Source organism: Gouania willdenowi, chromosome 15 (assembly GCF_900634775.1).
Source record: "Gouania willdenowi chromosome 15, fGouWil2.1, whole genome shotgun sequence".
Taxonomy (NCBI): domain Eukaryota; kingdom Metazoa; phylum Chordata; class Actinopteri; order Blenniiformes; family Gobiesocidae; genus Gouania; species Gouania willdenowi.
In genome coordinates, this window is record NC_041058.1 from 2,511,848 (window position 1) to 2,791,847 (window position 280,000).

The 280,000-nt window shown below is 36.1% G+C and overlaps 13 protein-coding genes across 17 annotated transcripts; 4 read left to right on the forward strand and 9 right to left on the reverse strand.

Moving 5' to 3' along the window:
- Nucleotides 1-9,667: 9,667 nt before the first annotated feature.
- On the forward strand, nt 9,668-17,448 carry zc3h15 (zinc finger CCCH-type containing 15). The gene is made up of 11 exons (XM_028469567.1): nt 9,668-9,879; nt 11,626-11,727; nt 11,812-11,923; nt 12,001-12,153; nt 14,233-14,324; nt 14,428-14,613; nt 14,708-14,788; nt 15,032-15,097; nt 15,197-15,316; nt 16,603-16,732; nt 16,824-17,448. Exons 1-11 carry the CDS (start codon nt 9,805-9,807, stop codon nt 16,994-16,996), a joined length of 1,290 nt encoding a protein of 429 aa, XP_028325368.1. The 5' UTR covers nt 9,668-9,804; the 3' UTR covers nt 16,997-17,448.
- Nucleotides 17,449-18,907: 1,459 nt separating this feature from the next.
- On the reverse strand, nt 18,908-27,744 carry rbm45 (RNA binding motif protein 45). Its single transcript, XM_028469585.1, has 11 exons — nt 27,365-27,744; nt 26,054-26,176; nt 25,832-25,958; nt 25,484-25,627; nt 24,537-24,713; nt 24,319-24,448; nt 23,249-23,342; nt 22,235-22,392; nt 21,300-21,375; nt 21,090-21,230; nt 18,908-19,317 (listed from the first exon to the last, which is right to left on the reverse strand). Exons 1-10 carry the CDS (start codon nt 27,638-27,640, stop codon nt 21,114-21,116), a joined length of 1,422 nt encoding a protein of 473 aa, XP_028325386.1. The 5' UTR covers nt 27,641-27,744; the 3' UTR covers nt 18,908-19,317; nt 21,090-21,113.
- A 2,404-nt stretch (nt 27,745-30,148) lies between these two features.
- On the forward strand, nt 30,149-36,825 carry cycsb (cytochrome c, somatic b). The gene is made up of 3 exons (XM_028469537.1): nt 30,149-30,290; nt 33,837-34,011; nt 36,096-36,825. The coding sequence occupies exons 2-3, from the start codon at nt 33,843-33,845 to the stop codon at nt 36,239-36,241; spliced, it is 315 nt and encodes a 104-aa protein (XP_028325338.1). The 5' UTR covers nt 30,149-30,290; nt 33,837-33,842; the 3' UTR covers nt 36,242-36,825.
- Nucleotides 36,826-43,585: 6,760 nt separating this feature from the next.
- On the reverse strand, nt 43,586-53,636 carry LOC114476730 (gap junction alpha-5 protein-like). Its single transcript, XM_028468593.1, has 7 exons — nt 53,429-53,636; nt 48,269-48,385; nt 47,250-47,414; nt 46,398-46,721; nt 45,424-45,489; nt 45,182-45,330; nt 43,586-44,240 (listed from the first exon to the last, which is right to left on the reverse strand). Exons 2-7 carry the CDS (start codon nt 48,335-48,337, stop codon nt 43,793-43,795), a joined length of 1,221 nt encoding a protein of 406 aa, XP_028324394.1. The 5' UTR covers nt 48,338-48,385; nt 53,429-53,636; the 3' UTR covers nt 43,586-43,792.
- Nucleotides 53,637-58,879: 5,243 nt separating this feature from the next.
- Nucleotides 58,880-65,762, forward strand: LOC114477204 (follistatin-related protein 1-like). The gene is made up of 10 exons (XM_028469394.1): nt 58,880-59,011; nt 59,094-59,195; nt 61,412-61,495; nt 62,374-62,503; nt 63,358-63,387; nt 63,489-63,619; nt 64,385-64,503; nt 64,696-64,808; nt 65,446-65,556; nt 65,643-65,762. Exons 2-10 carry the CDS (start codon nt 59,094-59,096, stop codon nt 65,750-65,752), a joined length of 930 nt encoding a protein of 309 aa, XP_028325195.1. The 5' UTR covers nt 58,880-59,011; the 3' UTR covers nt 65,753-65,762.
- An 842-nt stretch (nt 65,763-66,604) lies between these two features.
- On the reverse strand, nt 66,605-74,223 carry runx2a (RUNX family transcription factor 2a). The gene is made up of 7 exons (XM_028469395.1): nt 74,152-74,223; nt 72,697-72,751; nt 69,624-69,814; nt 68,520-68,679; nt 68,245-68,349; nt 68,087-68,161; nt 66,605-66,924 (listed from the first exon to the last, which is right to left on the reverse strand). Exons 2-7 carry the CDS (start codon nt 72,743-72,745, stop codon nt 66,605-66,607), a joined length of 900 nt encoding a protein of 299 aa, XP_028325196.1. The 5' UTR covers nt 72,746-72,751; nt 74,152-74,223.
- On the forward strand, nt 71,014-80,575 carry supt3h (SPT3 homolog, SAGA and STAGA complex component). Of its 5 annotated transcripts, none has more exons than XM_028469391.1 (13): nt 71,035-71,098; nt 71,200-71,298; nt 72,474-72,591; nt 74,721-74,805; nt 75,641-75,727; nt 75,799-75,892; nt 76,395-76,543; nt 76,614-76,689; nt 77,953-78,065; nt 78,593-78,697; nt 78,828-78,956; nt 80,300-80,389; nt 80,462-80,575. In XM_028469391.1, exons 3-13 carry the CDS (start codon nt 72,500-72,502, stop codon nt 80,501-80,503), a joined length of 1,062 nt encoding a protein of 353 aa, XP_028325192.1. In that variant the 5' UTR covers nt 71,035-71,098; nt 71,200-71,298; nt 72,474-72,499; the 3' UTR covers nt 80,504-80,575. The 5 variants fall into 5 exon arrangements, with proteins under 5 accessions (XP_028325189.1, XP_028325194.1, XP_028325192.1 ...); XM_028469390.1 differs by having other exon boundaries at nt 72,496-72,591; XM_028469389.1 differs by having other exon boundaries at nt 71,244-71,298; nt 72,496-72,591.
- A 6,840-nt stretch (nt 80,576-87,415) lies between these two features.
- cdc5l (CDC5 cell division cycle 5-like (S. pombe)) lies at nt 87,416-100,321 on the reverse strand. The gene is made up of 19 exons (XM_028469552.1): nt 100,145-100,321; nt 96,864-96,967; nt 96,611-96,772; nt 96,385-96,512; nt 94,798-94,897; nt 94,570-94,696; nt 94,389-94,480; nt 93,575-93,719; nt 93,304-93,495; nt 92,203-92,351; nt 91,950-92,121; nt 91,712-91,876; nt 91,113-91,193; nt 90,764-91,024; nt 89,586-89,693; nt 89,416-89,505; nt 88,579-88,710; nt 88,424-88,504; nt 87,416-87,690 (listed from the first exon to the last, which is right to left on the reverse strand). The coding sequence occupies exons 1-19, from the start codon at nt 100,187-100,189 to the stop codon at nt 87,568-87,570; spliced, it is 2,457 nt and encodes an 818-aa protein (XP_028325353.1). The 5' UTR covers nt 100,190-100,321; the 3' UTR covers nt 87,416-87,567.
- Nucleotides 100,322-101,430: 1,109 nt separating this feature from the next.
- napba (N-ethylmaleimide-sensitive factor attachment protein, beta a) lies at nt 101,431-113,840 on the reverse strand. The gene is made up of 10 exons (XM_028469374.1): nt 113,614-113,840; nt 110,978-111,057; nt 106,340-106,456; nt 105,595-105,641; nt 105,433-105,510; nt 105,278-105,333; nt 104,200-104,284; nt 103,655-103,759; nt 103,508-103,576; nt 101,431-102,232 (listed from the first exon to the last, which is right to left on the reverse strand). The coding sequence occupies exons 1-10, from the start codon at nt 113,709-113,711 to the stop codon at nt 102,080-102,082; spliced, it is 888 nt and encodes a 295-aa protein (XP_028325175.1). The 5' UTR covers nt 113,712-113,840; the 3' UTR covers nt 101,431-102,079.
- A 2,952-nt stretch (nt 113,841-116,792) lies between these two features.
- On the reverse strand, nt 116,793-147,771 carry LOC114476667 (1-phosphatidylinositol 4,5-bisphosphate phosphodiesterase beta-1-like). Its single transcript, XM_028468483.1, has 32 exons — nt 146,760-147,771; nt 145,314-145,391; nt 145,097-145,165; nt 143,631-143,771; nt 143,447-143,526; nt 141,996-142,049; nt 141,486-141,561; nt 140,418-140,518; nt 140,120-140,283; nt 137,987-138,133; nt 136,933-137,090; nt 135,703-135,785; nt 134,578-134,662; nt 134,281-134,446; nt 133,022-133,077; nt 132,352-132,448; nt 131,165-131,249; nt 127,905-128,029; nt 126,375-126,529; nt 125,489-125,656; nt 125,320-125,419; nt 125,012-125,116; nt 124,607-124,719; nt 123,279-123,429; nt 123,124-123,177; nt 122,544-122,721; nt 122,327-122,462; nt 119,272-119,348; nt 118,521-118,610; nt 118,391-118,448; nt 118,223-118,309; nt 116,793-117,315 (listed from the first exon to the last, which is right to left on the reverse strand). The coding sequence occupies exons 1-32, from the start codon at nt 146,856-146,858 to the stop codon at nt 117,163-117,165; spliced, it is 3,489 nt and encodes a 1,162-aa protein (XP_028324284.1). The 5' UTR covers nt 146,859-147,771; the 3' UTR covers nt 116,793-117,162.
- An 8,073-nt stretch (nt 147,772-155,844) lies between these two features.
- Nucleotides 155,845-164,951, reverse strand: crls1 (cardiolipin synthase 1). The gene is made up of 7 exons (XM_028469439.1): nt 164,461-164,951; nt 163,407-163,544; nt 163,183-163,312; nt 163,022-163,107; nt 159,945-160,013; nt 158,594-158,685; nt 155,845-156,467 (listed from the first exon to the last, which is right to left on the reverse strand). Exons 1-7 carry the CDS (start codon nt 164,851-164,853, stop codon nt 156,374-156,376), a joined length of 1,002 nt encoding a protein of 333 aa, XP_028325240.1. The 5' UTR covers nt 164,854-164,951; the 3' UTR covers nt 155,845-156,373.
- Nucleotides 164,952-165,893: 942 nt separating this feature from the next.
- mcm8 (minichromosome maintenance 8 homologous recombination repair factor) lies at nt 165,894-174,550 on the reverse strand. The gene is made up of 20 exons (XM_028469438.1): nt 174,343-174,550; nt 174,192-174,257; nt 174,021-174,103; nt 173,783-173,932; nt 173,161-173,258; nt 172,881-173,079; nt 172,714-172,799; nt 172,478-172,623; nt 171,507-171,581; nt 170,556-170,697; nt 170,429-170,459; nt 169,450-169,587; nt 169,317-169,377; nt 169,152-169,232; nt 168,110-168,305; nt 167,820-168,033; nt 167,539-167,748; nt 167,134-167,210; nt 166,832-167,021; nt 165,894-166,142 (listed from the first exon to the last, which is right to left on the reverse strand). The coding sequence occupies exons 1-20, from the start codon at nt 174,548-174,550 to the stop codon at nt 166,050-166,052; spliced, it is 2,544 nt and encodes an 847-aa protein (XP_028325239.1). The 3' UTR covers nt 165,894-166,049.
- An 88,208-nt stretch (nt 174,551-262,758) lies between these two features.
- Nucleotides 262,759-269,503, reverse strand: LOC114476893 (serine/threonine-protein kinase pim-1-like). Its single transcript, XM_028468891.1, has 9 exons — nt 269,417-269,503; nt 267,175-267,417; nt 266,729-266,971; nt 266,341-266,435; nt 265,276-265,326; nt 264,971-265,186; nt 264,196-264,373; nt 263,919-264,089; nt 262,759-262,853 (listed from the first exon to the last, which is right to left on the reverse strand). The coding sequence occupies exons 1-9, from the start codon at nt 269,463-269,465 to the stop codon at nt 262,759-262,761; spliced, it is 1,341 nt and encodes a 446-aa protein (XP_028324692.1). The 5' UTR covers nt 269,466-269,503.
- Nucleotides 269,504-280,000: the final 10,497 nt, after the last annotated feature.

Below are 280,000 nucleotides of genomic sequence, written 5' to 3' on the forward strand. Positions count from 1 at the left end.
CACACAAAACACACAAAAAGTACACAAAATATCTGAAAAATACACATGCCGACTGGAAAACACGTAAGAAACAACAAAAATACACAAAATGCACAAAGTCACTCAAAAAACAGCCAAAACTAGCAAAAACAAACTAAAATGATTAAAAAATTAGACTAAAAAACAACCAAAGCACACAAATGTCTCTGAAATCATAAAAAAACAAGAACAAAAATGCACAAAACAACAAAAATAAATAAAGTGACACCAAAAACAACAACAAAGATGAACAAAATGATTTCAAAATCACACAAAATGAGAACCAAGTATACAAAGATGCACATGCCAAGTCAAAAAACTCGCAAAAAACCACAAAAATCCACAAAATGAAAGAAAAGTTCAACGAAAAACACAAAAAACAGGAAAAACAAAAATTACATTAAACAACAACCAAAGCACACAAAAAATGAAACATAAACCAATAAAACAACAACAAAAACACAAATAAAAGGTCTCAGAAACCATAAAAAACAAGAAAAAAAGCAAGAAACAGCAAACAAAATATAAAAAATACATAAAGTGACACCAAAAACACAAAATGACACCAAAAACTAAAGTACACAAAATTCCTGATAAATACACAAACTGACTACAAAGAATAACAAAAATACACAAAACGGCAAAGAAATTACACAAAATGAGAGGAAAATACTCAAAAAAACACACCAAACGATCGTTACGACTCGGATCATTAACACTGACTCGTTCTCATCCAATAGAAACCGTCGGAGCGTCCCTTAGACGTGACGGGCCTTTAGAAAAGCTTGTAACAGATTGTTGGGGCGTAAATGATCATCTGTGTAGTTTTAATAAAAACAAAAGGAGAATTAAAATGCAGGCGTGCCTGCGACAAGCTGTGAATGGCAGCAGGTTTGTTGTGTTTTATTGCTAATAACCCAGGTCTGAGTCGTGGCTCTGAAAGTTGATTTACAGGTTTCATTTCACACCGTCGTGAATTTGTCTTTAACCGTCCGTTAATATTTCAGAAACACACTTTATTATTAAGTCCCTAAATCGTGACAGTTTGCCCAGCAAACGTGACTCGACTCACGAGCTCAGAGCACAAAGTCATGCGTGAGCTCGTGGGCGTAAATTAAAATATCCAGGGCTACATTCTTCCCTTTGCCAAGTGGAGGACGTCTAATTTTTGTGCAATGAATGCTCTCATTTTTTATTCAAGAGACGGAGTCTAATTATCTCTGACAGTTTATGATTCTGCCAGCATAATCTGGACTAAGATTTAAATCACATTAAACATGAGTTTCTGGAAGCGACTTGTTCAGCAATTATACGCCACGCGCCACTTTTCCACCTCTGTTTGTGAGCTTTTGGTTCATGCTCCTTAAAAAAGGTTGTGTTTTCCTTTAATTGGCATAAATAATGAAGAAGGGGCTGAAATCTATAGTGACACCACATATGCATTTTTAATGTTGGGCCTTTTCTGAATAACACACTTTCACTCAGACGAGATCCATCAAAGCAAAGCCAAATTATTGGAAATAATTTGCATTTTTAATACATATAATTATTTATTATTAGATCAAAGTGGTTTTAACGTGACATTAACCCTCCGAGGAATGACTTTAGACCAGTGGTTCTCAATCTTTTCAGCGCAAGACCCCCAAGAGAAAGGTCCACAGACCTTAAAGATATAAATTCTTCTTTTAATCAGAAATGAAATGGGTTAAAAGTGACCAAAAATAGTGGATAATGTGGTGAAAAAGTGTTAGAAAATGGTTCAAAGTGTCAATATTGGAACAATTACTTTAAACTGGCAAATAAATAGCATAAAATATGGTGAAAAGAGGTAAAAACTGACACAAATAGGTCAACATATGTGACATTAGGTGGAAAAGTGGTGGAAAGGGTTTATAAGTGCTGAAATGCTAAATATGCAGAAAAGGCATTGGAATTTGAGTGTCAGAAAAGGGAGTAATGTAGCAAAAATGCATTAAAATGAGCAAAAATATGGCAAGAAAAAGTGATGAAAATAGGTTAAAATGTGGCAAGTTTGGTGTAGTTGCAGAAAAAGGATTTTTAAAAAATAAGCAAAAATGGGCCAAAACTGTTGATAAATTATTTTGTTTCTTTAAGGCATCTGATGACCCCCTGCCAGTGTCTCCTGACCCCAAATGGGGTCCTGACCCCAAGTTTGAAAACCCCTGCTTTAGATCACATGTGTCAAACTCAAAAGCCGGGGGTTCAAATGTGGCCCCGCAGGAGAACGTAAAGATGACAAATTGTATAAAAATCACATGATGGCACTCCAGACCAAATCCTGCAATTTTGCTCAAATTATCCAAAATTTCCCCAAATTAAAGAGAAATTGGTCACAAAATTTAAATTGAAGATCCTCTTGCTTGAATATTAACCATTTCTATCAGACTTTACATGTCATTTACACACATTAATGATGGAATTGTCTATGATTTGCAGCCCATTTGAGATCAAACCACTCAGTTTTTAAGTAAAATTATTTTACAATTGACACCCATTATCAAGCTGAAGAATAAAACTTTGTTATTAACGTGTCAGAAATGTCTTTTATATCAACTTTTAGCCTCAAACACACAATTTATGTGTGCGTCGCCATTTTGGATATTTCAGCCAATCAGCTTTTACATGTTAGGATGATGTCACATCAGGGCTTCTCCAATGGAGAGTCTATGGTGAGACAGCATTTCAATTAGGGATGCACAATGTGGGATTTTTGGCCGATATCTGATATGCTGATGTTTTATAGTCATTTTAACCTATTCTGTCATTTTTCTTATTAATGACAATTAGAATAGTTGTAGCCTTTCCTACTTAAACAGTTACTATCTATTTACCTACATCTATTTGGTATTTGAGATCCAATAATCCTTTGTCGTATGACAACAAAAACTGTTTTGAAATTGGTAAAATGAGAAAATAATTTTTCTTTGAGATTGTTGAGTGCCAATAATAATAATCTAAACTCAATGTTTTGGTGCTTAGTTACTGTGTGTCATCCACTTCCTTAAATGTTGGATTTTATGTTTGGTTTTGTGATCAAATAAGACCTTCTGTTTTTTTTTAGTAGATTTATATCAACCCTACAACACGCCTGGGTTTAAATTGCACCGTCTGCCACTGAGCTTTAGAATAACTGCAATGTGACAAATGGCGGGGAAAGTGAAAGGCTGTAATTTTATTAAAGTATTACCTGTAGAATCCCAAAAAAAACAAGCTTCCCTTTGACCACTTTCATGAATATTGTGAGAAACCAAGCTGTAAAAATAAAATATACACAAAAAAACCCTCACTTATCTCACAGACATGAGAAACGATGCAGGTATCTGTTATTATCACAGCTCTGAATGAATAATAACAATAATATTCCTCTATCTCCACCACCGAACATGCATGTTAGGCGTCTCTTCCTCAGGAGAGTTTTTCTTATAGGTTTGTCATTTTCCACAGACTCACACGGGAGGAGAGAAACTCCCCCGTGACACAACGAAAGAATACACAACAGACTAGTCTCCGCCCCCTCAGGGACAGCAGACGGAGAAGACTATAAGCCTGTTCTCCCCTTCTACATATCGCTGCTGTCATAAAACACAGAGTTAAACACAAGCTGCTTCTCCTGGGCTCGAGATGAAGCAAAAGCATCAAAGTAGTCAAAGATGTGCGGGCCACAACCAGGGCCACGCCCCTCATTTCCTCTCGTCCACGACAGTTTAAACAGATCCTCCACTGTTTTTTTAGAAGATCTATGTTAAACAAAACACATTATTATGCACTATATTCATTTTATTGGGTGGACTTCCACCCAAAATCACGTCTATCCTCAGGGTTTGTGTGTCTTCAACAGTCTGTGATTGACTCACTAACTTCAGCCACCAGAGCGTGTCAGCGCACTGTTTAAGGGGGAGTAAAGGGTGGTATTGTAAATGTCATACTAACGTACTACTCATACTAAGTGTGATGTCTACATGAGTATGTAGTGTGTTCACATTAGAGAGTATGAAAAGATTGAGTACGTGAGAAATACCCGGTATGTGTACTATTAGGTGTGCACGGTGGGTACACTAGTTACAGGCTCCATCCGAGTAGTCCCTCCTATCTCCTTTCCTATTCCTATCACGTTTGTTTTGATGATCAGACGCACTTCTTCTAGGTGACGTAATAATTTGACGGCATCCATTTTTATGTGTGCGTGTCCCTTTAAATGTTATGTGGTCTCCTTTGGTAAAGGATGCATCAGTGTTTCTTAGGCTAACAGTGGTTATAAAGGAAACATTGAGTCTCCTTTCCTGAGCTTAAAGAGAACTCAAATGCTCTTTATCATGATTACCTCTTAAACACTTCCAGGGGTGAAGGAAAAGTGGATAGGAAAGGAGATGGGAGGGAATATTCGGATGCTTCATGCTAAAAATCAAACATCACCTTTTCAAAATAAAAGCATCTCTTCTTGTCTTCCATTAGTTTTTTAACTCTTTTGTAAATAGGGCTCTTGTTTTGAAATTAACAGGAAGTTTTTTCAGTAGCACAATAGAGGGTCTCTGAAAATCTCCAAAATGTCATAATGAAATGTGTCTATGTGATTTTCATGGATCAAATGAGCACATGTTGATATTCTACTTGGTCACTTTCTCACTTCACTTCACTTTTTTCAGAACTTTCAAAGTAAAGGTGCAGAATCAACAGAGATATTTAGCCTCAGTGTGATTCAGGTTGTTGTCGTTGTAGATTCCAAATGCATCTTGGGAAACTTGGAAGTATACTTCTGTGTCTGTCCAAGCTGCTACATGTTTAGCATTGAGGTGCAAGCTGCTACATGTTTAGCATTGAGGTGCAAGCTGCTACATGTTTAGCATTGAGGTGCTAGCTGAGGCTAGCAGAGCTCTGGTAATCTACAAACTCATTCTTGCACAGTTTTCACACAACTGGGCTCAGGTTCTCCTGTCTCTTGTGGTATAGTCTGTGTATCAGTATTATGGGTATACCAGGAACTCATGAAATGAGAAAGGTTCCGCACTGTTTGGAGTGCAAACAAAAATAAGCAATTAACTGCATTATTTTTCATTTTCTTGCGTCTTTTTTCTGTAATTAATTAATCGCAATTAACGCGTTTACTCAGCACTAGTATGTATGTACTTAATTATCAACATCATGATTTTTGCTTATCTTGTATGTCTTTTTATTACAGTACAGTTATTGTATTATTGTAATTCAGTGAGTTCTAGAAAGTGATGTGGGCTGATTCAGAATAAATGATACACTTTTCTTTACACGTGTTGTTTTTTTTTACTATCATTCACCGTTTCTTGTCTGTTGGTGTTGAGTGAAACCCACACAGTGGAGGTTTTCTTCCTATTTTAAGGCTTTTTCAGCAGCAAATGGAAGGTTTCACTGCTGAAATTCAGCTTCCCCGTTGTTGTGGAGCAATGACAGCCTGTGTTTTCAGCATCCTTTACGTCTGACTGCACGAGTCAAAGCTAGATAGTGAGACAACAGAGGTGGCTGATATCGCCTGGAGCGAAGCCACCTCGTCTTCTTTCAGCTCCTCCCTAATCTTTGTAGATCTGTGTGTGTGTCTGAGAGCACCATGATAAATCACTGCATCTGCTACTAGAGCATCATCTCTACCTTCTTCATATTCATACACACAATGATCTTTCTGCAGAGGGCAACGCAAGTTACATGCACACACACACACACACACACACACACACACACACACACACACACACACACACACACACACACACACACACACACACACATGCATGCACACACCAATGCCTGCAGATGGAAAGAAAACATCTCAAGCCTCATTAAGGAAGCACAACAGTCGATTCGCTTCCCAGGAAAACTTGACACCGTGCAACCCAAAGCGTTCCATCTTTTTCACCCTCAAGGTGATAACGGGAAGCGTTCGTACTGGTTTGGCCTCCAAGGACGAACTGGTGCACCAGAGCTGAGCAGGTCACCAGTGTCAGTGTGTACCAGTAGGAGCATCATCTGGAGGACTTCACTGTTCACTGAAAGACTTTTCAAACTTACCCAGAAGGAATGAGATGATTTAGAAGCTGCAGATGCAATTAAAAAAAACACTTTAAATGCACTTTTGTGGAGGAAGGTCGACATGTTTGACAAACTGTGTTGTCATTTTCAATCAAACTTTATTTATATAGCTCCTTTCAAACAAATTCAATCGTAGTCCAAAGTGGTTGACAAAAGGTGAAATGATAAAAAGGTTTAAAGGCTAATGCACACACAAGTAATTTAATAAAAAAATTTTTAAAAAGATGACAAATGGGAAAAGAGTCAGAGATTAAAAAGAAAAGGCAGAAAATACAAAAAATTTAAATTTGCACAAAAACAATATAAGTGAAAAACAACAATAATGAAAGATTTGAATTTTAAATTATGAACATGAAAATTATAAAGAACTTCACATGAGCCAGACTGAAATATTTCTAAAAGCTATTGTACGCCTGCCACCACATCTCCAAGACGTGACAAATGCTAAGTAATGTGGAAATTGTTCGATTCCCAACCTCTGCGGCCCACGTGAGATCAAACTTATCCGTATTTTTTTTATTTTTTTAACAGTGATTTTGTATTAAATGTTACACACTTGGACACAAAACGCGGATTTCCAGGCGTGCACGTGTTGTTTTAACTCTCTTTTTAATCTGAATAACCCAGAAACACATACATCAGCCGCACAGTATATTTAGTATGGGCAATTTGCCCGGATGACTCCGCCTTCACCTGAGGACCCCTTCAGCTACTTAGTGTGCTTCATAATCTAAACTAAAACAATCAACTAAATTAAGCAGTATAAAAATATCCATACATATACTACTGCGGTTCCCACATAATACCTAAGATGAGAAAAGATAACCTAACTTAAATTTCAAAAAGACTACATTGTCTTTGTCTTGGTGCAACAAACACCTCACCTCCTGGTGAGAACCATGCTTTGTAGAACCTTGAACTCAAGAGTTTGTCGCAGAATTTCTGAACACGACAGAGAAGAAATAACCAGGTGATAAATAACCCTAATAAACATTAGATCTGGATCTTTTGACCAGTAATGATCATGTTTAGTTTGAATGGGACAGACGAGAACATTGAAATTCCACAGAAGAAGAAGCAGGTATTGGTCTACTATATCACCATGCGTTGCAACTCACTGGCAACTGAGAAGTTTCTACAAGGAGAAAAATGTGTTTTTCTCACAGTGGGACTCATTAAATCTCAACAGTCGCGTGTAAATAGTGTCCCTTCAAAGAGCGATAGGCTCATTAAAAGACACGAGAGTCCAAGAGGACTCGTCTGCTGTGACCCAGTTCACACACACACACGACAAGAATGAGACGAGACGTGGACGAAGGCCACACATGTCAAACGTGCCACATGAAATAACATTTAGTAACTAAAGTGAAATGTGATTAAATCAAGTCTAATCTGCAGCTGAAGCGGTAAAAACCCTGCTGTTGGGTTTCTGCCCTGTGGGCGTCACACTATCTCATGCTTCTGGTTTGGAAAATAAGTTGGGTTTTTTTTAATAAAAAAGGGGCAGAGTTCTGCGTAGCACAAATGGCCGACTGTGCCGTGGTCCTGCTGTTACGGCTTCTCTGTCTCTAATTTCTCTCTCAGCATTTGAAAAGCTCAGAGGCCATAAAAGCCCTGATGTCCAAGGTTTACGGCTCTAAAATTTCACCTGATTCTCAGTCAGTAAAAGTCATTTCAGGGTTGTCCTGATCCACTATAGCGGTCTAATTAGAGCTATTAAATGAAGAGGAATGATGGTTAAACAGTCCTATATTCAGAGGGCAGATGGCCACTCTGTAATAATATCCTTTATTCATTTCAGTCCTCATCATTTTTCACCACAAAAGGGAAATCAAGTCTTTTAAACTAAGCGTTTCTTTACATTTGAACACTTGAATATTCATGTTGTCGTTATGGACTTTTCTATTTAACTCTAGAAAATCACAATAGATCAGCAGTTTGTGTCATTTTTATCTTATACAGGATGTGATTCCTAATCTGTTAAATGGTCCATTAAGTCAGGGGTTCTCAACCTTGGCATCACGACCCCATGTGGGGTTGTGAGACACTGGGAGAGGGTCGCCAGATGCCTTCAAGAAACTAATCATTATTTTTTTAACAATTGGAGCCCATTTTTGCACTTTTTCTGCAACTACACCAAACTTGCCGTATTTTAACCTATTTTTTTTTATCACTTTTTGTCATATTTTTGATCCTTTTAATGCATTTTTGCTACATTACTCCTATTAATGCCATTTCTCCATAAAATTTCAATGCCTTTTCTGCACATTTCTTTCCACTTTCAAGACATTTTCAGCACTTATAAACCCTTTCCACCACTTTTCCACCTAATGTCACATATGTTGACCTATTATTATCACTTTTCACCATATTTCATGCTTATTTTTGCCAATTTAACCCCATTTACCATTTGTCATGCCCATTATTTGCTAATATTGACACTTTGAACCCAACTTTTACACAATTTCTGGGGGCATTAAAATCCCATTTCACCACCTTTCCCACCATTTTTTGTAACTTTTAACCCACTTTATATCTGAATAAAACAATGATTTACATCTTTAAAATGACTATACTATGACCCAAATAATAATAAAATTCCTGGATAACAGTGTATATTATTCAGATCAATAAATGAATGTGGTTATCACAGATGGACCATCATTTTGACCATCTCTGAATGTAAATGCATTAGGAACCAGTTTAAAAGGTTCACCTAATTTAGTGCTTTGTTGACCTATGGTGGGATTTTGTCCGAATTTTGTCATTAAACTAATGAACTAATACAAGAATTGCATACACACAAATATTATACAACACACAAATATCATATAACATACATGACCAACACTGTTAAATTTCCAAATGCATTAAAATGAAATAAATGATATTCATTTAAAATTAATAGTATAAATAATGAAAATTAAACTAAAATAATTAAAATTACAAATTGAAATAGAGTTGCCTCTTTTGTGAAATATTCAACGTGATAAAAATTAAATTAGCTCTAAAAATATTTGAAAAGTTTCAAACAACAAAAAGTCACTAAAAAGTTCTGATAAATTGATAATAAATAAAATAAATAAATTATTTAAAAAAAAAAAAAAAAAAAAAAAAAACGTGATGTCGTCATGTAATAGTGAAACGCTGTCAGGTGTTACAACACTGACATCTAACGGTGACAGCGTCAAACTGCAGCCACCGGAAATGAAACGTATTATTATTATTATTATTATTATTATTATTATTATTATTATTATTATTATTATTATTAATGCTTCCTGTTCAGTTTATTCCAGTTTAGTTTAATATATGTTTTTGAACTTAAATTTAATATTTATAGTTTCTTATTCATTTATTTATTTATTTTATTTATTCAGTTTATTTCCGACATGGTTGCATTCACAGAAGTTTTCTTTTAATAACTAGTTTTTTTTATTTTTTTAAATTCTCATTATTTATATTAACATTCATAAAAGGTAAATAAAGAGCAGGAAAAGTCGCTCCTCAAGGATTGAGATTGCCGGACTACAGTACCTATGATGCGTTGCGGCAGCGGGGTGACGTCATCACACATCAACAACTCACATGTGGCCTAGAGGCGCCGCATTAGCGACACCCGGCTAACGTGGACCGGAGGTTGAGCCCCCCACGCTGAACTCACACCCGCACCGCACCGTGTGCTCTCTACACGGCCACAGCTGAGCCAATATGCCCCCTAAGAAACCTGCTCCGGCTGCGGGGAACAAAAAGACCCAGGAGAAGAAGAAGGAGAAAATTATCGAGGTGAAAACGGCATGAATTAGCATCGGTTAGCCGCAGAGCTAACGCACAGCTAGTGCTGCCGGTGTTCGAAATCGATAGCTTGGTTTCCTCAACCTAACATAACGTGTTATGTATCTGGGTTATTTATTAACATAAATGACTAATATTTAAATAAAATCATAATCTATAACATTTGTGTGCGTTTGTAAGAGATTATGCGGCTATTGTAGGCAGGTTAGCTGTTAATATGCTAACAAGGCCGCTAAAAGTCTTAACAAGTCAGCTTAAAACACACAAAAGACACTTTATTAACGTGTAAATATACATTGTATGGCGTAATAATCGTATAGATAATGTAATATGATTGTTAGTATGCAGATTTGTGTTGTATTTTAAGCTGAACATGTTATCAGAGTATGATTTTAAACTTATATACATTAGTTTGAAACTCTATTAGCCATAAAACGTCCATTAGCTTATACTGTTATTGCAGGTATTTGATAAGATATTTTTTCTTTTCTTTTCTTGTGAGTAAATTATCTGTATACTGTTGCAGTCTGACAGTATTGAAATTAATGTGTCATACACAAACTAATGGAGTAATTATATAAGTTAAAAAATATTTAAATCATTGCAGATGGTCAGGCTTTTACTGTAGCTGGGCATAATTTTCTAATATGTCAAAGAACTCCAAAAACATGCAGAACTGTGACCATCAAGGACTGGGATTGTAGACTTGGTACTTGTGACGTGGGCCTAGATGAGATGGGTTTGATTATGTGGAAATTGAAGCCAAGACAACACATTAAATATGGGATAATGTTGCTTTAATTGTAATGTGTAGTTTCCTTTTAAATGTATATTCTCCATCCAATAGTCTGTGTGAACGCTTCATGACAGAACAGTAACAACGGAGGCTGTGGAACAAATAATTGTAGATGTTTGTGCGTAGAGCTGCCATTGGCACCGTTGTACGCTGATTATTTATTTTATTGCAAACGATTATAAAAATAGATGAAAACGAATCAACAAATGGGGAAAAATATTTTAATATACACATTTCACTCGTACGGCAAGGAAGAGGAAGAAGCTCAGTCAAAAAGTCATGTCCTACATCAATTCTTTACCATTAACAAATGTAAAAATCCAATAAAATAAACTAGACAATACAAATAATTACTCCAATCGAGCTTTTAAGAAATAAGAAATGGACCAAAATGAACAGGTGCCATTAATGTTTGAGATTTACATTGTCCTTCATTTCTGTTACTTTTCAAATATATATATTTTTGTACACTTTTTAAAACTGCATAAGATTCATACTTTGTTTAATCATTTCATTAAGATTGTTTAGTTTCTGTCTAAAGTTCCAACCCTCCTGTCTATCTTTGAACACTATATTTATTTATAGTATTCTCAGAGGTTGGATTATTTATTTATTATACAAACAGATGTTGTAGTACCTTGTGCTAAATCACTGTCAAATTTGATATGTTTTTACTGTGCAAATTAGTGTATTCATTTATCTTTTATCATTTATTTTGCTTATTTGAGCATCAGTACAAATTACAACAAATTAAAGTGTTCGGTCTTGATATTAATTATAAATAGACAGTGAGATCTATAGAGATAAATGAGAGATTGGTCACTTTTACCATGACTTTGAAATTGCTCCCTCGTATTTTTGTCAAACATTACTTGTTTTGTAGCCCTGATTTTGTATTTGATGGATGTTTGAACCCCTGGATTCGATGTTTCTCTTTCTAGGACAAAACGTTTGGTTTGAAGAACAAGAAAGGAGCCAAACAGCAGAAGTTCATCAAAAATGTGACTCAACAAGTGAAATATGGACAGCAGAGTGGACGGCAGGTCAGTTCACTGAGACGTTTTATGCCTTAAAATGTTGCAGTGCCTTTAGTGTGTTTGTTAAATGTGTGTTTTGTGTGTGTGCAGGCTGCCCAGGCTGACGCCGATAAGACCAATAAGAAATCTGACAAGAAGAAGGAGCTGGATGAGCTCAACGAGCTCTTCAAACCTGTCGTGGCTGCACAGAAAGTCAGCAAAGGTAACGACTCAACATGTCACATTTGTGTCACCTTTTGGTAAATTAATATTTGTTGCTTCTCTTTTTTTTCCCTGCAGGCGTCGATCCAAAGTCGGTGCTGTGTGCGTTCTTCAAACAGGGTCAGTGCACCAAAGGAGACAAGTGTAAGTTCAGCCATGACTTATCCATGGAGAGGAAGTGTGAGAAGAGAAGCCTCTACGTGGACGAGAGAGACGAGGATCTAGAGAAAGGTGTGTGTGTTTAACAACTTCTCACTAGTAGGGCTCTGAATTACACTTATTTACAGGCTATTGAACACACCGCTATAGTGTCACGATCTGAGTTCACATCGTACTTAAAATCTCAGTACGTGACTGCTATGTACTGAGATGTATCCTTCTTGTCGTTGTCTGGTGATGTCGTGCCCTTCACCATGAGGAAGATTAACTTGTGTATCATTTCTTTGTGGCGTTGGAACCTCTCCTGCCTCGTAAATTGAGCAGTTGTACATTTTTGTACAAGAAAAGGAGCCATTGAGCACTCGTCACATAACATTTGCTTTGAAATTACATTTTTTATCTCAGCACGGCAGAAGTAGAAAAAAGCTAAGCCGAAGTAATTTAGCAATTTTCAAAATAAATCCACGTAAAGGCCGCACTCTATTGGTTGATGAGGGTGGCCGTCAGTCAACTCGACCAATCAGAACGGGCAGGTAGGAGGGCTGCTGTGCTCGTGTTAGGTTTAACAGAGACGCTCATGTATTCTGATGAGTTTTTTTTTTCCATATGAAGTCTCCTCCTCGCTGCTCCACGTCTGCATATCAGTCTATTTACACTTTTTACTGGATCCAGACTGAAACACTGCTTCCTCCGTCTGTTCTTACCGTGAACTACTGCGGATGCGATCACTCCTGATAAAATAAACGTGGTGATTTGACAACTTTATGATGTTTATGAATTCATTCTATTACAAACTGGCTGATTTTTTTTTTTTTTACTGTATCCAGGCTGTTCTGATCTACTTTATCTCCTTACGTAAGCTTCTCTGTTAGCTTCAGAGTCCTGTGTACGATCGCTCCTGAACAATCCTAACGCGGTCATTTGACTTCTTTACGCCATTTATTGTTTTCTACTATGAAAAACTGGCCGTGATATCTTAAATTTTAAACCTTACTGAAAACATACAAGTCAGCACCACTCCAAAAACATTCATTTATTACTGGTATTTGCTTTTTATTTAAGCAAACATCTTATTATAGGCATAGAAAATAAAAACACATATCCAACAGATATGTGACTATCATGGTATTTTTCAAAATTTTAACAGTTTCACAGTATGTGACAGTATTTCTTTTTTTTTCATGCATAATCAGGCGTTCACACCATTGTAGAATAAGTAAATAATAAGAATATAATAATAATTGTATTGTTCAGTAATGATATTGCATTATACAAAGTTAAAGAATAATTTAGAAAATGACTAAAAATGCACACAAAATAACGGAAAAATACGGCGAATATACACAAATTGAGTAAAAAAACACGCACACGATTTACAACAAGACAACAGAATGACCCAAAAACATACTAAACATTAAAAACACATATTTACTCAAATAAACACAAAAGATAACTAAAAAAAATACAAACTAAATTCATGTAAATTACACCACAAACACAACAAAACCACTCCAAAAGGCCACAAAATGACCAAACAAACAAATAAAATGACTGAAGAAAAGACGCTAAACAACAACAAAAACACTATTTACTTATTATTATTTTATGATAGAATATATTAAGAATAAGTAAATATGGATAGTTTGTAATGTTTGCTTTTTACTAACAAACGCGTGTTGAAGTAACATTTGGCTGGACTTTTCTTTTGCTTTCCCTGTGCTACCTGCTGATGTGGATGGCCACCACTTTAACACAATACATTCTTCATATTCCACATCATGCTTGCGACTAAGGTGGTGGAGCAAATTGTTCATGTTGCCGCCTCCGGCGACAACTTTAGCCCGACAACACTTGCATAAAGATATTTTAGAAACCAATAAACCTCCAAATAGACACATCTCCTCTCTCCCCCCGGTCCTGTCTGAAACGCGATGCAGCGTAGCGTTCCCAACGTTGTGTGATCAAATACACCAGTACAAATGTATATTAAAGATTCACATCATAACATAACATAAATATACACTGTTATTTGTTATGAACTGGTAAACCGCCCAGCACTACTTTCACACGTCTCACATTTGCACAGATGTTTGGAACCAGGCCCAGTAGATGTCACTCAATCAGAACCAAAACATTCTTCTCTTGTTTCAGACACAATGGAGAACTGGGATGAGAAAAAACTGGAGGAAGTGGTGAACAAAAAACACGGAGAAGCTGAAAAGATAAAAACCAAAACACACATAGTGAGTGTGATTTGATGAAACTATTAAAACTGTTTCTTTACTTAATAGTCTGCAAACATGAGTTATTCTAGTGCTAATTGAACCATGCAACGTTTGTAAACAGGTATGCAAGCACTTCCTGGAGGCCATAGAGAACAATAAGTACGGCTGGTTCTGGTCGTGTCCAGCAGGGGGCGACACGTGCATGTACCGCCACGCGCTGCCTCCTGGGTTTGTGCTGAAACGGGACAAGAAGAAGGAAGAGAAAGATGAGGAGGAGATCTCAATGGAGGAGCTGATTGAGAACGAGGTGAGGATTAGTCAGCAGATACCACTGCACACCTCTCTATTCTATACAGGAGCAATAATACTTTGTTTTTTCTTCTTCTTCTGTCACCATGCAGCGTTCAGCTCTGGGTCCAAACGTAACCAGAATCACTCTGGAAACCTTCCTGGCGTGGAAGAAGAGGAAAAGGCAGGAGAAGGTTGGACTTTTCTCTTCTTTGCTGATCCTGCTCCACATCTTTAAACTTTAAATTCAGGATCGGAAAAAGTTTAGTTTTCTCATGTGTGACATCTTAAAGTTATGTCATCTTAGTCATAATAATTGTAATTTATGTTAAATGTCATATATTTTACTATCCCTGAGGTTTAAAAACAATAAATATTGCACATTTTCTGAGTTATGGTATGATTTGAATTTGTGAACTTGATGTTTTCGCTGACAGGTGGATAAAGCCCGAGAGGAAATGGAGAAGAAGAAGGCCGACTTTAAGGCGGGAAAATCGCTAACGGTAACTACAGCTGTTACATGTAAAATATTTGTAGAATTAACTAGAACCCTACAGAAAGCGTGGGCGGGGCTTTTAACAGTTGGTGACGTCTGTCTGTAGGTGAGCGGCAGAGAAGTGTTTGAGTTCCGTCCTGAGCTGGTGGACGACGACGACGCTGAGGCCGACGACACGCGATACGTTGAAGAAAGTGATGATGATGAAGACGATGACGTACAAGAGGTAGTCATGGTTTCACAGAAACATTTGAGGGAACGTTGAGTTGTGAAGTTGTTGCTGGACACTCTTCATTCTGATGTTCGCTTTGACATTCTTTGGTGTGTTTACTTGATTCTTACTTATTCAGATAAGGAGGGCAGTGATCGGCTTAACTCCATTTTTGTTGTAGTTTGTTCCTGGTATTTATTCATTTTTCAGATCTTTCTGTGAAAATAAACTTCTGTCCTTGCGTCGCCACAACTTTCAGTGGAAACACCAGAAATGTGTTGGGAAGTCACTTTGGCAGAGTTTTTGGGGGCAAACAAAAGAAATGACAGTAAGAAGGAAATAAAAACATTTCTATGCCTTGTCTGAGAACACACAACCCACAATGCAATGCACAAAACTTTAAATTGGGGCCCTAATGTCATACTAACGTACTAGTCGTACTAGGTTTGGCCTAATAATGAGTAGGCAGTGTGTTCACATTAGATGGTAAGAACAGAGAGTGTGAGGAGATACCTGGATGTATTTTCACCTTTCACTGACAGAGGTCACAGAGTGCTTTACATATCAACTCATTCACATTCACACACCAATGGGACAGAGCTGCCATGCAAGGCGTTAATCAACCACTGGAAGCAACTTGGGGTTCAGTGTCTTGCCCAAGGACACTTCAACACATAGACCGGGATCGATCAGAGGACGACCCCTCTACCACCTACGGTCGCCAGTGGACACACTAGTCATACTCAACTGTCCCGTAATGCATCATGAGCAGAATGTAAAGGGTAAAAATCAAACATTCGCTTTTCAAAATAAAAGCATCTGTTCTTGTCTTTCATTATTTTATTTTTTAACTCTTTTGTAAATAGGGCTCTTGTTTTGAAGTTAACAGGAAGTTTAGTCAGTTGCACAATAGAGGATCTCTGAAATGTGTTAACGTGAGTTTTATGGATGAAATGAGCACATGTTGATATTCTACTTGGTCACTTTCTCACTTCAAATGTTTTCAGAACTTTCAAAGTAAAGGTGGAGAATCAACAGAGATATTTAGCCTCAGTGTGAACAAGGTTTTTGTCCTTGTAGGCTCCAAATGCATCTTGGGAAACTTGGAAGTATACTTGATTGGGAATGGTCCATCCTAATTATACTTATAGTATATAGTAGACAATATACGTACAGTATATAAAAATGTATTGTCTCCAGAAGATTCAACAACTGAGCGTGTGTTACTAACAAAATGGCCAATGAGTGGATTTATTTACTGTATTTTACTTTAAGTTTACATATATATTTTTGTCCTCCAGGTCGACGTCACAGAGGTTCAAGATATAGACATAACTCGCTTTGTTCCACAAGAGGTCGACCACACAGGCATCACCGTAGCGTCCATGGATCGATTCGCTTCAAAGAACAACAAAGAGATAATGGAGCACGGTAAGAAAAACATGACGAGGTCAAAGGACACATGTGACATTACCATGGCAACGTTGAACTGATTTTCCCTGTCTTCATTCGTAACCTCTAGACGAGCAGCTGAACGGAGCGTGTGCGGGTGCTAACGGGCCCTCGGGCGCAGAGGGAGGAGGCGAAGACGGTGACGCAGAAGAAGAAGTGCCAGTGGATGAGAACCTGTTCACAGGAGAAGACCTGGAGGAGCTGGACGAAGAGCTGCTAAACACACTGGGCCTGGAAGACTGAGACTGGAGTACGGACTAAGACTAAAGAGACAGATGGATGCATGGAGATACACCAACAAGACATTTTGAATGATTTTAACTTTCAGAGACTCCAGTAACAAAGCCTGACTACATCATGACTTCTGTTCTGTGTCACATCACATCAACTCGGCTTTGAAACATGGTCCGAATCAGGGATAATTGAATCTCATCAGGGCCAAAATCCTTTGTGTTGTTAGAATCTGTTCATCACTGAAGGTTATTTTCTCAGATGATCATTGAATGAAAATATTAAAGCTCTTATTGAAGCCTGGGAATAACTTGTGGTGGCGTTTTCTTAATAAACGAAGGAAAAGTTGGGATTTTGATAATTTTTAACCAGTCATCCTCATCTGTGATTTCAAATGTGCCCATTACGACCCAGTAAATTGTAAATACTGTTCTCATGAGATAATAAACCTACTGTACATGCAGCATCTGCTTCCTCCACACCTGACTTTGTGTACACCAGATTTATCTGATCAGGAAGACTTTTTGAACAATCATGAATCTAATAAAAAAAAATCTGATTCATTGCTTTAAAATTGGTGTGTTGAGAATTGTGTGTTTCTGCACAAGTTTTAATTAAGGTGTCTCTGTTAATGTAAAGAACCCTCCACAAGAACAAGTCAAATTTCTATCCTGTTGACTTTATTTTTGTTATCTTAGTGCCCAACGCAGGAAGTGTAGATACTGCCTGAATTAAATGATTATTGTGCAGAACCGTTTAATTGTGCTAATAGTTGTCCTTATAACTTTATAATATAAAACTTCTCAACACTATGATTAAAGCCATGAAGTGGCGCTCATATTTTAGAGTTTTTTTACTTTACATCCATATTTTTGATCAGGCAGCTGGCTGCCGTTCAGTCACCATGGTAACGGCCGGTCGCTGAGTATATTATTTCGATTTATACAGCTGTCATTTGGCCAAGTTATCAAATAATGACTTTGCATATATATTATGGAGATATAGCATTTAGTACAGCTAATCAAATAAGGTAAATAGTCCCACTGGTTACGTTTCTGTCGAGAAACACTCCACGTTACAGCTAGCTAAAATGTACTTCCGTTATCACACCGGAAGTAGTTACAGTGGAACAAAATAAGCGTCTGGAAACCACCGGTTGTGCAAATTGTCCTACTTAAAAGCATGAGGTCTGTAATTTTTCAAAAAAATATATACAAGAAATCACATTTTGTAATTGTTAAATAATTTATTTGTAATTTTTTGCGTAAAATAAGTATTTTTGGCATTAAATTCTAGCTCTCACAGACCAGTTACTTCTTCTTTAAGAAGCTCTTCTATCCTCCACTCATTCCCTTTATTAATGGCACCTGTTAGCTGTATAAAACACACCTTCAGTCACTAGAGCCTACTAAGGACACCAGGAACACCTGCAAAAGACTAGGATGATCCAGAAGTCGCCAGATATGGTAAGTCCCCAGCAACTTTTACTTTGAAATGTCTTATTTATATAATTTTTTATAACAATTCATCATAATTTTTAGCATACTTACCGGTACTTGACCTTATCCTTTCTGCATACATCTTCCTGCTTCAACTTAATACAAAAAATTAAATAATATATATAATTTTAATATTATATACAAATGGAAACACAAGCCTTACTTGATTAAAAAATAATGTTTTACTTATTGAATATGTTTTTTTTTTTTTTAAATCTAAACGCCAACTTACCACGCTACATATGATCATAGCTGGAACTCCACAGACCAAATAGTTTCTAGTGTTTTGAAATTAGGAAACTCTAAAGTTGCCCTTAAGCTTGTGAGTTTAGTGTTCCACATGTACAGAGTGTATGCTTTACTAACTTTTAAACTCCAAAAAACTTTTGTTTCAATCAGTGAAATCAAAAGAGCAGACAGAGTGTTAATGTTGAACTTTCAGCTTTATTCACAAATGAAAAACATTGATATTCGTCTTAGTTCAATGTTAAATCAGAGACAATCAAAGAAGAAGAAAAGGAAAGAGGACCAAGTCTGAACTCAGCTTTACAGATTCTGTCTGTCTGTACGCTGCAGCCGTCTGTCTACTACACATGGTAAAGAAACAAGTATTTCCATCTGGACTAAAACATAAACTCAGATTAGAAAAAACCCTCGAAAGCAAAACTTCCTGTAATGAAGAAATGACAGACAGGGAACTGTGTTCGATGCTGTTGATAAAGGAACGAGTCGCTGCAAGGTCACAGACTGGGGTGCTAAGGGTCGTTCGTGGGTCAAAGGTCTCGATGTCGGTCGGTCGGTCAGGTCAGGTGTCAGTGTCATGACAACAGTCGCCTAGGGAACAAGAAGCTGCAGTGTTATTGAGAGGGAAACAGAACGGGTCATCACATGAGCTGTAGGTACAGATTAGAGCAGTGGTTCTCATAGTGAAGAAGCTCCAACACTGTCTGCCAACACATGCTAACGTCTGCTAACGCAGTCATGTGACGCTGAGGAGTGAATCGCTGTGTAACAGGTTTCAAACATCCAAACTCACCTGATCTACTCCTTTTCCCAAACAGGATGTTAGTTTTATAAAATCAACATTGTTAGTGTCAAACTGACTTAAACTAGTATTAATGTTTTCATGATTTTATCAATTATTTTATTCAAAGTATATTTTCAGTCATTTCTAATGTGGTGTTAAATGTTGGGTTTTTTTTTTTTCAAATCAAGAATTTGTCATATTTATCAGTATAAAAAATACCTGCTCTCTAACTTAAAATGTAATGTCAAACCAATGCATCTAAACACAATCTGTCTTTTTCTAAAGATTAATGCAATTTCAATGATTTTTATAGTCAATTTCCAATTTTTTTTTTTTAAATCAAGAAACAGAATATAGATGGTGTATATATATTTTTTTAAATCAGTAAATTTTTGTTATCAGCCTAAAAAAATACTTTTAGGGCTGCACAATTATGGAACAAAATGATTATTTTATTGTAATCACGAATATAATTAGAATTATTTATCATGTTAGGGGGAAGAAAATCTGTATTTTTCATTGCACTATTGTTAAACCAACAATATGTGAATAGTTTACAGAGTAAAATTAATCTTTAGTAACAATCATACTAAAAAAAAGGCACCTTAAGGATGCCTTATAGTACATTCACACCAAACACGTTTCAGGGGTCAAACTCACACCCGTAGTTGGACGCTTGTGCTCATTAAATCAGGCGCTTATCATAATTCACCCAGTGACTGTGAAGTGGTGGAACTTTATTGTGTTGAGGTGGTGGTGTTTCTGGTCAGGTGTATTATGGTGTGACTCAGTGTGTGCACTGTGGTGTCAGAGGGCTATAGAGACGTGTGGGTGAATGGAGAATAAAGTTTAGAGTGAGAGAATGAACACGCCCCCTCCAACTCATGTTCATCAGCTCTACATTATCCAGAGAGTGGTTTGGCTTTATTTGCGCCTCGGCGCCGTTTCTGATTTACCAAAGCAGTGCTCGGACGAGAGTCGTTTTCAGAGCTACTTCCGTCTCTCCCGTGCCCAGTTTGACATCCTGCTGACTCGCCTCTCCTACCAGGACCCCAACGTGTAGCGTCCGACGCGCGTAAAACTTCAAAACGCGCTGCACAGGAGGCTCGGGACGTGCAGCGGGACCGCTGACGTTCCCTAGAAACGCGTCCACCATAATGTCTATGTAAACTTGATGCTGTTGATGCTTTCAACGTGTTTGGTGTGAACGTGCTATTAACCATGCATTGGATGACTACTAGATGAGAAAGTGTCTCATTAGATATGCAGCAGAGACTGCTTTTTAAATATAAATATTGCCAAAATTGTGGTAGCTATTAAAATTCAATCAATTTTGCAACTTGTGTATATCTATATTTTGCTCTAACTTAAAATGTATTTAAAATCATGCCCTACCTTGGTAAATAGCCTTTAAAAAATGTGTAAACTAAAACAAAAACTGAGAAAATTAACCACAAATTCAAAGAAAAAAAAATCCAAATGAGTAATAAATAGACTAATTAACAGAGGAATTAGTGTAAGAAAAAAAGATTGTTAACCTTCTCCTACTGCAGTCACTTCCTCACACTGAAGCACTTACCAGTGGCTCCTCCCACACGTGGACTCAGTAAGTACGAGCACGTTTGTGAGATTCTTCTCTGGGAGGATCAGCCAACATCACCTTCATCTTCACTCCGTTCACCACCTGGCCGTGCAGCGCCGCCATCGCATCGTCTGCACACTGAAGCAACACTTTCAAGATTATTATGATCATCAATGCCTTAAAATGCATCGTTACAAAGAGTCAAACCTTCTTATCAGCGTATTTCATGTAGCCAACGGTTCTTCCTGGGACCAAATGGACCTCGATGAGGGAACCAAAGCGACTACAGACACAGAAACATTAAACACAGCTTTAATTACACAAAACTCACCTTTTGCAGGATTAGGAAGAAACATTTTATTTATTTAAAATCTGGCCCCAACATGACATGGAAATGCCTCACATGCATGTTTTGGGACGACTGTTGAAGATGCACAAACCCGGACTATAGAAGTCATTTTGGGAGGGAGTCCTTCAACAGTCAGATTACTCAAATGGATAACTTTAGCCACCAGAGCACGTCAGCGCACTGTTTAGCCAACCAAAAGCCAAAAAAGTTACTAAATGATCTAAAATCAGGCTGAATGTTTCACTCCAATAGAAAACAATGGGATGTTTACAGGCAGTGGGGCCGTGTGACATCATCAATCACGTGATTTCAAGATGGAGGAACACAGGCTCTAAAACTGTAAAGTAGTCCTATTTTTAAATGGCAATAAAACAAATCCAGAGCAAAAAAATGTAGTGTTAGGCACAGATAGTATGACTGCATTCAAATGTGAAAAGGCTCTGGTACAAAGACATGTTTAGCTGGTGTATTAGCTGAACTGGTGATGAGTTTACCTGGTGACACTGGCTGTGTCTGCGTGGGGTTTAATGAGAAATATGTATTTGTACCATACACCAGTGGCTGAGCATTAAAAGTGTAGCAGATGTGACACAATTTTAGCACAACATCGTATTTCCATCAAATTAAGTGTTTTCACTTTGTTAATCCTATTTCATGTGTTTGGTAGGATTTCAGGAAGTTTAAAACCAGTAAAGTATCTAAACCAGGAAAGACAATGAAACGAAAACAAAAGGTAAAGTGGGTAAAACCTTGAAATGAAATCAGGGAAATTGAACGACTGTTTGCATTTTACCAGAAAACATCCTCCAGGATGTCCACAGGCAGAGGGGCGGGGTTGAACACCACGAACAGACGCTCCTTTGACCTGCTGTCGGGCGGCGCCAGCTTTTTGAGAGACGGCAGGCTGACGTTGGTCTGGATCCGAGACATCTGGGGGGCGGAGGAATAGCTCTGTAGGAAGTCCCAGAGGGAGGACAACGTTTGATCACCTCATGTACAAATGTAAAAACCCACGACAAAATCCTGATGTTCAGAAACTGGAGTGGGCGTGGAGATGTGCGGTCTTTCACGTCAAGTCCTGAGGTAGCGTATGTACGTTTCTACATAGTTTATGCTTTAGTGATTTATGAGGAACACTACCAAAATACAATACATTCACACATGAACCTCTGAGCTGCTGTTGACGTGTATCATTTACACATTTTTTGTGAGTTAATTTTAAATGTTTCTGTCTAATGTGAGTCAGACATGTTGTTCACTACCTGTCAGAGCTCTGTGAGCTGATCTACTACAGGTGGTCAGATGTCCTCTAAGTAGCAGACACTTTAAAACTTTTTCAGTCCAGTGATCATTAGCAACCACACGCACACACTCCAGACTGATCACCAAGAACGACCGCTACGCGTGTGTTTTCTCGTCTCTTCACTGTCGGTCTAAAACATTTTCAAATCTCTTCTTTCCTGTGTTGCTGGTGTTAAGAGCTGCAGCTTTTTCTGACGATGCTGAGGGGAATCCCAACGCGAATCTCATTTCAATATGATTTTCATATGTACAGTAAATTTAGGCGTGAACAGGGAGGGGACATACTGTATGTGCTCTCAAATCCACACTGGTTTACATGTTCAAAGAAGGGGTGCGTGGATCCCGTCCTAGATTTAAACATCTGAATTTTTACGAGCATACGCCGCTCTCTGGATTCCCTTTTTTCACACTATTTTATACGCAAGTCTTTGTACATGAGGCCCCTGGTCTTTTTATTATCGTAGAATAAATAAACTCACCATTAAAGATCAGAATTAAAACTCACAGGATGTTTCATCACTTGGCTGCTGGAGGGGCCATTATACGCCGTGGAAAACATCTGGGCAGCGACGAACTGCGAGGCCATCCGACTCACGGAGCTTTGGAAACAAGATCAACCAACGGTTAGAAAAGTTATCCATGGAGCTAACAGTGTTAGCATTGTGTTTTCTCACTCAGTCAGGCCGTGTTGTAAATGTCACACTAACATAATACTCATACTGACTATTCTCTGTGCTATTTGAGCCCATTTTTTTTAACCTTTTTTTTCATCACTTTTTGCTGTATTTTTTGCTTCTTTTACTGCATTTTTACTACATTACTCCCATTTCTGCCACTTCTCCAATTTTCAATGCCTTTTATGCACATTATTTTCCCACTTTCATGACATTTTTGGTAGTTACAAGCCTTTTCCACATGATGTCGTGTATTTAATGTGCCTCTTTTCACCATGTTTCATGCTTATTTTTGCCAATTTAACCAAATTCACAATTAGTCATGCCCATTATTTGCCAATTTAAACTAATTGTTCTAATATTGACACTTTCAACCCTTTTTACCACTTTTGGTCACTTTTAACCCATTTTATTTCTGATTATAACAAGGATTTCCATATTTAAGATGACTAAAATAATAATAAAAGTTCCTGGATATCAGTGGATATTAATCAGATGAATAAATAAATGTGGTTATCACGGATTCATAGAACAATGGACCATCATTTTACTGACTTTATGGATGGACCCCAAAAATCTCTCCCCTTTATTCCCCCTTATAGATGGTCCTGTCTCCACATGACTGTTCTTCAATGTTCATGTCTGTGTTCAACCACCTTCAGCTACAGTGGGGGTCCCCGTGCTCTGGAACCTTTATTTTGGGGGTCGCAGGGCTGAAAAGGTTAAAAACCCTTGGTTTACAGTCTCCACATCCCATAATGCAATGCACAACACTTCATAATGAAAGCGCTCCCCTTAATTTTGGGGGTCGCAGGCTGAAAAGATGGAGAACTACTGGTGTGTATTACGTTATTGTGACATTTCCAACACAGCTTCAGTGTTGTGCGTTAGTTTTATTCACCTGCTGTGATCCTCCCCGTCGTCGACAAAGTTCACCTGCAGCCTGTTTCCAGGTGGAAACTCAAAGCCGTTCAGCTTCTCTTTAGCGTAAACCGCTGATCCATAGTTATTGTAGCGAATCAAAGCGTGTCCTAAAGGAACAGAAAGTAATGCATACCATGACGAGAGCCCTGATATTAAATATAAGATTAAAAAAGATGAGGCAGATGACTGGCTGACCTTTGCTCATGCCGTAGGAGTCTCTCTGCAGCTCACAGTAATTCATTCCTGGGATGAGGTCAAACAGAGCAAAGAGCTGCTCCTGGGTCAGTGCAGCACGGGTGGAAACCATCAGACAGCGGCTGAATTCACCAGAGCGGTAGTCCATCACCTGGTAGTTACCGGGGTCTGCTGGAGCTGTAGGGAACATTAGAGAGTGGGCCCATCAACTGTTTTAGACGTCCAAAACATGCAACAGGTGCCATAAAATGAGAGGGAAAAAATACATAAAACAGGAGAAATTTACAAAATACCAACAAAAACACAAAACGACAACAAATGAACACAAATGCACAATGAAAATTGTGATTAAAAACACAGAATAACACAAAATGACCAAACACACATGGCAATAAGAGGAAATTACACAAAATGACTCCATGAATGCAAAAAATTAGAGAAAAAAAAGCTAAATATCAAATACATAAAACAGGAAAAATGTTAAAACTGCAAAAAAAAAAAAAAAAAAACAGTGACAAATATGCACAAAAGCAAGTCTAGAAAACAGAAAACGGTAACAAAAATACACAAAATGACTCCATGAACACACCCAACAAGAAAACAAAAATATGAGAAAACGGCAACAAAAACACACAAATCGACAAGAAATGAACACCAAAGTGACTCTAAAAAACAGAAAATTTTGACAAAAACACACATTTCCTGTCTTTGTTGTGTATGTTATGACCGGAAAAATGTACAAAATGAGAGAAGACAAAATCATTTGTTTCCTGTATTAATTTTCAGGTTGGTCATTATTCCAAAATGCTGACATGAATGTTATTAATGAGGCCCTTGGATCTTAGGATCACATTCCTCTGATCCCTGCTGTGATTACAGGTTGTTGTGCTTCATGCTGTATTTACACCTCTGTTTGCTCTTAAACATGTTACAGAACGAACACGTACCCATCTGGAAGCCGTACTGGTTCATGGAGTCAACACCACCTCCAGCAACACCGCTGGCGTATTCCACTCTTGGAGCTCCGCCCCCACTGTACTCCTCGTTGTTTGATTGTTTGGTACGAGGTTCAGCGAGGATGGCTCTGTAAGCTAAACAAACACACACACACACACACACACACACACACACACACACACACACACACACACACACACACACACACACACACACACACACACACACACACACACACACACACACACACACACACACACACACACACACACACACACACACACACACACGGTCAGAAACCTCCTGATTCACAGACCTGTAGAGTTAAACAGTCTTACATTTGTCACAGTTCTCTATGGCGTGAGCCGCCTGCGATGGTTTGTAGTATCTGACGTAGCCCAGACCTTTACTCTCCCCCGTGGATTTATTCTTAATTATAACACAATATTCAATGTCTCCGTACTCCTGAGAGATGCAGAAGAAGAAGCGTTGACATTAGAAGGAAGGTTATACGTAGACAGACGTTACATTTGAAATGAAATAATTAACGTTGGAGTTACTTTGAACGTGTCCTTCAGATCGTCCTCACTGAAGGTTTTGGGGATCATGACAAAGATCCTGGTCAGCTCCTCGTCCTCCACGTCTCTGTGCCTGCCTGAGGAGCGCGACTGAGCAATAAATACCTAAGAAACAAATTCAAACTGGTTAAAATCATTCACAATCTTGTACAATGACTATGCTTTCATTTGCACAAACTTGGTTTTTATTCAATGGTTTGAGAGTCACATTATCTCAGGGTTTAGAACAATGACCAATCTGAAAATGTATAACAGGAATAATAATGGTTAAGTCTTTTTTTTTTTTGTCGTTCTGCATATTTTCTTTGTTTTGTGAAATTTCGTTGTAATTTCATAGATTTTTTAATTTTGTTTTTTGTGCATTATTGGAGTCGAGTGTATTTTTGTTATTTTGTGCAGATTTGAGTAATTTTGTGTATTTTTGGAGTCAAAATTAAAGCAAGGGCCACATGTTGATTACAGCAGGGGTCTGATTCAAAGGTCACAATATCAAAATATGAGCTCAGAATTTAGATAAATGGCCAATCTGAAAATGAATAATAAAAGTTGAGTCTGTTTTTGCACTCATTCTGCATATTTGTGTTTTTTGTTGTTATTTTGTCTATTTGTATCTGTGTGTTGTTATAGTTATGTGCATTTCTATGGTCGTTATGTGTATTTTTGTTATTTTGTGGCGACATGCAAGTACTTTTGATTATTTGAACTAAGTAAATTTGTATAAAATTAAAGCAAAAGCCACTGATTGGGAGGCTAGAAGGATAATTTCAACAGCCAAAAACTTTGAAATCCAATGTAAATAAATATTATAAAAAATTGTGTGCCCAGGACAAAGGTTTTTTTTTTTTTTTTTTTAATAAAAAATGTTATTGTGGTTTTCCTGTTAAAATAAACGTTAGAACAAATAACTACATGTATATATTATCAGACAATGCAGGGAACAATATTAAAAAGATAGCTGGTGTGTTCCGTGTCATTCACATTTTTAAAGCAGTATTAAACCACGTGGTTTGTCAATAAGTGACGTCACTTCCTATCTTTATTTTCCGGTTCGCTCACGGATATAACTTCGTGTTCGTTTAATCGGACAAAAGAAGTATTTAATTAGTTTTTAAACTATACATTTGATAATAAATAACATTACATGCAATAACTTCCATTTGTGAAGGATATAAGTTTTTTGGGGAGAAAACGCCCCCTTTATCACATGCTAACAGCTATTAAATGGAGAGATAAAGGTCAATAATTAAAGATTTTCCTTTAAACTAACAATAAACCATGTCCAACAGTTGTTACCTTGATGGGTTTGGTCCCGTCCACTAACACTTTACCGTGCATTTCCTCCATAGCGAGGCAGGCCTGGGAGGACTTGGAGAACTTCACATAGCAAATCCCCTTTGATTCCTTGGTCTGTTTATCTTTAACGACCCAAACCCCCTGAATGTCCCCGAACGAACAGAAACCATTTCGAAGCTCATCCTCGGTCACTGACCGACTAGCGACCACAAACAGTCGGCTGTTGGGAGGGTCGTCGAGGTTTTCAATCGCTGGTTTAGCAGAGTAGTCCTCCATTTTAGCGTCTGCACCGAAAACAAGCGACGGTTGCGTTCAAGGAGCGTCGGAAATTTCCACTGCGCAGCTCAAGAAATTTAGCATTCTCACTATCGGAAAATGAATTTTTGCTACTTCCGCTGTGATTTTTTTTTGTACTTCCGCCGTGCTGAGTTCGTGACAGTCTTCGTCAGCAACTTGAGTAAAGTAATAGTGTGTCATGCAGCAATGTCAATACGAATAGGAATAGTTTATTCTCCAAAAAACATAATTATAATGAAACTCAATACGAAAAAAGTAAGGTATTTTACAAAAAAAAAGAACAGTTAACCTAATGTAACTTTACAATAACAAGGTGTTCATATAAATTAGCAATCTGATCAGGACGATCATGTTTTTTTTTTTTCCGATGGTCGACTAATGTGATGTGATGGAAGCTTATTATTATTATTATTATTATTATTATTATTATTATTATTATTATTATTATTAAAGCAGTACAGCAATCTCTGTGTGACATTGCGCATGGCAATTCCAGTACGGGTACATCTCAGTACGTAGCAGTCACGTACTGATACATAGTAAACAGTTCTGTATTTTTTTCTTAAAGCCAATTTTGATGGAAAAAATAATTTTGTGCAAGTTGAAAAAACGAGATTGAAGATGAACTGTCGAGAATGAATTGACATTTCGAGAGTCACGTGCTGATATTGTAAGACAATCTAAATATGGAGGTAGACTCAGTCCGTGACACTTGACATACAAATACAAGATTACCATATATGGTTGTTGAAGAACATCAATAAAACAAGCACTAAAGCCGATTTAGGATAAAATGCCTTATATGAGGAAGGTAGACTAAAGTGTAGAATTATTTTTTTGTTTGACACAAGGCAAACAGCAGCAATTTGCCTCATGTTACACAAGGAGAATAATTTAAGTTTCTGCAAATATATTATTGTACGTTTTTTTTATTTTTAAAATGGTAATAAAAGCTTATTACGTCATTCCAATGCTGAATAAAAGTCATTATTCAACGTGTGGTTGTTACAAAAGGTATCTGCAGCATCCTTGTGTAACCTTTAACGGGATGCAGTTCAACCTCACATCCACTAGATGGCAGTAAATGCAACCAAAGATGTTTGTAAAATTGTGGGAATTTACAATTTTACAGTCGTCAAAAGTGAGAACTTCATCTGCAACGATAATAATAATTAATATGCACGTTAACACGGGTGAACCATGTCATCCTGGTTTTATTATGAGCACCTGTAAAGAAAAAATGTTATCAGTAGTTTGTTTTTGTTTGAATCTTATTCATACAGGTGCTTTAAAGAATCTTTAGCAGGTGCATTTTTCTTTCAGAATGCAGGAAATCTAAAGATCCATTATATTTACCTATTTTTTATCTATTTTTTTCATGTCAAAAGTTTAATATTCATGTAAGTAAATGCTTGTTTTATGATATTCATTGAGACTGTTTTTGAACATTTATTTTTAAATAATACATTTTATTTATGGGCATCTTTCAAAAAACCCAAGGACACCTTACAAGCAGAATTAAAAAGATAACTTTATAAAACATAGAATTACAAAGCAGGGTTAAAAACAATGTAAAACATTAAAAAAAAAATTAAAGCAGAAGTTTTGTAGTGAAATAGATGGAAATTTGGAAAAAAAATTTATTTATCTATTTTTACATGTGAGCATACAAAGACTTCTTAGATGGATTTCTGGTTTTCCATCACTTTAGTTTGGTTACATTAAGTTTGGTTTAAAGATAAAAGTGAAAAAAAAAAAAAAAAAAATGCCCAACTAAAATTGTCATTCATAAATGTAGGTATAGGATTAGGGTTACGCTAAATATACATTTACACCTGATTAGGACCACTTGACGCCTCCCTGGTGTGGTGTTCAGGGCACGTCCCACCGGTAGGCGACCCCCGAAGAAGATCCAGGACTACGTCTCTGGATTGGCCTGGGAATGCTTTAGGATCCCCTGAGAAGAGCTGGAAGAAGTTCAGTCTGGGCCTCGCTGCTCAGGATGCTGCCTCTGCGACCCGATCACAGATAAGTGAAAGAAAATGAATGGATCGACATTTCGTACACTTAATATTGACAATCCCTGCCTTATTCACACTTGTCTATTTTTATATAGATAATTTAAAGCCTGTTGTGATTTAAAGATAAGATGTGTGTGTCTTGACGGAATGACATTAACATATATTTTCACATCATTAACCTAAAAATATATAATTAACCTGTGTGTTTGCTTGCCAAATACTTCGTTCATAAATGCTAATTCTCCGGTCACAGGCCAACTATGTTCTGTTTTTCTCAAATGTACCCCTCTATCAACAAAAGCAAAGTAAAAATAAAACTTATTATTCTTTGTATTTATTATTTATTTTTGTCATGCATTTCTTTTATGTATAACATGTTGTGTCTTATGTTGCAATAAATAATAATTATATATATATATTACGAAATTTGACGCGTCCCACTTACGTCAGTGTATCTCGTTGGCACGTGATAGTGTGATGACGTCAAACGCCGGTGCCTCTAAAGACGGTTTGACCTTCTTTACGTCCGCAACAAAACGCTCCATCCACCAGGGAAGGAAAAGCTGCTGCTAACCTGCCGCTAGAGCCCCACTTACCTCATCTAAACGGTACTTTTCAGCTTTATTATTGTGTGTTTGTGTCAAACATTGAGGTTTATGTGAATAATGTGTGTGTGTGTGTGTGTGTGTGGAGGTGTAGCGTTAGTTCTAGCGGTCCTAATGTTGGTGAATCGCTACTGTTTTTTTTTACTACAACCTGCTCCGTTATTTATTTAACCTCATAGTCACACCCTAGTGTTGAACTAGTTCATGTTTTTACACACACATCTGCACATTTTAGGTTTGTAATGAATGTTTCGCGCTATTTTGAGGCGGAAGCTGACAGAGACATTGACGCATTTTATTGAGGAAACGTTAAATCTTGCGCCAAAAGCGTAAAAAAAAAACAAAACAAAAAAAACTGCGGCTTAATAAAAGAGGATTGTAGCGACACTTTCCCACCGTGGACGTGTTTTAATCTCGTTTCTAACTGTAGGTTTGTGGCCCACTGACTGATCTATGTGTCCTTGGTGCTGTGGTACAGATAGTACCATAGTTATTATCCTCACACCGCCATGTTTAGGGCTGAACCTGAGCTCTGAGGTCATCCTAGGTAAAGATTATTACGTCATTTAATAGTGTCAGTAAAACTACAGTCACGACTGTTATTATGTCATCAGACAAGGTCATTGATCAGGAGTGATTGAGATATATAAGCTTTTACCAATATAATTATAGAGAACCGTTCTTTTGATAATTTATTTTATTAGGGCCAATTTTGAAAGTATTTTTGGGCAAATCGAGAATAAAGTCGAAATGTTGAGAATAAAGATGACATTTTGAGAATAAAGTTGAATTGTAATGTCGATATTAAACTCAAAATGTCGAGAATAAAGAAGAAATGTCAAGAATAAGGTTGTAATTTCGAGAATAAAGTGGAAATTTCTACAATAATGTGAAAATACAATGTTGTGATAAAAGTGGAAGGTTTGCTAATAAAGTGACATCTATGTGACTGTAATAATCTCATTTATTAGTGTTATAAAAACTACTTGACATTTCATCTTCAATCTTGTCTTTTTGAGAGTGAAGTTGAAATATAATGTCAAGAATAAAGTCAAGATGAGATTAAACTCGAAATGTTGAGAATTGAGACAAAATTTTGAGATTAAAGTTTACATTTTGAGAACAAAGTTGAAATGTAATGTCAAGAATAAAGACAGAATTTCAAGATTAAAGTCGAGATTAAAGTGGAAATTTCTAAAATAATGTCAAAATACAATGTTGTGATAAAAGTGGAAGGTTTGCTAATGAAGTCACATCTCTGCGACTGTATTAACCTCATTTATTAATGTTATAAAAACTACAGTCAGGACTGTTATTATGTCATTAGACAAGGTTAGTAGTCAGGAGTGGGTTAAATATATAAGGGGCAATGTTTACACACATTGTAATATAGTGAACAGTTCTTTTGATTATGTATTTTAATCAGTTTTTGTCCTTTTTCAAGATCAGTATCAGAATTATTCAAAGCCCGACCGAAATGGGATTTTTTTTTTAGTACTGATATCAATATTAGGGATTTTAAAAAGCCACTATCCAATCTGTCCATAAATAGTTCGACACGATGCTGCAAAATTTAGCAATTGTGGTAAACAATATTGTACGATTTGATAAATGGTGTAATGACACTTCTTGCCTGGTTAACAAACATGCAGAATATGGATAATTTAACTTGGGAAAAAAACACAATTACAATTAAATACAAATGAAAGCTTTTAAAAAACTGTTTTAAATTTATTTTCCCCTGAAAAGGAAAAACACAAGCTCAAAGACAATAGTAATGCAGTATTACTGTAGACTTAAAAAATATATATATATATATTAATGTTTTTTAAATAAGTAAAATAGTCACCAGTAAAGGTAGTTAAACTTGCATCTGGAGTCACACATTTGTTTTGAAAATGATCCAAAAACAAATGAGTTGCCTTTAGGCTTCCTTTGGTTTTATGTTTCACCGAGCTTCAGTATTTAACTAAACTCACTGTTCCCTGGTTGGAGAAAACGTGAAAATATGACGGTTGTTTGAAAAAGGAAACAGAAACGATCCAGCTTCTGGTTAAAAACAAGATATTGCTGCTCATAGTCAATTATAAAGTTATTTAATAAACCCTGAGTGAGCTAAAAAGAAGTATGTAAACGAGTGTGGTGAAAAATAAACAATTTAAATATCAATTATAATTGAAATAAATAAATAGTAAATACATATTAATAATAATGTTCAGCAGGAAAACAAATAAATCATAGTGCACATGATAGCAGTAATAGTAGTAATGTATTATATTTTCATGGTTGTAACCAGGACATATGGCTTCTGAAGTTCCCATGAATGATTGAGTAAAGTTTTGTACTTTTCTTACTTACTTGCTAACTTCAGCTACCAGAGCATGTCAGCGCACTGTTTAAGGCCGAATTTTTGCCTTTCTAAAAGGCAATTGAATTAATATGGAGCATAATAATGTGTTTTGTTAGACATAGAACTTCTTCATTTCAAAGATTTTAGACCACATTTGTGAAAGATTGTGATGGATAATGTTATTTAAGTAATAATATTCGACAGGAAAAAATAATAAATATTGTTGCACATGGTAACTGTAGGGTGTGAAGAACAGTAATAATAGTAATGTATTATATTTTCATGGTTGTAACCAGGACATATGGCTTCTAAAGGTGCAATGAATGATTGAATAAAGTCAAGTTTAATGATAAAATACAGTATTCAAATATTTTATTTAGAGACTAACAGATTACTCGCTAACTTCAGCTACCAGAGCGTGTCAGCGCACTGTTTAAGGGAGAATTTTTGCATAAAAGGCAATTAAATTAATATGGTGCAAAGCAATGTGTTTTATTAGACATCGATCTACTAATAAGTACATTTCAAAGATTTTAAGCCACATTTGTAAAAAAAAAAAAAAAACAACAACAAACAGTGAGGGATCCCTTTAGCAACTTAATAAACCCATTAGTGGGGTATGACATATGTAAATGAGTGTGGTGGATATTAATACTATATTTAAATATTACTATATTGTAATATTTGAGAAGAAAAATGAATAAATATTATTGCACATGATGAAAAATACTAGTAGTAATATATTATATTTTCATGGTTGTAACCAGGACGTATGGCTTCTGAAGGTTTGATGATTGAATGATTAAAGTCAAGTTTTCTCATAAAATCTCAAATATCTAATAACATGTTTTATTTAGACACTCAGGAAATCAGATTAAAGCTCCCGCCTGTCCAGTATTAAAGGGTCACCGTGGTTACAAACCGTTTTAATTTAAAGTACATTAACGTTCACTGCTTTGGGATTAAACTAAACTAACACCTGGTGCTGCAGTGTTAATTCAACCCTCCTGTTTATTTCCAAAGCAGGATTTCTCCTTTGGGGAGGGAGGGGGGTGGGTAACCTCAGCCGAGGCAGGATTAACTGGTCCATACTGGGATTTCCTTCCTTTTTAACCCCTGCTGGTGCAGCTGTGAATGATAGACCCAGCACACCTGTTCTATAAATAGAAGAGTTATTACTGTCTGTGTGTGTGTTACAGCTGATTATGGGAGACATTAACAAAGGGAAGAAGGCCTTTGTGCAGAAGTGTGCCCAGTGCCACACTGTGGAGGAGGGGGGCAAGCACAAGGTGGGGCCCAACCTGTGGGGCCTGTTTGGACGTAAGACGGGCCAGGCCGAGGGATACTCGTACACGGACGCCAACAAGAGCAAAGGTCAGTTTACACTAACATCAGATATGAGCTTTAGGTCTTATCTTATCAGTCGTGTTCACACTTAACCTTTTCATTTCTATCTGCTCCTGTGATTGGAGGAGCAACCTAAACTCTCAGCAACTTGGATTTTTCACCCAATAAAGCACATTTTTAGGGTCTCCGAATTCCAATTTCCCAAATACATTTCCCCGTCATGTTACACCAGACGTTCCCAACATTCTTTATATCACAAATGGCCGGTGACCCCAGAGACATTTTTTTCTTGCTAGAATTAGTTATACACTGCATTTTGTTTTAGATTTATATTTAAAGAAAATATAGAAAACAACTGTGGTATTTATTGTGTCAATTTGAAAAGTAACAATTCAGAAACTTTAAAATCTAATTTTAAGCAGTTTTTAACTTTTTTTTTTTTTTTTTTTTTTTTTTAACTAATTACTAGATATTTCAGGTGACCTCTTTTCTTTTCAATTCCAAATCACTCCACAAGGGGTCCCGACCCCGCGGTTGAAAAACTCTGCATTTACACAAAACTGTTTCATCATCTTTCCCTGTTTACATGACTTTAGTATCTATTAAATGTCCCAAAATTCTACCAATCATGATTAATAAGGTAATTATTTCTACATTTATGTCAGTGTTTTTCAACCTTGGGGTCGTGACCCCATGTGGGGTCGCCTTGAATTAAAATGGGGTTGCCTGTAATGTCTTGTAATTGATTTAAAAAAACAAACAAAAAAAAAAACATTTTCATCAGCATTTTTTTTTTAAATTATTAATATGTTTTCAAATAGAAATAGTATTCTATACTTTTACTTAAATATAAATCTAGTTCAAATGAATTGTAAATAAATAAACAAATACAAAGTATCAAAAATATCCGAGGTAGCACATCTTATTACTTATTACAATTTACAAAATTGTGATGGTTACTCTGAAATCCTGTGAGATGTTAGCCACTAGGCTAGCCCGTTAGCCTCATGTTTAACTGTAAAAATCCCATGGAAATGTGTGACATGATCTCAAAACATTATTTGTGAAACCTTTAATTACCTTCAACCATCGCGTAGCCTGTGATTGGAGATACTTCTGCTGTGACGTGTCACCAGGTAAACTGATCACCAGTTCAGCTAATACACCATCAGCTAAACCTGTCTTTGTACCAGAGCCGTTTCTACGGAAGCAATTTTAATGGAGAAAATAATTTTGGGCAAATCAAGAATAAAATGTTCAGAATAAAGTCAAAATGTCAAGATTAAAGCTGAGATTTTGAAAATAAACGTAAAAAGGGGATAAAAGTCTAAGGTTTGTTAATAGAGTCAAATCTACAAATGCTGACTCGGGCCATTTCACCATATACGACAACAGTCTCCATCAAAACTGGCCCTAATCTGTTTCCGTAGCTCCTCAATAGCAGCAAACTTGACTGTTTCTTCCTTCTTTAATCTCAACCTTATATTTCAACTTTAATATTGACATTTCGACTTCAATCTTGATTTGCGCAAAACTATTTACGCCATTAAAATTAAACCTTAATCTGTTAACGTACTTTTCACATTTGAATGGAGTCATAATATTATGAATCACCACATTATAAAGGTAGAGCGTCATCTAAATGTGTGTTCCTAGTCATAGGATCACATGATCACGACTCAAACTGTTACACATAGTGAGAGATTATGAACAGGATTATGGGTGGAATTAAACATATTTGTCCATTTGTAGACATTCAATCACATGTTTTCCAGTGAAAAATGGTGTGTAAATGTGTGATATTCTCCCAAAACATTAATGTGAGGCATTTCTACGTTATTTTATGGCACAATTTTAAATAAAGAGAAAGAAAAAAATGATTAATTGATTTAAAAAAATAAATAAATAAAAAAGTAATGTAAATTAAACTTTTTAAATCCGTTTTCCGCAATCACGGAAAATCAGAGTCCCTACATTTTCAAGAAATGGGTTTATTCACAGTATGAACTTTGTTAAACAACTTTCATTCAGTTGTAACTATGAAATATTGTTTTTCCTGTCTTTCCCGTCACAGCTTTAAAACAAACTGTTTCCCTGTTTGTGTCCCACAGGCATCGTGTGGGGCGAGGACACCCTGATGGTGTACCTGGAGAACCCTAAGAAGTACATTCCCGGCACCAAAATGATCTTCGCCGGCATCAAGAAGAAGGGAGAGCGTACCGATCTGATTGCGTATCTCAAATCTGCAACGTCATGAAGGAACACGTCGCGTCAACGACATCTTGAATATTTAAAAAGAAATGTTTCTGTTTATTTGTTTGTGGCCAACACACGGTTTGATGCGGTTCTGCTTTCATGTTTCATGTTTCGTCATTCGAACGTCTGTACGTGACGACACATGAAGGTGCTTCTGTTTTAGCAAAAACTAACACTGACATCATCCATTCTGCAGAGAATCATCAACTTTGAATGAATATTTATACAGTAACAGTTCAGCTGGGCCTGTTTTTATCTTTTTATTTTCTATAACCTGAGGTCAAAGATGCTGCACTGATATCTGTATTTAAAACGACCATATTTGAGAGGGTCAGTGTGATTTTTGGCCTTGCATCACAATCACTACGCACAACCGATGTGGCAGTTACTGTATAATGAAAAAAAATCTCAAAAAGAAGAAGAAAAAAGGTGTGAATTGAAGGATGTTACTCAGAGTTTATTACCTGGTTTCACAGGCCTGAAGGAGTCGTTTTAACTTATTAACCTGTGATCTGTTGTGGATGGATCTGCCTGCTGTGTGTCTGTGGACAGGGGGGATAAAGGAGCAATAAAAACAAAAAAAACCATCAAATACTTGTGATTTTATTTGTTTTTTTGTTTTTTTTTAAATCTTTGGTTTAATAAGTTCTGATGAGCTACGTCCGGGCCCTCGAAACGTCTCTGCGCCGAGTAACACGTACCAAGTTCTCGAGAATTCAGTCAAATGACTCGGTTCCACGGAGTAAAAAAAGGTCTCAGAGGTTCTAGACATCCACTCATAAAATATCCATGTCAAATTACAGCCCAATTCAACGAGCATTAACGGAGGAGTAGTCATTGAAAAATGGGGCCCCCTGGTGCCCCTGTGGTACATAAAGAGTAATGGGCAGCATTCATATACTGGTTTGTGTCAATGTCGTAATATTTGACTCACAAATAAATGACAAAACAACTTTAATAGAAAATGCCAAAGAAAAGGGGGTGGGCCCCTAATCGAATTGTGCGAGGTTTAATCGTAATCTACATTGAATTATCTTTGAAACTATATATGACATGACTATGTTCCCATAAATTTGGAAATTACCAGAAATGGGGGGTGGGCCCTCAGGCCCCATTTTAAAAAATGGGGCTTCTCTCAGAGCTTCTCATCATTTACGTTTATATAGTATTCATACCAAACTGCATTTTGATCTAAAGAACTAATGACGGAGTAATCATTTGAAAATGGGGCCCTGTGACACCTACGGCGTAATGGGCCCCATTAATATCTTGGTGTGTGTCAATGATTCGGTTCCACCAACCGTCGTCATATTTGACTCGCAATTAAATGAGAAATCGGCTTTTGGGTTTTTTTTCTTTTGGGGCCCCAAATCGAAAATCGGGCTCCGAGCGTCGATGCGTACACATTCATAGATTATAGCTACCAAATTTCAGCCTGATCTGTTAACGTATAACAGAGTATCAGTGATTGTAACTAGTGTAAAGAAGAAGAACAAAGTGCGGGCGTTTTGAGTCCGTGGCCTAAAAAACTGAATACGTGCTGTACATTGTTCCTGCTTCTGTTTTATCTCCTCATCACATCAGAATGAGTTTGTTTTATCACAGAACAATCATTAACGTCTTTAACCCTTTGTATCTTTACATGGAAGCCACTCCTTTCCTAGTAGTGTCTGTTATATAACATTACATCAATAAAGTCTCTGGGAACTGATCCCTCTGAGTGAGTTCAGCTCAGGTCTGGGATCAAAGCTCACCATTTAAACTCACAGTAATAGTGTACATTTAACAGCACTCATTATCTATTGGTGCTTGTGTTGCTATAGTAACTGTGGTAATAAAGCAGTGGAACAGGTGAACGTAGACTTCAGTGAAGGATCAGCAGTGACTGTAAACAGACAATATCTATCGGCACCATGTATCATTAAAAACTAAACTTTCTGAACGTCAGCCTCAATTTATGAACTCACACGTTTTTACATTTACTGAAAGGAATAAAGGTGCATTAGAAAATAATTTTGTCAAAAAAGTCAATTTGTATATTTTACTATATACAAATAATATAATTTTGTGTTATTAAATGTCAGTTTGTGTGTTTGGAATAATATTTGTGTTGTTGTGATGATACGTTTTTGCTTTATTGTTTGTGTCTTTTTGTTTTCATTGTGGTTATCTTACTCTAATTGTTTGGTATTTTTGTTATCTTGAATATTTATATTAATACTTATTTTGTTGTCACGTTGTGTATTTTTGTGGTCATTTTGTATAGCTTGTATATTTTTGTTATTTTTAATTTTCCCAGCTCTATTTTTTGTGTTTTCATTGTCATTTTTAATATTGTTCATCTTATTTTGTATGTTTCTCTTTTCAATGTGTGTTTTTATCGTCACTGCGTATTTTTTGTTTGATTTTGTCGTCATTTTGTGCATTTTTCTTCCGTATATCTTACTCCTATTTTTATTTATTACATTTTATTTAATCTAGTTTTTGTCGTAGTTGTGTGTTTCTGCTAACAGAGATATGTATGATTCATATGGAAAACATACGTTTAAATCACACATTTATTTCTCTACTCTTTGTTCTTTCTGCATGTTTAGGAATTAGATCACACACAATAAGTGTTTATAATAGGAATCAAATGAACAACAACAAAATCTATTATGATTTTTCACATTTGGTTTTTCAAATAAAAAGTGCAATTTACAATATGCAGTAATTCCTAGCAAAGTGTATTGAATACAAATCAAACAAAAAAACAAAAATGTTTTATTATCTTTCATATTTTGCATCTTGGGAGAAAAGTAAGTTTAAAAAAAATAAAACATGATTAAAACAGTGGAACTTTATTCTTTAATTTAGTTGTTTTTATATAATGTTTGTTTATATAATAGAATTTTGTATCATATTTATATATTATATACGTATGTTATTATTGATAAAACATTTTTTTAATGTGTGTGTTTGTTTATGTTTCTTTAATGAAATATCAAATTAATTAATTTAAAAAGTGAACACGGTATATTTCTCTAATGGTTTGTTGGCAAAAGTTTGACAGTGAGGAGGAAAAAAAGACGGTGGCTCCACCTGTTGGTGGTTTCCGGTGTTTCAGAGTAAAAGTCCTGTTGAAACAATTGTGAAGTCAAGGACAAACTGTTACAGTTTGGTTGTTTTTACTAGGAAACGTTAAAGTTTAAGTTCACAGACGTATTAATTTGTTAGACTAACTTGAAGATGAAATGTTTAGGCATCAACAGTAAGTTATTACTGTGACCTTAACATGTGTTTTAGGTGTAAATACAGTCTGACCCTCACACACTATGACAGCTGTGTGTAGGTCACATGACTGATGACGTTATGACCCCCTCGTGCGTCTGAGGTGCCATGAGGCCACGTTGTTGTGACACATTATGTCACTCAGGTTCACTGTCTGAATGCTTTACCTGAAACACTATAGCTTGACCTTTGACCTGTAAGTCTAAAGTAGATATGTGTAACTGCCCTCAACGTAAATGAACAAAATGACGACAAAACACACACACAAAAAAGACTCCAAAACACACAAAATGACAGAAAATACACAACAGGACAACACAGATACACAAAAATGACTTTTAATTACCCAAAACAACAACAAAAGTACACAAAATGACATGAAAAATACACGTAAGGGCAACATAGATACACAAAAAGGACTCTGAAAACTTCAAAACGTCAAGAAAAGACAAAAAAATGGCTCCTAAAACACAAAATGACAGACTAATACATAAAAGGACAACAAAAATAACTTCAAGAACTCACAAAATGACTTCAAAAACCCAAAATGACAAAAAAAACAAAACACTAAAGGACAACATAAATACACAAAAACACAAAAATGACTCTAAAAACACACAAAAGGATAAAAACACACAACAGAACAACACAGATACAAAAAATGACTCCCAAAAAAAAAAAAATATGCAAAATGACAGAAAAATAAATAACATAAATACACAGAAATGGCTCCAAAAACTCAAACAATTACAAATATATAAAAGATAAAAGTTGCCCATCTCTGGTAAAGCATAAATACTACAGTCGTGCACGTGACACTCGAGCTCGTGCACACCTTTCATTCCAGACATGTCAAACTAAAATGACGTGAACCATGTTAATCATTATTGTAGTTAAACTGACATACAGTTACAGGGCTTCAGATCTTTATAACTGCATTATTTGGAAATTATTTGGAATTTGTAAAAAGAACAGAAAAATACATCATATGTTGTTATTCATTGTCGAACCTAAAGAATTGTATTTTATATAGTTTCTCATGTGTTTATTTTATACATTTGTATGTTTTTTTTTTTGGAATACATTTAGATGTTTTTCTATATTTCTCTCTCATTTTGTGTGTTTTTTGTCATATTTTTTATGATTTTGGAGTCAATTGTCATGTTTTTGCTGCCGTCTTATGTGTTATGTTGTTATTTTGTGTTTTTATTAGTCATTTTTATGATTTTGGAGTCCGTTTTTATGTTTTTGTTGTGATTTTGTATAATTTTCTTTGATTTTGTATGTTTTTGTTGTTTTTTTGTGGCATATTTATATATTTTTTTGATTGTTTACAATAAGTTTTGGAAAAAATAGTTGTGGGTATGTTTACTTAATTCCCTCAGCGATCAGGGTCGTGACCTCTGTTTTCTCTTTGTAAAGCAAAGTGAGCAGTGTAAACCCCAGTATAGACCAGTCCAGTAACTCCAGTTCCCACCACAGGCTAAAAATAAGTGTGCCATTTGACAGGCTCGTGGGACGCCAAGTTTAGAGATGTAAGAGGGTGAAGAAGACTTGTTCCGTGTACTGCTCTATAACAGAAGACCTGTCAAAGGACCCAGATACCAAAGCACACCTTTAGAGGTGCAGTAGAATAAATGATTTCATAGAAAAGGAAAAGTGAAAGCAGCAAAATCTTTTTTTTAGTTGCAGTTATAGATTTGGCCACAAGTCGGTGCTGCTCTTCACTTTATTAGGATGTCTAGGATCTATTATTAAGTACAAATACTTAGTTACTGCACAGAAGTACATTATATATGTATATATTTTTACTTAGTGATCCTACGTTTTGACACAAATGTCTACTTTAGTTTTTTCCTAAAAATGTGAGCTTTTGTCAATATGTCTTCAAGACGTGTCAAGAGTTTGACACATCGTATCTTGTAATGTGGGTGAGTTTCTGTCTTAGCTCAGTTATTATTGGATAAAAATTAATTTTTAGTTAGACATTAATTTTCTTTACTTTGTCTCATTTTAGTATTTAATTATCTTTTAATATGTTGGTATGTGTGCAGTTCACTCCATGGCTGTGTTGTAAATGTCCTACTAACGTACTTCTTATACTGACGTACTACTCATACTAACGTACTACTCATACTAACGTACTACTCATACTAACGTACTACTCATACTAACGTACTACTCATAATAACGTACTACTCATACAAACATACTACTTATACTAACTTTGACGTCTAAATGAGTATGTAGTGCATTCACATTGGATAGTATGGAAAAACAAGAAATACCTGAATGTATGGGCACACTAGTCATACTCAACCGTCCCACGATGCATTGTGAGCAGAATGTAAAATGGTCCTGGAACCAGCTTCAAGCTAAAAATCAAACATCCCCTTTTCAAAATAAAAGCATCTCTTCTTGTCTGCCATTAGTTTAACACTTTCGTAAATAGGGCTCTTGTTTTGAAGTGAACAGGAAGTCTAGTCATTAGCACAATAGAGGGTTTCTGAAAAACTCCAAAATGTTGGAATTAATTGTGTTTTCTGGATCAAATCAGAACATGTTGATATTCTACTTGGTCACTTTCTCATTTCAAATGTATTCAGAACTTTCAAAGTAAAGGTGCAGAATCAACAGAGATATTTAGCCTCAGTGTGTGTCAGGTTGTTGTCCTTGTAGGCTCCAAATGCATCTTGGGAAACTTGGAAGTATACTTCCGTGGGAATGGTCCATCCTAATCATACTCATAGTATATAGTAGATATACTCATTGGGTGATTAGGCTCCCCCTTTTTCCACTCAGGTGTGCCTCATCTCCTGATTGTCGGGGTTTTTGATGTATTGTCTTCATCAGATGTCAACACACGCACACACACGCACACACACACACACGCACACACGCACACACACACACAGGTAATCACTGCTGTATATAAAGTAAACTTTAGACTTCACTTCCCTTCAGTAATAAGAGGGAAAAGAAAAATCTCAGAGCTGCCATTTCCAAACATTCCTGGTATATTCCAGTGACTTTCTCCCATCAGCCACTGGTCCCAGTATGGAGGTCTGCCATGGGAACAGGGACTGATTCCCAGAATGCTCCTCTTCTTTGCTGGTCTTATTAATAGTTCTGGGTCATGAGTCTTTCAGTCACTTCTTGGGAAACAGAGTTTGGACTAAAATCACATTAATATTCATACTAACACAGATTGGATATCTAGAATCAGATTCAGACGTTAGAATCAATATGGTTGGGGTCCTTCAGCTTTATCAGTCTTAATTCATTAGTTTTCTTCAGAGGCGTCCGCAAATTGCTTTGACGTGTCCTAGACTCCAGCACTTTCATTTTGTCTTTTTTTTCAATAATATGTTGTGAAACGCCTCTGAAGAAGACTGGCAGTTGACAGTCGAAACATGTCAGGAGATCAAAGTCATTTTCCTGAAAAAAAAAAAAATGTCTAAATAAATACTTGCAGGTAAACACTTGTTTACTGAGTATCTACGTCTCTATGTTGCATCCGGTCAAAAGTGGCTACTTCCTGTTAGTTCTGTTTTAAAGGTATAAAATCATGTGTTTTGAACAAATGTTCAAGTCTTTTGATTATTGATAATACGTAGAACATCAGTAATCTCTATTTTTTCTACACAAAGTGAAATTGAAAAGAAGCTTTGAATGTTTTGTTTTCCCCTTACAGTCACTATTTAAGCAGTTTTACTCTTGTGCATCACCACACCTTGCATTTAGGGTTAAAAGGGTTCATTTCTATACTTTTTTTTATGGCAAACATTAGTCGTTAGAAGAAAAAAGTACATAAATAAGAAGTTCTTGTAAAAATGACACCACTGGAGCTCATTACATAGATCAGACGTCATTGGCCAACGCATCTGGTTTAGAAAAAGAAGTAAAGAGAAAGAAAATGAAATATTTAATGGTTATTTGAGCTACTAATGTCTCTATTATAGGTACAAAGTTTAAAAAAGTGTGTCTTGAAATTAATCTGACAGATTAATAATCTAAACACAGTAGAGAAACAACTTAATGACTCTTTCTTTTAAAATATATATATATATTTTTTTTAAAGTTGTGTGATTTTAAAATCAACAAACGTTGAAATTTCAAGAATGCGTAACATCGTTCAGTATTTCAGAGGGAAATAAAGAGTAAAAAAGTGTCAAGTATAGAAACGCCATGCTGACTCAGCATTTCTACTGTGAGAAAAAGTTTGTTTCTTTTCTTTGTTTGTCTTTAAACAACATTTACAGTAGTTTGTGTAGTTTTTTATCTACACAGAAAGGTCATCCGCTCTGGTTCTGCTGCTGGTTCCGCTGGTTTTACTGAACCGTCTCTTGTCCCTGGTCATCAGAGCATCTCCGATCGGAGCGCAGCTCTGCGTGTCGTAGCAGTCCACTCCCGTACGCAGATATCCATTATCACGGCTCGAATTTTCACTGGTGTTCGGCACCCACGCGGGCGAGTAGCAGCTGATCTGCAGGAAGTTCACCTCATCCACCGCAGCAGCCATTTTGTTCTTCTCGGTAGCCATGTTCTCAGAGTTCTGCCGGTGGGCGAGGCCGTGGTTGGGGAACGGCAGAGAGAGGAAAGGGGAGGAGCCGGTCACACATTGGTTGAAGTCGGGGGGTGGAGTTGATGGAGGTGGAGGTGATAAAGAAAGCTGGCGTGACAGAGGAGCGCTGACACGAGCTCCGACCTTGGCTGAGACGAAGAGTCGCCTGAAATAAGCAACGTATGGTGATTATACTGCTCATAAAACAAAGGAAGATGATTAAAAACGACAGTACGCTGACATGCTCTGGTGGCTGAAGTTAGCAAGTAAATCACCGACTGTTGAAGGACTCCCACCCAAAAGGACTTCTAACCTCAGGTCCGTGAACACTCGCTAACTTGAGCCACCAGAGCGTGTCAGCGCACTGTTTAAGTTGTTGGAACTGTCGCCCCCTGTAGTCAATTTGGGAAATTATGAGAAATCATTTCAGGAAAATTTAGTCCTTTGAACACACTGTAGTCATGTGATAAAAGCATGGGAAAATTTTGATCCTCCAAATATTGTTGAGTTTCATTGAATGTGTGTATTTAGAAGGGCTGAGATATCTACAACTGAACTATTTGGTAATTTAGACAATAATTCATGTTTTTTCTGCCTTTCTCTTTTTTTTTTAACTTTCTCCTCCAGGCCAAATTGTATGGTCTAAAGGGCCATATTTGGCCCCCGGGCCTTGAGTTTGACACATGTGATTTAGAGCAACCAGAAGCAGCACAAGTTGTTATTTTGACTAAAAAGTTGCTAAATGATTTAAAAATCAGGCTGAATGTTTAATTCCAATAGAAAACAATGGGATGTTTACAGGCAGTGGGGCCGTGTGACATCATCAATCACATGATTTCAAGATGGAGGAACACAGGCTCAGATTCTTAAAAGGCAATGAAATGAATATTGTGCATAATAATGTGTTTTGTTAGACATAGATCTACTAATAATTACATCTGAAAGATTTTAGGCCAAACTTGCAATTGCTCACTAAACACAAGCCACTCCCACATTTTGCGTGGTTGAGTTGTCACATAATAATGCAGATTTTTTATACTTGGTGGTGTTACAGGGTAACTTTAAAAGAAAGCTGATGTGACAAAGCTCTTAAATCCACATGTGGACCTGCAGCAGTGTTTCCAGGCCAGATGTTGCAGCTCCAGCACGCTGAGGATCAGCGACACCGCAGACACAGCCAACATGAAGACGATGAACACGTTCTTCTCCGTGGGTCTGGAGACGTAGCAGTTGACTGGATGTGGACACGGCCAGGCCTGATGGAGAGTAAGAGGACCATAAACAATGCACCTGCTGTCTGATTCTAAATGTGGGCTTTAGATTTAAATAAATGTAAGGTGAGTTCTTACCTTACACACGTACAGAGGATGAAGAAAGATGCCGTACAGGAAGTACTGGAGACACAGGAACACCACCTTAGAGGAGAAAACATCACAGTGAGTCAACACATCCCATTACTTCCACACTCTTGAATCTCTATTACTTCCCCTGCGTTGCAGAGTGTAAATATTCAGCCACAGCTACAGATGTAGCTCACCCTCACTATTATCACTGTGAGGCAAACACAAGGGTTTTCTGTCTCTAAACAAATCTAATCGACTGGCCATTAGTAATCATAAAAATAATGGTTAATACTGTAAGCAAATGAAGAAAGTGACAAGTGCAAATAATCAAATGTTCACAAATCACAAAAAATCATATTAATTATGATGAAATTACAGTTGAAAATTGCGGAAATTAAAATCATAATGTTAAGATAAATTAGAGTAAAATAAGACAATTTAAGAAAGCAAAAATAAGCAATATAAGTGTCAATTAAATATATTAATTAATTAATTAATTAATTAATTAATCCCATTTAAAGTTATTAATTAAAGTTACAATCTTGAGAAAATAAAAAATTGATAGTGTAAATAATTAAATGGTCACAAATCCCAAGAAATTATATGAATTATAATGAAGTTAAATTAAAAAAGGCTGATATATAAATGTTTAAAGCATGTTTAATTAAAATTATAACATAAAGATAATTTTTGGTCAAATTGGACAATTTCAGAAAATAAAAATAAGCAATAAAAGCATAAATTAAATATATCAATAAAAGAATGAATACATTCAATTCAAATAAAGTTATTAATGAAATAGCTCAAATTAATAAAGTAAGTATTATGGAGAATATAGCTTGAAACATCCGGTTAAAGGCTCAGATATTAACGTACAAACCATTATTTTTAAAGGTAGACAAGCTAGAAAAGTTTGATTCATTTTAAATAAATACAAAAAGAAATATAAAAAAGCATGTGAGATAGTTGTAATAACTGACCTCCATGATGCTGCGTATTAAGATGCTCAGTATGTAGGTGTGCAGCAGCGCCCCCCTCAGGCGGACTCGACTAGGCACTACTTCACTCTTTTCTTTTCCTCTGTCACTCTCCTCCTTCCTCCCGCTCTTCTCTCTTTCCTCTATTCCTCTTCTGCCGCTTTCTCCTCCTCCTCCTCCTCCTCCTCCTCCCGGGTCATCCTCCATTCCTCCTCCTTCCTCCTCCTCTTCACCTCTCCTCCTCCTCTTCTCCTCCATGCGGACCGTGTGCATGGCGTGGCCCATGTAGATCAGACTGGGTGTGGACACGAAGACGATTTGCAGCACCTTGGAGTTTTAAATATTAGGTAAAGATTTAACATTTAGGTTTAGATTCATCATTTAGATTTAAATTCAACATTTAGATTTAGGTTCAACAGTGGGGTGGTGGTCACCCCAGTGATATGTCATTGTGGCCTTGGGCAAGGCACTTCACCCACATTGCCTCGTATGAATGTAGTGTGTGAGTGAGTGTTGGTGGTAATCGTAGGGGCCGATGGCGCACTATGGCAGCCTCGCCTCCGTCAGTCTGCCCCAGGGCAGCTGTGGCTACAACAGTAGCTTACCACCACTAAATGTGGAGTGAAAGAATAATGCCCTAATTCTGTAAAGCGACTTTAATGTCGCTATATACAATTGATGCATTATTAACATTTAGGTTTAGATTTAACATTTAGATAAATTCAACATTTAGGTTTAAATTCAACATTGAGGTTCAGATTTTTGATGTATCATTTATTTATAGTATTACACATTAAAAATGATATTTAACAATCAAGGTATAACATCTAACAATTATATTTAACGTTTAGATACCCAGTATCGTATGTGAGCTATGGGAAAGGCTCGGTCGTAGCAGACGTTCTCACAGCCCGGCTGCTCGGTGTCACAGTTAAAATCTTCCTGCTCGTCTCCCCACGATGACTCGGCGGCCGTCCCCAGAACCAGGATACGGAAGATAAACAGTATGGTCAGCCACACCTGTGGAGCAGGAACCATCCATTTAAAATTATATCATAAATGTGATGGAAAGGACAGAGAAAGTCTGAGTTCTTAAAGGGAGTGTACCCTAAAATCTTTCAAATGTATTTATTAGTAGATCTATGCCTAACAATTACATACAAATACATTATTATGCACCATATTAATTTAATTGCCTTTTAAAATGGGACTGTTTTACAGTTTTAGAGCCTGTGTTCTACCATCTTGAAATCACATGATTGATGATGTCACACGGCCCCACTGCCTGTAAACATCCCATTGTTTGCAGCCTGATTTTGAGAACATTTAGATTTTTCAGTCAAAATGGTTGCTCTAAAAAAAAAAAAGGAAAAGTTAAAGATGTTGGCGAAACAATAAAAATGGTTGTGACCTGAAAAATTATCTGTGACTGCAGGGGGCGACAGTTCCAACTCTGCGGTTTCATAATAGAAAATGAAGCAGAGAAGAAGAGCTCTCCTATAAGGGACCTTTAAACTCCCTTAAACAGTGAGCTGACACGCTCTAGTGGCTGGAAAAGCTACTAAATGATTTTAAAAGCTTCTAAATGATCTAAAAATCAGGCTGAATGTTTCATTCCAATAGAAAACAATGGGATGTTTACAGGCAGTGGGGCCGTGTGACATCATCAATCATGTGATTTCAAGATGGAGGAACACAGGCTCTAGAACTGTAAAGTAGTCCTATTTATAAATATTAATAAAACAAATATGGTGAAAAATATTATATATAATATTATATATATATAGTGGAGGATCCTGTTAATGTGCAGCAGGTCTCACACTGATGCTACATTGCTTAGCGTATCTTACACTATATGATATAGCGTGTCTTACCTTTCCAACAGAGGTGGAATGTTCCTGTACTTCCTCCAGGAAGTTTCCCAGCAGGCTCCAATCAGCCATCACCAACTACTGCCACTCAGCAGGATTCTAAGCCACTGATTGGACGATCTGCATCAAACAAGTAAAAGTAACTATTTATTATTTGTCTTATACATGGGCATTAGAAGAGATTTAACAAATGTATTTGTACAATAGTTGATTTATAGTAGACATAGGCAACTGACGGCCCCCAAAACAAAATTGTAAGTCATGCATTTGGAATTTATATGAAGCCCATCATAACACACACACACACAACTCCAGGAACACAGAAAATGCACAAAACCTCAACAAAAGTACACACAATTATAACAGACACACTGAACAACCACTTAAACACAAAATGACTAAGAACAACAACATGTACTAAAGGACTTCAAAGACAAACAAAATGCCAACGGAATTGCCCAAAATGACAGAAAAATACACAAAAACACAACATTAACTCAAAAAATATAACGAGAACACACATGATGACTTGCTAAACACACACAGAGGAAGCAAAAATTCACCATATTGACAAGAAAATAGACAAGATTAATTAAGAAAAAACACAAAATCTATAAAAACTCAACAACAAAAGAACACAAAAGCACAACAAAGTCAAAAATCGCTTTGATCTTTACTGTATTAAAGCTCAGATTAGTCATTAATCTAAACACTAACATGTATGTTGATAATGTGGTCAGACAATCCACTCTGATAGTTGCCACACTCTGATTTACAGGATTTATAGTTATTGACCAATGATTGTTGAGTTCCCATGCATCTTCATGTTTGTGTGTGTGTGTGTGTGTATTTAAGGGCACTACTGCGTGTCTATCATCTTGACCCCTGACCTTTCCCCCATCCAGCCCCTCTCCCATTAATAAAAATGTCTGGCTTTAGCTCGACTGCCCGTTCCCACAGTCTGTCTACGTCCGTCTCTGGGGAAGGAAAACTAGTCGTCTACTGTAAACACACACACATCATATTTAGAATGACTAATCGTTTGTCTCTGCCCACAGGGAAATGCTTACTCATGAATAGATTTAAACTTTTCTGAAGCTTTGACATTGAGGAGGAACCGCTTTGAATCAAAAATAACCAATAATCAGATCTGTACGTTAAAATAATCCAGTTAAAATTCAATTTAATCTGTGGAGCCAAAGTAACCAAAGGAAATTATACGCCACATTTAATGAATGAATGAATGAATGAATAAGTAAATAAATAAATAAATGTCATAATACAAACCAAAAGTTATGAACACAATAAAAAGATACGATAGATAGATAGATAGATAGATAGATAGATAGATAGATAGATAGATAGATACTGTAGATAGATAGATAGATAGATACTGTAGATAGATAGATAGATAGATAGATAGATAGATAGATAGATAGATAGATAGATACTGTAGCTAGATAGATAGATAGATAGATAGATAGATAGATAGATAGATAGATAGATAGATAGATAGATACTGTAGATAGATAGATAGATAGATAGATAGATAGATAGATAGATAGATAGATAGATAGATAGATAGATAGATAGATAGATACGTAGATAGATAGATAGATAGATAGATAGATAGATAGATAGATAGATAGATAGATAGATAGATAGATACTGTAGATAGATAGATAGATAGATAGATAGATAGATAGATAGATACTGTAGATAGATACTGTAGATAGATACTGTAGATAGATACTGTAGATAGATACTGTAGATAGATACTGTAGATAGATAGACATTTCAGGGGTTTCTCATAGGTTAAGCCTGAGAATTTTGAATAATTTTTTGATTGCGTGCAGCTGATAAATTAATCCATTGAAACTTTATGACTTTGTTTTAATGGATTTGTTACGACTGGAAGGTTACATTCAGAAATAAATAAAGGGCACATCGTATTCTGAGATTAACGCAGACACGGAGCATTTTTATTTTTAACAAAAGCTTTTCTGTTATTTTCCTCTATGATGGAGTCAAACCAAGGGGAACGAGGGAAAACAAGAAGGAAAAGGGCAACAGGAACTGGGTTGGATACTTTTTTTAAAAATTATATTTAAAAACAGACAGTGGTTAGCATTGCTGCCTAGCAATGCCACCGAGATGCTAATGCTATTATTTTTATTTTTTTTGTATATTCTGGTTTCTCAAACTCCACATGTAAATTTACTCAATCTATGTTTACGAGTACGCGACTAGACTTTACTATGAAAGTAAAAAGCATCACTAGTAGAACTACTGGAGCAAAACGTGTCATAGTACGACTAGTTAGCCTTGTATGCTAATTTAGGTTTGACATTGGCTTTCAAAAATATACCAACCAATCAGGAAGCTGGATTTGGTTCTAATCCCTCCTACTTCAATTACATTAGGTCTACGAGTACTACTTATTAGTAAATCAAAATCATCTACTAGTAAACAATTTTGTGTCTTGAGTAGTTAAGGTTGCCACAAGGGACATTCATGGGAGCGCATGAATACAATCCTCAAAAATAGAAACATTTTCACGTGATTGCCCCGTGTACCCCATAGCTCATGTTATACATTATTTATTTGTGTCTGCACGCTCGTCTAAACTCTTTCCTGTATCTCGTCCAACATTAACCTTGAATTTAGGCCTTTTTATTCATTTATTTCTGATGTTTTACTCATTTTAGAATTTGAACTTCACCTTTTGGTGCATTTTAATGAGTCGTGCCACAAATTATTATTGATAGATGAACAAAATAGATGTAAAAAAAAAAAAAAATTCTATTTTGTTAAAATTTAAGCTGAAATGTTTCTATGTAACCCGTGAAAGGTGTTTAAGTACCCCGAGAGGTACACGTACCCCAGTTTGGGAACCTCAACAATATACAGAAATCTCTACAAACATTTTTGACCAAGGGAATATTTTTATAAATATTTATGTAATTTATGCAAATACGGAACAAACAGCGTTCCATTTTGGCTCAGTACGGGACGCACCATTTAATGGCCAAATAAGGAATGATTCCATGTTTTAAGTGACATCACTGCCACAGTGGCTGTAATTGAAGTACAAATATCAAAAACAAGTGGTATGTTTATCAAACTGTAAAATTACATTTTTTTTAAACTTTTGCTACTACAACAGATTCTGATTTTGTTAAGTTCTTAAATTTTTAATAAAAACTTATGCATCTATAAAATTGTCCAGTATGTTTTATGAAGATAAAGTGCAATTAACTTCCAAGTTAAAATGCATTAAGTAGTGAGGTAGTTTAATAAGGTTTGATATTATGTACGATACATATGTTAGCGCAATTAATTTTTTTTTGTCATAAAAAAATTAAATAAAATGGTTTTGGACATTTTTTTTGATGCAGTAAAATATTGTGATATATCACAGTATCAGTTACACCTTACTACTACTACACTCTGTTTTTAGTCAACCAGTAAAGCCACTAGTAGAAATAATGTTAATCAGGTAGGAGGGATTAGAACCTAATCATACTCCCTGATTGGTTGTAATATTTTTAAATTTAATTATTTTTTATTAAAATATCAAATGTGTAGATTTTTGCTCTGGGAAAGGCAAAAGTTTGGTTTTAAATGACTTGATTTAGTATCTTTTAAAGGGCCTTTAAATGCCCCTCCCTTCCTGTTTTTGTTAAAGCAAACCTTAACAAATCTTTTGTGTGTGTTTCTAATTTTTTCGTGTGTGCAACACACATTGATTTTCATCACAAGTGCCTCCCTCCACCGTCATTAATAACAATATTACTTCCTTCGATAGACTTTCTCTTGACCTCTGTGTACATGTGAGCCCGCTTGGTATTGTTCTGTATCCTGCCCTGATAACATGCATGCATGCACATTTATACACACACACAGACACACACACACACACACACACACACACACACACACACACACACACACACACACACACACACACACACACATTGCAGGTTTTTTGTTTACGATAATAAAAGAATAAATGATAAATCAGTGGCAATAACTCAGACCAGAGGATGTTTTTCAGTGCCATAGTTTGGGTTATTTATAACCTTCTCTATTCATGTTCTAGTGTTAGCGCCCATAGGTCAACAATGTTACATTTTAGACACATTAATCAGAATCAGGGAGTTCATTCAGATGGGAAATATATATTTACAAGAGCATTCTGCTAAATATGTTTTATTAATTTTATTCACCATTGATTTTTTTTTTTTTTTCCTGCCCTTGTTTTCTGTAGCACTTTGAGATTGCTAAATGTAAAGTGCTTTACAAATAATAATAATAATAATAATAATAATAATAATAATAATAATAATAATAATAATAATAAAATACATACAATGTTTTTTTTTAATAAAACATTAGTATTAAAACAAAACTTTAGAACAACTGTTTGTTTAAGAGTTTTTACAAAAGATAACAAATGGAAGTTTATAAATAAACATAATTTTGGGGTTTATGGGTGGTTTCTAGATTTATTTTTCACGTTTTATTTTAGTTGGTATTTGTTTTTATTAATTTTTAAATTAAATGATCAATAGTTGTGCTTTGTTTTTAGCTCATAAAGTTGTCTCCTTTATCAGATTATTTTAATTTGGTAAGTCTACTTTTCTGGGCAATTTTTATATATTTTTTAGTTTGATTAAATAAGGAATTTGATGTTGGAAATATACTTTTCTTTACAATTTCATCCTTCCCAACTCTGGCAAGAAATACATTTTTAATCACAATCCACCAACAATAATACAAATATTAATGTATTTCAACAAAACTGATGTGTTTAATGGGTTTAAAAATTTAATCAATCTTAAACAAGTTCATTACAACTGACACATGCAAAAAATTTGAATTTTAGAATATGAAGAATTAGTAAATAAGGAGATAAACAATTATTTCAAATAAAAACAAATACTTTAAAAAAAAATAAATAAAATAAGCATGTTTTTTGATCAGTTTTAATTTTAATTTTGTAAATTCACCATAACTAAATTTGTTGTAGTTGCAAAAATATATATCATATGTATATGTATTGGCATTATTTTACTGAAGATTTTCTGAAGTTTAAAGTAGTAAAAGTTCTTTTATACCAGAACTAAATCCAACAACAGTACGGACATGTTGCATACACACCTTTTTCTTTACACAGGAGCAGAAAAAGCTCGAATCCTCAGTGAAAACTCTTCCTCGTGTCCTCGTCTCTTGCCACCCTTGTGTAAAGCAACTACAGAGATTATAGTAAAGATGTCTCAACAGCAGATGTTTGCAGGAGTCCAGATGTGTTCCAGTAGTGGTTACTAGTGGAGATGGGTGATGGATGAATGCTAGGTCCAACAGTTTGAGTCCAGAAATCTGAACTGAGATGAAGTGGGAGTGGGAGGATGGTTTAAACCCTCTAACCCCCCTTTGCTGTCGCCTCTGTCTACATCTCCAGAGGAAGTGGGCCTGGTGCCCGACTTGTTCGCTGCTGCTAATGTATGTGTGCATGTGTGTGTGTGTGTGTGTGGTATCTGGCATCTGAAGGAAGTCACTTATTGTATTGGGACACAATGGCTTTGGTTCTACATTCCTCTGTGTCACCTCATGTCTCCATTTTATTTTAATACCACTTTATTTGAGACAACACCTCAAGAACTCAATTCTGCCTGAGTGACTTCTAAAATACAAAGACTTTGAACTGGATTATTTTTTATTACGGTTAATAAGTCTAATATGTTAAGGTTTCATTTAGTCAGCTTTTTTCAGGAAATTTACTTTGATCTCATGACTTGTTTCGACTGCCAAATGCCAGTCTTCTTCAGAGGCGTCTGCTGATCGCTTTGATATGTCCTTGAATTCCGCATAATAAGTCCAGGGAGTTATTTTTGTCTTATTTTTGAATATGTTAAAGATTTATTTATTCAGACGTTTTTTTTTTTTCAGGAAATTTACTTTGATCTTCCGACATGTTTCGACCGTCAACTGCCAGTCTTCTTCAGAAGCGTCTGCCAATTGCTTTGATGTGTCTTTGACTTCCGCGTAATAATTTCAGCAGGTTAATTTTGTCTTGTTTTTGCATAATATGTTAAGGTTTAAACTATTCAGATGTTTTTTAAGGAAATTTGCTTTGATCTCCGGACATTTTGACTGTCATATTTTCACTGGTGTTTGTTTGTCTTTCAGCAGGATTACCACAAAAGTACTTCACAGACTTTGACAAACCAAAGATAGACCGTAGGCCGGGTAAGATTCCATTAGATTTCAGAGGAGATCCATATCAATATACTGATTCTCTCATCATTGACGACATTTCAAAACTTTGCATCTCGGTTTGTAATTCATTGATTTCCATGAAAGTTATGTCGAGTGCGTTCCCAAAGATCTGGGGTTCTAAGAATATTTGTTTGTTTATTTTTACCCTTTTTCTGCAACTCCACCAAACTTTCCATATTTTAATCTATTTTCATCACTTTTTCTTGGCATATTTTTGCTCCTTTTAATGCATTTTAATACATTACTCCAATTTCTGACACTTCTCCATCATATTTCAATGTTTTTTCTGCACATTTTTTCCAATTTCAAGACATTTTCAGCACTTATAAACCCTTTCCACCACTTTTGCCACCTAATGTTGCATATTTAACCAATTTTTGCCACTTTTAATCTCTTTTCACCATATTTCATGCTTATTTTTGCCAATTTAACCGCATTTACTATTTGTCATGCCCATTATTTGCCAGTTTAAACTAACTGTTCTTATTTTTTAAATCACATTACCCCAACCCCATATTTCTGTCACTTTTAAGCCAATATTGATACTTTGAACTCTTTTTTTATCACTTTTTCTGTCTGTTTTTGACCACTAATTTGCAACTTTTAACCAATTCCTGTGGTTTCAAAATACCAATTTCACCATCTTTTCCACCAGTTTTGGTCACTTTTAACCCATTTTATTTTTGATTAAAATAAGGATTTAGAACATGTATGAAAACAGAACAAAGTCCGGCCCTTATAACATGTAGAGGCAAAATAAAGGAAAATTTCTTATTTTACGGTACAGCCGACAACCTTACTTGGTCGTATCAGGTCAAGTTGTTTTGGTAAAAACCAAGGACATAATCTTTTATTGTTGTTATTAGCAGAAATATAGGGAAAATTAACCTTTTGATATTTTTCAACCTACACGCACTCAATGATTAGCAAAACTACTTCAGTATGTTCCATTTAAGTACGCAAATGCAGCTTTTACTTTGAAATATTTGAATACTGGGAAAGGCATAGACATTTTTGGACAGATATTGTTCTTAACGCTTCTGTAATCAGTGTGGAAAATTGAGGTTTTTGTCTTTTTTAGAAAACATTTTGATAATGTCAAAATCCATCTGTTTGCCTCCAGGCCGTCTCGCGTGGTTTCACGTTGATTTTTATCAAAGTAGCGCCGGCATCATAAGACGCTGTTGGAACAGAAGCCAGCGAGCGGCTACAGACGTAATAAAAAAATGAACCTTAAACTCTGTGGTCGTATTAATTAGAATAGAAACTCTCTCTCCGCCCCTCTGAGAACACATGACCTGCTTATCAAAGCTTCCTATCGTCTCAGAATGGATGAAAAGCCATGGTCTAGTTTCAATCTGCGGGTGATGATGGTTGAACTCTCAAGACACAAGACAATGATGCATTGTTTGCCATCCTGAGAAAAATATATGAAAACAAGCACTTCTCAACATAAGTTTCTTTTCTGGGACTTATTGTCTAAAGCAGTGGTTCTCAAACTTTTTTTGGCTCAAGTCCCCCCTTTGTCCGACGACCACATTTTGCTCAGAATTCTGTGAAAAAACAACTATAGATCACAATGATGGATTAAAGGAGTGATAACACACATTATAAAGAACCTCATTTTGTAAATAAATGGGATGAAATGATATTTAGTGTCCCCTGAATAGATTTATTTCTATAGCTTTTTATCATTTATGGAAGACTGACTCTTGTATTTTCCGTTCATGTCCTCATCAAGATCGTTTTATTCTGTGTTTTTTATTGTCATTTAAATTTTTCTCTCTCAGTGTGTGTGTTTTTGGTGTCGTTTGGTTATTTGTTATGTGTTTTTTTTAATTATGTTTTTCTGTAATTTTTGTGTATTTTGTGGTGATCTTGTGTATTCTTCCCTCCTTCACAGTTTATTTGTTGTTTTGTGTTGCTGGTAATAGTAAGTATATTTTTCTCTTAGTGTGTTTTTTTTATTTGTCATTTTGTATATTTTGTTGTTGTTTGTATCTTCTTTTTATTATTCATTATATTTTTCTTGTCTTTTCTTTTATTTTGTGTTTTTTTGTGAATTGCATTTATTATTTAGTATTAATGTAATTTTTAGCTGTCTCAAAGTTTAAACGTGTGTGTGTGTGCGTGTGTGTGTGTGCGTGTGTGTGTGTGTGTGTGTATTTAATGGAAGGTATGTTATCACTTAACACAAGTGTAGTCATGCAGGATGATAACAGAGGTGTGGACATAGAAACACACACACACACACAATGGATACACACTCAACACTCTTTGGGGTATTTTTAGGAAGCGCTTCAGATGTGTTGCAGCACACACCAGGTGGGTGGGATTATCTGAGCCTCAGCACCTCTGCTGACACACAGCTGGCAGACACTAGAGCTGAGACAGATGGAAGCTAAGCATACATTCATTCAGTCAGTTCACGTCATCACATCCTGGCTATTTTAAATTAAAGTGCTACATATTGATCAGTTTAAAATCATTTTTGAGTTTTCATTTATTTATGGAACTAGTGCGGTGCCTGTAGGAAGTATGTGTTGCTATAGAAAAGTGGGAGGTTAAGTAGCTTTTACATCGATTCTCAACTAGTGGGTCGTGACCCAAAAGTGGGTTGTGGACCTGTACTCTGTGGGTCGTGGACAGCTAGTCAAAAATAAACACTTAATACTTAATGTCACTCATGTTAGACTTGTTTTTTATTTTGAAAGATTTTTTTTTTTCTTTTGACAGGCATTATGTGAAATGCATCTTTCACAGGAAAATATATAGATTTATGTTTGTTTGTTTTTTTTTAAAATGTATATATGTGTGTTTTCAACAGCTATTTTCAAAAAACTGAATTTGGTTGGTAGCAATTTAATGACGGGGGCAAATTGTGGGTCCCAGACCAGTTGAGGACCCCTGAAAGAAAAGCAGAAGTTTTACGCTTAAGTTCTGGTTTCTAAATCAAAACAACATAACAGCACGTTTTTTGCAAAGATAACAAACTCAAAACATGTCATGAAATCACTATTTTCTAATGTCCATGTGTAGCCAAACAGAAATAGTCCAGTCATTCCCAACTGGTGGGTCGGGACCCAAAAGTGGGTCACAGACATGTATTGGGCGGGTCACGGACAGCTGATCAAAAATAAATAAATACTTAATGTTTCTCACATTAGACTTATATGCTTATATGCTTATATTTTGAAAGAAACTTTTCTCTTTTGACAGGAATGCTGTGAATTGCATGTTTCACAGGAAAATAGATAGATTTATATTTTAAAAGATTACCATATATGTGTGTAAATTTGGTTTGTTGAATTCTAAAAACAATTTTTTCTATTATTATTATTACTAATTTTAGTGACAAACGTTGCTCACCGAGGACACCTGCTGGTCAATATTTATATGGTGTTTTTTTTTTTCAGGATATTTGACCCACTTTAGTCATTTTTAAAAGCCCTTTGTGCAGTCACTCCTGAAGATATTCTACGCAGCTTTCAACTTAGTTTATCCTGAGTTACCTGACTACCTGTCAACATTGAGCTGTTCTGCAAAGCGGCATTTAAGTCAATTTTATGAAATAATTAATGAACGGTATTGTTGCAATAAAAACAAATCCGACTCTGCACACCCAGCAGCCATGTTGAAAGTCTCAGGTCAGTCTGATCTTGATTTGCAGATATTTGAGGAACACGCACGCACGCACACACACACACACACACACACACACACACACACACACACACACACACACACACACACACACACAGACGTGGATTCCTTGTTTTTTATAGAGATTTTGTCACAGATTGCAAACAATGTTTCTTTATTTTCTATATTTTTTACTACTTTTTTCATGCAGGTGATTATAGTTTAATTTTTTTTTTTTTACTTATTCCGTATGACATTTGAAAATGTGTTATTTGTTAGGATTATTTGGGGGGGGCAATGAATGGGGCTTGAAAGTTCACCTTCGTTCAAAGTGATAAATAAATCCTTAAAAAATCACATATTCTGCATCAACCTTCACTTTAGTGTCTTCCACAAATTCCTTAATTTCCACCATAAATGATAATAATAGACCTGTGTCATGCATTGTTAATCTACACTTTCCATTCATTGTGTTTTATTCTGGCTACGGTTTGTTCAGACAATCACACAATGAACCGACTGTGTTCAGCTTTCTGCTTTCGTCCTCATTTTACAATATGTCATCACCACAGAAGTATTTGTTTAAAGGTGTCTGAACATGTCAGTGTGTGTGTGTGTGTGTGTGTGTGTGTGGACAGCTGCTCCCCCCTCCTCCCATTGGCTGCTGCTCAGAATCAGATGCTGTTTTCACTGATCAGATGGACTGGACTTCTGCTGCTCGTGTGCAGAAACACATGCTGCACTTTTGGACATGAATCTAAACTCTTTGGATCTGACTGGACCCTTCATTGTATCGTTCAGCTCCAACAGCCTGTGGACAAAGTATGTGTGTTTCCATGCTTACGGATCTTTAATGAAATACCTTTTAAACTAAAGGATTAAACTGGTTTTATCTCCTGTGTAGATGCTGAGTCTGTCTCTGGTGATGATGATGATGATGATGATGATGATGATGATGATGATGGTTCTCTTCTGTCCTCCTGCTCGCTCCTCTCCTCTGACTACAGTAAGTTTTATAAAGTATATACTAGTTTTTACAACATCCATTCATTGAAACAAAGCTGGTGTTTTATAAATACTGAACACAAAGTACAAAAAAGTAGATTTTTTTTTTTATTTATTTTTGAAAATGAAACTAAAAACGAGGTAAAAACTCATTATTTACAAACAGTGAAATTGATTTATCTGATGAAACACTGGACTATAATCTATCACACTTATTCAGATCAATTTATTTTTCAGATTAGTTTCAGTTTCAGTTCAAATTTCAATTCCATTTCTAATTCTAATTCTATCTAAAAAATAATAATAATCAAATTATAGTTCTGATTCTATTTGTAGTTTTATTATAGTTCAAATTCCATTTCCCATTTCATTCTAATTCTAGTTCAAGATCTGGTTCTAGTATTAATTAAAATTTTGATTCCAGTATTGCATCTAATTCTAACTCACATTCTAATTCCTAATTCTAACTCAGATTCTAAATTTTAATTCAAATTTCTAAGTTCAACTCTAAATTTTATTTCTAATTTTAAATCTAGTTCTAGTTCTAGTCCCAATTTTTATTTTGGCTCTATTCTAAATCCAATTCTGTTGAAGTTTGAGTGAACTTAAGTTCCAATTTGAATTCTAATTCTAAATCAAAATCAAAGATCTGGTTCTAGTTCCAGTTCCAATTGTGATTCTTAGTCCTGATTCTAATTCCTGTAATTTCTAGTTTTAGTACCTTTCTAATTCCTAATTCTTATCATAAATTAAGTTCTGATTCTACTTCCACTGTTAGTTTTAATTATAATTTTGGCCATTTTCTAATTCTGATTCTGTTTGAGTGAATTTAAGTTATAATTCATATTCTATTTCTAATTCTAGTTACATTTTCAGTTTTGTTTCTCATTATATACAGTTTTGTTCAGATCACAAAGACAAAATTCCCATATTTTCAGTTATTCGGCCTAAACTTGTGTCGCTTATAATAAAATGTGGTGTAAACAACAAACAGTTGATGTAGATTTATTGTCTCTGTACATATTCTATACATTCCAGTGCACAGGAACATGTGGTATAGATATATTAATATGACCATAGGAGTGAAATGGTCTTAAAGTGGAAATGTTAAGAATTTTATTAAACTTTGCGATGATACATCAGATGATTACAGACGGTGAGTTTTTGGTTTTATTAGGGTTGTTTTTCTTTGTCAGGTGTGTATTATTATGTTTCCATGGATACAAATGACAGTTTTGAGCTTGTGTTCTGTACGTAAAAGGAATGTGAAACATTCCAGAGTATGAAAACGTACAATTTTCTCACTTTGTAGCAAATGTTTGATTTAAATGAAGACGACAGAGAAATAGAAATAAATATATTCAGACTTTCAGATGCAGCACCGCTGTGCAGCTGCCTGATGTGTGTGTGTGGGAGGGAGGGACACACACACACACACACACATGGTTATTGTCATTCAAAGCGACATGTGTCCCCCTCAGTGGCAGATCAAAGGTCACCATCTGGAGAGTGAAACACACCCGTTAGGTCAGCGGTCTTCAACCTGCGGCTCTGGAGCCTCATGTGGCTCTTGGACTCTTTAGCAATGGCTCCCTTTAGCTTTTAGAAAATGTATTGAAATAAAGAATTGCTATTTTCTTACAGAGGTAATTAATGATTAATCACACTGACACCAAATAAAATCACGAAATAACAATTTGTGAACCTAAAAATAAACCACGTTGTGCAATAAATCTGCCAAATTTCCTACTTCACCTCCTATAACATCTACAGACCATCAACGTTCCCTGCACCTGTGGTTAAACTGAAGATACTAAATCAACTAAAAGGTGATTCTGGAAGAAAATAAAGATGTTCATTGTGTTGGGGACGGATTAGTTTAACTGTCAATGTACCGTCTAAATATGCATGCTCCATATGTGGCAAGGAATTAGCAATTAGCATGTGTTGACCGACATGATTTTGTGTTCAATACATTTACTTCAAATACATTTACTAAAAAAAACAACTTATTTACATAACATTATTCAATATAATTGTATTGTCTTCATTGAGAAGGTTTTATTTTTTTGGCTCCGGAAGGACTTTAGTCCAGGTGAGATGAGGTCAAATGTCTCCTTTGAGATGACAGGTTGCAGAACGCTGGGTTCGATGGTTTTATGGATGCAGTGAGAATGTGACTCACCTTTCTTTCCTCTATCTTCTCTTTTTGTGGAGTCGGTGTGTGCGCGTACATTCTGTGGTGCAGGAAGAGAGTGTGTATCCACTGACGGAGGTGAACCAGTGTGTCGCTGTTTGCAGGTAAATCTCCTCATCGCACAATCTGAGGTTTGCACCAAAGAATAGAACTTAAAGGGCCTAAAATCTTTGAAATGTACTTATTAGAAGATCTATGCCTAACCAAACACATTATTTTGTACCATATTTGTTTTATTAATGTTTAAAAATGGGACTACTTTACGGTTTTAGAGCTTGTGTTTCTCCATCTTGAAATCATGTGATTGATGATGTCACACGGCCCCACTGTCTGTAAACATCATTTAACAGCTTTTTAGATCATTTAGCAACTTTTTCAGTTAAAATGCTAATTTGTGCTGCTTTTGGTTGCTCTAAATAATCAGGAAAAGTTCAAGATATCGACATCTTTATTGTTTACCAAAAGATAATAAAAACAAGGCTTTACACCGATCCGATTGGCTGTATCGGATCGGCCGATATTTTGCATTTTGTGCAATTGATTGCTCCTATTGCATTGTTTTATCATCTCATTTACACTGAAGAGTTGTTCGCTTTACGTGACACGGCTTTATTTCACTCACAATTGTGCACAAAGGTGAAAACCTATGAGTGAACGGTGAAAATGTCTCAGATGGAGCAGATTGGCTGAGTATTAAATTAAGACATAGAACTATCACATTTGTCCAAAAATGAAATATTTCACAAATCTACATAGAAATGAAGCAGTAACGAAGCATACTGTATCTGTATTACTTAATTTCAATAGTAATATACTAGAGTTTATTTATTTTTCACTATTTAATACATTGACGTCGCCTCCGTTGATTTGGTACAGACGGCATTTTCAACAGATCTTTCTGTTTTAATAAGCAATTCTAATAGGATTGTACGTTGTGTATTAATAACAGTTGTCCTGTTTTTGGGGTAAACCTTCTGTGCAGCAGTGTGAGGCGTCAGAGAACTGGGTCTGTGGCAGTAACAGAAAATCCTACAGGAATCACTGTGAGCTGCACAGAGACGCCTGTGTTACACACACTAAGATACACACAGAGCACAGAGGACGGTGTCTGGGTTAGTACACACACACACACACACACACACACACACACACACACACACACACACACACACACACACACACACACACACACACACACACACACACAGTTAAATGTAAATGTAAATGTTAAATGTTAAATGTAAGTGTTCAAAGTTGAATGTTGAATGTAAGTTAAATGTTGATCTAAATTTTAAATCTAAGTCAAAATGTTAAATGTAAATCTAAATGTTGAATGTAAATCTAAATGTTGAATGTAAATCTAAATAGTAAATGTTGATCTAAATGTTAAATTAAATTCTAAATGTTAAATTAAATTCTAAATGGTAAATCTGAATCTACATATTAAATCTAAACGTTAAATGTTGATCTAAATGTTAAATCTAAATCTAAATGTTAAATCTAAATCTAAATGTTAAATGTAAATCTAAATGTTAAATTTAAGTCTAAATGTTGAATGTAAATCTAAATGTTAAATTTGAATCTAAATGTTAAATCTAAACGTTAAATGTAACTCTAAATGTTAAATGTAAATCTAAATGTTAATTGTATTTGAAATTAACATTTAGATTCAACATTTAGATTTAGATTTAAGATTTAAGATTTAAGATTTAAATTTAACATTTTCAGTTACATTTAACTTTTACATTTAACTTTTACATTTAGATTTAAACATTTAGATTTAGATTTTACATTTAGATTTAGATTTTACATTTATTTTATGTTTACATATTTTTTAACAATTATATAGATGAATTTCTATCTCAATTGAAAGAAAAATGAGCTAAATGTTGAAAATATGTCAGCTATGAAACACTGGGTGAGTTTTTCAGCATCACACTTTATAACCTTTGTTTTTATTCTGCAGTCCAATCCAAAGAAGCCAACGTGAGCCCGAGTGAGTCAGTGAGAACCTGAAGCAGAGCATCATTACTGATGCTGGTGCACGTCACTGATGGTGTGTGTGTGTGTGTGTTTTTTAAATGTATTTATCACTAGTGGTGTGTTTCCTCTCTGATCGTGATTGGCTGAGGGACAAAGTGATGCAGTGGCTTCACACACAACTGGAATCAGACCAGTTGTCCTTAAACATCTCGTCATCCACCGACCTGCTGCAGACGTACTTCCAGGTGGTATTTTTGGAGTAAATTTGTGTATTTTTGTTGTGCCTTTATGCATTTTTTGTAATTTTGTTGTCCTTTTGTGTGTATTTTTGTATTTTATTTTTTGTTTTGCTGTTCTCTTGTGCATTTTTTTGCAATTTTGTTTGTTTTTGTTGTCCTTTTGTGCGTTTTTATTTGTAGTTATATTCATTTTTGTTGTTCTTTTGTTTATTTATTTTTTAATTCTATTCCTTTTTGTTGCCGTTTGTGCATTTTTTGGTATGTTTTTTGGGGGTAATTTTGTACAGACAAAATGAAACTGAGGGGCTGGATGCAGCAGAGGGATGCTGCCCCCCAAGTTTTTATTTTATTTTATTGTTGTTGTTGTTTTTCCTTATTTTTCTTTTTTTTTTTTCTATCGTCAGTTTGAGTTCAAAGTTAAATAAATCTTAATTTATTAAATAATAATAATAATAATAGATCACTATAACATTTAAAAAATGTTTTGTCTATTTTTCTTTAATATTTTGAATGTTTTTTCTCTTTCTTTTTTTTAATATGGATAACAACTGCTTTGTTTGTGTTTCTAAGAAGCTAATTTTAGTTTTACACTAAAATCAGTCGATATTTAAACAGTTTTTTATTTGAGATGGTAATGGATCCATCGATTCATTCTATTAACTGGAGAATGTAAATATAATATCTTGGTTTGGGTTTTAAAAATGTAATTTTGCAGCATTTTATTACAGACTCAGTGACTTAATATTTTCTGATGTATTATTTGTGTGACAGACGTACGATGACGGGGATTCACATCTGGACTCTGAGGAGTTTCTTCACTTCCTGAAGCACGACGAGACGACCCTGAACCTGACCTTTTCTCACGCTGTGGAAACCAACCTGCTGCTCAGGTTTATCCTCCTCTTTTCAGCTTCACGTTCATGTTCTCCCACATAATAGTTCAGTAGCCACTGATGATTCAAGTCATGGATTAACAAGTTTACCATTAGTTAAATAGCTTAAAAACCTTTTTTAAATGTAAAATGTGTCAGGCTCTGATGCTGAGTCATGAGTGAGTCTAACTTCCTGTCCATCTCTCTCAGGTCTCTGTGTGTCGACGCTCTGATTGAACTTTCTGATGAAAACTCTGACTGGAAACTGAGTTTAAACGAGTTCATCAACTGTCTAAGCCCCACCTACCATCCACCTGAGAGGAGTAAATACACACACACAAAATCTAAATGTTAAATGTAAATCTAAATGTTAAATGTAAATCTAAATGTTAAATGTAAATCTAAATGTTAAATGCAAATCTAAATGTTAAATGTAAATCTAAATGTTAAATGTAAATCTAAATGTTAAATGTAAATCTACAGTTTATTTTGATTTATGAGTTCAAACGGTTGGCAAGAAGGTTATAAGAAGAAAATATAATAGCTAAAAAAAAAGTTATTGGCAATTTAAATCAGATGTAGTCAACTGGCGGCCCGGGGGCCACATGCGGTCCTCGATCTAATATTGTATGTGGCCCCCCGCACAAAATTATATTAAAATAAGCAAAAACAACAGCAAGAATACACTAAAAATAAATAAATAAATAAATATATATACTCCAAAAACACACAAAACTACTACAGAAATTAGCTAAATGACAACAGAAATACACAAGAAAACTCCGAATATCTGAAAATGGAAATCTTTGATCAGGGTTTAGTTATATTTTTTCTTGTGATTGTTTCATTTGTGTGTGTGTGTGTGTGTGTGTGTGTGTGTGTGTGTGTGTGTGTGTGTGTGTGTGTGTGTGTGTGTGTGTGTGTGTGTGTGTGTGTGTGTGTGTGTGTGTGTGTGTGTAGAGTGTGCACTTGAGGACGAGGTGTTCGAAGACGGCGCCGAAACTCAGATGCAGTGCAACAAGTGTGTATGTGCCTGTGGAAACTGGGTCTGCACTGCGCTGATCTGCAATGGTAACACACACACACACACACACACACGCACACACACACACACACACACAGGTGTGTGCTTAATGATGTGATGGTGTGTGTTTCAGGAGAGCGACATGTGGAGGATGATGATGACGATGGAGCAGAGGAAGAAGTAACAGAGGAGGAATGGAGCAGGAGAGTAGCTCTACTCAACGCTCTGCATCTTAATCTGTAGACCAACCCGCTGTAAACTCAGAATTTTTTACTTTTTTCTCAAAACTCTGACTTTAAACTCAGAAATTTTTACTTAATTCTCAGAATTCTGACTTTAATCTCAGGATATTTTTACTTTGATCTCAGGATTTTGACTTCTTTCTCAGAATTGTGATGTTAAGATTGAATTTCAGACTGTTTTTCCTCAGAATTCTGACATCACTTTCAGAATTTTGACTTTTTTCTCAGAATCCAGACTTTTTTCTCTGAATTTTGAAGTTAAACTAAGAATTTTTCACTTTAATCTCAGAATTTTGACTTTTTCCTCAGAACTATGACTTTAAACTAAATTTTAATCACAGGATTTTTCACTTTACTCTTAGAATCTTGACTTCTGACTCAGAATTCTAATGTTAAGATCAAATTTTTGACTCTTTTTCCTGAGAATTATGACTTTCATTTCAGAATTTTGAGTTGTTTCTCCGAATTCAGACTTTAAACTCAGATTTTTTTTAAATTAAACTGAGAATTTAATCTCAGAATGTTTTTCTTTAATCTCAGGATTTTTCACTTTAATCTCAGAATTCTGACTTCAATCTCAGAATTTATATATTTTGACCTTTTTTTCCAGTTGCCCTAATCCTCTTTCATATAAATCTTAATCCATATGATGTCTTTTTTTCCCACAATTTTCTCAAAAACAAACTCATTTTTTTTAAATTACAAAGAAACTTTTACATGAAGTTTATTGAATCATCAGTTTATTGAATAATTTAATTTTCACATTATGACATACAATCTCAAACCTATGGTTGATGCATATCTTGCATTTTTCACAATTGTCACAAAAATTGAATAATTAATCAAAGTGATGTCAGTATGGCCTCCACACAGGCTCCTCCCCCCTCATAGAAAGACACGCCCCTTCTATGTAGTTGCTCAGTGCTGTGACGATGTTACGCTCGTCTCCTCCGCTTTGGTTCGGTCCGTAGTAGAAATTTCCAGGTTGGAACGTTCCACTGTGGCTCAGGGGGGGTGGAGGGTTGGACAGGAAGGAGCCGTAGGGAGGCGGGGGCTGTACGGAGTAGGACAGAGTGGGAAGGTGGTGCATTCTGGGAGGAGCTGCAAAGGTGGAGGAGAGAGAGTTCACCTGACCCAGGAAGGAGGGTTCACTGGTCCACAGGGACCTACAGTCTGGAACAAAACAGAGAAACATGTGCATTTATATTTATTTTAATGTATTTATAAATAACAACAACATTAAATAAATATACAAAGGCAGAAACTAAACACGATACATAGGTAAATGTTTTGTGCTTTTATTGGTTAAATACTACGGAAGAAGATTAAGGACATTGAAAAAAAACAAGGTCCAACTTTTTTTTCATTATTATTAATCAGAATTCTGACTTTAAACTAAGAATTCTGACTTTAACTCAGAATTCTGACTTTAAACTCAGAATTTTGACTTTAACCTCAAAATTCTGACGTTAAACTCAGAATGTTTGATGTTTAACTCAGAATTTGTGACTTTTTTCTCATAATTTAGACTTTAAACTCAGAATTCTGACTTTGAACTCAGAATTTTTATTTTAAACTCAGAATTTTTGACTTTTTTCTCAGAATTCTGATTTTAAACTAAGAATTTTGACGTTAAACTCAGAGTGTTTGACTTTTTCTTGACCATAAACTCAGAATTTTTACTTTAAACTCAGAATTATCATGTTAAACTCAAAATTTTTGACTTTTTTCTCAGAAATTTTGACGTTAAACTAAGAATTTGTGACTTTTTTCTCAGAATTCTTCATTTAGATTTTTTTGATACTAAAACTAAAATATCCAGTGGTCACTTAATAATCGCCAAAAATTTCGCAAATTTTGGCATCAGGTTTAGATCGGACAATTTTTACCTTTTTTTTAAAAAATAAATAAATTAGGAAATGAGAAAAACATCTTTTCATTTGTGATCTAAAGATTTTGACAAAAATGAAAACGTGACTGAAATCAAATCCTGTAATAAAAACGAAAACATTATTGTGTGCGTACATCATGTAAAAAGTAAATTAAATAATAAAAAAAAAGTTCAATAATCACACTATTACGAACAAACAGTTGCTCAAATCAATATTAAACGTTTGACGTAAGATATTGTAACATGGATAATTGTTTTTCTTTAAAATGTGAAGCTTTCAGCTTTGTCTGAAGATTCTCTTTGACAGAATACAGGAATGAATACTAAAATATCCCTCATGTCATAGATTTAGTAGAGCAAACTCATTTTTAATTAAAGTAAATCTAAAAAAAAAGTACTGTTATGAACTATAAAAAGCTGTTTAGTGCATTAAGCTGATGTTACCTGATGATGCTGTGTTGTTGCTGTTGCTGTTTGCCGAATAAAAAATGCCTGATTTCATCTCTTTTTGTCTTTGTCCTGAAAAATATAAACAAAAAGCAAAAGTAAATCCAAGCTTCAGAACTAAATCCATCGTATCATCGTCCTATTTGTTGACTTACGTCTTGGTAGGCGTGGCCCGTCCACAGTTATCTTAATGGCTCTGTGTAATGTGGCGACCTGAGGGGGCGTGGTCAGCACGTTTATTGACAGGGTGAAGCTTTTGCCTGAAAATAAAATAAAATTATGCATTAGCCCCTCATCTACTATCCATATTTTAACGTGCATTAATAAAAACAATATTACTGAGCTTTAATAAGTAGATTTATATATCATAAATACATTTAATATCAGTTAATATAAGATTTTTTAAATTGAATTCAATCAGTTGGTCCACCTCTGCCGCTGCGGCCGATAAAGCGCAGGTCGTTGAAGTGGGCGTGGCCTTGCCTCATGGTTGCCGTGGCGTTACGAAGCTCTGCGGAAGTGTTGTCGTCGTTTCCCGCCATCACCGTGACGACCACGCCGTCAGGGACGTCGTTGCCCAGGGCAACCACCTGACCAACGTAAAATTGTCACAAAAAGAAAACCTTTCCATTTTTGTGTGCGTGCCAACACGATTTCTGCATTTTTCTTCGTGCAGCCTGACACGACTTTTTGAAATGAATGTATATTGATTGGAATTTTTTCATGCAATTACAATTTAGAACATTTTATTCAGGAGGCTGAGGGTTAAGGAGATGAATCCCATTGGTTTGCAATTCATTTCAGGCAAATTGACACGAATTTGTGTCGTGCAGCACAAAGAAAATTGTTCCCTGCAGCACGAAAAATATAAGGAAATTGTGTTGACACACATGAATCAATAAATGACAAAGAAATTCTTACTTAAATACTTTTAAAAATTTACAAAAGCTAAACTAAATTGACTACCCACTGATATTTTATTTCTAATTAAAGTTTTCTTTCTTAAAATTTAAACAAAGCTACATTTCTGTATTTCCCTTTATAAGAAATTTACAAGGAATTCCCTTTTGTTGTCCAGTTTTTAAATCACAACATTATGAGAAAAAAAAACCCCATAGAAATATTTTATGTTAGTTTTATGAAACGTTACATTATACATTTAAATAAAGTGTTTTGTACAACCTTATTATTATTTTTATTTATTAATTTTAAACTTTATTGACTTTCATAATTCACTATTTCACCATTGTGTGAATATTATTTCATATTTATTTAGATTTTTTTTTAGGTGTGTTTAGAATCACATTGTTACTGTTGAATAAAATAAGAAATAAAAAAAATGATATTTCATTTCAAAAAATTAATTATTTTTAATCTCTCATTTAAAATGCAACATTTTCCTCAAATGCAAGGAGAAACCTAATGTATTTGTATTTGAAAGAGTCGTTATTTGTTCTATAGATAAATAAAAGTGCAACAACTAAAAACTAAAAATCCTTCCTCATATTGTGTGTGTTATTATGTTGTGTCTTACGGTAAAAGCTCTGGGTAGGGTCTTATTACACCTCCAGTGTTGGGGGAGGCTGCTGCACAGGAAGTTGGGGCTGTCGGTGTGAACCAGGCCTCTGGGTAACGCTGTGCTGCACTGATGGAAGGACTTCTGCTGGTCCTGTGAATGTGAACGACTGCAGGAGGATGGAGTGGGTCTGCTCTTCACTACTGGGTCTATTTATAGTGAGACACACAGAAAAATATCAATATAATGTTGTAGAATATGCACTACTACCTACAAACACATACAATTAAGACAATATCAATTGTTTGCAGACATTACAAATAAAACAAATTGAAAGGGAACAGTTTGAAATCATATATTAGCCATTCCACCCAAATCTACAATTTATAATGTCAGTTTAATTTCAACTTTGGCAGTGGGCCTCTGAGTATTTTTTGCAAAGTTGCTAATATTGTTAATTTTTTGACCTGATTCAAAAATGTTATAAAAGGATTTGCGTTACAGCTTTCACGTAAATATTTTTAGACAATGATTTTTTTAAATTTAAGTGCTATTTTGCAGAGTTAACTATAGCTATTGGGTAAATATGCCTTTTATAATTTGTGTGGTTTTAAAAAAGACTTTTTAAAATGTGTATTTGCTTTAAAAAAAATTGAAAATGTATTTTACAGTAATAATGATAAATGTCTTACTTTGAAAATAAAATGTTTAATATTGGTATAGCCATATAATGTTATGGTTTAATCTATTCAGACAACTTTTTTCAGGAAATTTACTTTGATTTTAGAGGAGACCTACCAAATAAAATGTAATTAAAAAAAACACGGACAATGTTATTTAATGAATGAATGAATAAATCAATCAATCAATAAAAATAAACATGGAAATTTCTTCAATGAATGGCAAGACATTGTGGAATTAATTCTTATTAATCACAACTTAGTAGTATATATTTTTTATGAAATTACAACATTTTTATTGAATTTAATAAAAATGTAGTATAATGTGCTATATCATAAGTCATAATCACATCATAAGTCATAATTGTGACTTAGTATCTCATAATTATGACTTTATGTATCATAATTATGATTTAGATTTTTTATTACTATTATTATTTCCAACTTATGTTAATAATTAATTTTTTATTATTATCATTTTACTTTTCCGAGTTTTATTTATTTATTTTTTTACTAGCGGGAATGGGCTTCCATATATTTCAGAGCGTCTTGAGTTATTAAATTTTTTTTTTTAACCAATTAGTTTATGTGTTATCAATTTCGTGAGTTTATTCCTATTCAGATCATTTAAAAATGTTATTTAAATCCGCTTTTAAACAGGGTGCGTTAGTCTTTTGCCTCTTTTTCTTTTTATGTAACAAAAACTACAACTCCCACACAAAATGAGAGGTGACGTCATCACAGCGCGACCACAACGTAACCCACGAACTGACTTTTCTCTATAGTGGCGGAACCGATTCGAGCAGATTTCAGGTGAAACTTTAATCGTTTCCCGTCGTTTTTTCTCCTTTAGTTCCTGTTGTTTGTCGCTTTGTGTTAAAAGTCTTTGTGTTCGTGTGTTCGTCTCACCGCAGTGTTTGAATAGGCGGGCACTGTGTGCTGTATTATTATTATTCAGATTCTGCTGCCGGAGGGGAAGTCACTGTGGTCAAACCACCTGTGTGTGTGCGCGCGTGAGTATGTATGTGTGTGTATGCATGCATGTATGTATGTATGTATATGCGCGCGCGTGTGTGTGTGTGTGAGTGTGATGTATATGTTCAGCTATCTTGTTATTTTAAGCATTCAGCTTAGCTTCTATTATACTATAGTCTATTGTTTATTGTTTATTGTTGTGTTGCCTGTAACAATTCGACCTACATACCGACCAGCCATAACATTATGACCCCCTACAGGAGTTTAAGGAGGTTCAAATGACTAAAATATGTATATAATGATAACAAAAAACATGAACGACAAAAAGGCACGCAACTAAAACAACAAATCAGCGAAAAATATACGTAGTGACACACAAAATGAGAGAAAAATTTGCTACATAACACAGCAATCACATAAAAATTATGACATTAACACAAAATGAGCGAAAAGCAAACAAAACAACAATGAAAACACCCTAAATGAGAGATAAATATACTAACTGACGCCAAAAACGCAAAACGACAACAGAAATACACAACATGACACCAAAACCACACAAAATGGGAGAAAAACTAACTTAAAAACACAAAATGAGGTATAAATTATACTAAATGACACAAAAAACACACAAAATGAGAGAAAAACTAACTAAACAACAGAAATGCACAAAATGAGGGATAAACTATACTAAATGACACAAAAAATACACAGTCACAGCAAAAACACACAATCTGAGAAAAAAAAACAAACAAAAATACACTAAATGAGAGATAAATGTATTAAATGACACCAAAAAACACACAAAACAACAACGAAAATACACAAAATGGGAGAAAAATAAACTAAAAAACACAAAATGAGGGATAAACTATACTAAATGATGCCAAAAACACAAAATTACAGAAAAACACACAAAACAACAACAAAAACACATGTATATATATATATATATATATATTGTTTGGGACATTTGTTACTTAATGCTTTGCACCTCAGTCAATTGAAAATACGGTTTATATTTTTCCTCATTAACTGAAAATAGTGAAACTCCAGGTAAATACAGCTGTTTGTGGCCTCAGTACTGGGATTAAAAGGAGTTCAACACTGGCTGCTTGAAATATTGGAACCTATCATGACTGAATGCAATAAACTTTACCAGATTTCATGAACCTCACGTGTTTTAAAGGCAGCGTCTAAAAAAGTAAAAAAGGTTGTTTTATCCCATTATTCAGGTGAATGGTGGTGATGAGTTCTCCTATGGCCTCCTCCGTCTCTAAAGAACGCCAGGTTAACAGGACCAGTTTCATCCCAGAGATACAGAGCATGATGTGAGACACACACACACACACACACACACACACACACACACACACACACACACACACACACACACACACACGCACACGCACACGCACACACACACACACTCTCACCCCAGTAGACCATGGGACTGGTGCTGCTGAACAGACTGTTGGAAGCCATTGGAGCCTGTTTAACAAACAACAACAATAACAACAAGAACTAGACAAGACCTTTATTTACAAGACAAATATGTATTTTGGTATTTGAAAATTTAAAAAATTGGCAAAAATCACAACCTGTATCTGGATTTGTTGACAAGTTTGTTCTTTTTCACTAATTAAATTGAAAGTAATAATGCAGGAAAAACTGACCATGACCTTAAATATGACCTTGAAAGCAGATGTTGTTCAATGGTACCAGTCTGAGCATTGGATCTCAATCTGTGCCAAGTTGTAGAGAAAAAAGTTATATATATATATATATATATATATATTTTTTTTTTGTGATGTCATGAACTTTGACCCCTACTGATCTTTTTACTGGTAGGTTGTACAGCTTTGGTCAAATTAAATAAAATACTGTACTTGAGATGAGCTTTTCATAAATGTAAGCATCAAACTTGTACGATAAATATTCATAGAGATATAGAAAATTGTGGTTTTTGACACTTGAAAAAAATAAGAACTCCTACGAGAACAATGTATTTGGCAATTTTCAATTGTCAAATACAATTATCCATTTAGAGAGACCACATGTGACAATAACAACAATATTCATAAATGAAAATGGTATATTGCATTTAACATAACAGGTTACATTTTTTTTTTTATCTTCCACCAATTTTTTTTTTAGAGGTTTTAGTTTAAAATTGTAATTAGAATTTTATTTATTTATTTTTTCAGTGTTTTAGTAAAAAAAATATGTTTATAAAATGATGGGGAAAATGTGTGAATGAACTCTGAAAACTAAAAAGTAAAGAACTGTAAGAATATAAATTGTGTTATAGTAAAATGGAATAATTCAGTTACATTTTTATTTAGATTTATATATTTAAATACATTTTAATTGACATTTTAAATACAATGGATTATTGTTTCTTAAAAAACAAACAAAAAAAACATTTTTGTATTAGAGGGTCCAAAGTTTCTTTGACAAACACTAATTGATTACATTAATGTACAAAAGCCTTAATATTGTTGGTTAATAAATGACTCCTGATGTAAGATATGCAAATATAAGGCAGAATAAATACATATTTTATCAACAGAAGTTAATAATTAATTATTATTTAATTTCATTCAGGCTAAAACATGTTCATAATCATGACAAATCAATAAATAATCCTTAATGAATGTGTATAAATATTTGGTTTTTGCACTTTTGGCTAATAAAACAACTTCACTGGTTTAGGAGCATATTTTAATTAAATAAACACACACTAATACAATACAATGCACATAAACACACTATTATTGTGATTATTTTTGCCTGCAGAGATTAAAGAAACTGCATCCAGTCTTTACAAGTTTTGTGGTTTATATGAATTAGATTAAGTGTGTGTGTTTGTGTGTGTTTGTGGTACTCACCAAGTTTAATGTCGGCGGTCACAGAAGCCGTAACCCAAAAAAAACCCCTACAAACCAACGCTGACGGCTGAGCCCAAACCTCTGAACCTGAGGCTGATCTGCCCACAACCCCAAACCAAAACCAGTCGTACAGGCAGCCAATCACAGCGCAGGGCGAGAGGACGGCGGGTGGTGGGTGTCAGGTGTGTGTGTGTGTGTGACAGAGAAAAGAAAAGACATGACAGAAGAGAAATGATGGGAGAAGGAAGGAGCTGCAGGATGTGGCTTTGGTACCATCATGGAAGTGGCCTCTCTGGATGCAAATCTATGATTGGCCAAATTGTGGTCAGTGTGTCGGTGTGTGTGTGTGTGTGTGTGTTTGTACAGCCTTTGACCTTTTGTGTGTGAGACAAAGAAACCGACATCCAACCAGAGTTCAACATTTGTAACAACTCTCTGTGTGTGTGTGTGTGTGTGATCAGTTTGTGGGGTTTAGATCTTTATTTTTCCTCCTTCAAACCCTGGGTCATGTGACACACATCAGTATAAGTGTGTGTGTGTGTGTGTGTGTGTGTGTGTGTGTGTTTCAGGTTTGCTCTGGGAGACGCTCGCCGGCCTCTGCATGAGACGGCCGCTCTGGTGGAGGACATTGTGCACACACAGCTCATAACAATGGTAACGCACACCAAAACACACAAAAGGACACAAAGAACACACAAAATGATGCCAAAAACACACTAATTGAGTGATAATTTATAATGAATGACGTTAAAAATACATCAAAATTACACAAAATGATGGAAAAACACAACTCTACTTTGAGCTCCTCGCCCTGTGAAGGAGAATTTTAGGTAAAACCAGACAGCGGCTGTTAAAAATTCAGTTATTAAGACAAAAATCTGAAAATACACAGATTGCACATAGACAGCATGAAAATGTTGATCATTTATTTCTGATAATGATTTAATGGCTCCATAAGTTAAAAACCGCTGCTTAAAAATGATTTTTTTTTAGCAGAATTACAAATACTTTAAAAAAGCGTATAGAAATACACAAAAATTACACGAAAAAACACACTAAATGAGGGATAAACTATACTAAAGGACTCCAAAAACACACAAATTGAGAGAAAAACTATAATTAATGACACCAAAACACACAAAATGAGAGAAAAACTATAATTAATGACACCAAAACACACAAAATGAGAACAAAGATACACAATTGAAGAAAAACAATCTAAACAACAACAAAAAAATAAAAATAAATGAGATATAAACTAAAATACACAGATTGCACATAGACAGCATGGAGATGTTTATAATTTGTTTATAATAATGATTTATTGGTTCCATAAGTGGAAAACTGATGCTTGAAAATGCTGTTTTTGCAAAATTCAAAATGCTGTAAAGATATTATTTTGATATTTTTCAAACATGACTCCAAAATGCTGTCATAGTTTTTAATGATTATTGAATCTATCCTGTGTGCTGATTGGCTGCTGTCTCAGCTCCATCAGGCCTGTGAAGGCGCGGCCCTACGAGGCTCCAGAGTCATTTCAGCCGAGGACATTCTCTTCCTGATGAGGAGGGACAAGGTAACTTGTTTTATTCCATGTTTACAGTTCGAGTTTGGATAATTAAATGTATTTTCTGCTGGAATGTGCAGAGGAAATTGGTGCGGCTGCTGAAATACCTTCAGTTCAGAGATTATAAAGCCAAGGTGTTGAAAAGCCTGGATGAGGAAGAATCACCTTTAGAAGGTAAATTAAGTTTATTTTTTATCTTTTTCTCCTATTTTCTATCATGTCCTATAATGTGTTTTAAAAACACTAAAAGAAAAGAAAGAATACACAAAATAACTCCAGAAACACACTACACGACAAGAAAAGTTCACAAAATCACTCAAAAAAATACACAAATTGAAAGAAAAATACACAGAATAATACATATTAACAAACAAAATGACAAGAACAATACTCAACGTAACTACAAAAGCTACAGACCAACAAGGAAAATACACAAAATGACTTCAAAATTATACAAAACAACAATAGAAATGCACAAAATGGCTTTAAACACAAACTGAAAAACAAAAAGGAGTATAATTAGAACTTAAATGACAAAAAAGGTCAGAAAAACACATAAAATTCCTTCAGATAACCCCCTATCAACAACAGAAATATATAAAAAAGGAGAAAACACACAGAATGTCTAGAAAAAAAAACGTGGTGAAGTGAAACCTTTGTGTGTCTCTGTTCTCAGACCGCGGTGCTGCCGGTTCTAATGTGGGCGGAGTCCCACGCAGACAGAGATTGGCTCAGGATTTCCTCACGTGGATGGATCAGACGGGTGAGCTTCTGTCATTGGCTGAGAGACAGGAAGTGGATGTGGTGAAGCAGGAAAGGATGGAGGTGAGGGAGGAGCTTTGGTTGCGTCTCTGTTAACCAACATGATGGTCACTAACCTGTGTTTGTTCTTCAGCGTTTGGAGCGTCACACCAGGACCATGGACCCAGCTCAGTACTCAGAGTTCTGTGAGAGTCGACAGCTCAGCTTTGGTGAGAAGGTGCTTCAGTTAAAGCAGTGGTTCGCAACCTTTTCAGCCCCGTGACCCCCAAAATAAAGGTCCCAGATAACCACATTTAATTATTTATCTGGATAATATTCACTGTTATCCATTTTTTGCACCATTGTATAAAGTCATCTTAAACATGTGAATCTTTGTTTTAATCAGAAATGAAATGGGTTAAAATTGACCAAAAATGGTGGAAAAGGTGGTGAAATGGAATTTTAAAAACCATAGAAATTGGTTGCAACTTAGAGTGGGCAAAAATAAACAGAAAAACTGGTAAAAAAAAAAAAAAAAAAAACGAGTTTAAAATGTCACTTTTGGAACAATTAGTTTAAACTGACAAATAATCGGAATGGCAAATCATGAATGTGGTTAAATTGGCCAAAAATAAGCATGAAATATGGTGAAAAGAGGTTAAAAGGGACAATAATGGGTCAACATATGTGATATTAGGTGAAAAAGTGGTGGAAATGGTTTTTAAGTGCTGAAAATGTTTTGAAAGTGGAAAAAATGTGCAGAAAAGGTATTAAAATTTGATGGAAAAGTGTCAGAAATGGGAGTAATGTTGCAAAAATGCATTAAAATAGGAAGAAATTCAATCTTTTTAAGACAACAATGCATGTTTTGGACCCAGCGACTCCAACCCCCAACCCCAAGGCCCCACGCCAATATCCACCTCCCAACCCAACCACCCGAGGGGAGGTCCCAGAAAGCCCCCCGCCCGAGACCCTAGCAGAGCAGAGCCGCGCCGAACGGGCAGCCGGTGTGCGCCCGCCGGCGGGCCCAGAGCCAACAAGGACCGGACCCCAGGCCAGAAGGACCCTGAATAGAAGCAGCACCAGAAGCAGCCTGTCCAGGAACAACGACCACATCCCAAGTGGCCTAGGGCACCAAGGAGAGGCACCGACCGAGCCCCCCACAGTGCCCCAGATCACCCTTTAAAGATGCCGCCCGCGCGATGAGTCTTAGTTATTGCTAAAGTCAGCCCCCCCCAGTTAAAATCTTGGCGAGTTTGGTGTAGTTGCAGAAAAAGGGTTTAATAAAGAGCAAAAATTGCCTCAAATTGTTGAGAAAATATTCTTATTTTCTTAAAGGCATCTGGAGACCCCCCTCCCAGTGTCTCACGACCCCAACCGGGGTCCTGACCCCAAGGTTGGGAACCCCTGTGTTAGAGGTTTTGTATTGTTTCACTAGTTCATAACTGAGCTCACTGTTTGTTTGTTTGTTTGTTTGTTTGTTTTGTGAGCAGCAAAGAAAGCCTCTAAGTTCCGTGATTGGCTGGACTGCAGCAGCTTGGAGATCAAACCCAACAGCATCGCCATGGAGATCCTCTCATACCTCGCCTATGAGACGGTGGCTCAGGTCTGGAGTTACATCACAATGATGTCTTTGTTCATCTCACATAAATAGTTTGAGAAAAAAAATACATTAAAGTTGGCTGTGAATAGAAATGTTATTATAATATTGTAGCATATTTATGTATTATTAAATATTGCAAATTATTTCAATAAATTAAAACAAAGAAATCTGTCATACAATTTTATACAATTTTGTCAAAAAATAATACAAAATTACAGAAATGTGTAATTTAAAAGATACATAAAAATGTACAAAAAAGTTTTTAAAAAAATCAAGTGAAATGTATCTTAATAAACATTTTTAATCAAATTTTATGATTGTTGTTTTTTTTAAGAAATGTTCACTACATTTTATGTATTTTTAATTTATTGTAAGAATTTGCTTAGTTTATTTAATTCTACTTAGTTTATTTTCAATTTTTTATATATTCTTAAAATGTATTAATGTATAAATATGCTATAATTTTCTAATAATATATTTTTACTTATAACAGACTTTTTTAATTCATATATTTGTTTTATTTACTGCAGATTGTCGACCTGTCGTTGTTGGTGAAGCAGGAAATGACGGCGAAGACGAATCCCATCAGCCACGTGATCTCAGCGAGCCACATTCACTACAACACACACACTGAGGCACGCACACACACACACTCTGAGGCACACACACACACTCTCTGAGACACACACACTCTGAGGCACACACACACACTGATTTGACTTCACTGTACCGACAGGATTTTTTCTCCTTCTCTTTCAATATCAGGTGAAAAAGGATCCAGACTCACCTGAGGCCACGCCCCCTTCTACTCCAAGCTCCTCCCAGTCCTCTAAGCCCCTCCTCCAAGGTAACGGCAGCTTGGACGGCCGTTCACGACAACGGAAACGCAAAAAGGTGAATCAACAAGAACAGAAAGATAGTAACTAGTTGTTTATTATTATAAATGAAGGAATAATTATTTTTAAAGAAATATGCAATGATAGCCTTATCTCAGAAGTTTAGTTTGCGTAAAAACTGTTTGTAAACTTTGTAGTTTTTGTTTTTTGCTAGAGCTCTCCAGCCAATTATTATTATTTTATGTCCCTTACTATTGAGTTATCTCAGAAGAAAAAAAATCTAATTTGTTTTCATTTTTATGCCTTACTATAGCCTTACCTACGTTTTGAGGCGTTTGAATTTTTTTTGCCCAATTTTTTCCCTCACTATAGCCTTACCTCCAAAATTTTCTTTTCCAAAATATTTCTAATTTATGCCTAACTATAGCCTTACCTCCCAAATTTTTTCTTCAAAAGTATTTTTATTTTTATGCCTATTTTTTAAAAAATATTTCAAATTTTATGTCTTACTACATAGCCTTGCCTCTTTTTTTTTTCTTTTAATATTTCAATATTTGTCTTACTGGCCTTACTTCCCGAAAAAAAATGTTTTCAAAAACTTTTTTTAGTCCTTACTATAGCCTTACTTCTAAAATACTTTTTTTTTCAAAAATATTTCCATTTTTATGTCTTACTATATATAGCCTTACCACCAATTTTTTTTTTTTTTTTTTAAATAATTCCATTTTTATGTCTTATTATAGCCTTACCTCTAAAATTTGTTTTTCAAAAATATTTCAATTTTTATGCCTCCAAATTTGTTTTTCAAAAATATTTGTATGCCTTAATAAAGCCTTATTTCTAAAAAAAAGTTTTTCAAAAATATATTTTTTTATGCTTTACTATAGTCTTGCCTCCAGTTTTTTTACTATAGCCTTACCTCTAAAAAAAAAAAAGTTTTTTCAAAAATAGTTTTATTTTTGTCTTACCTCTAAAATTAAAAAAAAATTCAATTTATATGTCTTACTATAGCTTTACCACTGAAAAAATGTTTTCCAAAATTTTTAAATTTTTGTCTTACTATAGCCTTACCTCTAAAACATTTTTTCTAAAATATTTCCATTTTTATCCCTTACTATAGCCTTGTCTTTAAAAAAGATTTTTTTTTTTCAAAAACTTAATTTTTTTGCCTTACTATATATTGCCTTGCCTCTAATAAATGTTTTTTTAAAAAATAATTTTGTTTTTATACTGTACCTCTAAATTTTTCTTTTTTCAAAAATATTTCAATTTTTATGTCTTACTATAGCCTTGCCTCCGTTTTGAGGCGTTTCAAGTTTTTTTGCCTTACCTCAGAAAATACATTCAAATTTTTTACAGGTATATTTTATCCAGACTGTCATGAATATGCTATTTTTCCAGAGTTCTCCAGCCACAGTGGAGCCCCCTAGTGGAGCCATTCAGCCACTTCATATCAGAGAAGCCATGAGGAGATACAACTACAGACACACAGTAAATAGTGTTGATTTATCCTCGCTTTTAAAATAATAAAATACATAAATATTCACATTTTCTCTGTTTCAGAATGTTTACTGCCGGAGTGGAATGGCTCTTCTCACATGCTGACGGCGTTTGACATGAAACATTGCTTAGTTTCTGTTTCCATGCCAACAATAAAGAGTTTATTTTTTAAATAAATCTGTTGTTTTTTTCTTCATTTGTACACATCCACACGACAAGTCACTCACTCGACAGCACTGTAGTAAATTAACTTTATTGGTCACTTAAAGCAAAACAACAAAAACAGCCTACTGAGCATGCTCACAACGCAGCTTGTGACATTGTAAGCGGATGACGTTAGGATGTTTTTCTCGACCTCTGAAATTGTTTTTTTTTTTTTAAATATTTCTATTTTTATGCCTTACTATAGCCTTACCTCTAAAAAGAAAAAAGTTTTTAAGAATTTTATTTTACTATAGCCTTACTTCCAAAAAAAATTAATTTGAAAAATATCTAAATTTTTATGTCTTACTGCGTTTTAACACAAGTTTCAGTGTGTTCATCATATTTAAAATAGTTTTTTGGGTCCTATGATAGCCTAACAAAAAATAAATAAAAATAAAAAAAATTAAATTTTTATGCCTTACTATAGCCTTATTTCCGATTTGTGGCATTTTCAAATTTTTCTTGTTTTTCATGCTTTAATATAACCTTATCTAAAAAAAAAGAAAATTTCAAAATTTTTATGCCTTACTATAGCCTTACCTCCGATTTTGGTTGTATTTCAAAATATTCCATTTTTCATGCCTTACTGCGTTTTAACCCCAGTTGAAGTGTGTTCATCATATTTGCACTAGTGATTAGAGTCTTAAAAAACCTTATCTAAAAAAAAAAAACATTTCAAAATTTTTCAATTTTATGCCTGACTATAGCCTTATTTCTGATTTGGGGCATTTTCAAATTTTTCTTGTTTTTCATGCTTTAATACTTTTTAACTCCAGTTTAAGTGTGTTTATCATATTTGCACTAGTGTTTAGAGTCTTAATATAACCTTATCTAAAAAAAAAAAAAAAAAAAAATTTCAAAATTTTTCAATTTTAATGCCTTACTATAGCCTTATTTCCGATTTGGGGCATTTTCAAATTTTTCTTGTTTTTCATGCTTTAATACTTTTTTATCCCCAGTTTAAGTGTGTTCATCATATTTTCACTAGTGATTAGAGTCTTAAAAAACCTTATCTAAAAAAAAAAACATTTCAAAATTTTTCTATTTTATGCCTTACTATAGCCTTATTTCTGATTTGGGGCATTTTCAAATTATTCTTGTTTTTCATGCTTTAATACTTTTTAACCCCAGTTTAAGTGTGTTTATCATATTTGCACTAGTGTTTAGAGTCTTCATATAACCTTATCTAAAAAAAAAAAAAAAATTTCAAAATTTTTCAATTTTAATGCCTTACTATAGCCTTATTTCCGATTTGGGGCATTTTCAAATTTTTCTTGTTTTTCATGCTTTAATACTTTTTATCCCCAGTTTAAGTGTGTTCATCATATTTTCACTAGTGATTAGAGTCTTAAAAAACCTTATCTAAAAAAAAAAACATTTCAAAATTTTTCAATTTTTATGCCTTACTATAGCCTTACCTCCGATTTTGGTTGTATTTCAAAATATTCCATTTTTCATGCCTTACTGCGTTTTAACCCCAGTTGAAGTGTGTTCATCATAATTGCACTAGTGATTAGAGTCTTAAAAAACCTTATCTAAAAAAAAAAACATTTCAAAATTTTTCAATTTTATGCCTGACTATAGCCTTATTTTTGATTTGGGGCATTTTCAAATTATTCTTGTTTTTCATGCTTTAATACTTTTTAACCCCAGTTTAAGTGTGTTTATCATATTTGCACTAGTGTTTAGAGTCTTAATATAACCTTATCTAAAAAAAAAAAAAATTTCAAAATTTTTCAATTTTAATGCCTTACTATAGCCTTATTTCCGATTTGGGGCATTTTCAAATTTTTCTTGTTTTTCATGCTTTAATACTTTTTAACCCCAGTTTAAGTGTGATTATCATATTTGCACTAGTTTTTAGGGTCTTATTATAACCTTGTCTAGAAAAAATAAAAAATAAAAAATAAAAATTTTTTATGCCTTACTATAGCCTTATTTCCGATTTGGGGCATTTTCAAATTTTTCTTGTTTTTCATGCTTTAATACTTTTTAACCCCAGTTTAAGTGTGTTTATCATATTTGCACTAGTGTTTAGAGTCTTAACATAACTTTATCTAAAAAAAAAAAAAAAAAATTTCAAAATTTTTATGCCTTACTATAGCCTTACCTCCGATTTTGGTTGTATTTCAAAATATTCCATTTTTCATGCCTTACTGCGTTTTAACCCCAGTTGAAGTGTGTTCATCATATTTGCACTAGTGATTAGAGTCTTAAAAAAACCTTATCTAAAAAAAAAAAAAATAGATAAAAAAATTTAAATTTTTATGCCTTACTATAGCCTTATTTCCGATTTGGGGCATTTTCAAATTTTTCTTGTTTTTCATGCTTTAATATTTTTTAACCCCAGTTTAAGTGTGTTTATCATATTTGCACTAGTGTTTAGAGTCTTAATATAACCTTATCTATAAAAAAAAAAAAAAAAAAAAAAATTTCAAAATGTTTCAATTTTTATGCCTTACTATAGCCTTACCTCCGATTTTGGTTGTATTTCAAAATATTCCATTTTTCATGCCTTACTGCGTTTTAACCCCAGTTGAAGTGTGTTCATCATATTTGCACTAGTGATTAGAGTCTTCAAAAACCTTATCTAAAAAAAAAAAACATTTCAAAATTTTTCAATTTTATGCCTTACTATAGCCTTATTTCTGATTTGGGGCATTTTCAAATTTTTCTTGTTTTTCATGCTTTAATACTTTTTAACCCCAGTTTAAGTGTGTTTATCATATTTGCACTAGTGTTTAGAGTCTTAATATAACCTTATCTAAAAAAAAATAAAAAAATAAAAAAATTAAAATTTTTATGCCTTACTATAGCCTTATTTCCGATTTGGGGCATTTTCAAATTTTTCTTGTTTTTCATGCTTTAATACTTTTTAATCCCAGTTTAAGTGTGTTTATCATATTTGCACTAGTGTTTAGAGTCTTAATATAACCTTATCTAAAAAAAAAAAAAAAAAAAAAAAAAATTTCAAAATTTTTCAATTTTTATGCCTTAAAATATGCCTTATTTCCGATTTGGGGCATTTTCAAATTTTTCTTCTTTTTCATGCTTTAATACTTTTTAACCCCAGTTTAAGTGTGATTATCATATTTACACTAGTGATTAGAGTCTTAAAAAACCTTATCTAAAAAAAAAAAACATTTCAAAATTTTTCAATTTTATGCCTTACTATAGCCTTATTTCTGATTTCGGGCATTTTCAAATTTTTCTTGTTTTTCATGCTTTAATACTTTTTAACCCCAGTTTAATTGTGTTTATCATATTTGCACTAGTGTTTAGAGTCTTAATATAACCTTATCTAAAAAAAAAAAAAATAAAATAAAAATTTTAAAATTTTTCAATTTTAATGCCTTACTATAGCCTTATTTCCGATGTGGGGCATTTTCAAATTGTTCTTGTTTTTCATGCTTTAATACTTTTTAACCCCAGTTTAAGTGTGATTATCATATTTGCACTAGTTTTTAGGGTCTTATTATAACCTTGTCTAGAAAAAAAAAAAAAAAAAAAATTTCAAAATTTTTCAATTTTTACGCCTTACTATAGCCTTATTTCCGATTTGGGGCATTTTCAAATTTTTCTTGTTTTTCATGCTTTAATACTTTTTAACCCCAGTTTAAGTGTGTTTATCATATTTGCACTAGTGTTTAGAGTCTAAATATAACCTTATCTAAAAAAAAAAAAAAAAAAATTTCAAAATTTTTCAATTTTAATGCCTTACTATAGCCTTATTTCCGATTTGGGGCATTTTCAAATTTTTCTTGTTTTTCATGCTTTAATACTTTTTAACCCCAGTTTAAGTGTGATTATCATATTTACACTAGTGTTTAGAGTCTTAATATAACCTTATCTAAAAAAAAATAAAAAAATAAAAAAATAAAAATTTTTATGCCTTACTATAGCCTTATTTCCGATTTGGGGCATTTTCAAATTTTTCTTGTTTTTCATGCTTTAATACTTTTTAATCCCAGTTTAAGTGTGTTTATCATATTTGCACTAGTGTTTAGAGTCTTAATATAACCTTATCTAAAAAAAAAAAAAAAAAAAAAATTTTTCAATTTTTCAATTTTTATGCCTTACTATAGCCTTATTTCCGATTTGGGGCATTTTCAAATTGTTCTTGTTTTTCATGCTTTAATACTTTTTAACCCCAGTTTAAGTGTGATTATCATATTTACACTAGTGATTAGAGTCTTAAAAAACCTTATCTAAAAAAAAAAAACATTTCAAAATTTTTCAATTTTATGCCTTACTATAGCCTTATTTCTGATTTCGGGCATTTTCAAATTTTTCTTGTTTTTCATGCTTTAATACTTTTTAACCCCAGTTTAATTGTGTTTATCATATTTGCACTAGTGTTTAGAGTCTTAATATAACCTTATCTAAAAAAAAAAAAAAATAAAATAAAAATTTCAAAATTTTTCAATTTTAATGCCTTACTATAGCCTTATTTCCGATGTGGGGCATTTTCAAATTGTTCTTGTTTTTCATGCTTTAATACTTTTTAACCCCAGTTTAAGTGTGATTATCATATTTGCACTAGTTTTTAGGGTCTTATTATAACCTTGTCTAGAAAAAAAAAAAAAAAAAAATTTCAAAATTTTTCAATTTTTACGCCTTACTATAGCCTTATTTCCGATTTGGGGCATTTTCAAATTTTTCATGCTTTAATACTTTTTAACCCCAGTTTAAGTGTGTTTATCATATTTGCACTAGTGTTTAGAGTCTAAATATAACCTTATCTAAAAAAAAAAAAAAAAAAAATTTCAAAATTTTTCAATTTTAATGCCTTACTATAGCCTTATTTCCGATTTGGGGCATTTTCAAATTTTTCTTGTTTTTCATGCTTTAATACTTTTTATCCCCAGTTTAAGTGTGTTCATCATATTTGCACTAGTGTTTAGAGTCTTAACATAACCTTATCTAAAAAAAAAAAAAAAAAAAAAATTTCAAATATTTAATGCCTTACTATAGCCTTACCTCCGATTTTGGTTGTATTTCAAAATATTCCATTTTTCATGCATTACTGCGTTTTAACCCCAGTTGAAGTGTGTTCATCATATTTTCACTAGTGTTTAGAGTCTTAACATAACCTTATCTAAAAAAAAAAATAAAAAAAAAAATTCAAAATTTTTATGCCTTACTATAGCCTTACCTCCGATTTTGGTTGTATTTCAAAATATTCCATTTTTCATGCCTTACTGCGTTTTAACCCCAGTTGAAGTGTGTTCATCATATTTGCACTAGTGATTAGAGTCTTAAAAAAACCTTATCTAAAAAAAAAATAAAAAATAAAAAAATTTAAATTTTTATGCCTTACTATAGCCTTATTTCCGATTTGGGGCATTTTCAAATTTTTCTTGTTTTTCATGCTTTAATACTTTTTAACCCCAGTTTAAGTGTGATTATCATATTTGCACTAGTTTTTAGGGTCTTATTATAACCTTGTCTAGAAAAAATAAAAAATGAAAAATTAAATTTTTTTATGCCTTACTATAGCCTTATTTCCGATTTGGGGCATTTTCAAATTTTTCTTGTTTTTCATGCTTTAATTCTTTTTAACCCCAGTTTAAGTGTGATTATCATATTTACACTAGTGTTTAGAGTCTTAATATAACCTAATCTAAAAAAAAAAAAAAAAAAAAAAAAAAAAAAATTTCAAAATTTTTATGCCTTACCTCCGATTTTGGTTGTATTTCAAAATATTCCATTTTTCATGCCTTACTGCGTTTTAACCCCAGTTGAAGTGTGTTCATCATATTTGCACTAGTGATTAGAGTCTTCAAAAACCTTATCTAAATAAAAAAAACATTTCAAAATTTTTCAATTTTATGCCTTACTATAGCCTTATTTCTGATTTGGGGCATTTTCAAATTTTTCTTGTTTTTCATGCTTTTATACTTTTTAACCCCAGTTTAAGTGTGATTATCATATTTACACTAGTGTTTAGAGTCTTAATATAACCTTATCTAAAAAAAAAAAAAAAAAAAAAAAAAATTTCAAAATTTTTCAATTTTTATGCCTGACTATAGCCTTATTTCCGATTTGGGGCATTTTCAAATTTTTCTTGTTTTTCATGCTTTAATACTTTTTAACCCCAGTTTTAGTGCGTCCATCATATTTGCACTAGTGGTTAGTCTTAATAAAACCTTATCTCAAAAAAAAAATTCAAAATTTTTCAATTTTTATGCCTGACTATAGCCTTATTTCCGATTTGGGGCATTTTCAAATTGTTCTTGTTTTTCATGCTTTAATACTTTTTAACCCCAGTTTAAGTGTGATTATCATATTTGCACTAGTGTTTAGAGTCTTAATATAACCTTATCTCAAAAAAAAAAAAAAAAAAAAAAATTCAAAATTTTTCAATTTTTATGCCTTACTATAGCCTTATTTCCGATTTGGGGCATTTTCAAATTTTTCTTGTTTTTCATGCTTTAATACTTTTTAACCCCAGTTTTAGTGCGTCCATCATATTTGCACTAGTGGTTAGTCTTAATAAAACCTTATCTCAAAAAAAAATTCAAAATTTTTCAATTTTACCTCCGATTTTGGGTGTCTTTCAAATTTTTCCATTGTTCATCATATTTAAAATAATTTTTAGGGCCTTACTGTAGCCTTGCTTCCAATTTTTTTTTTTTTTTGCCTTACTATAGCCTTACCTCTAAAAAATGTTTTTCAAAAATATTTGACATAAGATGAAACTTTGCTTAATTTCTGTTTCCATGCCAACAATGGAGTTTATTTTCTAAATAAATGTTATTCTAAATAACTGTTTTTCTTCACTGATACACATCCACACAAGTCACTCACCTGCACCGTTGTAAATTAACTTTATTGGTCACTTAAAGCAAAACAACAGAAACAGCCTACTGAGCATGCTCAAAACGCAGCTTGTGACATCATAAGCGGATGACGTTAGGATTCAGTACAATGGAGAGTTTTTTTGGACAGGTTGCGCGCGTGAGTTATTGAGTGGTTTGCTTGTGGGCAGCGTTGACCAGGGACTCGCGCTCCATCAGCAGTTCTCCGTATCTCTGCTGGAGCTCACGCTCTCGCTCCATCTGACGTTCCACGTCCTCACGCAGAGCCTGGAACACACGAAGAAGAAGAAAAACACACATGGATCATCGTCTGCTTGTGGCTTGAATTAAGTTAAATATTCAACATTACTCCAATATTTTACTACAAACTACAAAAACTGCATGGTAACGATTATAAGTAACAGCAACAGGTATAAATAGAGGCTGTGAGCAATTCACCACATTATTTTTTCCGAGATGAGGCATAAACATTTTAAAATTTTGGAATTTTTCAGAAAGAGGCAAAGGAAAAAAAAGCACATAATTGAAAAATTGTGAGAGCGCTTTACAGCATAAATAATTAAAATAAATTATAGCTTAAATAAATCATTAAATTACTAATAAAAAATGACAATATTTGCATTCTTCAAAATAAATAATTTGGAGACAAATATATTAAGTTTTAAAAAATTGTAAAATTTAACAATAATTTTCAAGGTATTAAAAAACAAATATTTGTAAAATTACAACTACATTTTATAAGGAAAAGTCTGTCTAAATATAAAATAAGTGAACAACAAATTGTTGTAAATAAAAATATAGAAGTAAAATAATGATTTTGTAATGTGAGTGTTAAAAAAAACATTTAAATCAAAATTAAATACAGCAAAAAAAATAAAACATAAATATTTTTTTGGACCATATATGTACCAAAAAATAAAACAGTGCAATGCGTTACAGGATAGGTACATGTGTATATTTCTTTTAACATAAGTGATTAAATGAGTTGTAAATGCAGTACCTCCTTCCTCCTCGGGATGGCGGTGTCTTCTTGTTTCTTTAGTTGAGTGAAAGTCTGCAGTTCAGTTGCAGCCTGCTCCACCTGGTGGACAACACAAGAAAAACAGCTCACATACTTAACTTTCTACCGTAAATAAATCCATATCAGACACTCACCTGTTCCCATAATTCATTGTGTTGCTTGAGCAGCCCCAGAGCCCTGGACTGGAACCCTCCCAGTAGGATCTTCAGCTTCTTCTCCAGTTTAGCAGCTCTACGAGCTTCTGCGGTCATGTGACCTCGGTTAACCTATGAGAGAGGAGGGATCAATATTAGAGTGAAGTCAGCGGTAGAAGGAGATATAGCCTTATCTAAGAAAAAAAAAAATCAACATTTTTAAATTTTTATGCCTTACTATAACCTTATCTCAGAAAAAATCAATTTTTCCATTTGTATGCCTTACTACGGCCCTCTTAAAAAATCCCATATTTTCTAAATTTTTATGCCTTATGATAGTCTTATCTCAGGGGGAAGAATATCTAAATGTTTTCCATTGTTATGCCTTTCTACAGCTTTATCTCAGAATTATGCTTTATTACAGCCTTATCTCAGGAAAAAAAAAACATTTTCCCCCATTTTTATGCTTTATTACAGTTTTTTCTCAGAAAAAAAATCCCAATTTTTTTCAATTTCTGTGCTCTACTATAGCCTTATTACAGGAAAAAATTAAAATAAAAAATTAAATTTTTATGCCTTTTGAATTTTCCCCCCCTGGAAAACACTTTATTATGTTTCCATTTTTATGCCTTACTACAGCCTTATCTCAGACAAAAAAAAAATTCTGTTTTTATGCTTTATTACAGCCTTTTCTCAGAAAAAAAAAAAAAAAATTAATTGTTGCATTTTTATGCCTTATGAATCTTATCTCAGGGGACAAAAATTCAAAATGTTTCCATATTTATGTCACCTTATCTAGTCAGAGGAGGAAGGAGATCAGTGTGTGTGTGTGTGTACCTCTAGTTTTTTCTCCAGGCTTTCTATGCGGTCTTTCTTAGATGCCAGGTTAGCTCTGGTGTATCTGTTCTGAGCAGGTAGATACAGCACCTGGACACAAACAACAACATCAGATGAAATGACCTGTGTTGTTATTATACAGTACCATACTATAGCTGTGAAACACTCACCTGACCGTAACACTCCTCCCACACCTGACAGAAGGCCTCCATGCTCAGGTCTCCATGTCCCATTCCTGCTTTCACCACCTCCATCTCTGCTGCCAGGATGGCTTTAGCCTGAACACGTTACACACACATTATTATTATTAATAATAATAATAATAATAATAAATCCATTTCATTTAGCGCTTTTTTGGACACTCAAAGACACTTTACAGAATCAAGAAAAACCAATAAACAACTATTAGAATTTGAAAAATTACAAAAATATTTTTTTAATTTAATTAACAATTAACCATTTATTGTTTAATTTTTATAATGTATTTTCTAACTAGATGTATATTTGTGGAAGTGAAAGTATAGAATACGGTTCATTGTGATTCTGTGTGCTGTTTTAATAATTAGATACATTTGTAATAAATATTTTTTATATTTTTTTTACTGTTGAATTAACTATTTAGATTTTTATATTTGAGGAAATTTGAGTTTTAAATTAAAAATAAAAAATAAAATAAATTTGCATTTTTATTTGTATTATTGAATTAATTATCTTTGAGGAAATGAAAGTAATAATACAGTTGCTTGGTGTTTTAATTTGAAAAAAATTATATAAACTAAATTATTATTTATTTGATTTGTATACCATATTTTTTTAACTAGATTTATATTTGAGGAAGTGAAAGTATAGAATACAGCCACTTGAGAGTGGGTGTGTTTTAATTTGAAAAAAAAAAATTTAAATTACAAAAATGTATCATTTATATTTATTATTTATTTAATTATTACATTTTCATACTTTTTTTAAACTAAATAAATATAGTTACTTTTAATAATTGCAAAAATATAAATGTATTTTTATTATGATCTAATTATTTAATTTTTATACTGTATTTTTTAAACTAGATTTATATTTAAATAAGTGAAAGTAAAGAAATGTATTTATTTTTTTTAACCAAAGTGTGTGAGCCATTTGTTGACCCTTAATGATGATGTCACCAACACAATGATGACATCATAGCTTAAAGTCAAACACTAGAGGTGCAAAGGTCGTCATTCATTTCTTCATCAGTTCATATTAAACTTTAAAAAATTTGCAGAATTCTTGTAAAAACCAAAAATAAATAAAGTTAATGTTGGTGTTAAAGTTCAACTGGTGACCGTGTTATTTGGTGACTGTCGTTCCTAACCTGCTCCATGTCCTCGGGGCTGACTGGCTTGTAGTTGTGCGTCTCCAGGTAGGCGATGTGTAGGGCGTTGTTGGACGTGGAGGCGGGGCCTCGGGCTTTGGCGCGCAGCATCTGAGCGGCGACGGCGGCGCTGGTGGAGGACGGGTGGTGCAGGCAGTCGTGGTGCAGCATGGTGATCATCTCCTGCTTCACCAGCTCCTCAGCGATCTGAAGGTCAGAGAACGGCTCCATGGAGGACGGACGCAGCACGGACTCGTTCACCTGGAAAGAAACTCGGTCAGGATTCACGGGAACGTTTTAACTTTCATCCAGAGAAGAAGAAGAAGCAGTCGGTGATGCAGGTTTTTACCTCCGTGGGTCGAGGCAGGTCCCTCTGAACAGGAGTGTGTCGCAGCTTCAGCTCCTTCTCTCGCTCTGCGTCTCTCAGAGCCTGAAAAACACAAAACAAAATTACATTTTTCTTCTATTTTCATAGCTTTATCTCAGAAATTTATTTTATTTGTTATTCAATTTCTGTCTTTCTATTCCCTTATCTCAGAAGAAAAAAATCTATTTTTATGTCTTACGATATAAAACCTGATCTCAGAAATGTATTTATTTATTTTTTCTTTCTGTAGCTTTATCTGAGAAAAAAATTTCCAGATGGTTTCCATTTTTATTCCTTATCTCAGAGAAAAAATTCACACTTTTTCCCCCATTTTTATGCTTTTCTATAGTTTTATCTCAGAAACAAATACACATTTTTTCCGTTTTTATGCCTTACTGTATATAACCTTATCTCAGAAAAAAATCCAAAATGTTTCCATTCTTATGCCTTCCCTCAACCTTTTCTCAGAAATTTTTTTTTCTTCATTTTTATGTCTGGCTTTGGGCTCATCTCCGAAAAAAGTTCCAAAATGTTTCTATTTTTATGACCTATCTCAGAAACAAATGGTTAAATTCACACACCTGCTTGTGCGCCTCCACGTCTGCAGAGTCCTCCACGAATCCCGTCTCCATTTCCGTTTCTTCCAGCTCTTTTTCTGCATTTTCTGGGAGAACGATCTCAAAGTCGTTCTTTGGAACAGGAAGTGACATCAGGCCCTGTCTGAGCTGCTGCAGGCTCTCCCGTTGCTGTGCACATCAAACACAAAGCAGTTAAATCCAGTCCTTCACTTTATTCTCCTCTCATTGGTCAGAGTGTTACCACGTGTTTGGCGTATCCAGCGTCCGCCAGCTGGTCCTCGCTGTTGATGTTCAGCTTGTCTCTTAGCGGCGTGCGGCCTGGTGTCAAACCTGGGGTTCCCGTCCCCCGCGGAGTCAGCGCGCCCCCGGCCTGAGGCGTCATGCCGTCTGAACCCTGAGCCTGTCCAGGAGTTCTGTTTAAAAGATCCAAACAGGTGAAATGAGCCACAGTGATGATGCTAACGTGGCTAATATAGAAGGGGCGTGGTCAGTACCTGAAGGGCGTTGTCAGGACGGTGTTGGGCGTTTGGATCTGCTGACGTTGGGGCGTCACGCCGCTGAAGTCACTCTCCTGAAGCGGCGTGTTGAGGCCGCCTTTCAGAGGCGTGTCAATGTTGGTCAGAGCCATCAGGTTCTGGGCTTCCTGTAAACAAACAATAACCATATTTGTTGTAATCTCTGCATTTCCAGTTATTTTGTGTGTTTTTGCAGTCCTTTTGTTTTGATCATTATTAATATATTCAGGACCATCTATAAGGGAGAATAAAGGGGAGAGATTTTTGGGGTCCATCCATAAAGTCAGTAAAATGATGGTCCATTGTTCTATGAATCTGTGATAACCACATTTATTTATTCATCTGAATAATATCCACTGTTATCCAGGAACTTTATTATTATTATAGCCATCTTAAAGATGGAAATCCTTGTTTTAATCAGAAAAAAATGGATTAAACATGATTAAAAAAAATGGTGGAAAAGGTGGTGAAATGGGATTTTAAAAACCACATAAATTGGTTAAAAGTTGCAAATTTGAGTGGATAAAAAAGAACAGAAAAAAGTGTTAGAAAAGGGTTCAAAGTGTCAATATTGGAACAATTAGTTTAAACTGGCAAATAATGGGCATGACAACTCGTGAACAAAAAAATAAGCATAAAATATTGGTGATAATAGGTTAGAAGTGACAATAATGGGTCAACATATGCAACAAAGTGGGAAAAGTGGTGGAAATGTCTTGAAAGTAGAAAAAGTTGATGAAGAAGTGGCAGTAATTGGAGTAATGTAGCAAAAATGCATTAAAAACAGCAAAAATATGGCAAGAAAATGTGATAAAAACAGGTTAAAATATGGCACATTTGGTGTAGTTGCAGAAAAAGGATAAAAATAAGAAAAATAAGGAAAATTGGGCTCAAATTGTTTAAAAAAATATTCTTAGTTTCTTGAAAGTCTCTGGTGACCCCCTCCCAGTGTCTCTGGACCCGAAATGGGGTCTTGACCCCAAGGTTGAGAACCCATGAGTTTGTGTATATCTGTCATTTTGTGCATTTCATCTATTATTTTGTGTGTTTTTTAACACGTGTATGTGTGTGTTTTGTTACCTGCAGGATCCTGTCCTGTACAGCTGGCGTCCGTGGTGTCCTCAAGCCCGTTGCCATGGTGTTGGTGACGTTGTACTCTGACAGGAGGGTGGAAGAGGCGGAGTTACCGCTTTCGCTCTCCTCTGCCGTTTGACGGGCAACCTCGCTGGCCACACCCAGTTTGACGACCTCTTCCAGCTCGGCATCGCTGATCTGTGACAACGTTTACAATGAAATCGATGCATACATCGCAAAATGTAATGTAACCATGGTAACAGAATCCAATCCTCACCTGAGGAGCAGGTAGAACCAGCTTGGAGCGCTTCTTGGTGAACTCGGCTACGCCACTGATCTGCAGGATGGCCGACGGCAGGTCGCTCTCCTTCTTCTTCTTCAGCTTCTGTCGGTCCTTCTTCCTTTCCTTCTCCTCGCGCTCACTGCACGTAAAACACACGGTGGCCGGGCTCAGAAGTATATTTCTTTACCGTATCCTCCACTGTTTTTACAAATGTGGCCTAAAATGTACTTATTAGATCTATGTCTAACAAAACACATTATTTTGCACCATATTATTTTTATTACCTTTTAAAAAAAATGGGACTACTTTACAGTTTTAGATCCTGTGTTCCTCCATCTTGAAATCATCCTATTGTTCAGCCGTGTGCTGGTTTTTGTTGCTCTAAATAATCGGGAAAAGTTAAAGATGCCGATGTAACCCTCTTTTGTTTACCGAGAGAGGATAAAAACAGTTAATACTTTATTCCCCCCTTAAACAGCGCGCTGACACACTCTGGTGGCTGAAGTTAGAGAGTAATCACAGACAGTTGAAGACTCAGAAACCCTGAGAATAGAAGTCCTTTTGGGTGGGAGTCCTTCAAAAGTACGTGATTTACTCGCTAACTTCAGCCACCAGAGCGTGTCTGTGCACTGTTTAAGGGAGAGTAAAGGTCCCTTAGGAGAGCTCTTTTTCTCTGCTTTAATATGGTGCATAATAATGTGTTTTGTTAGGCATAAATCTCCTAATAAGTACATTTCAAAGATTTTAGGCCCAAAAAAAAGAAGTGAATAATCCCATTAAATGTAGCGTAGCTCATAGCGTCACTTACTTGCGTAGGTCTCCGTCCAGGTGCTGCTGTCGGAGGCGTTTGAAGTTTGGCTCCAGGGGGTCATACTGCTCCATGCTGGTGTCGTAGAAACCCTGACAAAGGAAATAATGTCACATTAACACACTGTGGTGTCAAACACGTGGTCCTGCAGTCATTTCATTAAGTGTGTGGCTGTATTTACTGCAGCAGGTTTCTTTTCAAAGGGGATCTCAGCGTTGTAGTCCACTCCCCTCTTCTTCTTCCTCTTCTTCTGGATTCTGATTCCTGCCGCTCTCAGCTCTCGGCGTTTCTGCAGGGCTGCCAAACGTCTGCAGAGAGTCACGAGTTTAACAATAAAATAAGACAAAAAAAATAATAAATACCAGATTTGAATGATTATGAAACCGAGTCATCCTGAAGTCTTGCACACCTGGCTTCTTCCAGCTGTTTCTCTCGGGCCTTCCTCTTTGCTTTCTTGCCCTGAGTGTTGGCCAGACGAGCCCTGGCCTCGGACAACATCTCCAGCTCGTCTACAGAGAGGAACGACAAGGAAGGAAGAACACAAAATGAAAATGGGTCTTAGCACAATGTCTGAACTCAGTTAATCAGACTGTTTTTGTAAAATAAAAAGCTTGAGCATGCATTTCTCTCTTTTACATCAATAAGTAGTAGGGGTGTGCAATGTATTGAAACTTATGAGAACAAGTAAATGGTAACTAACTGTGATTCAAGAACCAATATAAAAAAACAAGCATCATATTTATCAAACAGTAGGGATGCAACGATTAATCGTAAGGCAGTTAAAAATCGATTCATAGGTATCAGGATTCACATCGATGCTCTGAAAATTAAATCACAGTACTTTTTTTAAACAGCAGAGGATGCTATATATTTTTCCTTCTCGTCTAAAAGCGTTGTAAGCGGGCTACTACTTTCTTTCTGGCCGCCTTCTACTCTTAAACATGTTCATAAATTATTCCTTGCCCCTTCAGCACCAAAAGAATATCTGTAATATTACGTGAATATCTGTAAAAGTCACGTTTTTCTATTAGCTCTGTCTGCTAGCATAGCATCTCTTCTTCACTGCAAGGATATCTGCATGCCAACCGACCACTGGGTTACCAGCGCCCTCTGCTGGTCCAAACAAATATCTGACGTAAATACAGTGCAATGACTGTTTTTTTTTTTTTTAAGTCCAATTGTTAAGGCACAAAATACAGTTTCAGTTGCACTTTTAGGAACTATTATGTAGTTTTGCATTGTTTACTATAGAACCAGAATTGAAATTAATAGGCTTCTTCTTCATTTGTATTATTCCTTCATTTATTTCATTCAAGATTTATATTTAGTTAAATTGCATTGTTTTGAATAGTTTATCAAGGGATTCTTTTTACAATTAAATATAAAAGGAAAATAGAACAGTATTTTCTAGTTTTTTTTCCCCCAAAAAATTAAGGAATATATGTCTACATTCCCATTTTGTAAAATAAATCATGAGAGAATCATATGGTGAACCCAGTATCGTGAATTGAATCGTATAGGGAGTTGAGTGAATCGCTACGTCCCTATCAAGCAGTAAACTTACATTTTTCAAAAAAGTTGAACTTTTGTTTCTACAACAGATTCTTTTATTATAATTTACTTTGTTTCCTCAAAGCAGTTGAAAACCAATATTTTCTGAAAAACTGTATACAATATTTGTTGAAAAATTCAATTTTTAAAATGAATGTTGAAACAGAATTTTTGAAAAAATAAAATTGATTTTATAGGGCCCTATATAAGGCTCCCATACATCTTATGAATAGTTAAAATAGGGCAGTCAGAATAATCCAAGTTAAATTACACTTACTTTGACATACATTTTAGTTTAATTATAGTTATCTTTATAATGTTTCCTCACAGGAGTTGAAAACCAATATGATAAAATATTTCTATAAAAAACGAATGTGGAAAACAAAACATAAAATGGATTTTGGGGGAAAAAAGGAATTAATAGGGCCCTAAACTTGTCCTCTACCTTCGTCCATGTCCACAGGATCAGGTCTGGCAGGCTTGGTTTCAGGGTTCGGGTCGATCTCTCCTGGTTTCAACTTCCTGGGGTCGTCTCCCACTTCCTCCTCGTTGTCTTTCTGAGCTGCTTTGTCACTAAGCAATCACAAAACAAACAGTGTTCAGTCAGAATTTCACAGATCCTGATGATAGAAAATGTTTGAACACATGATGATGAGGACAGAACTCCTTACAGCAGGTACTCATAGTGCTCCAGACACTGAGCAGCAGTGCGTCCTATGATGGGAGCGATGGTCCTCCACTGGGTGGGCATCAGCTTAGCCAGATGAAGCAGCTTCTCCTCCTCCTCTCTGGACCATTCTGTCTTCTTAATGCTGGGGTCCAACCACTCGTACCTGTAGACAGACACACACTGTTTGACCTTTGACCCTTTCACATGAGACACGGAGCTTTGTGAAGCTGTTGAGATCAGGTGTGCGGACTCACCATCTGGCTTTGCATTGCTTGGCTGACTTGCGGTGCAGCAGCGAGGCAATTCGGGACCACTGGTTTTTGCCATATTTCATCACAGCCGCTTTGAGGATTTCATCCTGGATGAAGAAATAATAAGTACACATTAGCACTATCATCTGTAGCTTCTTTTGTTTGTTTTTTTTACATTGAAAATATATTGTTTTTGTAATTAAATGCAAAGAACTGTTTGCAATGCAACTTCAATGGGCTGGGCAATTTTTTAAAGAAGAATTCGAGTTTCGATTTTTTGTTCAATGCACTTAAAAATGACTGCAGACATCAGATATACTGTCTAAAGTGCAACTTTATTGCTGTGATTGTCCTCGAGAGTTAAAATGCATAGAACAATCTCTGTCATTCAACTATTTCAAGCTTTAACTCAGGTTTACGAAAAAGTGCAACAGCAACTTCGCAGTAGCTTAAATTTCCTGTTTAAAAAATACAACTACGTATTTTATAACATAAATAAAATTTAAAAAAAACTCTTCCCTTAGCATCTCAGCATAGTGCGAATAAAACATTAAAGGGGACACATCATGGTTTTAAATCCTTCCTTTTTACATATAAATCATACAGTTGTGGTCTATATAAAGCGGAACTGCAATGCTTGGGTCTGAATTCCTCATTATTATAGCTCCACCCCTTTTCTGATGTGCTTCTGAGAGCAACTCGTTTTGGTGCGGTTTCTTTAAATGCAAATGAGACACTTCATACCCCGCCCCCTCTCTAGGTTGCAGAGGTGACACTCGGTTCAACTCCACCCTGCTCGGCCATTTTTGTAGTTTGATAGAAGAGATACGGCTATGTAGCGACGCATAAACTTTTTATTCAGAGGTTATTTACAAAATGTCAACAACGGAAGACTTGTCCATCCAGCCTTACATGTTTGAGCCAGAGTCTGACCTGGCGGAGCGAGATGAAAATGAAGATGATGAACCTGCAGAACCCTAACAAGTGAGCTAACACAAGCACCGAGCTAACGCTAGCGCCAAGCTAACGTCACGAAATGCGTTTTAATACAGTCTTTTCAAAGACAAAAACGGCAAAATGAAATGACTAATGAAAACTTTAGACTTAAATTAAATCACGTAGGCCATATCATCAAGGATCTAAAACGAGCACACAGCGCTAACATAAGAAGACAGTGCAACTGCTAATGCTAGCAAAACAATGACGGGGACGTCTTATCATCACACTTTTTAGCGTTATTTACAGCTTACCGAAGTGCTCTGTTCATCGTCTCCAAAGATAGAAGGAATTGAACCCTCAATCAAACAAAGTCTTTCTGTAAATCCTTCTTTATACTGGTGGAGGTTGATGAAGCAGTCATCATTGAAGTGCTTCGTGCACACAAAAATGACCTTATCCACAGATGTGGGTACATTTCCGTGAAAAATAAAACTCAACCAGGCACTTCGAAAAGGTTCTGATGCTGGGAGACGGTGTAATGAAGCGTTCGGGTTACTACATCCAACAACCCAACATTTTGACTTATCCTCTCGTAACTTCAGCATCCTTGAGCTTGGACTACAAAATAAAAGCGAGAAATAAAAATGGTGGATTGCTCGAAGTGTTGGACTTGGAGTTGATGTCCTAATTTGGCAGTTCCGCTGCAAATACTGTGATGTAATAGTTCAAAAAATGTAATAGAGAATGGAAAAATCAAAACAGATTGAAAAATATGAGCAAAACAGAATATAAAGATATCTACGGAGCACCTGAAGAGACTAATTTGATTTTTTCTGTACTTCTAAACACTCTAAATATACAACAAAATGCATTTAAGGGCTAAAAAAGTGGATTTAGCATGATATGTCCCCTTTAAACATGCCTGTGGCACACATACAGACTACTCAAAGGGTAAATGTAAAACAAAGAGGGGGCTGGTTAGCATTGCGCTACGGTAACCCACAAGGACACATATACATACATATATATATCTACAAATTCGATAAAATCGATTTTTTTTTGCCCAGCCCTATACATTTACTATATTACAAACAATACAAATTTTTTGCTAGTTATTTTGGAAGATAAGCTCATATATCATGTGTAAAAAGTGAGGTGTCTAAAAACCTTCTTATTTTGAACAAAGCTAAGTTTGTTTTACCTTGGAATGTTCGGATAATGTTTGATTATTTTTGCCATATTTTTATTCACTTATTAAGTGTGGGGTAACACATACTAGTAATGTTTTACCACTGATTGTGGCACAAAAAAAGAATTGTAGATAATTTCTTATTATATATAAAATCAGGGTTTTAAAATGTAAGAATTGAACTGCAGATATTTGTTTTTTATGTTTGTTTGCTGTAGAAAGTTGACTCGTGGCCATGGGATGATTTGTAAATGTGTTGCAGATTTTTGGGTTATCAGAAAAAAGCCAAAAAAAAGAATAACTAAATATTGTGTGGCTCATTGTCATTGATTAAGTTAAAGGGCAGAAATAAAAGAGTGTAATTCTTCTTACTGCACCTTTTCGATCAATAAAAACAAACAATAGGAACAAATAAATAAATACGTTTAAATTGCAGATAATAGATTTAAGAAGAGCAAATTTATTGTAAAATAAAACAATAATTACATAGATATGTCATGTATTAATTCTTGAATAAAGATAGAAGTAGATAGTTACCTGTCTAATGAAAAAAGTCCAAGAAGAAATACTTTTGAGATAATATTTACAAAACTTTTAATCTGCATAATTCAATTCAAAATTCAAACTGAATCTGTGATAATGGCAGGAAAAAGTATTATATCAACAAAAACATTTTGGCAACACACCTTAAAAGGAATTTGTGACCACTTTACGTACAGATATTACAAACTTTTTGTTTTTCTGAGTGCTATTTTGTTTTTAGGGGTTTTATTGTTGGGTGCATTTGGTGTATATATACTTGAGTTTTTAACCAAACAAATGCTTATTTAAAATTACAACAATAGACAGTAGCAGTCTGGAGTATTTCCAAACAAATAAACAAATAAAGTATCCCATTTGAAATTAAGCAAACATAGCGGTTTAAAAAAAAAACAAAAAAAACAAACACTTTTTGGTAATAAACGTTCTTTATTTAGGGAGAAGAAACTCAAAAATGTACATGTGTGTACGTTTAACACATAGTTATTAGTTAACATTCTGTATTAAATCCAAATGAAACATTACAGAGCAGCTAGCACCGTGTTAGCCGATCCTTTAGTTTACAGGGTTTTTGAGTTAGCATGTAGCTAACCAAACTAGCCCAGTGAACACGTACCTCAGTGTTGCGCCAGACACCTCCTTTTATCATAATTCTCGGCATCTTTGCAGCTTTCTTGTGTTTCCTTTCTTCAGAGAAAAGATTAAATGATATCCAAACGCAGCAAAACAACAGAACCGCCACCACAAGCGTGACCCAAACCGGAAACACAAACAGTGGCACGGCCTTCTTCTTCTTCTTCTTTGTCGGTGGAGGTGATCACTTCCCCCTGGTGGACGAGATGGGAACTGAAGGCATTTAAACCAGTATTTATTTATCTACAAAAGTCTCTATTTATTATCATCGTCAGACTCACGGCCTGATGACAAACTTTACTGTTTGGATTTTAACTTGTTATTTAAGTATTTTTAGACACGTTTACCATGACGTAAGTATCTTTTTTTTAACGATTTTATTTGTGTTTTTCTGAACAGTTTTCTGACGCTATGGTGAAATGGCCCTCGTCCACTTCCGTAGATTTGACTTTATTTGCAAACCTTATCGATTTTAATCTTGAGATTATATTTCAACTTTATTCTCGAATGTTCAACTTTCATCTGGACATTTATACTTTGTTCTTGATTTGTCCAAAATAATTTTCTCCATCAAAATTGGCCATAATCCTCTTAATTCCGTAATGTGTCCTATTACACGTTTTTATTGTTTTACTATATAAACAGTTTTAACTTTTTATTTATTGTCTTTGCTTTTAACTTATTATTCCAGCGTTTCCTTAATCCGTTTTTAGGTGATTTGTTTTATTATATTTATTTATTTTTTTTACCTCCAGTCTTTCCTTCTGATCTAAGTGTCTTACTACACAGATGAAACTTGTCATTTATATATATTTTTTCTTACTTGTTTTAACTTTTTAAGTGCTTTTTCTTTTTGAACATCTTTAACTTGAATTTTAGAGCCTTTTACTTATTTAATGACGCAGCAACATGGTTTTAATTCACCTTTCAAGTATTATTTTTGGCAGCTTTAACTTATTTATTTTTCTTCAGTGTTCTTTACCTCTTATTAAATTATTATTTATATATATATATATATTTTTTTTATAGCAGATTTATTTTTCTTTTACCCTTGAAAACAAAGTTTTACAACTTTACACCTATTTTGTGCATTTATTTATGTATATATTTTATGTTCTTTCAATTGAGATGACTTCCTATGAATTGAACAAATGAATAATCACTATATTGTTGCATTTTTAAAGTGGTATTTGCAATTAAATCATGGTTCAGCTTCTCATAAAAAAGGTCAGGCTTGTCTAGTGATGATAATTTCATTTCAACTCAGCATCAGAGACACATTTTTTTTTAATGTTTTTGTTTTTACTGATTTCACACAAAAGATACCAGGCTACATGTATGTTCGTCACATGTTAGCACAACACGGAGAACAATTACACTTATCAACATGACAGCAGACATGCACAAACGCGGCGTCGACCAATCACAGGCCGCCATCACTGACATGATGACAGGGTGAGGAGAGGGAGAGGAAGAGGAAGAACATAGATGAGAGTGGGCGGAGGTAGAGGAGAGTAAAGTGGCTAATAGCTAAAATGTGAAGACACTGATCACCATGAGAAACAATAAAAATGTTCAGTATTGACAATAAATATCTGATAAATAACCTTATTTTCTGTACGATTACATACGTCTCGATAACGCACACACATACACACTCTTTCACACACACTCTGTTCATCTTGGTCAGTGTTACAAGAGCTTACTTTAGGGGCGGGGTCAAAAGTTGGTGCAGATGGTGGATTGAAGGTAAAGCGTCACGTGCAGACTGATATGTACAGCTGTAAACCCCACCCACCCTCTAACCCCCACCTTCATCATCATCATGGCCCTCCACACCTTCATCATCCTCCGCCTCTCTGACATATTTCTCTGCCCCATCACAGCCTCTCTAAGCCCTCGTTCTTCCTGAACTTTTCTATTTCAGATCTCCGGCGTCTCCTTGGATCGTCTTCTTGATGCGTAGCAGCATCGTGGTCAGCCATTGGTCCAGACGGGACACGGAGTCGAACTCCTTTACGGCCTCAGTGAAGGCCTCGCTGTTCTGCTCCTCGTGGGCCTCCAGTAGTTTCTGTAGGGCAGGGGTGTCAAACAGTTTATCTTAAGTGGGTCACAGATTTTACATGGGAAAATGAGTAATTTAATCATTATTGTGCTCTAGTTTGCACTTCTACGTAAAATTAAATGATAATATATGTACGGCACTGGTAATATCAAAGCAATAAGTGACAAATCCATCCCTGCAGGATCTTCACTTTCAATTTATTTGATTTTGTGGCACATTTTTATGTAATTTGTGGAAATTTTGTGGAATAATTTGAGGAAAAGTGCAGGATTTTGGAAAACAATTTAATACTTTGAGATTAAAAATTAAAAGTTATTTTAATAGTTTGAGATTAAAAACTACTTCCATCTTGTGATATAAGGATGGGGAAAATATGAGCCCTGTTAATCTTGTGGACTTTTATTGAATTTGTGTATTTATTTGGAGATATCTCCAAATTAATTAGTTAAATTACACAATGATTCATGACTTCTCTGACTTTTTTTGCTTGCTGCCGCAGGCCGAATTGTATGCTCTAAAAGGCCGGATTTGGCCCCCGGGCCTCGAGTTTGACACATGTGCTGTAGGGGGAGGGATTAGCGATTATTATTAAGACTTTTTAATGTATAGCAAAACCGTTCTATTATCATTGCTATGAATCTAACGATACGATACACGATTTACATGTCATGATACAATATTTCCCAATACTAAACAATACGATTTAATCACAATATCAAAAATGTAAAATGTCACCTTTACATGTACAAAATGGTATGAAATACAATGTATTTCATTGTTTTTAAACTTGCCAGAATGAGTAAATGGTAACTAACTGTAATTCAAGTACCGATATCAAAAACAAGTGGTATGTTTATCAAACTGTCAAATTACATTTTTCAAAAAAGTTAAACTTTTGCTTCTGCAACAGATTCGGATTCTGTTAAATTCTTAAATTAATTTATTAAAAAAAAAAAAAGTAACCACATACACTAAAAGTTCCTGCAATCAACTACCAGCTAAAATGCATTGAGTAGTGAGGTAGTTCAACCAGGTCTGATGGTGCGTTCACTGACACCTAGAAATCGAGCTTTTACGTGCTATGCTAATGTTAGCGCAGTTAAATGTTTTTTTCTGTTAAAAAACAAGATAAAAAAACGATTTGGAAATTTTTTGGGTCGATACAATAATCGCGCAGTGAAAAATTGCAATATAACGCCAAATCGTTTTTTTCTTACACACTTACTTTCTATGGTCAACATTGGCCTTTTATTTTGGAAATATCTTGTGTTAAATGTTCACCTTGAGCAGTTTGAGCTCTCTGGAGTCCGAGAAGGCTGGAAACATCTCCTCGTACTTTTCTATGGCCAACTGAAAACACACCAGAGTTTAAAACGAGTGACTTTTGAAAGTCTTGTTTCGTTTTTATCAATGCGTGACGTGTGATACCTTGGCGTTGAGTTCATCCACAATGAAGTGACACAGTGAAGCCTTGAAGAAATACTCTTTAGCGTTGTACTTCAGCAGAGGGTTGTCCATGGTGCTCATCGCAACCTGTGAAAAAACCCAAAAACATTTAGGTCTCTAAATGTGACCCAACCAGGAGTATTGACCAATACCGATATATCAATCCAATATCAGCATGAATCATACAAACTTTAATGACTTATTTTGTAGTTTGGAATTTTAGAAAAGTCTTGATCAAATGATATTACTCAAACAGAGAACAAAAACAGAAAAAAAATATAATATAATAATGATGTTTTAATGAATGGGTTACATACATTTTATCCTTAAACATAAGAATATTATGCAATTAAATACAATAAAAAAGAAATAAATTAGAAGACCCTGATAAAACAACCTCAATAAATCCAATAAAAACATTACTGTATACCAGAGGTTTTAGACGGAGGCCGATATAATCCATTACTCGTTTTTTGCTGATATCGGATCAGGATGGATAGATGGATGCATGGATGGATGGCTGTTACCTGCTCGTAAATCTCAATGGCCTTAGGGTATTGTTCCAGCTGAGCGCTGTAGTGCCCGACCTTCAGAAGACATTTATTGGCTGAGCTGAAAAACACACACACACACAGCTAAATATATTTCCTGCTCTTCTGCAGCTTCTCCTGGTTTACCTCGCAGGATGCTGAGTCATTCCAAGGCTAAATGAGGGCTTCCTCCTGGAATGACTCAGCAGTCTGATGCACTTTTAAAGGAAGGCCAAAAGTGGAGGGTCTCACTCTAACCATATTATGAGCTGACGAGAACAAGTAGTGTTCTCATACTCGAGAATAGTCTTGGTTTCATGATCACATTTTAAAGGTATTGATTTTGTCTCGGTCTTGGTTTGTTTTGGTCCTGACTCCCAAAAGTCTTGGCTTGTCTCGGTCTTGTCTTATATTGATCTTGGTCTTGTCTTGGTCTGGACTCCCAAATGTCTTGGTCTTGGCTTGTCTTGGTCTCGACTCCCAAAAGTTTCGGTCTCCTCTTGTCTCGGTCTTGTCTTAGTCTCGACTCCCAAAAGTCTTGGTCTTGTCTCAGCCTTGTCTTGGTCTCGACTCTGAAATGTGTTGGTCTTGTCTCAGTCTTGATTTTGTTTCGGTACTGACTCCCAAAAGTCTTGTCTTATCTCGGTCTTGGTCTTGTTTTGGTCTCGACTCCCAAATGTCTTAGTCTTGGTCTTGTCTCGGTCTCTACTCCCAAAAGTCTTGGTGTTGTCTTGATCTCGGTGCATTCTGATCACTGAATACAAGTTCAAAGGAGCTAGACATTTTTTTTTGTTTCAGGACAACAGAAAACAGAAAACTCCTAGAATATTTTTCATAAATGTTTTTGTGTAAAGCAGGGCTGCCCTAGTCTGGTCCTGGAGAGCTCCTGTCTTGCTTGTTTAAGATGCTCCCCTGGTCTACACCTTCGTGGAAACAGTCTTTCGGCAGAACGAAGTACTTGGTGAACAGTTGCAGTTATCAGGAACATTAATCTATCCAAGTATCCAAAACATCTAACATATTACTGTTTTTTCAAAGCTGTTATTTTCAAATCAAGTCCAAGCAGCACAGGTACCTGTTCGATTCCTCTCCCTTGTAGTAGTCTGCCGCCTGTTCGTAGTGAGCGATGCCCTGAAAACAGTCGTATGTTAAAACGAGCAAATACACAAACCAAAAGATTTAAAAACAAGTGACAGCTTTAAGTTCTTTAAGTCCTCCTCCTCTGTTTACCTTCTCAATGTCCACCAGCTCTGACTCATAGATCTCTGCTATGGTGATGTGATGTTTGGCAGCGATGGTGAACCGACCCTATAATCCACACATACAAAAACACACCTAATGTTTAACAGAAAGTGTCTCTCAAAGGCATTTCAGAGCAGAGCGAGGTCTTACCATGTCAGTATAGATGTCAATAGCCTGGTTTAGACAGTTGATCGCCTCTGAGGAGAGAGAGTAGATAAAAAGTTACTGTACAATTCTTTATCACAGGATGGAGAAAAAATAGTCTAAGGATGACACGGATATTAACATTAATTCAGCAGAGACTGAAAACCGGCAGTATTTAGAAAACTTCATCTTAGTCTATTGTTTCTAGACTTATCATTTAAAGCTAAAAGAGGTTAAATATGATGAATATCAATAATGATAAAAAATAATAACAACACAAGTAATAATAATAATATTATTATTGACAGTGTGTCGGATTGGTTCCTAAATGACCTCAAAACTACTGTTTTTGTGTATTATTCCTGATTTTGTGCGTGTTTGTGTTTTGTGTGTTTCTCAAGTCCTTTTTGTTTATTATTTTTCATCATTTTGCATAATTTACTGTCATTTTGAGTGTTTCCATCCTTGTATTGTATTATTTTTATGTTGTTTTGTATATTTTACAGTTGTTTTCGTCTATTTTTGTACAGTCATCATCTGTGTTTTTGAGTAATGTCTTTGTTTGCCATTTTAAGTATATTTTTCTAAAATTTTGAACGTTTGCATATTTTGTGCACGTAACTTACTTTGGAGGCCCACACTAAATTACTCCAAGGACCATGTTGACTTTACAGGGATTTATACTCAATCAAATTGTAGAAAACTCATGGCATGTTGAGGATAAAGTCGAGCTTTAAACCTTAAAACCCACCTTGCGGGTCGGCCTTCTTGTAGGCGTTCCCGGCGTCGACGAAGCTGGTGGCCGAGTCCAGTTTGTTCTGGAGTGTCATGTGGAGTCGAGCAGCCTGACAGAAAGCATTCCCAGCGGCTACAATCACACGCATGCGCACACACGCACACACACAGCAGATTGGATAAAGCAGCAGAGATGGTGAGCGTGGAACAATCTGATGAAAAGTTGTCATTTTTAAGGTGACGATACAAACACTACTTTAAATTTATTGTGGTCAAAGACAAGAACGTGTATGTGACGTGTTCATTATATCCAGGAGTGAAGACTTTGTCCACATCTGTTGTAAGCGACTCAAATTTAATGAAGCACCTCACAACAACACACGTATCTAAAAAATCTGAATTATTTGACATATAGCAACTTTTTTTTTTTAACAGTAACGCAAATAGTTACTTTCCTTGGTAATGAGTTACTTTTATTATAGAGTAATTCAGTTACTAACTCAGTTACTTTTTGGAACAAGTAGTGAGTAACTATAACTAATTACTTTTCAGACCAACACTGGTCTGGACGCAGGTAAACTGCGCCCACAGACACTCCATTGGCTCGTATTGAAGAGGAGTTACTGTGAATGCAAAACTTTGAACGAGAGTGGACGGTAAAAATTTTTGCGCCTGAAACAGGAAACACGTCATCACCAATCAGACACAGATGAACAAAACAACTTCACACATCATCATTATTATCTGTATAATATTAATTCTGATTATCAAAATACACATTTGTTTTGTAGTATTTTTAATTCATTTTATTTTTTATTATTTTTTTGTCTCACTCAAACATGGGAGGTGGTGGTCGGCGCCCTAGCGCCCTCTATTGGCCAGCCGCCACTGCTAATAAACTCTACGAGTCAGTATTAAACAAATCTTCCAGATTTTGCTCCAAGTCTGTTTCTTCAATCTTCTGATAATATTCTTGAAGAACTCTTTTATCCTCTTCCATCCCTTCATCAGAAAGTTGATGAGACGCCTCAACACAGACTTTTTTGTTGGAGGATCTTTCTCAGATTCACTCCTGTTCGTGCTGAGTTCTGTTTCTATTGAAGCAAAGACATTCTCCTCACTCAGTTTTTTGAGTTCAAATTGAAGGTTCTCCTGATATTTTATGGCCTGAAGGCATTGTTCTTGATGTTCTCCTTCCTTTATCTTCAGCTGGGACTGAAGAAGGTGGATCAGCTCCTTGTTCTGTTTTTGAACGTCGTTCAGCTGTTTGCATTTTTCTCTTGTTTCTTCAAGCTTTTCCTGTGTAGTGGTGATAGAAACATTCAAGGTGGAAATTATATTTCCATTTTCAGCCTCCAGATGAACTTTGTTTTCCGGTTCCAGGGCTTGGATGGAGACCGTACGCTTAGAGATTTCCTCTTCTTTGACTTTAATCCTCAGATTGTTTTGATGTTGTTGAGCATCTTTTTCTGTCACCAGCTGCTCCTTCAGCACCTTAACGTCTTCTGATGATTTCTCCAGTGTCTGTCTGAGGTGGTGAATCATCTCTCGTTGTTGCTCATAGGTGGTCTCAATCTCCTTCTGTGTGTCCAATAATCTGGCCTCTTCCTTCTCCCACTGCTTCTGTTGGGCCTCTGATGCTTGTTGGACCTTGATCAGAGACAGTTTAAGGTTGGCATTTTCCTTCCTCAGTTGGTCAGCCACAGAAGTGTCATTTTGGACCTGAGAACGTTGGAGGATGACCATCTGCTGAGAGTCGAGGAGTGAAGTTTTCTCCTTTTCAGGACTAAAACCATTTATTTCCTGGTCCTGTGGGGTCTGTGTGTCCTTCAGATCTTCTGTTTCCCCAACCACTGAAGAATCAAGCTGTGTGAGCTCGTTGTTAATCATCTCCAGATCTTCTAGTGTCTCATGTTCCACCGTGGAAAGGGTTTTGTCGTCATGGTCCAAGCACAGACTCTTTTTAACAGACTTTGGGTTGTGAATGTTCTTGTCTGCTACTGTTTCTTTAACAGGCCCCTGGTGTTGAGATGATCCATCAGAACAGGATGTAGATGGTGTTTCGATGAGGGCAAAAAGCCTTGTGCAGTCGAAGTCTGCAGTGGGAGCCACTGGATCATCTTTCTTAGGTTTCTCCAAATTGCGTCGACCCTGTCTGCGTGTGTTCTTCTTAGGCATTTTATAAGTTGTCTTTTGAGGTTTAACAATGATAATGTTGCTTCTCAGAGTGGTGAAATGATTTATGTGGTGTTTCGTCGTAAGACCAAAGACTGAATGAGTTCTATTTTAAAGCTGAAAAAGAAGCAACAAAAAAAGTGCCCCTCATTGGCCAGTTTAGGTCATGTGATAGGTGCACCACGTGACTTAAAGTTCGATAAGGTCCGTCAACGTCATCGGTCGAACCCATAGTCCCGAGGGCTACGTTTGACGTATCTCTAGACACTTTCTTTAAATTATTAATAAGTAGTACAGTGCCAGTCGGAAGTATGTATTCATATAGTGGGCGCTTAAGTAGAGTTGTTAATTATGGGCATAATAATAACATACACAGTAGCATTATAAAGGGGTATATTTGCAGGTGCAAAGTAAAATACAATGTGCATATTTCCTGGTTTAATTCTATGAGACATGCGCATGATGAATGTGTTGTTGTTTTTTTACTCATTTTTATATTTTTTTTTGTTTGATGTATTTTTCTGTAATGTATGGTTTTGGAGTCATTGTGTGTATTTTTGTATCTTTTTTAGTGTAGTTTTGTGCATTTCGATTGTTCTTTTGTGTATTAGCCGTGTGTGTGTCTACATCCATCTACTCCGTGAACACGCATCAAATAAATAAATACCTTGTGTGTTTGTTCCCGTGAATGTTTGAGACGCTGATAACAAAACTCCATAGACATTGTAGCACCAATATGTACAATTCGGCTGTCTTTTTAAAAAAAAAAACAAAAATCATTTTTTACCTTTGAACCGAGTGGTCAGAGCTTAGCTTCCATGCACGGCACCAAACAGAATCCGTAGTTTTCCAGATGGAGAATTGAACGGGTTGGTAAAGTTGTCTCTAAAAGACTCACCAGTGGCTGATGGTGAGTCTGTGATTTATTCAGAAAGCTCCGTGTCTCGGTCTAAACTGTCTTCTTCTCTATCGCTCGTGTGTTTACAGCTGCTTGGCTGTGTGCGCAGCCATTGGCTCTGGCCGCACACGTGACTCTTGCTCTGGTGAGGAGCTGTGCAGTGAAATAGATATAGATGGTGCGCTAGCGCCCCCTCAAACCCTGAGGTCAGAAGTTGAATAGGTTTCATTTCAGGGCCGTCCAGAAGTGAAATAAAATTAAAATGAACATTTTGAAATGACCAAATTACTCCAAAAAAACAGATACACACACTTGGTGTATTTGGAACTTGTTGACCAAGATTCAGGTCGACCTCGCACCGAGTCGGGGAGATATTTGCTCCACACGCCCACACACACACACACGCACACACACGCACACGCACGCTCGCACACACACACACACACACACACACACACACACACACACACACACACACACACACACACACACACACACACACACACACACACACACTCATTATTGTGCAGTAGTGCACACTATGATCTCAAATGGATCCTCCACAGTTTTTACAAGTTTGGCCTAAAACCTTCAAAACGTACTTATTAGAAGATCTATGGCTAACTAAACACATTATTTTGCCCCATATTTGTTTTATTAACGTTTAGAAATAGGACTACTTTACAGTTTTAAAGGCTGTGTTCCTCCATCTTGAAATCACGTGATTGATGATGTCACAAGGCCCCACTGCCTGTAAACATACCATTGTTTTCTATTGGAGTGAAACATTCAGCCTGATTTTTAAATCATTTTGCAGCTTTTTCAGTCAAAATGACAACTTGTGCTGCTTTTGGACCTTTACTCTCTCTTAAACAGTGCGCTGACACGCTCTGGTGGCTGAAGTTAGCGAGTACTCACGGAATGTTGAAAGACTCCCATCCAAAAGGACTTCTATCCTCAGGGTTTGTGTGTCTTCAACAGTCAGTGATTTACTCTCTAGCTTCAGTCATCAGAGGTGTGTGTCAGCACACTGTTTAAGGGAGAGTAAAGGTCCCTTAGGAGAGCTCTTCTTCTCTGCTTCATTGTCTACTACAAAACCGCGGAGTTGGAACTGTCGCCCCTGCAGTCACTGATTTTTTTTCAACTGTTTTTATCCTCTTTCGGTAAACAAAAGAGGTTTACATCGACATCTTTAACTTTTCCTGATTATTTAGATCAACCAAAAGCACCAAAATTTTGACTGAAAAATCTGCTAAATGATCTAAAAATCAGGCTGAATGTTTCACTCCAATAGAAAACAATGGATGTTTACAGGCAGTGGGGCCGTGTGACATCATCAATCATGTGATTTCAAGATGGAGGAACACAGGCTCTAAAACTGTGAAGTAGTCCTATTTTTAAATAAAAGTAATATGGTGCAAAATAGCGTGTTGTGTGAGGCATAGATCTATTAATAAGTACATTTTAAAGATTTTAGACCAAACTTGTAAAAACAGTGGAGGATATTAAAATGCATTGAAATAAAAGTGTTTAGTTTTTCAGCGTAATGTCATGTGGCTTCGTTCTTTCAGTATCACTTACCGCTCCAGTTCTTCGCCATTTTAAACATGTTGGCGGCTCTGGCGTATATTTCACAGGCGTCCTCCACCTTATGGTTTCCTCTGTAGTGCACAAAGGACAGAAAACAACACAAAGGTGATTTTTTGAAATAGCTGTTAATTCTCGCTGTTGTTCAGTATTACACACTATGCCTTTATTATCAGAATGAAGCACATTTTGCTAAATCTGAGATGATAGTAGTCTTTAAATTGGTCAGCATTCAAACTGTGAATTCCTTAACCTTACCAGAGATGATCATTAGATAAATCATGCTGCCATCACGTGTGCACGTACACATCACTGACCCACTTAGCTCAGTTCTTAGGGCAGCACCTGATTAAGATTCAACAGGATTGATCAAATATTAATGAGGAACAAAAAAAAAAAAATGGAATTTTACAGGTTTTTTGCTTGTTAGTAATTAATTTAAAGGTTAAAGTTTATCCTGGACATTGTATGGTTACCTTTTTGTTTCAGGGTTGACTCACTAACTAAAGTTAGGGTCCAGCGACCCTGAACACGACAGCGAAAAGCACAAAGGATGAAAACAAGGATCAGGAGACAATTATACAATACGGCAAGTGATTTTCACCCAAGCAAACATATTTACATTATTTTTATGAAGTGCCTCGGGTTCTGGGGTAGCTTCAGCATCTTCTCTGATGTTGCAGAAGGTGTGGATGTTCTCCTACTCCAAAGCCTGCTTTTTCTTACAGGCACATGTTTGGGTGATTTTCACTCAGTAATAGTGATAGTAACCCATTATTATTACCCAGTATGTACTGACTGCATCAAAGGAACAAAATAAGTAAAAGTGGTCTTGAAGATTCCATGCTATCGTTGTTTAGTGCAGTAGTTTTAAATTCATATGGTGATACAAAATATTTTATTCAGGTGATCAATTTTAACCGATTGAAAAATTAAAGTTTTTGTTTCACTCTCCTGCAGCGGTTTATGTGTTAAGGAAATAATGCCTTTACCAAGGAAGCCTCCAATGCCCCAGAAATGGGTGGACCAAAATGAAATACTCAAACATGTGTGACAGTATCATAGAGTAAAAATAAAAACACACAAATAAAATAAAAACACAACCTGACAGAAATAAAGACTATAAATAGACAATGTCTATCTGTCAATAAAGCAAGAAACCTCTGTCTGTCTGTGTGTTCCTCAAATATCTCTGCGCATCAGACTGGCATGAGACTTTCAACATGGCTGCTGCTATGTTCAAGGGTGTGCAACGTCGGATTTGTTTGGACTGCAATGATACCGTTCATAAATTATTTCATAAAATTGTCTTAAATGCAGCTTTGCAGAAAAGCTCAATGTTGACAGGTAGTCCTGGTGACAAGTACTCATGGTAACTCAGGATAAGTTGAAAACTGCGTAGAATCTACAGGAGTGACTGCACAAAAGGCTTTTAAAAAGGCCGTGTCTATGGATACGCTAAACGTATCCCTATCTCAATCCCTATCCCTAATCCTATCCCAAATGAAGGAAATACCCTAAAATGTTTATTTTTGTCATATATATATATATATATGAGAAAAATATAAATACTATATATATATATATATAGATTTGAACAAACAGCAGCAGATGGAAGAACTCTTGAGTCAGGCACCTTAGATCACTCAGCCATCCTGACACAGTGAAAGTATGTGCACATTACGTTTATGTAAAAAAAGTCCAGAAAAGGTTCGGCAACATCATCGGTCGTACCCATAGTCCTGGGGGCCATGGGTGCGTTAAATGTATCTCTTGACACTTTCTTTGAAAAACAATTTAAGTAGGTCTAATATCTTTTTTTTTTTTTTTTCTAAACACCCCATAAATAGTGACCAGCAGGTGTCCTCAGTGAGTAACATTTGTAACTAAGGTGAGTAATAATAATAATAAAAATAAAATAAAAATAGGCTTTTACTATATATATATATATATATATATATATATATATATATATATATATATATTACAGTGCTAAATATTATGCTCTGCACAGTTAATTTAGTCAACTAGCCACACACACACACACTCACACACACACACACACACACACACACACACGCACGCACGCACGCACGCACGCACGCACGCACACACACACACACACACACACACACACACACACACACACACACACACACACACACACACACACACACACACACACACACACACACACACACACACACACACACACCATCCTCCGCACCACCACTACCACCACCACCACCTCCGACCATCCTGCGCAGCTCTCCCCGCCTCCCTGCGCCCTCAGCCCGGCCTCCCTCTCCATCCCTGCCCGCTGAACCTCCTCCAGCTGCAGCCACTGCAGGAGGCGGTGGTGGTGGATTTTATAGTGGATTATTATTTCGTGTTGCGTGTCAGAACACGACACGGCGCTTGTGGCATGTAATGCACATTAAAGAGTGAAAAACAACAGCTGTGTAAAAAAACCATCGCAGTGATGATCACAGGACGCAGTGGAGGAGAACGTGAGATAAATGATCAACATTAACAGTGTGTGTAGTGATGGAGATGTTTCTGTTGGGGAATAAATAACGCGGTGCAGGGCCTGCTGTCTGCGTGCATGCGGTAAACAGACGCGGTTTTACCCGAACATCCCCCCGAGGAAGGATCCGGACGCCTTGACCTTCTTGTCGGCCTCGGCCATCAGCTGCATGGCCTCCTTCTCTTTCCCGGTGTTGTCCATGGTGGGGCTGGAGGAGCACGGAGCAGAGCAGGCCGATGTTCCGCAGAGTAGGAGGACGGAGGAGATGCGGAGTGTTGGATGTGTTGGATGGTGGTGCTGATGCTGAGAGGATCCTCTGCAACGAGCCTCTATGGCACCACCTGATGGAACTATGAGGAACTACTGCATCTAACATAAGACAAGGGTTTTTTATTAAATAAACTACACATTCTCTTATATTATGACAATCTGACCAATTTACCTGAGCTCTGAAGATGCTGTGGTATCTGGTCCCATTATCCTTCCCCCAAAAAAAAAAAAAAAAAAAAATAAAAATAAAAATAAACATGCTCAAAATGACTCCAAAAGTACACACAAAAAAAGTCAGATAAATGCACAAAACCCACAAAATTATGCCAAAATACACCAAAAACAGGAAAAAATGCAAAAAAAAAAAGAGGACTCCAAAAGACATACAAAATTCAAGACGACTGCACAACAGGACAACAAAGATATGCAAAATTGTACAAAAAGCACACAATACAACTTAATCACAAAAATGGCTCTTTATCTTTTTTTTTTTGAAAAATATAGAGAATGACAGAAATATATACAAAGCAACAACAAAACTACTCTAAAAACTAACTGGAAATGTATAACTGAAAAATATACAACATGACAAAATACAAAAAACGACTTCAAAAACACATAAACCAACATTTAAATATAAATATACAGAAAAATATACAAAACAACAAATTCACACAAAAATGACTCTAAAACATAGCAAATGAGAACGAGAGAAGAAAACAAAATGACAACCGAAAATACCCAAAATGACAAAAAATGTCAGAAAAAGGCACAAGAAAAATAGCTAAAATACTCAAAAAACTCGAATAACTCCAAAAGACATACAGAATTATTTACAAATGCACAAGAGGACGACAAAAATATACAAAAAGCACACAAAACAACAAAATCACAAAAAATGTAAAGATTTACAGAAATATATACAAAACGACAAATTCTCACAAAAAATACTAAAGAAAAACAAAACAACAAAAACACACAAAATGGCTCATAGAAGAAAAATGACTATAGAGAACAACAGAAATGTATACAACACAACAATAAAAATACACAAAAATAAATTTAAAAAAAACACAAAAAAAAACCAAACACAAAATTGCTCATAAAACACTAAAAACATACAGAATGACAGAAAAATATACAAAACGACAACAAATTCACACAAAAATTATTACAAAAACACACACAAAATGACTCAAAAAAAAAAAAACACAAAACAATAATGTAAAAAAATTGACTTGATGAAAGGCAAAGTGAACGCATGCTCTTAGAAACATTTTATTTTTTTCTTCAGCATTATTTCCAACAGCATTCATGAGACCAATAAACAGGGAGTGGTTTGAAGACATCGCTGCATGCTCAGTACAGCCACTAAAGCATCATGGGAAACGCACAAAACGGCGTCAAAGGTTCATCAGCAGGGGTGGTGAGTGTGTCATCATTAATAATGCAGCACACGTTGATTATCTGCATTCAACTCAATACATATTCATATTAAAGTACAGTGAAGGCAGCACACCTTATAGAAGAGCAGAGAAACAAATAAATAATACAAACTTATTCTCACCACAATGGTTCTGGAAGATCCCTGTACATTTGACATCTTTATAACAAAGTGAAATTAAATAGATAAAAGTAGTCAAATATTTTACAATGACTGTGCAGCTTTCACACAGAATAAACGAGTCATGCAGCAGAATTTGAGGCTCATTTTCTTCAAATAATACACTAAAATAAATCAACATTGGATGATATTATATATATAACAACTAATATAAGACAGATATTCAAATGATTAATCTATTAAAAACTAAAAGGGGGAAAAAATAATTAAATACTGGTATATATCCATATATTTTGGTCATCAAATATATTTAAACTATATTCCATCGATTCTTCAAATAATCGGTTAAATTATACTATTCAATTCTAAATATACTGCAGAAAATAGTATTGATCACCTAATAAAACCAAACAATTGGTTTAATTTTTAAAGAAATATTTATGCATCACGCAATCAAGAAAAATAACAAAACACGCATCGCATTTTTGTTACAAAAAAGATTCCAGAACAAATGCAGACCTCACAGAAATAATAAATAAATAAATAAATAAATAAAACTAAAATTAAAGATTGTTTTTTTTTTTTAACTTTAAATAAACAAGTAATTCCAGCAAGTTTTTTTTGAACAATATGTTATTGTTTCATTTATTCAGACAACTATTTTTCAGGGAAACATTAAAGCGATCAGCAGACGCATCTGAAGAAGACTGGCAGTGGACAAGCGAAACATGTCAGGAGATCATCTCAAGGGGCATATCCTCCAATAAATAAATTTGAAATTTGATCAAAGCAAACTTCCTGAAAAACAGTTTTATGAATAAATGAAACCTATGAATGTTAAATGAAAAATTCATCAACCGTTTTTTCGCAAACAAGGATTTTTCAAAGACATGGCGGTTAACGTTGCGTCCACATGTGACAGGAAGTGGTGAAAATAGTAAAAAATAGTGATTGATTACTTTGGCAACAAACACTTTCAAATCAGATTCTTACAAGATGGCTTTGACCCATGATGATATGTTTTCTGACCTTTTTCAGAGAAGACTGGGAATGAAATCCTTGGAGCACCACAGGAGGACGTGAGTGAGAATTTGATGCTTTAGATCAAGGGTGTCAAACTAATTTTAGTTCAGGAGCCAAATACGTTTGTTTATTTATTTATTTTGGAGAAATCTTGTTAAATAATTTGAGGATTGAGCAGAATTTTAGAAAAATGTGGATTCTTTTAACAATTCCAGAGTAAAAATGACCTGCGTCATAATATAAAAGCACGGGAAAAATGTAAAAAAAAAACCCCAGCAAATATTGTAAATAATTGTAAAGTTGTACTTTCAAATAAATCTGTTGATATGTTTTTATGAAATGTATTATTTTGCATGGATGCCAATATTTATGTTTGAATATGTTACAGTGATGAATTATTATCAAATTTCTGGTTAATTTCAATCAGTAATTCGCATGAAAAGTTTAAGTTTTTTTTTTTTTTTATATTGTCAAAATTTCCGAGCTAAAGTTCCCGTGGTTATTGGGCAGATATTTTACCCCCGTTTGCAACCCTACTGCAATTATTTGGTAATTTATGCAATATTTGGATGGTTTAAAAAACCAAATTTGAGTTTGACAAACGTGCCTTAGATGGAAATGATGAAAAGAACACAGGATTCATTGGGGAATAGATCTGAACATGAAGAATAAGCTATAGAGTTGTTTTGCATGTGGGAACTTAGAAGTAATTCAACATTAACCGTCTCCATAAAAAGGTCACATAACAGTCTTTAAAGCACAATCACATCCTTTACTTTCTCCACTTCTACAGCCTCAGTCGTCCTCAGACAAGGTCTCGTGTGGCGTTGGCGATCTGGACTTGCTCTGACCTCGGAGCTCCAACTTCCTGTCCTGCAGGAAGTCCTCGATCTCTCCAGGTAAACACTGGAACTTCTCCTGGAACTCGGCGTCAATGGCTGCCTGCAGCTGGACAGATGGACGGAGGAGAAGCTTACAGGCTGGGCGATATGGACCAAAATTCATATCTCATTATTTTTTCTCAAATTGGCTATATATGATATAAATCTCAATGATTTTAATTAAAATAAAGTCTGACCACAAAGACAAATCAGGGTTAAATTTGCTGATGCAAAATGTCACACAGGCTAAAATAACATCACGGTGCTTTAAGAATGGTCTTGTGCGTAAAGTAAATGCACAAAATGACAGCAAAAAATACACAAAATTACTAGGCAAGGCAAGGCAAATTTATTTGTATAGCGCATTTCATACTCAAGGCAACTCAATGTGCTTTACATGATAAAACATTCAATTGTTTAAAATCAATAAGAACATTTAAAATCATCAGTAAAATCAATTAAAATCTACAAAAACACAAATTAATAGATAAATAAACAAAAGAACAACACAAATACACAAAAGGAGAAAAAATACACAATGGGACAACAAAAATACATAAAAGGACAACAAAAATGCACAAAAAAACCTCTACAAAAACTTACTAATAAACACAAAAATACACAAAAGTATAACACAAATAATGAAAAGGACATAAAAAGAAAATAAATGCACAATAGGAGAAGAGAAATACATAAAGTACAACAAAATGACATCCAAAATTACTGTAAAATACACAAAATAACAACAAAAATACATTGGACAACAAAATACACTCAATGAGACATTCATTAACATTTTACTTTTCATACTTTTCTGAGAAGCAGCGACTCCTAAATATATCACTATAGGCGATATTGTCATTTTCTATATTACTAAAATAGAAAACTCGATATATCTTGAATCTGGATATATTGCCCAGCCCTAGCCTACAGTGATTATTTTAGACTTCGGATCTTGGTGCTACAGGTTTTACCTTTGGTTTCAGGTCCTGAATCTCCTGCAGGAGCTCGTTGTGTTGCTCCACCAGCTGATCGTGACGCTTCGCCTGCGTCTCCTCCAGCTACATGGAGTTAAATAATTAAAAACATAAATAAAACACCAGTTTCAGGTTTGAAAAACAACCCATCGTCTTCATTCTCACCCGTTTTATGTTCTGGACAACTTCATTGACGTAGGACTTATTGATCTCAATCTTCTCCCTGAGAACACGCAGACACACAAACACACATGTTTAGAGCAGGCCTGTGTGTGTGTGTGTGTGTAGTACATACTCCTCGGCCAAATGCTTCTCTTTGGTCTTGGCCTGGTTGATCTTCTCCGTTCTCCTTCGATCCATCTGCCTCTTCAGCTCCTTCTTCTCTCTGCAGCAGCAAAAACAAAGACTACAGCATTAGTCGAAGCATTGAAGAAGAAGAAGAAGAAGAAGAAGAAGAAGAAGATAAATAAATAAACAAATCATTATGTTTATATAATTATTTTTAGATGTATGGTTTTCCCCATTAATGTATTTTTTATAAATCAAATTGTATTTATGTATTATTATAATTATAATTATTTGTTTTATTTATAATTTGTATTATTATCTTTTATGATAATAAGAAAACAGCATAGAAGAAGTTAAAAAAAAAAACAAGTGCAACTAATTTCCATCAAATATTACAATAAAATGAGATAATATTGGATGACTTTATATATTGGAAATAAATAAATAAAAATAAATGGATAAACAAATGATTTTATACGTATTATTTTTCACCATTCATATTTTTATAAATCAATCAAATTGAATTTATTATTATCATTATTATTTTATTTTAATCAAACTGGTGTTTTATTGTTTGATCTATTGCACTGTTAAAAATGTAGCATTTGACGACTATTTATTTACTGTAAAACGATTAATTCACACTTTCCAGATTTACCACCAGAGTGTTGCTGTAAACACTTTTATACACATTTCTATTATAATCATAACAGTATTGTGTACAGTTAATCTACTGTATGTGAAACCAACAGTCTTACTTGTCACAGATGTCTTTGAGTTTCTTCATCTGTGTGTTGTGAATCTCCTCAGCCATGTTGGTCAGTCTCTCCGTCAGCTACAGACACATATAGACACACACACAGTATACAACATAAAACAGTGTGAGATTAACTGTGTGTGTGTGCGTGTATATGTACTAAGGGTAGGGGAAAAAAAATACATTTTTTGATTTATCGCAATTTTTTTGGTGCCGATTTTAATAATCGCATCTGCTTCCCAGTATCGAGTCTTTTTAAATTGTATTTTTCACATTTTTGTGGGCGACCACTGGGTGGCGGTAATGTACCAACAAGTGAGCGCAAACACGAGGAAGAGTTGCAGCACCTGTGATTTCCTTTTGACAAACAATCCAACAACCATTATTAAACCTGCACAATCTGTGTATCATTCGTTTTTCATTATGTAACAAAAACATGAAAAACAAAAAAAAAAAACACTCATTATTTGATATTTGTTTCAAAAACCAAAATGAAAAAACAAAAAACGTCTTGTTTTTCAAATTCATGCTGTTTTGCTTCGGTACAGAAAACTAAAAACAGAAAACGAACATCTTTATTTGTTTTCTCCATTACCGATTGGCCAAAGTATGTGACCCAGAAGTGTACTCTCATCCGACGCTAATGGCGGCCTGCAGCTGGACGGATGGATGGAGGAGAAGCTTACAGGCTGGGCGATATGGACCAAAATTCATATTCTCAAATTGGCTATATACGATATAAATCTCAATGATTTTAATTCAAATAAATCTGACCACAAAGTAGGGATGTAACGATTCACTCAACTCCCCATACGATTCAATTCACGATACTGGGTTCACGATACGATTCTCTCACGATTTTTTTTACAACATGGGACTGTAGACAAATGATGACTGAAAAATATTCATTTATTTTTTTTTGGGAAAATACTGTATTATTTTCCTTTTATTTTTCATTGTCAAAAGAATCTCTTGATAAACTAAATAAAGGAATAATACAAATCAAGAAGAAGCCTATTAATTAAAATTCTGGTTCTATAGTAAACAATGTAAAACTGCACAATAGTTCTTTTTCTTTTTAAAAAAAAAAAAAACAGTCATTGCACTGTATTTATGTCAGATATTTGTTTGGACCAGCAGAGGGCGCTGGTAACCCAGTGGTCAGTTGGCATGCAGCTAATCGAGCAGTGAAGAAGAGATGCTATGCGCTAGCAGACAGAGCTAATAGAAAAACGTGACTTTCACAGATATTCAAGTAATATTACAGATATTCTTTCGGTGCTAAAGGGGTAAGGAATCATTTATGAACATGTTTAAGAATAGAAGGCGGCCAGAAAGTAGTAGGAGATTCCGCCCACCGCCAACACGTGGATAGCGCCCTCTGCTGTTTAAAAAAAGTTCTGCGATTCAATTTTCACAGTATCGATGTGAACCGTGACACCTATGAATCAATTTTTAACTGCCTTACGATTAATCGTTACATCTCTACCACAAAGACAATTCAGGGTTAAATTTGCTGAAGCAAAATGTCACACAGGCTAAAATAACATCACGGTGCTTTAAGAATGGTCTTGTGCGTAAAGTAAATGCACAAAATGACAGCAAAAAATACACAAAATTAAGACAAAAACACAAATAAATAGATAAATAAACAAAAAAACAACCCAAATACACAAAAGGAGAAAAAAATACACAATGGCTATGCTAACGGCAGAAACGTGTCCTTTTCGCTTTAGCTGGTGTTAAGCACAGAACCTCCTCACGGACATTTCAGAGGATTTAGAGACTCCTAAGTGTTGCAGAGATAAAGATATCTCAGAATGTATAACGCTTCACTTCCGGATCATCAAATAAAGGTGTTCGTTTTCCGTTTTTCGTTTTCTGTACTGAAGCAAAAGAGCTTGAATTTGAAAAACAAGGCATTTTCCGTTTTTTCATTTTGGTTTTGGAAACAAATATCAAATAATGAGTGTTTTTTTTGCTTTTCGTGTTTTTGTTACATAATGAAAAACAAATGAACGAATGAAACATGGATTCTGCACCTGTACGATTTATATCTAAAGTATGGACGTACTTTTAATTGATTCCATGGCAAACAGATTTAGACACATGACCAAAGCTGTATTAAACTCTGCTACGGACGACTAGCGCATTGTGTAAAACAATGAACATTACTGCTCATCTTGTCCGTCACCATACGAACATAAAGGTAGAGCGAGCTACACATGCACGCAAAAAAAGACTGACCATCAGCATTTCTAATATTTACCAGTTTTAGACGGGACAAAATGTGCTACATTTAACTATATTTTATCCATGCTGTCCACTCCTTTTCATGGAGGGCGGTGTGTGCTGTGTCATGGAGCTGATCAGCTGTGTGCACGTCAGCTGCAGCTTGTGAAATAAAACTCTGACAGGCGTCAGAATGATGTCCACGCTGATTCAACTTTTTTTACACAGTAACAGTAAATAACAACTGTAATATTGATGATGATGATGATGATGATGATGATGACTCATGTAAGCTGATCATTTCTGAATGTAAGAAGTAAAAAAATCAGACTTTCCACACAAACAAACGTTATTCTGTCGTCTCTCTTAGAGCAACCTAACTACTACTGTATATATATATGTACAAATATAAATAAGTATATATATACCAGCATGTTGACCAGCTCCTGTTCCCACACTAAAACACAGACACTCTAAAGCACTAGCTTGATTAACATTAAAAGTTTTGTTGTGTATGTTATTTTCCCTCTATCTGATGGAGGTTTTATTTTATTTATTTCAGTATAAATCCTAACAAATCACTGAAGAAATAATGATAAATCAGTGAATGACTGGATGTGATGTGCATTGTTTTTAGGAACTATGACATATTTCTAGAAGATTAGGATTCAACTTAAGTGTTTGGATAATGATAAAATCATGATAATCATCACTGTAGAAACACTTGTAAAATCAGAAACGCAATTTAAATTGAATCAGCGCCCAAAAATGGGGATTAAAATGGAATCGGGACCAAAGGGTGTGGTCCCAGCTCTAATTAGTACCGTCTTAATGTGCTCTTTCTGCAGGTATTTCTGACTGTAGTACTGTTCCTGTCTCAGAGCCAGAAGCTGCTGATGCTGCTCATCTCTGAGCTGCTGGAGGCGCTCGTCTGGTTCCCCGTCATCAGAACGTGAAGCCCTGGTCAGAACGTGGGAAAGTGTGTGTTAAAGTGTGAAATGGGACCTCTCAAAGAGCGACGGTAACAAACGTTTGTCGTGCCTGCTCTTGCTGCACTGTCGAGCCGTCTTCTTGTACTTGTTGTGGAAGTCTCGGAGCAGCTCAGAGGTTTTCTTCTGGTGTCTCCTGACCAGCTCCTTCAGCTCCTTGAAGTGACGTCTCTGCTCCTTCTGGTAGACTTTGGACTGCTGGAGGCTCTCGATGCTGCCCAACGGAACCTCTGGGAGCATAGCAAGTGGTTTTAGTGCACCAGTTCATCAGCTTTAGACTCTACAAACTCCAGCAGAACAAAGCAAAGTCCGATTTTTCACATATTGACAATCATCTATGCAGAGTGTGTGTGTGCATGTTGAATGAGCGGTGTGATTGTCACACACGGTTATCAAAATGACTGACATCCCCTAATCCCTTGTTCTTGTTGAAAATTGACTCCGAGGTACATGGGAGGCTGTAGAACAACTACGTAGTGCAGTTTGCTGAAAACTATTTGATTTTCAATGAATTTTTGGTACAATACACCCGTACAGTCCTGTTGGAGTGATTTGAGGTGTACACCTAACAGATATAACCCTCTTCACTAACGAATCAACCAATAGTAGAAAAGTGTTGTAGACATGCTGACCAATCAGGACGCTTAAAACCAGGTCTTCACTCTTGGCTGCTGGTTTTGCTCCGTCTAAAATAATCAAAGGATAAATACAGTATATTAATATGTAAATAAATTAAAACATTCTTTTAATGCACAGTAAAGGTATACGTTCTGATGAAGAACTCTACCTGTTGAAGTTGCTTGCTGATTGGCTGCTGAGGCTTTGGGTGTCATGGCGACAGGGGTGTGGCCTGCAGGGGCAGAGGACGTGCTCAACCCGTTTTCCAGTGGAGTCGACTTTGATTCGTTCTTTCGCTCGGAGCAGCTTTCAGCTTCATCCTGGACCAGGAAAGAAATAACTAACACTCTGATATAATATTAGGGCTATATTCCACCAAGGTATCGGTTTCTTCATAAAACTATGTCAGATTTATAATAAAAATGACAAAACTCACCAACATTATGTGTTGAGTAAAGATTTTCAATGCAAATGATGCACAAATAGTGTAAAGGAAGCAAAATCAGGTATGTCATCTACAGATTATTTAAAGATATCCTTTGGGAAAAACCTTTTTTGGAACTTTTAGAAATGAAATCAACATTTGCAATTAGGGTGCTTTATATGCATAGCTGATCTTTATTCTAGTTTTGACAGTAATATTATAATATAAACCTTGTCTGATTTGTATCTACAGGGTGAAAATGCACAAATTGTGATTCTCAAATGCAAATTTGCAAAGTCATATCGATGTATTTTTAATAACGCCAATAAACACAGTATTTGTGCACAATATTGTGCATTTATTTTTAAGTGTGTGCATGAAAACCAATCACTTTGAAGAACAACTGTCAGTCTTCCTCAGAGGTGTCTGCTGATTGCTTTGATGTGTCCTTGACTTCCGCTTAACAAATCCAGCAAGTTCATTTTGTCTTCTTTTTGAATAATTTGTTAAGGTTTAATTCATTCAGAACTTTTTTTTTTTTTCCAGGAAATGTATTTTGATTGAATGTCAGGAGATCAAAGGACACATCAAAGTGATCAGCAGACGTCTCTGAGGAAGACTAGGCTGGCAGTTGACAGTCAAACCATGTCAGGAGGTGAAAGTAAATTTCCTGAAAAAAGTTGTGTGAACAAAAGAAACCCTTAACATATTATTTAAAAAAAGACAAACTGAACTTGCTGGAATTACTTGTTGTGTTGTATCTAAGATTTGTCCTTTCTTCAACAAATCTTAAGTTTCCTCAACCCAAATGTTAAAGATAGCTCACTGAAAGACTAATTTAATTCTAAAATAACTATTCAATGCTCTTCTTAGGAATAACATCATAACGTCATAAGGAACAGGATGACATGTAACTAAGCACTACAAATGCTATTTCACCTCAGACTTTCTCTGGGAGCAGAAATACAAAGATTTAGCCTGATGCTGATAGGCTGAAACCCCCAAAATGGCAACGCCCACATATAAAGGGTAATTTAGTGTGTTTATTGTCTAAAAGTTGATGTAACACTGACCTCGGTCTGCGTGTCCTCCTCACCGTCCTCCAGAGTCAGAGCTGCTAGCTGCTTGGATCTCTGCTCCAGAAGGTTCACGTATCGAATGGGGTTGGACAGAGCCTCGATCACATCTACAGGAAATACAAAACAGGAACATCTAGACAATGATATTGAATATAAAAAGATGTAAAATAAAATGAAAATAAATCTAAAAATGAAAATCTAATGAAAGAAAAAACAATACCATTAATATTGTTAAAAAAAGGGAAAGAAAACTAAAAACTTTTAATATTTAAATTTTTATGTTACTATAATGTAACTTTTTTCGGGAATGTAAGAAACAAACAAACAAACAAAAAAAATCTTATAAATAAATACTATTAATATTCAAAAACCTAATTTTAAAAGCTATGAAGCTTGTACCAGCAAATGTATCTGGGACGTAGTCCTTGACTTCAATGTAGACGAACACCGCGGGTAGAATCAAAGGCTGATTCTTCTCGTTTCTTAAGCCGATGTAACGATATCCTGCAGCGTTAAAAAAACAACCACAAAAAAGAAAGAGGTGGTGAAAACAGGGAGCGGTTATTTCCTTAGAGCAAAAAGATTATCATAAAATAAGATGATCTAAGATAAGAAAATCTATAATAAAACCAGATAATCTAAAATAAGGATCCTCAGTGCTTTAGGAAATCAGGTGCGTAATTGATTGTTGATTGGCTGATTATCACCTGGTCGAATGGCAGTCACTGGAATTATCCGATGGCCAATGAACTTTCCTCCTTCTTCAAAAGCAGCGATTCTGAGCGAGGCCAGAGTTGGAAGAATCACCTGTTAGTGAAATAAAGACCTGAGATCAGCCCTCTGACTGGGAGATGATGTTTGCTTTATTTGGTTCACCTTTTTGAACACGATGGGCTCCTCGTCCCACACTGGGTTGACCGAGTTGTTGTTCTGGGATGTTTTGGTCTTCAGAGCTTTTCTTCTGGTGTCGACAGGAAGACCAAACATCTCCACCTCCACGTAGACGCCGACTCTCCGCTCCGTTAGAAACTGGCCTGAAATCACCTGTAGGGAATGACAAGAGGAGACAGATGCCTTTATTCTCTGTACACTTTATTATCTACACCCCTATGACCCAAAGTTCCTCTGAGAACATTACCAGACATTTAGAACCTCTGCTGTATTAAAAATATACAGTATAGAATGTATTCCTGTTTACTTTAAACAGTCTGTTTTGATTTTCATTGAAAAAAGTGCACCTTCAAAGGGGGGAGGTGTAGGGGTGACGTTCATATTTTTCAAACAAAGGGTTTTCATTGCCATTCTGCTCTGTATTCTTGAATAAATATAATTTTTGTTAATTATTTTAACAAATTTAAAGAAACTCCACAATATTTGCAGGGCCTACAGTTTTCTTTTTTTTAAATCCTGCAATAAATCACCAATAATCACACAAAATGCCTTTGAATTACTTGAAAATGAGTCACAAATTCACATAATTTAGAAGTTAAGATTCTTCAGGGACTGATCCCTGTCATTTATTGCCTGCACTTTACACTCTGCATAGATCATTTACATGTGGAAGTGCAAACACGTGCAAAGTAATGTTGGAATTTATTTTTCCGCCACGTAAATTCTTTGGCCCACTTGAGATCGAACTGCTCCATATTTGGCCCCTGAGTAAAATGAGTTTAACACTCCTGTTTTAAACCCTTCCTAATGGAATGTTCCTAAGTTTTTACTATCTATCCTTTTTTATTAACCTCAGATTGCACATACATACCTTCACAGAAAGTGTGTTAGCCACGATCCCGTCCACCGTGTTTTCAGTAAAAGGGTCAAAGTGCTTGTCTGGACGTCTCATGAACTCTGGCTTCAGTCTGTAGCCGCTGCGTCCGTTGTACTCGAACATAAAGAGATTCAGCTGCATGGACAAATCTGTAACAGACAGAGGATGTGACCGACGCTCCACGGCAGAGAAACACACACATGGAAACTCAGCGCAAGGATCGGTCTAATAATACCCACTGACTGTCACTAAAACTTCAATACATAATGTATGCAAAGATTTTTTTTTACAAAATAACTCCAAAAATACACAAATCAACAAAAAAAATGTGACAAAATCACTCAAAACACAAAAAACTAAAATATACAGAATGACAGAAAAATATACAAAGCAACAAAAATACTAATCATACAAGACAATTGCAAATAAATAATTGAAAAATACACTAAATGACAACAGAAATGCACAAAATGACCACAAAAATACACAAAATGGCTCGTAAAGGACAAAATAAGGACAATATAGAGAATGTTAGAAAAACATAGAAAACAAAAACAAAATACAAAGCAACAAAATAAAACAAAACAAGAAAAATATACAAAGCAACAACAATATAAAAACATTATATAAGAAAACATATACATATAAAAACAAAAATACACAAAAATGACTCCAAAAACCTACAAACAACTACAGAATAACAAAAAATATATACAAAACAAAAAAATACTAAGTAACAAAAAAACAAAACAAGAAAAATATACAGAATGACAGAAAAATATATATACAAAGCAACAAAAATATAAAAACATGACTACAAATAAAAACACACAAAACCACAAAAATACACAAAACGACAGCAGAAATACACAACAATTGGTACAAAAACACACAAGCAACTACAAAAACAACAAAATGGCCCATTAAGGACAAAACAAGAGACAAAATAACAGAGAATGACAAAAAAATAAAGAAAACAACAAAAATCCAAAGTAACAAAATAACACAAAACAAGAAAAAAACATACATTTTGAATCCATTTGTCTGCACTGGGGCTGCAGAGAGGTGGAGCTCCACTATGTCTTTTATGGAGATGAGCAAAAGACAGAAAGGACACACCAAATGTGCACTGAGCACTAATTGTCTGCCTATTTTAAGTAAAGCACGACTTCACTCAGACTGAGGAAGAGGAGAGTAGACTGTTCCACCCACTACAGTCACTGCAGTGGAAAAGATTTATTTTGGGCATCAGTGGATCGGTGGCCTTCAGGGTAGAGTTTCCATTCATCTCAGTATCAAAGCCCAACGTCTGCTGGGTGGATCTGAAGGCCATAAAACCATCCCTGCTGAATAAAAGCTCTCAGAGAAACGTGGCTTTGAAGATGAAGGAGAGAAACTGAAACACCTCAGATGAAGATGGCAGGACGGATCTCATTAGAGAGCCTAAAAACACCAGTTTCTCTTCACTGAAAGATGCTGAACACAAACAAAGCTGTGTGTGTGCGTGTGTGTGTGTGTGTTTACCGATGGTTTGATAGTTGAGAGCCACCAGCTGACAGCCAGCGTTCCAGAAGAGTTGAGGCATAAAGTTTGACGAGTCCACTCTGGTTCCTTTAGGATAGATACGACTCAGCTGGGACTTATTATATCTGGTTTAAGTCGAATTAAAAACCAAAACTTACAATAATGTGGAGTCAATAGAGAAGAATAGGATTATTATTTAAAAAAAAAAAAACACACATCTATTTAGCATAATTTGAAATTGATGACAAAATAACAATCAAAGAAACCCAATTTAAAAAAGGAAAACTGAAAAAAACATTTTGCTTAAAGCCCATGTGTCAAACTCAAGGCCCAGGAGCCAAATCCGGCCCTTTAGAGCATTTGATTTGGCCCGCAGGAGAAAGTACAAATGACAGAGAAAACATGAATTATTGTGTAAATTACTGAACAATGCAGTATTTTAAAGGAGACATATCATGGTTTTAAATCCTTCCTTTTTACATATAAATCATACAGTTGTGGTCTATATAAAGCGGAACTGCAATGCTTGGGTCTGAATTCCTCATTATCACCCTGGTGTAACACTGCCCTCTCTTTTTTACATCCTCCCTTTAATAAAGTATTTACCCTTCCCTAGGGAGGGCTGGTGATGGTCACAATTATGCAATGAAATAAATTCATTTATTTAATTGCAATAATAAAATATGCATTGCTGTTAAAAGATTGCACTTCTTGTAGTGTTAACCTTCAACAGAATGTGCAGACAAGGTAAAAAAAAAAAAAAAAAAAAAAAAAAAAATGAATTCCTCATTATTATAGCTCCACCCCTTTTCTGATGTGCTTCTGAGAGCAACTCGTTTTGGTGCTGTCTCTTTAAATGCAAATGAGACACTTCATACCCCGCCCCCTCTCTAGGTTGCAGAGGTGACACTCGGTTCAACTCCACCCTGTTCGGCCATTTTTGTAGTTTGATAGAAGAGATACGGCTATGTAGCGGCGCATAAACTTTTTATTCAGAGGTTATTTACAAAATGTCAACAACGTTAGACTTGTCCATCCAGCCTTACATGTTCCAGCCAGAGTCTGACCCAGTGGAGCGAGATGAAAATGAAGATGATGAACTGCAGAACCCGAACAAGTGAGCTAACACAAGCACCGAGCTAACGCTAGCGCCAAGCTAACGTCACAAAATGCATTTTAATACAGTCTTTTCAAAGACAAAAACGTCAAAATGAAATGACTAATGAAAACTTTAGACTTAAATTAAATCACGTAGGCCATATCATCAAGGATCTAAAACGAGCACACAGCGCTAACATATGAAGACGGTGCAACTGCTAATGCTAACAAAACAATGACAGGGACGTCTTATCATCACACTTTTTAGCGTTATTTACAGCTTACAGAAGTGCTCTGTTCATCGTCTCCAAAGATAGAAGGAATTGAACCCTCAATCAGACAAAGTCTTTCTGTAAATCCTTCTTTATACTGGTGGAGGTTGATGAAGCAGTCATCATTGAAGTGCTTCACACACACAAAAATGACCTTACCCACAGATGTGGGTACATTTCTATAAAAAATAAAACTCAACCAGACACTTTGAAAAGGTTCTGATGCTGGGAGACGGTGTAATGAAGCGTGTGGGTTACTACATCCAACAACCCAACATTTAGACTTATCCTCTCGTAACTTCAGCATCCTTGAGCTTGGACTACAAAATAAAAGCGAGAAATAAAAATGTTGGATTGCTCGAAGTGTTGGGCCTGGAGTTAATGTACTAATTTGGCAGTTCCGCTGCAAATACTGTGACGTTATTGTTCAAAAAACGTAATAGAGAATCAAAAAATCGAAACAGATTGAAAAATATGACCAAAACAGAATATAAAGATATCTACGGAGCACCTGAAGAGATTATTTTGAACTTTTCTGTACTTCTAAACACTCTAAATATACAACAAAATGCATTTACAGTAAGGGCTAAAAAAGGGGATTTAGTATGATATGTCCCCTTTAAGGGTAATTTTTAATTACAAATTGTTGAAAGAACCGTTAATTTTTCCACAAATATTGCAATTTCTCACAAACAATTCCACGAGATTCCTCTAAATTCCACAAAAATTGTTAAGAAAATCAAATTTTTTTTAAGTGAATCGAAGTGATATTGAAAACTAGAGCACAATAATGTTTAATTGTCTACCTAGAATCTACGACCAGCTTGAGCTCAAACTGGTCAGTAATTGGCAACTGAACTAAAATGAGAAACTAAACCCCAAAATATGTCAATTTGGTGTATTTTGTAGTAATAATGTAAGAGTGACTGCCCTCTACGGGTTAATACCCGGCTATTACGATCCAATTTTACTATTGGCTGAGAACTGTTTCTGACATTTTGGTGGTTTCTTACTTCACAGTTAGCCCCGCCCCTTTTATAAAAACCAGCAGGATTTTCTCATTTAAATTTGAATGATTTTGTGACCAATTTTTATTTCTTTTGTAATCTATGTGAAATTATTTCAGGAAAATTGAATTATTTAAACAATTATAGATTTAAAATGACTGTAGTCATGGGGTAAAAGCATGGGAAAATTATGATCCTCCAAATATTGTTAAATTTTTCATTAAATTTGTGTATTTAGAAAGAGCTGAGAAATCTGACAGAAATATTCGGTAATTCAGACAATAACTGGATGGTCTAAAGGGCCAGATTTGGTCCCCGGGCCTTGAGTTTGACACATGTGGCATAGAATGTTCTTTGGAGATTTTATAGTAGAGACTGGGCGTGTCTTAACTGCTCCCGGAGCCCCGCCCACAATCAAGGAATTCTTTTTAACCTCAGGGTTTAGTCAATCTTTAATATGACTTATTTTTTGATATGCATGAAAAATAACAATAAAATAAACATATGGGCTGTATTGAATATTATATATAAAACAATTGCTGACGGTAAGAGCTGACGTTAAACATAATTTAGCACCGTCGGAAAGATTTTCTTGACCCTACGTATTTAGCACATCTCACACGTATAACAAACAGCGCAACATGCAACAATTCAAATCATCAAGACTGTTTTTCTCATTAAATTCTCCTTTCACAACTTCAACGGATGCTTTTAAAAACAGCTTCTATAATTTCCATTATGTATAAAGCAGCATTTTCAAGGGTTTCACACAGACACACACACAAAAAAAAAACCTAAAAGAGAAAAACAGAACATTCTGACTGAAGCAGATAAAGCGGTTGCCATGGCGCACCATCACTGCAGCAACTGTTGCTAAGGATACTCCACAAACTCCACCGGTGACTTAGTGAGATGCTCCAAAGCTTTTGTCTCCACAAAGGAAGACATGTGGTAACAGCGGGCCGCCTCTACACACACACAATTACACACACGCACACACACACACGATTACACACACGCACACGCACACATGAGAGGAAGAGGAATAATTTGAACATTTTACTTCAGTTACATCATCTTTCTTGTAACAATACAACAGTGTCTCTGCTCAGCTCTGCTACCAGATGATAAAATAACATCAAAGCAAAGAAACAAAAATCTATAAATAGATTTCTATAGATGTTTTTTTTTACAAACTTAGATTTTCCTTTACTTTCCAAAAAGTCCATAAACATTTGTCCTTACCTTCTGCTACATAAGTTGTTCAAACAGCAAGTGAACAAAAACAGTTGTTTAGCACAAATTTAAGCAAAATTACTCCAATTATTATTTCAAGTTAATAGTATATAGTCATCTTAAATATGTAAATCCTTGTTTTAATCAGAAATAAAATGGGTTAAAAGTGACCAAAAATGGTGGAAAAGATTGTTAAAAAAACACAGAAATTAGTTAAAAGTTGCAAAGTAGAGTGGGTAAAAACAACAGAAAAAGTGATAAAGAGGGTTCAAAGTGTCAATATTGGAACAATTAGTATAAACTGACAAATAATGGTTACGAAAAACTGTGAATGTGATTAAATTGGCAAAAATAAGCATGAAATATGGTGAAAAGAGGTAAAAAGTGACAATAATGAGTCAACATATGTGACATTAGGTAGAAAAGCGGTGGAAAGGGTTTAAAAGTGCTGAACATGTCTTGAAAGTGGAAAAAATGTGCAGAAAAAGCATTGAAATTTAATACAGAAGTCACAGAAATGGGAGTAATGTAGCAAAATGCATTAAAAGGAGCAAAAATATGGATATAAAAAGTGATGAAAATAGGTTAAAATATGGTTAAGTTTGGTGTAGTTGCAGAAAAAGGGTAAAAACAAGCAAAAATGGGCTCAAATTGTTCAAAAGATATTCTTTCGTTTCTTGAAGGCATCTGGTGACTCCCTCACCAATTGGGGTTCTGACCCCAAGGTTGAGAACCACTGCATTAAACAACTGAAGGTGTGAGTTATTGATATCATTAAGGGAAATAAAACGCAGTCAGGCTTAAATTAAAACTCAGTGAAAGTGATTTTCTTACTTTTCGAAGCCTCAAAGGAGTTGAACTTTGTTGGTTGGACGTAGTTGACCAGAGTGGACATTTCCTCTGTGGCCACAGCCTCACGTTCAGCTGAGCCCTGAGAACACACCCCACAGTGGACGGGACACAAACACATGTTTTTACACACTCTGAGAAGAAATTTAGTGTAAAATGAACTTAAAATGATTGAAAATGGACCAAAAAATGAGACAAAGAACTGAACTTTTTAAAAAATGGCTCAGATCGTCTCATATTCATTCATATCAAACTGCATTTCAATCTAAAGAGAACGAACGGTCGTAATATTTGACTCGCAAATAAATGAGAAATCAACTTTTGGTTTTTTCTTTTTTCGGAGCCCCTTGGCCCCAAATCAAAAATTGGGCTCCGAGCGTTGATGCATATACATATACATACATAGATTATAGCTACCAAATTTCAGCCTGATCGGTTCACAAATAACAGAGGAGTAACTAGTGTAAAGAAGAAGAAGAAGGAGAAGAAGAAGAAGAAGAAGAAGAAGGAGAAGAAGAAGAAGAAAACAGCCCAACCTAATAAATAACAGTTTCTTGTAAAAATCCAAAAACAAAAACATTTATGAAGAGACAAAATGAAAACAACTCATAAAACGATGGAATGAAGGATCTGCTGCTAACACGACCTCACTCACCTTTTTACCATCATCATCATCATCGTCCTCTTCCTCCTCACTTTCAGCCTCCATTTCTGTTCAAATCAAACTTGTTTTTCATCCACTTTTGTTTTTAATGTGAACATATTTACAGCAGGGCAGTACAGTTTATGATCACACAAACATTACTATAAGTCCAGTATATTAGTCATTTCTCCAAGAAATGTACAGTATTCCTGGAAAGTCCTCAGCATTAGGTGTAATGCAGATAAACACGTGTGTTTTCTTTTATACAGTAATGCTCTGTTGGCTTCAGAAGGTGTCACTCATTAATCGATTAAGACAATCAGAATATTTCACTACACTCCTGTGTGTTTTTAGTCATTTTGTGTTTTTGTACTCAATTTATTTTAGTTTTGTGCGATTTTGTTGGCATTTTATATGTTTTTGGAATTATTCTGTGTATTTTTGTTCTTGTTTTGTGTATCGTTCTATCAGTTTGTGCATTATTTTGTGTGTTGTTGGAATGATTTTGTGCATTTTTCTGTTATTTTTTTTTAATTGTTTGTTCATGTATTTGTTGTCATTTTGTTTATTTTTTTGTCTTGTACTGTTTTGTTATTGTTTTGTATGTTTTTTAAGTTATTTTTGTTCTTGTTTTGTGTATTGTTCTGTCGGTTTGTGTGTTTTTGTTTGTTGTTTTGTGTGTTATTGGAGTCATTTTGCATATTTTTGTCACTTGTTTTTCATTTTGTGTGTTCTTGTTGTTTTGTATACAGTAGTTGTCCGTCTTGCTTAGTTTTGTTATCTTTTTACAAGTTTTTTAAGTTATTCTGTGTATTTTTGATCCTGTTTTGTGTATTGTTATGTCAATTTGTGTTTTTTTTTCATGTTGATTGAGTAATTTTGTATATTTTTGTTGTCATTTTGTCAGTTTTTGTCAGCTTTTGTAGTCATGTGCTTTTCATTTTGTGTGTTCTTGTATAGTTTTGTTACCTTTTTATAAGTTTTTTGAAGTTATTCTGTGTATTTTTGTTCCTGTTTTGTGTATTGTTCTGTCAATTTGTGTGTTTCTGTTTGTTGTTGGAGTCATTTTGCACATTTTTCTGTTATTTTTGATGTCAGTATAGTTGTGTTGTCGTTTTGTATATTTTTACTCTTGTCTTGTGTATCGTTTTGTCATTTTGTGTGTTTTCATTGAAGTTTTTTGGCATAAGTGGACAAAAGTAGTTTTCTTCTCTGTTTTATTTACCCAGAAACCTGTGCTGACACTGAGGATGCTCTTGTGTTTGTGTTACCTCCGGTGTTGTTGCTAGGTGACAGCGGCTCGCTGCTCTGATTGGCCGGTTGGTCGGTCAGCCTCTTGCTGTCCGTGCTGTTGGACGGTTTGTGGGACTTCTTGTTCTTGATCAGGATTTTACCCATCAGCTCCTGAGGGCTGGGCAGTGGGACGCCAGACTCCAGCTGCACACACACACACACACACACACATGGTTAAACCACAACACACACACACACACACACATGGTTAAACCACAACACAAGCCAAATCACACATCCATCCATCCATCCATCACACACAGAGAGGGTCTTACAGGGTATTTGTCCAGAGGGTCGATCAACAGAGCGTCTCCGAAGATGGAGCGACAATACTCGGCCATTTTAGCCTGTTGCTTCAACCTGACAAACACATGAAAAAATGATGAGTCACAGGCAGTGATTAAAAATAACACACGTTTGAATTGTTGGCATTTCTCTTTCAAACAATAAATGTTTTTAACCTCAGAAATTACTGGTTAATATTTAATCTTTGCTATAAATAGTGAAGCTATGCTTGAATTGAACTGTGTAGATGAGGATATTTATTAAAAAGTGCAGTGTTTTTCAACCTAGGGGTCGAGACCCCATGTGGGGTCACCTGGAATTAAAATGGGGTGGCCGGAATTGTCTAGTAATTGATAAAAAAAAAAAAATAAAAAAACATTTTAAAATGTTTTAAGTCATTATTATATAATTATTAAATAACTAAATGCTATACTTAAATCTGGTTCAAATAAAATGCAGTATAAAGATATCTGAGTTGACGCAATTTTGATGGAGAAAGTTATTTTGGTCAATTCAAGAATTAAGTCAAAATGTCAAGATTCAAGTTGAAATTTCGAGAATAAAGTAAAAAAAAATAATGTAGAGATTAAAGTAGAAATGTCGATGTAGTATGGTTAATTGGACCTCGTCAGCTTCCGTAGGTTTGACTTTATTAGCAAAACCTCCAACTTTTATCACAATATTTTATTTATTTAACTTTAATCTCGACATTTTGACTTTATTCTTGATTCTCCCAAAATTATTTTCTCCATTAAAATTGGCCCTAATTGTCTTCCGTATTTTGTTTACTAAACACTTTTAATAAACATGATCAAAAACGAATTCTAGACAAAAACAAATCAGTGTAATTGAGTGTAATTGAGTGTAATTGAGTGTGGAGCTTTATGAATAAAGAATACTCAGATGTAAAGAATGTCGTGTTGCCATATTGGACTGTTTCCTGCCTTTTGTGCAGCTTTCAGCTGAATTTGGTACGTGAACAAGTCACCATGGTATTTTATAAGCTTGTATGTTTTCTGATTTTTTTTTTTACACGTGTGCACAGACTGGTACGACAAAATAAATTGAACCTTTAAACCCAATTTTTGATGACTTATTGTAAGAGAGACACTTACGAGTCAACGTGGTTCTCAAAGGAGAGGATGACGGGGAACGGTGACGTCTTGAAGGCACACTCTGCGATGGCCTCTATCACCTCCTTCAAAATAAAAGACACCAAGACAATGAAGTGCATTTCAACTTTCTTTTAAAGTCTACTAAAAAATAAAAAATAAATGATCTAAAAGTTAACGATGTGAAATACTCAGTCAAATCATTTATAACAGCAATTCTCAACTGGTGGGTCGGGACCCTAAAGTGGGTCGCGGACCTATACTGGGTGGGTCGCAGACAGCTGGTCCAAAATAAATAAATACTTAATGTTGCATGTTGGACTTGTCTTTTATTTTGAAAGAAACTTTTCTTTTGACAGGCATGCTGTGAAATGCATGTTGACTGGGAAAATATATAGATTTGTTTTAAAAAGATTCTATATGTGTGTTTTCAACAGCTATTTTTGAAAAGCAAAATTTGAATTCTAAAAAACAGTGGGTCGCGATTAATGACCGTGGCAAAATGTGGGTCACAGGGTGAGATTAGTTGAGAACCCCTGATTCATAGTATAAAATGTTAGCTGGTCAACTTATTATTTTTTTTTATTTTATTTCTGAAAAAATCTACCTCAGAATGAGAATAAATGTATGTGCAGAACAAAAATGGACTGTGCCCTAATCTGACATTAAAACTGTAATAAAATAACATAGAAAAAGATCTGCAGGACAAAAAAAGAACTATTTCATCTCAAATTAACAACAAGCTCTTTTATATGTACTGTATATATTACACATACATTTGTACCAAAAACAATAGCGCTTCAAAGAAAAAAAGAAAAGGCTGACAATTCCATTACATAAACATGTATTTTGTCCAGAAAAATAAAGTATTGGCTTTGATATTAAAACATACCAGGTATCATGTTACGTTTATTTATGATTACAGAATCAGTCAGAAATTTCACCTATGGCTCACTTACAGTATGTACGTATACAGCTTGATTATTATTATTTCTAATTTAAAGGCCTGTTAATGCTTATGAAAATCTTGTAGAATTTAAATAAAATGACTGTAAAGTGTAAAAACCCTAGTTTTAGCATTTCTGCAGTAATTTTACTGATTGGAAGAGAAGAATTTCAAGCCGTGGTCCAACAACGCATAAAATAATCAAATGGTTGAATAGAAAAGTGCTTTGGTTTAGTTGGAATGCATCCATTAGATGTTGATTGTGTTTAGTGGAGACATAGACTGACCTTGAAGCAGATTTCTGAGGTCATGGTGAAGCCGTGAGTGATGACTGGTTCCTCCTCAGCCGTTCGTCCTTTCCACACGTCCAGCTCCACACAGCGACATCCGGCCAGAAGGACCTGCCTGTACATCTCCACTGAGGAGCTTCCTGCCAGCTGACCGGCTGGAAACAGGAGAGGAACAACCTGAGATAGTTTCACATCATCATCAGCTCCTCAACAGGAGGTCTACAGCTGCTCAGGAGAGAGATGAAGAATGTAAATCAGACGTGGGCAACATGTGGTCCACAGTCTAATTTAGTAAAATAACTAAATGACAGAAAAACAGACAAAATGAGTCCAATCACACACAGAAAGACAGAGAAACACACAAAATGACTCTAAAACACCCAAGACAAGTACAAAAAGAACAAAACAACTACAAGAATACACAAAAATACTCAAAAAATGCAAAAATTATATACAAAATACAGAAAATCAAAGACAAATGAACAAAATTACTCTACAAACACCCAAAACAACAATACAAATATACTGAAATGACTGCAATAATACACAAAAAGACTCAAAAAATGCAGATTGATAACAAAAATACACAAATAACTGCAAAAATACAATAATAATAAAATGACAGATAAATATAACAAAACGACCACGAAAAAACACACAAAAAAAAACTCTAAATGCAAAATGATTAAAAAAAAAAAAAAATACAAAGAATTTAAGAAAAATAAACCAAATAAGTGTATAACCACATAAAAGGACAACAGATATACACAAAGTGACAGGAAAATATACAAAATTACTTCAATAATGACAACAAAATGGCCAAAAACACACAAAAGGGAATAAAATGTTGGACAACAAAAATAAAGATAATGATGGAAAAATGCACAAAGGGAAAACAGAAATAAACAAACCGACATAAAAACACACAAATTGACTCCAAAAACATACAAAACGAGGCAAAAAATTCACAAAATGACTCCAAAATTACACAGGATTGACGACCATGTAACAAACTTGTATGTCTTTGTGTGTTTTCCAGTGTGGTAAATACCTGTCAGGTAGGTGTTGTGTGATGAGTTGATGAAATAGTGCGACAGGGGGAAGCTCATGTCCTCAGACTGGTCCAGTTTATCTGGTGGAATCACTCCGTTCTCATCACTGGAAAGATACGAGGAAAACGCCTGGAGAGAGATCACGCCTGGACATGACACACACGTACACACACGTACACACACACAGTGGTGAGATTAAAGTGTGAAAAGGTCCAATCCAACAAGATTAAATGAGTGTGTGTGTGTGAGGAGGTGTGCCGTGTGTCACTTTGCTGCTTGAAATATTCATGATATCTTAAGTGCATCCTGTGGGTTTCATCAATGATTCAGAGCTTTTCTACAACACATCAAAACATCGTTATATGCTCATGAAATCAGCTGAACGTGTGAAAACCATGGGAAACGATTATTGCACAAATACAACGAACATAATGAGCACTGGAAGGTTAATAATAAGGCTGACATGATGTCATTAGTCCCAACGTCTTCCTCACTTTTCATGTCGATGCTCCATGAAACTACACACCAACATAAATTGCACTTAAACTGAACAAATCTTATTTAAAACAACAACAATGCACAAAATTAACAGGAAAAAAAATAAAACAAACAAAAAATGACTCCTAAAATACAATTTGACAACAGAAATACACAAATTACCTCTAAAAAACCACTCAGGACTACTACTAAAGTGCATCAAATAACTGAAAAATACAGTATATAAAACGTAAACCAAATTTACAGGAAATTAGATAAAACAACAAAAACACACAAAAATGACACCAAAAACACAAAAGACCACTACAAAAGTGCACAAAAATATAAAAGATATTTAAAAAAAAATAAAAAAAGACAAGAGAATTAAGAAGGTAATATATAAGATAACAAAAATGAATGAACAAAAATACACACATTTCCTCCAAAAAAAAAGTCAATACCACTACAAAAATGTACAAAAATAACTGAAAATAAACAGGAAAATACATAAAAACAACAAAAATACTCAAATTACCTCCAAAAACACACAAAACCACTACAAAAAGGCACAAAATAACTGAAAAATATATATGACAACAAAATTAACATAAAAATATATAAAACAACAAAAAGGGCTGTCTTAGAACAAGTTCGGATGAACTACAGCCGGGCCCGCGGAAGATCTCTGCGCCGAGATGCTCCCGAGAATTCACTGAAATGATGAGTAAAAAAAAGTCTCCGAGAGGCTTTTGACATCCACTCATAGAATATCCATGTCAAATTACAGCCCGATTCAACGAGCATTAACAGAGGAGTGGTCTTTTGAAAACTAGGGCCCCCACATACAGAGTAATGGGCCCCATTCATATATTGGTATGTGTCAATGATTCGATGCCACCAACTGTCACAATAATTGACTCATAAATAAATGAGAAAACGACTTTAATGGAAATTGCCAAAAAAAAGGGGGTGGGCCCCGGGCCCTCGGGCCTCTAATCAAATTGTGCCAGGCATAATCGCAATCTACGTTGAATTGCCTTGGAAATAACACCACACACAACTATGCTCCCATAAATTTCAAAATTACCGGAAATGGTGGGTGGGCCCCCGGGCCCCATTTTGAAAAGAGGGATTCGAGCATCTCATCATATTTATTCATAGAGTGTTCATACCAAACTGCATTCCAATCTAACAAGAACTACCGGAGGAGTAGTCGTTTGAAATATAGGGCCACCGGCGCCCTTGTGACACGTACGGGGTAATGGTCCCCATTTATATATTGATATGTTCCAATGATTTGGTACCACCAACCGTCGCAATATTTGTCTCACAAATAAATGGGAAATGATTTTTGTTTTTTGTATTTTTTGGGGCCCCAAATCAAAAATTGGGCTCCGAGCGTCTATGCGTACACATCTATAGATTATAGCTACCAAATTTCAGCTCTATCTATTCACGACTAACAGAGGAGTAGTGATTTAACTAGTGCACACAACAAGAAGAACAACAAAGTGAGGGCGTTTTGAGTCCAGTAGCCCGGTCTAAAAATACACAAAATGAGAGAGAAATATACAAAACGACAACGTAAATACACAAAAAGAGCCTAAAAGTGGTGTTGAAGGTATGTGTGTGTGTATATGTGTGTGTGTGTGTACCTTGCTGTAGTTGTGCCTGGTCGTGTTGGTATCGTTCCATCAGAGCGCGGGTCTGTGCTGGTCTCAGGGGGGGGTAGAGGATCTCATTGAGTCGGGGGTCTCTCTGCTTGTTATTGATGAACTCTGTCATCTGATCCACTGTCAAAACTCCATCGTCCTCCCCTCTACACGAGGAATTAACGGGGGGCAAATTATCTCCTCAAAATGTCACAATGACAGGTTGATATATTTGTATCATGTACATTTTTAGGCTTTCTCCAATAGTTTGTAGTGAAAACATGACATATGAGTGACGTACTGTTGTTTAAAGATGCTGCTGAGCTCGGTTCGAGGACACAAACTGTCCAGGAAGTGACGGTAAACCTCCAAAGTAAAATCCTCCAGTTTGATGCTCTCACCCTGTCAGAAAGCAGAAATAGAAATGACTTGTATTCATGTGTGGGAACATTGGGAAGGAATTAATGGAGAAATTCAAGAGAAAATTAAAGGACATTTGATTTAAAATGGAAAATGGAACCCATTCAAATATAGATTCAAAAATGCACAAAAATGACTCCAAAAACACTATCATACAACAAAAATACACAAATTACATCCGAAAACACACAACAACACTACAAAAGTGAACAAAAATATTAAAAAAAGACACAGAAAATAACAAGAAAATATATTAAACAACAAAAATGACTCCAAAAACACTATCTGACAACAGAAATACACACATTTCCTAAAAAAAAAAGTCAAAAGTATCTCTCATTTCGTGCAGCCCCCAAAATAAACCCACAAAATGATCCCAAAAATTCACATTAAGGCAACAACAATACACAAAAAGAGAACTAATATACATAAAATTACATCAAAAACACACAAAACAACAACAAATATGACTCCAAAAACACACAATCATACAACAAAATTACACAAATTACATCTGAAAACACACTGACGACCACTACAAAATTGAACTAAAGTATTAAGAAAAAGACAAAGCAGATAACAAGGAAACAAATAAAACACCTAATGTAACTGATGTTATAAAAATACACAAATGTCCTCCAAAAAAGTCAAGACCACTACAAAACATAATTGAATAATATAAAAAACTATAACAAAAAGAACAGGAAAATATATAAAAACAATAAAAATGACAGAATCTGTAATAGTAATAGTGGCATAACAGTGAATCACTGACTTGTGAGATCTTTATATTTAGACATTTTAAGACATTTTCCATCAAGGTTTAAAAATCACTCCTTTGATTTCCTATAATTTTATACATAAACATTCACTCACAGGCTGGTGCTTTTATTTTTATACATTAAATAAACCAAAAATGGCTAGGTGCTGTAGGCGTGCATGTGTTTACCCGTCCATACGGCAGCTTGCAGCTCTCCAGGGCGTTCTCCACCCTCTTCCTGTCTGAGGAAAACAGCCTCGCAAAGCTGCAACAAACACACGACACCAGTGCACAATTATCTGCTCATTCCTAAAGACAACGTGCCACCGATCGGCTAAAATAAACCGCTACCGACTTCCCACTGGTAAATAAAAACTCTGGAGCTCATTTATTGGACTGTTTACTTTGTTTACTGAGCTCCAGCTGCTTTGATGGTATCAATGTTTCATCCTCTGACCTCTTTAGTAAAATATCCTGACCATTTCAGACTACAAACACCCACACAAGCTGCTCGTCATTACTTTATAATGTTTGTTTTCTCTTTCAGTTCATCATCGTTCCCACGGCAGCAGCATTTCTTAAACACTAAATTCAATTGATTTTCAAAAGCAAAGTGAAAAACAAAGTTAAAGATGGTCAGCATCAATGTTTGCTACAGACAGGATTCAAATAGAAATGGCAAAGTTGTTGGAGACGCACTTTTTGACGGGAATTCTTCCTTCCGCGTTCAGCTGAAGAGTCAAACGCACATACCTGAAATGGAAAGATGGGAGAAGATGATGGAAAAGCAGGCTGTGTTGTGGTTGTCCAGTTATTTGAAACACAGATTAGAGAAAATTATCCTCTTCTCGTGTCAAAATGTGGAGTACCCCAGGGATCTGTCTTGGGGCCGTTGTTGTTCCTAATATATATCAACGATTTGGCAAATGTATCTAATCAGTTATCAAAAATATTATTCACAGATGATACCAGTTTTATTCACATATAAATCCAATTACTCTCATGAAAGTTGGAAACGAGGAATTGGAAAAAACTGCTTAACGGTTCAAAATGATTGTTATTTTATTTTATTTTATTCAGTCAAAGTCTGAAAAAGAAAAAGTCTGTTGATATATCTCTGTTGATTGACAATGTCTTAATTTCCAATGTCAGGTCAACTTGTTTTCTTGGTGAAATTATTGATGAAAACTTCTTAAATCAGATTGGAATATAAATATTGGAATAATTGGGAAAATTAAGTATCTCCTAAATGTAAAAGTAATAATTCCAGCAAGTTCAATTAGACTTTTTTTTAAATAATATGTTAGGTTTCATTTATTCAGACAACATTTTTTCAGGAAATATACTTTGATCTCTTTGATGTTTTACTTTAATCGAAACTGAAACATGTCAGGAGATCAAAGTAAATTTCCTGAAAAAACATTGTCTGAATAATCAAAATCTTAACATATTATTAAATATGAACTTGCTGGAATAATTACGCGGAAGGCACATCGAAGCAACTGTTTTCATAAAATGACTTTAATCAAAGTCGAAATATGTCAAGAACACATCAAAGCGATCAGCAGACACCTCTGAAGAAGACTGGCAGTTGACAGTCGAAACATGTCAGGAGATTATTAAAACCTTATCAAATTATTCAAAAAGAATGGAATTCTGGAATTATTATGTGGAAGTCAAAGGCACATCAAAGCGATCAGCAGACACCTCTGAAGAAGACTGGCAGTTGACACTCGAAACATGTCAAGAGATAAAAGTTAATTTCATAATTCCAGCAAGTTCATTTTGTCTTATTTTTGAATAATATGTAGGTTCAGACAACTTTTAGTGAATTTACTTTAATCAAAGTCGAAACGTGTCAGCAGATCAAAGGACACATCAAAGCAATCGAGCAGACGCCTCTTAACAAAACTGGCAGTTGACGGTCTAAACATGTCAGGAGATCAAAGTAAATTGAGATTAAATGTCGATCTTAGAGTAGAGAATTTTTATTGATGCCGCAATGGAGAAATTTACCGTCATAAAAGCAGTTGTTTAAAGCAAATCATCAGCACCAGCAACGTAAGATAATAAAAAGTCAGATTTATGTGCTAAAATCAAGTCGGGACATCAAAGAGATGATATTTAAGCTTAATACGTGTTATACTCACGCTTTCAGGAGGCTGTGGTCTCTGTTCAGATTGGTGCTCAGCAGGTTGGACGACAGAGAAAACAGTTCCTCACACCAGTCCTTAAAAAACAGACACAACAACACAGTCATCATCATCGTCATCGTCATCATCATCGTCATCACACTCCTCCTCTTCCTCAGTGTCACCCTGCAGAGTGAAGCACCTTGGCTTCGTCCTCCTGCGACGCAATGAAGTTTAGATGGTTGACGTTCACCAGGTCAGATGCAGTAACCACGGTGACCATGCGGTTCTCCAATCGGCCGACCAGGTTTCCCACCTCCAGCAGCTCTCGCAGCTTGGCCTCCTATTGGACGACACAACAAACGCTGTAGAGGCTAAGGTTTGCATGTTCTCCTCAACTTTTATTTATCTATTACTATTTATTTATTATCCTATTTTCTTTTTTTTACCTTAATCTTAATTTTACCTGTCGTTATCCCGCCTAAGCTTGAAAATAACATATGCTGTGTCACATGTTTTTTTAGGTGTAATTACGTCGAGATCCTTGCCCTGAATGTAATCTCTCAATCCTGATTGGTTCTCTCCTTCTTTTCCTTTAACATCAACTGATGGAAGCAAACCATTCCACCTCTGATCCTGGTTTTGTTGGAAGCTTCTTCCTGTTAAAACTGAGTTTTCCACCTTCATTATCATTTATTTTCACTCATGTGGAATGTTTTTTTTTCCTTTAGTTATTAATGTTATTTACCACCCACACAAACCCTGATGAGAGTCCTTCAACACTCCGTGATTTACTCTCTAACTTCAGCCATCAGAGTGTGAAGGGCACTGTTTAAGGGAAAGTAAAGGCCCCTTAGGAGAGCTCTTCTTCTCTGCTTCATTGTCTACTACCAAACCACAGAGTTGGAACTGTCGCCCCCTGCGATTATAGATTGTTCTCTGGGTCACAACTGTTTTTATCCTCTTTCGGTAAACAGAAGAGGTGTAAATCAATATATTTTACTTTTTCTGGTTATTTAGAGCAATTTTGACTGAAAAAGCTGCTAAATGATCTAAAATGTGTAAAGTAGTCCCATTTTTAAAATTTTATAAAATGAACATGGTGCATAATAATGTGTTTTTAGGCATATACGTATCCTCTAATGGGGACATTTCAAAGGTTTTACGCCCCATTTGTAAAAACAGTGGAGGATCCCTTTGAAGGCAGGGTAACCGAACGAAGTGTCTTTTTTCATTGGTCGAAGTTTTTATGGGTTTACAGCCGCTACAGATGATTTTCTTTGTTACTTTTTCAGAGTACATAAGATCTTAATTTCTGTCAGTACATTAAGAAAATTTCTACCCAAAACTTAAAAAGTGTATCTGGAGAAAACCTTTAAGAGTTGAGATTTTTACATATTGTGCTTTCATAGCGTTGCAGACACAGTTTTTTGGCTGCCAACTGTATTTAAAAGAACCTGTTCATTAATTAATTAACCTTGTCATGGATTTTTGAATTGATTATTATGTCTAGGTCTTGGTCTTGACTCCCAAAAGTCTTGGTCTTGTCTTGGTCTGGGAGCATTCCAGCCTCGGGCAAGTCTTGGTCCTGGATACTGAGGTCTTGATACACAAGACTAATAATACAACAGGTGGTAGTGGAAGGTGGAGGTGGACAGGTGGAGGTACCTTCGGTGTTTTAGTGCTTCGACCCGTTCGGACGTCTTTCACCAAAGTCAAGTCCAACAGCTCCGTGTCCTGAAGGAGGATTTCAATAAAAGTTTGATTATTTAGCTTTAGAGAGATTATCTAGAGTGCATCATGTGATTATGAAGACAGTATGAACTTATTTTGAGCTACAGTAAGTTCCTCTAAACTCCATGAATGTTTCATTAGAAGTTCTTACCTTGTTGTGGTCGGTCCAGTAGAGGTAAAATCCATGAGGATCCACATGTAAAGTGACCGGACTGACTGTCGACAGATCCTAGAGTGGGAGAAAAAACATTAATAAGGCAAAAACCTGAGGCGTACTTTCAGATACTTCCAGATTTCCTTCATCGTAAGGTGAACAAACATTGACTGATTGTGTTGAGTTGCAGATTTGAAAAGATGAAGAAAAGCAATGCACGACAAAGACATCACAGCATTAAATGATCCTCGAAATTAAGTAAAAATAGATTTGAGGAGATGAAGATGAAGAAGACGAATAAGACGAAAAAAATGAAGATGAAGGAGAAGAAATCAGCTTGAGTGATTTAAGTCCTGGTTGTCATAGTAACTGATTATGTTTCTCCATAAATCTCAGCTCAGATATGACACTGGATTGTCTACTGGTGATGGTCAAGGTTACAGTGGCTTTGATGAGGGCCTCGGAATGGTAGTCAGGATGTCAGTGGGTCGGCTGTATCGATTCCGACACACACACACACACACACACACACACACACACACACACACACACACACACACACACACACACACACACACACACACACACACACACACACACACACACACACACACACACACACACACACACACACACACACACATACATGCACTGAAGCATACGTTACCTTTCATTCTCACACAAACACATCCTAAGGTGGTGGTACAAGCTTGCCAGTTACCATAGTAACCGGACGGCACGTTTCTTATTGGCAGTTTTTTTGTGCTTCGGCATGTCAGTGCACGCACACACACACACACACACACACACACACACACACACACACACACACACACACACACACACACACACACACACACACACACACACACACACACACACACACACACACACACACACACACACACACACACAAACGCACACAACCACTCACACACACACAACATATTGCGTATCGTCAATATCAAAGGCATCAAAGGCAATAAATCCCTCCCAACAGCAATGACAAAAAACGCACAAAAAGAAAAAATAACCCCCAAAAACATGACTTCATTCCTACACACACACACGCACAACCACACAAAACCACCAACATCAAAGGCAAGAAATCCTTCCCAACAGGTGGCAATAAAGAAAAAACACAAAACAAAAAAAATACATTACTTTCACCCTTAGACACATGCACACACACAAACACACACTTACACACAATGTATTGCAAATCATCGATATCAAAGGCATCAAAGACAAGAAATCCCTCCCAACAGGTGGCAATGACAAAAACAAAAAAACATACACCACTGTCTCACACACAAACACCTCATAAATGCCATCATCATCCTCCACATGAACTCCATGTCAACAGGTGGCAACAGCTCTATCAACCACACACACGTACACACACACACACGTACACACACTCACTGCAGCAGGTTGACCTACCTCGTCCCATTTAATGAAGTTACTTCCTCTCCTCAGTGTTTCGGGGACATCAGGAGGCTGGAGTTTCAGCGCGTGGACGCCCGGCTGAGCGCTCGCCATCACTTCAAGCACACGTTAAAAAACACACACTGACAGACACGCACACTGGAGATGCTCAGACGCTGGAATTCAGCATCTCAGTCACATCACAGCACAAACTCCTCAGAAGTCAGGGACAGGGAGGCTGCAGTAGCATCCTCTGATGATGATGATGATGTTCTTCCTCCTCTCCTCTTCCTCACACCTCTAACGTCCCGATCCCTCCCTCTCTCCACTGTTGATGCTGCATCTCACACTGAGACGGACTGAAACAGATGCCTTCGTGGGAGACGGGATGCATGCATGTGTGTGTGTGTGAGTGTGTGTGTGTGTGTGTGCACAGCCTCCACAAATTGACTCATCTGTGACATGCGCACAACAACAGCTTATCCCACAGATGGGGGAGGGATGAGAGAGGGAATGACAGCAGGAGAAAGAAAGAGAAAAAATAAAGAAGAGAAAGTGGGAGTCAGAGATGAAGATGAAGAGAGGAGGAGGAGGAGGAGGAGGAGGAGTTGGAAGGAATCAAGTCAAATCAACTACATAGAAAGAATGACGGTGAAACAAGGCCAAATTGGCTTCACGCCGCTGCTAAAACAGTCTGTCCATCCTTTAGCACCAGCCGAGGGAGAGAAGACGAGTTAAATTAGGCTGTTTTTTTTATTTTGGAGGCGATGCAAAGCTTGTCTGTCAATCTGCGTCAGCGTCAAATGGATTTTAGAAACGATTTCAGTCAGAAATAAACAAGAAGCATGGTGGGGGTGGCATCATGCTTTGGTCATTCCTCAGCTGGAACAGAGGCCTTAAGAATGCAAAAATCTACAATCACCAATAGGGATGTAAGGATATATCCTAAATCAGCACAAAATCGATGCAAATAAGAAATGTGCAGTTTATTTTGGTTTATGAGTTCAAACGGTTTGAAAAAAGGTTATGAGAAGAAAATATACTAGTTTAAAAAATTTCTTGACAATTTCTGTATTTCGACTGATTATGATCTTTATGTACAGTATTCAAATTGAAAGGAGTCATTACATCACAATCCTTGATTTGATTAAAATCAAATCGTTGGTTGGGTATTACCTTTTTAAAACAACTTTTCTGCTCAATTACAACTAGAGAAGACACAGGATTGGCTCTTAAAGCTGCTCATTTTAAGATAGTACATGAACACATTTGTACTGACAATCAAAAAAACAAAACAATTTTAATAAAAACTGATTTGGAAAAAGCAACTGATCCTAAAAACACTATTTGAGATTGTGTAAAGTTAAAGGGTGACATTGATGCGTATCAAATTGTGTGAAATGCATTAAAATCAACATTTTATAATGAATTATGTGGAGAAAAATCCTGTGGGATTCTTTTAGTAGTTTTAAAACTCTAACTAAATTCATGTTCCTCAAAATGCCGTTAATTATTCCCATTAACTTTTTTCTTTAGTTTAAACTTTCAGTAATTGCCTGAAGGTTAAGGCACAAAAAACCAGGATAATAAATCCTGATTAAACACACTTGTTGCTAATTCCCATAATAAGTGAGTCACTGATTCCCTGGAGGCTTTGGAACCTCTGCCGTCCTATTGGCTCCTCATTCATCCACAGTCATTGGAAACAGAAGCACGGCAGCATCTCTTAATGCTAATGCTGATGTCTAATCTGCAGTTTAATAAATCCAACCAAGTGGATTCTCACTGTGATGATGAGTCAGAGGAAAACAAGGACGTCTAAAGACACGACCTTGTCAACGTCTCCCTCTGCGTGTCCTGAGATAAAATCCAATGGATTCAGATCAGTGAATGTTTTCTGTAAGAAAACGTCAGCAAATGCTGAGGCGACACGGTCGTAATACTGCAGAAATAAATCATACACTAGGCAACACCTGTATTCACAAGGCAAATACATATTTAGCAATTGAAAATTGGCAATTACAATTGTTCACGTGAAAGACATCTTATTGTGTGTATTTTGTTGTTGAGTGATGTCGCTTTATGTTGTTCTTTTTACTAATTAAATTGAAATTAATAATACAGGAAATCAGAAGATTGCCCTTGACCTTAAATATATATATACAGTATATATATTTGTATATGTATATGTATATATATGTATATGTATATATATGCCCAGTACGAGTTTTATCTCACAGCCCACGACATGCCAGTGCGTCCATGACCAAAGTTTGTGCAACAGCCGCGTCTGTGAACCTAATCACTGCCCCGGGCTGCCAGGCCAGCAGAAAGAGCGGGGGCCAAGGAGCCACCCCCCCACGACCGAGCAGCCCCCCAGACGTCCCAGCGACCACAGGCCATGAGGCAGCCACCCCCCAACCCCCCCCAACCCCGAGCTTTACTGGTTTATGCCACATGAAACTTCATCTGTGCAAATTAAGAAAAATAATAAAGAAAGTGACATTCATTATCAATATTTTGTCTGAAAAATTACAAACAACGCTTGATTATCCACTGGTGTCAGTGGATAATATCAAATTTTATGGCAAACATCGGCTGATATCGCCCATCTGTACAAAACACATTTAGATTTTCTTGCCGTATTGCATTAAAGTTGTTGTAAAAATGAAAATATTAAGTGTATTACATCTGATGGGGGGGAATAATCATCTTCTGGATGAAACATACACAATCATACATATTTCTAGACTGAAACAGTTAAAGTGAACACAGAGCACAGAATTAAACCCCAGAGCGACCCTGTAACCGACACACTATACAGTGGTGTAATAACTGCTTTCAAAGGCCTGTTAACACACCTTCCACCTCCTACACATGCACTAAAGTGCATGAAAAGATGTGTTCGCCGTTAGTGCTGCTACAGTAGAATTTATTAGCAAACTTTATGCATTATTGCTCCTAAATACCTAAAGAATTATTGAAAAAACTGAAATATGGAGAGCATGGCTTTAGATACTTCTATCTGAAATATATCATGAAGCTTAAATTTCAACAATGAGAAACAAATTCATTAACTGCATTTTAATTTGATCAGATTTAGCCTCACACTCTGATCTCAAGATGTGTTAAAGCCTCGAGGCATCTCATGTATTTGTGTCCCAGTGACCCACAAACTGGCCACAAGTGACCCTCGCAGCTCTCAAAGCACCAAATATTTCTAAAAATACACAGAATGACAGAAAATACACAGAAAAAAAAGGTAAAGCAGAAATACAGGTCAACAAAAATACACAACGATTATAAATATGCACAATATTAACGGAAATATATACAAAACTACAAAAAAATGACACCAGAAATAACAAATGACAACAAAAATACACAGAGTTAGTCATAAACATAAAATGACACAAAAAAACAGTCAAATTATAGAGATGTATACAAAACAACAACAAAATGACTTCAAAAACACAACAAATATACACAAAACCAATGGAAAAATATCCCAAATTACAACAAAAATGACTCAAATTAGAAAAAAAATAAAAATAAAAGAAAATACACAAAATTACTCACAACACACAAAAAAGAAAGGAGGTATACAAAATGACAACAAAATGACACAAAATGACAAAATAACACACAGGGCGATTATAAATATACACAGAACTAACAGAAAAATATACAGAACAAATGACCAAAATGACTCGGAAAAATAAAAAATGACAACAAAGATAGACAAAATTACTCATAACAGACAAAACAACAAAAAAATAAAATAATAATAAATAAATTAAATTAAAAGAAGTATGCAAAATGACAACAGAAATTTTACAAAATGACGACTACAAATATACACAAAACTAACAGAAAAACATGCAAAACAACAAAAATCACTCAAAAAAATAAAACAACAAAAATACATGAAATTACTTGTTAAACACAAAACAATAGCAAAAATGAAAGAGAAGTATACAAAAGTACAGCAAAATCACACAAAATAACTTCAAATACACACAAGACGACAACAAATACTGTATACATAAAATACATGAAATTACAGTCATAATGCACAAAAAGACAACAAAAAAGTATGAGAATTATACAAATATACACAAAACTAACAGAAAAATACACAAAGCACACACAATGTCAACATTAACACACACAACTCTGTTATTTCCTGTGTTAATGCTCACATGTGTCATTATTCTAAATGCTGACATGAATGTTGATAACGTGGTGCTTGGAACAGACTACATAAGTTACCAGATTTAACAAAAAAATAAAATAAAAATAATCATCAAATACCTGAAGTTTTTGGTGTTTTTTTTTTTAAACAGATTTTTACTAATGAATATATCATATATCATAACTAAATACATGTATTAAACGTGCTGCAGACGTTCATACGAACACATTTTCTCGGCCCTGATCGAAACAGAAACGAGCTCAGGACTCTGAGGAAGTTCTGACCTTCAAGTTTAGTCTTGGTCTCATGACGCAGTATTTCTGAGGTATCTGCAGGAATCTGAAACATATGCACCAAGTGTGTGTGTGTGTGTGTTCACTGCTGCCCACACACACACACTGCAGTATCCACCAGTAGATATCTGTTCTGTGAGCTTATATAAGGGAGAGTGGGAGGAAAGGAGCTATTTCAGGACCACAAAAGAAGCTAAAGTGTGTGTGTGTGTGTGTGCAATGTCCATATGTATATCCACTGTGTGTGTGTGTGTGTGTGTGTGTGTGTGTGCAGACCAGAAGGACTATGTTTCAGTGTGTTTTATAAGCAGTGAAGTTTTAAAGTGAAATGTGGATCCTCAGAGGTTCTGTTTCCCTCCGTGAGTCAGAGAGAGAGCGCTGGGTAGAGAACGCTCTGGATAGAGAACGCGCTGGGTAGAGAACGCTCTGGATAGAGAACGCGCTGGATAGAGAACGCGCTGGATAGAGAACGCGCTGGGTAGAGAACGCTCTGGATAGAGAACGCGCTGGGTGGAGAACACTCTGGGTGGAGAACGCTCTGGGTGGAGAACGCGCTGGGTAGAGAACGCGCTGGGTAGAGAACGCGCTGGGTAGAGAACACTCTGGGTGGAGAACACTCTGGGTAGAGAACACTCTGGGTAGAGAACACTCTGGGTAGAGAACACTCTGGGTAGAGAACACTCTGGGTGGAGAACGCTCTGGGTAGAGAACGCTCTGGGTAGAGAACGCTCTGGGTGGAGAACGCGCTGGGTAGAGAGAGCGCTGGGTAGAGAACGCGCTGGGTAGAGAACACTCTGGGTGGAGAACACTCTGGGTGGAGAATGCGCTGGATGGAGCCCACGTTTTCCATGTTTCATCCAAAGATAACTCAAGGTGGGAGCAGGAAGATGGGATATCTCTGTGCAGTTTGCATGTTTTTTTCCCCCGTACAAGCATGGCTTTCCTCACATAATCTAATAAAAAACACCAGTAACTAAATTATCTGAATCTACATGTTGGGCCTGGAACACACACGCGTCCCGTCTTAGCCAATGTTATCCAAAATGATGACAAAAATTACTAAAAATTACAAATATACAGAAAAAAAATGTAGACAACAAAAATCACAAAAAATATTAACTGACAACAAAAATACACAAAATTAGTGATTACAATAAAGAACGACAGCATAAAAAGAAAAAGAAGTATACAAAACTACACAAAATGACTTCCAAAACACACAAGAGGATTATAAATAAACACAGAACTAACAGAAAAATAGACAAAACAACGACAAAAATGGATGAAAAAAATAAAAAATGACAATACAAAAAATTGACTTGTTCGACACAAAACGACAACAAAAAAACAAAAACTGAAGATACAAAATTACACAAAATGTCTAACAAATATGCACAAAACTAACAGAAAAACATACAAAATGACAACAAAAATCACAAAAAAATACAAAATGACAACAAAAATACACAAAATTAGTCATTACACAAAAAACGACAGCAAAAAAGAAAGGGAAGTATACAAAATCACACAAAATGACTTAAAAAAACAACAACCACAAAACAATTACAAATATACACAAAACTAACAGAAAATATGCAAAACGACGAAAAAATTGATGAAAATAAATAAAAAATGACGACACAAAAAATTCATTAATTTGACACAAAACGACAAAAAAATATAAATAAAGGTAAGTATACAAAATTACTTTTACAAATATGCATATAACATAGAAAATCATACAAAACGACAACAAAAATCACTCAAAAAATATAAAACGACAACAAAAAAACACAAAAGTACTCATAACACACAAAATGACAGCAAAAAAGAAATAGAATTAAAAAAAATTACACAACAGGACTTCAAAAACACACAAGAGGATTATAAATATACACAGAACTAACAGAAAAATTGACAAAACGACAACAAAATGACTAAAAATGACAAAAAAAGAAAGAGAGTTATACGAAATGACATTAAAAACACACAAAACAACTACAAATTTACACAAAACTAACAGAAAAATATGCAAAACGACGACAAAAATGGCTGAAAATAAAAAAAAATGACAATACAAAAAAATAATGAATTCGACACAAAACAACAAAAAATATCATAAATAAATAAAGATAAGTATACAATATAACAAAAAAGAAATATAATTAAAGAAAATTATACAACAGAATTTCAAAAACACACAAGAGGATTATAAATATACACAAAACTAAGAAAAATAAACAAAACGACAACAAAAATAAAATACGGCTACTCCGAGCCGTATTTTATTGACCAGGAAGAGGGAGGATTAAAAGACAACGTCCCCCTGGTGTCCTAAGGGTGGGGTGGGGGTGGGGCTTTCTCAGGTGTGTATGTGGGGGCGGTGGCTGCCTCTCTGCCGAGGGTCTCTGATTACACAACATAATATACAAAACTGTAACACCACATTGCACTCTCACCTTAAAATAGTCAACTTTCCCCACCCCTTCAATTGTCCTACCCTGACTCCCTCTTCCCTGTTCCCTTCCTGGCTGTAGCTGACTTTAAAATAAAACCTTAAACTTTGCAGAGATAAAATAGCTGTTAATGATATGTTAATGAACAAACTTTAGGACCATTAGTGTCATTATAAAATAAACTGACAGCACTTTGTAAACAGACCTGCAGCTCATTATCTCTGATCTCTCTGTTTGGAGGCACTTCTTCATTCTAAAGGTGATGATCTTCAAATAATAAATCATCTCACAGCTTTCTTAAAAACAAACCCTCAGGTCCATTTAATATTCCCACAGACACAAACCTCATCCAGGAACCAGATCTTTAGAATTACTCACAGAAGAGATAATGAGTGCGACTCCCACACACGTTTCACTAAAGCTCCACTAAAGCCCAGCAGACACTGGCACCACACTCAGAACGAGGCCACGTTTCCACTAAACAACCAGGGGAAAAAGGAGGAGGTGAAAAGGTGACTCAGCGTTTTGTTGGAGTGAAGGACACATGTTGAGGAGCTCACAGTGAGAGGGGTCAGAGGTCAACCCTCAGCACCACAGGCTTTTATATCACACGCTAAGGCACTGTTAATGAAAACCCAAAAAATCAGTGTCTCGGAAAATTAGAATATTACATAAGATCTTGTGAAAAATGTGTTCATTTCTATGCACTCAGTACTTGGTTAAACCTCCTTCAGCATGAATGACTGCATCAATGGGGCGTGGCATGGAGGTGATCAACCTGTGGTACGGCTCAGGTCTAATGGAAGCCCTGGTAGCTTTGATAGCAGCCTTGTTTAAAATATCTTTTTTTTTTTATTGATCTTATGTAATATTCTAATTTTCCGAGACACTGATTTTTGGGTTTTCATTATCTGTAAGACATAATCATCAACATTTCAAGAAATAAAAGCTTGAAATATTTCACTCTGTGTATCATGATTCTACATCATATATGGGTTAGACTTTCTAAAATGAGTGACAAAAAACATTAAACTTTTTCATGATATTCTATTTTTTTTAGATGTAACTGTAAATAGTTTACAGCTTAGAGATGATTCACAACACTTGTTTAACCTAAAGATAAAAACAACTTTATTACAGCAGGGCCATAAAAATGTCTGAATGATCAACACTTGTGTTTACAATAATAACTGAATAATCTGATCATCAATAAAGTAAAAACAATGTGTGCTCGTTGTCCTTTTAAATTCACTTTGTGTATTTTTGTTGTCGTTTGTAGCATTTGTTGTAATTTTGTGGTAATTTAGTACATTTTTCACATTTTGGTTTTTTGTCTTTTTAAATTACGTTTTTTGTATTTTTGTTGTCCTTTTATATTTGTTTTGTGTATTTTTGGATTATTTTGTGTATTTTTTTTTTTTTTTAGATTCCCTTTGTGTATTTTTATGTTTTTAGATTTGTTTTGAGTAATTTTTTCATTTGTTGTATTTTCAGATATATTTTCTGTATTTTTGTAGAATTTTTTTTTATATTTGGGAGTTTTGTCTTTTTAGATTCACTTTGTGGATTTTTGTTCTTTATTTTTAGCATTTGTTGTATTTTCAGATTCATTTTGTGGAAAATTTTTTTCACATTTAGTTTTTTTTTGTCTTTTTCAGGTTTTTTTTAAAAGTGTATTTTTATTGTCTTTTTTTTCCAATTTTCACATTTTGTTTGTTTAGATTCACTTTGTCTATTTTTGTCTTGTCTTTTTTAATTCATTTTTGGTATTTCTAGCATTTGTTGTATTTTCTGATTCATTTTATGTATTTTCGTAGTAATTTCTTTTTTTTTGTCTTTTCAGATTCACTTTGTGCATTTTTGTTTTTTTTTAGATTAATTTTCTGTATATTTGTAGTAATTTTGTATATTTTGGGTTTTTATCTTTTTAGATTTGTTTTGTGTATTTTCATTGTCGTTTTGGATTCATTTTCTGTATTTTTTAAGCATTTTTGTATTTTCAGATTCATTTCATGTATTTTTGTAGTAATTACATATATTTTTCACATTTTGTTTCTTTGTCTTATCAGATTCACTTTGTATTTTTTGTTGCCTTTACATTTGTTTTGTGTATTTTTTTTATTTATTATCTATATTTCATAATTTTGTATTATTTGGGTTTTTGCTGTAGTTTTACTTATAAGTTATTTGTAGTCAAAATTCTGTTTTGTTTTGTGTTTTTTGTGTTTACGATGACTTTTCACGTCTCGTCTCCTTTCTCCGATGCATCACAAACATAAACACGTGTCGATTTTCTGTTTTTAATCATAAATCATTGGATTTGAAATAAAAAAATTACAATCATCTTCGTGGTCAACGCGCGATCCAAAAATAAATCACTAAAAGACGCCGTGCACAGCTTTGATGTTTACAGTGGTGGACGTGTACGCCTGGGGGGAGGTTCTAATGTTTCCATCCTGCAGACCCCTCCCACGGCGTCTCCGTAGTGTTGCAGCGTGACCATCTGCGTCCCCGCCTTAGCTTGAGTTAGTCCCCCCCCCGTCCCCTGTCGTCATCGCCATGGCGACTGGCGCCAACTTGGTCTCAGAGCTCGAGGCTATCGTCCCGTCCTTTGATGGACTGATCATCAGCGTCTGTGTTGTCATGTGTCTGTTTTTTGTTGTTTTCGTTTTGGTGCGCTGGTCGTCACGGCGACTTGGTGTTCAGCACACGCACGGTTTTGCGTCCGTAGTGCCAGTAGCTGTAGCCTGAGGCGGTGGTGGTTACCGCGGTGACGTACCTGCAACATGATGCATGAATATTATGATGGAAATAAAAAAAAAATGAAATTTAATAGAGGACTGAAAAACACTGAGGAAATCATCAATGGAGGAAATAAAACATTTGTCTTTTTAGATTCATTTTGTGCATTTTTACAATAATTTGGGTTTTCATCTTTTTTATTCATTTTGTGTATTTTTTGTAATTTTGCACACTTTGGGTTTTAGTTCTTTTAGATTATTTTTTGTCAATTGTTGTCTTTTTGGATTTATTTGCTGTATTTTGTTTTTAGCATTTGTTGTATTTTCAGATTCATTGTGTGTATTTTTGCACAAATCTTGTGTATTTTTTATCATTTCAGTTTTTGTCTTTTTAGATTCACTTTATGTATTTTTTGTTGTCTTTTTTTAAAATTCATTCTGTGTATTTTTGGATATATTTTGTGTATTTTTGCTGTAATTTTGTACATTTTTCATCATTTTGGTTTTTGTCTTTTTAGATTGTTTTTGTGTATTTTTTGTTGTGTTTTTAAGATTAATTTTGTTCATTTTTGTATACATTTCATATTTTGGGTTTTTGTCTTTTTATATTCTTTTTGTGTATTTTTTTTGGTGTGTGTTTTACGGTGACGTACCTGCAACACAATCAGGGATGAATATTATGATGATAATAAAAATAGAAATACTTGGAAGTTTTATACAGGACTGCAAAAAAATTAGGAAATTATGCAAAAAAAAAAAAATGTTTTTAATACATTTAGAGTAATTTCAATAATGTTTTTGAAACAGCAGTCGAAGCACAGCAGAACATTCACTTAAAAACACTTTAAAATAGGGCTGGGTTAATAAAAAAGTAATCAATTCAAGAGGATTTTCCATCACAAAACTCTAAAATCGATCATTTAATACAACTTTTCTACTGTGGTAAATACACTGCTGTAGGCTCAATTCTTAATGCATTAATAAACATGAATATTTTTCAATTCTGCACCAAGTTAGAGTTAGTTTCTACTATTTATAGCATTAGATCTCTGACAATATTGTCCATATTCAATCAAAACTGGTAAAGTGACTGAAACCAACTGAATCTAGAATAAAATCTACTCAGGTACGCGTGAATATCATCGCAATTCAAGTGAGTGCATATTAATGAAAATATCTTTTAATGCATTTAAACCTTTTTTAAAATTTGGTCTCTGACTCGTGTATCAAACAAATCAATGACAGAACGAGGTCAAACTAAAAACTAGGCAAACATGTATTTGCAGAACAAATGCGTATTTGGCAATTTGAAAAAAGTGGCAAAAATGACAACGTGTATCTGGAATTGTTGACAAGGTTGTTCTTTTTACTAATTATTAAATTGAAAGTAATAATGCAGGAAAAACAGAAGACTGACCTTGAGTGGAGGTCAAGGTCACACATTGAAAGTAAATGTTGCTCAATGGTACCAGTCTGAGCACTGGATCTCAATTTGTGGCAAAATTATAGGGAAAAAAAGTGTTTTTTGTGACGTCATGAACTTTGACCCCTACTGATCTTTTTACTGGTAGGTCGTACAGCTTTGGTCTAATTAAATAACATACTGCACTTGAGATGAGCTTTTTATAAATGTAAGCATCAGACTTGTACGATGATGAGTTCCATGACAAAAAGTAAGTTGCAGAAGAAAAAAATCCACATGAGGAAAAGGAGAATGAAAAAAACAAAAAGTATGTAAAGCTGGACTTTGCTGCCCCCCTGTGGACATGTACAGAAACTACATGAGAAAACCAGATTTTTTTTTTTCCTTTATTTTATCTGTTGTCTGTGCATCATTAATACTAATAACCTCTTAAATAAGACCACACATGTCAGAAAGTGTGTGTGTGATTCACTCTTATTTTACCTGCCTGCACATTAATGCACCAATAATAATATTACAGCTGGTCGGGAGAATATTTATTGTGATATTTAAATAAAGGGAAACTAAGACATTAGGATAAAATACATCACAAGGACAATATTTTAATATATCATTAAAATAAATACAAAAACGACGCTCTTCTTCTAATCAAAGTATTCATCCGTAGAAAAGTAACGTATGGTTTAATTAAGTTTAACAGCTGTACTGATACCAAACAGTGTGTGTGTGTGTGTGTTTTACCATAAACACTGCAACAGGATGCTGTCTGTGTACTGGAAGACTGGAGCAGCCAGAGAAGCAGCGACCAGGCCCAGCTGGATGACTGTGTTCACCTGGAGAACAGGTAACCGTTTGATTAGAAATGCAGGATTAGGATTATATATAAACAATGGGATTAGAGAGCAGGGCCTCTGCTAGGACACACAATGAGCTGTTGGTTTATATACAACTAAGAATTTCCACAGGAACATTAAAATAACTTTATCATATCCAAACCTAAATATTAGCACCCATACAGAATAATAGGATTTAAAAAAGACAACATTTTAACTAGGGCTGCAAAACTCCAGGAAGTCTTTTTGGATTCATTTTCTGGATTTTAAACATTTGTTGTATTTTCAGATTCAGTTTTATTTTTGATGAAACTTTGTATATTTTTCACATTTTAGTTCTTTGTTGTTGTCTTTATTAGATTCACTTTGCATATTTTTTGTTGTCTTTTTAGATTAATTTCTGTATTTTAAACATTTGATGTATTTTCAGATTCATTTTGTGAATTTTTGTAGTAATTTAGTATATTTTTCACATTTTGTTTTATTTTTAAGATTAATTTTCTGTATTTTTAGCATTTGTTGTATTTTCAGATTCATTTTATGTATTTTTGATAAAATTTCTGATACACTGTGTATTTTTTTGTTGTGTTTTTAGTTTAGTTTTGTTGTTTTTTTGGATTAATTTTGTGTATTTTTAACATTTGTCGTATTTTAGGATTAATTTTGGGTATTTTTGTATATTTTTTACATTTTGTTATTTTGTTTTGTATATATTTGTAATTTGTTGGCTTAGGTTTGTTCTCTGTATTTTTATCATTTGTTGTATTTTCAGATTAAATTTTATGTATTTTTGTAGTAATTTTGCATTTTTTTCACAATTTGGGTTTTTCTCTATTTAGATTTGTTTTGAGTATTCTTACTGTCTTTTTTGGATTAATTTTCTGTATTTTTAACATTTATTATATTTTTAGAAGGCAATTAAATAGAATATGATGCAAAATTAATGTATTTTATTAGGCATGGAACTTCTAATAGGTACAATCAAAAGATTTCAGGCCAAACTTAGTTGGAAAAAACATATTTTAGCATCATCCAAAATACCAGCATCAATGATTTAAAAGCTACTTCAAATTTCTGGTTAATTCCAACAAAAAATTCCCATGAAAAGTTTCAATTTGAAGACACAGTTGCACGATGTGGTATCATTTCATAAAGAATGCAAAATATCAACATTTTACACCAACTTTAATTTCCAAACCGTCTGCAGACATGTGAGCTGTTTTTCTTGCTAAACCATTAGTGCAGAGGTTGAAGCTCACCTTGCTGAATAGCGTAGGTTTGAGCTGTGCTGTAGTGTAGCAGGGGTTGAAGAACTTACTGAGGGTCACCTGTTGAAAAAAAACAGCAGATTTAATGAATGAAGTGACGTCCTATGGGTGTTTTATTACCGTTACAGACTGATTCTGTAAACATGAGTGCATAATTATTCAAGAAAACACCTGAAAACAACAATTAAAAGACAACTCAGAGTTATTGATTCATGGACATTGTTTTATATTTACTTGTTTTTACTCTTTTTGGCAATTGTCTCACACATTTTCCTTCCTTTCCTTTTTTATTTATGAACAAACATAATGTTAAACCGATTACAGGCTAAACGGGGTTTATTTAACCAACCTTTGATAATATTCCCACACATTAAACATGATGGATACACAAAATTAGGGACTCAAATAATAAAAAAAAAAAATTCAGTTCCTGAAGCAGAAATGATAATTTTTTATTTGACAGGAAAATAAAACAGAAATTACAATATGACAGAGAATATACCCTTAATTTTTCACTTTAAACAGGTGGGAAAACAGATGGAAATGTCAATTCGAGTGCACTTTTCAACCTTGGGGTTGAGACCCATGTGGGGTTGCCTAAAATGTCTAGTAATTGATGAAAAAAAAATTACTGATTGAAAATCATTTATGTATGAATTATTAGATTAAAAACAACACATTATATTAACTGTATTCCAAACTTTCACTTTGTCAAATAAATAAATACATTTAAAGAAATAAAAAATTCAGTGTAAAAATATGTGAGCTGATGCATCTCATTGCATTGTGCACAAATGTGGGTTCTACTAACACAGTTTAACAAACATGATCAAAAACTTACTCTGGCAAGAATTCAGCAGAAATGTGTAGGAATGTAATGATTCACTCAACTCCCGATACGATTCCATTCACGATACTGGGTTCACGATACGATTCTCTCACAATTTATTTAACAAAATGGGACTCTAGACAAATGATGACTGAAAAATATTCCTTAATTTTTTTACAATTTTTTTTTAGAATATACTGTAGTTTTCCTTTTATTTTTCATTGTCAAAAGAATTCCTTGATAAACTATTCAAAACAATGTAATTTAACTAAAAACAAATCTTGAATGAAATAAATAAAGGAATAATACAAATGAAGAAGAAGCCTATTATTTAAATTCTGGTTCTATAGTAAACAATGCAAAACTGCAAAAAAGTAATTTTTCTTTTGAAAAGTGCAACTGAAAATGTATTTTGTGCCTTAACAACAGGACTTAAAAAAAAAAAAAAAACAGTAATTTCACTGTATTAACGTCAGACATTTGTTTGGACCAGCAGAGGGCGCTAGTAACCCAGTGGTCAGTTGACATGCAGATATTCTAGCAGTGAAGAAGAGACGCTATGCTAGCAGACAGAGCTAACAGATATTCATGTAATATTACAGATATTCTTTCAGTGCTAAAGAGGTAAGGAATCATTTATGAACATGTTTAAGTGTAGAAGATGATTCCGCCTGCCGCCTACGCTTCTGGACAAGAGAAGGATAAATAGATAGCGCCCTCTGCTGTTTAAAAAAAGTACTGCGATTCAATTTTCAGAGTATCGATATGAAGCGTGACACCTATGAATCGATTTTTAACTGCCTTACGATTCATCGTTACATCCCTAGAAATGCGTGACACCACAATGGGGTCACGATCCAGAAAAGGTTGGGAAGGAACCACTGACTTACAGCTTTAAAACATGGACTAAAATCTCAGACGCATTTGGGGAAAATATCACATTTAAATGCAATTTTGTGGCATAATGTGTAGCAAACGTTTGTAAACAGACAGACGTCAAATCTGGTCACTCACTCAGCGGCCTAATACTGAGTAGTTTGATATCTAGTAGAAAAAAATAATAATAAAAAAAAGTGTTTTAACAATATTGTGCTTTAGTTTGCACTTCCATGTGTAAATTATATCTCTATCCAAGCAATAAATGACAGATTTGAGTTTGTGTAGGTTTTTTTTAATATATATTTATCCATAAGAAAAAAAAAATGTAATAAATACACTTAAAAAAAAAAAGAAAATAAATAAAAATAAATGTATTTACTCGCACAAAGAAAAACAATGCATTTTTTTTAATATTGTGTAATTGTGAACATCTTTTGTGTCATATTTAGGGACATTTTGTGTAACTGTTTGTGAGGAAACTAGAAGTTTCAAAAAAAACAAAAATTCCACAAATTGTGATAAAACTAAAATGACGGCAGTGTTGTGACATAAGCATGGTAAAAACTTGAGTCCCCCAACTGAATTTTTTGAAAATTTGCACAACTACTACAGTGCCCGTTGAAAGTATGTATTCATATAGTGGGAGGAGCTTAAGTCGAGTTGTCAATTATGGTCAAATGAGTATGTGTAAGAAGGTTGGATGTACAAAGAGGTGTACATACTCTGTACTCCGTAGTGTTATAAAGGGGTTTATTTGTGGGTGCAAAGTAAAATAATGTGTGTGATTAATCTAGTTTAATTTTATGGGACATACATGATAAATTGATAAAGTTTGCACCAATGCTGCAGTTTAGGTAGAATCTGTGCGTACATGCACACACTCAGTGACTCACATCAGGTTAAAATGTGTGTCTCACGCCCAATGAGTGAGACTTGAGAGCTTTGCTAGTATATCAGTGTGAGTGCAGCTGCTCAGATGCCCCACCCCCTCTCCGGTCCAACCCTCTGTTTGGTGTAACCCTTGTTGATTTCAAAATAAAACTAAAATAAATGTTTTGAAACGTAATCACCAAATAAGTCCAAAATAATGCACACACACACACGGGCTATGTTCAAGCTGTTAAAAAAGTTTCAGGTTGAACACACACCGCGTCGGGGAGAAACTCGCTCCACACACACACACACACGCACATACACAGACGGTCCTTGGTTTAATAGAGAGAGATAAGTCATGATTTTTACCTATTCGAGCGGGCTGAATTGGATGCTCAAAAGGGCTAGATTTGGCCCCCGGGCCTCCAGTTTGACACGTGCTCTTCAGTATTCTAATATCTGTGCATTATGTAGACATTATTCTCACCGGTGGAGGAACAGTTTTGTATCGGACCCAGAAAACAGCAGCGATCAACCCGATATCTCTGAAGATCACCAGAGCCGTTAGCGGAGCTGAAACAGGAAATGACACGGAGTGGTTTACAACCTCTGGTTCTTTAATTACAGAGAAACCTGAAGGATAATCACCTGGGATGAGCTCAGCGTAGGTGAGACTAACGTACAAAACACTGATGAGGATCTTATCGGCCAACGGGTCCAGAGCGCTGCCCAGGGCAGACTTCTGAGCCGGCCACGTTCTGGCGATGTAACCGTCCAACTGTGAACAACAGGAAGAGGAGGGGCTTAAATGTTCAGTGTTAAATTAAAGTAATTACTTTGTGATTCTATGCTAGTTTATGATCACATGTTACCACGTCGGTGGCTCCAGCCAGCGTAAACAAAGCCAGGCTGAGGTGAAAGTGCTGCTGGATGATCAGGTGACCCAGAAACGGAGCCAGTAAAATACGACACACGCACAACAGGTTGGGAACCGTCCACGGGTTCTCATGCTGCAGGGGAAAAAGAACAAAAAATAAAGTTAGAAAATGAAGACGGGACGTTTTTTTGAGCTGCAAATATGACGAGACGGTCAAGAAAATTACTGTCCGTCCCAAATTAGTCAAAGCGACATGAAACGTGTGCTGTCTTTGGCCTGGTTAGATGATGAATACTGCAGAAATACCACAGCTACATTCTTAAAGATGCTCTGATCTAATGCAGTCTTCACATTGTTGGCTCAGGGGCCACCTAAGGCCCTCGGTCTAATTTTGTGAGGCCCCCTCCAAAGTAAAAGCACAAAATGACTCCAAAAATATACAAAACTACAAAAAAAAGTACACAAAATACAGCAAAATTACATTTAAAAAAATACAGAACAGAAATATGTAGAATTACAGAAAAACACAGACAACAAAATGACTCAAATAAACACAAAATGACAGAAAAACTGTAAAAATACAATAAATTACTCAAAAAAAATACAAAACTAGAGAAAATTACACAAGATTACTCCAAAAACACAATCAATTACAACAAATAACTGAAAAATGTACAAAACAATAACAAATATATGTAAAAAAATTACACCAAAAACACAAAATTATGCAAAATAACTCTTACAACAACAAAAACATCCAATTATGATAGCACCAAAAACACACAAAATGACTGAAAAACACAAGAAACATATGCCAAAAATTACAAGAAATAATAAAAAAAAAACCAAAACAAACAAACACTGTTATTTCCTGTGTTAAAGCTCAGATTAGTTTAACACTTACTAATTAATATTGATAATGTGGCCCCTCAGATCAGATAAAATCACATGTTTGTGTCCCTGCAGTGATTACAGTGTGTGTGTGTGTGTGTGTGTGTGTGTGATGAAGGTGTTGAACCATCATCATCATCATCCTCACTGTCACTCACCAGCTCTTTGAACTTGAACAGTCCGTGTCCGGGGTCGCTCTTCTTTTCTCCGGGGGGAGGAGGAGGCTGAAGCGGCTTCCCCTCCCTCCCCTCCCCCTCTCCGCTCCCTCCGGTGCACAGCGCGCGACTTCCCGGACACGTCTGACACCGGAAACGAGCCGCGGACGTGACGTTACTAGCCCGGTCGAGCTGCGGCTGGATCGTGGCACTCTGTCTCCGCCACCACGCGCTCAGCTGTGGGCTACAACTCCAGCCCGAGGCACGAGCCTGTCCCAGGAGGCGCGAGGCGGCCAACACCTGCTGTTGCCACCTCGCGCACTCCCCGAAAGGGGCGTGTCCGGCCCGCCACGACAGGAGGCAGCGCGCGGGCACCCTGAGAAGGCACGAGGCCATAATTTACCTCGCGAGCGCCCGGTTACCGAGCCTCCGCGTGCCTGCAGCTCATGCTGAGGTGACGGTGACCGATGGCTGCCATGATGCCGCAAAGTGAACCGGAGTGTACTGTCGTAAAACCCTCCCCCTCAGACACGGGATTTTATTTTGAAAAGCAACGTAGCAAAATATTATGAATGAATAAATAAATGTGTAATTAAAATTATATATACAAAATATATAGAATATCATAAATATATACCTATAAAAAAGCATGCGTGATTGAGGAAATAAATATAAAAATTGTAATAATAATTATTTATTCAACTATTTATTTTTCCATGTATGTCTGCATTTATTTATTTCTAATATCATTTTTGTCCCCCATGAAATATGAAACAACAAAAGTAAAACCTTGTGTCAAACAAGCAAAATCAATCTTATGTGGTCATTTGTTTATTTAACGTCTAAACTTTAACAGCGTAATTTGTCTGTGAAACACCAGAAAACACAAAAGCTTAATAAAGTTTTTATTTATTTGATATTTATAAACAGGTTACGAAGGGGAAAAAACCCTTGAATTCAAGATATTTCATTTTATTGTATTTTTAAGCTGATATTTTCATCTCAATGTTTTAAAAAAAAGTGACTTCAAAATAAGGTGAATGTAACGCCGTATGATTGTTGTCTTAGGTATTGATTGCACAAAAATCTACAACGTTTGAAACAAAACCACATTTAAGATTAAAGCTCAAAAATATTTTTACATTTAATATACATATTTTTATTTAATATATTTTTACATAATTTAATCAGACACATGTTGGATTTCCTAAATTCAAGATTTTCTTTCAACATTTAAAGATGATAAAAAGTTAAAATGCCTTAAAAAAATACCTTGTATTTAGCTAATTTTTGACTGAATGAGTCAATAGATTTATTCAAATAATGAAATAAACTGGCATTTCAGTAGAAAGGACGACAAATCAACACATTAACACACATTTATAGATAAATATATTTATTTTTTAATACGTAAAACGTGCAAACAAAAAGTGTCGAGTTAAATGTCAGAGAAAGTGTAATATCGTCGTAATATAAACCTTACAATAAAACTAAACCAGTGTGAATCTGCTCATCGTTTGGCTGTTTAAACTGGAAAGTCGTTGGGTTACTGTGAATTATTCCCAGTGTGACGATGGGAAATCTATTAGTTTTTAGACAGTCTGCAGTTGATAAAGTTTGGGCCCCTTTTTCAGCAGGTAGCCTTGTTCATTCAGAGAGCTCAGAAGACCTTGGAAATCCATCACCTGAAAGGATGAAATACTGTTACATTCATTACAAAAGTATCTTTTATCTAATGTTTAAAAATTATTTTGACAGCAAATACTGATTTTGTCTCATTTTTAGTTTCAGTAAATTCTCAATATTTAATTAGTTTGTTTTGTCGACTATAATGAAGTATCATTATTCCGTCTTATTTTGTGCGGCCCCCAACGTAGATGCAAAACATGACGTCCAAGCTCACAAAGTGATGGAAAAATACAAAGAATGATAACAAAAACTTACACTTTTACTCCAAAAATAAACAAGTGACAAGTCCACGATAAAAAGAAACACAAATAACAGAAAGAAATACACAACGGTGAAGAAAATACACAAAAATCACTTCAAAAACACAAAATGACCAAACAAAAAATACACAAAAAGACAACAAAAACACACAAAATGAGAGAAAAACATACAAAATAATGACAAAAACACACAAGACAACAACAAAAATAGAAAAAGTTGACAGGAAAATATACAAAATGTGAAAAAACCCCTAAAAACAAACAGAAAAAAAATCTTCGTTCTCTCCTGTATCAATGCTCAGAGTGGTTATTATTGTAAATGCTGACATGAGTCAACATACTATTATTATTGTTAATACATGATTTCTTGTGATAATTCATGACGTGTGACGTTTATTGTTGTGATTTAAAGCTAACGCTCTCACCTTAATGTTCATGCTGTCAGCAATGGTACGCAGCGTCTGCAGCTCAAACTGCTTCTGATTGGTCCTCTGAGCGTGCGCATGCAGCGCGTTGACCAATCGTTTGCCCGCGCTGCGCTGACTCATGCCGGAGCCGTGCTGAGAGCGTTCGAAGTCCAGGTTACCCAGATCATCTGCGTAGGTGTCGGCCAGACTGAGAAACAGAGAACACACGCACCAACGAAGAAGACAGGAAGTGACATCACCGAGGACGAAATGTTTGATATCTTTCAGCTTCATTCCTTCAATGTGAATCAAATCTTTACCTGTGCTTCATGATGTCCACCACGTCCTCAGCGTCTCCCTTTGTCGCCGTTTCTCTGAGCTCCAACTTTGCTCTCGCCTGCATAAAAATCATCACTTTTGTCTCTTTATTTTTACATCTTTCAACTGACAAACTTAACCAATCACAGGGAAAGCAGGAAATAGACAGATATAGGGGATCAGTGCTGTTTTTGGTGTCATTTTGTGCATTTTTGGAGCAATTATGTGAATTTTTGTAGCCAAGTAGTGTTTTTTTGGAGTCATTTTGTGCATTTCTTGAATTATTTTATGTGTTTTAGGAATTATTTCATGTCTTTTTTTTATACATTTTGTGTGTTTTTGGAGGGTATCGATTATTTCAAAAAGACTTGAATTTGGTGCGACATAAGGAGAAAATGACCACCCACCTCAGTGAGTCTGATCAAAGACTCCAGTTGGCGTGTGGTGATGGGCGTGGTGTCCACGGTGTGGGACTGAGCTCTCAGCGACAGGTAGAAGTCCTTCAGCACCTTTGCTGCCTCAGGGGAGAGTGTGGGACGGACAAACTGGCGAGCGTAGCTGACGTACTTCCTCAACAAGCACGCAGGGATGGCGTCGAGCGTTTCACCAGCGGGAACCTTATAATGAAAACACAACGAACATGAGACACCGTGCCACTACGTGGACGGATAGCTTTGTTTATATTTACCCGTAAACGCTCGGCCAGCGACATGTCGGTGTGTTCCAGCAGGATGGAGGAGTGGGCGTCGCCCTCCGTCCTGCTGACGGTGGCGCTGCTGGCTCTGCCTTTGCCTGCTCGGTTGGCCATGACGTGCTCTGACAGGCGGCGGTCATGTGACTCATCGGGGATGTCCAGGAGGATGAAGACCACGTCGAAGCGAGAGAGGATTGGTGAGCCCATCCTACACACACACAAAGTCTGATAAATCTAATGAAAACTGATTGAAAACAACTTAAATTCATGGTGTGAGGACTCACTTCAGGTTCTCCGACACCGTCTTCCCTCTGTTGTAATGACCTCCTGCAGGGTTCGCTGCCGCCACCACCGATGATCGGGCAGGCAGCGAGGACACGATGCCGGCCTTGGCCAGACTCACACACTGCTGCTCCATGGCCTCCAACAGAGCCTGCTGCTGAGGGCCCAACTTATCAAACTCATCAATGCAACAAACGCCTGCAGAAAAAGAAACACTTTAACGGCCAGAAAAACCACACAATTATCACCAACAAAAAGCAACATCCCTCCTTTAACCACACACGTTGTGAACACTTTTACCAGTATTATTTTTGATGAAAGAAACAACACAATTTACATTTAATATGTGTTGACAAATAAATATGTTTCCATAAATGATGTAAACTATATTAAAATGATTGCGTTAATGGGTCCATAGAAACTAAGATAATTATAGATACATCTAAACGTACAATATCGTATTTGGAGTCTTTTTGTTTATTTTTCTGAGTGCTTAGTTGTGTTTTTGGAGTAATTTTATGTTTTTGGAATGCTTGTGTTTTAAGAGTCATTTTGTGTGTTTTTTGAGTCGTTTTGTGTGTTTTTGGAGTCGTTTTGTGAATTTTTGCACGTTTATGAAATGCTTTTGTTTTTTTGAGTCCTTTTGCGTGTTTCCTGAGTGCTTCAGTATGTTTTGGAGTCATTTAGTGTCTTTTTGGAGTAAATTCTGGTGTTTTTCAAGGGCTTAAGTGTGTTTTTGTGCATTTTTTTTATTCATTTTGTGTATTTTTAGAATCATTTTGTGCATTTTTTGAATGCTTTAGTGTATTTGGAGTCATTTCCTGTGTTTCTTTTGACAGGCACAAAAAATTAGACAGAGGACAAAAAAATAAACCATTGACAGAAGATAACCACATTTCTTAAGCCACAATATCATTAGAAATAGAAATGTCTCCCCCTGCTGGAGTAATAATGCTAGTCTACACAGCTTTAAAGCCTTTCCATGTAGTTTCATTGTTTTCCTGTATTCTCTAAACTAGGGAAAGGTTTGAAAGTGTGTTTTACCCTGGTCAGCCAACACCAAGGCTCCGGCCTCTAGAGCATAATCTCCCGTTCCTGCATCTCGTGATAAACTGACAGTGAGCCCTAAAACACAAATACAATTAAACACATTTCTAACTTGACTTAAGCTTCACCACACACTTTACAACTCAAATGAAAAGTTGTTACCTGTGGTGCTCGTACTGTTGCCACACACGTAGATTCCCCTGGGGGCCACGTTACACACCGCCTACACAGTGAAACACACAGAACAATGTTACACTGTTTTTTTTTAAGTATAAATATCAGGACAGTGTTTGACCTGTAACAGCTGACTCTTTCCCAGCCCGGGGTCTCCCACTATCAGGATGTGGGGGTCTCCTCTCACTGGGACGCTGTTCTTGTCCGTGTGTTTCTGTCGGCCCCCGAACAACGCCAACACCAGGGCGGCTTTCACCAGCTGAGAGAAAACAGCTTAAACATTCACTCAGAAGACAATCAGTGTGTGTGACGGAAAGGAAATGATGTGTGTTGTTTAAACTCACTCAATATGTTTTGACATCCAATAATGATACTTTAAATACTAAAGTGATTGTGTTAATGGGGCCATAGAAACTAAGATAATTTTAGACACACATATACAGTACATACAGTATACTTTTTGGAGTCCTTTTGTGCATTTTTTTTGGCGCTTAAGTGTGTTTTTAAAGTCATTTTGAGTCTTTTAGGAGTCATTTTCTGAGTGCTTTAGTGTGTTTTAGGAGTAATTTAGTGTGTTTTTGGAGTCATTTTGCATTTTTGGAGTTTTGTGCGTTTTCCCAGTCCTTAAATGTCTTTTTGTGCATTTTACAGGTGCTTAAATGTGTTTTTGGAGTAATTGTGCACATTTTTGGAATTCTTTTGTGGTTTTTGGAGCTATTTTGTGTGTTGTCCCAGTCCTTAAGAGTCTTTTTGTGCATTTTACAAGTGCTTAAATGTGTTTTTGGAGTCATTTTGCACATTTTTGGAATTCTTTTGTGTTTTTGGAGCTACTTTGTGTGTTTTCTCAGTCCTTAAGTGTCTTTTTGGATTCTTTATATGCATTTTCCGAGTGCGTAAGTGTGTTTTTGAAGTCTGTTTGCATGTTTTCTGAGTGCTAATGTATGCTTTTTGAGCCATTTTATGTGTTTTCAAAGTAAAAAACCAGAGTAACTTTCACCAGCTGCAAGAAAACGGATTAAAATGAACTTAGAACTCCCAGATTTTCAACAAGAAGACAATCTGTGTGTACGACAGATGATGCGAGTGTTGTTTAAACTCACCAGATGGCCGTAGATGATTGGACACAATGAGCTACAACAAACAAGGACTTGTGTTAATACTGTTGTGTGTTGTGTACCGTGACTGTCACATCAAGCACTAGTGACTGGATCAGAGAAAGAAACTCACTGCACGATGAGTCTCAGCAGGTCGGGCTGGGACTGGATCTCCTGGATGGCGTAAAGCTCCTTCAGACTAAACTCCTCCCCTCCAGCGCAGCCTTCAGGTGCTCCTCCTGAGCCTTGAACTCCTCCTGACTTAGACACATGTCCTAAACATCCACAGAAAATCATCAAAGTCATCATCAAAAGTGATCACATTTTATTTACTATTGTTTATTTCATTTTCTATTGTTTATTTTATTTGTGATAGTTGATCTTATTTTCTACTATTTACTTTTAATAATTTATTTGATATACTATTGTTTATTTGATTTACTATTGTTTAGTTTATTTTCTATAATTTATTTTATTTTCAATTGTTTATTTTGTTCACTATTGTTTATTTTTGATTGTTGATTATTTTTACTGTCCATTTTATTTACTATTGTTTATTTAATATACAATTGTTCATTTATTTTTTTTATTGTTTATTTAATTTTTAATAATTTATTTGATTTACTGTTTTTTATTTGATTTACTGTTGTTAATCTTATTTCCTATTGTTTATTTTATTTTCTATTGTTTGCACAGGTACATATGTCTAGTTAATCATGTTTAGGAGTTTGTATATAATATAAAAAACAAGATACACAGGAAGTAGACTGTATAGTTATTAAGTGGAGATAAGGTAGGATTAAACAAGTCAATGTTTTTTCCTACTCACCTTTTGAACATGTGAAGTTAATGTTGTTTCAATTGTTTTTTAATGATTGAAGTGATTTCATCTGCTCTTTTTGTTGTCTATACACATTTGATGACGAGTTCAAACTGTTAAACAGCCTGTATTGATGCAGGACAGCTGACCTCCAGGACCATCCATGATGTCCTGTGTGCACCTTCACCTATACGTCTATAATAGTGTAAACCAGTGTTATATGTGCACAGTAATCCCAATCTGAGCCCGTCTGCTGCTCGTTACCTTTAGTGTTACAGACTGAGATTCCGTCAATGTAGAGCAGGAACATGCACTGGTCCTTGTTTCCTCTGGAGCTGCCTGCAAACAATGACATCATCAATGCTGTTCATATACAGGTGGGATGTTGGACCTTTGATTTGGTTTTTTTTAAATTTATCTCGAATATGTAAACGGAACATCATAAGAAACAAAGAAAACAACAACAATTTTGCAGATCAGTTCATATTTTCAAAAAGAAGTGGGAAGAAGAACATATTTAATCCCAACCCCATCCATAATTCCTTTTTTTTGCTTCTCATTATAGTAATTAACAACATAAACTCTTCATTTCACCTTAAAAAGTCTTAGAAATTATTTAAAAAACACAAATTCACAGTCAACATACACCAAAATAGGATTTTAAAAATATAGCAAACAAACAAACAGCACCGTAAATAAACAAAATACAAATTTACTGTTAAGGATTATCCTTATATCTTTAGAAAATATTTTTTTAATATCTTTTTTTTTAATTGCTTCATGCATGGACAATTCCTGAGTTCCTATCCAGACTGTTCCATATTCTAACCCCCGTAACAGAAATATTAAAAATTCAACCTTACTGCCATTAATGCCTGTGAGATTTACGACATCAGCAGGGATTCAAAACTAAAGTTAATGTAAATAATGTTTACTTTCAATCAATGAGAGAGGACTTTAAAGTGTTCAATGTATTTATTAAATATTTACTAAATAGAGTGATGCCTCATTGATTCACACCTACAGTCCCAATGTTTAAACGATGCTAATCTAGGAAGTAAATGGCTAAATATTTAAGATTCTGCATGAGAAGCTTTTCAAAATAAAACTTTTGGTGTTCAGATATTTGATGTAAAAGTAACGTGTGTTTACAGACATATTTGAGAATGAAAGCATGTCTAAAGTCTACAGCTTTAAATGGACATTCCTTTGATCCTGGATGTGTGTGTGTGTACCATCATTGATGACTCGTACTATCCCCGTCACAGTGACCGTGTCACCGGGGACGCAGCTGTCGCAGAGGTCAGAGGTCAGGTGACACTCCACAGTCCGTGGGATCCGTCCCGTCTCCCTCTGCTCCCCACCCATCAGCTCCTGCACCCTGAAAAAAGGAAAGGTTGATGAATAATCATTAATCAGACGTCACATGACCTCATTTTGATCAATACAATGCAACCATGTATGAACTGACTTGATGATCTGCCAGTCCACGGTGTTGGTGAGCGGTGACCTACGCACAGGGATGAAGGAGCGGCTGCGGCAGCCCGCTGCGATGCACTGAAGCGTGGACATGGGTTTAGAACCATCAACTCACGGCGAGGTGAACTCCACTGTTATTTAGCGTGTGTATGTGCTGACCTTGGTGGGCGTGGTGTACTTCCCATGCTGCAGAGGCAGAGACATGGTCTGTGAGCAGCCCTGACACCTGAAGGCCAGACGTGTGCACATGGGTCTGATGTTGCTGACCCTGACCACCGTCCCCCTCACGCCCACCAGACGTCCAAACACATTGGCCCGCAGCAGCCTCAGAGGAGTGAGCGGCTCGTAGTTATACAGCCTGAGACAGACAGACAGACAGACGTTTCCTGTATGTAGATATGTTACAGGAAAGTTCACACGCTGTCACTGTGTGTGGTACCGTGCACTGATATGAGGAATATTAATGATGGGCGTGGCCACGGGAAGCTCCTCCTCTTGCAGCTCAGCAGCTTGTTTCTCCAGGTCAACAGTCAGCACCTGAACGCCAAGTACAGTTTAAAACAGCATAAGGAATTTAACTAATCTACTGTAATGTGTGCCCTTGTATTTAATCAACATTATTTTACTTAATTATGTAAGATTTTCTTTTTTCTTTATAGTTTCTTCTTTTCATTGATAATATTTCCCAAGAATCTGTAACAAAGTAATTTCCCTCTGGGATCAAATTCTGATAATTATTGTATTTGGCAATTGAAAATTGCAGTGGAGTATTTTATTTAATTGGACTGAAGCTGTAGGACCTACTAGTAAAATGATCAGTAGGGGTCAAAGTTCATGACATCACAAAAAAAAAAATATATATTTATATGTACTTTTTGCCTTTTATCTTTCTCTAATGGCTTTTATTTTGGAAAAACTAAAACAAGCCGTTCAACCATAATTTTCCACAGGAAAGGGGTTCACTAATCCATTAGAACTAGTCCTACGACTTGTAGCTGAAAAACCGTGTGTGTATGTCTGTCTCTGTGTGTGTGTGTGTGTGTGTGTGTGTGTGTGTGTACCTGATGGATGGCCACTCCCAGACAGTTCAGCATCACCTCTGGCTGCTCCTTCAGCTCTGTGGTTACTTCAGGAAGTGCTTTACATACATTTTTATCTGCAGTCAAGTCGACAAAATCCACCAGAACGCTGCCCTGACGCTCGATCTCATCCTGGAACCAAAAAAAAAAAACACAGACAGATTAATGGATGACGTGTGTGAATCAGAATGGGAAAAAAAGGGTTTTACTGCTGTCAGACCTTGTCATACAGGTGGATCCTGGAGGTGAAATAGTTTTCAAACACTTTGATTTTCTCCACATGTGGTGAGCTCTCGATGAAGCCTACACAGAAATAAATAAAGAAAAGAACATTTGATGCAGACAAAGGCACATTTTAGGAATTTAAAAGTGTAAACAAACGCTGACATACCCTCAGTGAAGTAGAGTCTCCATCCTTTGTATGGACAAAGTAAATCTAGAGTGGCCTGAACAGGGACTGAAAAAAGAAATTATTTGTTTTAAGCATAAAAATCATTTAGAGAAAAAAATGGATGATGAGATTTTGAGGCATTTCATCTCACCTCTTGGAGTGCTGAAACTCTGGTTTCCTCCTCCTCCTCTAGCTCCTGATCCTCCTCTCCACGGTCTACTCCAACCCCTTCCTCCTCCTCTTCCTCCTCCTCTTCCTCTTCCTCCTCCTCCTCCTCTTCCTCCTCCTCTTCCTCCTCCTCTTCCTCCTCGTGTATTTCCGCCGCTACACGAGCCTCCTCTGGAGTCCTCACCACTCATCGCTTCCCTGAAACACATTCCAACATGAACATGTCCATGATATACGACTGAAGACGGAGGATTTTGGAACTCCAAGCACACAAAGTGACAGGAAAATACACAGAATGATAATGAAAATGTACTCCAATAATACACAAGTACACAAGATTACTAAAAAAAATAGACCCAAATAACAGAAAAATTACTTTAAAAAAACATAAAATGGGAACATAAACACACAAAATGACTCATAGCACAGAAAAGGTAATAAAAATGTACAAAACGACAACAAAAACAGAAGGGAAAAAAAATGAGAAAATTATACTAAATGGTGACAAAAACCCTCAAAGCTACAACAAAAATATACATATATGACAGGAAAATGTACATACACACAGAGAACACACAAATAGATTATTCTTAAAAAAAAAACGTCAGATTTAAAACTCCCAGATCTCATCCACCTCAAAACTGTATAAAGTATAAAATTATGGAACTGCATAAAGGATGAAATAAAACAAAGCAGCAACAGAAAACCAGTTTATAAAGCTTTTAAAATCATATATCGTTAGTAAGTATAAGAAAGAACAGCAATAATTTCACCCATAGGACAGTAATAATATATAATATGTACATTATGGTATTAAATATTTTAATACTCAATAAACATAATAAAAGGTATATATTGTGATAGAGTATAGTATTAATTTAAATATTGTCACTCTATATTTTGTATTTAAAATTCAATTGATGAAATGTGTGCAGTGGTGTATAATAAATAGTAAAATTATTAATAATATTATGTAAACGTCATAAAAACCACAATCGCAACTTTTTAATTGCAGTGCGTAAAAATAGGAATAAACGATTGAAATAAACTCCCTAAAACAAATTGCTAAGATACAAGCATAAAGTAAAAATGTGTTTCACTGTTAAACATTTATTAAGTTAACTAATCGCTTTCGTTATGTGTCTGTTTTCATTGACAGTAAGTTACGTTTAAACATTGTGGAAACGTATGAATATATTAAGTTAAACCTGAAATATCGTCACAGTTTTAGGTTAAAAAAATAGTCGGTGAATTAGTTTAAAATAGAATAAAGTAAACGTTAAAATAAAAGATATGTTTACTTACTGTTTACATCAGATGTTAAACTTCCCTCCACCGTCTTCTTCTACTAACGAAATTACAGCAGCACAAGCGTTAGCGCCTCCTGAAGGACATCAGCGGTACTACAGGAAGCATCACAGGCACATTTTTCGTCGTGTTTTGATTTATTGAGCCTTTAAATAAATAGATAAATAAATAAATACATCATACAAACCATACATACTTAGCTACGTGCGTTGTGTATTTTCTTACACCTTACCTCGCCTATAAACTGGCAGGAAATAAATAAACGTGAGAGCAAAGCACTTTTGTTAATCTATTTATGTTTTTTTTTTTTTTTTTACGATGGCGTATTAGGGCCACATAAAAAAAAGAAATCTGAGCACTGCAAAATTGAAGTCATAATATTTATATAAATACTGTATATATATATATATATATATATATATATATAAAATAATAAAATCATATTTTTATTATAATAACTCGAAATAATACAACTTTAATCAAGTAGTGCTCTGTTTTTTTTTCTTTTCATTTTAACGTGGTCCTAATACGCACCCTCATAATTCTGTGCATTTATTTCCAATATTATTTATTCATATTTAATTTTCGAATTTGAATTTTAGTGTTTCTTTGATGTATTTTTTTATTTTATATTTTTAAATTATTGATGTATTTCCACTTTTATTTATTTGTATTTCACTTAATAATTTTCATTTTTTATTTTTCCATGTATTTATTATTATATTTATTCTGTTCTGTTGCGTCGTGCGTTGCTGGTGTGATGGTGTTGAACTGCAGCTCCCTGGGACCCTCACATACACACCAGCATCAGTATAATGTATTGTTTATGGCAGCGAGCCTTAGGGCCGACAGGATGATGGATTGAACTGCTCGGTTTTCTTCTCACAATCCTTTCCTCAAAGAAACAAATCGATCCAGAAATGAGAAGTATAAGGAGGAACCAGGGGAGCAACAATCACACACGTAGAAGGACTTCTGGAGCGTTTTGGTTCTACTGTGATGTGTATTTTAGTCTTTTTAAATCAATGTTTACACTTTAGAACCAGAGAGCAGTGAGTCTGTGAAGCAGAAATGTGATTTAGAAACCATAGTTACATTCTACTAGTACAAAACTTTGGTTTACTAGTGAATTAAGTATACTTTATTAATGTACTAGAGTGTTCAACTTAAGGGTCGGGACCTCATTGGGGGTCGCAAGAAACTATAAGAATGTTTTCTGAACAATTTGAGCCCATTTTTGCATATTTTTAAAATATTTCTGCAACTCCACCAAACTTTCCATAATTTAATCTATTTTCATCACTTTTTCTTGCCATATTTTTGCTCCTTTTAATGTATTTTTGCTAAATTACTCCCATTTTTTGCACTTATAAACCCTTTCCACCACTTTTCCACCTAATGTTACTTTATATTGACTCACTTTTAACCTCTTTTCACCATATTTCATGCTCATTTTTGCTAATTTAACCACATTCACAATTTGTAATGCCGATTATTTGCCAGTTTCAACTAATCGTTCCTACTAATAGACACTTTTAACCCTTTTTTAACACTTTTTCTGTCTATTTCTGCCCACTTTAATATACAACTTTGAACCAATTTCTGTGGTTTTTAAAATCCTGTTTAACCACCCTTTGGTCACTTTTACCCTAATTTTTATTTCTGACTACAACAAAGATTTATATCTTTAAGATGACTGTGTACTATGTCTCAAATAAATGGACAGGAAAAGTGGTAAAAAAACGGGTTCAAAGTGTCAGTTTAAACTGGCAAATAATGGCCATGACCAATCATGAATACAAAAATAAGCATTAAATATGGTAAAAAAAAGGTAAAAAGTGACAATAATGGGTCAAAATATGTGACATTAGGTGGAAAAAGTGGTGGGAAGGGGTTTATAAGTGCTGAACATGTCTTGAAAATGGAAAAAAAAAATGAAGAAAAGGCATTTAAATTGTATGGATAAGAGTCAGAAATGGGAAGAATGTAGCAAAAATGCATTAAAAGGAGCAAAAATATAGCAAGAAAAAGTGATAAAATAGGTAAAAATTTGGCACATTTGGTGTCGTTGAAGGAAAATTGTACAAATAAGCAAAAATCACACATTATTTTCTGCAGTAAATATATCATACTGTGGAGTCAAACATGTCTGAGGAAGTTTTACAGCAGACATAAGCAACTGGTGGCCACATGAAGCCCCTGGTCTAAATTTATGCGGACCCCAAAGTAAACGTGAGGCATTTTGTGCCTTTCTGTGGTCCTTTTGTGTAATTTTCCTGTGAATTACTGGATATGTTTTTTGGAGTCATATTTTATATTTGTGTGCAGACATTTTGCATTTTTGGAGTAATTTCTGTTGTTGTGTTGCTTGTTTGTGAGCACTGTGTGTTTGAGTAGTCATTTTTTGTGTGTTTTTCTTGTCTTTTTGTGTACTTTTGTTGTCATTTTCTGTGAAGGTATGTCGTGTATATATTTTCTGAGTAATTTTGTGTATTACTGTGGTCGTTTTGTTCATTTTTGTGTGTTTTTGGAGTATTTTCTGTGTTTTTGTCTTGTCTTTTTCATTTATTGCCCTGCAGTGTTGTAATTCTTTGTATTTTCTTATGTATTTTTGCTTTTGTTTTGTGTTTTTTTCAGCAAGACAACAACAAACATACACAGAATGACAGAAAAATACACAAAACTGCTTTCTTCTTTCCTGCATTAATGCTCAGATCACTCATTATTCTGAATGCTGACATGAATGTTGATCATGTGACCCTCCGATCAAACAAACAACATTTTTGTGGCCCCCGCTGTGATAAAAGTTGCCTTCCTCTGCCATAGAGTAACAAGTTGTTGCATTTTCCACCAAGAACAAAATCAACCGTGTTGCTGAAGATGAGCAGAGAGTGTCCAAACATGGAGCTTGTGATAAAGTGGAGGGTAAACCCAGAAGGCACTTGTATATTAACAACCTGTGGCTGACTTTTATCTGCTTCACTGTGTGTGTGCTGCAGCTGTAGTGACATGTACCACCTGTAGGGGGCACAATGACTCCATAGGAATAAGAAAAAGAAAGAAAAACATGCAGACTTTTGACTATTTTTCCTCCATCCAAGCACATTCCTTCTTTCCGTCACCTCTCACTGTTTGACCATCTAACAGTCGTTTAACAATCCATCCAATAGATATTGAACAAATCACAGACTGCAACACACCTCTGTTTAGTTGTCTTTCAATCACTCTCTCTCTCTATCCACACACACACACACACTCACTGCTCTATATCTGTTCATTCTTTTCTCCATCACATCCAGAGGTTAGAAATAAGCTGATGAATCTGGATCTTAAAGAGAATTAGTTTATTTTGACTCGAGTTTTGCTTCAGGCACAAGTTTGACGTGTTCGAGCTTAGATTTTAGGGGCTAATTTGTCTATTTTTGTTGTTGTTTGGTGTGTTTTATTGGCATTGTGTGCATTTGTGTTGTCTTTTTGTAAATGGTGTTGTTGATTGTGTGTATTTGTAGTCATTTTGTTGTTGTTTTGATGTCTTTTGGGGCATTTTTGTTGCCTTTTTTTGTAAATCATATTGTTGATGTGTGTATATTTGCAGTCGGTTTGTGTATTTCTGTTGTTAATTTTGTTTTGTTGTCTTTTTGTGCATTTTTGTTGTTGATTTGAATTGTTTTTAGAGTCATTCTGTTGACTTATACTGTTGTTTTGTGTGTTTTTGTTGTCTTTTCAGGCATTTTTATTGTTTTTTGTGAATTTTTCTGTCATGACGCGTGTTTTGTTGCCTTTTTGTGCATTTTTGTGCATTTTATTGTTGATTTGTGTGTTTTTATTGTCTTTTTGTGCATTTTTGTTTTCTATGCATTTTTGTTTGTTTGTTGATTTGTGTATTAGGAGTCCTTTTGTCTATTTATATTGTTTTGTGTGTTTTATTGTCATTTGTGCATTTTTTTGTTGTCTTTTTGTAAATTGTGTTATTAATTTTTGTATTTTCCCGAGTCATTATGTTGTTGTTTTGTTTGTTTTGTTTTCTTTTTGTGAATTGTATTTTAGAATTGTGTGTATTTGGAGTAAATTGGATATTTTTGTTGTTTTGTGTGTTTTATTGTCTTTTTATGCATTTTTCTTGTCTTTTCGTGAACTTTTCTGTCATGTGTGTTTTGTTGTTTTTTGTCAATTTTATTGGCAATTTGTGTGTATTTGGAGTCATTTTGTCAGCATATGTTGTAGTTGTGTGTGTTTATGTTGTCTTTTGTACATATTTGCTGTTTTTGTGTAATTTGTTTTGTTGATTTATGTGTATTTGGAAGCAATTTGTGTACTTATATTGCTGTTTTGTGTGTATTTGTTGTGTTTTTAAAAAATCTGTATTGTCTTGGGTGATTATTTTCTTTCATTACATTTTGTTGCCTGTTTTTGTAAATTATGTTGTTTTTTTGGGTGTCTTGGGAGTACCTTTATGAACTCTTGTCTGTGAATTTTTCTGTCATTATGTGTGTTTTGTTGTCTTTTTGTACATTTCATTGTTGATTTGAGTGTATTTTGACTCATCATGTGTACTTTTACTGTTGTTTTGTGTGTTTCTGTTGACTTTTGTTGTCGTTTTGTAAATTGTGCTGTTGTTTTTCTTGGAGTCATTTAATGCAGTTTTCTACTATTTTGTGCTTTTTTAAAAATCACCACCAGTTGTCGATGTCTGTGTTAGAAAAGCGACAAATAACAAAGTGTGAGACTTTGAGACAGTTTGACAGGGATGTGATGGGGTCAAAGTGTGGTCTGTGTGGATGGAGACTGAGGCAGTCATGGTTGGACAAAGATCACTGAAGCATGTGAGGAGCAGAAGATGGACCATGTGGTTCAAACTCTGTCTGACTGCACCGTCTACCACTTTATACTGGTGTAAACAGAGCTTTGGATTAAAACTCTTACAACAACTTTTTTAATGAAAGTTTTCATTCCTTCAGAATTATTATTATTATTATTATTATTAATAGTGCAACTGAGCCCCGCCCCACCGCCACTTTTACATATTATTATTGTCATCATTATAATTATTGTCACTGTATTTTTTATGCAACTTGCCATTGTTTAATAACACTTTGAACCATTATTTTTGTGTGTTTTTTTTGAGTATTATTCATGTGACTGTGTTTTGAGTATTTGTGTTATCTTTTTTTTAATTTGTCATAATGTGTGTTTTGTCATCTTTTTTGTACATTTTGTTGATGATTTGTGTGTATTTGGAGTCATTTTGTGTGTTTTGTTGTCTTTTTGTTGATTTTATTGTTGATTTGTACATTTTTGGAGTCATTTTGTGTACTTCTAGTGTTGATTTGTGCGTTTTTGTTGTCTTTGTGTACTTTTCTGTTGTTGATATGTGTATATTTGTAGTCCTTTTGTGTATTTTTTTGACGCTTTGTTTGTTTTGTGGTCCCTTTGTGCATTTTTGTTGTCTTTCCATGAACTCTTCTGTCATTATGTGTGTTTTGTTGTCTTTTTGTCGAGTTTATTGTTGATTTGTGCGTTGATTTTGAGTCATTTTGTGTGCTTATACTGTAGTTTTGTGAGTTTTTGTGGTCTTTTTGTGTACGTTTATTGTTCTTTTGCCTGTTTTTGTTGTCTTTGTTCTTGTAAATTTGTACTTTTCACCAACATTTCTAATGATGATATTCATTCTATCAGATTTTAAATTTATTATCATTATTAATATCATTAGAGTACTCTTCACTTAAATCATTTTGAGAAACAAAAATATAAAGGTATTAATAAAAATAAATACATTCTGATGTAACTATAAACTACAAAGATAATGAATAAAAAACATAAAAACATATCTATTTTTTTTGTACGTCAGGCTTTTATAACTTTTATTCAATTTGAGTTTCCATTTCCCACTGCGTCCCTGTTTTCTTTGTGCTTTTCGTGCAGTTTAGCTCCACATTAATCTTCGAGGGAAACCGATGGCAGACTGGGCTTTTAGAGTAGCAGCCATTACTCAGCATCGCTCTGGGGGGCCGCGTTTTGTTCCTAATAGTAGCAGCAGTACAGGTGACATCACAACCTGTACGAGCTCAGCTCTCCTCTCCTATCCTCCGCTGCAGCTGTTCCTGAGGAACACCTGCCGCTAATGCACATATGCTAACAGCTGGCTTTTATTCATTATATTTACTACTGACGGCATTTACAACACAGGAAGTGGGATTTAAAATGTCAGCCATATTTTATTTGCTCGTTTGTTGTCAGAGTGTTTTTTTGTGTACCTCGTGTTTACGCATCTGCTGATCGAACATTGGCTAAATCTGCCGTTGTGGTTGTGCATCCTTCTAGAGTTGTAAAAAATGGATTTGTCCCATAATTGATCCCTGATTTGCATGATTTGTGTGTATTTAGAGTCATTTTGTGTACTTATATTGTTGTTTTGTGTGTTTTTGTTGTTTTTTTGTACATTTTTGTTGTTGATTTGTGTGTATTTGTGGTCATTTTGTGTATTTTTTGTTGTTGTTTTGTTTGCGTTTGTCGTCTTTTTGCACATTTTTGTTGTTTTTCCATGAACTTTTGTGTGTTATGTGTGTTTTGTTGTCTTTGTATTGATTTTATTGTTGATTTGTGCATTTTTCGAGTCATTTTGTGTACTTCTATTGTTGATTTGTGCGTTTTTGTTGTCTTTTTGTACATTTCTGTTGTTGATTTGTGTATATTTGGAGTTATTTTGTGCATTTTTTGACATTTTGTTTGTTTTGTGCATTTTTGTTGTCTTTCCATGAACTCTTCTGTCATTATGTGTGTTTTGTTGTCTTTTTGTCGAGTGTATTGTTGATTTGTGCGTTGATTTGGAGTGATTTGTGCACTTATACTGTAGTTTTGTGTGTTTTTGTTGTCTTTTTGTACATTTCTGTTGTTAATTTGTGTATATTGGTAGTCATTTTGTCGTTTTGTTGTCTCTTTGTGCATTTTTGTTGTCTTTCCATGAACTCTTCTGTCATTATGTGTGTTTTGTCGTCTTTTTGTGCATTTGTGTAAGAAGCAAGAAGATTCAGGGTTTAAGCTCCGGGGTTTTTTCAGAAATATCCAGAAACAGGATCATAAAACAATTCAATGTCACACTTTCCTCCTCTTTCTCTTCCTTTTCTATCGAGGCCAAAAAAGCGTTACGGCAATGTGAGCTCAACAAATGAACTTCTTATCCAGGATGGTAAAATATGAACCAAAAATCCTGACTTTCTGCTTAACTATTATCACTCGTTCCTCTCTTCCTTCGTTCAGCTTTAATGGGCTCACTCTTCCTCCTACTCCTCCTCCTTTCTCACCACGATGACTATTGGCAAATCGAGTGAGGCAGGATTAATTGTAATTCAGCGTCTATTACTTCCAGTGCTGTTTGGTTCTCACTGGAAAGAAAGGGCAGAGATACAGTGTGGGAATCATCGATTAGTACACAAAGTGACTCCCAAAACACAAAAAAAACGCAGAATTGACCAAAACAGAAAACAAAACACTCATGACAGAAAAAAAAATTGCAAAAAGACAACACGAATGCGAAAAAAGACAACAAAAACACACAAAACAACAATATAAGTATACACAAATGACTCCAAATACACACAAATCAAGCAAAAAAATGACAAAAACAACAAAAATGCACAAAAAGACAAAAAAAAACATAAAACAACAATAAAAGTACACAGAATGACTTAAAAAACACATAAATCAACAATAAAATTGACAAAAAGTCAACAAAACACAGATTGAGAGGCTCCAAAAAAACCCCCAAAAACAAGACAAAGTCGATTTCTCATATATTTATGTGTCAAATACAGTTGGTGTTTCCGAATCATTGGCACATACCAATATATAAATGGGGCCCATTACCCCGTACGTGTTACGGGGCCTCATTTTAGTTAGTTAGTTAGTTCTCATTAGATCAGAATGTAGTTTGGTATGAACACTCTATGAATAAATATAATGAGACGCTCGGAGCCATTTTTTTAAAAATGGGGCCCAGGGGGCTCACCCCCATTTCCGGTAATTTACAAATTGATGGGAACATAGTCGTGTGATATATCGTTTTAAAGGTAATTCAACGTAGATTAAAATTCTGTCTCACACAATCCCATTAAAGTCGTTTTTCTCATTTATTTGTGAGTCAAATATTGCAACAGTTGGTGGTACAGAATCATTGACACATACATATACAATATATGAATGTGGCCCATTACTCCGTATGTGCCACGGGGGTGCCAGGGGGCCCCTTCTTTTACTCGGTGGAACCGAGTCATTTGACGGAATTCTCGGGAACGTGATCAGTGCGATTTGGCTCAGAGACGTTCCACAGGCCCGGCCGTAGTTCATCTGAACTTGTTTATTTAATCTTCATCCATCACCAATCATGGGGGCAGTAATACAGAAAACAATATTTAATGTGGGCTTCAATGAATTCTTCCTCTTTTAAAAGCCTGTATCTTTTAGATGAAATAAAACCCAGTTTTCTTTTCTTCTTCTCTCTTTTCCAGCTCAGTGAGGTATGAGCTTTCTTCATGTTTTTGTTCGCACACGCACCATTTTTTAAAAAGATGGCGTTGAATTGAATATGTTTGAAATCAAAGGTTTTTCAGACCAACCGGTGTAGCTCAAACGTACTCTCATTTTGGGAGTGTGATGAGGCATAACGCCGACTCAGCGTGTTCTAGAATAATGCATGACCCGAAATGACAGTGAGCATTATTAGACGTAACGGCTCTCTCAGCGCATAGAGCCGGACTCCACCTGGGGAGGTGATGGTGATGGGAGTGATTCCTTAAAGCCAAACCCAAGCAGCTGTGCGGCTAGCGTGAGCTCCTGCTTGTGCACAGCTGGAGATCAAAGAGCAGATCTGAGAAAATGAGAGAAAAACACAGACAGGTTGGAAAAGAAGAGGACGGGGAGTGTAATGTGGAGAGTGAGACCCTGACTCACTGTTTAGTTCAGTTCCTCCCTCCAAGATGGCAGTGTGTCAGTGTAAGTCCTGATGTCACCATTTTAGACTTTATGCTTTGTCACCATAAAAGACAAGTGTGAAATAATGCACGATTTGTCATTTAAATTCCTAATTTTGACTTCCAGCTTTTAGATTCTTGAAATTTGTGCAGCATGTTGATAAAGACTTGTACAATATTTGAGATCATTCTTATATGATTCTGAATCTCAGAATTCTGAGTTTAAAGTCGTAATTTTGACTATTTTTTTTTTTTTTTTTGCAGAATTCTGAGTTTAATTTCAGGATTCCAAGAAAAAAGGTCAAAATTCTGCGATAAAAGTAAGAATTCTCTGCGAAAAGTCAGAATTCTGCAAAGAAAAAGTCAGAATTCCAAGTTTAAATTCAGAATTCTGAGATTAAAGTCAGAATTCTGCAAAAAAAAAAAGGTCAGAATTCCGAGTTTAAATTCAGGGTTCTGAGAAAAAAGGTCAGAAGTTTTTTTAAAAGTCAAAATTCTTAATTTAAAGTCAAAATTCTTAATTTAAAGTCAAAATTCTTAATTTAAACTCTGCCAGAAAAGAAAAAAAAACGAAAAAAAAAAACACTACAGATCAATCTGTTTAATCAATCACTAGATTGATTAAAAAAAAGATAAAATATAACGACTAAAGCTGGAAGCAGTTCAACAATGTCAATGGGACCAAAAAACTCACGTGTCACAATCTATATATTGTTTCAGCTCTATAGCAGCAAATATATTTAATCAAAATGCATAATTTGATGTTAAAACTGCACTTTTTTAGGGTTTTGTTTCATTTAGTTTTCACATGAAAAATGGTGACACAGAGACATTAAAGGTGTAGAGCATTATCAATAATTAGAAGCTGGCGTTCAACACAAAGTTCTACAGTTCTGGCCCCGTTTCCTGCAAAATGTTTCATTTACCGCCCAAAAAAATGTTCTGCTTTCCACACAAATAATTATTTCCTTCAAATAAAACATCCACCGTTTGATAGCAGCTCTATGTTTTTTTTATTTAATATTTAACTGCTACAAAATCCGTTGATGTAAAAGTGAAACCTCACAACTGTCCGTGACGGGAATGATGTAAAATGGAGTAATTCTGTGGGCTGAAAACATACCCATTTCATCTCATCCCTTCACTCTAAAGTCATTCCCTGCTCTGATCAAATGGCCTTTTTTCCCCTCACTGGAAACAGGAGTTGTGGGTTTATTTGCTTCTTAAGGCGGTAATGCCTTCCTCTCCATAATTCACTCTCGGCTTCGTGCCACTGAGACACAGGAGTCTCGGCTTTTCACTCCGAGCTACAACTGCAACCTCACCGGATTCCTGTGATCAGCTGTGGGAGGAAGTAAAGCATGAAATCACCTGCTGCAGGAGTGAAAGCCCTCAGGCGTGGTGGCTTTTAACGACACCACATATATAGTCCTCTGCAGGTGGTTTGGTACTGTATATTCATCTGAAAACCACCAGCTACGCTGAATATTAAAGGGATCCTTCTCTGTTTTGTGGCATAAAACCTTTAAAATGTATTTATTAGTAGATCTATACCTAATAAAATGCATGATTATATACCGTATTTGTTTTATTGACTTTCAAAAATAGGACTTCAGTCTGATTTTTAGATCATTTAGCAGCTTTTTCAGTCAAAATGACGACTAGTGCTGCTTTTGGTTGCTCTAAATAATCAGGAAAAGTACCAATGTAAACCTCTTTTGATTACCAAAAGTGGATTAAAGTTATCTGTGACCGCAGGGGGAGAGAGATCCAACTCTGCGAGTAAATCCTATTTTTTTTATCTATTTATTTTTAAATAAATAAATATTTTTTTAAATTTGTTTTCTTTCGGTATGACATCATTAATCACGTGATTTCAAGATGGCGGAACACAGGCTCTAAAACTGTAAAGTTGTTCCACTTTTAAAAGGCAATAAAATGAAGCAGAGAAGAAGAGCTCTCCTAAGGGGCCCTTACTTCTCCTTAATCAGTGCGCTGACACGCTCTGGTGGCTAAAGTTTGCAAGTAAATCACACAAACCCTGAGAATAGAAGTCTTTTTAGATGAGAGTTCTTCTTCAACAGTCCGTGATCTACCCACTAACTTCAGCCACCAGGGAGAGTAAAGATCCCTTTGGAGAGCTCTTCTTCTCTGCTTCATTGTGCCCCTTGCGGTCACAGATCTTTTCATTTCACTAAACTGTTTTTATTCTTTTTTGGTAAACAAAATAGATTTACATCGACATTTTTAACTTTTTCTGGTTTTATTGAGCAACTGAAAGCCAAAAGCAACCAAAAAAGTTGTCATTTTGATCTAAAAAAGCTGCTAAATGATCTAAAAATCTGCTAAATGATCTAAAAATCTGCTAAATGATCTAAAAATCAGGCTGAATGCTTCACTCCAATAGAAAACAATGGGATGTTTACAGGCAGTGGGGACGTGTGACATCATCAATCATGTGGTTTCAAGATGGAGGAACACAGGCTCTAAAACTGTAAAGTTGTCCTATTTATAAATATTAATAAAACAAATATGGTGCAAAATGATGTGTTTTGTTAGGCATAGATCTACTAATGAGTTGATCTAAGGCCACGTTTGTAAAAACAGTGCAGGATCCCTTGAAGGACATGTAAAAATGCTCTCACTTTATCTTTGTGTGACTATATTTTTAACGAGGCCTAAATCTCTCAAGGTGCTGTAAAAAGTCACAGATGGCACATGGATACTATATATACAGTATTGCATGCTTATGTAGCCTAGCACAAGCTTTCTGGATGACAGTGTTTTTTTTTTACCGTGAGCCAGATGAAGATAATAAACATGCTGCATTTTCCCGCTGCGGCTCTAGTTTTTATTTTGCTCTTCAGTTAATTAATTGTTTTCCTGGAAACAAGATAAATGAGAGCTGGGAGAGCGGAGCATGATGTCAATGCAATGTGCACAAAATCAGCAGCAGCCATACATCTCTACATGTGGGTGGAAGCTCTGACAGAATAGAATATACAGTAGGTGCCATCTGTTCATATATCTTCATTCACTTCTGTACCGTGTGGTTATTCCAGTTTTTCCCAAAGGGGAATGATTACATCACAGTAGAAATGACTTCCATCGTGTTCTACAAACATGGGAAAACTGGAAACCACTGCAAATATTGTTGAGTTTCATTGAATTTATGACAAATTCAATGAAACTCCAGTTGAATAAATTGAAGTAAAGTTCTACTTCCAAATAAATCTATTGAAATGTAATTTTTTTTTTTTCTCATGGATAACCATATTTATGTTTGAATATGATTCAGAGGAAGCCTACAAGAACCTGAGAATGCTTCTCTTTAACAATTTGAGCCCATTTTTACTTAATTTTTACCATTTTTCTACAACTACACCAAACATGCCAGATTTGAACTTATTTTCATCCCTTTTTTGCCATATTTTTTCATCTTTTAATGCATTTTTGCCACTTCTCCATTAAATTTCAATGCTTTTTCCACACATTTTTCCACTTTTAAGACATTTTCCAACCCTTTCCACCACTTTCCCCACCTAATCACTTTTAATCACTTTTAACCTCTTTTCATCGTATTTCATGCTTACTTTTGCCAAATTAACCACATTCATGATTTGTTGTGCCCATCATTTGCCAGTTGAAACTAATTGTTCCAATATTTTACCACTTTTCCTGTTCTATCCACTAATTTGCAACTTTTATCCATTTTCTGTGGTTTTTAAAAAATCCCATTTCACCACCTTTTCCACCATTTTTGGTCACTTTTAACACATTTTATTTTTTATTAAAACATTGGTTTCCATCTTTAAGATGACTAACACAAATAATAATAAACGTTCCTGGATAACAGTGGATATTATTCAGATGAATAAATAAATAGAACAATGGACCATCATTTTACTGACTTTATGGATGAACCCCAAAAATCTCCCCTTTATTCCCCCTTATAGATGGTCCTGTCTCCACATGACTGTTCTTCAATGTTCATGCCTGTGTTCAACCACCTTCAGCTACAGTGGGGGTCCCCGCTCTATGGGACCTTTATTTTGAAGGCTGAAAAGGTTGTGAACCACCGATATAAGGGATATTCTAGTGATTCCTGAGACGTCCATGATGGCAGATCCAGTACAAAACGTTTCCTTCCTCATGTCCACCAATTTTTGACACATAGTTCCAAACTGAACCTTTATTATTATTCAGGACAGTTTTCAGTTAAAGTTCACTCTAGGAACCATTTAAGAGTTGTTAAAACCCTCAGAACAGACGGCACAGACATGCTCGCCTCCACAGTGTTCGTACATTTCCTCCTCCAAGGTGCTTTTTTTGTTTTTTCAAACATTCATTCCCACTCTGTTCACTTAAAAATCAAAAAGCAAACTAAATCAAACAGGGAACAAAAACAAGTGAGGTCACAATCTGCACGGCCCGTAGGATTGGCCGTGGTACGTTAAGGAAGCAACGCAGACGGCGCCGGAAATTGGAATAAACTGTTCTTTAGATTGAGGCCACGCTCACCAAAGTTTCTGGTTTCCAGCCAACGCTGCAGTTCAAAGCCTCTCCTTCTCCTTCTCCATCTTCTCCTCTTGTCTGTTTCTTCACACTGTGCGGGTGTGTATATTTAATTTGCAGGCTCTGATGATTACCTCTCCAATGAGGGAAAATCAAATTAGAAATTCATTATGTTGTCGCATTGTTTACGGGAATTGTCAACAATGAGAAAATGACTGCAGTCGTGCCATATATTATATTAGAAATATCTAAATGTGAAAAATTGCCTCCAGCCTTTGTTCGATTAACACGCCAGTGCCATTTTAATACAAACAATTATGGCAACGGAATACACAATGGATGCATATTTTAAAAGAGCAACACAAATATTGCTCTCCTTTTAACTGATGGTTTCATTATTATTATTATTTATTCTTTATTATCTTCTTTTTTTGAGGGAGCTTGGTGGACGTTGTTTATCCTCGTTTCCCTTCAGTTCCAGCTCCCATTTAAAAGCACTGATGTGTTAAATAGTGCTAAAACACTTTGTCTGACTCCGCCTCCATAGGTGGCGCTCTATCCTTTACAAAACAGTGCATTTTAATGTAGTTACTTCTGCTTCTCGCCCACCAGCACTCAGGGAGAAAAGAAATACACAAAATAACTCAAAAGGGACAAAATTATTGAAAAAGTACACAAAGATGACCACAAAATGATACAGCATGATAAAAAACTACACAGAATGACTCCAAAAGTACACAAAAGATGACAAAAAATAAGTAATGCAATTTAAAAAGTAGGAACAATTAGTTTAAACTGGCAAACAATGGGCATGACAAATGGCGAATGCTGTGAAATTGGCAAAATAAGGATGAAATATGGAGAAAAGAGGTTAAAAGTGACAATATTGTGTCAACATATGCAACATTAGGGAAAAGTGGCATAAAAAGGATTTATAAGTGCTGAAAATGTCTGAAAGTGGGAAAAAAAGTGCAGAAAAAGTATTAATATTTGATGGAGAAGTGTCAGAAATGGGAGTAATGTAGCAAAAATGCATTAAACGGTGCAAAAATATGGCAAGAAAAAGTGACAAAAAAGGATAAAAATAAGCAAAAATGGGCTCAAATTGTTCAAAAAATATCCTTAGTTTCCTGAAGGCATCTGGCGACCCCCACGTTGAGAACCCCCACTTTCAATTATAATCTGCCTACATTTGGCCAAACTGGACCCATTTTTCCAGCTTTGGTCATATTTTTTTTAAACCTCACATAGAAAACAGATTTACAAGATTTTAATTAATCTTTTATGTATTTATTTTGAACAGACAATTGTAATAAAAAATGTAATTTTGTGCATTCATATTGGAAATAACAAAGGTTTTGTGATTCTGTGTAATTTTTTGTCTTTTTGTTGTCATTGACATGTTTTTTTTAAAGTCACTTTGTGGACGTTTTCATTTTACTTCGAATGTTAAAACTTTCACTGAATATCAAACCTCAATTTGTTCTATATGAGTGAAATATTGAGCAATATATGCATTCTGTTTAACCCTTAATTCATCTATTTTTACAATTTCCTACTTAAGACCAGTTACTATTATAAATACTGTAACATACTGTATTATAGTGCACTTTTAATCCATATTTAAGCTGTTTGGCTGATTTTAATAAATACATCCTAATTTTAGTGTCTCCTCTTTAATGAATGAGGTAAAAACATCTGTTTCCCTGCCTTATGAATTATTCATGTTTGGTATAAAGTGTCCCAAACTCTTTTATGTGTATCAGATTTGAATAAGGAAATGTCAGCAATAGAGAAAAGCTATTATAGATTCTTTAATGCACTTCAGCCACACGACATTTTCCTGTGTGACTCCTTGATGCCAATTGAGTTCCTGTCTTTTTTTTTTTTTCCTCCTCCTTCTTCTGGCGGGATTGAAACTCGCAGATGTTATCTGTTTGCTCTTAAGCAAAAAGTCAAATGTTTAAGGATGGCTTTTTGCACAAATCCTGATAAAAATGGCTATTCCTACCAACAGGAGAGGGAGATAGTAATAAAAAAAGAAAAGAAAAGTGTACCTAAAATATGAAGTCAGAGTCAGTGAAGCCTGATTCTGGTTTGTAGCCAACTTTTTGGCTCCTTCAGTCCCAGCTTTTCTCTGCTTGTTCTATTTTCCACTAAAAGGAGTTCCCATACAGCGCGGGTCAGTGAACAGAATGGGTTGTGGGCCAATAAACGGTCCCTGCATGGCATGAGTGGGGCCGTTTTCCCCTCAGATTGCTCTGGAAAAAGGCTTAAACTTCTCATTTAGCAGCTAAGTTTAAAAAAAGCTAGTGATGTTAAACTGTTCAGACACTCACATAAAACTGTGTTATAGCCAGATGTGACAAGTTAACAATGTACAAAATGTAGTTTTTTCTGGCATCTGTACTTTATATTTTTTGGTGACTTTTTACTTTTTGAAACAAATATCTGTACTTTCTCGTCCTTACATTTGAAAAATGAGTTTGTTACTTTTAAGATCTTCTAAAACTCTATTTATACGGGATTAGTTTTACCTACGGAACACATACTGAACCATTTGTAATGATTGCAAAGAATGTCTGTGTTGTTAATCCCGTGCGAATCTGCCATGTCAGTAATTTGTAAAGTAAAAATTCCCCCACAAATGACCTACTATGTTTGGTGAACTCTGAGGTCCTGTGATAAAACTAATCCAATGTGATTTGCATAGAAATGGGCGGGATTCGATGCATGATTACACGTTGTTTTGTTTCCGGTGTCACGGTCTGAGTTTACCTCGTACAGAGATCGATTATGAGCCGATATTAACATGTTTATTTACTTTTGGTGAAGAATGGAGGCTGCATTACAGTGTTTAGAAAAGCTTTTGGGTCCCGGGCCAGCAAAACCTTATCAGCCCGTAACGTACGGCAACAAAAAGAGTTTGTAGCTTTCTATTTAATACAGCTGCTAGCGTTAGCAATAACACAGCACTGAGCTGTGATCAAAAGCCTGCAAAGTTGTTTTAACATCAATTTCAGCAAAATCTCAGGCTTCGTTTATCCTGTACGAATGCGCCTCATAAAAAGCAGATGTTGGGGGGTCTTTTATTCATTACATGTGGTCCTTAGGTAAAACTAATCCTGTGCTAATAGGGCTTTAAATGACATCACAACGTAAAAAGATCTGTTTGGCAGGTCCCTTCATTTTATGGTTAACATTTTCACAGTTTTAAAAATGTTAAACTCAAAGCTGATCTGGGTTTAATTGAGCATTTACATTTTGATTTTCTTGACACATTTTATTTCCAAATTGTATTCGTTAAAAGTGCTAAATTCTCCAGGTGTTCAAAGGTCACATATTTAGCAACTTTAATACTTTAACTTTTAACTGGAGTACTGAACACTAGTACTTTTGTCACCTCTGGTTATAGCTAAAGGAACAACACAGATCTAAATCCAAGCTTTATTTTATTATTTTATAACCAGCTATGAGGTAAATGATCATATCAAAGGAAAGTGGTGGGAATCAAAGAATGGACCCGAATGCAGGACTCAGAACCACGAGTTTAACACCAACTGATTAGGACAGAATCATTATGGTTATTGGTTGGAAGCTGGTGGAGGGAGGTTGGAGCTCTGCTATGTTTCCTCTGATGTGAGATGAATGAAACCATGAGCCACGACACGTTGGTTCAGCCTTTATTGACTTATGTGGGTCAAACGTTGATCAATTGTTCAGCGGCCGAGGCCTCGGTGGGATCAATAGATGAATTTAAAGTGAAACCCTGGAGGAAAACTGGACCTGAAGGAGCAAGAGTTTTTTACTTTTCTCTTTTATATCCATTTTTACAATTTCTTAAAATTATTAATCATTTATATGTCATAAGATTAACTCTATAGACATTTTGATACTACCATTGAACATGTCACGGTTCTCAAAATCAGTGGTTCCCAACCCCCACTGTAGCTGAAGGTGGTTGAACACATACATGAACATTGAAGAACAGTCATGTGGAGACAGGACCATCTATAAGGGGGAATAAAGGGGAGAGATTTTTGGGGTCCATCCATAAAGTCAGTAAAATGATGGTCCATTGTTCTATGTATCTGTGATAACCACATTTATTTATTCATCTGAATAATATCCACTGTTAACCAGGAACGTTTATTATTATTTGTGCTATGGTTACAGTCATCTTAAATATCTAAATCCTTGCATTAATCAGAAATAAAATGGGTTGAAAGTGACCAAAAATTGTGGAAAAGGTGGTGAAATGGGATTTTAAAAAACAGAAATTGGTTAAAAGTTGCAAATTAGAGTATCAAAAATGGATAGAAAAAGTGGTAAAAGAAAAATGTCAATATTGGAACAATTAGTTTGAACAGGGAAATAATGGGCATGAAAAATCATGAATGTGTTTCGATTTGATGGAGAAATGTAGCAAAAATGCAATAAAAGGAACAAAAATATGGCAAGAAAAAGTGATAAATTAATATATGGAAAGTTTGGTGTAATCCAGGAAGTTTATTATTATTTGGACCATAGTATAAAGTCATCTTAAAGATGTAAATCCTTGTTTTAATCAGAAACAAAATGGGTTAAAAGTGACCAAAAATGGTGGCAAAATGGGATTTTAAAAACTACAGAAATGTGTTAAATGTTGCAAATTAGAGTGACTAAGAAAGGACAGAAAAAGGGTTCAAAAATTAAAATGTAGAGGGGCGTTTGGGGTAATGTAATTTAAAAAGTAGAAACAATTAGTTTAAACTGGCAAACAATAGGCATGGCAAACCGTGAATGTGGTTAAATTGGCTAAAATAAGCATGAAATGTGGTAATAAGAGGTTAAAAGTGACAATAAAGGATCAAGATATGTGACAATAGGTAGAAAAGTGATGGAAAGAGTTTATAAGTGTTGAAAATGTCTTGAAAGAGGAAAAATGTGCAGAAAAGACATTGAAATTTGATGGAAAAGTGTCAGAAATTGGAGAAATGTAGCAAAAATGCATTAAAAGGAGCAAAAATATGATGAAAGTGATGAAATATATGGAAAGTTTGGTGTAATTGCAGGAAAAGGGTAAAAATAAGCAAAAATGGGTTTTAAAAATGGATGAAACACATCCTGTGATGTCTAAACTATGAAAGGGAATTGAGGAAATAAGTACCAAACCACTGTGAGGATGTAAGGATTGATTGGTTGAGATACACTACTATCGCACCTTTACCAGCTAAGCTAATATCAGATATTATATCCTCTTTTACTTTGAAAGAGTTTTGTAAAACTATGAGTGCAACCTGTAGCAGGTGGAGAGAAAAGACTTGATTCATAAGAGCTGTCAGACGCTCTCTCCACCTTCTCAGAGACCAGGTTGTTAATGTCAAGATTTATGACACTCGTGATGCTAAAGGTAAACACTGAAGTGTATCAGCAACCAACGATACCACATAAAAGGGCACCGACATGGTAAGTCTTCTAGTAATCTGACATTTATACGCCAACTTTTCACTTCTCGTTTCCAAATCCTTAATCATACCCATTCTTCACCTCTTTCTCTCTCTCTCCCATTGTGTCTTCCTTTACTCTCTCCCCATTGGTCCCAGTGTCTCCCTGGTTTCTTGGCATCCATCTGCCTCTGTGCCAGAGGTGCTGCTTGCTATTTGGATGATTTAGTCTGAGAGGAAGAATGAGATTTCATTAGCCGTTTGCTGGAGGGCCTTTGGTACTTGAAGAGCTGTAGAGCCAAGATATATTAAAAGAAAAGAATCAAGCCAAAAAAAAAAAATAAATACTACATCTGGCTGAGGTGCAACCCCTGCATCTGGTCATTTGCAGCTTTTTGTTGCATGAAATACATAAAAACCTAGAGCAGATGATGATGAGCACAGCAGCCAATTGTCATCCTCTCTGTGGGTGTGCCCGTGTGGGATTCAGCTAAACATTTGGCCTAATACAATATCACCACATGCTGTGAATTTAGATGGTCTTTCTATTGGTGTTACCATATTAGGACTCATTCAGCTCCTTGTTTACCTGTGATTTTACGCCTCAGGCACTGGAGGTCAGAGGCAGCCAAGTCTCATCCATGCACATGGAGAGACTGGGTTAACAAGTGGGATTTGATCCAACTGGGAAAAGTTACTATAAATCAAAGAATTTCAAGCTGGTTGGAGGAGAATTGAAGGACACAACGACCAATTTTAGGTGCTGAGTTGGCAAACATAGACATCGGGGAGTGAGCCTTAAGGGCGACACAAGCCACTATCTTCATTGGACAGTTCAGAAGCCCATATAATTACAGAGGGTTGGGTGTGGAAGGGCATCCGACATAAAACCTATCCCAAACCAAACATGCAAATCACTTAAATGTCTTCCATACCGGATCAGTCGAGGCCTGGGTTAAAAACGCCCGCCATTGGTGCTGTTGACCTACAGGTTGCAGGTTGGTCTATGGGTCTATGGCTGTGTTAAAATGTCATCCTATTGTACTACTCATACTTAGTCTGACATCAATATTAGTATGTAGTGAGTTCATCATGACACTTTTTGAAGTCATACTCAAACGCCCCATGATGCATTGCGAGCGGAACGTAAAATCATCCTGGAACTGGCTACAAGTTACAAGTTTTCAAAACAAAAAGCATCTCTTCTTGTCTTCCATTAACACTTTTGTAAATAAGGCTCTTGTTTTGAAGTTAATTGGAAGTTTTGTCAGTATCACAATGGAGGGTCTCTGGAATATTGGCATGAGATGTGATCAAATGAGCACATGTTGATTTTTTACTTCAAATGTTTTCAGATCTTTACATGTTGTACGCTCCAACAGTTAATAAATGAGGGTCTGTGTTTTTTATCTGATACAAAAAAAATTAATCTCCAGCAGCTTTAAAACAGATTTGTTAAATTGTTTTTCCTCAATCGTACGGTATGAATGTAGCCAGTCAGAATCAAGGCCGACTGTGTCAATGTGGCTGTACTTTGACAGAGATACACCCAACACGGTGCATCTTGTCGAGGGGTGTAAAGGGAGTCTCCCTCTTGGCAGCAGCTGGTAGAGATAACGCTGAGTGACAGGAGGCCGGGAGCAGAGGCGACGGTGGAGGCCCGTCACTCTGGGAGAGACCTCCGAGTCGTAAAAAGCCTGAAAGCTCGCCGAGCCACAAAAGGGCAAGCGCCATGGGAGGCTGCGCTGTGTGCTCTGCGGCACCCATAGGAGCTCACAGAGAACACACCTGCTAGCTACAGGAGAATTAGAGATCACTGGAGGTGAGCGCTCGTTGCAGCTGGATTGTTGCTTCTCAATTACTTTTGTCCTTTTGTCTCCCATCCCTCTCTGTGCATCTGCACCCTCCCCCTCCTACCCCACCCACTTGACCTTTTCCTGTGACTTTTTCTTCCCGACCTGCAGTAATCCTCCCACCTGCTATTCTCCTTCCCTTCAGGTTGTGCTCATGTCTTCTTCGTGCCGCTAAACCCCCGTTAGCCTCTTTCTGTCATCCCCCCTTTCCCTTCCTCGTCCTCTCCTGTCACTCCCAAGTATTGCTCTCACCTCTCCATCTCTTCTCTTCGTCCCTCTAGCATTCACCCCTCAAGATCTTTTCTGAAACTCTCCTCGCATAGACACCCCCCCCCGTCTGTCACTTTCCATTCCCTCTTCTCTTATTTCTCACCTCTCTCCCATGCCCCCCCATCCTCTGCTCCGTCTACCTTGTTGTATGACCCATATACAATCCTTTCCTCTAATCTCTTCATTCTTGTCCTGTTATTTTTATCAAAACTATTACAACTGTATACTCACACTAGCACAACTTTATTCTTACATTATTGTGATTGTATTCTTGTACTATTACGACTATTTTTGCACTATCACAGCTTTTTTCTCGCACTATTACGACTTTATTTTGTATTAGCACAACTTTATTCTCGCACTATTATGATTATTATGACTATTTCTGCACTACCACAGCTTTATTCTTGTACTATGACTATTCTCGCACTAGCACAACTTTTTTTCTCGCACTATAACAACTTTATTTTTGCAATATTACGATTGTATTCTCGAACTAGTGTGACTTTATTCTCGGACTATTGCAACGCACTATTATGACTATTTTTGTACTATTATGATTGCATTATCATAGTATTAAGACTTTTTTCTCGCACTATTGCAATTTTATTTTTGCACTATTATGATTGTATTCTTGCACTATGACTTTAATATCGCATTAGCACAACTTTTTTTCTTGCACTATTATGACTACATCTTTGCACTATTACGTTTTTATTCTCGCACTATTACAACTTTGTTCTCACACTATGACTATTTTTGCACTATTACGATTGTTTTCTCACACCATTATGACTATTTTTGCACTATTTCAACTTTTTTTTGCATTAGCACGGCTTTATTCTCACACTATTACGACTTCATTTTTGAAGTAGTGTAAATTTGTTCTCGCACTATTACAACTATATTTTTGCATAATTATGACTGTAATCTCGCACTATTACAACTATTTTGCACTAGCACACTTTATTCTTGCACTATTACGACTTTATTTTTGCATAATTATGACTTTAATCTCGCACTATTCCAACTTTATTTTTGCATAATAATGACTAATCTCGCACTATTACAACTTTATTTTTGCATAATTATGACTAATCTCGCACTATTACAACTTTATTTTTGCATAATTATGACTAATCTCGCACTATTACAACTATTTTTGCATAATTATGACTAATCTCGCACTATTACAACTTTATTTTTGCATAATTATGACTACTCTCACACTATTACAACTTTATTTTTGCATAATTATGACTAATCTCGCACTATTACAAATATTTTTGCACGAGCACACTTTATTCTCGCTCTATTACTAATTATTTCACCCACCCAGTCTCTGCTCCGTCTACCTTATTGTGTGACCCATATACAGTCCTTTCCTTTTCCAATAGGGCAGCACACACACACTCCTGTAAGCTGTCATACAACCAGCTGGTCGCCGTCTCTGGTCACAGCATGAAATAAAGCACTTTTAAAATATTCTTATATAACATAGTTTCACCGTAGTTTAGCATCAAATGGGGAACAAAAAATCTAACTTGAATCAGAAACTGGAAGCGATCTGATCATAAAAGCAGATCAAAAGCATTTAGTGCATTTATTCTTGCACTATTCTGACTTAGTTTTTCACTATTACGGCTTTATTCTCGCAATATTACAACTATTGTTGCACAACTTAATTCTTGTCTTCTTGTGTCAAAATGTGGTGCACCCCAGGGATCTGTCCTGGGGCCATTGTTGTTTCTTATGTACATCAACAACATGGCAAATGTATCCAATCAAAGATATTATTCGCAGATGATACCAGTTTGTTTTATTTACATAAAAATCAAATTACTCTCATGAAAGTTGTAAATGAGGAATTCACAAACTTTATCTTATTCAGTCAATGTCTGAAAACAAAAAAAAAGCCTGTTGATAGAATCCTGTTGATTTAAAATATCTTAAATTCTAATGTCAGGTCATCTCGTTTTCTTGGTGTAATAATTGATGAAAACATATCATGGATGACTCATATCTCAAAGATTGTCAAAAATAGTGGAATATTTGGGAACATTCTGTATTTCCTAAATGTAAAAGTCTTGTTTTTTTTTTTTTTGGGGGGGGGGTCCCTGGCATGCCTCTAAAGTGTATAGTATTTATTTCTGTTCATGTCTGTCCACTGTTGATATTATTATGTTTTTGTTAAACTGTGCACACACAATAAAATAAAATAAATAAATAAATAAATAAATAAATAAATAAATAAATAAATATCAGTTGATGTTTCCAATGTGATACATTATACACTTCCAGAAATCTCATGGATTATTTTAAATGTGTGACTGTCCTTCACAGTTCACCAGTGTCTCAGATCATGGCTTGTTACTTATTACTTATTTAGCTTTAGAAAAGAGAATAATTGTGAGCAGATCGTAAAAGACAGCCAATAATAGACGGAAGCTATAGCCTTTGCTTGTCTTCCATCTTTAATGTAAAAATCTGTTAAAAACCAGGTGTGCACGAGACACATCAGTGATTACACAGATGCTAGTTTATCAAGCAGCTAATTATGTTTTATGACTCTATAGGATCATCCACGCTTTCCTTAAGCTTCTCAACAAGCGCGTGGAGACGTTCGGTGAATATACGCTGTCAGGTGGCGCAAAACAAACCTGTCCTGATGAAAAATTGATTGGATCCAGTTAATTGGAACGCTAACAAAGCCTGAGTGACTGTGACAGTGGCTGAGCAGGAAACAAAGTGACAAACACAAGCTGTGCACAAAGTCCCGTTGTGGAATTAAAGACATGACAGGTAAGGGTGGAAACACAGAGGATACAGGCCACTTTATTAGACACACCTGCCAATCACATGCAATGACCTAAGGCAGTGGTTCTCAACCTTTTCAGCCCACGACCCCCAAAATAAAGGTTCCAGAGACCAGGGACCCCCACTGTCCCTGAAACATGAACATTAAAAAACAGTCATGTGGAGACAGGACCATCTATAAGGGGGAATAAAGGGGAGAGATTTTTGGGGTCCATCCATAAAGTCAGTAAAATGATGGTTTATTGTTCTATGAATCTGTGATAACCACATTTATTTATTCATCTGAATAATATCCACTGTTATCCAGGAACTATTTGTATCATAGTATACAGTCATCTTAAAGATGTAAATCCCTGTTTTAATCAGAAACAAAATGGGTTAAAAGTATGGTGGAAAAGGTGATGAAATGTGATTTAAAAACCTACAGAAATGGATTTAAAGTTGAAAACTGCAGTGGCCAAAAACTGAAAAAAGTGGTAAAAAGAGTTCAAAGTGTCAATATTGGAACAATTAGTTTAAACTGGCAAATATTGGGCGTGACAAATAGTGAATGTGGTTAAAATTGGCAAAAATAAACATGAAATATGGTGAAAACAGGTTAAAAGTGACAATAATGGGTCAACATATGTAACATTAGGTGGAAAAAGTGGTGGAAATGGTTTATAAATGCTGAACATGTCTTAAAAGTGGAAAAAATGTGCAAAAAAGGCATTTAAATTTGATGAAGTGGCAGAAATGGGAGTAATGTAGCATTAAAAGAAGCAAAACTATGGCAAAAAAAAGTGATGAAAATCGGTTAAAATATGGAAAGTTTTGGTGTCGTTGCAGAAACGGTAAAAATAAGCAAAACGTGGATTCAAATTGTTCAAAAAATATTCTTCGTTTCTAGAATGCATTTGACAACTCCCTCCCAGTATTTCACGACCCCACATGGGGTCCTAACCCCAAGATTGAGAACCCCTAACCTTAGGTGATATAACAAAGCAAACAGGAAAAAAAGGACAGTACTAGCAAGACATTCCCAAATATTGAGTGCACATGACTTTCCTTAAACTTAGTTGCTTTTGTGTGTGCTAATGCATGCATTTCCCCCCCCCTGCTCTCAGGTGTGTTATTTATGAGGCAGCCTGCTGGCCTGTGAATGCCTCTCCCTCTATTTTATGCTCAACTCCTTCAGAACTCGTTAGACTGTGAAGGGCAAATGAAAGAGGAGGGAAAGCACCATTTTCTCCTTTTCTGCCTCATCCACCTCCAGCTATTACACATGGATGTCTGTGTTTTTAAAGGCGAGGTACGCTGCTCCCAGCAGACGTGGAGAAGGGGATCTGGGGCCACACACTGATATGGCTGAATGTCATAAGGAACAAAAGAGATGAGAAAAGCTGTTGTAGGTAAAGCTCCCCCTGAGCTGAAATATCTACTTTATGACCTTTCTCCTGCTTTAACTTCTTTTAATGGAGACCAGGAATTATTACTATAGAAATATCAAAAATGCATCCATGCAACTTTAATGTTTTTCTTGTAATCACTGCAAAGGCCACGGATGAATTATTATCAACAAGGAAATAAAAGGTAGGAATCAATAAATAAATCAATACTTCATTTCAAAGATCAGAAAGAACTGGAAAAAACCGACAAACGAACCAAAAAGATAATAATAGTCAAAATAACAACTAACCTACTGGGATTGTTTAGATCAGGGGTTCTCAACCTTGGGGCCAGGACCATTTAAACCCATTTTTGCCTATTTTTACCCTTTTTCTGCAACTACACAACTTGCCTTATTTTAACCCATTTTTATCACTTTTTATTGACATATTTTTGCTACATTACTCCCCTTTCTGCCTTTTCTGCACAATTTCTCCACTTTCACAGACATTTTCAGCACATATGAACCCTTTCCACCACTTTTCTACCATGATACATATATTGACCCATTATTGTCACTTTTAACATCTTTTCACCATATTTCATGTTTATTTGTGGCAATTTACCCACATTGACAATTTGTCATACCCAATATATTTGCCATTTTAAACTATAAGTTCCTACTTTTTGAATTACTTCACCCTCCTCCTCCCATTTCTTCCACTTTCAAGCCAATATTGACACTTTTAACCCTTTATACCACATTTCTTTACATTTTTGGCCACTCTAATTTGCAACTTTTAAACAATTTTCCACCATTTTTGGTCACTTTTAACCCATTTTATTTCTGTTAAAAACACAATTTACATCTTTAAAGCAGAACTTAGTAACTTGTGCTTAGAGCTCCCCCTATAGGTCCTGCACCTGGTCAGACCCCCCCAATCACACCATAAACACTTGTATTACCCTCACAGGGACAATGAGAAGGGTTTATAAAGGTGAAAAAGTTACTTAGTTCTGCTTTAAGATAACTTTGTACTAGTTATTTTTTTTTTTAAAGAATAATTTCTATTTCATGTGGTGTATGTTCCGGCCGGGCATTTTATTTTGAAAAACTGTTACTTCTGCTTCTGGGTACACATCTATTTTACGTCACACTACATTTTATCGCTGATTGCCGAAGCGAGGGTGCGCAGACGCTCACGTGACCACGAAACCCACACGTAATTATATCTTCTGAACACAAAGTCAGGAGCAGTTTTAATCCACAACTTAATTATTCTCCATCATATATATATATATATATATATATATATATATATATATATATATATATATATATATGTATGATGGAGAATAATAATCATATATATATATATATATAGATATGATTATTATTGGTTCATCTGTTAGTCATAATGCTCATTCATCAACAGATAAAACAAATCGTAATGGAGCCAAAATTAGCAAAAGAAAACCAATTTTCATTTGCATTTTCTGGCCAGTTGTTAATTTGACATCCTAGAATAAATATGATACATGATTAAAATAAATTACAATTAAAAAATACAGAAGATTAACAGTAAACACTTAAATCACTTAAATACTAAACACACTGCCAGGTAATTTTCTCATTAAATATAGATATAAAATGTATAGTTAGTGACACTATGACTGTGCTGCATGCAAATGAGTCAGAATCCACTCTGTGTGTTTGTTTATAACACATCCATGTACATTTATCAATCATTGATCTAAACTGTGTGTACAGGTGTGTTTACATCTTTCAGTCTCTCGTACAGGATGCAGCGTCGACTTATCACCGGCTTTATGTCACATGACAACTCTGAGCCAGATGTCAACTCTGCATGTTTTAGTGTATGTGTATGTGTGTGTGTGTGTGTGTGTGTGTGTGTGTGTGTACGTGTGTGTGTGGGGGGGATTTAAATGCCAGTAGACAACCTGCATTTCATGCCAACATGTGTTAAACTTTCCCTCTGTTGAAAGCAGCAGCAGCTGAAGGATTGTGTGTGTGTGTGTGTGTGTGTGTGTGTGTGTTGAAAAAAATAAATCAATGAACCCTTTTAGTAAACAACACTGAATTACACAACAAATCACATCAAATCATGCATATGTGCTGCAGACTTGAAATTGAAACCCTGATACTGAAGAAACCTTTGTAAATAATCCAACAGACATTCATTTATTTATTTTAAAAAATTAAGCCTACAGTGCATCATAATGTTTATATGCAAATTATCGCTCATGCATTTTCAACCTTCATTATTTTCAATATCAGAATTTTCTCTCAAAAACTGTTGTGTGAACAATTGGAATCATTGTAAAAACTGCATTTTTTTTAAACATCAGTTTTTTTTACTAAGTTTTAAGCCAAATAATTATTGTTAAAATAAATAAATAAATGACCAACATCTCTCTTCTATCTTCATGTAATTTGACTACTTTTGGATTTTTGTATTAATAACTGAATTTTTGATAGCCGTTTGAAAGCTACTGTCTAGCATACAGGTGACTGACTTAGATAATTAGCAAAGTGACATAGAGCAGGGGTTCTCAACCTTGGGGCCAGGACCCCATTTGGGGTCGTGAGACAATGGGAGGGGGTCGCCAGATGCCTTCAAGAAACTAAGAATTTATTCGATTTTTTTTTTAAACAATTTAAGCTTATATTTTTACTCTTTTTCTGTATTTACACCAAACTCAGCATATTTTAACCTATTCATCACTTTTTTTTGCTTCTTTTAATGCATTTTTGCCACATTACTCCCATTTCTGACACGTCTACATCTAAATTTAATGCCTTTTCTGCACTTTTTTTTCCACTTTCAAGACATTTTTGGCATTTATAAAGACTTTTCCACCTAATGTCTATATATTGACCCATTATTGTCACTTTTAACCTCTTTTCACCACATTTCATGCTTATTTTTTGGCAACTTAACCATATTCACAATTTGTCATGCCCTGTTCTTCAATCACCTTCAGGTACAGTGGGGGTCCCCGGTCTCTGGAACCTTTATTTTTGGGGTCGCGGCCTAAAAAGACTGAAAACCACTGACACAGAGGATGTTCCATCTTAATCTTGTGACCGATTTCTTTTTAATTTAGAAAGTTGTTATTTAATAATTCATGAAAATTGCAGGATTTAAAAATAAAAAAATAGCATTTCTAGCAATTTGCAAATGGCTTCCATCCTGTAAAAGTGTGAAAAAAGATTCACATTTTCTCTCATTAAACCAATGAAAAAAATGAATACTGGACTAGAATATTTAATTCATTCTCTGATATTACTTTGAATGTGCAAACTGAGTCTCCTGGTGTCTTTTGTATTTAGTTTGGTTTCCTATTAAAGTGTGTTTAGTAACCCAGCCTTTTAAAATTGAGATGATTCATCACTAGAGGTTACCCCCACAATGAATAACAAATAAAAGATTTAAAATGCAAATCTGCACCCTGACATCAGAGATTATTTGTTTTGTTGCCGTCTGGCACGCCGATTACTCCAGGGTAGGAGAACCTGCGTTTTTTAATAACAACTGCAAAATATGTTATGCATCCCCACAGAACAGAGGAAAATAATCACAATAGATCTGTTCACTACTTTAATTACAAATATATATTAATATCATTTAGGATTTTAAAAATTCTACCTAAGACTGAAGCTTGTAAAACAGACATAGGCAACTGGTGGCCCGGGGGCCACATACGGCCCTCGTTCTAATTTCCAGTGGCCCCTAGAATGCACAAAATTACTTAAAAATACATTCAAAATTACTGAAATATACACTAGACAACATACATACACAAAATGACTACAAAAAAAAAAAACAGTAACAAAAAGAATTACAAAACGACATCAAAAACACACAAATTGACTTATAATACACAAAACAACAACAACAAAAAAGCTAAATGAGAGGAAAATATGCAAAATGACTTCAAAAACACACAAGACAACAACAGAAAGCGCAACATGAGAGAAAAACACACAACGAACACAAAAAACAAAACAAAACAACAAATTACACCAAAAATACACGAATGACAACACAAGCTTATTGTTCTTCCCTGTATTAATGATCATTATTCTATAAATGCTGACATGACTATTGATAACGTGGCCCCTCAGATCAGAAATATGCATTTTTGTTTCCCTGCTGTGGTAAAGGTTGCTCACCTCTGTTGTAAAAGATATTATTTATTCTTGGGAATGGGAATGAATTTAATGTAGAATTACAGTAATACACAGTTACAGGTTAATAACTGGGTCATTGGAGATGTTCTATTATTTCACTGGTTTTATGGTTTTTCTCTCATAAAAACGGGTTTGTTCCCACTTTAAACCGATACTTTTGTTAACCCTGAGCAGGCGCGTCTCACTAGTGGGGGATGCGACACCTGTACTTTCATTAAAAAAAATGAATCCTCCTCACTTATTACAGTGAAATTCATTGTTGAAAACGTCCAGTTAGATTGACTGAATGTTGATGTCACAGCCATTTGATGAAGCTGGCGTTCTGAGGAGGTGAACAAAAATGAGTAACATGTGGCAAAAATGGTCCAAAAGTGTGAGAAACATGGCAAGAAAAAGGTGAAAAGTGACTAAAATAGGCCAAAAGCAGTCAACAGTAGCAAAACAATGGGGAAAAAGGGCAAAAATGTGGAACAAAATGAGGTAAAATGTAGGGGAAAAAAGAAACAAGTGTTATTTATAGCTTATTTAAATGAAAAGTGGCAAAAAATGGTTAAAGAATTGACAAAAATTGGACAAAAGTCTCTAAAACAGTGGTTCCCAATCTTTTTTGGCTCAAGTACCCCTTTCTCTTATTTCTGAAAGCTAGTACCCCCTTTTATATACCCCCCAGCTACAACATTTTGCTCAGAATTCTGTGAAAAAAACAACTATAGAACATAATAATGGAATGAATGAGTGAAAACACATCTTAAAGAATCTCATTTTGTAAATAAGTGGAAAGAAACAATATTTAGTTCCTCCTGAATAAATGTATTTCTATGGTTTTTAATATTTTGTGTATTTTGTTGTTTGTCTGTTCTTTTTATTATATATTTTCCTCCTTTTTTGTGTGTATTTGTGTCGTTTTGTGATTTCCTCGTAAGACTTAGTATTTTTATCATTTTTAACTCAAAAATAATCATTATTTATCCACATATTTTGAATGCTTTCATTTGTTAACTTTTCTCTTTCTCTTAAGTACCTCCTGTAGTGCCATCGCGTACCCCTAGGGGCACACGTACCCCTGTTTGGGAACCTAAAGGACTTGCAAAAATGGGCAAAATCTGAAAAAACTAAAAAGTGTCACATTTTTTTGAAAAAGGGACTAAAATGGGACAAAGAAAGTTGCAAAATGGCCAAAGAAAAAGATAAAAAGTGGTTAAAAACTTTCCCCCTTTTAAGGTTTTCTGGAAGAATAATAATTAAAATGAAGACATAAAGAGCCACATGTTGAGAATCACTGACTTAACAACAGTGATATCATGGTTTTAGTAAATTAATTTAATAAACTAAATTGCCCTACCCTTAGAACACTTTTAAAACCTCCAGCCCTGACCATGAGTGTGGAAGTATTTATCGATTCGTCTGTTTCTCAGTTTGGTTTGAGGTCCGTGCTGTCTTTACTTCAAGGATTGTCTCACAGATTGCTTTTCTTTCTTGTTTTTCTATTGGTTCTTTCCTCCATTCACCATGAAGGAAAACTCCATGAGTGCGTAAAGCAGACCGTCTGTTTTCTCCTCTTTGATCTTTTTCTTTAATCTTCTTATAGAGAAGCTTTATCCCTCTAACTAACGCTTTTCCACATTCTGTGACACGTTCACCCTCACACGGACTCACGTTGTGAGAAAGTGTGTGTGTGTGTGTGTTCGTGCCATTGAAACGACCCTGCACTTTCTATTAAATTACATTAGCCATTCCCTGTGTTTCTTTTTATTAGCGAAAAAACGGATCTTTGAAGAATTTGACTGAGTGAATAAAACATTTCACGTTTTCATCGGCTCTTTAATTTAATGGAGCCAGTAGAAACTCATGCTGTCACTACCAACACAAGCAATTTAGAAAAGAGCGTCCAGACGACCTTGTGTTTCAGGAAAAGGGATTTTCAGGCAACTCACAAAGAAGAGTAACTGCACAGAAGCAAAGGTCACAGCATTCATTTATACAGAAAATCTTTATTACAAAGTCATTAAAATGGTCTTTGAATTTAAAAATACTGTCTGTGTATTAATTCTACATTAATTCCATGATTTTCCATAAATAATATCAAGCACAAGCTTCAGTCTTTACTTGAAAAATGTGATTAATCGCAATTATTTACAGAAAATTATTATATTAATTAATTTATATATATATATATTGACAGCCCTAATATTTAGGTATAAAAAAACCTGCAAAAAAATAGAATTTGTGACCAAAATGTGATGTTTTCTCAAATCCTGAGGAACATTCCAAGTGTTCCTTTTATTTTGGCGGTACGATCTGCCAGAAAGGACAGGAATGGATGAACAGTGTTGCTAAAATAGTAGAAGTGGACAAAGTACTCACCTTTATTATTTGAGTGAAAATATCGACACTAATACAATAACTAACACAAACTCATGGTCCGGGGGCCAAAAACAGCCCTTTGGAGAAAGTAATAATGACAAAAAAAACATGAATCAATGTGTCAATGAAACTTTACCGAATTACTGTCATTTTTAAACTGTTGAAAAAATTAAATATTTGCAAATTTTCCTCAAAATATGAAATATTTCCCTTAATCTAAGAAATTTAAAGTGTGTCTGTCACTTATTGCTTGGATATGGTCGGTTTATGACATATTTTGTATTTTATGTATATGCAGAATTGTAAACTATGGCACAATAATGTTGAAATGACTTGTTTTCCAGCATTTTATCTGCAGCCCACTAGAGATCAAACTGCTCCGTATTTGGCCCCTGAACTAAAATGGGTTTGACAGCCCTGCTTTAATACAAGTAAAGGATAGCTTGGTTAAAATATCACTTAACTACTGAAGTATTTGCATAACATATAAGGTAAGTATTGAAAATGCATTTAAGCTTCTATTGGGTTCCTCAATCAGTGCCTCAGTAGTCATGAACCTCACCACACGTCACTGAATGTGTGGAGTGAAGGTAAGAAGTATCCACCCAAAATAATACACTAATAAATTACAGATACTACTTAAGTAAAGCATCTATCTGTCCATCTATCTATAATGCAAGAAAGGTCTGCGTGTGTGTGTGTGTGTGTGTGTGTGTGTGTGTGTGTGAAGCGAATATCTCCCTGACACAGCATCTGTTCGACCTGAAACTTTGTCAACGGCTTCCAAATAATACATTGTGTGCAACCATTATTTTGGAGTAATTTGGTCATTTCAAAACGTTTATTTTCATGTTTGTTTGACCGTTCGCTGTTTAGGCCGAACGGACGGGACCCGGAAGTTGAACGGCAAAGAATGCAAATTTCTCCATGGTTACGGCATTATAAACGCTGATATTTTCACCACATGCTATGTAACCAATGGATAGGTAACCACAGGTAGCAAGTCGCACGCACGCACGCACACAACACACACAAAGTATTTATAATAAAAATATACTAAATGAGTAAAACTAAACAAAAAACTAAACAATATTTATACAAAAAGTACACAAAACTACAACAAAAATTCACAAAACGACTCAAAAAAACATAAACATAAGAAAAATACACACAACAAAAATATTAAAATGACTTAAAATACACAAAACTAAATATTTATGCAAAAAATACTTAAAATGACAACAGAAATGCACAAAACTACACTAAAAAAGACACAAAAACACACAAAATGACTCCAGAATCACACGATAGCAACAAAAAACAATAATTTTACAAAAAATGCACAAAAACACAACAGAAAGATATAAAAATATAAACAATGACTCCAAAAAACATACATTACAGAAAAATACAAAAAAACAATCAAAAAAAAAATTATAAAAATGAGTAAAAACAACAAACATGCAAATGTCCCATAGAATTAAACCAGGGAAATCACACACGTTATATTACTTTGCACCCTCAAATATAGCCATTTATAACACTACAGAGTACAGAGTATGTACACCTCTTTGTACATCCAACCTTCAAACACATACTCATTTGGCCATAACTGACAACTCTACTTAAGCTCCTCCCACTATATGAATACATACTTCTGACAATAACTGTACTTAAGTAAATTTACCGTTTTACTGCAAATCCAGCAACACATCCTGGTGTTTTTGGATACATTTGTAAATGAAAACATTCTTTACTAATTTTAAATTTCCAAACTGGCCAGATTACAAACTGCTAACATGCTAATGGCTACTATGAGCATGGTAACACACTGTGATCATCATACAGTTTATACGTAATAACCACGCCGTGCTAACTCAAACACACACTGAGGACGTACGGCAGAGGAACAGGTGGAAAACCTAACGATCCACAACCACATCAGTGTCCGAGCGTGTCAAATTTGACTTTCATAAGCACTTGACGCTAGCGCTAATTGTTGCCTCATTCTCTTTGAGAGCAAAGTCAGCGTTCTTGCATCACGTCTCCCGCGTTAGAGCGAACTCATGACTGCACGTCAGCATTTGGTCTCCATCAAAGCGTCCCGTAGCACTCATTAAGGCCACTGATTATTAGCAGGAGCACAGAGACGAGCACAGCCAATCAGAGAGGCTGGTTCATGATCAAAGTGTGACTATACTATGCTACGGGGAGATTAGCGTCACTCAGTGAGGGAGGATAAGCTGAATCAATGAGTGAGAGGGAGGGAAAGAGAAATAAAGAGGGGCAGGCGTTTGATCATGTGTAACAATAGCCGTCCATGCTAGGAAGGTGGTGCACAGTTGCATCAGTTTTACTTCATAAGAGAGTGAGTGAAAGACGTGAGCTGAAAACCAACAGGGACTATATTCTACTCCCTCAGTCTGTGACGTCTGTGCTTCATTCTGAGCTCAGTCCTGATACGGAAATGTAGGACAAGTGCCAGCGTGTGATGTCACGTCAATGCCTGACGACGAGAGAGAGAGAGAGAGAGAGAGCGAGAGAGCGAGAGAGCGAGCGAGAGAGAGAGAGAGAGCGAGAGAGAGAGAGAGAGAGAGAGAGAGCGAGAGAGAGAGAGAGAGAGAGAGAGAGAGAGAGAGAGAGAGAGAGAGAGAGAGAGAGAGAGAGAGAGAGAGAGCGAGAGAGAGAGAGAGAGACAGAGAGAGAGAGAGAGAGAGAGAGAGAGAGAAACGTGTTGTTAACACAGTTTCACTGCAGCATTTCCTGATGTGAATCTTTCAACAACTCACGATTTGATTTGATTCTTGGGATGACGATTCTATTCAGAACCAATTCTTGATTCACAATTAATACTCTTGGTAACAATGGGCGCCATTAAAAACTCATTATGGTCAAGAAATCTGCTGCTTTCCAAGGTTAAAGGTCCCATATCATTCTCCATTTGTTCTAAGAACTCCAAAAACATCATATTTATGGTTAATTTCATTTAATTTTATTAATAATGGGTTCTGAACCACTGCATTGGATAATTGGGGTTTTCCTTTTGTGTGAGTCTCATGGACATACCTGTCAAGTGTCCCGTTTCGGCCTTGAAACTCCCGTATTTTACCCATCTTTCCCGCCATCTTCCCGTATTAGTATTTTCCTGTAAATATCCTGTATTTTAATGTAATAAAAATGAAAAGATGCCTTACTAAACTGAACGCCGTCTCTAGCCTCGTGAGAACCTCCATCTGAAATGGCCTGACTTGGTGGCAGCTCTCGCGGGATTAGTGCTGACAGCGGCAAAAACCCAGAAACAACTCAGAACAGAGATGATGAATGAAGACGTTCTGGTGTAAAAAACAAAGAACTGGTGTAAATATGTTGTAAAATGTGACAGAGAGTTTATCTTCATAAAGACCATCAGGATGGGACACAGTTACATGTTCTGTTAGATTAATAACTGAGATTTTAACGTCTACCACAGCAGAAGGAACGACGTAAGTCACCATGAAAAATCAGCCAATCACAAGCTCTACAAATATACACTGTTTTATAAAGTGTTAAATAATGTAAAGTCTGTAATAAATGTGTCTAATAAGTCATTAGTGAAGACCAGAGAACCACATGAGTGAGCATGAGAAATTATAAGAAAATATATAATGAAAATAAAATGTTATGGTCTAACTTAAAGACAAGCAACGTGAAATTAACAGTAAATATTCATTTCATATCACATAATTGTATTTAGTAAGTGGTTGACAAGTGGGTATTTTAGATTTATTGTACATCTATCTTAAAATATAAGGGATACTGGAGCTTGGTTGGGGTGGTGGGACGGCTTGTAGTGGGCGCCAGAAAATCCAAAATTGACATTTATGATTATGAGCAGCCTTCACTCTGTTCTTTTTATTTGAACTCACTTTTGCTTTGATGCATTTGAAATGAATCCTAATGTTCTTACACGAAAGCATCTTACCTGCTACAGTACATACTCTCATGTTGGCTGGTTATTTGCTTCACATATAGACATTATCTAAAGTCAGGAAAAGTAGAGAAGGTACGTATACTAAGTATCATTTTGTAAAAAACAAAACAAAAAAGAAAAAAAAAAACACACTCAAGCATTCACTTTTTTATAAAGGTGCTCTTTTACTTTATTTTAGCGAATGGATGCTGATAAACTGTGCAGCGTTTGTTTTCATATCGGCTTCATTAGGAGAGGAGGACATTGTTGAAATTGACCTTTCTCACAGCTGACATTTTACTTTGTTAAACACGCCACATGACAACAATAATGGCTCAGATTTAAATCCTGTGTGCGTGTGCGTGTGCCTGTGCCTGTGCGTGCGTGTGCGTGTGTGTGTGTGCGCGTGCGTGTGTGCGTGTGTGTGCGTGTGTGTGTCTGAGAGGACACTGAGATAGAAACAGGAGTGGCTGATTTAAATGATTAAAATAATCCAACAATACACTGAAATGAATCACAATCTTTTAAACTAAACTACAGATGACGGCAGACCATGCATTGGCAACTGGAGGCCAGGGGACCACATGTGGCCCTTGGTCTTATGTTGCGCAGCCACTAAAGTGACTCCAAAAACACACAAAATGACTACAAAAAACACTAAATATGACAACAGAAATGCACAAAATGACTCGTAAGACACATGAAACATCAACAAAAAGACAGAAATTACTCAAAAAAAACCACAGCAAATGACAATTAATGACTCAAAAAACCCTGATAACAACAACAAACACACAAGATGAAAGAAAAATATACATGACGACAATAACAGTTTGCAAAATAACCCTTAGATGCACACAAACAGACAAAAAATATATAAAATGAATAAAAAAACCTCACAAAATAACAACGCACACAAAATTACAGAAAAATATATGAAAAAACAACAGAAATACACAACAATGACAAACAATACAATACAACAAAACAAATGCACAAAATGACTTGCAAGACACATAAAACGACAACAACACTACACAAAAATGACTCCAAAAACACAATGACAATGACTTAAATACCCTGAAAAGAACTACACACATCAATAGAAGTATGCAAATGACAAAAACAAAAGTAATAATAATTTTAAAAAAATCCAAAAACAACAACAAATACACAAAAATGACTCCAAAAACAAGTCAAAATACAAGCAAAACACACAAGACAGCTACAAAGGTGCACAAAATATGAGAAAAATATATAAAATCACAATATATTCTCAGTTAATCCAAAGAATTCAAAACAACAATAAAAAATAAACAATAAACCCCCAAAACAACAACAAAAACACACAAATCTATTGTTCTTTCCTGTGTTAATGCTCATCATTCTAAATGCAACCTTAAATGTCAAATCGGATAATTAAATTTTTACAATAGATAAAGCTTTTATTTGTTAATTAGTTTTTTCTAGATAAAGAAATGCTATACATTAAAAAGTAGGAGAAACATTACTTATGAATCAAACATAACGTCACGTCTCTGTAAAGCTTTGTCTTCTCACACCTTCAGACGTGTTTTTCATTTTTCTGTGAAGCTGCTGTCAACTCGTCATCCGTCCCCGACCGCTGCCCTCATTCTACCTCCTCTATCACAGGCAGACATGTAAAATATTACTGTAACACACACACACACACACACACACACACACACACACACACACACACACACACACACACACACACACACACACACACACACACACACACACACACACACACACACACACACACACACACACACACACACACACACACACACACACACACACACACACACACACACACACACACACACACACACACACACAGACAGAATATAAAGCAGGAAGTCACAGCATCTGCACATACCAGTCTGTTGTTTACATCATTACTCGTCAACAACAACAACTGCTGTCTCATGAAAACACACCCACACACACACACACACACACACACACACACACACACACACGTGCAGGTACACAGTGGCGCACAGACTGTAAGTGACAATGAGTCACTGTGGCGTACGTGGCTCTCGTCTTGTTTACTGATGCCTCTCCATCGTCATGTGATCACAGTGATGCTATGAAGGCGTGGCCTCTACAGGATGATCTGAAAATACATCATTTTCTGCTTCAGGTGATGAAGAGGATTTTTAAAGCTATTTGGTGAGTGTGAGGTAACGCTACACACTTCTGCTGTTAGCTGTAAGATGTTTTAATCCTAACATTTTTATTCTCATCAGGTACTGTATACATACCGGTATCCATTAATTAAAATAATTAAACAAATGTATCTCCATTAATGCTGAACGATTAACCTTTTTCACTACTGCGATGACCTAACCTCAGATGCTGGAGGTTTTTTCTTCTGTCTCCATCATTTGAGTGATATATATATACACATATATATATGTATATATATTTGTGTTCACCAATCAGAATTGCAGAGAACCGCCTTCCTGGGCTGCTGGCCAATCAGAGATGGTTACAGGACACAAGCTTGTATGCACTACAGCGAGTTTCTGAGTGCGCTAACAACAACTACACTAGGGCCCTAAAAAATCCACGTTAATGGAATCACGTAATCAACCAATGAAAAATATATCTACTGTTGAACGCGGAAATGAATAGAATCGGGTTGAAACGCCATCACTATTGTTGTCATGTGACGTGATTAATTCCATACAAGTCTCACGATTCTACATACTGCAGCTTTAAACGGGGATTCATGCTTTTGCCACTAATTTTTGCCTTCTGCTGTGGGCCAATTTGACTGCTCTAAAAGGGCCAGATTTGGCCCACGGGCCTTGAGTTTAACACGTGTTGTAGATAAATCCTGGTGATGGTTGGTTGAATTAAATCAGTAGAATCATTAATTCACTTAATTTGTTTTACTGTAATGATGTCATTTGCTGCACATTCTGCTGTGAAACGTAAATATTAGATTCTGTCAAATAAAGAATGTTATCTCTAATGAAGGACAGAATACTGAGGACACATTCGTCCGACTGTGGACGTAGTTTTCCCACCTGTCTTTCTCTCAAAGCTCCTCCTCCTCCTCATTTCTGCCTCCTCTTCCCTCACCTTGTGTCACCCTTTCCCACCTCATCGTGGTGCTCTTGATGCAACACTTCAAAGTGTAACAACAGGCTTTTCTGCTCCCGACTCCTCAGGACAACGCAGCGAACGCACAACGCTGAGCGGCTCCAGCGTCGCCGTCAGAAGGCGAAACAAATAACCTGAAGAAAAAAAAAGCCGTCCCAGCTGGAGACACAGTGTGATCTCCTGATCATTTTCTCGAAATTTATACAAAAGCCAAGTCGGGCTGGTTTTTTGTTAGCACTGCGTGAAAAATTGAAAAGGAAGGAACAGCTGCAGAATCCCATTATGTCAGCTGCCTGTGGGTCCACTTCCAGGGGCTACAAAGAGAGAAAATGATCAAAAAGACTCCAAATGTATCCCGCCTGCGCCGAGCTGCACTAATGCTAAAGATACAAGTCTGATCGATATTACAGGACGAGCATGAGCTAAAAGATCACTGGTTTTAATTCTTAGTGGCACTAATCAGACGAGTGATGTTTCAACTATTTTCATTTATTTCCCAATTCTCCCTCCTATGTGTGTCCACCTTATCAATCTTTCACGACGTCCCCCTCTGACTCCATCCTGCCTCTCAGCCTCCCCTCAGGCCTAGAGCTTGTAGTTTCTTTTCCCTCCGTCAGCACTTTGGGGCTTTTCTCCACAAATGGGAGAGACAATAAGAACCCAGAGTAAGGCCTTGGGGCCTGCCCACAGTGCACAGAACAGGCAACATAAAATAAAATGAACCGTGGAGTGGAATCATCGAGGTCGGACAATGAGCGGAGACCTTAACCTCCTCCGTGTCCAGGTGTTGACAAATGGCCGTCTACTGACCTGAGATTAACTGGATGAAAGGTCAAGATGAAAAAAAGGACCGTTAAAGATGGAGAGTGAACATTTTACGGATGGAAAAAAAGGTTTGTGGGACTGAAAGTGAGATGAATCGACCTTTACAAGCAAACGTGTTGCCATGTTTCATATATTTCAGCCTCAACTCGAGTCAAAATTTAAAGGTTTGATTGAAAATCAAGGATAGTGTCATGTTAGAGCCCATCTTTAAGGGTAGGACAGTTAGAGCCTACGGGCAGGGTTGGGTTCAGGCTTCATTTCGATTGTTATCCCAGGGGCTTGGGCCAGGTTAGGACGCTGCGCGTACCGTCCAGGGTTCTTGCCAGCACTATTGAATGTAGAGGCCCCCAACGTGGTGATCTAGATCCCCTATACTGTGATTTTGAACCCCCACGCTGCTATTTTGATCTTCTACGCTGCGATGTCACCTCCTATGCTGTAATGTCGCCCCCTAAAGCTGTGTCTCAACCGGCGTAGGGGTCTTTTTTAATCAGTACCATTGCAAATATTGTTGCACAGGGACTTCCAGGCGTACCTGTGATGTTTTAACTCTTAAATCTGCATAACCGAGAAACACATACATCAGCCGCACCTTCTATTTACTTCAGGCAATTTGCTCGGACGGGTTCGGGCCGTTCGGGTGTTCTGTCGGGCTCAGGCAGGGTCAGGCGTTCTTTTTCCGGCCCGCTTAAAGCTCTAAGGACAGTCTGAAGTTTGGTATCAATTGTGGGAGGAGAAAGCTTTAATTAGTAAGTCAGTAAATCTGTAACACGCATGTGGTTGGTTTTTTGTGAATTTTTGAAAATGTTGAACTTTAGAGTTTTGCTGTAGCAACACTTTTAGGACGATTGGCCTGTTTTTGAGACAATCTGGTATGGAACTGGAGCTTTGTGCCAAATTTGGTGACTTTTCATGCATGGGAAGTGAATGAATAAACTAGATTTAAATATATTTTACTAGTAGTTGTGATTAGCTGTAGTTTCTTTTTCCTATTATTAATATTGTTGTTTGTGTTATTAGGCTTTTTTAAACATTTTCTTGTGTCTGCTTCAGCATTAACCTCAGAAAATTTCGGTCTGCATGAAGAAATTTGACCTATAATGTTAGAAATTAAATAAACAATTTGTTTGTGTGTGTCCTCTGAGGTGTATAAAGTACACAATTGTTAAAACTGACATCTTAAGAGCTTTTTTTGTGTGTAAATGTTGGAAAGAAAGCTCCTTTAATTTGTCCTTGTTTCATCGCTCTGTGTCCTTTGAACAATTAATAGTTTGCTTTGTCTACATCCCACATTTTCCCACTATAACTGCCTCTGTCTGAGCCTGTGATTCACCCTGTGTGTAAATATTTATTCAGTCTGGCTCGAGCAAAGCGCCCGTTTTGTTGACCTAAGATGATCAATTATTTAAGTGGATCAGCTGCATCTTTATAGAAGGTAGCGTGAGGACAGCGTGAGGTAAGGAAGCTGGAGTGCAACGTTGACCTTTGACCCATGTGAAGAAACGTACGTGCTGCACGTTCTGGAGATGAGAGGAAACTCCCGAAGGTGGCGTTTGGCGTGTGTGCCAACAACACTGAAGGCGTCTGAGCTTCAAATCCACAGTTTGTGGGTCAAACGTCCACAGCTCTTCTTCTTCTTAGTGATGCATGACTCCTTCTCTGCTCTATTATTCTCTTTGGAGAGTAATCCTCTCACATTAGCTTTTTTTTTTTTTCATTTCAGGGGCCGAGCCAACACTCAGCTCTGTCAATAACTCTGTGCACTGCACTGGTGCCCTTGGCACTGAGTGCACGACGCCTATTATTACTGTGACAAAGGGCTGAGCAGAAAGAGAAGCTATTGAAAAGGAAACTCAAGGTACTCTAACATGTGTCAAACAGTCAACACTCAAACACACTGGACTCTCTACCTGTCACTACATTTAAAGTGATGCTCCATAACTACAAAGATGAGCTCAACTCAAAGACAAATATAGAATATTTACTGCGGAATGAGGAGAAAACGTCATTGTTTAACTTAGATCAGGGAAAAACTGGGACAAAAATTCAGTCCTGGCGTTTTCTGTTTAGACCAGTCCACTACATTAACAACAACACCATCAAGAAGCTGTGAACCTTAAAAGGGTGAAACTTTTTAACCCCTTTTTACCTTTTCCCTTTGGCCATTTTGCAACTTTGTCCCATTTTTGTCTCTTTCTTTTAGACTTTAGCTGCCTTTTGCAGATGAAGATCTTTTTTTTTATTATTTCTTCCATTTTTGCAAGTTCTTTTTGATACATTTATCCAATTTTTGTCCGTTCGTCAATTTTTTTGGCCACTTTTTATCCAAATAAGCTAACTTTTGCCCAATAAATACAACTTGTTTCCGTTTTTCCCTACATTTGGCCTTTTTTTGTTCCCTTTTTCACTATTGTTTGCCACATTTTAGCTACTATTTGCCATTACATACCACCTGCTTCCTCTTTGGCCACTTTTGGCACATTTTAGTCACTTTTTACTCTTTTCTTGCCACATTTTGCCACTTTTGGACCATTTTTGGACCTGTTTCCATGTCTGCCTCCTCTCGCTCGTCAAAAAAAAAAAAGTAGCGGACCCAACTGACCCACTTTGATTCGACACCCGGTATGACAGATGGCCAGTCCACCCCTGTCCGATACTGATTTATTGAAGAAACAAAAAAAACATGCGCATAATTTACAGTATTATAATAGAGGTGTTTCTTTAACCTGCTGCTGAATTTGTCTGTCATCTTCAGAAAACCTTTCAGATTTTTAGTTCTCAGAGTGACAAACTACTTTTTATTCAAACAAGCTCGCAATAAAAGCACCCGAACAATGCTGAACAAGCACCGCCCACCTCTGAGCAGAGCTGAGACGATAAGCATCACTATGAGGTTAGACCACGAGTACCTGGATTCATCTGTTTACTATAGAGACAGGCCTACCTACCTACACATGACACACTTTAAAACAGAGTGTCTCTCTGTGGCGTGTTGATACATAAATCAAGCGCCCCTCATCGATGGTTGCGTGCAGCAATCACCCCCCTGTTGACAAAAGAAGTGCTCCTCACCGGCTGCTATGCAAACAAAAACAGCACAAGTGTTGTTTTTTTATCCTCTTTGTATTCCTGCAGTCACATCTTTCCACAGATGTGACTGTATTTCACTTTAATAACACACTTTCTTTTGTTTTTCCCCCTGTTTTCTCTCTCTAGGCTGTTTGTTGCGCTCTCATCTCAGCTGGAAGTCCAACACAAGCCTCCAACGCCCACCCCGACATCCCTCAGCACTACAGAGTTTAATAATTCCTCTCCAAAGACGTTTCCTCATGGGTATACTAATATTTGTGTAGAAGACAGATGTCCAGCTGTGAGGAGGGTATTTATTTATGTTTCTACACTTTATTTTATTCAACCAGAAGGAGAAACACAAACTTTATAGCATCTTTATAGCTGCAACGAAGCAGACTTTTTAACATTATTTGATGCCGTGAACTGAATACTTAATTGTTTTTGTCTACTTCATTTTTTTTAACCACTGTGCTGTGGAGCACTTGAGTATAGTGAAAAAAAAATAATCTGCTAAAGGCCTGTGAAGATCAGTGGGTTGAGAGACCTGTTCTTATTGCCATTGGTCGCAGGATTTGGCAAAAATAAATACATAAATTACAGTTTTTTCCCTAAAAATAAAGGCTCACAAAAAGACTTCAACAGTTTTTAAACTTAACATAAATAAATATGATTTTAGGCGTGTCCTTTATGGGCTATGAGTTCTATATTTACACAAACCAGTCAATAGCTTCTTATTGCTCTGATTCCTATCATGAATTCTCTTTCCATAAATACGCTAAATAAATCCTAAACCCGAAAGAGTTTTCACAAGATTTAAAAAAATCTAAATGTTAATTTTTAGTACATAGCGCTTTGAGATGACCATAGTTGTAATTTTCATTTTATTTTCAAGCTCTTTTTGAGAAAAGGAAGAAATCTAGTGGCTTTTTTGCCATTAATGGTGAATTTTACGCTCCTCTCGAATGATAATTTTAGCTGCTACATGCTTTTGTTTTCAACCTGTACATCTTAATGTAAAGTGTGTGTTTTTCTGTAAAAAAAACATGTTTTATGTATTTTACTTTTGTTTTGTGTGTGTTTTTGAAATAATTTTTTACATTTTTATTATTCTGTATTTTCTTTGTGTGTTTTATGAGTCATTTTGTGATTTATTTGCTGTTTTTTGTCTATTTTTTACAGTTCTTTGGTTTATTTTTCTGTAATTTTTGCGCGCTTATGCAGTCATTTTGTTCGTTTACTTTGTGGACCACACAAAACTCAACTGAGGGGTGCCAAATGCCCACATTTTTTTTCTTTCTTTTTTGTCTATTTTTTGAGGTCACAACATAAGAAAGAAGCCAGCCATGCATTTGACCTAATGGCCTAACATTAGAAGAAAATAGAGCTAAAGCTATAGGCAAAAAACCCAAAATAACAAGTATTGGAGCTTGGAGTAAAATAGGAACTAACTATACAGAAATAGGAACTAACTATACAGAAAGCAGAGAAAGAAAGATCATATACAAATAGATTAGAATTAAATGGTTTCTCAGGTGCATTTTTGTGTAAAACTTAACAATTCGTGAGCGTTTCCCACATAAACGTCTCTTTTTTTGCCAAACAAAGGAACAATAACAGGTCCATGTGTGCACGTTATTCAAAGGAAACAAGAATCTTTCACAAGGCGCTTTGTAAAACAAATGTCCAAAAGGAGGTGCTTGTCAACTAAACAAGCGCCCGTCTGCTGTTGGGGTTATAGACGACAAGCACCCCTCTGCTGTGTGACAATCACAAACGTGCCGGGGACCAACGCCGTCTCTAATTGCTTTGAGCCGTCAACTCAGCGGTAAAGGGAAAGGACCCAATTAAATCCCACAGACTGGATGGAGAAAGTGCACGTAGACGTGTGCACGAGCAACATGTTCCTGCTTTTATAGCCCCCAGCAGACAGGAAGTAGAATCGTAGACTGATGTAACCTGAGGTTTCCTTTGTGTGTGTGTGTTTATGTACGATTGTGTATTACAGCCACATTAAAATATTATAAATATCTGACACTACAAGATTAAAATCTTAATATTTAGTAAATAAAGTTGTAATTTCATGTGAGTAAAGTTGTATCCTAATAAAATCATAATTTTGTGAGATTAAAGTCTTAATATTTCAAGATTAAAGTCATATTTTTTTTAATTCAAGTCAATATTTCGAGATTAAAGTTGTAATTTTTTTATTAAAGTCACCATATTTTTTGATTGAAGTCGAGAATAAAGTTGTCAATTTATGTGAGTAAAGCTGTATCTTAATAAAGTCACAATTTTCTGAGATTAAAGCCTTAATATTTCAAGATTAAAGTTGTAATTTTTTTTTGATTGAAGTCGTAATATTTTGAAAATAAAGTTGTCAATTTATGTGAGTAAAGCTATATCTTAAAATCATCATTTTGTGAGATTAAAGTCATAATATTTTGAGAATAAAGTTGTAATATTTTGTGAGTAAAGTAATATTTCAAGATTAAAGTCTTGATATTTCGAGATTATTTGCAGTATTTAGAGAATAACGTTGTAATTTTATGCAAATAAAATTGAAAAACAAACAGGATGTTGTCTCTGTTGTTGTCACTCATACTGTACGTTATGAGGAATGAGGAAGATTTAGTGAGATTATATTTGTCTTTAGATTTCACACATTTTGGTCCATCACCACCACTTTTATCACTTTCAGGATTTTAAACACTTTGCAGACGTTTACGTTTGTTACGACCAAAGAATCAAACTTCCTCTTTAGTAAAGATTTAAAAAAATTTTTTTTTTCTAGATTACGCTTTTTTTCTCATAAAATAATGACTTTAATCTCGAAACATTACGACTTTAATCTCGTATTAATCAGAGTTGTTTTTCTCTTAATGTAGTCTTAATACGCCATTGTATTTATGTAAATGTGTTAGCAGGTGTTCATCACGTTTTCCTTCCACCCTCCACGGCGGCAGCAGCAGGATAGCGGTTCTCATCATCATCATCTCAACATCACCTGCTTCCTGTTTTCTTTCCTATTACTCCACTCTGCAGTGGTCCAACACAGTGGTTCTGAAGCTGTTTATAGAGACGTGTGGACTGAATGTTAATATCTCAGGACAGGCAGAGATCGCTTTTCAATAAGAGCTTGTAGATCTCGTGAGCGAGCAGCGTCTCAGCAGCAGCAGCAGCAGCAGCAGTGCATCCACTGACCTGAGCTGTGTTTTGTTTCCTGTTGAGTCCCAACGGCCCTCCAAGCTAAACTCTGCTTTTAAACCTTTTACTATTTCAGGCCTGAGTCGAGTTGGCAAAGAAAATGTTTAATGGAGTGAGTCCAACCTGCTAAATACGCTCTGTTACAACCATGAAAATACATGCTTTTATGAACACACAATGTGCGTAAGGAATCACCTTCCATGGGACACATTTTTGCGTGAGGGGACGCATTATTACTACGGCTGGGACCAGGGGCGTAGCACCACATTTTGGGTCTTAGGTACAAACCATCTTGTTTGACCCCTACTGTACGTTAACTATGAAGGTAGATTTGTTGAGAGCTTGTATAATGTGATGTGAGCTTGTGTATAAAAAATCCACACACGTGAAATAAATTCAATTGCACAAATTATGAAAAAAAATGTAAAGAGTGATATTTACACATAAAGTTACAGCTGCAAACTTGTAATCTAGCATTTATTCACATGTTTTTAATTACTTGCATAAATGATGGTTTATAACCACAACTCTCCAGTTATGACTTCTCTAATCTACCGCTACACAAACACAAACTACTTTTCTCGTGTGAATCTGAGCTGCTTGAGTTTTGCAACACATTTTGTGAAACGTTTGTAAAACTGATTCATGCTCGTTGAAATGGCCCCTCCCCTCCCCGCTCCCCCATGTGTGGGATTGACCAATCAGAAGCGAGGATTTGGAGACAGTGGGTGTGTCTTTTTAGTGCAGCAGCCGGTGATATGAAAGAAACAAAGTCATTTTTCTTCACTGTAAAGGCAGGATGCTGAAATTTGCCTTCCCAGATTGTTAGAGAAAGGTTGTTAGAGTCATTTATGAACAAAAATAGTCATAAAGAGTGATTCTCCTTGTTTATATTTAAGCTAACGCTATGTGGAGATGAGGATCTAGAGCTGACAGCTGATGCAGTGGCCAAGTGTTTAACGTATTTTACAAAATCTACAATCTGTATAATGTGACCAAGCACTAAAACAATGACCATATATGTGAACTGTCTCATAAAAATGAAGATCTACCTTCATAGTTAAACAACTGTCGGAATATTTGACTCACAAATAAATGAGAAAACCACCAATGGAAATTGCCAAAACAGACATAATAGTAATCTATGTTGAATTACCTTTGAAACAATATCTCACACAACTATGTTCCCATAAATTTGGAAATTACCGAAAATGGGGGTGGGCCTCCGAGCATTTCTTCAAAAAAGGGTTCCGGGCGTCTCATCATATTCATTCATAGAGTATTCATACCAAACTGCCTAATGAGAACTAACAGAGAAGTAGTCATTTAAAAAATGACACGTACGAGGTAATGGGCATCATTTATATATTGATATACTGTATGTCAATGATTTGGTTCCACCAACCATCGTAATATTTGACTGGCAAATAAATTAAAATTTCTTTCTTTTCTTTTGGGGCCCCAAATTAAAAATCAGGCTCCGAGCGTCGATGCGTACACATCCATAGATTATAGCTACCAAATGTCACCCCAATCTGTTCACGAATAACAGAGGAGTAGTGATTTTAACTAGTGTAAAGAAGAACAAAGTGACGGCGTTAGCCTGGCCAAAAAATCTGGAAAAGCATAAATATATCTTAGTTAAATAATATTGCATTTTTCATTCATATTATTATTCAATGGATAGAAATAATAAACACTAATTTATTGTTTTCATTGATTTAGTCAAATACTAAAATCCATTTAAACTGGAAAAGCGTGGTTTCTCGTGTCAAATGTTATTTCATTCATTTAGAATAATCGATATTTATTAATTTCAAAGACTAATTAATTAGATTATTTTTTTAATTAAGTCCCACCACTACTTGTAAAGGTACATTATTTTTTCGTAGAGCTAAATTACTGTATCTATAATTATAGTACATTATTTATTAGTAATAAAGGTTGTCAAGATAAATACATGTTGTTATACAATCATTTTGAATCAGTGATACATTTGGAATGGGGTGAGTTGGAGGCCTGGGATCCAAACTCACATAGAGCCACAATTTGGTCATTAATAGAGTTCAAATGCATGTAAAAAAAAAAGTATTTAAATGTCCAAAATGACAATGTTTAATCAGATCAAATCACTTACAAGAAAGAGACTGGTTAGAAGGATGTTCTGGCATCTTTAACTAGTAGTGAAAACACTGTTTTCCAGAAAATAATGGAGTCATAAATCCACGTCAATGCATTTGGCAAAAGGTTGGCAACGTTGGAAAAGAAGAAGAAGAAAAAAAAAGTGTCTCATTAATTCTTGGCTGCGCTGGAACCTTCTTCATATAAGTGGTTAAACATCTCAGCATCAGAATACTAATGGGGTTCTAGAGGCAGATGGTCTGAGTCTACTGGAGGTTGTTTCCTTAAAGACTAGATTTTTCCTCCTCTGCTCTGTCACTTATATTTTCTCATTTGCAAATGGAGCATTTCATAATTTAAAGCTGTTGGATATGATTTTTTTTTCATATCAGATAAAGACTTTGTGTAGGTAGGCCTCAAAGATAAAAACTTTATAAGATTATTTGCTTGGGAAAAAAAAAAAATATTGTCAAATGTTGAAAATGCTGCTCACATATAAGTACATTTTATCTACAGTATATAGAACATTTCCACAGACATAAAGTCACATTCAAATGCAAGAAGATCCAATCTATTATGGCAGCTCTGACTGAGTCAGTAAGGCTAGAATCCTTTCCTAAACAAGTCCTGATGAACTACAACCAGGCCCGCGGAATGTCTCCTCACCGAATAGCACGTTCCTGAGAATTCAGTGAAATGACTCGGTTCCACAGAGTAAAACAAAACGATGTATCACACGACTATGTTCCCATAAATTTAGAAATTACTGAGAGGCTCTTGACATCCACTCATAGAATATCCGTCAAATTACAGCCTGATTCAAAGAGCATTAACAGAGTAGTCATTTGAAAAACGTGACCCCCGGGGGGCCCCTGGCACCCCCCATTGCACATACGGAGTAATGGGCAACATTCATATATTGGTATGCGTAAATGATCAAATGATTTAGTATCACCAACTGTCGCAATATTTGACTGACAAATAAAGGAGAAAACGACTTTAATGGAAATTGCCTTAAAAAGGGGCCCGCCCAGACCCCTCATCAAATTGTGCGAGGCATAATTGCAATCTATTTTGAATTACCTTTGAAACAATATATCACACGACTATGTTCCCATAAATTTGGAAATGACCGGAAATGAGGGGTGGGCCCCCGGGCCCCATTTAAAAAAAAAGAGGTCCAAGCATCTCATCATGTTCATTCATAAAGTATTCATACCAAATTGCATTCCGATCTAACCAGAACTAATGGAGGAGTAGTCATTTGAAAAATGGGGCTCCCGGGGTCCCCCTGACACCCCCGTGGCACCTACAGGGTAATGGGCCTCATTCATATATTGGTATAGGCCAATGATTCTTTTGGGGCCCCTTGGGGCCCCCTGTACACAGCCATAGATTATAGCTACCAAATTTCAGCCCAATCCGTTCACGAATAATAGAGAAGTAGTGATTTTAGCTAGTGTACACAACAAGAAGAAGAAGAAGAACAAAGTGAGTGGCGTTTTGAGGTCGGTAGCCCGGCCGAAAAAGAGGGTCTTTAAGTGGGAGGGAGAGAGGAAGCACGTTCCAGAGTCGGGGTGCAACAGCTTTAAATGGCCGGTCTCTTTGAGTCTTCAAACGTGTATGAGGGATCATCAGGAGCTGTAGGGTTTGATCAGGGCGTTTTTTTTTTATACAATAAATGTAAGCTTAGAGATGTAGCAAAGCTGAAAAAAAATAGGAGTGGACCAAAGACAGAGCTTTGAGGAACACCACAGAATAGATCAGCAGGCTTCAACACTACTGCTGCGTTCACACCGGAAGCGGCACAAACTTTCGAGATGCGCGCAAAAGTTTGCGCATGATCGAAAAACGTTTTCCCCATATTTGCCTTATATGCGCGTCTGAAGCGAATATAAAAGCGCCGCCAACCAGACTCCCTTTGTTTTCATCATCAACTATGGAGGACATCAGTAAAATCAATGCTCTTTACCTTCTGTAGAAGCTGAAGTGCCATCAAAACACTTGACGCCGCCACCATTATTTTGTCCTCATGCTGAAATGAGTGAAAAAACCGGTGTCCATGTTGACGGCCTGACATCATTGTCAACAAGGTCTCTAATTTGCTTTCTCACCCGCCATTTGTGGAGTTCAATATTTTCAACTAAAGCTTATGATGAATGTCACGGAAAATCAGGGCCGCGCATGTCGCGGCCAATGCTCTTGCCGCGCGGATCAAACTGCGGCGCCCAACAGGAGAATAATTTGCGTCTTACCAAGTCTAACCCATTGACTTTTTATGCAATCTGGCCATGCAAACATTTCGTGACGCGTCCGGTGTGAACGCAGCTTAAAACTTCTGCCGGTCAGATATGAGGATAACCATCTTAATACTGGACCCGACATCCCCACCAGGTTCTGTTGCCTTTTTATTAAAATTCCATGACCGACCATGTCAAAGGCTGAGGAGAGATCTAAGAGGACAAGGACAGTACATTTCCCTGACATCACGATGTCACTAAACACTTTCAGTAGGACAGTTTCTGTGGAGTGGTGTACCTGAAACTCTGACTGGAATGTGTCATACGTGCATTGAGTCTCTAGGTAAGACGTGAGCTGTTTTGACAGAACTTATCAAATATGATGTCACTTGTTTCACAGATTTAAAGAACAACTAAAACATGCTTTTTTTCTTAATAAGATACAGATAATGCACACATTTTAGACCATCATTAGGTTCTTTTATACTTGTGGTTCTCACCCACTCACTCATGGGTGATGTCTTTTTAATGGAGGTAAGCAGTGTATAATGATGATTAGGTGAGTCCTTCACTGTCACTGTTTTTAAGTAGAGGAGCTGAGGTTTAAAAGGAAACTTGGCATACTCTCTAATGACAGGAGACTTAATCAATAGTATGCAATTACTGGATTGAAAGAGAATTAACATTTAAATGCATAAATGAACCTGACGACTATTGTAAATGAACCTTTCTTATCTTGAAAGCTTTAGTTGCTCATTTAAAATGCAATATCTACATTTACACGATTGTTTCAATAGGCAAAAATCTCTTATAATCCCGTGTATGAGTTATCAGTCTCACTTATAAGTGAGAATAAATTTGTCGTTTCTTATTTTTTTTACTTTTGTCCAACCCGGCACTGAATGTTGAGAAAAGACAAAAGGGCAAATTGTCTTTTGTTATTTCACAAAGCGTGTAAAGAATGAGGCTTGAATGAAAAGGCAGAAATAAAGGAAAAGTAGTTAAAAGTCTGGATGTTGCTTGTGTTTGCCATTCCTCTGACCTGTTGCCCCCTTTTCTCTCACTTCAAAATAGACAATCACAACAGAAAAGTGATGGGATGTTAAAGGTCACTGTGGCTCTGATAATGGGGTCACAATATGCTGAGAAACGGAGGGAAAGTGGCACTAAAGCAGGTTATGTTTTGTAACACGTACAATAGATTAAAATTAAAAACTTTGTGTCTATCTTTTTATGGAGAGTAGCATATCAGCACAAACGTAATGGTTAACAATGTCAAATAATATCATTTTATCTCAGATTTTTAATTTGGCCTTCGTCCTCCTTCTGTTCATTATGGCTTTTAACCTACACCCATTTTAGTTTCATGGTTGAATTTTTGGCATTTTATTCCCACGCAGGTTATTGTTTTGAAATGAAAACAACAACTTTGTGTTAACAAGGTACAGTATTTGTGTGGAGTTTAACTTTAATATCTAACATATTTGGGGGCTTGTCCGGGATGGTAATGCACAAGTGGCCCTCAGTCTAATTTTGTGCTGCTCCAAAAGTACATGCAAAAATGACCCCAAAAGCACACAAAAGGACAAGGAAAAAAAAACACAAAACAGCAAAAATACACACATTTTCTTTAAAAACACACATTATGAGAACAGAAAATACTAAAAAAAAAACACACACACAAACAAAACAACAGCATTAAAATACAAAACAGCAAAAACACACAAACTCACAACAAAAATACTCAAACATGACTCCATAAACACAATATCACAACAAGAATTCCTTGCAAAACACTCAAGACAACTACCATACATAAATATGACATCAAAAATACACAAAATTACAAAACACACAACAACTAAACACACCTAATAACTTATAAAACCCAACATTAAACACACAAAAACAAAAATTCCTAAAATGACAAAAAAACATACACAATGGTAAATGGAGTTGATTTTATATAGCGCTTTATCACCACTGAAACAGTCTCAAAGCGCTTTACATATCAGCTCATTCACCCAGTCACTCTCACATTCACACACCAGTGGGACAGGACTGCCATGCAAGGCACTAGTCGACCACTGGGAGCAACTTAGGGTTCAGTGTCTTGCCCAAGGACACTCCGACACATAGTCAGGTACTAGGATCGAACCCCCAACCTCTCGATCAGAAGACGACCCACTACCACCTGAGCCACGGTCGCCCGTCAATTGTCAATGACAATGAAAATGTGCAAAAACTCAAACTCTTTGTTCTTTCTGATGTTGATGCTCATATTGGTCATTTTTCTAAAAGATGACAGAGATATGAATAATGTGGCCCTCAGATCAGACAATCACAATGATGTGCCCCCCCCCCACTGTGATAAAAGTTACCCACTAAAACAATATTTCTGTGGGTAAACAGCTTGGAAGTCTAGCTATTTATTATCCAAGAAATAAAATAATATACCATTTATATATGATCTATATTTCCAATGTAAAGTTTCGCTATTGAACAACGACATTAATTAAACTGCAGAAACCTAAGCAATAAAAGTAAAGTAAAATAAACTATATTGAAAGCAAGGACACGAGAAGCCAAAGAAAAGCTAGGACAACGTCACCGTCCTGCTTGAAGAAATTGTTTTTCCTTCCAACAAACCTCCACAATCTTGTTCCAGCCCAAGTAAATAAACTATCCATCATGGTTAGCCATCTGGCACCTTAGCCAATCAGAGCTCTGGGAAAGCTGTTACCGGGCGGCGTAGAACGTGGCGGCGTGGCGGATAGGGCCAATTGGCTCTGAGAGATTGCTCCTTGAAACAAGGCTGTACACATGTGTATTAGTATATATATTATGTTAGCAGCAGAGTGAGCAGCAGTGACACTGATGTGTAAAAAAAAAGTAGCCACGATGAATTAATGCGTGAAATCTGGAATTCAAGTGTGGAGTGAGATTTTATTTCCCCTGAAGCCATTTAAAGGAGATGTTTGGTGACTGTGTTACAGAGAAAATAAAGCTTTTTAACCAACATTTAATATGTTTTTTAAACAATTATTATTATCAGATCATTTGTTCAGCCACACATTTCAATTAAAATGGAGTCATTTAAATAATTTACAAAGGAATTATCATAACCTTTAGTTTTTTTCCCCAACAATTATTGATTCTGATATTTTTTCCAATGCAGCGTGATGAAAGTCGAGTTTCCACGCTCGACCTTGTATTGATTCTGCTGCCATGCAAACATCCTCTACTTTCCAAATCCCTCCTAAGAGGTGATTTATTTATGCCTGCATGACGGAGTTAATTCTCGACCCTGTAGGCAGCTGTGCCTTAACATGCAAAAAACTAGATTGATAGCTTTAGATGTCGCAGGGCAATCAGTGACATAATGAAAACTTAAAATGCTACACTTGCCCCTCTTTTGACAAACAGGTGGTAAAACCTTAGGATGCGCTAACGCTAACGGACCCTAGAGTGATTAAAACGCTCTAGGATGCGTTTGCGTTGATAGTCCTCCTCGTTTGGTCAGTGTGAACATGCAATAGAAGTCTAGAGCAAATCAAACTGAAGAATTCTAGAGTGATAGTTTTTGTCGATCTTGGAGCATTTCCAGTCAAAGTCTAGAGTGATTAAAAGCACCGTGAACACAACAGCTTTCAGAGCCGATCAAACACAGGAAGTTTCGGTCATGACGTAGAGCGCACGGCATTCTGGGTGATCAGTAAGAACTGGCGACAGTGCAAAAAAGGGCTTTAAAACCACCAAAAGCACAGCAACTTGTTGCTGCTTCATTGTTGAATGTTGGTAAAGAACAAACTTTAAATAATCCATGACAAAATCATCAGACACATGGAAAAGAGAAGAGAGACTAAAGTCCAAGATTGATTGAAAGATACCAAATATTGGTGGTTTTAGTTTAAATTATTTAATCTGGAAGATCCTCCTGGATGAGAAAACCTCCATGAAGGTTCAGAGAGGGATTTGAAAATGAAGAGAATCTTAGAATGTTAAGGTAAAGTTTCCATCATCTGGCTAGACTTCATCACCTCCGTTTCCATGGCAACAGACAGATTAAAGCTCAGAGTCAGCATGGGACCATGTGATGTAATAGTTCATTTATTTACGGGAGTGTATATCTAAGAAATCAGCGTTGATTTTTCTTTTTACATTTTCCAATGATTGAGAGATTTTAAGAAGGTTGACATGAGATTTTTCAAGGACAGATTGTAATAAAGCATAATAAACGTGAATGACTTCAGTCACTTTTTTAAGTCTTTGTTATAAAGATTTTAAAAATTTATTTTTAAAACCTTATGGACAATCATAACTTTTGTATCTACCATATTGTATTTTGCCATTACAAGGTAGATTCAAGAAAACGTTGAGTACTTGGAGTATGCCGAGGTCGGCCCACGTGTTCAAAATATGGTCACCCTAAGTAATAATGATGAGAAAATATATTGATACCTCAGAAATATTTAATTAATTCCAGAAAAGATTTGTTCTCTCCATCACGCCTTTGCCTTCGTCTCTTCCAATCATACCTGCAGCCATCTGTGAGTAAAGCTGTGGCACTTCAGACCTGCCTGTCAAACGTGCTAATAGCTAAGTTGATTTATTTGCATCCCCTCCAATACTTTGGCATTATGTCAGAGACAACCTGATTTCTATATTGATTAGAGGCAAACGCACTAAATAACTGTGGCGTTTGTATCTACATAATTTTACGTCTCGCTAACGTACAACATAGAACAAAGTTCTTTAGTGTTTGGTGAAGTCAGAATAAAGTGTTGCATTGAAGAACAATAACTTGGAACGAAGTTTTGTGCGTTTGAAATATAACGATAATAACGTTTTACCTTGTGTGATAGTTCTCCATCTTTGATAGACTTTTGAGTCCGGACTACCAGATTCTAAACGCTTCTTCTTGTGTACACTAGTTAAAATCACTACTCCTCTGTTATTCGTGAATGAATCGGGCTGAAATTTGGTAGCTATAATCTATGGATGTGTACGCATCGACGTTTCGAGCCCATTTTTTGATTTGGGGCCCAGGGGGGCCCAAAAGAAAAGAAACACAAAAGTCGATTTCTTATTTATTGGTGAGTTAAATATAACGACAGTTGGTGGTACAGAATCATTGACACATACCAATATATGAATGGGGCCCATTACCCATGAGGGTGCCCGGGGGGCCTATTTTTCAATTGACTCCTCCTCCGTTAATGCTCGTTGAATCCGGCTGTAATTTGACATTGATATTCTATGAGCGGATGTCTAGAGCCTCTCTGAGACCATTTTTTACGTCATTTGACTCAATTCTCGGAAACGTGGTACGTGCTGTTCAGAGCGGAGACGTTCCGCGGGCCCAGCCGTAGATCATCTGAACTAGTTATACTGTATAGGTATAAACAGTGTTTCTTTAATCTAGCAAACTTTGAATATGAGCAGGAGGTGTTCTCATCATTTGTTTCTGGTTAAATGGTTTAAATAGAGCTCTCACAGCCACTCATCCACCTCTCTGTTTGTCTCCCTCAGCTCCATCGTACCAATAGATGAATCATATTCAACAGCTCCCTGTATGAGACACTGAGCTATTGTACGAGTGGGTCTAAATTCATCCCTAAAGCGGCTTCGCACTCAGTGTGAGGTGATACCGAATGATGGCAATTATAATGTGGACATCACACTCGTCTCTGGTTGGAGTAGTAAAGCAAATATGAGACAAAAGCAGTGTTTAAAGTCAGTAATCACACCTTGCCTGAATGAAAATCACAGAATCTGGGAGATTAAAGACACTCGTATTTTGGATTTCAGAGGATTTGCTCGTCTCGGTTTGGAGTAAACAATACAGGTACTTTTCTGGGATAAATTAGAAATGCAAACCTGTAAACCTTGTATTGTTACATCGGAAACATAGAAGAGATAAAACCGAGATTAACGTGCTTGGTGAGAGTTTGTGATTGCTTTCAGAGTGAGCAGTGAGATCTAGAGGAGCTTAAAGATTCCTTCATCAATATTTATTACAAACAAGTCATTTTAATAATCACATTAAAACAGTATTTTTTAAACTATGGGGTTGTCTGGAATGTAAATGGGGTTGCCTGAGTATTGTATTCTAATCTGATTGAATTTTTTGTTTTTTCTAATTAAAATGTATTTTGATTGAATTTTTTTTTAACCATAAACTCACAAATGTACTACCTATAATATGGCCCAAACACAAAAAATTAAGATAAATTTTTTTTTTTTTTAGAATTAAATTAAATTAAAACACAATCTTAAAAACTGTATTCTATACTTTCACAGTATAAATACAAATACACTGCGGAACGTTTGAGTGAAAAATATTCAATTAACAAACAAAAAAAGAGCTTCAAACCTTTTTCACGTCAATCAAAGATTTAAAAAAAGTAAAAGTAAGTAAGTTCAAAAGTAAGTTTTTTGGGACTCAAATTTTTTTCTTCGTTCCAACACTTTTTTCTTTGACGTCATGTTTTTTTTTCAATTAAAAATGTATTTTCATTTTTTCAATTAATAAAAAGACACAAATGTACCTGCAATAAGGCCCAAATATAAGTTTAAACGCGGTTATTTATTCCCACTCTTCACATTTTTCTTTGATTGAAAATATTTATTTTAAGTGATGTTTTTCATTAAAAAAAAAATAAAATATATATATATATTTTTTAATTAAAGGGATTGTTTTGATTGAAATATTTGTTTTTTTCTAAATGTAATAAAAATGCAAATCCACCTTCATACAAATATACATCTAGTTCAAATGAAATGCAGTATAAGAATATCTGAGTTGGCACAGTTTGTCACTAATTCTGTATTTGTTAAAAATGATTTAAAAAAGAAAAGAAATTACGGGTCGTCAGAAAATTGTGATATTGAAATGGGGTCAAGATTCATTAATTAATGAATAATTATTTACTAAGCAGATAATATCACCTCTAGTGCTGAAAATATGATGTTTTTGTTTGGATTAAATATGATATATATATATATATATATTAAAGCTATATGACTATTCAATCTGTATGTTATTTTCATATTGTTGGTTTTTCTTTTCGCTGATGGTAAAAATTGCACCAAATACGTAGTAAACCATATCATTACCACAGGGGCACATGCTTGTTTTTCTTTCCTCATGAAATAAAAGCTCTACACTCTGCGGTCGCATCACGAGTTCCTTTAAGTGGCAGCGATTTTGGTTTTGAAGCTTTTCAAAAAAAAAAAAAAAAAAAGAATAAAAAGAAACACGAAGCAGCAGCAATGAGAAACAAGCCTGGGGTCGCGTGAGAAATAAAACACCAGTGGCAGATTTCAAACAACTCACAACTTGCCTGTGTTTATAGGGAGCGTGCACTGTGCAGTCTAGAAATAATTACAAGAAAACATTGCGTTGAGAAAGATGCTAACTAGCTGTAAAGGTTTTGTTTGACTTTTTTTTGCTTTAGGAACATTTCTCATGGCTGACCAAGGAGAGCTAAGGTTCACATAGACGCACTCATCCAAACATCATGGCTGCACTCATGGGTACCATCAACAACACCGATTTCAACAAAGTGCTCTGACAAAAGTGCCCGAGTCATGTGTTGTCATTTCGAGAAAAACACACAAAAAAATCCCCCAAAAACGTCTAATATTTACAACACTGACCACGGTTAGATGATGTTTTTTCATTCTGAATTAAAGTATTGTGCTTTGTGTTTATATGGAAATCAAACTCAATCTCAATCCATTGCTGCTGCTCGGTTGAGATGATCAAAAACGCAGGTTGCTAAGTGTGCTCATGTTTCTGCATACTGGTATTATTTGATGAAATATCCACTTTAATAATGTTTTCTTCTTTTCATGTGAAATGTAACAAAACCTTTGGGTGTTTTTGCTGCTTGGGCGCTATGTTTGGCTGCGCTAGTGAATGACGTCGCCATGCATGTTGCGTTACTTGTGTAAGCTATACACCGTGCTGAGTGACATCATTGGCGCCCACTGGAATTGATAGCTGATTAACCCTTTGCCAAGTTAGCAAACGATTCCATGGAATTGAAATATTTGGAACTGGAGTTTTGAAGCAGATTCTGCGCTAATCAGAGGGTTCATTAAGCTATGTGTGTATTTACAGACCCATAGTGTGTGTATTCCCGTCTTTCTCTGCGTGTGCGCGGACGTGTGTGTCCGTCTCTCTATGTGCACGGGGTGGTGGGAGAGCAGGGCCCTGAGTGGTGTCTGTAAGGCTGTGTGCGAGCTTCACGTCATGATTGTGTCTGTGGTTGTAGTGACAAATTTCAGCTTATGAACTCGCTGTGTGTGTGTGTGTGTGTGTGTACAGACTCATTGTGTGTATTACTGTCTGTCTCTGCGCACAGCACTGATCAGAGTGGGCGTGTCTTATTGCTACAGGAGTGACACCCATAATGAAGGCATTTTTTGAATTTCCCTCCTAGTGGCAGGTCAGCAGAAGGCAGAGGTTTAGTTACTATTTAAGCAACCACCAAAGACGTTGGACTTGCTCTTAAAGCTACTCGTTTAGAGACAGTTCGTCATTACACTCTCACAGTTTTCACCTGCCCAGTTTGCCACATACAGTATATAACTTCAAGTCTGGAACAACAAGATCCACGTCTACGAGTCGTAACGTTGAGGAGAAAAAGGCACCAGGTGACAGTGTTGCAGGGGCGCACTCACATTGGCAAACGCGGGGTACACAAAAAGACTTTTAGCCTGATTTCCTTTATGTTTGTAGCGCACTTGGAGGAAAGTTGTGAAAAACTGAGGATGCACTTCTATCTATGGTTTTATTTGCAGTTGAGAGAACAGTTATTGGTTAGTTGTTGCTGACCGTTCCCATTATCGTCAGAAAACGACCAAGTAGACGAGCTCATTTTCTGCTCGTCCTCTTTCATCGGTCTTATCTTCTACAGCAGAAACAAACAAAAAAAGGTAAAAAGATGTGTGCTTGTAAACCAGGTATCACGTTGCATAAATGTCAAGAGACTCTTCAGGGAAACAAAGTGTTGGACAAAACGGAGACTTTGTTTTCCAACAGTTTGGCAGAAATCGGAGCTGGAAAGAGAATATCAAGAAGAATTAGTGAGGAATTGAGCTGTCAAGTGCTCCCCTGATGACATTTACAGTTTGTTTGTCTACCAAGACAAATGCTTTATGTTACCACCTCCAGCACAGCCTCCATCTGTTCCACCTCTATCAACATATGATTGGATTTCTTTTCTAAATCATTCTAAGAGTTTGATCCTCTCTAGCTCAGATTAATTCCTATCGTGTGGTTTAGTGTTTTCTCATGTTTACCATTCCACATTTAAAACTCAAAGGTCTGTCTCTTCAAATTTTGTTCCACTTACTGTGTTTTAATATTCAAGCTTCTCTTACTTAATCATACTTCACTTCTTTTCATTTTTCCGGAGCTCCAATTAAAAGTCAAGTTGTGATTTAGCCTCACAGTCTTAATTTATCTTCCAATCCATTATCATCTTAAGTAATAAGAAAATAACTCTGTGTTATCCCTAAGCGTGATCCGTGGACATTAATTAACTTCTCCATCCTCTCTCCCTCCTTTCCCTCCACCCCTTTGCTTTAATTATCAGCGTATGGTGTAACTTCTCTATCCGATCCAGGCCTTTTTCTGAAGGTCTACAGCCTGGAAACATGATGTCTGTATCTGTTACAGCAGCGGTCACCAGCCCTTCTGTGTGTGTTATGCTACACTTTCTTTTTTGGACCTGAAGCCACCCCAAAGTGAGGTATCAGGAAAACCTGTGTCATTTATCAAACCAAACAGACTCATAACTCAGCAAAATCTCGTCAGACCTCAAAGACCTCAAACCAAACGCCGTCAAATGAAACAGCCTCAGGCTTCAAAATAAGTCATCGGACTCAACAACCTCAGTATGTAAAACGCTACATGGCGTTTTATTTTGAAGGAACCAGAAGTACACATGACGAAGTAAGTTGAAAAGCCTTTCTTTCCACAAATGTGCCCTAAAACCTTGGAAATGTATTCATTAGAAAATATATGCCAAACAAAACACATTATCAAATCATGTGATTGATGATGTCACACGGCCCCACTGCCTGTAAACATCCCATTGTTTTCTATTGGAGTGAAACATTCAGCCTGATTTTATCATTTAGCAGCTTTTTAGATTATTTTGCAGCTTTTTCAGTCAAAATTTAAACTTCTACTGCTTTTGGTTGATCTAAATAACCAGGAAAAGTTAAAGATGTCGACCTAAACCTCTTTTGTTTACCGAAAGAGGATCAAAACAGTTGTGATCCAAAAAGATTTATTTTTTTTTTTATTTATTTATTCAGTTTATTTCCGACATGGTTACATTCACTTTTTTTTTTACATTTTTTTTTTTTTTTTGTACATGCCGAAAAAGGAGACGAGAGAAGCAGTTTGCTTATCTGGGTCCCGTCCCCTGTTTTACCATCGCAAATTTACATGGGTTTACATGTCTCTCTGGTCAAACATTCTTGAGTTGTTCTGAACAGTCCTTTTTTGTGTATTCTCATCTGTAGTCAGTGTTGTCTTTTTTTTATTTTTATTTTTATTTTTTTATTCCTCCTTCTCTTTATCGTTGTTCGTGTTGGCCTTGTTCCCTGCCAGACGTTGTTAGTATTCCTCCAGTTCAAGAATAGTTCCTCTTTCGAAGGTGTTTGGAAGGTTTTTCCCTTTTCATCCATAATGTCACCACTCGGGAATGTCTCTTTTGGACACACAAGTTTGCAGCTTGTTTTGTCTCTACATCAAGGTTAATCCAGCTGTTTTTAGTTCTATTGGCAGTGTTGTATTTTCCACTGTTAGATTTAACTTGTATAAACACATTATTATATCTTAGTTCATAAGCTAGGTAGTAATTTCATTGTACAGGAAAACGTGTTTCTAACTGCACGTATGACAATAAACACTTTGAATTTAAATTTAATGTAATCCTTAATCACCCCACCACCTAGCAATTGAAATGAATAAATGACAGACCTTTTTTACTCTTGGTTTCCACATTTAATTCAGTCTCCGCAAAATAATCACAGTCTGAGTTTTGTTTCCAGTGTTTATATAGATCTGGGTCCATATCCATGATTACCATCAGTAATGTTGTTGTTTAGGTGGATCCTTCGTATTTTCCCAAGTCTTCCATTGTTTTGATGAGGATTGGTTTTCCGTTCTCTTCTCCCAGTGGTGTGATGTAAATTCTGCAGTTCCTTGTCCACGTTTTTAGAATCTTTTCTCCTTTTTTTATTTGGCGTGCCTTCCATGCGATGCTTGCATTTTTTTTTGTCAGGCTTTCATTAATAAAAACCTTCGTTTCCTTCAGCTTTCTTCCTTGCTTCAGTAGTTCTCCTTTGAATTTCTTATTCGTTATTTTTTACAGCTCCGTTATCATTTTTCTTTGACAGGAGATGGCAGGAGATGGCAGGAGTTGATGTTGTCAGGGTTCAGGACAATGTCCTTCGACTCCAGGTAGTCAATGACCTGTTGTTCAATCGATTTTGTTTCTTCGTCACTCGCGTAACTCCTGGGTTTTATCTTTAGGCCTGTGATGATGACATCTTTCTCTCTTTCCTTTTGTTCCAACTCTTCAACCCTGGCGTTCAACAATTTTATCTCTTCAGCATTTCTTTCATTCTTTTCTTTCAGTACCTTTGCTTCGCTTTGTAGGTTTTCCAGTGAGTTTTCCAGCGTCTTTTCCAACGACTTTATCGCGGCAGATAGGTTTCGTAGACCCTCACGTATCATCTCCTTGACCTCTTCCAAACCTGAATTGGGTTCTGAAGGGCCTCCCTGCGGTTTTTCACCATTTTCCTTCAGTCTTGGGCCCAATTTTTCAGGCTGTTCAGCTGTAGCCAGCTGTAGCCAAGGTCATGTTATCGGAGCGAATGAAAACACATCTGCTCTCTTCAAAGACCAGAGAGTCTTCTCTGTGACCGCAGGGGATGACAGTTCCAACTCTGCAGTTTTGTATACAACAAAGCAGAGAAGAAGAGCTCTCCTATGGGACCTTTTCTTTCCCTTAAACAGTGTGTGGCTGACAAATTCAGCCTGATTTTTAGATCATTTAGGAGATTTTTAGATCAAAACTTCCATTTTTTTGCACAGCTGACGCTCAGGTGGCTGAAGTTAGCAAATAAATTATGGACTGTTGAAGACAAACAAGCCTTCAGCATAGAAGTCCTTTTGGATGGGAGTCCATCAACAGTCTTTGATTTACCTGCTAACTTCTGCCACCAGAGCGTGTCAGCGCACTGTTTAAGGGAGAGTAAAAGTCCCTAAGGAGAGCTCTTCTTCTTCGCTTCATTGTCTATTACCAAACCTCAGAGTTGGAACTGGCGCCCCAAGTGGTCATAGATGATTTTCATCCTCTTTTGGTAAACAAAAGCAATTGTATATTGAAATCTTTAACTTTTCCTGGTTTTTACAGCAACCAAAAGCAGCAGAAATTGTCAAAGCCAAAATCACAAAAACTGCCTCCTCCCACATTAACACCACCTCCATTATGTCCTAACGACAATCTCACAGTCATCTCTGTTCCCGTCAACGTGTTTGAATCTTTTCCACTGTGTATCTGAACTTTTCTTAGATAATGAGAGTGTTGTAGGAGGGTGTGAGGTCAGCTTCAGCATTAAACTTTCTCACAAACACCCTCCCACAGTCATGAATCAGACCACGAGTCAGTGAGACACACTTACCATTTGTTTTCAACTATTCAAAGTGTACGCAGGTTGCTCGGGAAGTAAAAGCAATAAAGAATAAAGACAAGGACTCAGCTTTGTGGTCCCCTCGTGGCTCACACTTAATATCTGTAATATTTATTAAAATATACAGGATTTTGTCTTGGGTCAAACAGCCTAAGCTGGAACATATAATTATTCTGTGTCTTTCTGTCTTCTTCTTCTAAAGAAATACTTTTTCAAAAAATGACCACATTTTGCACAAAGATGCAGTCCCAAGCCAAGTCCTGATGGTGGCGCTACAGCAAGCCTCTAAAGTTGAAGATTTGGAAAATGCACAACAAATAAACCATATGTGCTACAGATTTTCAACTTTTGCCAAAATGTAGCCCCAATACTGAAGAAACTTTTGTAAATTTAAACCTATCGCAAATTATGATGTCTAATACTTTACAGTATTATATACATATACTTTGCAATTTCAATGTTAAATAAAAAAGACAATTTTACAGCTATTAAAGATGATGTTTGGAAAATATCAGAATTTTATCTAAAAAACAGATTTTTCCACCGCATTTTAAATTTTGCTCTTGTGCTAACAATTGGAGTCAATGCAAATATTTAATTTTTTAAACAGTTTTTTCACTTGTGGAGCCAATAAAGCATTGTTTAAGACAAATTACCAACATGTCCATGCTTTTTAGATGAAATAGTTTTTTTGGATTTTTCCATCATAATTGAAATATTTACATCAATTTGAAACATGCCTTTGAATGCTAACAGTTTGCTAACAGCTGAAATGAGTTAAGTTACATGTGACATTTCCATTTTCCAATTAACTCAATTACGTAGAGGATGTTTATTATTAAAGGATGCGAGTTCCAACCTCGGCTCTGGCAACCATTATTGCCCAAAACTGCCTGGCCCCGACCATTGCTGCACAGCAGCTATAATATTCCTGTATTCCCATTTTTTATATAGTTTTTTTTTTTGAGTGGTTTGACTTAAGGTGTTAAATTATAGTAAATTGGTAAAGTGTCATAGAAGACAACAGTTAATGGATTTGGAATCTCTCCATCTAGTTTTACAAACTGTGGGCCCCCAGTAATCAAATTGCATCGGGCCCCAACAATACTAAAAAAACTGCCCTGCTGTAATAATTCCAGCAAGTAAATTTTGTCTTTTTTAAAATAATTTGTTAAGGTTTCATTTATTCAGACACCTTTTTTCAGGAAATTTACTTTGCTTTTCTTCACTTTCGTTTTGATGTTCATCAAAGTGATCAAAGTAGATCAAAGTAAATTTCCTCAAAAAAACTTAGAGTCTGAATAAATGAAACCTTAACATATTATTCAAAAATAAACTTGCTGGAGTTATTATGCGGAAGTCAAGAACAAATCAAAGCGATCAGCAGACGTCTCTGAAGAAGACTGGCAGTTGAAACATGTCAGGAGATCAAAGTAAATTTCCTGAAAACAAATTGTCTGAATAAATGAAACCTTAACATATAAGCCATGGTTTAACATACTTCAAATTACACATGTAACTGTTTGTTTTTAGGGTTTTTTTGTAATAAAATGTGTTTCCTTTGATGCTGAAAGAGCCATTTAAAGCTCACCATGTCGCTCAGTGTGCGTTAAGGGATGTTTTATCTTAGAGAAGAATTGCTTTCTTGCTGGCTAAGTGACACTAGCTAATGATGTCTGTGTTATAAAAAGGAGAACAACATCTTTTTTTTTTTTTTTACTGAGACTCCTGTAGAGTTTCAAAAGCTGCACTTTGTCTCGTCGTGTTCACTGATGGAAAATTAGAAATGTTCAAAAAACACTTTGTCTCCACATGGCAGGCAACTGAAATTTGAGAGCAAGAAGTGCTTGTTTCTACTTCATTCCTAAATATAGATGTAAAATGTTAAGACGTGTATCACAAAAACATGACCCGGCCTCGGTTCTCATCTCGTCACATTTACCTGCGAGTCCAATTACAGATGGAGCATTGGATACTCCTCTGGGGGATGTGAGTTTGCAGTGTCCTCGCGCTCTTTTAGAAATGTAATGGAAAGCTGCACTCAGCCAAGCAACATGTCGTCAGTGGAGCAAGTTATGAGATTTTGGCCAGAATCGATTAGAATGATGGAAAAGGTGGATAAAAAGTGTAGCTGAAGTTGGCTGTAGAGCGGAGGAGTGCATTTCTGTCCGTGAGAAAGCACAGATTGACCTCGATAAGCAGCCAAGGAAGGACACAGAAATATAACTCAACTTTAGTCCTCCTGAACACTAAATTTAGGAGTTTCCAATGTCTGCCTTTTTTCCCCACAGAAAATCCATCGTTGTGTGTTTAAAAGTCTTTCACTGACAGGTCACGGCTTTATTATATGAATACAAGTGATGAATGGGCTTGTCTTTAGATTCAATCTCAGGTCGTAGACATTCTCATCTTGTTTCTATTAATCATATCTGCAGTCATGGGATGATAGTCGAACGTGTCATAGGTTGAATCCATTCAGACACATTCACAGATTACGACTCATCGTGAAAATAACACAATTCAATCTTTGCTTTGTAAATCGTCATTACACCCTTTGACCTGTAGATTTAACAGGTATCCATCATATCAGCTGAAATCCAACGCAATCCTGATCTCGATGCAGTAGAACTGATGACATGTGTGACAGAAAACAAAGGTAGAATCTAAAGGAAGTAGAAACTGCAGCAGTTACTAGTACAGGCAGTCTGTGTTGTTGATAATTTGAAGAATAAACGAGGTAGAACCTAGAAAAGTTCGCAAGAGCCAGGGAATAGAGGTTGGGTCTGTATTTGAAAAGGCACAATCCATACTACAAACTAATTGAGTATATACTGTCTACTATATACTTCTGGAAGATGAAAATCAACATGTGCTCATTTGATCCATGAAACTCACGAAAACACTCATTCTTATTCAGTCTTATTTACAAGAGTTTAAAAAAAAAAAAAAAGAATGGAAAACAAGTAGATATGATTTTATTTTGAAAATTGGATGTTTGATTTTTAGTTTGAAGCCGGTGTCAGGTCTGAGTTTACCTCCGTGCTGAGATTATAACCCTAAACCTAACCCTAACATAATCCAATAAACAAATACAACATGTGTCCATTCATTTTCAAAACAAAACTGATTTTTTTTTTTAGCAAAAATTAATTTTTTGGTAGTGCGCATGTGCGCGCATGCACATATACAATCTCAGTACGATGTGAACTCAGACTATGACACTGGTCCCAGGACCATTTTACATTCTGATCATAATGCATTATGAGATGGTTGAGTATGACTAGTGTGTCCACCGTGTATACTTCAAAAATGTCCCCATCTAGTATACATCCAGGTATTTCTCACATACATAATTGCGCTAACATATGTATGTTATGTAGCTTCCTAAGGAGGTTACTTTTAATATGCATGATTAAGGACTTATAGCAAAAATGATAAATATTGAGACTAATCCTTCACCACAGGTAACCTTTACCCTTCTAATGGTCAACTTTAAACGCACCACATACATAAACACAATTCAACACAATTTTAACTCTGAGATTTTAGGTTTTTTATCCTGCATTCATTCCTCACCCAAGTGTTACACAGTGTATAACTATACCATGAATAGAATTATCAGTCACTCCTCTACTCTTATCATGGGGCATCTGTTGTTTTTCATTACACCGTAAATGAAACAAAGGGATCACCATCAGATGAGTGTTCACGGGTCACATCTGATTGTCACCCAGCCAACTCAAACCTGTCAACAAGATTCTCTTTCTTAAAGCAGCAGGTGTCTTATTATTCAAAAGCTGCTCTGACAAAAGCAAAAAGGGGTCAAAAGTAATTTATGACTAATATCCAGACGACAAATGCTTACAGCTCACATCAGTGGAGGTGATAAAAGGAATGTAGGATGGGACCTTGAAGAGATAAATCAACTTAACAATATGTTCAACAGCAGCTTGGATTGGGACAAAGCAAAAAGGAGTTCTTCAGATATTTGTTTACTAGTTTCTTCAGTGTGAAGCTGGTGTACAAAGTTTCAATGGTTGTGTGTCTTTAAAATGTTACGGTTTTATTTATTCAGAAAACTTTTTTTAAAGAAATTTACTTTGATCTCCTGACATGTTTCAACTGCCATCTCTCAGTCTTCCTCAGAGGCATCTGCTGATTGCTTTGATGTGTCCTTTGATATGTCAGGAGATCAAAGTGCATTTCCTGAAAATAGTCGTCTGAATAAATGAAACCTTACAATGCACTGAAATGTACTTTGATCCCTCAAGGGATGGACATCAATAAGCAAGGTTTATGTTAAAAATAAATATAGAAATACTTATAAATCTTATACAGGACTATCATAATTAAAATAGGGCAGAAAAGAAATTTGAATAGATTTAGAATAATTTTAAAGATTTTCTTTTTAAAACAGCAGTCATGGACAGACAGTTGCACCACATGATATTTAGACACTTTGAATAACAGAATAAATTGTGGAAGTAATTTAGTTAGTAAGATTTTAAATAAAAAAATTAAAATTAAAAAAGAAAGAAGTTACTACATATTTGGTATATTTTAATGTATTTAACCGTTTTTTAACTAAAAGAAATGAAGTTCGACAGAATATAAACACTGACCCATATATAGAAACAAATATTAATAGTCATTCTTTTTTAACAAAATCAGAATGTTAAAAGTAAGTTAACTTATAAATACAGGTTAGAGCAAGTATTCTTAAACAGATTTAAACCAATGCAGTAGAGCATTCTAGTCTTAATATACACTGCTTTTAACCATTTTATCTGAACTTCTTTCTATTTCACATTATTAAACAATATAACTTTTAATGCAGTTAGCTTGACACTTGAAATGAAACAACAAACCCAATAAGCTTTCCTTGTACTTATCATTCACCAAATAAACAATATGCCAAACTTGACAAATAATCAGCTTAAATGAGCAAGAAATGCCTTTAACTGAAGTTCCCATGCTATACAATGTTAAAGTCCAAGTTTCCGATTACTTTTGAATGCACCGTAAAAAGCAACATAAGTTTTATAGAAAACCCGTGGCTGTATTTCGAGGCCCTTACCAGCTGTTCATCCAAAGACTCTTCACACATTAAAGTGTAGTTCCAGTTTGAGAGGAAAGAACTTTTCACTGTAAGATGCCATTGTTTCAGTTCAACCACAGTGACAGGTTAGTCATCAAAAAATCAGGTGTGCACACTCACAGGTGGGAGGGGCTTGCACTTGGACCCTCCCCCTGCTTAGCAAGAAGTAGGGGAAGATCTATGGAGGGGTGAGAATCCTCTAGAGCAGAGATTCTCAACTGGTGTGTTGGACCCGAAAGTGGGTCGTGGACCTGTACTCTGCGGGTCGTGGACCTGTACTCTGCGGGTCGTGGACCTGTACTCTGTGGGTCGTCGTGGGCCTGTACTCTGCGGGTCGTGGACCTGTACTCTGAGGGTCGTGAACCTGTACTCTGTGGGTCGTCGTGGACCTGTACTCTGCGGGTCGTGGACCTGTACTCTGCGGGTCGTGGACCTGTACTCTGAGGGTCGTGGACCTGTACTCTGTGGGTCGTCGTGGACCTGTACTCTGCGGGTCGTGGACCTGTACTCTGCGGGTCGTGGACCTGTACTCTGAGGGTCGTGGACCTGTACTCTGTGGGTCGTCGTGGACCTGTACTCTGTGGGTCGTGGACCTGTACTCTGTGGGTCGTGGACCTGTACTCTGAGGGTCGTGGACCTGTACTCTGAGGGTCGTGGACCTGTACTCTGCGGGTCGTGGACCTGTACTCTGCGGGTCGTGGGCAGCTGGTCAAAAATAAATAAATATTCAATTCTTTTGACAGGCATTATGTAAAATGCATCTTGCACAGGAAAATATATTGATTTATGTTTGAAAAAAAAACATTATATTTGTGTTTTCAAAAAACTAAATTTGGTTGGTTGAATTACAAAAAAAATAAAAAATAAAAAAATGGGTCGCAAATAAATGACTGTGGCAAAATATGGGTGAGATGAGTTGAGAACCCCTGCTCTAGAGCACAAGTGTCAAACTCAAGGACCGGAGACCAAAATATGGCCCTTTAAAATATCCAAATCGGCCCACAAGAGAAAGTAAAAAAGGCTGAGAAAACATGAATCATTTTATAAATTACCAAATCATGTAGTTGTGGATATCTTGATATGGTTGCAAAGTGGTGTAAAATATCTGTCTGACTTCCACGAGAACTTTCGCTCAGGAATTTTGACAATATTCAGAAGAAAAAAAAGATTTTCATGGGAATTAATTATTGAAATGAACTAGAAATTGGGAGTAACTTTAAACCACTGTATCATATCCAAACATTAATATTGGCATCCATGTAAAATAATACACTTTAAAAAAATATGACATTTCAACAGATTCATTTTGGAGTAGAACTTTTGCAGTTTTTCCACGTTTGTATAACATAATGGAAGTCATTATTTTTGAATTGTTGAAAGAAACCCACATTTTTCCAAAATTCTGCTCAATCCTCAAATTATTTGACAAAATGTCTCCAACATGAATAAATATTGTCACTACCTGTCACCTATTGCCAGCATATTATCAGTGCCTTCAACATACACACTTTTTTTTTAATAATTTATACATGGAAATAAAAAGTGTTCTCCTACAAACACACTTTGTTTTACTCCCACGTTGCTTTTTCTGCCAAAATACAAAAAGAATTAGACATGACTCTAGTGTAACAGGGGCTTCAGATAGAAACAAGAGAAAAGCCAAAAAATTAAGAATCACAGAAAAGTAGAAATGGCAGCATTGTTTTATCCTCACAGACAGACACGGTCTAAATAATTGACCTCCTGCACCTGTTTTATCAGTTTTATTTCACAGTGAGCCCAGCACTCGACAGCTGCGAGCGCTTTAATTAAATGCATGGCTAATATGTTTAATTTTTTATCGTTTTGGTAAGTGACCTGTATGCTAAAGAGCTGATGTGGGAGTGTGGCTGCAGAAAGGCGACAGATGACAGCTGTGCTGAGGGTTTGACTTTGACCCAGAGAGGAAACGCCCCCGGGCACCAACGCTGGAGGTCAACGCCTGAGGAGATATTTATAGTTTCACCATGGTGTTTATTTATTTGTTTTCAACCAAAGACAAAACCTTACGCTATGGAAGATATACCATTACATTACATTTTGGAGGGGATTCAAATCAATAAACAGATGGTGTATCAATCCCAGCCCTAAAAACTCTTTGTTACCTCCTCCTAGGAGCTAATACAGTATATTTTTGTTAGACTTTTAGCAGGATTACGTCAAAAACGCATTTTATTGTGTTAAAAAAAACAAATAAACCAAAAAATAACCAAAGGTAGACCTTATGCCATATAATATTCTTAAAATTTGGAAAGATCAATAAACTGATTCAGAATCAGTTTAAAATAAAATGGAAAAAAACACAGTCATTAACATCCCTCGCCAGATTGGTTCTCATTATAACTCACAACCTTTTCCTAAATGTCCTAAATCTAACATAGATGTATACATAATAAAATATTATCACATCAGAATATAAAATTACTAACTACTGTATCTAAACGGTTTAGAAGAAAAGCTGTTTTCAATTGAAGATACCTCCAACAGAGTAAAAAAACGACACAAGGGCAATAACTCCAGAAAAAATTATTGCACGCTTCTCATTTTCGAACTCCATCAAGGTATTGATACCCTGAAGCCACACACCAAATGTGGTTATCCTATCTTAAACAGTTTCTGAGAAAAGCTGTCCCCTTTAGCTCAGACGGAGGGATGCATGAATGGACGGATGGAGGGACGGCGCTCAAACCTATATCTATAATTGAGATAGAAATGTCTTAAAAGCTTTTAAAATGTGGATGATTATGGAACCATTACCCAGAAAACTGACAATATCTAGAAAAGAGGAGATTTGGAGCTTGGCAAAGATTTTCCACCCAAAAGGACTTCTATCCTTGTGTGTCTTCAACAGTCTGTGATTTACTCGCTAACTTCGGCCACCATAGCATGTCAGCGCACTGTTTAAGGGGAAATAAATGTCCCCTTAGGAGAGCTCTTCTTCTCTGCTTCATACTACCAAACCACAGAGTTGGAACTGTCACTGTTTTTAATCTCTTTCTGTAAACAAAAGAGGTCTACATCAACATATTTAGCTTTTCCTGTTTAATTACAGCAACCAAAAGCAGCACAAGTTGTCATTTTGACTAAAAAAACTGCTAGATGAGCTAAAAATCTGCTAAATGAGCTAAAAAGATGCTAAATTAAATGATCTAAAAATCAGGCAGAATGTTTCACTCCAATAAAAAACAATGGGATGTTTACAGGCAGTGGGGCCGTGTGACATCATCAATCACATGATTTCAAAATGGAGGAGCACAGGCTCTAAAACTGTGAAGTAGCAAAAGGCAATAAAAATCAATATGGTGCATGATAATGTGTTTTATTAGGCATATATCTTGTAATAAATACATTTCAAATATTTTAGGCCACATTTGTAAAATCAGTGGAGGATCCATTTAAATTTCCAACAATGCAAAAGCGTTTTAAAGATACAAAACCACCTAATATGTCTTCAAAACAGCCACTTCTACCTCTCAGTGTGCATATCAATCACACAGTGTTTGAGTTTCCCGTTCATATTTACTTTTTCTTAGTTTCTTGTCAGCCAGTTTATTACAAAAACACTTTTCAGTTTCCATCACCTAAAAATCATCAAAGATCTAATTAAAAAAAACATGATTTTATTTTCCCTGCAGAACAAGTTAAGCTTCTATGTTTTCATAGTTCCGCTGTAATTTGATGTTAGATCATAACAAAAGATCCAAAGGAGCATCTGCATGTGTGGAGCTGTGATAGCTGTGTTAGCACAGGGTAAACAACACCTGTTTAGCATCAATCTGACAGACAGAAAACATAGAGAAGAAGAAAGAATGCTGTCAGAGGGCGTTAATTGGCCTGTTCGCTCACTTTTAGGCATAGACTTTAGTGTGTACGTGTGTGTGTGTGTGTGTGTGTGTGTGTGTGTGCACCCACATTACGTGACTCATAGTTACTGTATATATGGTTCCTGAAGGTACAGAAAAAACAAGACAGATGGACACTTACCGCTATCGACAAAAGATCAGTGCCTACGCTCTGTTGAGATGGAGCTGGAACGCCACCAAAACAGACTGAAACACACTGAGGTTCTTACATCTCATCTCACTGAGCAGATAAATATACATTTATTTATCTCACTGATCAGATAAATATACATTTATTTATCTCACTGATCAGATAAATACACTATTATTTATCTCACTGATCAGATAAATATACATTTATTTATCTCACTGATCAGATAAATACACTATTATTTATCTCACTGATCAGCTTGGAGGAAGTTGAGAAATCATGGATCTATTAACCCTAAAGTCAGGAGTTTTGTGACAGACAGTTACACAAAGTGAGTTAAACTCATTTCAAGTCACATTTACCTTAAAGCTGCTGGAGATTATATTTTGATGGATAAAAAAGATCCTTTTCTAAAAAAAAATGTATATAAAAAGCTTAAAAGTTTTTGATCTTCACTGTAAATACTCTCTTATTGACATTTTTGGAAGAGTTTGGTGCATTGCATTGTGGGGTGTGGAGTCCTATAGACCAGGAGTTCTCAACCTTGGGGTCAGGACCCCATTTGGAGTCACGAGACACTGGGAGGGGTTCTCCAGATGTCTTCAAGAAACTAAGAACATTTTTTGAACAATTTGAGCCCATTTTTGTTTTTTTGTTTTTTTAAACCATTTTTCTGGAACTTGCCATATTTTAACTTGTTGTCATCACTATTTCTTGTAATATTTTTGCTCCTTTTAATGCATTTTTGCTACATTACTCCCATTTCTGCCACTTCTCTATCAAATTTCTATGCCTTTTCTTCACATTTTTTTCCAATTTCAAGACATTTTCAACACTTATAAACCCTTTCCACCATGTTTCACACATAATGTTACATATCTTGACCCATTAATGTCACTTTTAACATCTTTTCACCATATTTCATGCTTGTATTTTGCCAATTTAACCACATTAATGATTTTTCATGCCCATTATTTGCCAGATTAAACAAACAGCACTGCTTAATGCCCAAATTTGGGGTTTAGTTTCTCTTTAAGAAGCTGAAACACAGAAACAAGGACACAGTACTCGTTTCTTCTTAGGACTGATGACTACCCATCACTTAAAGCGCCAGCAATTGTCAGTTGGTGAGATGTGACAGATCCCTGGCACAGGTTAATGCATTCACAGCAGGAAACTAAGTGGACAGATGTTTCACCACTAACCTAAGTGAACTTAAAAGACTGCAGGTTAGAACTCTTTAATTAATTCACACCTAATGGGTGTGTTGTTCTTAGGAGTAGTATTTTTATAATGTAATTATTTTTTATTTGTCATTTTCCAAATTCAGCTCATAATTACCTGGCTTCCTCCTCCGTTTTTACATGTTTGGCCTAAAATCTTTAAAATTGACTCATTAGAAGATCTAAGCCTAAGAAAATGCATTAATTATGCACTTTATTTGTTTATTTGCCTTTTAGAAATATGACAAATTCACAGTTTTAGAGCCTGTGCTCCTCAGTCTTGAAATCATGTGATTGATGATGTCACACGGCCCCACTGCCTGTAAACATCCCATTGTTTTCTATTGGAGTGAAACATTCAGCCTGATTTTTAGATCATTTAGCAGCTTTTTTAGTCAAAATATCAATTTGTGCTGCTTTTGGTTGCTTTAAATAATCAGGAAAAGTTAAAGATGTCAACCTTAACATATTGTTAAAAAGAGGACAAAATTAATCTTGCTGGTATTATTCCGCTTAAGTTAGAGAAACATCAAAGGAAACATCAAAGCAATCAGCAGATGCCTCTGACGAAGACTGGCAAATGATAGTCGAACCATGTCTGGAGATCAAAGTGGATTTCCTGAATAAATGAAACCTTAACATATTATTAAAAAAATGAAGACAATATTAATCTTACTGGAATTAAACACACATGGTGTTGGAGGTGATTTTTGGGTCACTTTGTTTTCCAATGTCCTCCAAATTTTTGATTTTTTCCTCACCTAAATGCAGCTCTCAGACATCTGCAGTGTACATTATTCACATTATAACTATAAAAAAAAGTTTCAAAGTTTGTTCTGAAATCAACTCATTAAAAATCCCAACATTTCACAGCCAGCTGTTGTGACAGCATGTGCTTTTTGTTGCAGAAATAATGAAAGCATTGTCAGCTGTGAGATTCCTGCGTTCAAGTCCTTCAGTGTGAACTTTCCTGAGCAAGAGGAAGCAAAGATGACTTAAACAAGTGGTTCCCAAACAGCGGTTCGTGTACGCCTAGGGGTACAGGATCACACAGCATGGTGTACTCGGAAAGATTTAACAATTCATTTAAAAATAATTGAGAAATGTTCCTTTTTAGGTTACTGGTTATGGTCCTGAATGCTTCACCTCCTGTAGAACTCAATGGACTAAAAGGGACGATTGGCGTCATCAATGACATCATTTCAACATGGCGGTGCACAGGCTCTATAACAGTAAAGTAACCCTATTTTTAAAAGTTAATAAAACAAATATGGTGCAAAAATAATGTGTTTTGTTAGACATAGAGCTACTAATGAGGACATTTCAAAGGTTTTAGACCATATTTGTAAAAACAGTGGAGGATCCCTTTAAACCAAGCATTGCAGAGTCGTTACGGTGAAGTCATGAAAAAAAACTCTCTTTCTCTTTGTAGAGAAACTTTGAGATAATTAATGCTTTATTGAACTCAACTAAGCAAAGCTAATGAAAAGCACTCACTCACTCACTCATTCCTTCTCCCTCTTCATTTCATATCTTCTCCTTTTTTCATCTTCTTTCACTCATTCTCATCACCTTCCACTTCTTTCCTTTTCTTCCTCTCTCCCACTTGAGCTTCTGCCCCCACCCTTTCACTCATCCCCCCCCCCTCATATTACAAATATATTGAGGTGAGTTGGACCATGAAATTACAATATTAGTGGATGACAGAGAAAATTGGAAATTTTCTGAAAAGTATGAATTGTTTAATTTTTGAAGGTCAGTTAGAGGGCAGATTTATTGTCATTAGAAGAAATTACACATAATTACAAGTCAGTGAGTGTGTGTGTGTATGTGTGTGTGTGTGTGTGTGTGTGTGTGTGTGTGTATGTGTGTGTGTGTGTGTGTGTGTGCTTTCGGGTATTTAACAGTTTTAGTTTTAAAAAGCTTAGTCAGCATCTTTGGTCGCCAACAAGTGATATTATATTCTTCCTATATATATATATATATATATATATATATATATACATATACATTCCAGTTTTTAATCATTTAAAAAAAAATTGTTAATTTCTGCACAAATTGACTCTAAAATCAACGGATGTTATTAGACAGAACCTTTAAAATTAACATAATAATAACAATAACAATAACAATAACAAAAACAAAAACAAAAACAAAAACAAAAACAATAACAATAACAATAATAATAATAATAATAATAATAATTATTATTATTATTATCTTTATAAATCAGCACTTTTATAGAAAACTCAAAGACGCTTTACAGGACTCAACTAAGCAAGGCTATTAACACAATTCATTAAATTACATGTGTTAAACTCAAGGTTCGGGGGCCAAATCTGGCCCTTCAGAGCATCCGATTCGGTACCTCAGGAGAAAGTGAAAATGACAGAGAAAATTACCAAATAATTCAGTAATAAATTACATAAAAAGTGGTCAAAATATGAATAAATCAAAGGACATTTAAGTATCTGTCCCTTATTTCTTTGACATTGTTGAAGCCTTCCATACTTTATGTCTAATTTATAGCTGGAAGTGCAAACTTGGGCACATTAATGTTGAAACTGTTCATTTTCCTGTTTAAAACCTGTGGCCTACTGATGATTGAACTGCTCTATATTTGGCCCTCGAGCAAAAATGAGTTTGACACCCCTGCATTAAATTAACGGTAAAATTCTAGAGGTCATAGACGTTAGCTCAGGGATGTAACCTGTCAAAACACAGCGCTAATTTATTAATTCAAACATTTTAAACTGACCAACGGAGCATTAAATATAGAACATTTAACAAGTCCACAAATGAGCAGCTTCCGTCAGTCTCTGAGTGGAATTTTGTTTTTTTTTTATCATTATTTGTGCCATAGTATATAGTCATTTTGAAGATGTAAATCCTAGTTTTAATCTGAAATAAAATGGGTTAAAAGTGACCAAAATGGTGTGAAAAGGTGGTGAAATGGGATTTTGTCAAACTGTCAAATAATGGACATGACAAATCGTGAATGTGGTTAAATTGGCAAAAAAATAAGCGTGAACTATGGTGAAAAACGGTTAAAAATGACAATAATGAGTCAACATATGTGATATTAGGCGGAAAAGTGGTGGAAATTGTTTATAAAAGGTGAAAATGTCTTGAAAGTGGAAAATTTTGGTCTTTTTGAGTAAATAGAATCATCTTAAAGATGTAAATCTGTGTTTTAATCAGAAATAAAAATGGGTTTAAAGTGACCAAAAATGGTGGAAAAGATGATGAAATTGGATTTTAAAAACTTGGTAAAAAAAGTTTCAAAGTGTCAATTTCGGAACAATTACTTTAAACTGTCAAATAATGGGCCTGACAAATCGGGAATGTTGTTAAATTGGCAAAAATAAGCATGAAATATTGTGAAAAGAGGTTAAAAGTGACAATAATAGGTAACCATATGCAACATTAGGTGGAAAAGTGGTGTAAAGTGTTTAAAAAATGCCAAAAATGTTGTGAAAGAATGTGAAGAAATTGAAATTTGATGGAGAAGTGTCAGAAATGGGAGTAATGTAGCAAAAATACATTAAAAGGAGCAAAAAAATATGGCAAGAAAAAGTGATGAATACAGATTACACTGGGCAAGACCTGTATTTGCAAGGAAAATACAAATTTGGCAATTGAAAATTGAAAAAAAAATGGCGGACTGTCGATTGTTGACACATTTGTTCTTTTTACTGATTAAATTGAAAGTAATAATGCAGGAAAAACAGAAAACTGACCTTAACCTTAAATATGACCTTGAGCGAAGATCAAGGTCACACATTGAAAGGAAATGTTGTTCAATGGAACCAGTCTGAGCACTGGATCTCATTGTGTGGCCAAGTTATAGGGAAAAAGTTTTTTTTGTGACGTCATGAACTTTGACCCCGACTGATCTTTTTACTGGTAGGTTGTACAGCTGTGGTACAATTAAATAAAATACTACACTTGAAATAAGCTTATTACAGTGAAAGTAATCATGCAGGAAGAACTCCAATGATTATATTGTATTTGGCAATTTTTAATTGCCAATTACAAAAATGAAAAGTTTGGTGTAGTTGCAGAAAAATGGTAAAAACAAGCAAAAATGAACTAAAAAAGTTTCCAAAAATATACTTTGTTTCTTGAAGGCATCTGGCGACCCTGTCCTAGTGTCTCGCGACCCCAAATGAAGCCCTAACCACAAGTTTGAGAACACTGGATTAAACAACTGGCATTGTCTGTTTTCTTACGTGTTTTTAATAAAATACTATATGCAGTGAAACAAGTGATTTCAACACTATTGTTCCCTAGTTTGCACTATATACGTAAATATGTAAGAAACCGACAATATCCAAACAATAAGTGATGAATATCAGGATCTTTACTTTAAATTTCCTAGATTTTGTGACCAATTTCAATTTAATTAAGGGAAATATTGTGTAAAAATCTGATGATTTTTAAACTATTAAACATTAAAAATCATGTGATATATGCACCAGGAAAACTTTAAGTACCTGTAAATATTGTTGAGTTTCATTTCATGTTTTCTCTGTCATTTTTACTTTCTCCTGCGGGTTCATTCAGATGCTCCAAAGGGCCGGATTTGGCCCCCGGGCCATGAGTTTGACAAGATTTAACTATTGTTTTTAATAGGGGGGTGTCAAACTAATTTTGGCTCCAGGGCCAAATAAGGATCTGTTTGATCTCAAGTAGGCCAAAGATTTTTTGCAGGAAAACGGGTCATTTCAATATTATTGTGCCATAGTTTCTACTTCCTTTTGTATATAAATAACATTATATGTTAGAAACTGACCTAACAGGATCTTTACTTTACATTTCTTAGATTTTATTCCAATTTCTATTTAATCAAAGGAAATATTGCATCATAATTTGATGAAAGTGTAAATTTTTAGTTTTCCCAACTGTTTAACATTAAAAATGACTGCAATCATGCGATTAAAGCACCGGGAAAACTGTAAGGCCAGAACAGATGCTCCAAAGGGCCGGATTTGGCCCCCGGGCCATGAGTTTGACACGTGTGCTAATGCTACACACATTTAACTATTATTTTTAACCGGAGTGCAATTCAGGCTGTAAAACTTAGCAAACATTGCGGCGTAGCATTTACAATGCTAAAGCTACACAAAAAAGTAGAATGAATTTAAGCTAGCGCTGGTTTAGCTTCTGTTAGCTCTGGTTTTAGCATTAGCCTGCATGGTGTAGTTTGATTTTAAACCATGTAATAGTTATAGGCTAATGTTTTCTACCGTTATTGTGTAGGCTACGCTAACTTCTACTGCTAACGAGTTTGAAGCACTGAATTTATTGTCTTCACAGGATTAAAACATGTCAGTCAATTATACAGAAGTGTAATCAGCAGCTGATCTGCTTGTTTAATTTAAATGTCCAGACATTTAATGGGATTTATTATCACAATTACACTCACTCACTCTGTCCTCTGTACGACTAAATAAGTCCTAATCCAATCATTTTTATTTATTAGTTCACCAATAGGCTTTGTAATTCATTTAATTTTGGTTATTGTCTGAGTAAATTAGCCAGATTAATTTACCACTTCATATCGGCCATAATTACCCATCAGCCACCAACGGTTACAATCAGTCATTTCATCCAATTGTAATAATTTAAGGGAAAAAAAAAAGAATGTACATAAGAATAAATCAGTAAAAAAAAAAATAAACGTCTTGCTTCCTCGTGAATGTGAGAAAAGTCACACCACACCAAACTTGCCAAATTTTAACCCAGATATTCTCAACTGGTGGGTCGGGACCCAAAAGTAGGTCCCAGACCTGTACTGAGTAGGTCCCGGACAGCTAGTCAAAAACAAATAAACACTTAATGTTTCTCATGTTGGACTTGTCTTTTTTTTGAAAGAAACTTATTTTGGCAGGCATGCTGTCAAATGTATATTGCACAGTAAAATACATAGATTTGTGTTTAAAAAAAAAAAAAAAAAAAAAACATTGTATGTGTTTTTTTCAAAAGCTATTTTTGAAAAATTAAAATTGGTTGGTTGAATTCTAAAAAAAAAAAAAAAAAAAAAGTGGGTTGCGATTTAATGACCTTGGCAAAATGTGGGTCCCAGGGTGAGACCAGTTGAGAACCCCTGTTTTAACCTATTCTCAGCACTTTTTCTTGTCATTATTTTGCATAATTTCTGTCACTTTTCCATCATATTTTAATGAGTTTGGCTTTTCTACACATTTTTTCTACTTTCAAGAAACGCTTTCCACCATTTTTGGTCACTGTTAGCCCTCTTTATTTCTGATTAAAACAAGGATTTATATCTTAAAGATGACTATATATACGCAAACAACCCATTTTGTTCCACTTTTAAGACATGTTCAGCACTTATAAATCCTTTCCACCACTTTTCCACCTAATGTCACATATGTTGACCCAGTATTGTCACTTTTAACCTCTTTTCACCATATTTCATGCTTATTTTTGCCAATTTTAAAACATTCATGATTATTCATGCAAATTATTTGCCAGTTTAAACTAATTGTTACAATATTGACACTTTGAACCTTTTTTTTAACACTTTTTCTGTCTGTTTTTGGCGACTCTAATTTGAACATTTCTGTGGTTTTCAAAAACTAATTCATCCACTTTTTCCAACATTTTTTGGCCACTTTTAACCCATTTCATTCCTGATTAAAACAAAGATTTACATATTTAAGACGACTATATATAAGCAAACAACCAAATGTTTCCACTTTCAACACATTTCCCACTCTTATAAACCCTTCCCACCACTTTTTCTACCTAATGTCACATATGTTGACTTATTATTGTCACTTTTAACGTCTGCTCAGCACAATCCATGCTTATTTTTGCAAAATTAACCACATTCATGATTTGTCATGTCCGTTATTATAAACTAATTGTTCCTACTTTTTCAATTACATTACCCCTCTTTAAGAAATGGGCTTCTATTCTTCTATGGACTTCTTTTTTAAGAAATACATTTGTACAGAAAACTTAATGCACATGTAATTTATTCATTGGTAATACATGAAATGCATTTGTTAATGTAAGTGTGACTAGTGCAGGTACATATTAATTCAGATTTAATTCAATAAAAGTCAGCTCTTATGAGTAAGTAAGACTGGAATTGAAAATTACGCCCATTAAAAGTAGCAGAAGCAGTAAAATCAGATTAGACTGACTCATGCAGTGTAGAATAGAGGTTAAATTATGTTATTTAATTTCAGCTTGAACATTAAGGTCACTCTCAAACAAACAGTTTTTAGTTTTGTTTCGACTCATTATTCCATCATTCCCTTCCATTCCATCTTCTCCTGATGTTCTCTCTGCATGTATGGACTATGGACAACACACACTATCTGGCTGCCGACCATGAAGCCCATTAGAGATGAAGCCAGATGAGGTGCAACTTGGGTCCATTGGAGAGCGAGGTCACCCTGGCAACTATCGCTATGGCAAACCTCAAAGGAATGTGTTTTTTTTTTTTTTTCCCATCGTCACAAATGTTGGAGAAACTCCCTGATGTTGAGCAGATGGTTCAGAACCTCTGCGTAGTTTCCTTAAAAACAACACGTATGGAACAAACTCTTAATAAAAAAACATGTTTGTGTTTTTTTTTTTGCTTTTCCACTTGTGAGAATAAATAAATCAATGCATATTGTATAAGTTCAACATGTAAACTTTGGCAAAACACTTCCTTACAGTCAAAGAGAAAAAACTATTACATTTTTTTTGTGTTTTTTTTTTTTTTGTCACATTTGTTGGTGTTTTATGCACGTTTTGTTTTGTTTTCTGTGCCTTTAGTTGCTTTCTGCTTTTCTGGAGGTTTTTTATTCTATATTTTTGTTGCAATTTCATATATTTATTTGTAATTATCTTTTTGTTGTCATTTTTGTGTATTTTGTGTCATTTTGTAAGTTTTTGGAATTATTTTTCACGCTTATTTTGTTGTTTTTTTTTTTTTTGCCGGTATTTATTTGGAGTTATCATGTATGTTTTGTGTATTTTTTTGTGTTTTTGTAGTCATTTTGTTTATTTTTGCTGCTTATTTGTGCATTTGTCTGTGTTTTTTGAGTAATTTTGTTGTTTTTGTGCATTTTTTGGTCATCTTGAGTGTTTTTAGAGCATTTTTTGTGTGCTCTATGTGTATTTTCTGTATTTTTCAAGTCGTTTTATTGATTTATTGTGCTTTTTTGTGTAGTTTTTTTTGAAATTTTGGGTGTTTTTGGAGTTACTTTGCATACTTGTGTTGTTTCATATATTTTTCAGGATTTATTTGCATTTAACTTGTGTGTTTTTGGAGACATTTTGTGTATTTTTTGTTCTTATTGTGTAGTTCCTGTAATTTTGCATGTTTTTCCCAAGCCATTTTGTGTAGCCCCTTGTCCGCCAGTTATCAATTGTATGGAGGGTTTATTGGAACATATATCATGTTTAAATATCCCTACTTATATTGTTATATATTATCTTCTATAGATTTATTTGCTCCTTGTGTGTGTTTGGAGCATCAGTGTCGACAGCCATTTTCCTCTTAGCTTGAAGCTTCAATTGTTATTCATTTAGACGGCAAATTAACTGAGCCATATACTTTAAAAAGCTCTCACAAACAAAGCTGGAAGAACTAAGTAATCTTGCTGCAAGCTTTTTGTTTTCTGAGTAAACACCTTAGACAAAAAAATAAATAAATAAAAATACTCAACATGGCACCCTTTTGTTTTGGAGTACATAATTAATGCGTTTTTGTAGGTTTCATGATTTGGAAATATTACAGGAGAGAGAAAAAAAGCATTTTTTTTCGAGAGAAAACAATTGTTGGCTGGAAACTGAACAGACGATATCACAGGGATTTAAGAGAACAACATGTTTACAGGAAGTGCCTGAATGAGGCTTTAAAACAGACAAAAAAAAGAGTTAAGCACTAAATTATAAATACACAAAGGAGCATATGCCTATTTAGTACAGATTGACTTGTCAGAACAGCTCTGGCCACAGCCGTAGCTCACCCCCACCAGTATGGCTGTGGTTAAAATGATCGTCCTTTGAGTTTCCCCCCAAAATAGCCACACACAAAAAAACAAAAACACATTATTGACCAATGATCTGTTTAAATCATAAATGTTGTCTCAGATATCAAACAAGTAAATGTAAACAATAACACGGGGCAGTAGAAGCTAAATATTAGCCGAGGAAATGCTAAGCTGCAAATAGTGCAAGAGGCATGATTTAAAAAAATATATATATATTAAAACCATATAATAAATAAATAACCAGTATATTTACCAATTTATTTTAAAAAGCATAATAATTTTAAAAGTATGTGTAAATATTTTTGCAACAGTAAAAATAACAATATATTACCTGCCTGCACTACATGTATAATATGGTCATATTATCTTAAAATTTTGTTAATTAAACATTTAGGTTCACACCGTTTCCTGGGAATCTCCCACACGGATCCCAGAGCCACATTGCTCCCATAACAACACAGAAAACTCACAAAACACACGCAAAATACTCCAAAAAAGGCAGAAAATAATAACAGAAATACACAAAATGTTCTATAGATGCTGAATGACAAGAAAAATACAGAAAACCACTCAAAAAACCCAAATCGACAAGAAAAATACGCACAATGACAAAAAATGCACACAATGATAATAAAAAAAGTCCTAATACACACTGATCGATAACAAAAAATCGCCATACGACAAAAGAATAAAAAAAATAAAAAAATACACAAAACTAGAAAGCACTCAGAGATCGCAGACCTCCCCATGTTGCGTTGTCACTTACATATTAACTTCAGGAGGCAAAAAAGCAACAAAAAAACACAAAATGACTAAAACAAATAAACCAAAAAAAAAAATAAATAAATAAAACAATGCACAAAAGTCAGCAAAAATATACAAAACAACAACAAAAGCTCAGATTGATGATTCTTGGTAATAAAGGTCATCAAACTTTTACTGATTCTGAAGTTGAGATAATGTGTTTTTGAAGCATTTTAAAGCTTTTCCAACACTTTGACTCATACTCAGCACTTCCCTTTAATTCCACCACTTTCGGTCCTTGAGAAGAAAACAGCGCGGATGCCGTTTAGTGCCGCCAATATCTTTCGTCAAGGTCTCATTTGTTTTGGGTAATTACACTAATGTGTCAAAGTTAATGTGATAATGATTAATTATCGCTGAGGCACTGAAGGAACAATCTTGTACTTTGGCTTGTTTCCCTGCTCCATAATTATTTACTTTATTTTTTTACAGGGTTTGGTTTCCACCGTCCTGCATGGATTGTTCAGGGAATTCTCAAAGATGCTCCAGGTTTGTGTCCGAAACATTAAAAAAGATAATCTCACATGTTGCCTTAGGTTACAACTGCTCGCAAAACTGTAGAGGATTCTGAAATGTTCTTGAATGAAATACCCACAAAGTATCACTACAGTATTAAAGTCATCCTGCTGCACTGTTTTTGCAAGTTTGGCCTAAAATCTTTGAAATGTATTTATTGACGATCTATGCCAAACAAAGCACATTATTTTGCACCATATTCATTTATTTTATTTATTATGAAGCAGAGAAGAAGAGCTCTCCTAAGGGATCCAAAAAGACCTCTATTCCCAGAGTTTGTGCACCTTCAACAGTCCGTGATTTACTCTCCAACTTCAGTCACCAGAACATGTCAGCGCACTGTTTAAGGGGGAGTTAAGGCCCCTTAGGAGAGCTCTTCTTCTCTGCTTCATTGTCTACTACCAAACCACAGAGTTGGAGCAGTCAGAGTTTTATACTTTTTCAGTAAACAAATTATGTTTACATCAACATCATCAACTTTTCCTGATTATTTAGCATATGTGTCAAACTCAAGGCTTGGGGGTCCAAATCTGGCCTTCAAGACCATCCAAATCGGGCCGAAGGAAAAAGTTAAAAAAACATAAAATATTGTCTAAATTACCAAATAATTCAGTTGTAGTTAAATCAGCTCACATACTGTATCTAAATACACAAGTTTAATGGAACTCAACAATATGTGGAGGAACACAATTTTCCCATCCTTTTTTCACATGACTACAGTCATTTAAAGTCTGAAATTGTTTTGATTTGCCCAAATTAAATAAAAATTGGTCACAAAACCAATTCAATTTTAAAAAGAAAATCCTACACGAACAGATATCTGTCACTTATTGCCTGGATACATGCTTTATGTATGATTTATACGTCGTGTAAAGTACAATCTTGTGGACATTCATTTTGAAATTATCCCACCTAAAATCTGTGGCCCACTTAAAGGTCCCTAATCTTGCTATTTTACACCCATTTCCATTTGTTCTAAGAACCCAAAAAACATAGTATTTGAGGTTTATTTTTCTCACCCACTCCGTAGCCGAGCTCATGCTGCTTTATGAACACAAGACAGAGTGTGGGGGCGGGGCGTTCGCCGCAGACTGTAAAAAATACATACATAGCACTGCACAAATGACGCTGACATGCTCACCTTCGTGGGCGTGTCTGTTTACATGTCAATCACGGCAGAGAGCTTCCTGGAGGCGTGGCTTCTCCAGCTCAGTGCCGTGTCAAATTCGTCAATCAAATTGTAGCGAGGTGTTTGGGCTCGCTCTGCAGTAGGAAAGGATCAAATCACACTCTAACTAATGATTGAGGGAATCAATGAAACACTTTGGGCATGTGTATGAAGCCCTAATAGACCTTTATGATGTTTAAAGCACAGAAAAGTCCATTTAGCTTAACATGGGCCCTTTAAGATCATACTACTTTGTATTTGGCCTCTTAACTAAAATAAGTTTGACACCCCTGATTTAGAGCGACCAAAAGCAGCACAAGTTGTAATTTTGACTGAAAAATCTACTAAATGATCTAAAAATCAGGCCTAATGTTTCACTCCAATAGAAAACAATGGGACGTTTACAGGAAGTGGGGCCTTGTGACATCATCAATCATGTGATTTCAAGATGGAGGAACACAGGCTCTAAAACTGTCAAGAAGACCCCATTTTAAAAGTTATTAAAACAAAAATGATGCAAAAAAATGTGTTTCATTGGATGTAGATCTACTAATAAGTACATTTTAAAGATTTTAGGCCAAAAAAACTGCAAATGATCCATTTATTACTTTTTTTTAAGAGTGCAAAGAAAGTTAATGTAAGCAGATAGAGAACATGCAAACTGCACAGAAACATGTAAAAAATATTATTTTAGATGACATAGTATCTAATAATGTTATGAAATAATAAATAAACGATGATTTCATGGTATCCTGTGAAGCTATTTTGGTGAGATTTCCACTACATTTTGTATCATGTACTTGTTGGTTGTTATGATATTTGTCTTATTAGTAGAACAAAGCTTTTTTTTCCCTCTGCTGACCCCGTGGATTGTGGCAGCTGTAATTGGCTGCTGAGAAGTGTTGTTGACTAAAATAGACATTAGTTTTATGCTCTCCCTTGCCCACTTTATTAGTCCTCTGTGCCCACTTTATTCTCCCTGTTAGTCGCCATGTTTCCATGTCATCTTCCCGTAGAACTCCATCAGTAATAGGTTCCTCTGGAGCCGCTGCCTCCTGCTGAGGAGCTGATTTACCAGAAACCCTGAAAGAGGCTCACGCTTCCTTCTCTCTCTCTGTGCATTGCTTTCAAGCCTTTATGTGTTGTCTTTTCATCTGTTTGCTGTTTTTCTGCAGGGTTGCTGATTTTTTTGTTGTTGTTGGTCTTTGCTTTATTATAGGGCGCCAATTGTAAAGTTGTGCATGCTAAAATAAACAGTAACTTTTTGCAACATTAAGCAACAAACCACGTTTAAAAAAAACATGTGTGAATTTTTACTTTTGACCAGATTTACAGCAATATTTCTGAAATTTGTGATGATTTTTTTCTCTCATAAAAATATAATGTCTATGTTATATCTACATGTTGAATTAAATCTATATGTTAAATATAAGATATTAATGCTAAATCTAAATATTAAATTTAAATATAACTAGTACAGGGCCCATCGGAGGTGTGTATTCATATTGACATTAACAGGAGTTCCATAGTGTGGTTGGTTTTGGAATGACCAAATTACTACAAAATTACAGATGCACATATTCATTTGAATATTGTTCAAACAATATTGAATAATGTTCTGTTATTCGAGGTCTGGGCACAGCCTCAACTGCCAAGATTCTATTGTAAATTATATCCTGTGTTCTTTTTCTTCTTCTTGTTCCAGGGAGGAAATCCTATTTCCCAAATGCCAAAAATCACCAAATTTTGCACAAAGGTCCAGTCCAATGCCAGATTGCCTCATGGTGACAATTTACTGTTTATAATTACAATAATTAAAGCTGCCTGGAGACAAAATCAGTTTAATCTATAGTTTAGGCTTCATAGGTCACGTTTGAAATTGCTGTTTGTTTAAAAGTTTGTTTTGATCTCCACTGTAAACATTCATTTGATTGACATTGTCAGAAAAGTTTTCACAATGCATTGTGGGATGTGGAGTCCCATAGACAGATGCATCGAATTGTTTTTACTTCATTCTTACCATGATTTCTTGTGTTTCTTCACCAGACTCAGAGAACAGTGATTTGACTGAGAATATATTTGCACTTTATTTAGATATTTACAGTTTAATTGTATATTTGTACACATACACCGGTGTGGAAATTCATGGAGTTTTTTTCAAACTTTGAACCACTTGTGATCCAGCAGTTTCTTTAACCCGTCTCGACAGTTAGGATTTTGTGTCAGGCACTGCATGGCAAAGACGTTTCCCACTGGAGAGTAAAATGAAAGGAAGATTTTAGAACAGATTGTCTATAAATCAGGAGTGTCAAAGATTCAAAAAGAAGCTGCTATTTCTAATTTGACCAAAAGGGTCTCACCATAGTATATAAGACTGTTATTGGTGCACGTGCACTTATTTTCCTATCATGCCACAGTTTTAATAATATCAGAATTAGGGCTGTCACTTTAACGCGTTAATTGCGATCAATTAATTACAGAAAAAAATTAACGCCATTAATCGCTTAATTTTTTTTCTTCTCATTACGCGCGTTCCTATTATACTCAATACTAATGCATCGGCTACAACAGTAGAACCTGAGAAGAAGTTTTTGTGCGCTTGAATTTTAGTTAAAAAAAACAAAAAAAACACATCAGATGGAAAACTAAAGCCCAGTTGTGTGCAAGAAACAGTGTGTGGATCAGTGGAGCTCTGCTAGCCTCCAGGCTTCCAGCGGAGCTCTACCACCTCAATGCTAACTATGTAGCAGCTAGCACATCAATGCTAACTATGTAGCAGCTAGCACGGACAGCGGTCCTTCGGACACTACAGTAGACCGAGTGGCCAGTCCACACTGGACAAGATGACAGGGTTCAGCGCCAAAATGAATAAATCCATGAGTTGTTAATGTTATTTTTGATGTGCTAATTTACAGTACTGTGATTGATGGGTCTGTTTTATTTATTATATATAATCTGAAGGAGAGAAAAAGCAATGAAGACTGGAAATGTCTGTTAAAAACAATAAATCACTTTATAAAGCCCAATTTGTTATACATTATGTTTTCAATCTGCCACATTAATGTCATTTAAATGAAAACACCTTAAGTTGAGGGCATTTCTCAGCAAATTTAAGCATGATTAATTAATCGCACAATATTTTTAATCTATTGACAGCACTAATCAGAATGTACTTTCATTTATTGGCACAACAACGAAGGTAAAACGTTTTCAATCGTCATTATTTAGTGCTTATTATGCCATTATTATACTGGTTTGAACCACTTTGACACCCCTGCTGGACAGTATAGTCAAGTGTTTGTGTTTGCATGACTTACAAAAAGAGAGACTGTTTATGAACAGTGTTTCTCCTTTCATGTGTTCTTTTGTGCCATAGGGTTTGTGCGTGTACAGGTTATGAAGGAGGAGCCCGATCTGCCACACCGTGGTTTGTTCAGCCTGGTACTTCTTATGGCGGAGAAACTCCGGTGGGGCAAAAATCCATGTACCTAGAATCAAAAACAAATGAAACATAAAAAGCAGTTACAACGAGAGTCAAAGAGGAAATTTTGTGGAATCTAAGATGTGCAGCCAAAAAAAGAATTAAACACCAACCAGCAAATCGCTCATAGGGCACGTCTTTGACCCAATCACCACAGCCAAAGTCAATGATCTTTACGGATGGGGTTCCATTGGTGTTGGAAATCAGGACGTTTTCTGCTTTAATGTCCCTGTGGAACACCCCATTTTCATGCATTATGAAAGCTGCTTTGAGGATTTGCTGAATGATAACCTGTAACAGAAAGAGACAGAAGGGTTAGGGTAAGACTGTCTTTATACATATGTTTTATTTGCTAAATTAAACAAACTTCCACAATTTAGGATATCTGCAAAGAATAAAACTTGGCACACACGGGAAAAAAACGATTATTAATACTAACTTTGAGTTGTTTAATGCATGCACATGCTAGCTCCTAAGCCCCATTACTCTCAAAGCTAAAGCTAGCCTGCAGGCTAACGCAAGGAAAGTTGTTGCTAGCGGTCTTGAAACATCGCAGGAGAAACGCAGCAAAAAACACTCGGTAAAAAAGCAAGGCAAGTCAAATTCTCTTATCTGAGAACATTTTGGGTTTGATGATGAAGTGTTTTGTTTTGTACAAATGTGAACATACTTGATTTTAGTGTTTGAAGGATTTTATTTATGATTAAGGAATACATTTTACATTGTTTTGTACTAAAACTGAATAACGAATTTGGTTGACAAATAATCAAGATTTCAATTCTGACTAAAATAATGGTGATTATTATTGTTTTCTATAATCGAGCAGCCTTAGGTTATGGGGCAGTGAGGGGAGGAGTTTGGAGACACAGTGATTAAAGTCGTGCTTACCTTCACTTCCTGTTCCTGCATCTCTCCATTCTTCATTTTGCAGTAGTTATGCAGATCCATGGCATTGTCAGGAAGTTCCATAACTATGACCACCTCATCTTTAAGATCAACAATATCCACCAACTCAATGATTCCGGGGTTATATTTGCACCTTTCACCGAGGTTACCGGCCGCTTTCATCAACAGCAGCGTCTCCAAAACCTTCATCTCCCCATTCTGGAAGTTTAAAAAACAAACAGCCCATGTTTCAAAAACGAGCCCCAAATCTGAGAATTTCTGAAATCATTGATGAGAAAAATACTTACATCCACTTGACAGTATTTCACCTTGGCCTTTGGAATATGTTTTAGGGCTATCTGCAGGACAAAAATCAAGCATTTAATCACAACGTTCATGGTTTTTAAACACTAAAATCAGTGGGAATGTGTGTAAAATGTGATACACTTTTGGGTTTTTCAGAGTATTTTTGTAACATTTTTCACTGTCGTATCAAAACTGAAATCTGAACTAATCTGTTCTACCGACTGATTATGACACTGGGCCAGGGTTGGAGTCAATTATAATTATAATTGTGTAATTGATAATAAATTACAATTATGACGTACCTATAATTGTAATTGGAAATATGTGTTGCTGTTGTTACTGTAATTGAATTGAACATGGTAATTGTAATTGTCATGTCAATTCTATAAAAACTGTCATTTACGTTTAATTAAACGCAAACATGGGGAACAGGGTTACTGTTCTATGGCTTACACACACACAGTTAACATTTATTACTGTTTTATTATTCTGTTTTTATTGTAAACTTTTAAATAAAATAAATAATTATTATTATTAAAATATGTTCATATCACGTTTACCTGTTGGTTCTCTTAAGGATCATTTTACCATTTTTTGGAAAAATGAAATCTAGGGATATACTGACAGAAAATAAGGCTCAGACTCCCACACCGAAAATATTAAAACTTATATTTTCCTGAATAAAGAAGCCTAACAAGGAAACCAAGAGACGTGAAACAAATTAGGTGATAGATAATATTTTTTAGTGTATCTTACAGCTGATTTAAGACATGGTTCAAAACTGAAAAGAGATGCTAACACAAAAGAAGGGTCACAGTTAATGGGGTGATTTATTAAAGGCACAGTAATTGTGGTTGATTGTAATTGAACTTTAGTAATTGAGAACAAAATTGTAATTTACCTTTAGGGGAAAAATAATCATTTCAATTTTAATTGTAATCGGAAAAAATGTTGGTCGCTGTAATCGTAATTGAGTTGTAAGTGAACATGGATAAATGAAGACGTAAATGTAATTTTTAAAGGCTGAAAACACTAAAACTGTGTGTAAATTGTGTGTATAAACTTACAGATTTGCCATCAGACAGGTTAATACCGGCGTAGACGCTCCCAAAACCACCTTTACCGAGCAGAAACTGCTCCTTGTATAAATACTCAAAATCCTCTGCAAACACACAAACAGACACATTGGTTTGAAAATGCAACAATTTAGACGTTCGGACAGAAACGCACACACAACTGTAACTTCTAAAATGACTTAATGAACCATCAAAGATCAATCATTCATCAAAAATCCTGAATTTTAATGCATATTACCTTGGGCTGCACAATTGATCATATTTTAAATTTGGTTGCCATAATTAAATTAACCTGATTGTCTGCAATATTTACCTTGAAAATACGGGTTCTACACTCGATAATAGTGTATTTTATATTGTTTAGCTTTGTTCATCTTACCTCTTTTTCGGATCCAGTCTTTCTCTGTTTCATCTAAACATGGTGAGTCAGGGTAAACCTGAGAATTGTCCTCCAAGAGAATGCAAGATGGAAGCTTCTGAAACCCCTCCACAACCTTTGGTTTCTTGCTGTTTGACAGTTGAACATTGTCTTCCTCAGCCTTTCTTTTCCGGCCCCTTCCCGTTGTGAGCAGCCGGTCCTCATCCTTGAGTGGGCCCTCAAAGTGTCGTGGGATGGGTCCTTCTGAAAAGAAGAAATTATATAAATCGATAAAGGCAATATTATAATTTTCTATATTGCCAAAATACAAAGCTCAATATATCTTGAATCTTGATACATGGCCCAGTTCTAATACAGACTGAAGGGGTAAACATTATTAGAAGTACAATGAGTGCCTGCGATAATCACCACTACAGATAAGGCTTGTTTAGCTTTGTTCATCTTACCTCTTTTTCGGATACAGTCTTTCTCTGTTTCATTTAAACATGGTGAGTCAGGGTAAACCTGAGAATAGTCCTCCAAGAGAATACAAGATGGTAGCTCCTGAAACCCCTCCACAACCTTCGGTTTCTTGCTGTTTGACAGTAGAACATTGTCTTTGTCAGCCTTTCTTTTCCGGCCCCTTCCCGTTGTGAGCAGCCCGTCCTCATCCTTGAGTGGGCCCTCAAAGTGTCGTGGGATGGGTCCTTCTGAAAAGAAGAACATCAGCATGTTAGTGTGTCCTCCATATTTCTTGTATATTTCAATGATTAGAAGCCAATGTTAGCACCGCTTAGTGTTCACTTCTAACAGAAAAACACAACAATCTGTCCTTTTTCCAGGGTTGGGGTCAATTATAATTGATAATTAATTACAATTATAGCGTAGTTGTAACTTTAAATATCTGTTGTTGTCGTGATCATAATTGAATTGTAATTGATTTCAGATGATTCACTTTGTAATTGTAACTACCCTGAAAATATTATAAAAATTGTTAATTATTAAAACTGGGGAACCATGTTACAGTTCTATGGACTGTTCTGCACATATGTAGTTAATAATCAGTGATTAAAATTAGTTTGATATCAAGCTTTCCAGCATTTTACCATTTAAAAAAAAAACATTGAAATCAAGGGGTATATTGACAGAAAAAAACAAATTGTATTTTACAGCTGATTTAGAACCTGTTATTTTAAGAGATGCTAACGTTTATTAGGTCATTTATTTCAGGCTCAGTAATTGTGATTAATTGTAATTGATTGAACTTTAGTAATTGAGAACATAACCAAAACAAATAGATGAGAGACAAGGGTATATATATATATATATATATATATATATATATATATATATATATATATATATATATATAAAACCCTTGACATTTTTTGACTAATTTACAGCAAATAAATACACATTTATCACTGATTTAAAGCTAAAAGGTCAAATATACACTCCCAGTAAGTCTTCCCAGTAAAAAAATTTATCTTATAAAAAATCTAAATTACACAGAAAAACTGAGTTGTAAACACTAACCTTTGGTCAGGTTCTGTACATGCCCGGGAAACATTCCTCGGAAATCCATGAATTCTGATGAGGCTTCAAATAACACTTACTTTCTAAAGTAAAGTAGTTAAAATGACTATGAAGTTATGCAGTCAAAGATGAAAGCTCAAATGCTTCTATAGTTGTCATAGCAACCAAAGGTAAACAAACTGTTGATGTTCTATTTCTCAGTATTAACTGGTCTCCTGATTGGCTGTTGAGACTTGTGATTGTGAGCTACTGTGTTGGGGGGGTCGGGGGAGTGGGGGGGCTCTAAAATTGTAAATAATTAGATAATTAGATTATTATTCATAAATAATTATTCGATATTTGTAAAAGTTTCAAAACCAATAAAAACATTTAAAATCAGCATTGAAAACATTTATTTTTAATATTACTAGTACAGTGCCCGTTGGAAGTATACATTTATGGTGGAGCATAAGGGGTATAATTGTGGGTGCAAAATGTGGGTGAAATTTTCCTGGTTTAATTCTATGGGACATGTGCATGATAAATGTGTTTGTTGTTTGTTTTTTTACTCACTTTTATATTTTTTTGTTTGGTGTATTTTTCTGTACTGTATGTTTTTTGGAGTCGTGCATTTTTGTATCTTTCTGTTGTGTTTTTGTGCATTTTTTGTAAAATTATTGTTTTTTGTTGCATTTGTAGTGTTATTCTAGAGTCATTTTTTGTACTAATATTGTTTAGTTTTTTGTTTTATTTTACTCATGTTACGTCCCTAGTCTAGGGTAGGAACAAACATTTAAAAAAAACATTGAAATCAAGGGGTATATTGACAGAAAAAACGTATTGTATTTTACAGCTGATTTAGAACCTGTTATTTTAAGAGATGCTAATGTTTATTAGGTCATTTATTTCAGGCTCAGTAATTGTGATTAATTGCAATTGATTGAACTTTAGTAATTGAGAACATAACCAAAACAAATAGATGAGAGACAAGGCTGTTATATATATATATATATATATATATATATATATAAAACCCTTGACATTTTTGACTAATTTACAGCAAATAAATACACATTTATCACTGATTTAAAGCTAAAAGGTCAAATATACACTCCCAGTAAGTCTTCCCAGTAAAAAAAATCTATCTTATAAAAAATCTAAATTACACAGAAAAACTGAGTTGTAAACACTAACCTTTGGTCAGGTTCTGTACATGCCCGGGAAACTTTCCTAGGAAATCCATGAATTCTGATGAGGCTTCAAATAACACTTACTTTCTGGATAATGTAGTTAAAATGACTATGAAGTTATGCAGTCAAAGATGAAAGCTCAAATGCTTCTATAGTTGTCATAGCAACCAAAGGTAAACAAACTGTTGAGGTTCTATTTCTGAGTATTAACTGGTCTCCTGATTGGCTGTTGAGACTTGTGATTGTGAGCTACTGTGTTGGGGGGGTCGGGGGAGTGGGGGGCTCTAAAATTGTAAATAATTAGATACTTAGATTATTATTCATAAATAATTATTCAATATTTGTATAAGTTTAAAAACCAATAAAAACATTTAAAATCAGCAGTGAAAACATTTATTTTTAATATTACTAGTACAGTGACTGTCAGAAGTATACATTTATGTGGGAGCATAAGGGGTATAATTGTGGGTGCAAAATGTGGGTGAAATTTTCCTGGTTTAATTCTATGGGACATGTGCATGATAAATGTGTTTGTTGTTTGTTTTTTACTCCCTTTTATATTTTTTTGTTTGGTGTATTTTTCTGTACTGTATGTTTTTTGGAGTCATGTGCATTTTTGTATCTTTCTGTTGTGTTTTTGTGCATTTTTTGTAAAATTATTGTTTTTTGTTGCATTTGTAGTGTTATTGAGATACCATTGGTTATGATTTGGCGCTATACAAATAAAGATTGATTGATTGATTGATTGATTCTAGAGTCATTTTTTGTACTAATATTGTTTAGTTTTTTGTTTTATTTTACTCATGTTACATCCCTAGTCTAGGGTAGGAACAAACATTTAAAAAAAACATTGAAATCAAGGGGTATATTGACAGAAAAAAACCTATTGTATTTTACAGCTGATTTAGAACCTGTTATTTTAAGAGATGCTAATGTTTATTAGGTCATTTATTTCAGGCTCAGTAATTGTGATTAATTGCAATTGATTGAACTTTAGTAATTGAGAACATAACCAAAACAAATAGATGAGAGACAAGGCTGTTACATATATATATATATATATATATATATATATATATATATATATATATATATATAAAACCCTTGACATTTTTGACTAATTTACAGCAAATAAATACACATTTATCACTGATTTAAAGCTAAAAGGTCAAATATACACTCCTCTCTAAGAGAAGTGTTCCCAGTAAAAAAATCTAAATTACACAGAAAAACTGAGTTGTAAACACTAACCTTTGGTCAGGTTCTGTACATGCCCGGGAAACTTTCCTAGGAAATCCATGAATTCTGATGAGGCTTCAAATAACACTTACTTTCTAAAGTAAAGTAGTTAAAATGACTGTGAAGTTATGCAGTCAAAGATGAAAGCTCAAATGCTTCTATGGTTGTCATAGCAACCAAAGGTAAACAAACTGTTGATGTTCTATTTCTGAGTATTAACTGGTCTCCTGATTGGCTGTTGAGACTTGTGATTGTGAGCTACTGTGTTGGGGGGGTCGGGGGAGTGGGGGGGCTCTAAAATTGTAAATAATTAGATACTTAGATTATTATTCATAAATAATTATTCAATATTTGTATAAGTTTAAAAACCAATAAAAACATTTAAAATCAGCAAATCAGCAGTGAAAACATTTATTTTTAATATTACTAGTACAGTGCCCGTTGGAAGTATACATTCATGTGGGAGCATAAGGGGTATAATTGTGGGTGCAAAATGTGGGTGAAATTTTCCTGGTTTAATTCTATGGGACATGTGCATGATAAATGTGTTTGTTGTTTGTTTTTTACTCTCTTTTATATTTTTTTGTTTTGTGTATTTTTCTGTACTGTATGTTTTTTGGAGTTGTGCATTTTTGTATCTTTCTGTTGTGTTTTTGTGCATTTTTTGTAAAATTATTGTTTTTTGTTGCATTTGTAGTGTTATTCTAGAGTCATTTTTGTATTAATATTGTTTAGTTTTTTGTTTTATTTTACTCATGTTACGTCCCTAGTCTAGGGTAGGAACAAACACATTTAAAAAAAACACAGAGAATTGAATAAGGCAAAGGTCATTTATTGCCAAACAATTAAACACAAAAACAGAAGCATAAACGTCAGGGTGAACCAAGGCCAAAACAATATAAAAGTCTGTACACAAAAACACTAGAAAACAGGAAATGAAATGGCAGCTCACCCCTACAGCTTCTTTACAAAATACAAACAATAATTCCAGGTGTGGTTCAAACTCAAAACGCTGGTTAAACCAGGAACACTGAGTACACACACACACACTTCACACAGCCAGATACACACTTGGTGGACAGCAAGCAAGGGACAGTCACACAGCCACTACTGCTCTCCACCAGCTTCTGGGGTAGACAGTCCTTATGTAGGGCCACACCCTGGGGAGAACCAATCAGCATCCTTGGTGATGGCCACTCCCTGCTGTCCTGCTCATTGGGAAAGATATTAAATAGTGGAAGAGCTCTCACTCCTCCACCAACACAATGAACACAATAAGTCACCAGCCGTAACATTCCCAAACCAAAGAAAACAAACTTCTCAAGTTTGATTTAACATAATGCAAAATTAAGCTCGGGACAATGCATCCGCAAAAATATTTTCACTTCCCTTCTTGTGTTTTATTTCCAAATTAAAATCTTGAATGAGTAGTGACCATCGCATTAATCTTTGATTTGAGTTTCGCATCTGATGTAGGAAAACAAGTGGATTGTGATCAGTGTATACTTTTATTGGAATGACTGAGGACCCGACGTAAACTTCAAAAAACTGCAGAGCTAGAAGAAGGCTAAGGGCTTCTTTCTCTATTGTGCTATAGTTTACCTGAGCTCCACTGAACGTCTTTGAAAAGTAGCACACCGGGTGATTAACTCCATCCCCATCCTCCTGAAATAAAACCGCTCCAGCACCATTTGCACTTGCATCCACCTCCAGCTGAAATGGGCGTAACACTTCAGGGGCAGACAGAACAGGGCTACTACACAGAAGTGCTTTACAAGCAGTAAAAGCATGTTGGCACTCTTCACTCCAAACTAAATCTTTTTTTACACTGGTTAAACTCGTTAGAGGGGCAACCACTTCAGCAAAGTTTTTACAAAAGCTGCGATAGTAACCAGCCATTCCTAAAAATCGACGGAGTTCTCGCCTGGTCTGAGGCGCAGGGTGCTCAATGATAACCTGAATCTTAGCGGTTATAGGCCGCACCTGTCCCAATCTTACCTAGATAGGTGATAGTCGCTTTACCAAACTCACACTTTGCTAAGTTTAAGGTCAGATTGACCTCCTTTAGTTTGCTAAAAACCAGTCTCAATGTGTGTAAATGCTCAGTCCAGGTGTCAGAATACACAACAACATCATCTATATACACTTTGCAGTTGCTTACCTCAGCAAGCACCATATTCATCAGCCGCTGAAACGTGGCAGGAGCATTTCGAAGACCAAAGGGCATCACTGTATACTGGAAAAAACCATCTGGGGTAACAAAAGCAGAAACTTCAGAAGCATGGGAGGTCAAAGGAACTTGCCAGTATCTTTTCAATAAATGAAGTTTTGTCACAAATTTTGCAGATCGATCTCGGTCAACACAATCATCGATCCGGGGTAGGGGAAACCAATCAGCTTTGGTGACATTGTTAACTTTCCGGTAGTCAGTACAGAATCTATTAGTTCCATCCGGTTTGGGAACCAACAAACAAGCACTACAACTTCAAACAGCAAGGTTATTCTCCAACAGATATTTCTTTTTTTTTTTTTTTTTTTTTTTTTTTTTTTTTCTCTTGTTTGCACATGCTGTTGAAGGTTAACACTACAAGAAGTGCAATCTTTTAACAGCAATGCATATTTTATTATTGCAATTAAATAAATGAATTTATTTCATTGCATAATTGTGACCATCACCAGCCCTCCCTAGGGAAGGGTAAATACTTTATTAAAGGGAGGATGTAAAAGAGAGAGGGCAGTGTTACACCAGGGTGAGGGGGGTGGGGGGGGGGCGTTAACAGGGAGGAGGGATACAAGATAGGAAAACGAATGGGTGGGGAATAATCAATAAGTTTCAAGTGATGTGATGTGAAATTGTGGTTGTGTATATTGTGCTTATTGTTGTGTTATCAAGCCAGTCTGGTGACCAGTGTGCGGCTTAGGAATAATGATGGTGGCTGTGAGCAGAGGAGGAAGTGAGTGGAAGTTACATAAAACAGGTATTTGGGAACAACGTGTCTATGGTTGAGCCCAGTATGAGTGTTATCCCACAGCCCGAGGCCAGTGCGTCCATGACAAATGTGATTCCAAGAGCCGCTACTGCAAAACCCATAAGCCGCCCCCGGGCCCGAAGAAGCAGTCGGGCCAGCAGAAAGAGCGAGAGATCTAGGGGCCCCCGGCGACCACCCCACGGCCAAGCAGCCCCCCGAACGCCCCCAAGGTCCCAAGCCGAGAGGCTGCCATTGCCCCCCCCATACACACCCGAAAAGCCCCCAAGGAGCCAAGGACCCAGCGCACCACGCCACCGACTCCAACCCCCAACCCCCAGGCCCCCCAGCCCCCCACCCCCCCACCACCACCCACACCCCCGCGCCCAGCCCCCCGAGGGGAGGGCCCAGAGAGCCCCCCGCCCGAGACCCCAGCGGAGGAGCCAAAGCCCACGCCCAGCAGACGACCAGAGCCACGCCGAACGGGCAGCCGGCGGGCCCCCGCCGGTGAGCCCAGAGCCAGCAAGGACCCGACCCCAGGCCAGGAGGACCCGGAATGGATGCAGCACCAGGAGCAGCCCGCCCAGGGCGAACGACCACACCCCAAGCCGCATAAGGCACCAGGGGGCCGCTGGGAGTCCCCCCGCCGGTCCCCAGGCACCCCAACCTAGCCCCCCCGGGCGCCCCAGATGCTGATGCCGCCCGCGCCACGAGCTTCAGTTCTTTAAAGCCAGGGCCCCCTCCAGAGGCCAAGCCAGACCGCCCCGCCGGGATGTGGCCCCCTAATTTAACCCCGACACTCTGCCTCACGGGGGACCGCCCAAGCAGGGGCCGCACCAGAAGGTATGCAAGGGCGCGGCACGCGCCACCCGCCCCAGAAGACCCCCGCCAGGACCGGCACGGCCAGCCGGCCAAGCACCCCGGGCCCCAGGAGCACCCCCAGGGACCAGGACCCCCCAAGGGCAAGCCCCCGGGCCAAGCCCCCCGGGACGCGCCCCCCACCCCAGCCCAGGTCCCGGCCACAGCCCAGCAGGACCGCACAGCCCCAGACGGCACAAGGCCAGCAGCCCAGGGCCCGCCGCCCCCCGGACAGCGCAAGTCACAGGGCAGCGCCCCCCGCCGGCCCGCGAGCAACCGGCGACCCCCCCCGCGGGGACGGAGGCACCCCAACGGCACACATCCAGCGCGGGACAGCAGCCCCCAGCCAAAGATGCCCCGGACCCACCCACCAGTCCGCAGATGGCAGGACATACCCACCAGGCGGCCGAAAGCAACCTCAACCATCGGAACAGCTAACGCCGCCCCCCCAGTAAACAGCATCATCCCGAGGCGCCAAACAACCCTGCCCCAACCCCGGTGAGGACACCAGCACCCCCCCAGCACACCCACCCCCCAAACCGGCGAGGCAGGCCGCCCCGGGCCCGCACACCGCGGGGCCCGCCCCCAAGGCCACCAGGAGACAAAGCAAGCACCAAGCCACACCCAAGGGGGAGAGGCACCCCCGCGCCCCACCCGGCCGACACAGCCCGGAAAGACCCCGCAAGGAGAGACCCCGGCAAAGCCCCCCCGAGACCCACCGCCACGCCCGACCGCACCATCTTGATGTGCTTTTACTCTATGCAGTGGCCCAGCCACCAACAGAGGGGCCAGGCCCCCACCGGAGAGGCCCAAATATGTGTACCAACCCACCACCCTGTTATGGTGCCTCTCCATTCCCCAATGGAGAGGCACTTCCCGATCCCCTGTGTGAATGTGTGTGTTTGGTGAATGTATGGGGTGTAATTAAAGAAGGGGGATGGAGGGGAGCGGTGCTCCCCCTCCAGCCTCTGTGGATTTATGTGTATGTGGTGTAATAGGGCCGGAGGGTGTAAATGATGATACACCCTCCGGGGGGTGACATGTTGAGATGCGATTAAAATTGGAGGGATTAGTAGGGCAACTAGAGGTGGGAGGGCCGCCCCCATGCCACTACATAGTAACACAGGTGGCGGCCCCCTCCACCCCCAGCCCCACCATCCAGCCCCCCAAGGGTTGGGTATTGGTGTGTGGTGCATTTTCTGAGTGAGCCAGACCAGCTGGGAGTGGGGTGAAGTGAACATGTAGGAGGCCTGTCCAGTGTGAGCCGGGCCCGTCCGCGTGGCGGGCCACGCGAGAGGGTAGATGGCGCAGACGGGCAAGTGGCACTGCGGGCCCCGGAACAGCACAGCCGGAGACCCCCCCCCACGGCACCCCCCCAGACCGCGCCGGCCCCGCGGAGCACGGCGACACCCCCCCACCCCCGGGCACAGCCAGGCACCAACAACATCCCCCGGCGCCCCAGGGGGCGACCCCCGCCGCCCGCCGGCCCGGAGCAACGCCACCCCGCCACCAAGGGGAGCGGCCGAGCAGGGGGGAGGCCCATGCCCGCACCAGGGCCAGCACAGGCCCACCCGGCGCCACGATACAACACTCTCCACCGGGAGGCGGCCCCGGCCCCCCCGACGAGAGAGGACGCCATCCACCGCCAAGCAGGGCCATCCCGCCAGCCACGGACCGGCAAGCCAGAGTACCGAAGCACCCCCAGCCCGGAACCGCCCCCCCACACCAACGGCGCCAATAGAGCCCCCCCCCCCCCACGGAGGCAATCCCCGACGACCCACGCACCGGCACGAGACACCCCCCCGACGCCAGCACACCCCGAACAACAGCGGGCCCAAGGCCACCAGCCCCGCCCCGCCCAAGGCTGCGCAGCGCCGCCACGAGCCGCGGCCGGTCCCCCGGCAGATTGCCGGAGAGCACCTCCCCGGACACGTAGCCCAAGGATCCGCCCCCGGGGCACCCCCGCCCCGGAATCGCGCCCACGGCGCCCGGTGCACCCAGCCAGCAGACCAGCCAATCCCAACGCGGATCCACCGGGCGAGGAACCACGCGCCACGCCCCCGTACACCCGCCCAATACGACCCCCGGGGCGGCCCCATAGTACCCCTCACCCCACCCCCTAGCCATAACGTCCACACCCCGGCCATTGCGGTCGTACAAAAAGCCCCCGAGGGGGCCCCGCCTGGCTTGTCGCGCAAGCGACATCCCTAGCAAAGGTGCGCCCCAGGGAGCCAAGCCAAGGACCCGCAAGGGCCGACGGAGCAACCCACAGCCACACCCCGCCACCCAGCAACCCAGGAGGCAATCGCCGACCCCGGGCAAGCAGCCACCCCCAAAGCTACCCCCACCCCGGATCCCCCGGACCGGAGCCAAGGACCCCCACCACCCCAGGCCCCCCAACGAGACCACCCCCCAGCCAACCCACCCGGCACGGCACCGCCCGTCCCCCAGGCGGGAGCCACAGCCCCCCCACCAGTGCCCCAGGCCAACGGGAGCCCCCCAAACCCAACCCCACAGGATGGCGGGCGCAAGAGCAAAGGAGGAGGAGGGGGGGAGGACGAGACAGGGGGACAGGGAGCAAGGGGAAGGAGCGGCAGGGGAGCACGCAGGGCCCCAGCCCCAGAGACCAACCAGATGCGCATGCAAGGGGCAACGGCGCCAAATCAAACAGCCCCGGGACCCCGTGAACACCCAGAAGGAATGCACACCCGTGCTGAGGCAACAAGGCACCCCGGCAACCCACCCCAGCCATCCTGACCAAGACCACCCCAGAGGCCCAAGGCGGCCCCGGCCTACAGTTGGGCTAGTGCGTTAGTAAAGAGTGGTGCTGGCAGTCGCTTGCAGGCTAGATCATCAGGCTTTTAAAAATTTAGATTTAATGCAATTAAAAAAGGAGTCCAACGCTCCTCAAAGCACGTTATTTTTTTTTGTTTTTCTGAGAGCAGACATCTTTTCCATGGAAATAAATTCTGTGAGGAGATTTTGCCATTGGTTTATGTTTAAGGATTTTTTGTCTTTCCAATTTAGTAATATTGTTTTTTTTGCTATGGCTAGTGCCGCAAGGATTGATTGTGATTGGTTTGCTGGAGGTTGAAGCATTGTCAGGTCTCCAATCAAATAAAGATTTGGAGATAAAGGAATTCTGTAGTCCAAAATGGAGGACAGTTTTTCAGTGATTAGAATCCAAAAGTGTTGAACTGGGGAGCAAAGCCATAAGGCATGTAAATAGGAATCCGCTGTATTCTGGGTGCACTGAGAGCAGATGTCTGTTGCTGAGAAGCCCATTTTATGCATTTTCTGTTGGGTAATGTGGGATCTGTGGAGGGACCTTGTATTGAATTAGCTGAAGGTTTGTGTTTTTTGTCATCTAAAAGTATTACAACAAATTTCTGCCCAGAAATCAGTGCTCGGGGTGATTGAGAGTTCGGCCTCCCACTTCGCGATTGGTAAGTAATTACAGTTAGTGTTCGAAAGCGCTCTGTATATTTTTGAGAGTTTTTTTGATTTTGTTGAGATTTTTTTCATATATATAGCCAGTTCTGGAGGTTGTAATGTAGTTAAGTCTAGTGGGAGTGTTTTCTTTATTGTCTCTGTTACTTGTAAGTACTGTAGAAAGTTACTTTTATTTATATCGAATGCTTGGTTAGATTGTTATATGACCTGATCTGTCATTTTCAAAAGGTCTTGGAGATGAGTGATTCCACTCTCTTCCCATGTCTTCAGATAGAGTGGTGTTTTTTATTTTTAAAGTCGGGGTTGTGCCAGATTGGAGAGAGTATACTAGTTTTTAATTGGCCATTTGTGATGTCCAGGGCTTTCACCATGCAGTCAGTGTGGAGGCAATTAGTGGGTTTTAAAGCAGTTGTGATGTTTGAGGGTCGCAGTGATAAAAGGGAGATCAGAGAGTTTAATGTGTTTGCAGTCTAACTGTTCTATTTCTAGCCAGGTGTTGTAGTATTCTTTTGGATTTAGCCATTCTGTTAAATATAGTATTTGGTTTGCTAAGTAATAATGCATGAAATTAGGGGCTTCTAAACCACCCTCGTCTTTTGTTTTTTTGAAGGGTAGAAAGGCTTATTTTAGGTTTTTTATTTCTAGTATAGAATTTTGTAGTTGTAGAATCTAATCTTTGAAACCATTGTTTTGGTGGTTTCAGTGGTATCATTGAGAACAAGTAGTTTATTTTTGGTAAGATTTTCATTTTAACTGAGGCTATCCTGCCAAGTAGTGAGATGGGGAGATTGTTCCATCTCCGCAGATCTTCTGTGACTTTGTCCAACATCGGATCATGATTTAGTTTAATTAATTCATTTAAGTTTGGTGATATATTTAAGCCTAGATATTTAATTGTATTTGTGGTGGAGGGGTGTTGTGGATTTTGGTGTGCAGGATTCCAAGAGTTTTTTGTCAAAGGGAGGATTGATGATTTTGTCCAGTTAATGGAATAGTCTGATAATTTAGAGAAGCTGTTTATTAGATTAAATACTTCCTCTAAAGAGGATTGCGGTTCTTCCAAATAGAGTAAAATGTCATCCGCGTAGAGATTAATTTTGTGTTCTGAGATGGATGAGTGGATTCCTTTAATAACAGAGTTCTGACGTACAGCTGCTGCGAGAGGTTCAACGAATATTGCAAAAAGCAAAGGTGAGAGTGGACAGCCTTGTCTGGTTCCCCTCTGCAGTGTGAAGCTTTGGGATGTTATTTTGTTTGTGGTTACTGAGGCCTTAGGTTTATTGTACAGGGTGGAGATCCATTGTATGAATGATTCTCCGAAGCCAAATTTGCCAAGGACAGTTAGGAGGAATGACCAGTTTACTCTATCAAATGCTTTTTCTGCATCGAGTGACAAGATTATTGTTTTCTTTTTAGAGTTCTGTGCCATGTTGATCACATTAAACAGTCTTCTCACATTGTCTGTGGAGTGTCTATTTTTAATAAAACCTGTCTGGTCTTGGTGTATAATTGACTGTACTACTTTCTCTAACCTAGATGTGAGTGCTTTGGAAATAATTTTTAAGTCTGTGTTAATAAGTGAGATGGGACGATAGCTTGAGGGTAATATGGGGTTTTGTCTGGTTTAAGTAACAATTTAATGTTCGCTGTATTCATGTGACCTCCTACATGCCCTTTATTTTTGATCTCTGTTACTACTCTGAAAAATAGTGGAGCCAGCATTGACCAGAAATGTTTAAGGAATTCAGCAGGGAACCCATCTGGACCTGGTGCTTTGCCTGTTGACATGCTATCTAAAGCATTTTGTAATTCTTGTAAGGTTAATGGTGAGTCTAAGGTGGTTTTCTGATCTATAGTGAGCTGTGGTAGGTTTAGTTTATTAAGAAAGGTTTTAATATCTTCAGGGTCAGGGTTTAAATTTGATGAGTATAAGTTTTGATAATAATCATGAAAGATGTTATTAATGTCCTGAGGTAAGTTTAAAGTTTGACCTGCGTTATCAGAAATTGCTGCTATAAAGGAATTTTCTTTATTATGTTTGAGCTGATTTGCTAAATATTTGCCTGATTTAT

Excerpts from the sequence above, each read along its gene's own strand:
- zc3h15 (XM_028469567.1), top strand. The coding sequence starts at position 9,805 with ATGCCCCCTAAGAAACCTGCTCCGGCTGCGGGGAACAAAAAGACCCAG. Across the intron at positions 11,728-11,811 it reads GACAGCAGAGTGGACGGCAG|GCTGCCCAGGCTGACGCCGA; the intron begins GTCAGTTCACTG and ends GTGTGTGTGCAG. Across the intron at positions 15,317-16,602 it reads AAGACGATGACGTACAAGAG|GTCGACGTCACAGAGGTTCA; the intron begins GTAGTCATGGTT and ends TTTGTCCTCCAG.
- rbm45 (XM_028469585.1), bottom strand. The coding sequence starts at position 27,640 with ATGGAGGACTACTCTGCTAAACCAGCGATTGAAAACCTCGACGACCCT. Across the intron at positions 24,714-25,483 it reads CCAGTACGGCTTCCAGATGG|CTCCAGCAGACCCCGGTAAC; the intron begins GTACGTGTTCGT and ends TGTTCCCTACAG. Across the intron at positions 24,449-24,536 it reads CTCCTACGGCATGAGCAAAG|GACACGCTTTGATTCGCTAC; the intron begins GTCAGCCAGTCA and ends CTGTTCCTTTAG.
- cycsb (XM_028469537.1), top strand. The coding sequence starts at position 33,843 with ATGGGAGACATTAACAAAGGGAAGAAGGCCTTTGTGCAGAAGTGTGCC. Across the intron at positions 34,012-36,095 it reads GGACGCCAACAAGAGCAAAG|GCATCGTGTGGGGCGAGGAC; the intron begins GTCAGTTTACAC and ends TGTGTCCCACAG.
- LOC114476730 (XM_028468593.1), bottom strand. The coding sequence starts at position 48,337 with ATGGCTGATTGGAGCCTGCTGGGAAACTTCCTGGAGGAAGTACAGGAA. Across the intron at positions 46,722-47,249 it reads TAGCTCACATACGATACTGG|GTGCTGCAAATCGTCTTCGT; the intron begins GTATCTAAACGT and ends TAAAACTCCAAG. Across the intron at positions 45,331-45,423 it reads ATCCTCTGTACGTGTGTAAG|GCCTGGCCGTGTCCACATCC; the intron begins GTAAGAACTCAC and ends ACTCTCCATCAG.
- LOC114477204 (XM_028469394.1), top strand. The coding sequence starts at position 59,094 with ATGCTGAGTCTGTCTCTGGTGATGATGATGATGATGATGATGATGATG. Across the intron at positions 59,196-61,411 it reads GCTCCTCTCCTCTGACTACA|TCGGTGTGTGCGCGTACATT; the intron begins GTAAGTTTTATA and ends CTTTTTGTGGAG. Across the intron at positions 64,504-64,695 it reads GAAACCAACCTGCTGCTCAG|GTCTCTGTGTGTCGACGCTC; the intron begins GTTTATCCTCCT and ends CATCTCTCTCAG.
- supt3h (XM_028469388.1), top strand. The coding sequence starts at position 72,500 with ATGGTGGTGATGAGTTCTCCTATGGCCTCCTCCGTCTCTAAAGAACGC. Across the intron at positions 74,806-75,640 it reads ACACACAGCTCATAACAATG|CTCCATCAGGCCTGTGAAGG; the intron begins GTAACGCACACC and ends CTGCTGTCTCAG. Across the intron at positions 78,698-78,827 it reads ACTACAACACACACACTGAG|GTGAAAAAGGATCCAGACTC; the intron begins GCACGCACACAC and ends TTTCAATATCAG.
- runx2a (XM_028469395.1), bottom strand. The coding sequence starts at position 72,745 with ATGGCTTCCAACAGTCTGTTCAGCAGCACCAGTCCCATGGTCTACTGG. Across the intron at positions 68,680-69,623 it reads CCCTACCCAGAGCTTTTACC|GTGGTTGCCCTGGGCAACGA; the intron begins GTAAGACACAAC and ends TACGTTGGTCAG. Across the intron at positions 66,925-68,086 it reads CAACAACACAGCATCATCAG|ACTGTAGGTCCCTGTGGACC; the intron begins GTAACATCAGCT and ends GTTTTGTTCCAG.
- cdc5l (XM_028469552.1), bottom strand. The coding sequence starts at position 100,189 with ATGCCGAGAATTATGATAAAAGGAGGTGTCTGGCGCAACACTGAG. Across the intron at positions 94,898-96,384 it reads TCCTGTGGACATGGACGAAG|ACGAGCTGGAGATGTTGTCC; the intron begins GTAGAGGACAAG and ends TCCTCTCTGTAG. Across the intron at positions 94,481-94,569 it reads TTGAAAAGAAACCTGCTGCA|GGTTTCTACGACACCAGCAT; the intron begins GTAAATACAGCC and ends TTCCTTTGTCAG.
- napba (XM_028469374.1), bottom strand. The coding sequence starts at position 113,711 with ATGGACAACACCGGGAAAGAGAAGGAGGCCATGCAGCTGATGGCCGAG. Across the intron at positions 105,334-105,432 it reads AGCTGGTGGACATTGAGAAG|GGCATCGCTCACTACGAACA; the intron begins GTAAACAGAGGA and ends GACTGTTTTCAG. Across the intron at positions 102,233-103,507 it reads GAGAGCTCAAACTGCTCAAG|AAACTACTGGAGGCCCACGA; the intron begins GTGAACATTTAA and ends CCTGCCCTACAG.
- LOC114476667 (XM_028468483.1), bottom strand. The coding sequence starts at position 146,858 with ATGGCGAGCGCTCAGCCGGGCGTCCACGCGCTGAAACTCCAGCCTCCT. Across the intron at positions 134,663-135,702 it reads TTTGAGAACCACGTTGACTC|GTTGAAGCAACAGGCTAAAA; the intron begins GTAAGTGTCTCT and ends TGTGTTTGTCAG. Across the intron at positions 125,657-126,374 it reads CTAACACACTTTCTGTGAAG|GTGATTTCAGGCCAGTTTCT; the intron begins GTATGTATGTGC and ends CATTCCCTACAG.
- crls1 (XM_028469439.1), bottom strand. The coding sequence starts at position 164,853 with ATGGCCTCGTGCCTTCTCAGGGTGCCCGCGCGCTGCCTCCTGTCGTGG. Across the intron at positions 163,545-164,460 it reads TGTTCAAGTTCAAAGAGCTG|CATGAGAACCCGTGGACGGT; the intron begins GTGAGTGACAGT and ends TTTCCCCTGCAG. Across the intron at positions 158,686-159,944 it reads AACCTACGCTATTCAGCAAG|GTGAACACAGTCATCCAGCT; the intron begins GTGAGCTTCAAC and ends CCTGTTCTCCAG.
- mcm8 (XM_028469438.1), bottom strand. The coding sequence starts at position 174,550 with ATGAGTGGTGAGGACTCCAGAGGAGGCTCGTGTAGCGGCGGAAATACA. Across the intron at positions 171,582-172,477 it reads AGTACGAGTCATCAATGATG|GCAGCTCCAGAGGAAACAAG; the intron begins GTACACACACAC and ends CATTGTTTGCAG. Across the intron at positions 167,211-167,538 it reads CTTTGATCAGACTCACTGAG|GCGAGAGCAAAGTTGGAGCT; the intron begins GTGGGTGGTCAT and ends ATTTTTATGCAG.
- LOC114476893 (XM_028468891.1), bottom strand. The coding sequence starts at position 269,465 with ATGGATTTCCTAGGAAAGTTTCCCGGGCATGTACAGAACCTGACCAAA. Across the intron at positions 265,187-265,275 it reads TGAAATACTGTCAAGTGGAT|AATGGGGAGATGAAGGTTTT; the intron begins GTAAGTATTTTT and ends TTAAACTTCCAG. Across the intron at positions 262,854-263,918 it reads CATAAACAGTCTCTCTTTTT|TGGGAAACGTCTTTGCCATG; the intron begins GTAAGTCATGCA and ends TTTACTCTCCAG.